We start from the raw sequence: 288358 nt of genomic DNA, 5'->3' as shown, positions 1-288358 counted from the left end.
TTCTTGTCTGGAGAATCCCAGGGACGGGGGAGCCTGGTTGGCTGCCGTCTATAGGGTCGCACAGAGCTGGACACGATTGAAGCAACTTAGCAGCAGCAGCAGCAGCTTTATTGTGTAAAAGCCTTTACTTTTTTGGCTATGCAACACAGCTTCTGGATCTTAGCTCTCCTTCTAGGGATATAGCAAGGAGTCCTAACTACTGAACCACCAGACAATTCCCCTAAAGGTCTTTGTAATCTACTTTATGTGACATCCTGAGAGCAGTTACCTTGCTGAGACCTGTACACAATCATTTCTAAATAATAGAGATTCAATGGATAACTGCATTTTAAGCTAATAAGAATAAATTTATCCATAGCAAACAAATGTTAAAATTTATAAACGTTTCAAAGATTCTCCAGATCCTCATTGAAACTGCTTATCTGTAATTTGTTTCAACAAGATTATTTCTTTTCTCATGTATGTTAGTGCCTGAGTGAATTTTAATATTACTTATGCTCAGTTTTACTGTTTTAACTTTTATTAAAGAAGCTTAATCAAGTGCAATAAAAAATCCCTGATTGTAGATTTTTTCTTTATTAAAAGCAAAGTGCTGCCAAGAGTCTGGATGAGAACTATGGGGTATTATATCCAACAAGAAATCTATTTTTTAATAAAAAGGAGGCTCTTGATAAACTCTATGCTTGAAGCAAATTTCAAAAGCATTTGCTATAGCCACAGAGCCTTTTAATTCCTTAACACCCACACATAAATCTTAATAATGTCCTTCTTGACTATAAGTTTTAGCCACTTCACTGAAAAGGAAATGGTTTAATATCTACATCATAAACTTAGCAAAAATATATTTAAATATGTAGAATTTAAAATCTTCTAGTTAATAAAATATTAAGCTCATCAAATATTTCAATACTTACAATTCTTAAAATGTCAATTTTTTCTGTTTCCTATGTAGCCAAAGGTGATTTTCATAAAAAATTCTATGGAGAGCAAAAGGAAATGCTTGGATAAAATGAACAATTCTGAAAAACATCTTAAATAATTATGAATCCTCCAAGTATAAATACAGAGCTGTTGATAATTTAACGAAGGCAAACATCAGTTTTAAATTTCCATAAAAAAATTTTTTTAAAAAGACTGTAATTAAAGCCTTCTCATAATGTACATATTTCAATTCTAACTAGAGAGAGGGCAAGGGTCACAATAATGCTGTACATAGTTATCATGCAGGAAGATATTTTGTAGAATTTATTCCAACCCAGTTAATATACTTTGAAAGAACTAGTTCCTGCTTCTATACTTTGCTCTTTCAGTACTTGGTCTGGTCCACAATATGCAATAAATATACTTCTACAAAAATTGTTTTCCTATATTTTATTTGTATATCAAGTATACTAAACAATGAAAAGAGTGGCTATTATTGATTATTTTAAGTCCATATAAATAAAATTGAATTTTAGAAACTTTTAATTTAAATTCCATCATAACATAGCATTTTACTCTGATTAGCTAAAGAATGTTTGCATTTGTTGATATGCAAATAATCTTCTACTTATTTGAAACTTAAAAGATTTGATTTCTGGTTAAAGCAGATATAAAAATGATCTTCATATTCACTGTCCTTTCCAAAAATATGGACACTACATTAAAACATTAAAATCAGAAAAATCGATTCCACTTTCCAAGGAGCAAAGATATAGTCTTATTGTATTGGCTATTTCCTACCACATAGTCCATTAGTCCAAAGTCTAGTAGCTTAAAACAACAAACATTTATTGTCTCATAGTTTCTGTGGTCAAGGATACAAATACAGCATAGCTGAGTCCATTTCTTCAGGATATCTGAGAAGGCTGCTCAAAATGTAGGCCAGGACCTAAAAAAATTTACATAGGATTAAGCTAGCCCAGCTCTTGCCTGGAAAATCCCATGGATGGAGGAGCCTGGTAGGCTACAGTCCATGGGGTCTCACAGTCAGACATGACTGAAGCGACTTAGCAGCAGCCGTAGCAGCAGAATAAAGGAAAATTTTAATTTCCTCAGGAAAACAAAAAGCTGAAAAACAGCCTCAGAAGGGTCAAGTTTGTCAATCATTGGTTAATTAACTGCCAAAACAAAGTCCAACAATTTTTAAAGAAATACTTGTAATATAGAACTTGAAAACATAAAATATATAACAATAAAATTGACCATCTTATTAAAAATAATTGTACATTCAAATAAAGAAATATATCACTAGGAGAAATGAAAAATAAAATGAATCTTAAAAAGTAATTAGAAAAGATTTGAAGTGGATTTTAATACATTTATTTTAAATATGCCCAGGTATTTCAAGTATTTATTAATTTAGTGTAAATAGAAATTAAATAAGAACAAATAAATATTTCTACATATGAAATAGATTAAATGGGGGAAAGAGCTTGTTTTACTTAATAGTGGATTACAAACTGTAATACACTAAATTTAAGACATAGCAAACAAAAGGACAAGGAGAAAAGTATCCATTAGCAATTGACCTGTTGTATTACCAAGCAGCCTAACATACAGGTAACTGGTACCTCAGAAAAGGGAGAAGGGAAGTAGAGAAAAATATTTAAAGAAATAATGACCAGCATTTTTTCTCAAATGTGTGAAGCACAATAAAACCATGGACCAAAAGTAAAATCAGGATCTACCACATAAATACATGGAAACTCACAGGAGTTAAACGTCATAAAGTGTAAAAAAGTGACAATCAAGTCTGTAAGTAAATACATTTTTTCTTTTTTAAAAATCATGATAAAAAACACATATGACTACACTTCATGTCAACAATGTTGCTGCATATTACAGGATTTCTCTCTTCTAAAGGCTTAATAATACACCATCGTATGTGGGCTTCTCTGATGGCTCAGCGGTAGAGAATCCACTTGCAATGTGAGAGATGCATATTCGACCCCTGTGTTGGAAAGATCCCCTGGAGGAGGGCATGGCAACTCACTCCATTATTCTTGCCTGGAGAATCCCATGGGCAGAAAAGCCTGGTGAGGTACAGTCCACAGGGTTGCAGAGTCAGACACGGCTGTAGCAACTTAGCATACATGCATATACAACATACTCTTTATCCATTCATCTCTCAGTGGATGTGTAGATTGCTTCCATCTCTTGGCTAGTGTGAATAATGCTGCAATTAACCTGGGAGAGCCAATATCTTTTGGAGATCTTGATTTCAATTCTATGGATATATATTCAGAAGTGAGATTGCTTAGTCATATGATAGTTCTATTTTTAATTTTGGAGGAAGATTTCCATATATTCCCACAAATTATGTACAAGGGTTCTAATTACTCAACATCTTCTCCAAAATTTATTTTGTTTTTCTTTTTGCTTTTGTTTTTGATTTTAGCTATCCTAACAGGTGTGAGGTAATATCACATTCTGGTTTTAATTTGCACTTTCTTATGATTAGTAACTTTGAGCACCTTTTCATATATCTATTAGCTATTTGTGTGTTTTCTTTGGAGAAGTGTCTGTTCAAGTTCTTTGCCTATTTTTAATGGGTTATTTGCTTTTCTGCTATAGAGTTGTTGTTCAGTAGCTAAGTCATGTAACTCTTTGCAACTCCATTGACTGTAGCATGCCAACTCCTCTGTCCTCCACTACCTCCCAGAGTTTGCTCAAATTCAGGCCCATTGAGTCGGTGATGCTATCTAACCATCTCATCCTCTATAGAGTTGCATGCCTTACGTATTTTGTATATTATTATCTTAATAGATACATGGTAGCAGTTTAGTTGCTAAGTTATGTCCAACTCTTGCAACCCTGTGGACTGTAGCCTGCCAAGTTCCTCTGTCCATGGGATTTCTCAGGCAAAAATGCTGGAGTGGGTTGCTATTTCCTTCTCCAGGGGATCTCCCCAACCTAGGGATCAAACCCAGGTCTTTTGCATTGCAGGTGGATTCTTTACCACTAAGCCATTAGGGAAGCCAACAGATATGCAGTTTACGAATGTTTTCTCCTATTCTGAGGTTTGCGTTTTCACCCCTTGACTGGTTTCCTTTACTAGGCAGAAGATGTTTTTTGATATGATGCAACCCCACCTGTCCATTTTTGCTTCTTTTGACTGTGCTTTTGACTTCATATCTAAGAAATCACTGCCAAGACGAATGACACGGAGTTTTGCTCCTGTTTTCTCTTAGGAATTTTATAGCTTCAGATTGTGTGTTTAAGTATTTGATTCATTTTGAGAATTTTTTGTATGATGAAAGATAAGGATCCAATTCTATTCTTTCATACATGCATATCCAATTATGCAAATGCTATTTGTTGAAGAGACAATTCATTGCCCATTGTGTATTCTTGACAATTTTGTTGAAGATGGTTGACTGTGTATGTGAGGGTTTTTTTTTTTCTATTATGCTATCTGTTATGTTCCATTGGTTGGTCTGTATAGTAGTACTATACCGTCTTGCTTACTGTAGCTTTATAATGAGTTTTGAAATCAGGAAGTGTGAAATGTCTGACAACTGTGTTCTCCTTGCTCAAGATTTTTCTGTTGATGATTTTTGTGGTTATATATGACTTTTAGAATTGTCTTATATATATTTTAAAATTCCATTGAAATTCTGATAGGAATTGCATTGAATCTATAGATCACTTTGGAAATTTTAACAATGTTAAATCTTCTATTCCATAAACATGGGATATTTCAATTTATTTGTGTTTCAGCAATGTTTTGAAGTTTTGAATGTATAAATCTTATACTACCCTGGTTAGGTTTATTCCTAAGTATTCATTCTGTTTGGTGCTAGTGTGAATAAAACATTTTTTTTCTCATTTGCCTTTTTGAATGTTCATTGTTAGTGTATAGAAACAAAATTGAATTTTTACATTGATTTTGTAACCTACCAGTTTATTGAATTCATTTATCAATTCTAATGAGTTTTTTTTTTTTTTTTGGTAAAGGTTTTACAGTTTTCTTTACATATAATTGTATCATCTATGAATAATATTAATATTATTTCTTTTCCAGTATGGACCAATTTTATTTTTATTTTTCTTGCCTAATTTCTCTGGCTTCTATGGTTAAAAGAAAAAAAAAAAAAACCTGGTAAGTATACATATCTTTGCTTTGTTCCTGAGCTTAGAGGAAAAGCTTTTAGTCATTAATCATTGAGTGTAATAACAGCTGTGAGGTTTTCATATGTATCCTTTATTATGATGAGGGAATTTACTTCTAATTTGGTATTTTTATAATGAAAGGATATTAAATTTTGTTAAGTGCTTTTTGTGCATCTATTGAGATGCACTGTGATTTTTGCCTTAGCACTTTAAGGCAAAACATATGTATCTAATTGATCACATATGTTCAACCATCCTTTCTTCTCATGGATAAGACACACTAGATTGTGATGTGTGATCCTTTAAATGTGCTACTGAATTTGTTTATTAATATTTTATTGAGGATTTTTATATCTATACAAATCAAGAATATTGTTTTTTGGTTTTCTTGTGATATCTTTTCTGGTTTTGGTAGTAGTAATTCTGGCTATATAAAATGAATTTTTAAGAGCTTCTCCCTCTTCAATTTTCTGAAAAAGTCTGAGAAAGACTGGCATTATATCTTTAAATGTTTTCTAAAATTTACCAGTGAAAACATATGGTCCTGGGCTTCTCACTTTTGTGGAGGTTTTTCACCAATGACTCAGTATAAAAATAATATCGTTAAAATAGCCTAAATAAAAATCACAGTGCATAGAGAAAAATAGCTTGTATGTCTCACTAATAAAATAATAACCAAGACAACAATGGAGTGAAATTGTTTAAGAATTAGAAGAAAAAAACTCTATAATTCTATGTCCATGGAAAATACTGCACTAAAATAAGGGCAAATTTTCAACAACACAAAGCTGACACTATTTTGCTGGCAAAAAAAGCACTTCAAGAAATGTAGTAGGACAAAAATAAAAAAGACATCAGATGAAAACATGAAATTACACAAAGAAAAGGAGAATAATTAAATCATAAATACGTTGGTCAATATATTTTTAAATTCTCCTCATTTAACAGACTCAGAATATATTTCACTATATTTTAAAGAATTTGGAATCATATAGAGTATCTCAGATGACCATGAAACTAAATGAGAATTTAAAATCAGAAAGTATGTTAAAAATATTCAAATGTTTGCATGATAAACTATATATCATGTGTCAAAAAATAAACCTGAAGGAAAAATAGATTTTTTTTTCAAAATGAGTGAAAATCAAAACCTGAGAAAATTTGTGGAATGCTAATAAAGCACTTCTTAGTGCAAAATTTATAGCTCTAACAATTTAAATAGAAAAAAAAAAAAAACCCTCAGACCAATACCTAGGAGTCTACCTAAGAAAACTATAATAAAGAAGACTAAATAAAGCCCAAAGTAGAGAGAAAGTAAAATAAAGATGAGTCAAAATTAGTGAAAAAAAGTTAAATGGTAGAAAATATTCATAAAATCAAAAGATTTTGCTTAATTAGATCAACATAATTTATAAAACTCTAGCTGGACTAATAAAAAGTATAAAAATACAGATTTTAAAATTCAGATTAAAAATAAGCAATACTAGATATAATTCAGATATTAAAAATACACTAAGAGAACATTTGAACAATAATGTGACAATAAATTTGATGATCTCATCAAAGATTTTGAGCTCATAATTTGTATCTTCTGTAAAACAATCCCAAGCCAAGATGCTAATTCCCTCAAACTAATTCCCTCAAAGATTTAAAAATAAAAGTAATGTCAATCCAGTGTAAAATGTTTCAGAATACTGAATAGGAGCAATGTTTCCCAATTTATAAGACTAATTATTTATTTATTTATACATAAATATATACATATATATATATCCATTATAATACCAAAAACCTGCATCTCTCTTTAATGCATGTATAAAAAGTATTTAAGTACATATGAGTGAATCGATGGAGAAGGCAATGGCGAGACACTCCAGTACTCTTGCCTAGAAAATCCCATGGATGGAGGAGCCTGGTAGGCTGCAGTCCATGGGGTCGCTAGGAGTCAAACGAGACGGAGCGACTTCACTTTCATTTTTCACTTTCATGCAATGGAGAAGGAAATGGCAACCCACTCCAGTGTTCTTGGCTGGAGAATCCCAGGGACGGCAGAGCCTGGTGGGCTGCTGTCTACGGGGTCGCACAGAGTCGGACACGACTGAAGCGACGCAGCAGCAGCAGCAGCAGAGTGAATTGAATCTAATAATATATAAAAATGATTATAAATGATGAACAAATGGAGTTTATCCAAAGTATTTGAGTTTCATTCAGTAATACTCAACAAGAACAAGTGGTCATCCAATAAGGCAGATAGCATTCATAAGTCCAAGACAACCCAAATCGATGAATCATGTAATTTGAAATATATAAACAACATTCAGAGTTTGAAAGTTGTAAGCAATCACCAGAAATTTTGAACATTAAATGCCAGAGTTCAGCCATATCTCCAACAATTCATTAAGAAGACCCTTTCATCTAATCAGCAGTTAGAAGACAGAATTCCTTTATCAAATTTTACACAAAGAAAGAAAAACCTTAATTGATAATTAGTCAAATGCATTTGCAGAATTTAGTTCTTAATGCTATTTTTTGCTTTTTAACAGCTAAATGAGAAATAATCTACAAGCCATAAAAATCCATCTACATAAACTGTAAAATTTAGGGTTTTAGTAGATTCACAGAGTTATGCACACATCATCTCAATCTAATCTTAGAATATTTTTAACATCTCCAAAGAAACACCATACTAATTTGCAATCACTCTTCATTCCTTTCCTCTCTACAACCTAGGCCTAGGCAACCAGTAATTACTTTTCTATCTTTATACATTTGAGTATTCTGGACATTTTCTAGAAACACATCAGATAATGCATAGATTTTAGTGACTGGCTTTTTCACTAAGCATAATGTTTTCCAGGTTTACCCTGTGGTCTAACTCACTATGTCATTCCTTATTATGGTCAAACACTATTTTGTTGTATGGATATATCACATGATGTTTATCTCTTCAATAGTTGATAAATTACTGAATTTCAATTGTTTCAACTATTTTTGCTTTATGAATACTACTATGAACATTCATCCTAAGCTTCTGTGTGGATTTAGGTTTTAACTTATCTTATGTAAACATGTAGAAATAATATTACTGGTTGATAAAGAAGGCAATGGCACCCCACTCCAGTACTTTTGCCTAGAAATTCCCATGGACGGAGGAGCCTGGTAGGCCACAGACCATGGGGTTGCGAAGAGTCGGATACGACTGAGCGACTTCACTTTCACTTTTCACTTTCATGCATTGGAGAAGGAAATGGCAACCCACTCCAGTGTTCTTGCCTGGAGAATCCCAGGGATGCGGGAGCCTGGTGGGCTGCCGTCTATGGGGTCGCACAGAGTCGGACACAACTGAAGCGACTTGGCAGCAGCAGCATAGTAACTATGACTATCATTTTAAGGGACCACCAAATTATTTTTGAAAGGAACTGCACCATTTTAAATCACCACCAGTAATACATGAGGATTTCAAATTCTTCACATCCTCACCAACTCTTGTTAGTCTCTCATTTTAATTATAGCTATCATGGTGGCTAGGAAGTAGCCTTTTGTAGTTTTGATTTGCATTTCCCTAGTGATTAATCATATTGATCATTTTCATGTGTTATTAGTAATTCTTACTTTAAAAAAAATATGTATACAATTTATTGTGGACAAAAGGACACTTTTTATGAATTCAGTTTTTCTAGATTTATTGAGACTTGTTTTGTGGACTAGAGTATGGTCTACCCTGCAGAATGTTCCATGTGCACTTTAAAAAATGTGTATTTGTTGGGGGTGGGGGTAAGTTTTCTATTCATGTTTAGAAAACATATACATTGTTCAAGTCTAATATTTCCTTACTAATCTTATGTCTAGAAATTCAATCCATTACTAAAATGTGGTAATGGAAACTATTATTTTAGAATTCTCTTTCTCTTTTCAATTCTGTGAATGTTTGCCTCATATATTTGGGACTCTGTTGTTTGGTGCATGTATTTTTATAACATATAATCTTGATGAATTGACCCTTTTATAAAAATGTTATATATGACTTAGTCTCTTGTAAAAGTTTTTGACTTAAAGCCTATTTTGTCTGACATTAGTATAGTCATTACTACTCTCATTTTGTTACTATTTGCATACTATTTTTCACTTTTTCATCTTGAATCTATTTGTGTCTTTGGTTATAAAGTTAATCTCTTGTAGATAGTATGGAATTGCATAGTTTTTTTTTTTTTTTAATCTATCCAATCAATTTCTGCTTCTGGACTGGAGGTTTAATCAATTTAACTTAAAAATAATTACTATTAAGAAAGAATTTATTTCTGTCATTCTGCTATTTGTTTTCAACATGTCTTTCAGCTTTTTTGTTCTTGCTTTACTCCATTAGTGACTTCCTTTTCTAAGAGTTTTATGGTGTAAAATTTACCTTCCCTCTCATTTCCTTTGGTGTTACTGTTTAATTTCTTAACAGAGAACATGGAAAGTGGAATTCATAACTTAAATTTATTAAAACTAGTTTTAATTGATACGTAGCTTCAGTCAGTCAGTCAGTTCAGTCATTCAGTCATGTTTGACTCTTTGTGACCCCATGGACTGCAGTTTGCTAGGCCTCCCCGTCCATCACCAATTGCCAGTCCTTGCTCAAACTCATGTCCATTGAGTCAGTAATGCCGTCCAACCATCTCATAATCTGTCATCCCCTTCTCATCCTACCTTCAATCTTTCCCGACATCAGGGTCTTTTCCAATGAGTCAGATCTTTACAACAGGCCAAAGTATTGAAGCTTCAGCCTCAGCATCAGTCCTTCCAATAAATATTCAAGACTGATTTCCTTTAAGATGGACTGTTTGGATCTGCTTGCAGTCCAAGGGACTCTCAAGAGTCTTCTCCAACACCACAGTTCAAAAGCATCAATTTTTCAGTGCTCAGCTTTCTTTATAGTCCAACTGTCACAACCATACATGACCACTGGAAAAACCATAGCTCTGACTCAAACCATTACTTTGCCAACATGGACCTTTGTTGGCAAAGTAATGTCTGTGTTTTTAATATGCTATGTATGTTGGTCATAGCTTTTCTTCCAAGGAGTAAGCATCTTTTAATTTCATGGCTGCAGTCACCATCTGCAGTGATTTTGGAGCCCAAGAAAATGAAGTCTGTCAGTGTTTCCATTGTTTCCCCATCTATTTGCCATGAAGTGACGGGACTGGATGCCATGATCTTAGTTTTCTGAATGTTGAGTTTTAAGCCAACTTTTTCACTCTCCTCTTTCACTTTCACCAAGAGGCTCTTTAGTTCTTTGCTTTCTGCCATAAGGGTGGTGTTACTGCATAGCTGAGGTTATTGATATTTCTCCTGGCAATCTTGATTGCAGCTTGTGCTTCATCAAGCCCAGCATTTTTCATGATGTACTCTGCATATAAGTTAAATAAGCAGGGTGACAATAAGCCATACCTCTACAGGATACACTCAAACATTCAAAGGCAGGACTGGCTCAGTCTCTGTGAGGTCTCCTGGTGCACACAAAGTTTTGTTTGAGCCCTCCAAGTGTCTCTGCCAGGTAGGGGTTTGATTCTAAACACAATTTCACCCCTCCTAGCATCTTGCTGGGGTTTCTCCTTTGCCTTTGAATATGGGATATCTTTTTTTGGTGGGCTCCAACATTCTGCTGTTGATGGTTGTTCAGCAGTGAGTTGTAATTTTGGAGTTCTTACAGAAGTAGATGAACACATGTCTTCCTACTCCATCTTGTAAACACGTAGCTTCAATAGCATTCAAATATGTTTCCTATACAGTTCCACCTCCCATTTATTGTGATATTCACAAATTACACAAATATTCACAAATTCACAATTACAGTGGTAAAAAATCCACCTGCCAATAACTGGAAAATTCCATGGACAGAGGAGCCTGGCTGGCTACAGTCCATGAGGTCACAAAGTATTGGACACAGTTGAGCAACTGAGCATGCATGCGTAGTGTGTGTGTATATACACTTTACAATTGTTGTTTCATGCATTTCCTTTTAAAATAATATAGGGACTATAAAGAGGAGTTAAAAAAACAAAATAACAACAATACTGGATTTTATATTTACCTATGCAGCTACTTTTTATCAGGTTTCTCTTTTATGGTTTTGATTTACTTTATAGTATCCTTTTATTTCAGCCTGAAGTACTCTTTTTAGTGTTTACTGTTGAGCAAGTGTACTAGTACCAAACTCTTTCAGCTTTTCTTTTTAAAGTATCTTAATTACTTCTTCATTCCTTAAGGACAGTTTTTTCAAATATAAAATTCTTGGTTGACAATTTTTTTTCTTTTATGATTTAAAAACTATCATCCTCTCCCTTCTGGTTGCCATGTTTATCATGAGAAATCTGCTATTCTATTGAAGATACACTGTACCTTTTTTCAAAGATTTTCCCTTTGTCTAACTGTAATGTGTTTTTGTGTGGATTTCTTTGGGTTTATTTTTCTCTGAGAGAGGGAGGAGAAGGGGATGATAGAGGACAAGATGGCAGGATGGCATCACCAGCTCAATGGACATGAGTTTGAGCCAGCTCCAGGCAATTGAGCAGGACAGGGAAGCCTGGTGTGCTACAGTCCATGGGGTCACAGAATCAGGCATGACTGAGTGGCTGAACATTTTTCTCTGATTTTTTTGAACTTCTTTATTGTGTAGATTAATATCCTTTATAAAATTCAGAAAGCTTCAGCTATTATATATTCATGATTTTTTTTCTGCTCCAATGCCTATTTTACACTTGGGATTCCCATTACACATATGTTGTCATGAGTAGCATGTATGCTCAATTGTGATCTACTTTTTGCAACCCCATGGACTGCAGCCTACCAGGCCACTCCGTCCATGGGATTTTCCAGGTAAGAATACTGGAGTGGGTTGCCATTTCCTTCTCCAGGGTTCTCCCTGACCCAAGGATTAAATCTGTGTTTCTCGCATCAGCAGACAGATTCTTTACCAACTGTGTGTCACCTGGGAAGCCCCTATGTTGGTATGCTTCATCATAATCCATAGGTCTCTTAGTCTCTGTTTAACTTTCCTTATTCTTTATGCTTTCCATTCCTCAGAAGAAATAATTTCAATTACCTATCCTCAAGTTCATTGATCCTGTATTATTCTATTAAGTCTATCCTTTTCCTGCTCAAATATGCTATTGAGATGCTCTAATACATTATTTTAGCTATTGTAATTTAAGGTCATTAATTAGTTTACTCCTTTTTACAATTTCTCTTTATTGACATTCTCAAAAGTTTATACATCATTCCCCTAATTTCCATTACATCTTGCCTATAGTTTTCTTTAACTTTTTGAACATATTTAGAAGTCAATTTATAGCCTGTAGTTTGTAAATCCAATCAGGGATAGTTTTTGTTACTTTCCTCTGTAATTTGGTCACATACTGCTTCTTTAAACATGTTTTATAAAATATTGTTTAAAAAACCAATATTTTCAACATTTTAATGTGTTATCCACGGAAAGCAAATTGTTTCTCTTCCTAAGTGTTTTCATTTATTTCTCTAGCTATTTGTTTAGTGATTCTTAAAGACTATTTCTCTAAATGTATGACCCTTGCCATGTATAATCTCTGAATTTTCTGCTACTTCAGCTTGTGTTCAGTTAATGGTTTGATAGATATTTCACAGAATGATAAAATGGAGAGAGAGAGAGGGAGAGGGAGGGAAAAGGGGAACTCTCAGTCATTGCAGATTGGCTCTGTACTGTGGGACTCCTTTGATTCTTAGCTGGGCTATTTATAACTCTGCTGCTGCTGCTGCTAAGTCGCTTCAGTTGTGTCCGACTGTGTATGACCCCATAGACAGCAGCCCACCAGGCTCCCCCGTCCCTGGGATTCTCCAGGCAAGAACACTGGAGTGGGTTGCCATTTCCTTCTCCAATGCATGAAGCTGAAAAGTGAAAGTGAAGTCACTCAGTCGTGTCCTACTCTTAGCGACCCCATGGACTGCAGCCTACCAGGCTCCTCTGTCCATGAGATTTTCCAGGCAAGAGTACTGGAGTGGGTTGCCATTGCCTTCTCTGATTTATAACTCTACCATTGCTTTTACTTCTTAAGTGCTAGGCACTGAGACTAGCAAACAGGTAAAATCTTAAGATCCCCTCAAGTTTTTTATGAGTATGTGCATTGTCCCAGGCATGCACATGATTTTCCAAATTTCCCAGTGGACATGGGCACTTTTGAATTCTCTAATTTTCCAAAGAAACTCTTTCCTCTAGTTTATTTCTTGAGGACAACAAATTTTAGTTGTTCCATTGTTTGATTCAACTGTAATATTTTGCTCCAAGAAACTGTATGTTTTTATGTTGTTTGTTTACCTTAAACTATTTTTAAGAATCCCCATGACTTTTCTACACTGAGTGAGTTTTGATTTAGGCCAAAAAAAAAAAAAAAAAGATAAGCAACTTGAATCAGTCTTTTAGGAAGCCCCATATAGAATAAATAATTCTTTGATAATCAATTCTGCTCTGCTCCCTCTGTTTTCAAGAACCAGGTTCTACATTAGAAACAAAAGGTACTATCTCCAAGCCATTATGATGAAGAGAAGGTAGGTAGGGCAACAGCAAGTAAAAGCACTACATTATTCTGCCCTTTAAAGTTCCCTTTTTCTTGATTCAGCTATATACCTTTGACTATTTTCCAGAGTTCTAACAAAATTGGTCTACATATCTTGATTTTTCTTTTATGTTTCTGGCAAGATGGCTTCTTGGAGTGTTCTACTCTGCTATTTTTACTGACATCTTCACTTTATTTATTTTTATTTTATTTTTTAACTTTACAATATTGTATTGGTTTTGCCTTATATCAACATGCATCTGCCACAGGTATACATGTGTTCCCCTTCCTGAACCCTCCTCCTTCCTCCCTCTCCATACCATCACTCTGGGTCATCCCAGTGCACCAGCCCCAAGCATTCAGTATTGTGCATTGAACCTGGACTGGCAACACGTTTCATATATGATATTATACATGTTTCAATGCCATTCTCCCAAATCACCCCACCCTCTCCCTCTCCCACAGAGTCCAAAAGACTGTTGTATACATCAGTGTCTCTTTTGCTGTCTCGTATACAGGGTTATCGTTACCATCTTTCTAAATTCCATATATATGCGTTAGTATACTGTATTGGTGTTTTTCTTTCTGGCTTACTTCACTCTGTATAATAGGCTCCAGTTTCATCCACCTCATTAGAACTGATTCAAATGTATTCTTTTTAATGGCTGAGTAATACTCCATTGTGTATATGTACCACTGCTTTCTTATCCATTCATCTGCTGATGGACATCTAGGTTGCTTCCATGTCCTGGCTATTATAAACAGTGCTGTGATGAACATTGGGGTACACATGTCTCTTTCCCTTCTGGCTTCCTCAGTGTGTATGCCCAGCAGTGGGATTGCTGGATCATAAGGCAGTTCTATTTCCAGTTTTTTAAGGAATCTGCACACTGTTCTCCATAGTGGCTGTACTATAAGTGATAGGCTTGCGAGAAACAAATTCTCTTAGTTTTCCTTCATATACCAATTTCTCTATTTCATATTTATCAATAAAGGGTATTTTCACTAGATATACATTTAAAAATATTTTCTACTTTTTCTATCTTATTATATATATATTTATGTTGTTGTTTAGTTGCTAAGTCATGTCTGACTCTTTGCTACCCCATGGACTGTAGGCCATCAAGCTCCTGTGTCCATTGCATTTCCCAGGCAAGAATACTGGAGTGGGTTGACATTTCTTTCTTCATATAATATATATTATATAATAAATATATTGTGTATATATAGATACACACACACATATATTTCACTTGACAAGTTTTTTCTTTGAGTACTTTTGGCTCCCATGGTTTCAAATGTAAATTCACTGTATTACACTGAATTCACTGTAAACTGGGATTCTCATATAAGAAATATATCCTTTCTTTTGGGGTGTTTTCAGAAACTTTTGTTTTTTAGTTTTCAGAAATTTAATTGTGATTTATTTCTGTGTGGATTTCCTTGAGTATAGTATTTGGGGTGTGTTCAGTTATTAAATCTCTAGACTGAAGTCATTTCCAAATATTGATTTGTCCTTAAGTTCACTGACTTCATCCTCTATAATCTATATTTTGCTATTGAGCCCAACCTGTGAGTTTTTATTTCAATTACTGTATTTTTCAGTTCTACTATTTCTGTTTGGTTATTTTTATTTAATTTATATTTTTGAGAGATTTTCTATGTTTTATTTTGTTTCACTAAAATCCAGAGTTGTTTGTTGTAGCATTTTTATGAAAGCTGCTTTAAAATATTTGTAAGATAATTCCAACATCTGATTAAAATCAGTATTGATATCTATGGATTGTCTTTTGTCATTCATGCTGTCATTTTCCTGATTCTTGGTATAATGAATGATTTTCAAATGCATCCTTAATACTTTAGCTGTTAGGATACTCTGTTTCTTATTTTTCTTGTTTTTATAGCAGGACATCCCCTTGGTGAGGTATAGCACACTGGCCTGGTGGTTGTGCATATTCAGATCCCTCTTAGATCTCACCAACTCTACTTCATCAAAAGTGAAGCACTTACCCATACTGTTGCATTGCTGATGGATAAGATGAAATTTCAGCTCCCTTTGAGTCAGCTGGATACCTTCCTGGTGAGAGAAGACACTAACTCATATATTATTGCCTTCTAGTTGAGATGTAATACCACTATCAACAAGGAAGGTGGAAGTGAAAAGATTACTCAACTGTTCTGTTGTTGCAGGTTGAAAGCAAAGCTTTTGTCTCCTTTTTGACCAGCTGACAGCTGGAGAAAATGGCAACTAGACCTTCCTCTCTCCTCATTTTTCTACTTCACTGATGTTAGTTGGTTGTGGAACCTCAGATATATACTGGATCCCAATTATACCAAAGGACTAGAGTATTGACTATTTCAATTTAAATAACTTTGTTCTGATCACTGACATCAAGTGTGTGTGTGTGGAAGCTCAGCTTGCCGCTTGACTTATTGACATCACCATCAAGAATTGATCATTGCACCTTGAATAATTACAATGCCCCATGCTGTCTCTCTCTACTGTGCAGTGAATTTTATATTATCTTGGGTATGGATCTGATGTTATATATGTATATTCGTGTGTGTGTGTGTGTGTGTGTGTGTGAAACACTTATTACTCACAATAACATGTATATTGTGGTAGAGAAATACTTCCATAAAATTATCCTTCATTTGTCTTAATTTTGTCATCTAAATAACCAAAAATATCAACAGCTGAAATTTCAAATTTAGTCAATTACAATATATATCTTAGGAGATCTCCATAATGCAAATATATTACTATAACTATATAGATAATGAATAAAATGAATTAAAACATTTATTACTTGCATATTATGGAAAATTCTTAAAAAACGTCATGTACTATACAGCCACATGGGGGCAGTGAGAATCACTTCCCATATATTATTATGCACATTATATATTGAACACAAATACAGATAAAATCAAATGTGCATCATGCTGCACGGGCATAGCTGACTGCCTATATTACCATCACGGATGGTGAACTTTCCCTTTACTGTCAAATTAGTTTCAGGTATTAGATGTTATTAGTATCTCCAATAGTTCTGACTGGTCTAAAATTGAACTGCCTTTGGATGTAAATCTGTATCACTGTTTTGTTTGTGATGTGATATTCCAGTATTAATACAAAATTTTGATAAATATAAACTCAAGTGTCATTTGATTACTAAAGACTCTCCCGTTTACAAGGTCACATTATAGTGGAAATAAATGTAATCATGTAGATGTATAATATGATAATTTTAATTTTGGTCAAAGAGGACAAATGTAGAACATCTGGATTTTATGTTTTATAATTCCCATCAGTCAATTATAGTACAGTGATCTGAAAACAGATGCCACTGAAGTCAGGCAGATTTCTCCAGCACTGAGTATTAACATGTAGGAATTTTAGCAATATAGAGTGTCAATCAAAAAGTAAATTCTGTATGATATTTGTCACTGTGCTACTACATAACAATTTTTAAGAACAGTTAACCTGATATTGCATTATGCCATATCAGTGACTGATATGCATTATATATATAACCAATTTTATATCCTAGTAGCTACATTCCCTGGAGAGAAAGAATAGTTATGTTTTCAGTGATTTTTTTTTTTTTTTTGGCCAGATGGCAATTAAACGGTCAGAGTTTTTGGATGACTACAGAAACATCTGTTCTCATTATCGTCCTGCTTTCAACAATTCAGCTTGTTAGTAGATGGAGAAAAGTCCCATGTCTATGAGTTGTCTTCCATAATTGAGACTGTTAGGATTACATTTTCTAGGAATAATGTAAGAGAATTGGTAGCACCCATATTAAAAATGTATAGATTCATTAGATACAATTTTCATACCACACTACAAATGCTCATTGAATTAAATCCCTTATGCAAAATGACAATTGATCATTTTACAGCCTATAGAATGTGAATGCTAAAGTATATGATATTCATTGTAAGCAAATTATATATTGCAACAGAGACTAAAAAAGCAGAGTTGTACTGCTGCTACCATTTACCAACTAAGTTCAGTGTAATAAAAGATGCAACTCTTGAGCTAAATAATTAAGAAAATAAGCAAAACGCTTCCCTTACGAGACAGTTCAAGATATAATTCTCAATATTTCAGTGACATAAGTACTAATAAAACCAAAAAAAAAAAAAAAACCCTGCAATATTACTGGAGGATTTCATATTCTACCAAGATAGAATTATTCCTTCCAATCCCTGTACAATTAAAACACCCTTGCCACAAACAAGCATAAGAAGACTATGATAGATGGAAAAAAGAAAATCAGTCTAGAGACCTCTAAGCATGGTGAATAACACAATGATGAGTTCCATGGATTTTCTCATCCTTTATACATATTCTGATAAAGCATCACAGACTATAGCATATACATGACAACAATAACAATTCTAGATAGGAATAGGATAAGGATAATATCTTCCTAATGGCACCCCACTCCAGTACTCTTGCCTGGAAAATTTCATGGACAGAGAAGCCTGGTAGGCTGCAGTCCATGGGGTTACTAGAGTCGGACATGACTGAGCGACTTCACTTTCACTTTTCACTTTCATGCATTGGAGAAGGAAATGGCAACCCACTCCAGTGTTCTTGCCTGGAGAGTCCCAGGGACAGGAAGGCCTGGTGGGCTGCTGTCTCAGGGGTCACACAGAGTCGGACACGACTGAAGCGACTTAGCAGCAGTAGCAGCAGCAAACCTAAGGTAGCTAAAGGTTGTTTTTCAAATAGAACATGAAGGGGATTAATCTCAAAGTAAAAATGAAATTTCTAATTATCAAAAATAGTGCTGAGAGTGAAGAGGAAAGGTATAAACTTTGAAAATATATCTATAGAGCATAAGAAGTATAAATGACTTGTACTCAGAATATATGTCAAATCACTTTTTAATATAAAGAACTGCATAGAAACTTGGTTAAAATTTTGAATGAGTATGCCACAAAAGAACATATTGACTAAATAAATATATATAAAAGGTATTAAATATCATAGTAATTAGAGAAATGAAATTAAAATTAATACATTATATATCTACCAGAATGGCAGACTCACAACCAGTAGTTTGAAAATAATTTTACTAGATTTAACTAAAGATCTGAACAACAACAAATTATTTATATCTGAATGCAATATATTCATTTTCTATAAAACTATGTGATGTTCCTCTTAAGTTGAACTCCTGAAACAAAGTTATTATTAAATGGGTTCTGATAAAACAGCTGTTATTAGAGCTAAAAATGACACCTTTACTTTGGATGCAATGCATGGCAGAAGTAAACTTTAAAATCATAAATATTTTCTTTCCTAAAGCAATTGCAACTGAATATCTGTAGCTTTCAATTAGTAATATAGTTTCAAAATAGAAAATCAGTCGATTGTACTGAACTAAAAGTATCATTTGCCTACAAGCTCTCCCTGAAAGCTTTCTTTTTTTTTTTTTTCAATAAAGGGTGCCATATATAATCAAATATCACAGTCAAGGGAAAAAGTATTTTAAATGCTTTTGTTAGCATTCTAACTATACATTTTCAAAAAGAATACAATATCAAGCTTTGTAGTAACATTTTTGTTTTCTCCCTCTCAGAACAGCACTGTCAAATTATAGTTAATGATCCATTTTAAATCCCTCAAATTATAGAGTGAATGAAATGAGTTAATGTGCTCCATTACTTTTTTTTTAACATCTCTTAAGTATTATTCAAAGTTTTTTAAAAAGAAAATATGCTTCAGTCATATCAAAACTTATGCTCAACTTTTCCAGACAAGGGAGAGAGTTTTTTTTTTTTTTTATTTCTTTTACAGAAGATTTGAAAGCATAGATTATACATATCTATAAACATATCACTTGTTTTACCTCATTTGAATAAAGTTTATGTCAAAGAAATAAATCAAAATATCACATTTTGGAAATTAAAATGTTTTATAATAGGAAGTGATGTTGAATTTTATATGATTCTTTCAATATTCACTCTACTTAATTAAATATTAGGTTTATCATAAGACAACACTTCTCTAGTTTCATAGTAATTTCTATTGCAGATGAGTAGGTCTTTTGGTACTTGCCTAACACTGTCTGCAATATGGCAGAATTATGCATTCATAGGTATCAACTCACATTTTAAGAAAATGTTTAAGAGAATAGGAGCTCACTCATGGTTCTTAGTAGCTTCCTTCGTCGCTCAGACAGTAAAGAATCTGTCTGTAATGCATGATACCCAAGTTCAGACCCTGGGTTGGGAAAATCCCCTGGAGAAAGGCATGGCAACCCACTCCAATAGTCTTGTATGGAGAATTCCATGGACAGGGGACCCTAGTAGGCTACAGTGCATAGGGTCACAAAGAGTCAGACAGGAGTAAGTGGCTAACATTTTCACTTTTCATGGTCCTTAGACAGTAGGAAGCTTCTGGTAGAAGCTTCTTCCTGGAAATTTAATGGCAGTTGCTTGGGAATGTGACTTCCAAAATTACAGGGTGATACCCTTTATGTCTACAAGATATGAAGGTGGAAGAACTGATTAATAAAAGGTAACACTGAATATTGTCACCATGTCATATATAATAGCCACACAATAAGCAATTTTTTAAAACTATTTAGGGTCATAAAGCATATACCTATGGTGTCCTTTCTTTATTTAATAAATTGTTACTGTCAGTAAATTTGGTGAGGTGATGGATGTGTTAATTAACTTGACTTTGATAATTATTTCACAGTGTGTGTATATATATATATACATATACATACATATTAAATCATCACATTGTGCATCTTAAATTATGTTGTACAACCTAAATACCAACAAGTTTTATTTATCAAGCATACCTCAATAAAGCTAGACAAATAAAAAGTAAGTGAATAAATAAAACAAACACCGTTGATTCTTATAAAAAATAAATATATATTTAAAAAGTGCTTACAATCTGCCATTGCCGAGAACTAGCAAGGTATGTAACTGGAGTGATTTTAAAAAATGAAATACTTTTTGAAGTCTAGAAACAGAATTTTCAATAATGATTTAATGGAATTTTTCCCTTTTTTTCTGTGAATTAAAACTTGTGAAATATCTCTTATTTGAACAAAGCAGAAAACTTTTCTGAACTGTTTAAAAAAGAGACTGATATGTAGAATATTTTGGGGTTATTGTTAAGACAGTAAACTAAAGAAATTTAAGTATTCTCCTGCCATGAACATCTGGAAATCATACGTAAATCCTAACAAACATATTTTAAATTCGAATCTGATCTCACATTAAAGAAAAAGAAATTTTCGGTTTCCAGATATAAGGTGGAAGAATAGAATCTAGTGATGAAAGTAACTGAGCTGAGGCTGCTCCTGTGTGAAGTCTCAGAGGATAGCAGTACACAGGACGAGAGGGTTCCATCCACATAAATACAGGACATTAGGCCTTGTGCACATGTAGGCAGAGGGTAGAAAATGAGATAGCTAAAGATAAGACTCCACTAGAAAATTACTAGAACTAATCAATGACTATAGTAAAGTTGCAGGATATAAAATCAACACACAGAAATCCCTTGCATTCCTATACACTAATAAGGAGAAAACAGAAAGAGAAATTAAGGAAACAATTCCATTCACCATTGCAACGGAAAGAATAAAATACTTAGGAATATATCTACCTAAAGAAACTAAAGACCTATATATAGAAAACTATAAAACACTGGTGAAAGAAATCAAAGAGGACACTAATAGATGGAGAAATATACCATGTTCATGGATTGGAAGAATCAATATAGTGAAAATGAGTATACTACCCAAAGCAATGTATAGATTCAATGCAATCCCTATCAAGCTACCAACGGTATTCTTCACAGAGCTAGAACAAATAATTTCACAATTTGTATGGAAATACAAAAAACCTCGAATAGCCAAAGCTATCTTGAGAAAGAAGAACGGAACTGGAGGAATCAACCTACCTGACTTCAGGCTCTACTACAAAGCCACAGTTATCAAGACAGTATGATACTGGCACAAAGACAGAAATATAGATCAGTGGAACAAAATAGAAAGCCCAGAGATAAATCCACGCACATATGGACACCTTATCTTTGACAAAGGAGGCAAGAATATACAATGGATTAAAGACAATCTCTTTAACAAGTGGTGCTGGGAAATCTGGTCAACCACTTGTAAAAGAATGAAACTAGAACACTTTCTAACACCATACACAAAAATAAACTCAAAATGGATTAAAGATCTCAATGTAAGACCAGAAACTATAAAACTCCTAGAAGAGAACGTAGGCAAAACACTCTCCGACATACATCACAGCAGGATCCTCTATGACCCACCTCTAAGAATATTGGAAATAAAAGCAAAAATAAGTGGGGAATAAAGCAATGAAAACAAAACTAACAAGTATGTTGAGAGGACAGGAAAGAAAGAAAAAGAATAAATATGCAACATTAAATAGAGGTAGATAAAGAAGATTTATATACATTTAAGTTTAACTGTAAGGGGAAAAGAACAGTAGAAAAGCAAACAAAGGAATAAATGTAGAAAATATAATACTAGGTTTAAAAAAATAAAACTTAAAATTAAAGAGAAAAGGAAAAAACAAGGAATAAGAAAGAAAAAAAAAGTGGGGGAGAACTCCACATAACTGCAAAAGCTCAATGTAGAGGCAGAAATTTATAACAAGAGTAAAAAATACAACTGAGAAAAAAATGCTCAAAAGCTTTGTTAGATTTCATAATGCCAATAAAATCAACAACTACAACGTGGGGTGGGGGAAGGAAAAGGGAAAAAAAAGAAAAACAATCGAAAAGAATCTACAAAACCAGTCAAAACATAACAATAATAAATATTTTTCTTGAGTCAAAAAAAATAAATAAATAAACAAATGGGACCTAATTAAACTTAAAAGCTTCTGCACAACAAAGAAAAGTATTAGCAAGATGAAAAGGCAGCCTTCAGAATGGGAGAAAATAATAGCAAATGAAGCAACTGACAAACAACTAATCTCAAAATATACAAGCAACTCCTACAGCTCAACTCCAGAAAAATAAATGACCCAATCAAAAAATGGGCCAAAGAACTAAATAGACATTTCTCCAAAGAAGACATACAGAGGGCTAACAAACACATGAAAAGATGCTCAACATCACTCATTATCAGAGAAATGCAAATCAAAACCACTATGAGGTACCATTTCACACCAGTCAGAATGGCTGCTATCCAAAAGTCTACAAGCAATAAATGCTGGAGAAGGTGTGGAGAAAAGGGAACCCTCTTACACTGTTAGTGGGAATGCAAACTAGTACAGCCACTATGGAGAACAGTGTGGAGATTCCTTAAAAAACTGGAAATAGAACTGCCTTATGATCCAGCAATCCCACTGCTGGGCATACACACTGAGGAAACCCGAAGGGAAAGAGACACGTGTACCCCAGTGCTCATCGCAGCACTGTTTATAATAGCCAGGACATGGAAGCAACCTAGATGTCCATCAGCAGATGAATGGATAAAGAAAGCAGTGGTACATATACACAATGGAGTATTACTCAGCCATTAAAAAGAATACATTTGAATCAGTTCTAATGAGGTGGATGAAACTGGAGCCCATTATACAGAGTGAAGTAAGCCAAAAGGAAAAACACCAATACAGTATACTAACACATATATATGGAATTTAGAAAGATGGTAACAATAACCCTGTGTACGAGACAGCAAAAGAGACACTAATGTATAGAACAGTCTTATGGACTCTATGGGAGAGGGAGAGGGAGAGGGTGGGAAAATTTGGGAGAATGGCATTGAAACATGTAAAATATCATGTATGAAATGAGATGCCAGTCCAGGTTCGATGCATGAACTGGATGCTTGGGGCTAGTGCACTGGGACGACCCAGAGGGATGGTATGAGGAGGGAGGAGGGTTCAGGATGGGGAACACATGTATACCTGTGGTGGATTCATTTTGATATTTGGCAAAACTAATACAATTATGTAAAGTTTAAAAATAAAATAAAATTAAAAAAAAAAAGAAATATAAACACACACACACACAAAAAGAAATCCTAAGAAGAGTAGGTAGATAGAGAAATGTGGAAACTATTACAAGCTTCTCTATATCTGCATGAGCTATAGGTGAAAAGAAATAAATAGGATTGTCAGTTCACACCAGACATGCCCTGGACATAAAAGTTGGTCACTGAGGTTTGAATTCCTAATATGTCTGATGAAAGCAAACCAAAACCTACTGTGGAGATACACTCCAACTCAGAGATAAAATTTACCAGAATAGAAGATTAATGTTTTCCAATGCAAAGAAGTATAAAATTTCAAGTAGGATAAATGAATAAAATTCACAGCTGAACATATCTTATTGAAACTCCTTAACTTTTATTTCTGCCTTATTGACTATGCCAAAGCCTTTGACTGTGTGGATCACCATAAACTGCAGAAAGTTCTGAAAGAGATGGGAATACCAAACCTGCCTCTTGAGAAATCTGTATGCAGGTCAGGAAGCAACAGTTAGAACTGGACATGGAATAGCAGACTGATTCCAAATAGGAAAAGGAGTACTTCAAGGCTGTATATTGTCACCCTGCTTATTTAAATTATATGCAGAGTACATCATGAGTAACACTGGGCTGGAGGAAGCACAAGCTGGAATCAAGGTTTTTGGGAGAAATATCAATAACCTCAGATATGCAGATAACATCACCCTTATGGCAGAAAGTGAAGAGGAACTAAAGAGCCTCTTGATGAAAGTGAAAGAGGAGAGTGAAAAAGTTGGCTTAAAGCTCAACATTCAGAAAACTAAGATCATGGCATCCAGTTCCATAACTTCATGGCTAGTAGATGGGGAAACACTGGAAACAGTGCCTGACTTTATTTTGGGGGGCTCCAAAATCACTGCAGCCATGAAAGTAAAAGACTCTTACTCCTTGGAAGGAAAGTTATGACCAACCTAGACAGCATATTAGAAAACAGAGACATCCCTTTGCCAACAAATGTCCACCTAGTCAAGGCTATGATTTTTCCAGTAGTCATGTATGGATGTGAGAGTTGGACTATAAAGAAAGCTGAGCACCAAAGAATTGATGCTTTTGAACTGTGGTGTTAGAGAAGACTCTTGAGAGTCTGTTGCACTGCAAGGAGATCCAACCAGTCCATCCTAAAGGAGATCAGTCCTGGGTGTTCATTGGAAAGACTGATGTTGAAGCTGAAACTTCAATACTTTGGCCACCTGATTCGAAAAGCTGACTCATTGGAAAAGACCCTGATGCTGGGAAAGATTGAGGGCAGGAGGAGAAGGGGAGGACAGAGGATGAGATGGTTGGGTGGCATCACAGACTCAATGTACATGAGTTTCAGTAAACTCTGGGAGTTGGTGATGGACAGGGAGGCCTGGCGTGCCGTGGTACATGTGGTCGCAAAGAGTCAGACATGACTGAGTGACTGAAATGAACAGAATTGAAAAATAATCATATAACAGGCAAGAGACAGAAAACCAGATAAAACACAGGCAAAAATTTTATCTAGAGAAAAAATTTTTGAGCATTATGAAGCCAAATATCTTTAAAATACTAAGATAGTCATCAAATCAAAAGAGAAAAGATCAAAATAAGGAGAAAAAATATACAAAAATAAATCCAAAATGATTAACAAAATGGCAATAGGAACAGACATATAAATATAAACAATTATCATAAATGTAAGCAGAGTAAGTCTCCAACCAAAAGACACAGACTGGATAATTGGATAGCAAAAAAAAAAAAAAAAAAGACCTGTATATAGGCTGCTTATAAGAGACTCACTTAAGATCTAGTGATGTATACATACTGAAAGTGAGAAAATGGAAAAATATATTCTACATAAAAGGAAATTAAAAGAAAGCAAGGGTTGTAGCACTTATATCAGACAACAGAGACTTTAAAATCCATACAGTTACAAGAGACAAATAGGACACTATATAATTATCAAAGAATCAATCCAAGAAGATACAACAATTGTAAATATATATGCACCCAACAGAGGAGCACCTCAGTATATGAGGCAAATGCTAACAAACATAAAAGGAGAAATTAACAGTAACAAAATAATAGTGGGGGACTTTAACACCACACTTACATCAATGGATAGGTCATCCAGACATAAAGTCAATAAGAACAGATGCCTTAAATGACACATTGGGCCAGATGAACTTAAATGATATTTATAAAGCATTCCACTCAAAAGCAACAGAAAACATATTCTTGTCAAGTGAACATGGAATATTCTCCAGGAGAAATCGCATGTGAGGCCACAAGGCAAGCCTCCATACATTTAAGAAGTTTGAATCATATCAAGTGTCTTTTCTGATCACAAACTATGAGATCAGAAATCAATTATAAGAAAAAAAACTGCAAAAATCATAAATATGAGGAGGTTAAAAAAACATGTTACTAAACAGTCAATGGATCACTGAAAAAATCATACAGGAAATTAAAAAATATTAGAGACAAATTAGGACATAAACATGATGATGCAAAGTCCATGGGATGCAACAAAAGCAATTCTAAGAGGGCATTTTAGAGAAACAGAAGCTTACCTCGGGAAGTAAGAAAAATCTTGCAGAACAAATCACCTAATCTTATGCCTAAAGCAATAAGGAAGAGCAAAAAAACCCTCAAAGTTAATAGAAGGGAAGAAATCATAAAGACCAGAGCAAAAATAGATGAAATACAGAATAAAAAAATTATACCAGAGATCAATGAAACTAAAAGCTGGTTCTTTGAAAAAATAAGCAAAATTGATAAACCTTTAGCCAGACTCATCACAAAAGAAAGGGACTGGTTTCAAATCAATAAAATCAGAAATGATAAAGCTACAACTTAAATCACAGAAATACAAAGACTCATAGAAGACTACTGTGCGTGCTAAGTCACTTCAGTCCTGTCTGACTCTTTGTGACCCTATAGAACATGGCCTAACAAGGTCTTTTGTCCACAGAATTCTCCAGGAAAGAGTACTGGAGTGGATTGCTGTTTCCTACTCCAGGAGATCTTCCTAGTCCAGAAATTGAACCTACATCTCTTAAGTCTCCTTAATTGGCAGGCAACTTCTTTATCACTACCGCCACCTCGGAAGCCAAAAGACTACTAGATGCCAATCAAATGGACAATCTACAAGAAATTAAGAAATTCTTACAAAGTAACAATCTCCCAAGACTAAATCAGGAAGAAATAGAAAATATGTAGGGACCAATTATAAGTACTAAAATTTTGAATTTGTGATTAAATAACTTATAAGAAATAAATGTGCAAGATCAACTGGCTTAACACATGAATTCTAACAAACATTGAGAGAAGAGTTAACCACTATCCTTCTCAAACTATTCCAAAAAATTGCAGAGGAAGACATTTCTGAACTCATTCTATGAAGCCACCATCACTCGGATAACAAAACTGGACAAATACATATCACACAATAACAGAAAATTAGAGGACAATTTCAATTATGACCATGGGTGCAAAAATCCTGAACAAACTACTAGCAAACCAATTCCAATAACACATTAAAAGGATCACATACCGTGATCAGGGGAGTTTACCCCAGGGATGCAAGGAGTTTTTAATATCTGCAAGTCCATCAATGAGATACATTATATTAACAAACGGAAGAATAAAAACCACATGATCATCTCAATAGATGCAGAAGTTTTGACAAAATTCATTACCCATTTATAATATAAACCCTCCAGAAAGTGGGCATAGAGAGAACCTTCTTTAACGTGAATGTTAGTTGTTCAATCCTGTCCTACTCTTTGTGACCCCATGGACTGTAGCCCATTAGGCTCCTCTTTCCATGAAGGCCATATTTGACAAACTCACAGCAAACATCATTCTCAACGGTGAAAAACGAAAGCATTTCTGCTAAGATCAGGAAGAAGACAAGGATGCCTATTATTGCCACTTTTATTCAACATAGTTTTGAAAATCTTAGACACAGAAATCAGTAGGCTTCCCAGGTGGCACAGTGGTAAAGAATCGGACAGCCAATGTAGGAGACACGAGTTTGATCTCTGAGTTGGGAAGATCCCCTGGAAGAAGAAACAGCAACCCACTCCAATATTGTTGCCTGAAGATTCGCATGGACAGAGGAGCCTGGCAGGCTTATACAGTCCATAGGGTCACAAAGAGTCAGATGTGCCTGAGCACAAACACACATGGACAAAGAAATCAGAGAAGAAAAAGAAATAAAAGGAGTCCAAATTGGAAAAAAAAATGTAAAACCATCACTTTTTGCAGATAACAAATGATAGTATACACAGAGAATCCTAAAGATGCTGCCAAAAACTACTAGAGCTCGTAAATGATTTAATAAACTTGCGGGGTAGGAAATGAACATACATAAATCTGTTGCATTCCTATACACTGAAAACAAAATGACAAAAAGAGAAATTAAGAAAACAATTCCATTTACCATCATATGAAAAAGAATAAAATACCTCAGATTAAACCTACCTACCAGTTTCCTACCAGTTAGAACTGGACATGGAACAACAGACTGGTTCCAAATCAGGAAAGGAGTACATGAAGGCTACATATTGTCACCCTGTTTATTTAACTTATATGCAGAATACATCATGAGAAATGCTGGGCTGGATGAGACACAAGCTGGAATCAAGACTGGTGGGAGAAATATCAATAACCTCAGATATGATGACATCACCTTTATGGCATAAACTGAAGAAGAACTAAAGAGACTCTTGATGAAAGTGAAAGAGGAGAGTGAAGAAGTTGGCTTAAAACTCAACATTCAGAAAACTAAGAACATGGCATCCACTCCCATCACTTCATGGCAAATAGATGGGGAAACAGTGTAAATAGATACAGACTTTATTTTCTTGGGCTCCTAAATCACTGAGATGGTGACTGCAGCCATGAAATTAAAAGATGCTTGTTCCTTGGAAGAAAAGCTATGGCCAAACTAGACAGCATATTAAAAAGCAGAGACATTATCCTGCCAACAAAGGTCCGTCTAGTCAGAGCTATGGTTTTTCCTGTAATCATGTATGGATGTGAGAGTTGGACTATAAAGAAAGCTGAGCACCAAAGAATTGATGCTTTGGAACTGTGGTGTTGGAGAAGGCTCTTGAGAGTCTCTTGGACTGCAGGGAGATCCAACTAGTCCATTCTAAAGGAAACCAGTCCTGAATATTCATTGGAAGGACTGATGCTGAAGCTGAAATCCCAATACTTTGGCCCCCTGATGCGAAGAACTGACTCACTGGAAAAGACCCTGATGCTGGGAAAGATTGAACGCAGGAGGAGAAGGGGACGACAGAGGTTGAGATGTTTGGATGGCATCACCAACTCTATGAACATGAGTTTGGGATGGACAGGGAAGCCTAGCATGCTGCAGTCCATGGGGTCACAAGGAGTTGCACACGACTGAGAGATTGAATGAATTGAACTGGAACCTACCTAAGGGGGCAAAAGCATATCCCTGGTTGCTCAGCGGTAAAGAATCCACCTGCAATGTAGGCATCTCAGGAGACACAGGTTCAGTTCATGGGTCGGGAAGATCCCCTGGAGGAGGACATGGCAACCCACTCTAGTATTCTTCTCTGGAGAACCCCATAGACAGGGGAGCCTCGCTGGCTACAGATCACAGAGTTGCAAAGAGTTGGACACCACTGAGCAACTGAGCAGGCAAGAGCTGAGAAAACAAAAAATAAAAATAAGAGATATATATGTAAAGGAATGAAACTTTTGCCTGAATTATTTCCTTACTTTCAAGGAAGAAAAAAATTGTAACCAATTTTGTGTTCTACTTAATTGAAATATCTTAATGTCTTTATGTTTTTGTCTCACTTAAATATAGAACAGTTGTTCTTTGACATATAAATATTATCCCTTTCTACACTAAAAGATCACTTATCAATAAGTATATATTACTTTCATATGTTGCTCATTTATTTAGGAGAAGTGTCAGATTGTGTCTCAGTCTATAAAGGTAGTAAAAAATGCACTCTTCAGAAATTATTGCATACCAGGTTTAATACTCATGGTGTGCTGGCATGCTTTGTTCATGTAAAATAGAACTAGTTTCTATTTTATTTCTTAACTGTCAGCAGGTGACAGTAATGTAAGCAAAATTTTAAGAAAAAGAACTTTCTTACTTCTTTTCTTGTAGGAGCCACAGTGATTACATATCATAATGCAAAATTATATTAGTGGTATAAAATGTCACTCAACATTTAGCTGTAAACCACACAAGAGTTGGTGGGTCAACCCAGAAACCAGAATTCATTTTCCTTTCTCCTTAGCAATGCAAGGATAAAAATATTAACTGTCACACAAATAAGAATGACAGAAGAAACTCTGATGTTATTTTTTGGTGATTAAAATTTCCCTTCTTAATAATCAATAGCCAGCAAAAGATAACAAAAAGTAATGTATGTAAAAGTCCTTCTAATGCTCCATGAAACAACAGAGAATAACTTAGATTCTTAAAGGCAATAGAAAAGAGTTATTTATTTAGAATAGAAATATAGTCAAGTCGCTCAGTCATGCCTGACTCTTTGAGATCCCATGAATTGCAGCATGCCAGGCCTCCCTGTCCATCACCAACTCCCAGAGTTTACCCAAACTCATGTCCATCGAGTTGGTGATGCCATCCAGCCATCTCATCCTCTGTCCTCCCCTTCTCCTCCTGCCCTCAATCCCTCCCAGCATCAGGGTCTTTTCCAATGAGTCAACTGTTCACATGAGGTGGCCAAAGTACCAGAGTTTCAACTTCAGCATCAGTCCTTCAAATGAACACCCAGAACTGATCTCCTTTAGGATGCACTGGTTGGATCTCCTTGCAGTCCATGGGACTCTCAAGAGTCGTCTCCAACACCACACTTTAAAAGCATCAATTCTTTGGCACTCAGATTTCTTCACAGTCCAGCTCTCACATCCATACATGACCACTGGAAAAACCATAGCCTTGACTAGATGGACCTTTGGTTTAGGCAGGGTTAATGTCCTTTACTTAAATACATATGTAAAAGAATCATTCACTTTTTTTTGTTTGTTTGTTTGTTTTTAATTTTATTTTGTTTTTTAACTTTACAATATTGTATTAGTTTTGCCAAATATCGAAATGAATCCGCCACAGGTATACATGTGTTCCCCATCCTGAACCCTCCTCCCTCCTGCCTCCCCATACCATCCCTCTGGGTCGTCCCAGTGCACTAGCCCCAAGCATCCAGTATCGTGCATCGAACCTGGACTGGCAACTCATTTCTTACATGATATTTTACATGTTTCAATGTCATTCTCCCAAATCTTCCCACCCTCTCCCTTTCCCACAGAGTCCATAAGACTGTTCTATACATCAGTGTCTCTTTTGCTGTCTCGTACATAGGGTTATTGTTACCATCTTTCTAAATTCCATATATATGCGTTAGTATACTGTACTGGTGTTTTTCTTTCTGGCTTACTTCACTCTGTATAATAGGCTCCAGTTTCATCCACCTCATTAGAACTGATTCAAATGTATTCTTTTTAATGGCTGAGTAATACTCCATTGTGTATATGTACCACTGCTTTCTTATCCATTCATCTGCTAATGGACATCTAGGTTGCTTCCATGTCCTGGCTATTATAAACAGTGCTGCGATGAACACTGGGGTACACGTGTCTCTGTCCCTTCGGGTTTCCTCAGTGTGTATGCCCAGCAGTGGGATTGCTGGATCATAAGGCAGTTCTATTTCCAGTTTTTTAAGGAATCTCCACACTGTTCTCCATAGTGGCTGTACTAGTTTGCATTCCCACCAACAGTGTAAGAGAGTTCCCTTTTCTCCACATCCTCTCCAGCATTTATTGCTTGTAGACTTTTGGATTGCAGCCATTCTGACCTGCGTGAAATGGTACCTCATAGTGGTTTTGATTTGCATTTCTCTGATAATGAGTGATGCTGAGCATCTTTTCATGTGTTTGTTAGCCCTCTGTATGTCTTCTTTGGAGAAATGTCTATTTAGATCTTTGGCCCATTTTTTGATTGGGTCATTTATTTTTCTGGAGTTGAGCTGTAGGAGTTGCTTGTATATTTTTGAGATTAGTTGTTTGTCAGTTGCTTCATTTGCTATTATTTTCTCCCATTCTGAAGGCTGACTTTTCACCTTGCTAATAGTTTCCTTTGTTGTGCAGAAGCTTTTAAGTTTAATTAGGTCCCATTTGTTTATTTTTGCTTTTATTTCCAATATTCTGGGAGGTGGGTCATAGAGGATACTGCTGTGATGTATGTCGGAGACTGTTTTGCCTATGTTCTCCTCTAGGAGTTTTATAGTTTCTGGTCTTACGTTTAGATCTTTAATCCATTTTGAGTTTATTTTTGTGTATGGTGTTAGAAAGTGCTCTAGTTTCATTCTTTTACAAGTGGTTGACCAGATTTCCCAGCACCACTTGTTAAAGAGATTGTCTTTAATCCATTGTATATTCTTGCCTCCTTTGTCAAAGATGAGGTGTCCATATGCGCATGGATTTATCTCTGGGCTTTCTATTTTGTTACACTGATCTATATTTCTGTCTTTGTGTCAGTACCATACTGTCTTGATAACTGTGGCTTTGTAGTAGAGCCTGAAGTCAGGCAGGTTGATTCCTCCAGTTCCATTCTTCTTTCTCAAGATAGCTTTGGCTATTTGAGGTTTTTTTGTATTTCCATACAAATTGTGAAATTATTTGTTCTAGCTCTGTGAAGAATACCGTTGGTAGCTTGATAGGGATTGCATTGAATCTATACATTGCTTTGGGTAGTATACTCATTTTCACTATATTGATTCTTCCAATCCATGAACATGGTATATTTCTCCATCTATTAGTGTCCTCTTTGATTTCTTTCACCAGTGTTTTATAGTTTTCTATATATAGGTCTTTAGTTTCTTTAGGTAGATATATTCCTAAGTATTTTATTCTTTCCACTGCAACGGTGAATGGAATTGTTTCCTTAATTTCTCTTTCTGTTTTCTCCTTATTAGTGTATAGGAATGCAAGGGATTTCTGTGTGTTGATTTTATATCCTCAACTTTACTATAATCATTGATTAGTTCTAGTAATTTTCTGGTGGAGTCTTTAGTGTTTTCTATGTAGAGGATCATGTCATCTGCAAATAGTGAGAGTTTTACTTCTTCTTTTCCAATTTGGATTCTTTTTATTTCTTTTTCTGCTCTGATTGCTGTGGCCAAAACTTCCAAAACTATGTTGAATAGTAATGGTGAAAGTGGGCACCCTTGTCTTGTTCCTGACTTTAGAGGAAATGCTTTCAATTTTTCACCATTGAGGATAATGTTTGCTGTGGGTTTGTCATATATAGCTTTTATTATGTTGAGGTATGTTCCTTCTATTCCTGCTTTCTGGAGAGTTCTTATCATAAATGGATGTTGAATTTTGTCAAAGGCTTTCTCTGCATCTATTGAGATAATCATATGGTTTTTATTTTTCAATTTGTTAATGTGGTGTATTACATTGATTGATTTGTGGATATTGAAGAATCCTTGCATCCCTGGGATAAAGCCCACTTAGTCAAGGTGTATGATCTTTTTAATGTGTTGTTGGATTCTGATGGCTAGAATTTTGTTAAGGATTTTTGCATCTATGTTCATCAGTCATATTGGCCTGTAATTTTCTTTTTTTGTGGGATCTTTGTCAGGTTTTGGTATTAGGGTGATGGTGGCCTCATAGAATGAGTTTGGAAGTTTACCTTCCTCTGCAATTTTCTGGAAGAGTTTGAGCAGGATAGGTGTTAGCTCTTCTCTAAATTTTTGGTAGAATTCAGCTGTGAAGCTGTCTGGACCTGGGCTTTTGTTTGCTGGAAGATTTTTGATTACAGTTTCAATTTCTGTGCTTGTGATGGGTCTGTTAAGATTTTGTATTTCTTCCTGGTCCACTTTTGGAAAGTTGTACTTTTCTAAGAATTTGTCCATTTCTTCCACGTTGTTCATTTTATTGGCATATAATTGTTGATAGCAGTCTCTTATGATCCTTTGTATTTCTGTGTTGTCTGTTGTGATCTCTCCATTTTCATTTCTAATTTTATTGATTTGATTTTTCTCCCTTTGTTTCTTGATGAGTCTGCCTAATGGTTTGTCAATTTTATTTATCCTTTCAAAGAACCAGCTTTTGTCTTTGTTGATTTTTGCTATGGTATCTTTTGTTTCTGTTACATTCATTTCTGCCCTAATTTTAAAGATTTCTTTCCTTCTACTAACCCTGGGGTTCTTCATTTCTTCCTTTTGTAGTTGCTTTAGGTGTAGAGTTAGGTTATTTATTTGACTTTTTTCTTGTTTCTAGAGGTATGCCTGTTTGCTATGAACTTTCCCCTTAGGACTGCTTTTACAGTGTCCCACAGGTTTTGGGTTGCTGTGTTTTCATTTTCATTCGTTTCTATGCAAATTTTGATTTCTTTTTTTATTTATTCTGTAATTTGTTGGTTATTCAGCAGCGTGTTGTTCAGCCTCCATATGTTGGAATTTTTAATAATTTTCTCCTGTAATTGAGATCTAATATTACTGGACTGTGGTCAGAAAAGATGCTTGGAATGATTTCTATTTTTTTGAATTTACCAAGGCTAGATTTATGGCCCAGGATGTGATCTATCCTGGAGAAGGTTCCATGTGCGCTTGATAAAAAGGTGAAATTCATTGTTTTGGGATGAAATGTCCTATAGATATCAATTCACTTTGTACCAAAATTTTCACCTCTGTAATTCTAGTCTTTAGCCTTCTTCCAGCTGTTACCTCTGCTAAACTGACACAGATACTTGGAATGAGCAAGTTATATTAATATAGAAATAATACTTTATTAAATTTTGATGCATTATTTTTAATTACAATTAAATAAAAGAATATTTTTCTCGTTTTCATTTGAGGCCATGACCTTACTATGTCCCATTCCTTTTTCTAAGTCACAATACACCTACAAAAAGTAATAATATAAGCCAACAGTACCCTTCTTGCCCCACACTTCCTTTATGATTTCTTTCTCTGCTAGCCAAGATATAAGAATAGAAAAAGATAAACATGGATAGCTTTCAGTAATGTAAAAAATATTTTAACTACAAGTGGAAATTAATCTATTGAAATAAATTATTTACATTAGTCTAATTTTTCCAATTCACAGATATCATAACCTCCCTTGAGATAGAGAACTTAATGTGAGTGATCTACCTATACACTCGTTTCCCATAAGCTTACTTTTCTCAAGAATATTTTTGTATGTATATAGTTCTAATAACATTTATTGTGGTCCAAGTTTCAGAGAATTACTCTAAGCTAATAGTACAGTCTAAGCTATTACATTAAAATTTTAATTGTACAATTTGATACTGTTATTTTGTCAAAATGTATGTTGCAACATAATTGTCCAAAATATTACTTTTAATGTTTAATTATTTCATGTACCATTTATTTTTGCAAATATGCTAAATAGATATATAATCAGAGTATGTACTACTATGTACCCTGCTTTGGCACTCAGTATTTTTCTAAAAATCTTTCAACACTGCCACATAATCTGAATGATTATTTTAATGATCCTTTAGTTGTCCACTGATTTTTGACATAACTTTGATTGTCTCCTGGTGGCCCCAACTATGATATAATTCATACTTGGTGATTTAGCACCACATTACAGTACCTCTGTGTTCACAGATTAAATATCATCATAGCTCCCTGTTTGTTGTTGTTTGGTCACTAGATCAAGTCTGCCTCTTTGTGACACCACGGGCTTCAGCACGCCAGGCCTCCTTGTCCTTCACTATCTTTCAGAGTTTGCCCAAATCGATGGCAATTGAGTCAGTGATGCCAACGGACTATCTTGTCCTCTGTCACACACTTTTCCTTCTGCCTTCAATCTTTCCCAGCATCAGGGTCTTTTCCAGTGAGTCAGCTCATCACATCAGGTAGCCAAAGTATCTGAGCTTCACCTTCAGCATCAGTCCTTCTAATGAATATTTAGGATTGTTTTCCTTTAGGACTGACTGGATTGACCTCCTTGCTGCCCAAGGGACTCTCAAGAGTCTTCTCCAGCACTGCAATTCAAAAGCATCAATTTTTTGGCACTTGGCCAACTTTATGGTCCAACTGTCACATCCATTATGACTACTGAAAAACCTGTAGTTTTGACTATATGGACCTTATCAGCAAAGTGATGTTTGTGCTTTTTAAACACTGCCTAGGTATGTCATAGCTTTTCTTCCAAGGAGCAAGCATCTTTTAATTTCATGGATGCAGTCACCATCTGCAGTGATTTTGGAGCCCAAGGGGGAAAAAAAGTTGTCACTGCTTCCATTTTTTTCCCATCTATTTGCCACGAAGTGATGGGACCAGATGCCATGATCTTAGTTTTTTGAATGTTGAGTTTGAAGCCAGCTTTTTCACTCTCCTCTTTTACCTTCATCAAGAGGCTCTTTAGTTCCTCTTTGCTTTTTTCCATTGTAGTGGTATCATCTGTATATGTGAGGTTGTTCATGTTACTCTACACCATCTTGATTCCAGCCTTTGATAGTTCCCCATGACTTCAGGTTATTTAGACAATGCATTCATTCTGATTCTGCTGTCTTCAATTCTGTCAGTCTACACTCAGCCACCTACATTGGTTCCTTCCTATGCCCTATCACCAGAAAAAATCTGGAGAAATGCCTAGGTTCTTTCTTCCTAAAAAGTCAATGACTTGCCACAGAGTTGCAGATAGTAAGAAAGAACAAAGTCTTTCTCTCTCTTCTTACATGTAAAAAAAAATTCTGGAGCTTTTTGTGTATCCAACTTGGGCTACTCTGCCTATGGGATTTTCCTGGCAAGAATATTGGAATGGGTTGCCATGCATTCCTCCAGGGAATCTTCCAGACCCAGGGATCAAATCTGGGACTCCTGCATCTTCTGTGCTATAGGCATGCTCTTTACCTGATGAGCCATTGGGAAGCCCAGGTGCTTTTTCTTACTTTCTAGATTTTGACATGAGCAAGATAAGAGTGGAGTTAGCTGAGAGGAACTTTATGACAAGGATGGATAGATACATAACTGTCAACTGGTAGAAACTAAAAAAAAAAAAATCATTTAGACTAATTTACAGGGACTTTTAATGTCTTAGCCAAGTTGTATTGCAATTTTAACTTCATAAAAGTCTGTGACATCTGTGACCTGTGGCAATTGTGTCACTGCAGCAACCATAAGAAAAGACACATGACCTTTCATCCCCTTCATAAAGCTGTATTGAGAAATGAAAGCATTCACTTAAATTTGATACACAGATATAAAGTTTAACTGTCTAATAAACCAATAAAATCAGTATTTGTCATAAATTTCTTCATCATTGGAAGATTAAACTTGTCACGGATATTTCATTAGGGGATAATGTCCACAATACATTAGTCCCATTGTTTTATTTCTTAATCTTACTTTCCAAGCAGTGCTTTTTTTTTTTTTTTTCCCAAGAAGTAATTTAGACTTTAACCATAAGGCCAAAGAGATCAAGCAATATTTCTTTTTTTCTTCTTGGTTGCAGAAAGTTCATTGACATTTATACATTTTAAAATAGTACTCACCTTGCAATATCATTTAATAACAGTAAATCAAAGTGCAGTTAGAAAGAGTGGGTTTATTTATAAGCTAGTGGTAGTAAACATATGTCCTTGAGAACATATTTTCAAAGGCCACCAATTACCAATCACTTTCAAAATTGCCTCGTACTATAATAATATGCCAAAACTTAATTTTGTTATTAAGATATTTCTAAAAAAAAGTAAATAGAAGTGGAAATGTGGAAGTGTCAGTCACATAGTCGTGTCCAACTCTTTGTGACCCCATGGACTGAAGCCCACCAGGCTCCTCTGTCCATGAGATTCTCCAGGCAAGAATACTGGCATGGGCTGACATTCCCTTCTCCAAAATAGAAGTGGACTGGAAATATTTTTAATTACATTTTTAAAATATTCACTGTGTTACTTATATTCTAAAACAGAAATAATCCTAGGGGAAGATTTAGAAACACCACATTTTGTAATTGCCAATCTCTTTTGGAATTGATACAAAATCAACAATATAATACCTGTAAGCAAGTCATTCATTGATTTAACAAATACTTATTGAATGATATTGTGCAACAGGTTCTGTTCTAGGTGCTATAAAGCAATAACAAACATGATAGATAGGGCTATGATCTCATTTATTTAAAGTAGACAATAAAGAAATTTATAGATAAATAAAATTGATCAGATTATAAACTTTCAATTATAGCTAATGTAAAGTAAGTCCCTACAATGTTCAGCTGAATGTCATAGGGACTTTTAAGCAAGCAGATGTATAATAGTGATGTAAAGTATGATTACTCTAATTGCACAGATGAAAAAACAGAGGTATAGATATACTAAAAATATCAAGATGCTAACAAGCAATTGAGTCCTTTTTAAAACCTTCTCTTGTTTCTCCAAAGCCCATAGGTGCTCTTTCTCTTAATGTTGTTCATGGCTGCACTCCCCAAAATTATAACCTTCTTTAAAGAAGATTAACTGCCAATTAGATGGGACAGCAAGTTCTATACCTGTTAATGGATTGAGGCCTTTAGAAGTGGCCTATAAAAAAAGTAAAATGGTTAGCATTTGTAGCAGCTGTAAGAAGTTTTGTTGAAAAATTCCCTAAATTAAGAAATGAAACACCTTTTTCTCTATGGTCATTCAATACCCTTAAAGGTTGCTCATATCTGGATAATAGAAAGATAATAGGCTTAAAAAAGAATAATCTGGCCCAAAATACTGTCATTTGCTCCATAGAAGTTGTATAGGTAGCCCTCTATGAGCAAACCACATCACACCTTGATCAGTGGTTAATTAACCATCTGAGTGATCCCCAGTAAAAACTAAAACTTACCTGCCCCCACCAAAAGTTGTAAGTGCCCTTGATAACCTACTTTATGGAATATTAGTAGATTTCTGGCTCTACTATATATATTATACAAAAAGGAGAAAGTCTAATTGCTAGTTCAGTTCAGTTCAGTTCAGTCGCTCAGTAGTGTCTGACTCTTTGTGACCCCATGGACTGCAGCACGCCAGGCCTCCCTGTCCATCACCAACTTCCAGAGTTTACTCAAACTCATGTCCATTGAGTCGGTGATGCCATCCAACTATCTCGCCCTCTGTCATCCCTTTCTCCCGCCCTCAATCTTTCCCAGCATCAGGGTCTTTTCAAATGAGTCAGCTCTTTGCATCAGGTGGCCAAAGTAATAATTGCTATCCTTTTCTTAATTACATCTCTGTGTGAGTCAGAGTTCATATAAATGAGAAAAGCACTGCTAACAAATAGGTAAACACCCATGATTTTAATGGTACATGAGAAGTGATGACTGAAATATAATTCTGATCTTGAATTTACTGTATGGAAAATTGTAACAGAATAGCCAATAAAGTATATACAAGAATTTATAATAAACTAAGGACATATAAAGGTAAGTAAATTCAGTAATTCTACATAATTGTCAAGTTCACCATTGAATAATCCACCAATTAATGCAAACACTAGGTCAAGAAATAAACAACAAAACTACCCTGAGTACTTATGCCATCATCACTTTCTAATTGCTTCACTTTATAGAAATCAGTCACAAAAAATACAGTCAGAACAAAAACCTGTTAAAAAGTTTACATAATTTTATATATGTATGTGTATATATATATATATATACATATAAACACATGTACACATATACATATATATAATAAGTTTCACTTCACTCACAGTCCATTTCACTTTTAGATTTTTTTTTAAAGTAAGGTTGACCCCAAAATGACATATTGAATGTCTAGATGCCATGGAGTTGAAGAAAATATACACATAAAATAGCTTAATTTTAGTAATTTTTTTTTTCTTAAACAGAAAGAAAACAAACTTTTTCATATTGACTTACTTGATTTTTCTAGTCCAGAAATAACTGCACATCTACCAGACACAAGAGAAAAGGAATGCTTTTCTTTCATATATCTGTTTATTGTAGACTTTAATTCTGTTAAAAGACCTTTCAAATCTCAAACAGAGTGAAGCAAACAAAACATTGGTGCTGAGTTCATTAGCATTTAATGAATAACAAATTAGCTTGCCTGGGCTAGTAATCTGAATTAGTTTTCCTCCTGAGTTTTTCATTTATGTTATCTTCTTTCATGCAAATTAAGGAACTACACAAACACAATTAGATGTGGCAGCAATCTCTGTAGCAAGTAACAGGAAATGGGCTTTGCAAAATAAATTACAGATATATTTCCTCTTATAGCGCAATAATCAAATACTACATTTCAGGCACAGTTCAGACTTTTTTCATTTCACCATCTCCTATGAATTAGAAAGTAGGTTAATACAAAGTAAATGTTTTTAAGAACATGAATTAAGTTGCTTTCCCTGGTCTATTTTTCCTTACAAATAGCTGATTTCATGAAGTCTTGGGGAAGACGCGTGTTAAAAGTATTGCTGCTGAATCCATGGTTGCCCTCTTCCTGTAATTCACACGTTCACCAAGCCCAGGCTTGAGAATAACCACATCCATTCCCACTTGTCCATCTGATTTGGCTGCATACCCTCAATAGCAAAAGTTGGGTTCTTTAAACAAAAATGAAATTTGATTCCAGTTCTTCAGCAATAACCTTTTCAGACATAAATCGTGACTGCCTCATGGCACAACTGGGTCCAGGTGAAACTGCAGAGTAAGCAACATTTGCTACAGTTGCTGTAATATTGTTCCACTTCTGCAAAAACATTCAAGGTATTAAATTTACCTTAGTTGAACATTAACTCATTTACATGTGTTAAACAATTTAATCCTCCCCGTAACTCTGTGAATTAAAATGAACTAAATTTTAATTCAGAAGAGCTAAGTGAAAACAAATTACAGGAAGTAAATGATAGATCTAGTGCTTAAACACAAGTCTGAATAACTCCAAAAGAAGTACTCTTAACTCCTTATCCCATCGCCTGCCAGAAAATTGGGTTTTTCACAATTTCTTGAACATGGTAATTAGGACTGAAGGCTCACCTCATGACGTCCAATTCTTTAACTAGGTCAATGCTCTGGGTCTACTTCTTGATTTCTCCCTTAAGCTTAATATGCCTGTGACAACCAACATTAAGTCCTTCATTGCTGTAGTCACTCATTTTTAAGCTCCTAGTATAAATAGGTTATTATTTTAGTACCAAAGGGCATGGCTTCTGTGCTAAAGTAGTTTGAAGTCCAGTGGGACAATAGATAGGTGATAAAGTTCTGGAAAATGATTAGTGTTAAGGCAAAACTATGCAGGGAGGCTTATGAAAAAAAGAATCTAATGTTTTCTACAAGTTTCTGCAACTTTCTAAGGGAGAAACATTTACATGGTGATCTGGGTCATTTCTTGGTTCAGCACCTTGCAAGTGTTATTTTCTTCAGTGACACAAGTGCAGAGTTCAATTCTTTTCTTTATATCAATACACACAAATCAAAATTAAAAAAAAAAAAAAACTGCTGACCTAATCCTGATTGTGAAGCTATGTAACTTGGTAAGAGAGAAGAAAGAGATAAGAATTAACTTAAAATAAAATGAACATTAATCAAACATTACACAACTTTGTCCTTGAGCGTTCTTCAACTAGTCTATATTGTCCTTACTATATCCCACTCTTTTTCTCTCTCTCTTTTCTTCTGTTTTCCCACCACTCCCAGTTTCCTGTTCATTCTGTCAATTAGAAATCTAATAATATTTGAGTGTGCGTGTCTCCATAAAAGGCACTCACTCACCTTTTATCCTAAGTGAATGTCAATTGTGTTTTCCAAAACAAAAGTTCTTTGGAATAAAACTGGTAACAGCTCCAGAAAATACACAGGTAGGTAAAGTGTCTCAAAGGAGAGTAGAAAAACAAGACCAAGAGTAAATTTATAAGAGTTAATCTGTGTAAGGCTTATCTAAGTAAGAGGAGTTATCTAGGTAAGAAAAGGATTAAAAAATAAGCTTATAAACACTGATAAGTAATTTCTAATATGGTGGGTTTCACAGACCCCAAGATAGAAAAAAATTTCATGAAGGACAGGATGAATGAGCAAACTGTCACAGATGCTAGACAAATGAAAGACAAGAGACAAAATAGGCCATTGCCTCTGGCAATGTGACAGTTATTGCTGACTTCTGCAAGAAGAGTTTCAGTATTGTATGTAATGCGAGACAACTTTTATACAAAATTCAACCTAAAGATAAGTATTATTCTCAATGGAAAGGTCTTCCTTAAAAGCTCAGCTAAAATAAAAGAGCTCGGATAAATAATTTAACATAAATGTATCTTAGTTTATTTAGTGTATTACAATTTTAAAGATCTCCATGTGTATCTAATAGTTTTCACTGTTTGTAGGTTGTACACCAGACAAGGGCACAAAAAATATTCTCTTCATCTGAAATAAAGAAATAATTTAATTCCCGTATATAATTTCAATTGCTGTTTTTAGAATAAAAACATCTTATGTACAATTGAAGCCGGGAAACTGTAATAAAAATTCCAATCATAAATACAAATGAAAAGAGGATAATTTATATATGTCAAATGATGAGTTAGTAATATTATGCACAATTGCTTTTCAGTCACTCAATCCATCCTTTGCAACCCATAATTTGCAGCATGACAGGCTTCCCTGTCCTTCACCATATTCCAGTTTTCTCAAACCCGTGCTCATTGATTTGGTGATGCCATCCATCAATCTCATCCTCAGTCCTTGCCTTCTCCTCCTGCCTTCAGTCTTTCTTAGCACCAGGGACTTTTCCAATGAGTCGGTTCTTTCCATCAGATGATCAAAGTATTGGAGATTCAGCTTCAGCATTAGTCCTTCCAATGAAAATTCAGGATTGATTTCTTTAGGAATGACTGGTTTGATTTCCTTGCTGTCTAAGGAATCCTCAAGAGTCTTCTCCAACACCACAGTTCAAAAAGCAACAATGCTTCTGAGCTCAACCTTCTTTATGGTCCAACTTGCACATCAGTACATGACTACTGAAAAAAACATAGCTTTGATTATACAGACCTTTGTCAGCAAAGTTTTGTCTCTGCTTTTTAATACACTGTCCAGGTTTTTCATAGTGTTTTTTCCAAGGAGCAAGGTTCTTTTAATTTCATGGCTGCAGTCATCATCCACAGTGATTTTGGAGCCCCAGAAAATAACATCTGTCACTGTTTCCACTGTTTCTCCATCTATTTCCCATGAAGTGATGGTACCAGATGCCATGATCATTTTTGAATGTTGAGTTTTAAGACAGCTTTTTCATTCTCCTCTTTCATCTTCATCAAGAGGCACTTTAGTTCCTCTTCACTTTCTGTCATGAGAGTGTTTTCATTTGCATATCTAAGGTTAGTGATATTTCTCCCTGCAATCTTGATTCCAGCTTGTTAGAATTTTGCATGATGCAGTCTGCATATAAGTTAAATAAGATGACAATATACAACCTTGATGTACTCTTTTCCCAATTTGGAGCCAGTCTGTTGTTCCATATACAGTTCTAACTGTTGTTTTTTGATCTGCATACAGGTTTCTCAGGAGACAGGGTAAGGTGGTCTGGTAGTCTTATCTTTTTAAGACTTTTCCACAGTTTGGTGTGATCCACATAGTCAAAGACTTTCAAGTAGTCAGTGAAGCAGAAGTAGATGTTTTTCTGGAATTCCTTTGATTTTTCTATGATCCAACAGATGTTGGCAATTTGATCTCTGGTTTTTCTGCCTTTTCTAAACCCAGCTTGTACATCTGGAACTTCTTGGTTCAACAATTTTGGTTGAAACCTAGATTGAAGGATTTTGAGCGTTACCTTGCCAGCATATTAAATGAGTGCAACTGGGTGTTAGTTTGAACATTCTTTGGCCTTGCCCTTCTTTGAGATTGGAATGAAAACTGACCTTTTCCAGGCCTGTGGTCACTGCTGAGTTTTCCAAATTTGCTGGCATATTGAGTGCAGCACTTTCACAGCATCAACTTTTAGGATTTGAAATAGCTTAGCTGGAATTCCATCATCTCCACTAGCTTTGTTTATAGTAATGCTTCCTAAGACCCACTTGACTTTACACTCCAGGATGTCTGGCTCTAAGTGACTGATCACACCATTGTGGTTATCCAGATCATTAAGATATTTTTGGTATAGTTATTCTATATATTCTTTCCACCTCTTATTAACCTCTCCTGCTTCTCTTAGGTCTATACTATTTCTTTTATTATGCCCATTTTGCATGAAATGTTCCCTTGGTATCTCTAATTTTCTTGAAGAGATCTTTCCCATTCAATTGTTTTCCTCTATTTCCTTCATTGTTCACTTAAGAAGGCTTTCTTATATCTTCTCACTATTCTTTGAACTCTGCATTCAGATGGGTATATCTTTCCTTTTCTCCTTTGCCTTTTACTTCTCTACTTCTCTCAGCTATTTGTAAGGCCTCATCAGACAATCATTGTGCATTTCTTTTTCTTGGGAATAGTTTTGATCATTGCCTCTGGTACAATGTTATGAACCTCTGTCCATAGTTCTTCAGGCTTTCTCTCAGGTCTAATCCCGTGAATCTGTTTGCCACTTACACCGTATAATCATAAGGGGTTTGATTTAGGTCATATTTGAATGGCCTGGTATTCTTCTCCAATTTAAGTCTGAATTTTGCAATAAGGAGTTCATGGTCTGAGCCACAGTTAGGTCCTGGTCTTGTTTTTGGTAACTTCATGGAGCTTTTCCATCTTCGGCTGCAAAGAATATAATCAATCTCATTTTGGAACTGACCATCTGATGATGTCCCTGTGTAGAGTTGTCTCTTGTGTTGTTGGAAGAGGGTCTTTGCTATAGCTAGTGCATTCTCTTGGCAAAATACTGTTAGCCTTCGCCCTGCTTCATTTTGTACTCAAGGCCAAACTTGCCTGTTACTCCATGAACTTGACTTTCTACTTTTGCATTCTAGTCCCCTATGATGAAAAGGACATCTTTTTCTGATGTTAGTTCTAGAAGGTCTTGTAGGTCTTCACAGAACCATTCAACTTCAGCTTCTTCAGCATTACTGGTTGGGGCATAGACTTGGATTACTGTGATATTGAATGGTTTGCCTCAAATTGAACAAAGATCATTCTGTAGTTTTTGAGACTGCACCCAAGTACTGAATTTCAGACTCTTTTGTTGACTTTGAAGGCTATTTCCTTCCTTCTAAGGGGTTCTTGCCCACAGTAATGGATATAATGGTCATCTGAATTAAATTCACCCATTCCCATTCATTTTAGTTCCCTGATTCCTAAAATGCTGATATACACTTTTGTCATCTCCTGTCTGACCACTTCCAATTTAGCTTAATTCATGGACCCAACATTCCAGTTTCCAATTAAATATTGTTCTTTACAGCATCGGACTTTACTTCCACCAATAGACACATCCTCAACTGAGCGTTGTTTCTGCTTTGGCTCAGCCTCTCCATTCCTTCTGGAGCCATCTCTCCACTCTTCTCCAATAGTATATTGGGTACCTACTGATCTGGGGAGCTCATCTTCCTGTGTCATATATTTTTCCTTTTCATACTATTCATGCGGTTCTCAAGGCAAGAATGCTAAAGTGGTCTGCCACCCAGTGGACAATATTATGATTATATTTGTAATATAACATATTAATAATATTCATTATCATACCTGTTTATTAAGTGTTAATATAGATTATAAAAAGTATAACTAACAGAGGCTCTAATTCAACACCTATGTTTATTATCCATATATACCTCTGAGGGCCAGGAAGGGAAGCACATCCAAAGGAATCACTGTGGTCCATCCAAAGTGTCTAAGACCGCTCTGGTTCTCCCAAGGAAGATTTATTTATTCTTTTCCGAACCTAGTTGTATAGGTGTCCTATCCTATTCTCCAGGATCTCATATGACTAGATGGAAAAGAATCCTGCAGGGGTTCTTTTAATTGTATCCCCTAGATTTGACCTATATATACTGGCATAAGTGGGTGTTTGAACCAAGAGTGGAAGATGACTGTAATAGGGTTGGGGTTGGAAGCAAGGGAAGGCACATTTATGTTGTCAGTTTCTTGAATATCCATACCTTTTATTTCTAACATGATTGCATTTATTATTAGAATATTTTAAAATTGTTATTCATGATTATTAATTTGAATAATTATTATATTTTGTACAATATTAGGCTGCAATGGCACATAAGCTCCAGTGGCTGCGATGGCCTACAAGCACGGCCGAGAGGAGCTACCCCACGTCCGAGGTCAGGGGCAGATGCCAGGAGGACCCCATGCCCGAGGGGCGGCAGCCAAAAGGAACTACACCACATCCGAGGTCAGGGGAGGCAGACTAGAGGAGCTACCCCGCGTACAAGGTCAGGGGCAGCGGGCAAGAGTGCCAGGTTGCAACAGCTCAGGAGCAGCTGGGAGGAGCTACCCCACGCCAGAGGCCAGGGGCAGCGGCCGGGAGGAACTACCCCAGGTCCAAGAAGCAGCAGTTGCCTGGGCACAGGAGGGCCGAGAGGAGCTACTCCACGTTCAAGGTCAGGAGGGGCGGCGGTGAGGAGATACCCCTCATCCAAGTTAAGAGAAACCCAAGTAAGACGGTAGGGTGTTGCAAGAGGGCATATGAGGGCAGACACACTGAAACCATACTCACAGAAAACTAGTCAATCTAATCACACTAGGACCACAGCCTTGTCTAACTCAATGAAACTAAGCCATGCCCTGTGGGGCCACCTAAGACAGGCGGGTCATGGTGGAGAGATCTGACAGAATGTGGTCCACTGGAGAAGGGAATGGCAAACCACTTCAGTATTCTTGCCTTGAGAACACCATGAACAGTATGAAAAGGCAAAATGATAGGATACTGAAAGAGGAACTCCCCAGGTCAGTAGGTGCCCAATATGCTACTGGAGATCAGTGGAGAAATAACTCCAGAAAGAATGAAGGGATGGAGCCAAAGCAAAAACAATACCCAGCTGTGGATGTGACTGGTGATAGAATCAAGGTCCGATGCTGTAAAGAGCAATATTGCATAGGAACCTAGAATGTTAGGTCCATGAATCAAGGCAAATTGGAAGTGGTCAAACAGGAGATGGCAAGAGTGAACGTTGACATTCTAGGAATCAGCGAACTAAAATGGACTGGAATGGGTAAATTTAACTCAGATGACCATTATATCTACTACTGCAGGCAGGAATCCCTTAGAAGAAATGGAGTAGCCATCATGGTCAACAAAAGAGTCCAAAATGCAGTACTTGGATGCAATCTCAAAAACGACAGAATATTTGTTCGTTTCCAAGGCAAACCATTCAATACCACAGTAATCCAAGTCTATGCTCCAGCCAGTAACGCTGAAGAAGCTGAAGTTGAATGGTTCTGTGAAGACCTATAAGACCTTTTAGAACTAACACCCCCCAAAAGATGTCCTTTTCATTATAGGGGACTGGAATGCAAAAGTAGGAAGTCAAGAAACACCTGGAGTAATAAGTAAATTTGGCCTTGGAATATGGAATGAAGCAGGGCAAAGACTAATAGAGTTTTGCCAAGAAAATGCACTGGTCATAGCAAACACCCTCTTCCAACAACACAAGCGAAGACTCTACACATGGACATCACCAGATGGTCAACACCAAAATCAGATTGATTATATTCTTTGCAGCCAAAGATAGAGAAGCTCTATACAGTCAGCAAAAACAAGACCAGGGCTGACTGTGGCTCAGATCATGAACTCCTTATTGCCAAATTCAGAAGTAAATTGAAGAAAGTAGGGAAAACCACTAGACCATTCAGGTATGACCTAAATCAAATCCCTTATGATTATGCAGTGGAAGTGAGAAATAGATTTAAGGGACTAGATCTGATAGACAGAGTACCTGATGAGCTATGGAATGAGGTTCATGACATTGTACAGGAGACAGGGATCAAGACCATCCCCATGGAAAAGAAATGCAAAATAGCAAAATGGTTGTCTGGGGAGGCCTTACAAATAGCTGTGAAAAGAAGAGAAGTGAAAAGCAAAGGAGAAAAGGAAAGATATAAACATCTGAATGCAGAGTTCCAAAGAATAGCAAGAAGAGATAAGAAAGCCTTCTTCAGTGATCAATGCAAAGAAATAGAGGAAAACAACAGAATGGGAAGACTAGAGATCTCTTCAAGAAAATTAGAGATACCAAGGGAACATTTCATGCAAAGATGGGCTCGATAAAGGACAGAAATGGTATGGACCTAACAGAAGCAGAAGATATTAAGAAGAGGTGGCAAAAATACACAGAAGAACTGTACAAAAAAGAGCTTCATGACCAAGATAATCACGATGGTGTTATCACTCACCTAGAGCCAGACATCCTGGAATGTGAAGTCAAGTGGGCCTTAGAAAGCATCACTACAAACAAAGCTAGTGGAGGTGATGGAATTCCAGTTGAGCTATTTCAAATCCTGAAAGATGTGGCTGTGAAAGTGCTGCACTCAATATGCCAGCAAATTTGGAAAACTCAGCAGTGGCCACAAGACTTGAAAAGGTCAGTTTTCATTTCAATCCCAAAGAAAGGCAATGCCAAAGAATGCTCAAACTACCTCACAATTGCACTCATCTCACACTCTAATAAAGTAATGCTCAAAATTCTCCAAGCCAGGCTTCAGCAGTACATGAGCCATGAACTTCCAGATGTTCAAGCTGGTTTTAGAAAAGGCTGAGGAACCAGAGATCAAATTGCCAACATCCACTGGATCATGGAAAAAGCAAGAGAGTTTCAGAAAAACATCTATTTCTGCTTTATTGACTATGCCAAAGCCTTTGACTGTGTGGATCACAATAAACTGTGGAAACTTCTGAAAGAGATGGGAATATCATACCACCTGACCTGCATCTTGATAACCTATATGCAGGTCAGGAAGCAACAGAACTGGACATGGAACAACAAACTGGTTCCAAATAAGAAAAGGAGTATGTGAAGGCTGTATATTGTTACCCTGCTTATTTAACTTCTATGCAGAGTACATCATGAAAAACGCTGGGCTGGAAGAAACACAAGCTGGAATCAAGATTGCCAGGAGAAATCTCAATAACCTCAGATATGAAGATGACACTACCCTTATGGCAGAAAGTGAAGAGGAACTCAAAAGCCTCTTGATGAAAGTGAAAGAGGAGAGTGAAAAAGTTGGCTTAAAGCTCAACATTCAGAAAACGAAGATCATGGCACCTGGTCCCATCACTTCATGGGAAATAGATGCATAAACAGTGAAAACAGTGTCAGACATTTATCTTTTGGGGCTCCAAAAGCACTGCAGATGGTGACTGCAGCCATGATATTAAAAGACACTTACTCCTTGGAAGGAAAGTTATGACCAACCTAGATAGCATATTCAAAAGCAGAGACATTACTTTGCCAACAAGGTCCATTTAGTCAAGGCTATAGTTTTTCCAGTGGTCATGTATTGATGTGAGAGTTGAACTGTGATCCCACTGAACTGAACTGAGGCATTTCAAATGAGGAACCTATATGCCAAAGGGTATACTGACATTCTCTCATCATATGTTGAAATACTAACCCTTAATATTAGGAGGTAGGGATTCTGGGAGATATTTAGTCATGAGGGTTGAACCTTCATTATGAGGTTAGTGCCCTTACAAAAAGATACATGTAAGAAGTCATCTCTTTTTCCACCATGTGAAAATACGAGTAGATGCCATATATAAACTAGGAAGGGGATCTTCACCAAACACACTATTAGTCTAATATTAGACTCTTAGCCACAGAACTGTGAAAAATCAACTTTTGTTGTTTAAGCTACACAATCTATGCTATTCTACTGTAGTACTCTTAAGACATTCAGTATTATGAAAAAGACACATTGCTCAATTCTTTCCTTCTTATTTTTGTGTTTGACCAAATTCTCCTCAAACACCTGCAACCTTGATTTGACCAAATTTTAGTCAGGCTTCTATCCTCTTACTAGACCCCTGAACTTTGTCCCACACTTGAGCTTAAGCACTGTAATGAAGATCAGTATACTGTTAATGACACCTTCTGAAAATCAGATGACCACAAAGACTTGTTTTTTGTTCAGCTCTTTGATCATGCTACCTGCTCACCCTACTTCTCCATACCTAGTCTTTTCTTTTACGTTGTTTTGCTTCTCCCTATAAGAAAAGGGAATTCCCTTCTTTCTTTACTCTGAGACATTTGTAGATTTGCTCAGAGCATTCTCCCATTATCATAGTCTTTCTGAATACAATCTTTCCTTATTTAAATTTGGGCTTATTTTATTATGATATGCTAAAATATTCTGTGCATTTTGTTGACCTTGGGCAAAGTTAAAAGAAATATTTTGAGGATATAAAAATGGTTTTATTGAAGAAAGCTTTCATTACTAAACTGAAATCTTTAAAAAGATAATGGAATTCCCTGGCAGTCCAGTGGTTAAGACGTTGCTTTCATGGCCAAGGGTGCAAGTTCGATTCCTGCCTATGAAACACAAATCCAACAAGCCAAGTGGTATGGCAAAACAAAACAAACAAAAAAAAATAGGAATTTTAGAGTGTAAATCAGCATTTTAATGTTGATAAAATACAACTAAATAATTCATTTGAACTATTATTGAGTATTTGCAATGAGACAGAAAATGTATTGCATGCGTCCAAATACTTTATTGCCTTCATGTTTCCCATTAACTCCATGCAAGTTTAACTCATTTTCTGAAAGAAGGAAATGAAGATCATGGATACAGGAATGATATATTTTGGCCAAGGTCACACACATAGCAGGAATATGTACAGTTGTCATTTGAATGCAAGTCTCATGATGCCAAACCAAATGTTGTTTACACACAACAGCTGCAGCACAAAACCTGTACACTATCTGATTATAAATGAAAAGAAAAAAATACTCTCTGCGTAATATTGAAAACTGAACACTTTCAAAGTCACTGAGAATATTACAGATTTTTTTTTTCATTATTGAACAAACCAACAAAAAAACAGTAAGGACACAGGGAATTCTCTTGCCATATATATAAGATGAGGTTACTTATGGATATTTTGCGATTTTTCCATTTCCTAATGGTATTCAAGAGAACTGAGAATCTTACCTTAAGAGTATGAAGTGTGTGTTTTTTTTTAATATTTATATATTTTAATTGGAGGCTAATAATTTTACAATATTGTGGTAGTTTTTGCCATACTTTGACATGAATCAGCCATGGGTGTACATGTGTCCCCCATCCTGACCCCCATCCCACCTCCCTCCCCATCCCATCCCTCTGGGTTGTCCCAGTGCACCAGCTTTGAGTGCCCTGTTTCATGCATCAAACTTGGACTGGTCATCTATTTCACATATGGTAATATACATGTTTCAGTGCTATTCCCTCACATCATCCCACCCTTGCCTTCTCCCACACAGTGCAAAAGTCTTCTTTATATCTGTGTCTCTTTTCCTGTCTCATGTATAGGGTCATTGTTACCATCTTTCTAAATTCCATATATACGCGTTAATATACTATATTGGTGCTTTTCTTTCTGACTTACTTTGCTCGTATAAAAGGCCCTTGTTTCATCCACCTCATTAGAACTGATTCAAATGTGTTCTTTTTAACAGTTTAGTAATATTCCATTGTGTATATGGACCACAGCTTTCTTATCCATTCACCTGCCAACGGACATCTAGGTTGCTTCCATGTCCTAGCTATTGTAAACAGTGCTGCAGTGAACTTTGGGGTACATGTGTCTCTTTCAATTGTGGTTTCCTCAGTGTGTATGACCAGCAGTGGGATTTCTGGGTCATATGGCAGTTCTATTTCCAGTTTTTTAAGGAATCTCTACATTGTTCTCCATAGTGGCTGTACTAGTTTGCATTCCCACCAACAATGTAAGAGGGTTCCCTTTTCTCTGCACCCTCTCCAGCATTTATTGTTTGTAGACTTTTTGATAGCAGCCATTCTGAACAGCATGAGATGGTACCTCATTGTAGTTTTGATTTGCATTTCTCTGATAATAAGTGATGTCGAGCATCTTTTCATGTGTTTGTTAGCCACATGTATGTTTTCTTGGGGAAATGTATATTTAGTTCCTTGGCCCAGCTTTTGATTGGGTCATTTATTTTTCTGGTATTTAGCTGCATGAGCTGCTTGTATATTTTTGAGATTAATTGTCAGTTGCTTCGTTTGCTATTATTTTCTCCCATTCTGAAGACTGTCTTTTCACCTTGTTTATAGTCTCCTTCATTGTGAAAAAGGTTTTACATTTAATTTAGTTCAGTTCGTTGACTTGCTCAGTCGTGTCTGACTCTTTGCGACCACATGAATCGCAGCACGCCAGGCCTCCCTGTCCATCACCAACTCCCGGAGTTCACTCAGACGCACGTCCATCGAGTCAGTGATGCTATCCAGCCATCTCATCCTCTGTTGTCCCCTTCTCCTCCTGCCCCCAATCCCTCCCAGCATCAAAGTCTTTTCCAATGAGTCAGCTCTTCACATGAGGTGGCCAAAGTACTGGAGTTTCAGCTTCAGTATCATTCCCTCCAAAGAAATTCCAGGACTTATCTCCTTCAGAATGGACTGGTTGGATCTCCTTGCAGTCCAAGGGACTCTCAAGAGTCTTCTCCAACATCACAGTTCAAAAGCATCAATTCTTTGCCTCTCAGACTTTTTCACAATCCAACTCTCATATCCATACATGACCACAGGAAAAACCATAGCCTTGACTAGACAGACCTTTGTTGGCAAAGTAATGTCTCTGCTTTTCAATATGCTATCTAGGTGAGTCATAACTTTCCTTCCAAGGAGTAAGCGTCTTTTAATTTCATGGCTGCAGTCACCATCTACAGTGATTTTGGAGCCCCCCAAAATAAAGTCTGACACTGTTTCCCCATCTATTTGCCATGAAGTGATGGGACTGGATGCCATGATCTTTGTTTTCTGAATGTTGAGCTTTAAGCCAACTTTTTCACTCTCCACTTTCACTTTCATCAAGAGGCTTTTGAGTTCCTCTTCATTTTCTGCCATAAGGGTGGTGTCATCTGCATATCTGAGGTTATTGAGATTTCTCCTGGCAATCTTGATTCTAGCTTGTACTTCTTCCAGCCCAGCGTTTCTCATGATGTACTCTGCATAGAAGTTAAATAAGCAGGGTAACAATATACAGCCTTGATGTACTCCTTTTCCTATTTGGAACCAGTCTGTTGTTCCATGTCCAGTTCTAATTGTTGCTTCCTGACCTGCATACAGATTTCTCAAGAGGCAGGTCAGGTGGTCTGGTATTCCCATCTCTTGAAGAATTTTCCACAGTTTATTGTGATCCACACAGTCAAAAGCTTTGGCATAGTCAATAAAGCAGAAATAGATGTTTTTCTGAAACTCTCTTGCTTTTACCATGATCCAGCGGATGTTGGCAATTTGATCTCTGGTTCCTCTGCCTTTTCTAAAACCAGCTTGAACATCAGGAAGTTCACGGTTCACGTATTGCTGAAGCCTGGCTTGGAGATTTTTGAGCATTACTTTACTAGCATGTGAGATGAGTGCAATTGTGAGGTAGTTTGAGCGTTCTTTGGCATTGCCTTTCTTTGGGATTGGAATGAAAACTGACCTTAGGTCCCATTTATTTTTGCTTTCATTTCCATTACTCTGGGAGATGGGTCATAGAGGATCCTGCTGTGATTTATGTTAGAGATTGTTTTGCCTATGTTTTCTTCTAGCAGTTTTATAGTTTCTGACCTTAAATTTAGATTTTTAATCCATTTTGAATTTATTTTTGTGTATGGTGTTAGAAAGTGGTCTAGTTTCATTCTTTTACAGGTGACTGACCAGTTTTCCCAGCACCACTTGTTAAAGAGATTGTCTTTTCTCCATTGTATATTCTTGCCTCCTTTGTCAAAGATAAGGTGTCTATAGTTGTGTGGACTTTATCTCTGGGCTTTCTGTTTTGTTCCATTGATCTATATTTCTGTCTTTGTGTCAGTACCATACTGTCTTGTGACTGTGGCTTTGTAGTAGAGCCTGAAGTCAGGCAGGTTGTTTTATCCAGTTCCTTTCTTCTTTCTCAAGACTGCTTTGGCTATTTGAGATTTTTTTTTTTTTTTTTGTATTTCCATATAAATTGTGAAATTATTTGTTCTAGTTCTGTGAATAATACCATTGGTAGCTTTATAAGGATTGCATTTAATCTATAGATTGCTTTCAGTAGTATACTCATTTTCACTATACTGATTCTTCCAAACAATGAACATGGTATATTTCTCCACCTATTTGTGTCATCTTTGATTTCTTTCACCAGTGTTTTATAATTTTCTATATACAGGTCTTTTGTTTCTTTAGGTAGATTTATTCCCAAGTATTTTATTCTTTTAATCACAATGGTGAATGGGATTGTTTCCTAAATTTCTCTTTTTGTTTTTTCATTGTTAGTGTATAGGGATGCAAGGGATTTCTGTGTGTTGATTTTATATCCTGCAACTTTACTATATTCATTGATTAGCTCTAGTAATTTACTGGTGGAGTCTTTAGGGTTTTCTATGCAGATAATCATGTCATCTGCAAACAGTGAGAGTTTTACTGCTTCTTTTCCAATCTGGATTCCTTTTATTTGTTTTTCTTCTCTGATCCTTGGCTAAAACTTCCAAAATTATGTTGAATAGTAGTGGTAAGAGTGGACACCCGTGTCCTGTTCCTGACTTTAATGGAAATGCTTTCAAATTTTCACAATTGAGAATGTTTGCTGTGGGGTTGTCAAATATGGCTTTTATTATGTTGAGGTATGTTCCTTCTATTGCTGGTTTCTGGAGGGTTTTTATCATAAATGGATGTTGAATCTTGTCAAAGGTTTTCTTTTCATCTATTGAGATAATCATGATTTTTACCTTTTAATTTGTCAATGTGGTATATCACATTGATTGATTTGCAAATACTGAAGAATACTTTTATCCTTGGGTTAAAGCCTACTTCATCATGACGTATGATCTTTGTAATATATTGTTGGATTCTGTTGGCTAGAATTTTGTTGAGGATTTTTGCATCCATGTTCATCAGTGATATTGGGCTGTAATTTTCTTTTTTTATGGCATCTTTGTCTGTTTTTTCCAGTAATCATGCATAGATGTGAGAGTTGGACTGTGAAGAAAGCTGAGTGCTGAAGAATTGATGCTTTTGAACTGTGGTGTTGGAGAAGACGCTTGAGAGTCCCTTGGACTGCAAGGAAATCCAACCAGTCCATCCTAAAGGAGGTCAGTCCTGGGTGTTCTTTGGAAGGATTGATGCTGAAGCTGAAGCTCCAATACTTTGGCCACCTCATGCGAAGAGTTGACTCATTGGAAAAGACTCTGATGTTGGGAGGGATTGGGGGCAGGAGGAGAAGGGGACGACAGAGGATGAGATGGCTGGATGGCATCACCGGCTCAATGGACATGAGTTTGAGTGAACTCTGGGAGTTGGTGATGGATAGTGAGGCCTGGCGTGCTGCAACTCATGGGGTCGCAAAGAGTCAGACACGACTGAGCGACTGAACTGAACTGAACTGAACTGTCTGGTTTTGGTATTAGGGTGTTGGTGGCCTCATAGAATGAATTTGGAAGTTTACCTTCTGCTGCAATTTTCTGGAAGAGTTTGAGTAGGATAGGTGCTAGCTCTTCTATAGATTTTTGGTAGAATTCACCTGTGAAGTCATCTGGTCCTGGGCTTTTGTTTGTTGGAAGATTTTTGATTACAGTTTCTATTTCCATGCTTGTGATGGGTTTGTTAAGATTTTCTATTTCTTCTTGGTTCAGTTTTGGAAAGTTCTACTTTTCTAAGAATTCGTCCATTTCTTCCAAGTTGTCCATTTGATTGTCATATAGTTGCTGTTAGTAGTCTTATGATCCTTTGAATTTCTGTGTTGTCTATTGTGATTTCTCCATTTTCATTTCTAATTTTGTTGATTTGATTTTTCTCCCTTTTTTTCTTTATGAGTCTGGCTAATGGTTTGTCTATGTTATTTATCTTCTCAAAGAACCAGCTTTTAGTTTTGTTGATTTTTGCTGTAGTCTCTTTTGTTTCTTTTTCATTCATTTCTGCCCTAATTTTTATGATTTCTTTCCTTCTACTAACCCTGGGGTTCTTCATTTCTTCTAGGTGTAAAGTTAGGTTATTTATTTGATTTTTTTCTTGTTTCTTGAGGTAAACTTGTATTGCTATGAACCTTCCTCTTAGCACTGCTTTTACTGAATCCCAAAAGTTTTGAGTTGTTGTGTTTTCATTTTCATTTGTTTGTATGCATATTTTGATTTCTTTTTTTATGTCTTCTGTGATTTGTTGGTTATTCAGAACTGTGTTTAGTCTCCATGTTTGTATTTTTAATATTTTTTTTTCCTGTAGTTTACATCTAATCTTACTGCACTCTGATCAGAAAAAGATGCTTGAAATGATTTCTTTTCTAATTTAAGAGTACAGCATATTTTGGATGTTTGCCATGTAACTATTCTTTCTGATTTGTGAGGAATTGAGCTTTATATACTGCCACTATTTGAAAAAGTATATGAAATAGTTCAAAATGATTTGAAAATCAGTGAAGGTTATGTTGTATTATTATTAAAAATTATTTGGGATAGACAGAAAGGACTGAAGAAATTTTTTTCTGTATTACTGTCTCCTGATATTCTTAAAGTTGGTTTCTGTACTTGATAAAAGGAGTAATGCTTGGGTCTAGGAAATGAAAAGACATTTATTGTGACAAAACTCTAAATAAGCTTTCTTACATTTCAAGGTCATGGATGGTATATTCCATTAAGACAGTATCTCCAGCCTGTGTGGGATGGACATTAATAAGTCTATTAAAACACAGATATTGCACTCTGAATCTGGTTCTGCTGCATGTCCAATTAAAAAGGAAAGTCGTGCCTACAAAGATTGAATTGTGGTAAATTCTGATTTATATAATCACCCTTCCTTTCCTCCTTTCTTTTCATTTCTTCCTTCCTTTCTTTCAGGTACATTCTATGTAGAACTTGCTTTACTCATGATGCATGACTCATGATGCATGAAGGAAACACAACTTGGAAAGTTCCAAGTATCAAGGTTCAAATACTTCCTGCACATTGCAATAAAGAGATTCTCTGATATCTTTAAGTAGGATAACTATTCACTCTTAGAAATTATACTTCTTTGAAGAAAATCCAACTCTTTTTATATTTCCACCTATTTACCACTTCATTGAGTCTTAATCATGTCTTTTTTATTCTATATCAACCCTAGAGCTTTCTCTGCTGCTGCTAAGTCACTTCAGTCGTGTCCGACTCTGTGTGACCCCATAGATGGCAGCCCACCAGGCTCCTCTGTCCATGGGATTCTCCAGGCAAGAGTACTGGATTGGGTTGCCATTTCCTTCTCCAATTCATCTAAGTGAAAAGTCAAAGTGAAGTCGCTCAGTCGTGTCTGACTCTTAGCGACCCCATGGACTGCAGCCTACCAGGCTCCTCCATCCATGGGATTTTCCAGGCAAGAGTACTGGAGTGGGGTGCCATTGCCTTCTCCTAAGTCTTGTTATAAAAGTATCCTTCCAACTCCTTGGCAAACCCATTCACTCCTTCATCAAAAAAATATTTCTTAAGTATCTACTGTATAAAATGAACAATTCTACTTAGATTCAATGGTATGGGGGGAGAAAAACACAGTGCCCACAGTGCCCATTCTCTTGAAACTTACAGTATATTGACAGGAAACACAAGACATTAAGAAACAAACATTCAATGTACTATCACATGCTTAACCGTTCAGTCATGTCAAACTCTTTGTGACCCCATGGACTGTAGCCCACCAGACTCCTCTGTCCATGGAATTTTTCAGACAAGAATACTGGAGTGGGTTGCCATTTCCTCCTCCAGGAGATATTCCCAATCCAGGGATCGAATTCATGTGTCCTGCGTCTCCTGCACTGCAGGCAGATTCTTCATCACTAAGCCACCTGGGAAGCCCCCAGTGTACTATTAGGTCATAATAAATACTATGCTGAAAAATAAGCAGGAAGCAGACACAGAGAGTTTGGGTAGTGGTAGGAAATATTTTAGGTAGGTAAGGTAGGGAAAGCTTCAGAGCCAAGACATTTGCACATGGATCTGGAGTAAAAGCAGTGGAAGAGAAGTATCCCAGACAGAGAGAACAGAGGGTGTGAGATTTCTGAGGTGGAAATATTCCTGAACTAATCAATGAACAATAAGCCAGCTTGGTAAATGTTAGAACATTGAGCATTGGAAAGAATAAAGGGGCTGAAGTTGATAAAGCAGCCTGGTTTAGAACTTTTGTTTTGAATTATATTGATATTAAGAATATGATCAAGGAGAAAATGAGCAGTGTCAGAAAGTTCATGAGATTTCCTAAAAATAAATCAGAGGGTTCCTATGCATAAATCTAAAATCAAGGATGTTCTATGATATTAAATAGGCATGGATTTTTCCTTAGCTTTGTTTGGGATTTCAAAGGTCTGAATATGTAAAATATATAACTACAAATACAAAATGGAGGCTACCTTCAACAAAAGTACAAAAGAAATATTTGAAAGTGTTGCCATTAAAATCTTGCCAATAAAGAAACAAACAAAAAAGGGAAAAATTGAGGAGGCAAAGTCTGATTCTCAACAAGTATTAGCAAGCAAAGATTAATGAAGATATTTCACAAAACAGAACTGAGTCAGTGTATCTCCACTCTTAAAATTACAACACTAATGAGTATACACAGCTGACCCTAAATATATATCTAAATATTTTATTCTTGCTTAAACCTTTATTTTTCTATATTTAAAGTAATAAAATATTATTTTGATATAACCTAGAAAAATATAGAAAGTCATATCTTGGCATATAAATGACATTTCTAGGAACGTTTTTCTGCTGGCAATTTGCTTATGGCAGACACAACTTAAGCTGCTGATAATTTCAGTGGGTGGGGGAGGCAAGGCATCAGGAGGTGGGTGAGTGAATTATCACAGTAACTACTAGGAATGACACTATAAATACAGAAATATCATGAATAAGTTATAACTTAACTTATATTAACTTAAATTTAACTTTAAATTTAACCAGTTAAAATTTAAAAATACTGGGCTAAAGTAATAAGAATTAACATAATTTCACATACTAAAATGTGTCACTCTTTTATGTAAAGAAGTACCTAAACTTCAAATCTGAACTAAAAATCTGTTTTATTCAAAAGCTATACAAGTTCAACCAGGATCATCTTTATCACCCTACCTTAAGCCATTAAATTCCTAGACCTGGTTGTAGCTCTAACAATGCACAGTTCCACTGGTAGCCAAAACATGATGATATTCACTTTGGGGCTATGGATATAAAACTGAGGTCTTCCAAATTTCCACTCATGACATTTCCTAGCATCAAGTATGATTTATCAGGGTGGGAAATTAATATATAAAATAGCCTGATATATGTATTATCAAGTTCTTCTGATTATAAAAATTAGTCCAATTTTCTGAGGAAATAAAGCAGTTACTGAAGACAAGTAGCTGAGACTCCAAGCCACAGGGAGAGCAGAAACTAAATTTATTCAAGATGATGGCCACTTCTTAACTTTTCTCTTTCATGGCCCTTCAGTTTTACATTATTCTGTTTCCCATCTCACCCAACTGACTTTTGAGTTAGCTTCCCTTTTTCTCAACATTTCTCGAATGTTTTCTGAACATTCCCTTTTCCTCTATGTCTTAAATTCCTCTGACATAGCAGGAAGTTCTCACTTACTCAGTTTCAGTAGCGTGGCCAGCTATATAATTTGAAAGACCCAGTGAAAAGTGAAAGCAAGGGGCCCCATCTTCAAAAATTATTAAGAATTTCAAAAGGCAGAATATTGAACCAGGGAAGGAGTATTTCTAAGTGAGGACTATAAGGGTCACATACTTATGAAACTGGCCCTACTCAGGAATAAAACTAAATTACTCAAGTTCTTTTTTTTCCCAACCAAATCACAGCTTTTGTCAAGTTGATGGATGAACTACCTCTGCATCAAATCTAGTGCTTGTACCAATATGAGTTATAACTTAGAAAGAGTATGGATACATAGTGTATTTCTTATAGCAAAGCTAGCTGTAGAAGCTTCGTAAAGTGTAAAACACAGTAGAAGATTCTTGTTATTTATATGAAAATAAAAACCTGCATTCCTTCTATGGTATTGCCCAATTATCTCTTGTGGCCTCATTGCCACTATATTTAGCCAGTAAAAAGATAAGAGTTAATACAGAAGTAGCACTTCATCTCTTAAAAATATCAGCCAAAACTGCACACAGGATTTCTTCTCACATCTGATTGGCTGGAATGAGTCACACTGGCATGCCTAACTGCAAGGAGATTAGAGGATACAGTCTGGCATGGTTTACACAAAGAAAAGGAAATGCATTTCTGATAAACAGTTACTATTTTCTTCCATACACAGCATATAACAAGCTGCCTGGGCCATCTTTGTTACCATGAAGTGAATTTTACAGAAGGATTTCTTCTAGTCCAAGTCAGCTTCCTTTACTATGTCCTCATATAAACTCTTTTATTTTCTTTCAGTGTGCTCCTTTCCAATAATATATCTATTTAACAGTAATCTAGTTAATATCTGACTCTTCCACTAAATTCACAAGTAAGCACACAATGTGTGTCTTAATCATCTTATCCACTACCCAGTACTCATAGCATAGCTGACCAAATCTGAGTGTACGTTTGAACCTTGGATTTGGTGGGACCTAAATTCCCATGACATTCTTTCAATAGTTTGTATAGCTTAACCCTCTTCGGTTTTCCTGTTTTTTTTTTTTTTTTTTTTTTGTGACCCAGGATTATGACCCAGAATCCCATCCAGTTCTTGGTCAGATTTGCCTTAGATCCATATTAGAGAGAAATGTTATAATTTTACCACAAAACCAAAATTATCAGCCAGTACTATTGCCACCATGTAAGAGTCAGAAATTACTGAAAATAATTAAATTTCCAAACCCTTTGAAATAGTGAGGGTATAATAGGTTCTTGGTTGCAAAAATTAAGGAAAAAATCTAGTAGTCCTTTAAAATCTTTATAGCACTTAAATAACATAAGAAAATTAAGAATTCCTGATGAACGTGGGGGTCAAAGATGGCAAATTATCTTCCAGTAGAAAGTCTTTCCCTCTATTCTTTAGGAATAGAACTCCCTAAGCTTTCACCAAGCCCATGCCTTCCACCTAGAGATATATTTCCCAGCTCATCTCACAAATTCATTTGGTTATGTAACTAAGTTTTTACCAATGAAACAGGAGCACAAACAATTTGCCTGTAAAATGATTAGATGAGTATTTCTTTTAGTATTTATTTTTCATTTATAATTTCACAAAGCTGCAATATAAGATTGCTAGTGAGACAGATTCTAATTCTCACGGACTATACAGATGACAGAGAAGATAGGTAACCTAGCAGATGGCAGACCAAGAAAATTGAAGTAACCTGGGTATTTGGGTAACCATGGGAACAGATCAGCCTATCAGTATGTCTGCATTCAGTTATTCAATATTCCTCAGCTAAAAAGTAAGAATTAATCAAGCTTTGTACTAGCTTGATAGAGATTTATAAAGTTTTGGTATAGCAGTTTAGCCTGTAATGTTTTTACCAATATAGAGGTGTTATGCTTGATGAAGTAAAAACACAAGGCCAGAATACCAGCCTGAACCAGAAACACTTCCAAGATTTCTTTCTTTTAAACTGATTGGATAAGAAATTCCAAAATAGAAGCATGAAGTATCTCAATGAGGCATATTTTCGAAAACAAGGAGACTATAGCAATCATACTTGATATTTGCCCCAATTGAGTCAAACTACTTATAACACATTTCTAAACCCATACAAAATATTCAAACTATTTTTAATACCCAAACCCATGGAAAGTAATAAGTCTCAGTTAAATTTTAGAACCATAGCAACCCCAGAATGTCAGGAGAGTTCTGGTCATGGAAGAGATATAGAAACAATAACAATAATCTTTATTCTTGTTCCAGATAAATTTTTGTTTGCAATGCAGCAGATATAGGAGACACGGGTTCAACAGCAGAGTCAGGAAGATCCCTTGGAGAAGAAAATGGCAACCCACTCCAGTATACTTGCCTGGAAAATCCCATAGACAGAGGAGCCTTGTAAGGTACAGTCCAAAGGGTCACAAAGAGTCAGACATGACTGATGACTAAACACAGCACATGGAAACACTGGGAAATAACAGAAAAGCTAAGCAAAAAGCACTTGATATAATAATGCAAGCCAAAAATTTCTGAGGAGATATTTTTAATAAATCAAGAGACCTGTGCATAAGTGTTTATATGCTACTTCAAGTGGCAAATGTCCGGTAATGCATCCATAACCCAACCCACTTTACTTCTCTATAGGTGAGAAAACAAGGGGTAGATAGTCCTTTGGCTCCTAACTTTAGTCTTCCCAAAATTTGTCTGCAGCACATGAGATGAATGAGCAGCATAGTTCAAGGAACACCTGGTTGTGATGACTCAGACATGAATTTATTTTCTTTTCTCCCATGTCATACTTTCTGCCCCCTCTGCTTGAGGACGTTCCACTCAGATCCTGCACTCTTCAAAACTCTCTGTGCTCAGAAACATTTTTTCTTCAGACAACCATTCATCCTAATTTCAATATATGATGGAATATCATGAAAGCAGGACAATGCTCAGATCAAGAACAGCAATGATATATATTTTTTTAATATTTATTAACTAAAATTTTTAGTTTAAAAGAATCAAAGAACTACAAATGCATCAGGGCTTGAAGGGCCAAGATCTTGACAAGACGAGGTCTTTTTCTGGGCAAACCTAATTTTCTGTGTCCAACTTTTCTCTTTAGGAATTTCTGGCAGCAGATTTCACTAAAATGATAAGAGAATAGATAGATCAGGTGATTGTCAATGTTAAGGAACCAGGAAATAAGAGATCAAGAACTTGAAAAGGAAAGAGGTCTGATCTCTGAGAAAATGGAGGTGAATAGAAGTAAGCATGGCACTTAGCAGTTTTTCCCTTGAGGCTTTTGCTGACTTCTTATTAAGCAGAAGAAGAGGCTAACGAGTCAAGAAAAAGACACTGAATAGCAGAACAGTTTTTGACATTCTCGTGATCCTGAGGAGAAAGATTGTAGTTTAGGATCCGTCAAGAAAGAAGGCCACTGGTAAGCTTTCCAAGCTTGCAGTTTGTATGCTTGCAGACTTACACACTAGGGATTATAACTAACGAGGGATAGACTGAGATTTCTAAAAGTGCAATGCCACCTGGTACAATCACTGCAACTTGTGAATTGTTTTCCTCATTCTAATTCTTTGAAGAATAGGCTAAATACTCTCTAACAAAAAATCAAATAAGTCACAGCCTGCAAGGTTTGATATAGACAAATCTGAGTTTAATGAAGGCCTTTTTCCTGTGGATGTTTACGTGGCATCTCAAATAGGAAAAAAGGCCCATTTTCCAAGTATTTGCTGCTTATTAAATATATCTGATATGGAACATGGAAGTTTACCACTATACCTGAAATGTCATGATGATGTTTAACATATTGTAGTAATTCTGAGATGTTAATAAGAATTGAATTATGAAGAAAAAAAGTTCTATGTGAGTTTAAGGTCTATATAGAGAACAGTTATATGCCTGGATGCATTTTCTGAAATCCTGGCAGACAAATACTATTATTTTCTAACTCTGTAATGAGTTGATTTTTTTTTTCCAAAGCTTCTAAATCAAACATATTCTGGACTTAAAAACTTTGAATACAATAGTAGTCAGGGTGCTGAATTGAAAAAAAGGTGACTATAAGATAAAAACCCCATCGTCCTTGCCCATAATCTCCCTTTTCTATCTTAGTCCAAAAAGGAGAGCTACACTACGTACTCCCACTAGAAGTGTGCAGGATTTCTCTCTGCAGAAACTGACTGGTCTAAGAAAGGATCTATACTTATTGACAATAGGATTCTCCATCAAAATACCTTTATCCCATACTTGATCACTCTGCAGTGAAAGTCACTGATTGATTAGGCCTTCCCATACCCTTTTGTCCCTCATTGTAAAAATTAAATGGATAGTCATGGACCAGACATTTCAACAAGGCCTTCAACCTGAGAAAAAACTAAAATGAAAACCAAGCAAAAATGCTCTTACAACAATCAAATAAGGGGAAAAAAAGGAAGAGAGTAAAAGGTGAAAAAGGCTTAAGCATAAAATTCAAGAAATGTGTCCTTTTCTATACTATTGAATATTGTTTGTGACTATATATTATTTTAATAATATAATAAATATATTTCAAATTATAGGCATTTAACAAGTGGAATAATTATATGGAAGAGGTGAAAAAATAACTTGATATTGGCATATGGACAAAAAGACAACTATACCAAACTTAAACATATAAATAAAACCCAAGAAAAATTTAATGACCTTTAATTAATAATCTCAGAATTAAAAGAAGATAAGGAATCTCTAAAATATAAAATGGCATGATATACACTCTGCAAGGATATGAAAGTTTCACTGAGAGAATTAAACCCATTACCCTTGTACATTGTCACCTTACAACTGGAATAGTATGGACCAGAGCAGGAGTTACTCAATCATAGGCTTTAAACAAAGGCTTCCCATTCCAAGAGAAGATATAACTATTGTGCCAAAGCTAACAAGTATGCAATAATAGTCTTTAATTCACACCTATGGATAGATAAACTAAACAGAAAATCAACAAGGGATACAATAACCAGTTAGAAATTGATATCTATAGACATTTCATCCCAAAACAATGAATTTCACCTTTTCTCGGTCCAGGATAGAAGGTAGAAAATCAAGCATTTTTCTAATGCAGTAAGATTAGAAATTACAGGAGAACATGCTGAACAACATCAAATATAACATTTGTATTGTTATGTCCTTCTATATATTAGATAATACTATTTAATATATAAAATAAATTTTAGATTTTTAAGTGGAATAAAATTATGAAAATGGAGAGAGGAAATGATAAGAGACTACTATCAACAATTTGATAAAATGGCAACGTATGGACAAATTCTTAGAAAAGTACAACTTTACTGGATCAGGAAGAAATACCTTAACAGACCCATTAAGCACATAATCAAAAATCTTAAAAGCCCAAAGACGGCTTCACAGCTGAATTCTAATTTGATCCTGACTCTTCCAGAAAATTTAATCCAAACTCATTCTATGACAAAGATAACTACAGGCCAAACTGATGAACATAGATGGCAATCAGAATCCAACAACACCAAGATCATATGACCAAGTGGGCTTTATCCCAATGCAAGGCAATGATTAACAATGATATATGATTATCTCAATAGATGAAATTTGTGATAAGAACTATAGAAGATAAAAGGCAAACATTATCCTCAATGGTTGAAAATAAAGTTGATTCAACATAAAGTTTTTTATCCAAATTGTAAAAACCAGATGACATGTTAAAGACTAATTACTTAATCTTTATCACAGAAAGTATACACTAATTTGTGCAACCATATCTACCTGAAACTTTTATAGATTCAATGCAATCCCTATTACCAACAGTATTCTTCACAGAGCTAGAACAAATAATTTCACATGGATAGTTGGAACTTCAATGACTTTGTACTGTCATTATGGTACTGAAATATAGATCAATAATGGTATGGTTATCTTTATATACAATATTATAATCTTGGGAAAACTGGTACAACTGTTCTCATCTTTATTCTTAGGTGGCAAATCAACTAACTAATCTCACAAGCAATACAGCTCAACCACCCAATCTAGACATTTCATCCATGAAAAGATGCTTCCCTAATGTAAATCAAAACCACAGGTACCATTTCATGTCCATCCTCTTAAATGCTTGTACCTCAGCAATCACATACACCCTGTCATGTCCATCCCCATATACACTACTCAGAAAGAATACATTTGAATCAGTTCATGAAACTGAGCCTGTGAGTATACTTGGAATTTAGGGTGACAGTCTGGATATACTGGATGCATATTGTTTCACAATAGAGTCAGATAAAAGGGCATGATAAAATATAACATCTGTGAAGCTATGATGGCAGAATACTAAAAACAAAAGTTCAACTGCAGAATCATTTTGAAATAGACCTAAATTTCCAAGTTTCTGAATTTTATTTTAATATTAAATATTTAAAGTGCTTTTATGATGCAAACAATACATTGTAGATCTGGGAATATTTGCTGGTAGTTTCTGAAAATATATATAAATATATCTTCATATATAAACATCTTTAGAACAATGTTCTTGGTTTTTTTTTGGAGGTAATGAAAAATATGGAAGAGTGGATCCTAAAACCACACATAAGCTACCAAATATGCACTAATTCCAGACCTTTTCCCTGATTTCCATTTCCTTGCCATCCATCTACACTCTCCCAACTACATCCTCACTTCCTCTAAACCAGATTAACTGGGTATTCAGACCAAGTTAAACCCTCTGAAAGAGATATTGGGTGACATCTCTCTCTCAATTTAAACTTTTTATTTTATATTGGGATATAGCTGTTCAAAGCACTTTGAGTCAGATAGTAAAAAAATCTGCCTGCAATGCAGGAGACCCGGGTTTAATGACTGGGTTGGGCAGATCTCCTGGAGAAGGAAATGGCCACCCACTCCAGTATTCTTGCCTGGAGAATCCCATAGACAGAGAAGCCTGGTGGGCTACAGTATATGCAATTGCAAAGCATCAGACGTGACTTAGTAACTAACATTTTCAGTTTCATAGCAGATTAACAATGTTGCAATAGCTTCAGAACAAAGGAAGGGACTCAGCCATATATATACATGTGTTCCTTCTCCCCCAAAGTCCCCTCCCAAGCAGACTGCCACATAACATTGAGCAGAGCTCCATGTGTCATACAGTAAGTCCCTGTTTGTTATTCATTTTAAATATAGCAGTGTGTACATGAAGTAAGCTTCCTATTGAAATGTTTAATTTCATACTTTTCTGACCTTTTACATGTCCTTGCTTTTTGACTCCTTGTGTTATTGATAAATTTTTTCCCTCTTTCTGTGCCCATTGCATTGTACCAGAAACTTCCACTACAATTTTCCTTATTTGAGAAAAAGCAAGCATTTTTACAAAAAGCCTTTGACTCCTGGGGGGAAGATACTTGGTATGAATTTAGTGTGTTTGATCAATCATAGATAATTTTAACATTTTCAGAACACATTGATTTTTACTGCTTACATAAAAGATCAAAATTAAATTTCCACAGGGATTCTTAACTGCTATATTAAGATGTATAAAATTATATATTTTTAACAATAAAGACAGCAAAACTGAAGTCTGATTTCATTTTGATTATGGCAGATGTCATAAAAAACAAAAGAAAATTCTAAATTAGTCTTTTGATATTTTCATTATAATTTCATCTGTCACAATACTTGAAATGCACATGGAGTAGATATTAGAGAATGAACATATATTTACTGCAAATATCTACACAGACATATTTTTCTAAATATGTTTTCAAAGCCCACTTTACTCCCTGCTGGCTTGATTGAGTTTCTTAACCAGCAAAATAAAACAGTAAAATGGATACACATACAGTTACATTTTAGAATCAACTATTTATCAACCAACATGAACATTTATTTATGAATCAATATGAACTTACTGAATGCAATATGAATAATTCATTGTATGGTTTTTAATCAAAGGAGTCTTTCATGATTTGATGCAAATCCAGAAGGGGCATCCATTTGACTCACATTTTTCTGAAATCTTAACCTTACTCCCACTTTACATTTGGTTTACTGTGTATTTTTCATCTTTTTCATCAGGAATGCCTCTAATAAAGTAATAGAAATGTTGATGAATTATTTAGACAGTCTATTCAACCACTAAAAATTATCAGCATGGTTATAAGTCACCTCTGAAAACAAAGATTCCCAGCTGTTTTATGCCCTTAAGGAAATTCGTTGTTGTTAAGTCTCAGTTGTGTCCTACTCTTCGCGATCCCATCGACTGCAGCATGCCGGACTTCCCTGTCCTTCACTGTCTTCCGAGTTTACTCAAACTCATGTCCACTGAGTTGGTGATGCCATCCAAGCATCTCATCCTCTGTTGCCCCCTTCTTCTCCTGCCCTCAATCTTTCCCACCATCAGGGACTTTTTCAGTGAGTCAGTTCTTCGCATTGGGTGGCCAAAGTACTGGAGCTTCAGCTTCAGTATCAGCTCTTCTGATGAATATTCAGGGTTGATTTCCTTTAGGATTATCTGGATTGATCTCCTTGATGTCCAAGGGACTCTCAAGAGTATTATCCAGCACCCCAGTTCAAAAGCATCAATTCTTTGGGGCTCAGCCTTCTTTAAGGTCCAACTCTCGCATCCTAAGACAAATCTCAAAAACACCTGATTTTGATTCCACTGCCTCTATGACTGTTGATTTTTTTTTCTGTGTGTGTGTGTGTAAGAAACTTTTCAGATGATACCACATCAATATTGCAGCCACAAGTAAAACAGATGGCACAAAAAGTGTTTTAAACTAAAAAAAAAAGCAACAATATTCAGTATATATGTAATGTAGGTTAGTTATTCTTCAAATTCTATATTGAAAAGTACCTGGCAGAATAAATTAAGAGTTATGGATTAATAGATACATACTGCTGCTGCTGCTAAGTTGCTTCAGCCGTGTCCGACTCTGTGTGACCCCTTAGACGGCAGCCCACCAGGCTCCGCCGTCCCTGGTATTCTCCAGGCAAGAACACTGGAGTGGGTTGCCATTTCCTTCTCCAAGATACACACTACTATATATAAAATAAATAACAAAGATCTACTCTATAGCACAGGGAATTATATTCAATATCCTATACTAACCTATAATGGGAAAGAATCTGAAAAAGAAGATGTATATATAACTTTGCTGTTCATCTGAAACTAACACAAAATTGTAAATTAAAGTATTAGGTGATGGTTTTATATCTATATTTACATATATACATAAATATATATGTTTATGTATTCTAAATATATAGTTTATTAGATAAACTAGAAATATGAATGCTATAAAGAGTTATAACAAAGCCAAATTTTATTAGTATTTAACTTATATCTATCTCTCCTTCCCCCAAAGATAGAAAAACAAACATATTCTTCTTTTAATAACATTTGATCTCTACTCAAATATTCCCTATTCCTTAATAGAAATTTTCAGCTCTGCATGCATGATTTATGTTTTCTAATGTAGACAGGTAGGGCATATTTTATTATAACTTCTTAACATTAGTTTATGTTTAAATGCATTTTTAAATTACCTGATCAAGGAAAACAGTTTAGCAGAAACAATATTTATTTTATTGCATTCTAATAACTCAAAATGATAGAAAGTTAAAGTGTGCTTTTCTTCTTTTTTATTTTGGTTTATTTTCTTTTAAAATCGCAAGGGTATGATTCACATATTTGCATTTCATTTTCTGATATAAAAGTCAGCTTTGCAACTGGAATATTTATGTAACTCTGTTTTCCATCTAGACCATTAAAATTTACTCTGAGCCTGGCATGTGCTTCTAAACTTTTCTCTGGTAGGACGTTTTAAAAATTAATAAATTAGATGTAAAAATGGAAATAAAATGGGAACTTAGAGTTAGGAAGCAGAAGGAACTAGAACAAAACTAATAACTTATTACCAGCTATCTGAAATGCATAAATCAAAAGACTGAATATTCAAACTCAGAAGGCAGAAGGTAAAAATGTAATCTTGCTACAATGTTCCTGAAACTGTAATTGGGGCATGGTATTTCAAAGCTATGGAAGTCAGACATTTTCTGCAACATTATTAATTGGCCCCAATAGCAAAACATTCCAGTATTTTAGCCTGGTAAATCCCATGGACAGAGGAGCGTTCAGATTTTTACCCACATATGTTAAGACTTTACCAAGACAAAATTCTGCTTCTTATGTCTTCTTAGGGACACTAAATGATTAAATCAATTAATAGGATGAACTTTGAGAAGGGCTGTCATAGAAACCAATACCTCTTGGAATTTAAGATAACATAAACAGTTGGATTGATAATTAAGATTCAAAGGACTCAGATCTTACCCAGTATCAACCTTCACTAATGCTTTCAGGGATATATGTAATCATAACACACAGGCGAAAAAACAAAGGTCCATGACCTCTAGTGCAGTTCCCCAAGTCCTATTATACATCAGATGCTCTCTGGCTCAAGGTAACAGACACGGTTTTTTGTGAGAAATGCTTTACTTTCACAGAAGGAGCCAGTTAAATTAAGAGATACGTTTTACACTGAGAGGATTACACAGATTACATAACTTTTCTAACCAATCATTACCCCAAAATTTCTATATTCCAGTTTGTTTACCATGAGCAATTCTAGACAATTTAGGAAGATTGTTGCTAAATGCTTGCTAGGCACTATACTGGGCTTCCCTCATGGCTCAGCTGGTAAAGAATCCATCTATAGTGTGGGAGACCTGGGTTCAATCCCTGGGTTGGGAAGATCCCCTGAAGAAGGGAAAGGCTACCCACTTCAGTATTCCGGCCTAGATAATTTCATGGACTGTATAGTCCATGGGTTCACAAAGAGTCAGACACGACTGAGCAACTTTCACTTTCAGGCACTATACTATGTATTGTGCATATAAAGTTGAATAAGGAAATACCTGCTTTCAATAGTGAACTTTCTATTTCATTAAAGGGGAATGACAGGTAAAGAGATATCCTTTTTTTAACGTTTTATTTTGTACTTGGGTATGGACCATTAGCAGTGTTATGATAGTTTCACATGAACAACAAAGGAACTCAACCATACACATGTATGTACCCAATCTCCCCCAATCAAGATTGCAGGGAGAAATACCAATAACCTTAGATATGCAGATGACACCACCCTTATGCCACAAAGTGAAGAGGAACTAAAGAGGCTCTTGATGAAAGTGAAAGAGGAGAGTGAAAAAAGCTGGTTTAAACTCAGTGTTCAAAAAACTAAGATTATGGCTTCTGGTCCCAGCACTTCATGGCATATGGATGGGGAAACAATGGAAACAGTGATAGACATTATTTTCTTGCACTCCAAAATCACTGCAGATGGTGATTGCAGCCATGAAATTAAAAGATGCTTGCTCCTTGAAAGAAAAGCTATGACAAACCTAGAGAGCATATTAAAAACCAGAGCCATTGTTTTACTCACAAAGGTCCATCTAGTCAAAGTTATTGTTTTTCCAGTAGTCAGGTATGGATGTGAGAGTTAGACCATTAAAGAAAGCTGAGAGCAGAAGAATTGATGCTTTTGAATGGGGGTGTTAGAGAAGACTCTTGAGAATCTCTTGGACTGCAAAGAGATCAAACCAGGCAATCCTTAAGGAAATCAGTCCTGAATATTCACTGGGAAGGACGGATGCTGAAGCTGAAGCTCCAATGCTTTGGCTATCTGATGGGAAGAGCTGACTCATTTGAAAAGACCCTGATGCTAGGAAAGAAGGCAGGAGGAGAAAGGGACAACAGAGGATGAGATGATTGGATGGCATCACCAACTCAATGGCCATGAGTTTGAACAAGCTTCAGGAGTTGATAATGGACAGGGAAGCCTGGTGTGCTGCAGTCCATGGGAGTCACAGAGTTGGACACAACTAAGCAACTGAACTCAACTGATTCTCCCCCAAGTAGAGAGAGATTTTGATATTGTGAAAAGTGCTAAAATGGAGGGAAGCACAGAGGAAGCGAAGAATTGGTGCTTTTGAATCATGGTGCCAGAGACTTGAGAGTCCCTCGACCTGCAAAAATATCAAACCAGTCATTCCTAAAGGAAATCAACCCTAAATATTCTCTTGAACAAGTCCTACTGAAGCTGAAGCTCCAATATTTGGTCACCTGATGCAAAGAGCCAACTCACTGGAAAAGACTCTGAAAATGGGAAAGACTGAAGGCAAAAGGAGAAGGCGGAAGCAGAGGATGAGATGGTGGAATAGCATCACCAATTCAATGGACATGAATTTGAACAAACTAGGAGATGGTGAAGGACAGAAGAGCCTGGTGTGCTGCAGTCTATGCAGTGGCAAAGAGCTGACTGTAGTTCAGTGATTGAACAACTACAACAGAGGAAGATAATTTGACAAAAGCTTAAAATGTCAGAAAGGCTTCCTAGAGGTGAGAATACTTAAGCAGTCTTAAAGGTTGACTGAAACTATCCAAGCAAGAAAGTGGGAAGGGCTGTCAGGAAGAGGAAGCAGCACAGTAATACAGAGAGTTTTGAGTCAGGGGGCTCAGAAGGGGAAGTAGGTCTAAGAGGATTTCTCATCTTCTGGTTTGGGTAGACACTGGTGCTGTCATTGAGATGGGAAATACAGGAAGAATGGGGCTTTTGTTTTGTCCTGTGGTGAAAAGTGTGGGTTGAGATTTGAATATATTGAATCTGAGTTGATTGTGAGAAATCCCTGTGGATTATAACCAAAGTTTAGATTTCAAATTTCAAAGTCCTAAGCATATGGGTGACGTTAAGACAAATAAAGCAGATGCAAAAGAAGAGTGTAATGAATAAGAAACTGTCTCTTGGGCCACTATTTAATACTGACATTCTTTAATCTTTGAAAAAAATGGGATAATTGACAAGGGTGTTAAAAACATTAATGCACAAAGTGTTTAGCACAGTACCTAGAGTTAGAAGATTCTCAATAAATAGTAGGTATTATTATTAAATGGCCCAAAAAATAAAAGGATAAGAATAGATCAAGGAATCTAAGGGGCTAAGTCCAAATTCCTAACATCAGATACAGTCTCTGCTTTCAGAGTTCTCACATCCTAGTTAGCTCCCTGAAGGAAGGACCATATTTTTCTCATCATTGTATCCTTAAATTCCCAGCTCAGATGACTGGCCCAAAGGAGCCAGGCACTTGATAAATTTTCGCTGGAAGACTGAGAGGATGAAAAAGAGGCCCACAGGAAGACACAAGAGAGGCAGTCAATAGGGACAGGAAGAAAGAAAAAAGAAAGAGAGCTAGAAATGAAAGAGGGCAACTAGAAGAGGAGGGAGGACAATAAGTTATGTGGGACCTGGAGTGGATTGGGAAGAGGTTATGGACACCTGGGGGTGGGGTGTGGTCACAGTTTACAAGGGAGCCATGTGTATTCGTCAGTCCTGAGTGCAGAAGAATTGATGCTTTTGAACTGTGGTGTTGGAGAAGACTCTTGAGAGTCCCTTGGACTGCAAGGAGATCCAACCAGTCCATCCTAAAGGAGATCAGTCCTGGGTGTTCATTGAAGGACTAATGTTGAAGCTGAAACTCCAGTACTGTGGCCACCTGATGCGAAGAGCTGACTCACTGGAAAAGACCCTGATGCTGGGAAAGATTGAGTGCAGGAGGAGAAGGGGACAGACAGACAGAGGATGAGATGGTTGGATGGCATCACCGACTCAATGGGCATGGGTTTGGGTGGACTCCGGGAGTTGGTGATGGACAGGGAGGCCTGGGGTGCTGCGGTTCATGAGGTCGCAAAGAGTCAGACACGACTGAGCGACTGAACTGAACTGAACTGGCTCTAGAATAGGCTGCACAGTCATTCTTGTTTGTTTTCTGCATAGAACCAAACCTTCTTGGAGAAGAGGAGAAATTAGCCAGCTAACGCGCCAGCGAAGTTCTGTAAGTTTTGATTTTGGTTTGGTGTGGCTGAGGGCTGTAGGGCTCGTAGAGAAATATATTGCCCTCGGCACGCAGGGACCAGTCCCCGCGTCCTGATTTCCCGACTCTGAGGCTCCCAAGCCAGCGCGCGAGGGGCTCGCCCTCGGGAGGGCGCTCTGCTCTTCATAGTCGAGCACCCACACGTTCGGAGCCTGGAACGCTGAGAGGGAGGGCCTCTGACACGCAGGATACTGGTCATTCAGTCCGGTGGGGACGGAGGGAGGACGACAGGGACGGGGTGTGAGGGGAGGTGAGAGAGGGGGACAGCGGGGGCACAGAGGGGACCAGGCCGGCTATGGAGCTGTACATCAGCGCCTGCTCCAAGGCTGCCGACGTCGCAGCCACCAAGACGGCCACCAGCGGCCTCACCACAGAAAGCCAGCAGTGCGGAGACGTGAGTGGCCCCCAGGCTGGTCAGCTCTGTCCTCCTCTGCTGGGCCTCCAGCCTGGGAGGGAGGGGCGGGGAGGGCGGCGAACGGTCACGTGCCCTCGGTGAGGCCCGTAACCGTCCGGCTTTCAGGGCCCACAAGCAGGGCCGCGGCAGGAGGCAGGGCTGGGCGGGTGTTGGCGCAACCGGCTGTGGCGCTGCCTAGGGAGCTGGTAACTGGAAGCCAAGGTCTTCCAGGCTGCCTGGCAGGGCGGGACCTTTCTGTTCCTTCCTTCCTCAGGATTGGAGTAGCAGTTAAGTTGGCCTAAACTAACATACCTAAAGGAACGACAAAACTCTCCAATTGTATCCGACAGGGTGAGCACAAAACTCAATTTTCGGGGGTCGGAGCAGCTCAGCTACTGGATCTGCCTCTTGGGGTCAAGCTGCCTGTGATCCCAGGAAGCAATAGTTTATACTATACCACAAAATTAAATGAGAAGGTAAGGTGATGTTTAATTTTCTTACATTGACTTCATTCTTTTCTGAAAATTGTTAGTTGCTCAGTTGTGTCTGACTCTTTATGACCCCATGGACTGTAGCCTGTCAGGCTACTTTGTCGATAGAATTCTCCAGACAAGAATAGTGGAGTGGGTTGCCATTTTCTTCTACAACAGGTCTTACCCACACAGAGATATAACCCTGAGGTGGCTCCGATGGAATGAATCCACCTGCAATTCAGGAGACCCAGGTTCAGTCCTATCCTTTGCTCTTCTCCCAGCTATGAACTTGGACCATCTTTCAAGATTTCTTTTCAACTGTTACAGCCTTTATTTCCTTAGAATTTGCATTGTCCTTGGTTTGTATAAGTCTACCCCATACTATAATTTTATAATGTAAATCTTACTAGGTTATAGTGTGTATGCCCCTCAAACTCTTCCATGTTTTTAGTCCTCAATGTAATGTGAAAGTGAAAGTGAAGTTGCTCGGTTGTGTCGGACTCTTTGTGATCCCATGGACTGTAGCCTACCAGGCTCCTCCCTCAATGGGATTCTCCAGGCAAGAGTACTGGAGTGGGTTGCCATGTATGCCCCTCAAACCCTTCCATGTTTTTAGTCCTCAGTGTAATACCCTCCCTCAAACCTTCCCACTCCTTGATTCAGTAATTAACAGGGCAGGAAGTGCAATGCAGTCTTTTTAACCAGTTGCTTTGATCAATACGGCAAAAAATTCTACTGGAAAGATTTTTCAGTTAACCGCTATGTGTGCATACTAAGTTGTTTCAGTCATGTCCGACTCTTTGCGACTGCATGGGCTGTAGCCCACCAGGTTCCCTGAAGACTGACTTTGTGATAGCTTTCTTTTTCTTTCAGTAAAATCTCCTTGATGAAGTACTGCCTTATATTTACACTTTTTTTTTTCACCCAGTTGTTTTAACTGACAGCAGAAGGATTACCTGACACTAAGGAGTGGGTTTGTATAAAAGATGTTCTTTGTTTAGAGATCAGTAGCCCAGGATTGATTTTGAGAAACACAGACCATCAGAGGAACCAGAGATCAAATTGTCAACATCCACTGAATCATTGAAAAAGCAAGAGAGTTCCAGAAAAATATCTACTTCTACTTTACTGACCATGTCAAAGCCTTTGCCTGTGTGGATCACAACAAACTATGGAAAATTCTTAAACAGATGGGACTAGCAGACCACCTAACCTGCCTCCTGAGAAATCTGTATATAGGTCAAGAAGCAACAGTTAGAAATGGACATGGAACAACAGATGGTTCCAAATTGGGAAAGAAGTACATCAAGGCTGTATATGGTCACCCTGCTTGTTTAACTTATATGCAGAATACATCGTGAGAAATGCTGGGCTGGATGAAGCACAAGCTGGAATCAAGATTACTGGGAGAAAAAAAAAATCAATAATCACAGATATGCAGATGACACCACCCTTATGGCAGAAAGCGAAGAACTCTTGGTGAAAGTGAAAGAGGAGAGTGAAAAAGGTGGCTTGAAACTCAACATTCCTAAAATGAAGATCATGGCATCAGATCCCATCACTTCATAGCAAATTAATGGGGAAACAATAAAAACAGGGAGATATTTTATTTTCTTGGGCTCAAAAATCCCTCAAGATGGTGACTGCAGCCATAAAATTAAAAGACGCTTGCTCCTTGGAAGAAAAGCTAAGACCAACCTAGCCAGCATATTAAAAAGCAGAGACATTACTTTGCCAACAAAGTTCTGTCTAGTCAAAGCTATGGTTTTTCCAGTAGTCATGTATGAATGTGAGAGTTGGACTCTAAAGAAAGCTGAGTGCCAAAGAATTGATGCTTTTGAACTGTGGTGTTTGAGAAGACTCTTGAGAGTCCCTTGGATTGCAAGGAGATCCAACCAGTCCATCCTAAAGGAAATGAGTCCTGAATATTCATTGGAAGGACTGAAGTTGAAACTAAATCTCCATTACTTTGGCCATCTGATGCGAAGAACTGACTCATTGGAAAAGACCCTGATGCTTTGAAAGATTGAAGGGAGGAGGAGAAGGGGAAGACAGAGGATGATATGGTTGGATGGCATCACGGACTTGCTGGACATGAGTTTAAGTAAGCTCCAGGAGTTGGTGATGGACAGGGAAGCCTGTCCTGCTGCAGTCCATGGGGTCGCAAAGGGTCAAAAATGACTGAGCAACTGAACTGAGCTGAGACCATCAAAGCTAAAATTCAGTATCTAAAATACAGTGGAAGTGACAAATAGATTCAAGGGATTAGACTGATAGACAGTGTGTCCGAAGAACTATGGATAGAGGTTCGTGACATTGTATAGGAGGTAGTGATGAAGAGCCTCCCCAATGAAAAGAAAAAGGAAAAATGGTTGTCTGTGGAGGCCTTGCAAATACCTGAGGAAAAAGAGAAGCTAAAGGCCAAGGAGAAAAGGAAAGATATACCCATCTGAATTCAGAGTTGCACAGAATAGCAAGGAGAGATAAGAAAGCCTTCCTCAGTGATCAATGCAAAGAAATAGAGGGAAACAATAGAATGGGAAAGACTAGTGATCTCTTCAAGAAAATTAGAGATACCAAGGGAATGTTTCATGCAAAGATGGGCACAATAAAGGTCAGAAATGGTATGGAACTAACAGAAGCAGAAGATTATTAAGAAGAAGTGGCAAGAATACACAGAAGAACTGTACAAAAAAGATCTTCATGACCCAGATAACCACAATGCTATGATCACTCACCTAGAGCCAGACATCCTGGAATGCAAAGTCAAGTGGGCCTTAGGAAGCATCACTATGAACAAAGCTAGTGTAGGTGATAGAATTCCAGCTGAGCTATTTCAAGTCCTAAAAGTTGATGCTGTGAAAGTGCTGCACTCAACATGCTAGCAAATTTGGAAAACCCTGCAGTGGCCACAGGACTGAAAAAGGTCAGTTTTTATTCCAGTCCCAAAGAAGGTCAATGCCAAGGAATGTTCAATCCACTGCACAATTGCACTCATCTCACACGCTAGTAAAGTAATGCTCAAAATTCTCCAAGCCAAGCTTCAGCAATACATGAACCGTGAACTTCCAGATGTTCAAGCTGGTTTTAGAAAAGGCAGAGGAACCAGAGATCAAATTGCCAACATCCATTGGATATAGAAGAAGAAAGAAAATACCAGAAAAACATCTACTTCTGCTTTATTCATTACACCAAAGCCTCTGACTGTGTAGATGACAACAAACTGTGCAAAATTCTTAGAGATGGGAATACCAGACCACCTTACCTGCCTCCTGAGAAATCTGTATGCAGGTCAAGAAGCAACAGTTAGAATTGAACATGGAACAACAGACTTGATCCAAATAGGGAAAGGAGTACTTCAGGGCTGTATATTGGCACCCTGGTAATTTAATTTCTATGCAGAGTACATCATGTGAAATGCCAGGCTGAATGAAGCACAAGCTGGAATCAAGAATGCTGGGAGAAATATTTATAACCTCAGATACACAGATGACACCACCCTATGGCAGAAATTGAAAAGGAACTAAAGAGCCTCTTGATGAAAGTAAAAGAGGAGAGTGAAAAAGGTAGTGTAAAATTCAACATTCAAAAAACGAAGATCATGGCATCCAGTCCTATCACTTCATGGCAAATAGATGGGGGTACAATGGAAACAGTGATGGACTTTATTTGGGGGGGCTCCAAAATCACTGTGGATAGTGACTATAGCCATGAATTAAAAAACACTTGCTCCTTGGAAGAAAAACTATGACCCACCTAGAGAGCGTATTAAAAAGCAGAGACATTACTTTACTGACAACGGCCCGTCTAGTCAAAGCTGTGGTTTTTCCAGTAGTTATGTATAGATGTGACAGTTGGACTATGAAGAAAACTGAGCACTGATAAATTGATGCTTTTAAATTGTGGTGTTGCAGAAGACTCTTGAGAGTCCCTTGGACTGCAAGGAGATCCAACCAGTCCATCCTAAAGGAGATGAGTCCTGAATATTCACTGGAAGAACTTATGCTGTAGCCGAAACTCCAATACTTTAGCCACCTGATGCAAAGAATTGACTCCTTAAAAAAAACCCTGATGCTGGAAAGATTGAAGGGAGGAGGAGAAGGGGACAACAGAGGATAAGATGGGTGGATGGCATTATCAGCTCACACATGAGTTTGAGCAAGCTCCGGTAGTCGGTGATGGACAGAGAAGCCTGGCGTTCTGCAGTTCCCGGGGTCTCAAAGAATCGGACATGACTGAGCAACTGAACTGAACTGAATATCTAAAAGTTCGCAACTAAAAATCAACTAAATATCAACATCTAAAAGAAACAATCCATTTCTGAGTGACTCACAACTCAAGATTGTTGATTGTTTTCCTTAGAGAAAGATACGGATTTCACTTCTGGTCTCACTGAATTTATGACATTGCCCTATGGAATTCCTTTTTTTTTTTTTCCCCTTTCTTAGGGAATCTATGGTAATTAGGGAATTCTGCTTTATAACCTAGATGCATTGGAATAGAGTAAAGTCTAGTATTAAGCATTGTCAGAAATTTATCAAGGAAACTTTTAAATGGATAAGGCATCCTAGCATCCTATCAGCTCCCCAATCTCCCTCTTTTTTCACATAAGCATCCTCAACTTAACTTGAGGGAGTTCTTTTTAGGGTCCCACCCAAGCCAGGCTCTTTAGTGTTCAGAATCTGACTGAGGAGGCTACTGCCAGACAAAACACAGGCTGAACACAAATTGGTACCTGCAGACAGATCAGTTCAGTTCAGCTCAGTTTGGTCGCTCAGTCGTGTCTGACTCTTTGCTACCCCATGAATTGCAGCACACCAGGCCTCCCTGTCCATTACCATCCTCCGGAATTCACTCAAACTCACATCCATCAAGTTGGTGATGCCATCCAGCCATCTCATCCTGTGTCATCCCCTTTTCCTCCTGCCCCCAATCCCTGGCAGCATCAGAGTCTTTTGCAATGAGTCACCTCTTCTCTTGAGGTAGCCAAAGTACTTCAGTTTCAACGTTAGCATCATTCCTTCCAAAGAACACCCAGGACTGATCTCCTTTAGAATGGACTGGTTGGATCTCCTTGCAGTCCAAGGGACTCTCAACATCACAGTTCAAAAGCATCAATTCCTCAGCGCTCAGCTTTCTTCACAGTCCAGCTCTCACATCGATACATGACCACTGGAAAAACCATAGCCTTGACTAGACGGACCTTTGTTGGCAAAGTAATGTCTATGCTTTTCAATATGCTATCTAGGTTGGTCATAACTTTTCTTCCAAGGAGTAAATGTCTTTTAATTTCATGGCTGCAATCACCATCTGCAGTGATTTTGGAGCCCAGAAACATAAAGTCTGACACTGTTTCCCCATCTATTTCCCATGAAGTGGCGTGACCAGATACCATGAACTTCATTTTCTGAATGTTGAGCTTTAAGCCAACTTTTTCACTCTCCTCTTTCACTTTCATCAAGAAGCTCTTTAAGTCTTCTTCACTTTCTGCCATAAGGGTGGTGTCATCTGCATATCTGAGGTTATTGAAATTTCTCCTGGCAATCTTGATTCCAGCTTGTGCTTCTTCCAGCCTAGCATTTCTCATGATGTACTCTGCATAGAAGTTAAATAAACAGGGTGACAATATACAGCCTTGACGTACTCCTTTTCCTATTTGGAACCAGTCGTTGTTCCATGTCCAGTTGTAACTGTTGCTTCCTGACCTGCATATAGGTTTCTCAAGAGGCAGGTCAGGTGGTCTGATATTCCCATCTCTTTCAGAATCTTCCACAGTTTATTGTGATCCACACAGTCAAAGGCTTTGGCATAGTCAATAAAGCAGAAATATATGTTTTTCTGGAACTCTCTTGTTTTTTCCATGATCCAGCGGATGTTGGCAATTTGATCTCTGGTTCCTCTGCCTTTTCTAAAACCAGCTTGAACATCAGGAAGTTCATGGTTTACGTATTGCTGAAGCTTGGCTTGGAGAATTTTGAGCATTACTTTACTAGCGTGTGAGATGAGTGCAGTTGGGTGGTAGTTTGAGCATTCTTTGGCATTGCCTTTCTTTGGGCAGACCAGTGTGCAAAGATGTATAGATGTATAGATCACAGAATTTGAATAGCATGCCTGCACAGGGCATGGTGTGCTCTCAGGTTTGCCACATCTCCCACACATTCCAGTTGCTTTTCACTTGAGACAGTTCCTACTTTAACTTTAGACTAAAAATTTCTGTTGTCTGGCTAAGACAATCTAAAGGATAGTATAAATATAGGATACAAAGACAACATTTGGATGACTTCTGCACCTACTTCTAGCCTCTCCTTTTCCCCTTTCAGAGGTTCTCCCATTACCTATTATCACTATCCTGCTATTGAAAAATTTTTGAAAAATGAACGAAGTACTGATGTCCCCCCTGGCAGATTTTAAAGTGCCTCGTCTTGGTAATGTTTTAACTTACAAATGAGATGAAATTATTCATGTTTCCTCTAAAGTAACAGATAAACTAACATGACTATTAGTTATTTTCCTTCTTTGATACAGTAATAGCTATTTAATAAGGTTGTATTTGGTATGGAGAAATCTCAATCCCTAGCATTATTCTTTATAATTGATTCTTCAATATATTGAACTTTATAATATAAAGTGGTAACTTTTCCCTGACTGTAGCACTCAGAAATCATTGCATTTCTTAGATAAGAGTTCAAAATACAATAACTCTTTAATTCATCATGTTTTAACATCTGAGTTTTACTTTTTTTTTTTTTCAAAGTTGTTTCAGTGAATCTTTGTGGAAGATTTTCTGTTTTTCTTTATTGTTAGAATATGAGATACAGAGCATGAGCTGGCTGGATGGCATCACCTACTCGATGGACGTGAATTTGAGTGAACTCCGGCAGTTGGTAATAGGGAGGACTGGCGTGCTGCAATTCATGGGGTCCCAAAGAGTTGGACATGACTGAGCGACTGAACTGAACTGAACTGAATGATATTGATATTATCCCTTTATCCTTTGAATGCAGTTTCTGGATCTGGAGGAGGGAAGAGGAAAAGAGAAAGTCTTAGTTTTGGCTTTATACATTAAAACAAAGTTTATACTTTCCTCTTTCTTTTCATTTCCTCCTCCCTTTTCTAGCTTTGGGCTAGGGACTGATAAAGATGGGGGAATTAATTGAGTGAGGGTGGGGTTTTAGGATAATTCAGGTTAGTGAAGAAAAAAGGTTAGGGATAAGCAATTAACACTGCCCATTCCAAATTCTTTTTCTGATTTTGTCCCACTTCACATTCTTACATGTTTTATTTTCTATTGAATAGTCTGGTCATTTTAATAGATTGATATTTAAAAGAAAAATTGATTAATTGTACATTTATAATATGCTTAAATTTCTTGTTTGCAGCTTTTTCGACCTTCTTATGGTTTTAACCTGACTGATCCATACTGTCGACTTTTGGAAAACCAGTATAAAAGTCTCCATGATCCACATTTAAGAGCCTACCATCAGCGTAAAGACATCTTGAGAAGATTAAAGAAAGGTGGTTACATCACCAGCAATAATAAAGTGAGTTGAAAATAACTTTTTTTAAATTTAAATTTATTTTAATTGGAGGCTAATTACTTTACAATATTGTATTTGTTCTGCCACACATCAATCATTGAAAACCTCTAAGATTTGATAAAAGCTTGCTTCTGTTCCTCTCTGGGGGGCCTGGATCACCTTTAGTTTGGTCAGAAGAGATACTGGAAAATTCTATTAAATCAATCAGTATTTGGGTCAAAGAAAATCAGACAGTAGTTGTTTTCCAAGTGAAACTACTTCTTCCTTTAACTTTTTTTCCTTGAAATATCAAAAGATGACTACTAAATAATTTGAAGATGTAAAAAGAATTTTCCCAACTGTATCATAGTTTTCTTTGTCTCTAATGGCACTGTATGCTTGTCAAGGATTATGTCCCATGTACTTTTTAAAAAATTAAGAGAAAATAAGAACCTAGAAAAATCAGCTTAATACAGTCCTAATACACTCTGTTCTTATTGAGGTTGAACATTATTATTAAATTGGTATTTTATTTTAATAACTTTATGTACTCAATTCCTTACCATGGCATAAGTCATATAAATAAAGTAATGCTATTTGAATAGCAATTTCCTGTTGATTAAAAATTCTAGAGAGATATTACTTACAAAATTGTTAGCAGTTTTTTACTTGTTTAACAGAGTATTATTTTACTTCTATAAAGTAATTGCTTTGATTTTTAGATATTTTTATTTATATATTTTTCTAATTATTTTGTGTTTTTTTAGGTTGTATGTACCTTGAGGGAATTGAATAAGTACAGGCAATATCTTACCAGTTTAAAATTAGACTTTGAAAGAAACTATATAAGAGAACAAGTAAGTTAAATATTTAAATTTGGTTTCTGTACATGGGGTTTGGAACAAAAGTTTGCTTGTGGGCAGAGTATTTTCTTATAATATTCTACCTTTAATTTTGGCAACCTAAATAATTTCTCCAAGTAAAAATTTAGAGCAGAAGAAAATATTTTGAGATTGCTATTTTGGGCCAAGAAAGGGAAAGGGACCAGGTCATCTATTAATATGCCAGTGGTAGCTGGCAAAATTTAATAATAAAATTGTTACTAGGATATGCCCCATCTACCTGATTTGGGACCAATTGGAAGAGTCTGTTGTGGCAGCAAGATTCTTAGGCTGGAGACCAAAACAACTTAAGTAACAGGAGAGGAGCCATATGAATTGTTATAACATCCTAAAAATGCAAAGAACACGTACACTGTATGTTTGTACACATGTGGCTGTGTTCATCCACTAAAACATGTGAGCCTCTTCCCATGTGTGTGTAAGTGAATTCAGACTTTAGAGTCACGAGTTGGATAAAAATGAAAAAGCTGCACATATGTGAATTTTACAGATTTATGTTCCAAGGTCAAGAGTTGTATAGAAATGAAGATGATTCCCCTATACTTTAAAGTGTTCTCTATTTCCCCTCATCTACTCCTTTGTGCTGGGAGTTTCTCCTCCACTTCTTCCATTTTTTTAAATTAATTTCTTTAGAATGGATAGAAAAAAAGCTGAAATATTTTTTATTTTCAGAAACAGAAATCTTTGAGTCAATTGTCCATATCTACAGTGGATTCAAAATAGATTTAAATGCAGTTAAAAGGAATTAGTTATTTACAAAGTATGGGAATTTCACTAAACATTAAATATAAAAAAAGCAGATCAAAAGACATTTTTATTTCTGGGAAATGTTAAAAAATTGTATATACATATATATATATATATACATCCATATATATATATATATATGTTACACACACACTTTTTTTAATAGAAAATGCTTGCAAAACAAGTAAATAAACTACAGGAAGACAATCAAATACCTGGACGTTCTGATGTTACACAGTTCCAAAATTGGTTGTTACAGGAAGGCACCCCGTCTATTAAGGACCAAGAACGATTAATAAGGCACAGGTGAGATTGAAGTTAATGAATGTTTTATGTATATATTGTGGATCCAAATAAGTTACAAAATGCTAGAAATAATTGAAGCTAAGAGTTTTTTTAAAGTATGGGATGCTATTTAACTTCACTATTTCAGTATGGAGAGGAAGGGAGAGCAAAAGGTCCAGGAATTGGGAATTCTGGTACCAAGGCTATAAACATGAATTTCTGCTAGAAAAGATACAGTTTCTGGGAGTCCAGGAGGTAATCCAAGCTGTTAACTGAATAAATAATCAAATACAAAATCCATCCTGTAGTTGGAAATGGAGGGAAAGTATCTTTAGCACATGATTTTAATAATAATTTTTTATTGGGTCATCTTTAAGAGCTGGCAGCATTGTTTGAGGAAATTAATGCAAATTCAAAAAAGGAGGGTAGATATAGCTTCAATACTGATAAAACATGTGTGATTGCTTAAAAAACCTGCAAGCTCTTTGTTGTTGTTGCGGCTGTTCAGTTGCCTAGTCGTGTCTGACTCTTCACGACCGCATGGACTAAAGCATGTTAGGCTTCCCTGTCCTTCACCATCTCCTGGAGTTTGCCCAAGTTCATGTCCATTGCATTGGTGATGCCATCCAACTGTCTCATCCTCTGTCACCTTCTCCTTCTGCCAACAGTTTTTCCCAGCATCAGGGTCTTTTCCAATGAGTCAGCTGTTTGAATCAGGTGGCCAATATAATTGAGCTTCAGCATCACTCATTCTAATGAATGTTCAGGGCTTGCTTCCTTTAATATTGACTGGTTTGATCTCCTTGCTTTCTAAGAGACGCTCAAGAGTCTTTTCCAGCATCACAATTTGAAAGATTCAATTCTTCAGCACTCTGCCTTCTATATTGTCCAGTTCTAACATCTGTACATGATTACTGGAAAGACCATAGCCTTGACTATATGGGCCTTTGTTGGCAAAGGGATGTTTTTGCTTTTTAACTTACTATCTAGGTTTTTCATAGCTTTCTTGCCAAGAAGTAATCATCCTCTAATTTCATGGTTTCAGTCACCATCAGCAGTGGTTTTAGAGCCCAGGAAAAGGAAACATGTCACTGTTCCACCTTTTCATCCTCTATTTGCCATGAAGTAATGGGACTGGATGCCAGAATCTTAGTTTTATTAATATTGAGTTTTAAGTTGGTGTGTTCGTTCTTCTCCTTCACCCTCATCAAGAGGCTTTTTAATTCCTCTTTGCTTTCTGCCATTAGAGTGGTATTATCTGTATATCAGAGGTTGGTATTTCTCCCAGAAATCTTGATTTCAGCTTGTAACTCATCCAGCCTGGCATTTCTCATGATATGCTCTGCGTATAAGTTAAATAAACACTGTGACAATAAACAGCCTAAAGGAGAAATCATACTCCTTTCTCAATCCTGAACCAGTCAGCTGTGCCATATAGGGTTCTAACTTTTGCTTCTTGACCTGCATACAGGTTCCTCAGGAGACAGATTAAAATGGTCTTGGTATTCCCATTTCTTTAAGGGTTTTCAACAGTTTTGTTATGATTCACACAGTTAAAGGCTTTAGCATAGTCAATGAAACAGAGGTAGATGTTTTTTTCTGGAATTCCCTTGCTTTCTCTATGATTCAGCAAATGTTGGCAATTTGATCTCTGGTTCCTCTTGCCTTTTCTAAACCAAATTTGAACATCTGGAAGTTCCTCGGTTCATGTAATGTTGAAGCTTGCTACTGCTAAGTCACTTCAGTTGTGTCCGACTCTGTGCGACCCCATAGACGGCAGCTCACCAGGCTCCCCCGTCCCTGGGATTCTCCAGGCAAGAACACTGGAGCAGGTTGCCATTTCCTTCTCCAACGCATGAAAATGAAAAGTGAAAGTGAAGTCGCTCAGTCGTGTCCAACCCTCAGCAACCCCATGGACTGCAGCCCACCAGGCTCCTCCATCCATGGGATTTTCCAGGCAAGAGTACTGGAGTGGGCTGCCATTGCCTTCTCCGATGTTGAAGCTTAGCTTGGAGGATTTTGAGCATACACTTAGTGGCATGGGAGATATGTGCAGTTTTCTGGTGGTTTGAACATTCTTTAGTACTTCGTTTCTTGGGAATTGGGAGGAGGATTGACCCTTTCTGTTCCTGGGGCCACTGCTGGGTTTTCCAAATTTGTTGCCCTAAAGAGTGCAGCACTTTAATAGCATCATCTTTCAGGATTTTAAAAAGCTCTGCTGGAATTCCATCACCTTCACTAGCTTTATTGGCAGCAGTGTCTTCTAAGGCTGACTTGACTTCACACTCCAGATGGTCTGGCTCTGAGTGAGAGACTGCACCATTGTGGTTATCTGGGTCATTAAGATCTTTTTTTGTACAGTTCTTCTGTGTATTCTTTCCATCTCTTCTTGATCTCTTCTGCTTCTGTTATGTCTGTACTGTTTCTGTCCTTTTTTATGCCCATCTTTGGATGAAATGTTCCTTTGATAATTTCCAGTTTTATTGAAGAGATCTTCTAGTCTTAAACCCTTTCTGTTGTTTTCCTCTATTTCTTTGCATTGTTCATTGAAGAATGCCCTCTTGTCTTTTCTTGCTATTATCTGGTACTCTGCATTTAGTTGGGTATACCTTTTCCATTTCTCCCTTGCTTTTTGCTTCTCTTCTTTCCTCAGCTATGTGTAAAGCCTTCTCAGATAACCACTTTGCCTTCTTGCATTTCTTTTCCTTGGCATGGTTTTGTTCTCTGCCTTCTGTACTGTATTACAGATCTCTGTCCCTAGTTCTTCAGGAACTCTGGTTGCTAGATCCAATCCCTTGAATCTATTCATCACCTCCACTGTATATTCATAGGGAATGTAATTTATGTTGTTTCTGCCTGGCCTAGTTGTTTCCCCACTTTCTTTAATCCAGAATTTTGCTATGACGGACTGATTATCTGAGCCACAGTCAGCTCCAGTTCTTGTTTTTTCTTATTGAATACAGCTTTTTCATTATCGGCTCCAGAAAATGTAATCAACCTGATTTCAGTATTGACCATTGGTAATGTCCATGTGTAAGGTCATCTCTTGTGTTGTTAACAAAGGGTGGTTGCTATGACCAGTGTGTTTTCTTGACAGAATTCTGTTAGCCTTTGCTCTGCTTCATTTTGTATTTTAAGGCCAAACTTGCCTGTTATTCCAGGAATCTTTTGTCTTCCTACTTTTGCATTCCAATCCCCTATAATGAACATAATATCTTTTGGAGGAGGGGTGTTAATTCTAGGAGGTCTTCTAGGTCTTCATAGACTGGTCAACTTCAGTTTATTTGGCATCAGTGGTTGGGGCATAGACTTGGATTACTGTGATGTTGAATGGTTTGCTTTGAAAACGAACCAAGATCATTCTATTGTTTTTAAGCCTGCATCCAAGTACTGCATTTCAGACACTTTTGTTGATTATGAGGGCTACTCCATTTTTTTCTATGGTATTCTTTCCCTCAGTAGTGGAAATAATGGTCAACTGAATTAAATTCACCCATTCTTGTCCATTTCAGTTCACTGATTCCTAAGATGTCAGTGTTCACTCTTGCCATCTCCTGCTTGACCATATCCAATTTACCTTGATTCATGGACCTAACATTCCATGTTCCTATGCAATACTTTACTTTACAACACTGGAGTTTACTTTCATTGCCAGACACATCCACAACTGAGCTTTGCTTTGGCCTAGCTGCTTCATTCTTTCTGGAGCTATTAGTAGTCGTCCTCCTCTCTTCCCCAGTAGCATATTGGTAACCTTCCAACATGAGGACCTCATCTTTTGGTGTCATATTTTTTGGCCCTTTTATACAGTTCTTGGAGTTCTCATGGCTAGTATACTGGAGTGGTTTGCCATTGCCTCCTCCAGTAGATCACATTTTGTCAGAACTCTCCACTATGATCTGTCCATTTTAGGTGGCCCTACATGGCATGGCTCATAGCTTCATTGAGTTATGCAAGCCCCTCGATCATGACAAGGCAGTGATCCATGAAGGGGCAAGCTCTTTAGATGCCATCTATTCATGTTCAATCATTACCTTTCCATGGTCAAGACCATCTCTTAGGAAGTGAAAATATATATATTTTTTCCTCCTCCTTCATTAAGCTGTGGAATTAAGCTGCATTTCCTAACTGCTATGTTCCATAGTAATTTTGTAACACAGAGACATACCAGAGACCCAGACTATACATGGAAGATGTGTTCAAGGCCTTTTAAATTACAAGGGAATCAACATACATCTTTTCTTAGAAAATCTAAATCATTTTTCCAAATTTGAAGTCACTGTTTCAGTTATTTCAACCTTCTTTGCAAACATATATTCCTAAATTTATTGTGAATAGGTACTATGCAAAATGTTTTTAATAATATGCCTCACATTTATCCTTTTCTTGGCTACAATAACAGATATATATATATCTCTATATATATAAGCTTATATATATATAAGCTCAAGAAATAAAGCAAGCAAGGAGGTAGTTTTGGAATATCAAAGCAGATGATGTCATTGTAAGCAAAACTCCTAGTTCACCATGACTTACATTTGCTTTTACTTAGATATCTGGATATGATAAGGAGGGAATTAGAACATCTTGAGCACACAGCTGAAGAGCAACGCCTGCTCCGAATGGATAGAGAAGAAAGACGACAGCGAGAACATGCAAGAAGAAAACTTAGTCTTCGTAGAAAAATTGAAGAGGTGAGAGACAGCAAATTTAAACTAGAGAAAAATTGTGTACAGTTATTCATTTGTAAATAAGTTGAGCTGTCCATCATGCTTCTTCAGGTAATGTCAGGTCTAAACATTTTACCCACATTGAGCTTTCTCCACAGCTGTAATCATAAGTTGTTACATAAAATAAGGATGACACCACACACTGTGTGTATGAGCCAGTATCTGCTCTTAAAGTGATGATGGGGAAAGTTACTAGATACTGTTTTACTCCATTATAGCCCTCAGTGTGGAGAGGAAAACATTTTAAATTTAGATTTAGTTAAACACCCCTGCATTCCTAATAGGAGTGCAGTAAAGTAAAGAAAGCCCATTCTAGAGCCAATGAATGATTTTATTAGGTTAGTGCAAAAGTAATTGCAATTTTGCATTGCTGAATGTTGCTATTTGATATTGGAATGCATTCTTAAGTAAATGTGGTTATGTTATATATCATTTTAATGTACATTTCTTCCTTTTATGTTTTTTGCTAATGACTTATTACTTGTTTATTTTTTTATTTATTTTTTTAGATTGTTTTTATTTTATTTTTTTTCCAACTACAATTTTATTTTATTTTTAAACTTCACAAAATTGTATTAGTTTTGCCAAATATCGAAATGAATCTGCCACAGGTATACATGTGTTCCCCATCCTGAACCCTCCTCCCTCCTGCCTCCCCATACCATCCCTCTGGGTTGTCCCAGTGCACCAGCCCCAAGCATCCAGTATCATGCATCGAACCTGGACTGGAAACTCGTTTCATACAGGATATTTTACATGTTTCAATGCCATTCTCCCAAATCTTCCCACCCTCTCCCTCTCCCACAGAGTCCATAAGACTGTTCTATACACCAGTGTCTCTTTTGCTGTCTCATATACAGGGTTATTGTTACCATCTTTCTAAATTCCATATATATGCATTAGTATACTGTATTGGTGTTTTTCTTTCTGGCTTACTTCACTCTGTATAATAGGCTCCAGTTTCATCCACCTCATTAGAACTGATTCAAATGTATTCTTTTTAATGGCTGAGTAATACTCCATTGTGTATATGTACCACAGCTTTCTTATCCATTCATCTGCTGATGGACATCTAGGTTGCTTCCATGTCCTGGCCATTATAAACAGTGCTGTGATGAACATTAGGGTACACGTGTCTCTTTCCCTTCTGGTTTCCTCAGTGTGTATACCTGGCAGATTTATTTTAGACTAGGGAAATGATTGGAAGAGGTCAATCCTAATCCCAGTTCCCAAGAAGGGCAGTACTAAAGAATGTTCAAATCACCAGACAATTGCACTCATGCTAGTAAGGCTCTGCTCAAATTCCTGCATGCTAGGCTTCAGTATTATGTGAACCAAGAACTTCCAGATGTTCAAACTGGGTTTAGAAAAGGCAAAAGAACTAGAGATCTAAATGTCAACATTTGCTGGATCATAGAGAATTTGCTGGTAACAAATAGGGAAAGGAGTACATCAAGGGTGTATATTGTCACCCTGCTTATTTGACTTATATGCAGAGTACATCATGAAAAATGCTCAAGGGTGTATATTGTCACCCTGCTTATTTGACTTATATGCAGAATACATCATGAAAAATGCTGGGCTGGATGAAACACAAGTTGGAATCAAGATTGTCAGGAGAAATATCAGTAACCTCAGATATGTAGATGACATCACCCTTATGGCAGAAAGTGAAGAACTGAAGAGCCTCTTGAAAGTGAAAGAGGAGAGTGAAAAAGTTGGCTTAAAACTCAACATTCAGAAAACTAAGATCATGGCATCTGGTCCCAGCACTTCATGGCAAATAGATGGGGAAACAATGGAAATGGTGACAGACTTTTCTTTTTTTGGGGGGGGGCTCCAAAATCACTGCAGATGGTGACTGCAGCCAAGAAATTAAAAGATGCTTGCTCCTTGGAAGAAAAGCTAGGACCAACCTAGACAGCATATTAAAAAGCAGAGACATTACTTTGGCAACAAAGGTTCATTTAGTCAAAGCTATGGTTTCCCAGTAGTCATGTATGGAGGTGAGAGTTTGACTATAAAGAAAGCTGAGTGCTGAAGAATTGATGCTTTTGAACTGTGGTGTTGGAGAAAACTCTTGAGAGTCCCTTGGACTGCAGGGAGTTCAAACAAATCAAACCTAAAGGAAATCAGTCCATCCTAAAGGAAAGCATGATGGGCAGCTGAATATTCATCAGAAGGATGATGCTGAAGCGGAAACCCCAATACTTTGGCCATCTGATGCAAAGAACTGATTCATTGGAAAAGACCTTGATGGTGGACAAGATCAAAGGAAGGAGAAGAAGGGGACAACAGAGGATAAGATGGTTGGATGGCATCATCAACTCGATAGACATGAGTTTGAGCAAGTTTCAGGAGTTGGTGATGGACAGGGAAGCCTGTCATGTTGCAGGCCATTTGTTCACACAGAGTTGGACTCGACTTAGCGACTAAACTGACTGAACTGCTTCTTGGCAGGAAAGCTATGACAAACCTAGACAGTGTGTTAAAAAGCAAAAAATCCCTTTTCCAACAAAGGTCCATATAGTTAAGGCTATGGCCTTTCCAGTAGTCAGGTATAGTTGTGAGAGCTGGACAATAAAGAAGGGAGAATGCTGAGAAATTAATGCTTTTGAACTCTGGTGCTGGAGGTGACTCTTGAGAGTCCCTTGGACAGGAAGGAAAACAAACCAATCAATCTTAAAGGAAATCAACCCTAAATATTCATTAGAATGACTGATGCTGAAGCTCCAATGCCTTGGCCACCTGATTTGAACAGCTGACTCATTGGAAAACACTCTGATGCTGAGAAATATTGTTGGCAGAAGAAGCAGGTGACAAGGGATGAGATGGTTTATTGAATCACCAATACAATACATGATCATGGGCAAGCTCTGGGAGATGGTGAAAGACAGGGAAGCCTAACATGCTATGGGGTCATGAAGAGTCAGACATGACTTGACGACTGAACAACAACAGCAAACAGATATGTTAGACAAAGAGCAAGTTTGAGCACTTTTCTTATTCAACTTCAAAATGGGTCGTAAAGCAGTGGAGACAACTCACAACATCATTGATGCATTTGGCCCAGGAACTGCTAATGAACCTGTAGTGTAGTGGCTGTTAAGTTTTGCAAAGGAAACGAGAGCCTTGAAGATGACGAGCACAGTGGATGGCCTTTGAAAGCTGACACCAACCAATTGAGATCATCGAAGCTGATCTTCCATCAAAGCTGATCGAAGAACTACCTGAGAAGTTGCCAAAGAACTGAACTTTGACTATTCTATGGTCATTTGGCTTTTGAAGCAAATTGGAAAGGTAAAAAAGCTTGTTAAGTGGATACCTAATGTGCTGACTGCAAATTAAAAAATCGTTGAAGTGTCATCTTATTCTACACAACAACAATGAACCATTTCTCAATCAAATTGTGATGTATGGCGAAAAGTTGATTTTATGTGACAACTAGCAATGAGATGACCAGCTCAGTTGTCGGACCAAGAAAAAGCTCCAAAATACTTCCTAAAGCAAACTTGCACCAATAAAATGTCATGGTCACTATTTGGTCATCTGCTATCAGCTTAACCCACTATAGCTTTCTGAATCCCCATCAAAACCATTATATCTGAGAAGTATGCTCAGCAAATCAATGAGATGCACCGAAAACTGCAATGCCTGCAGCTGGCACTGGTCATGAAAATGTGTCCACTTCTTGATAATGCCCAACCATACATCGTACGACTAGTGCTTCAAAAGTTGAATGAATTTCACTTTGAAATTTTGCCTCATCTGCCATATTCAACTGATCTCTCACCAACTGACTATCACTTCTTCAGGCATCTCGACAACTTTTTGCTTGGAAAGCACTTCCACAACCAGCAGGAAGCAGAAAATGGTTTCCAAGAGTTCAGTGAATCACGAAGCACAGATTTTTATGCTACAGCAAACTTATTTCTCAGTGGCCAAAATGCATTGATTGTAACAGTGCCTATTTTGATTAATAAAGATGTGCTTAAGCCTATTTTTAATGGTTTAAAATTCACAGAACTGCAATTACTTTTTCACCTTGACTTGTTCTAAATAACTTGCTTTTTGGTAGTGGAAAAAATATAGAGGTTAATTGTGTATGCATACTGAATATGGTAACATGGTGCTCTTTAGGAATGGAAGACAAAAGAGATGTTACTTCTGACAAGGATTGGAGAAGATGTGAAAAGAGAAGCTAGGATAGAGGAACAACGGCGTAAAAGCAGAGAAGAGAGTGACAAGAAGGTAGGGTGAGATTTAACCTCTGATTGGGGCTAATTGAGGATGTGCTTTTGATAGTTTTCATTTTTGAATGTAGTCCACTTTGTGAGATGGCAATAGAACAGTTACCCCAAATGATTTGTATTATACCAAGTGAAAGTTATAAAATTTTTATTGTATTTTGGTTGTATTATATTGTGGCTGTAATATAAAAAGTACTTCCCTATTATTTGATAAAGCTACTTTTGACTTTATCTCACACCATAAACTATACTTGTAATTCCTGTAGAAAAAATTTATATAACTGATTGTTTTTATTAGAATTTTGAAGCAAGTTCTCAGTTTTTCCCCACCAGTTAATCTTCTCAGAATACTTGTTTTGAACTTTAAATAATATGTAATATTTTATGATTTAGAGTATAAATCAGTATAAAGAGAAATAAAATTCATTTGTAATTCCATCACCACCATATTTATTTATTGGTATATATACACACACCACTGTATTCTTACACATTGTATAATACTTCTGTAAATGTTTATATGTTTGAATTAACACATACATTCATGTTATTATTCCTTACAGATTCTTCACTTTTTTAATAACAAAACAACATTGACAACTCTATGTCAATAAATGTTATCTAAAATAATCTAATCTAAATAATTATTTTAGGTAATTTCTTGTTGACAAACCTATGTGTAAGTGTAAGATTTACATAGTTTGGTTATACTGATATATACTGCTATGTAATTTTTTAAATATTGAAATTGAAATATATTAATATTTTATTCTACCATTGTGGTGGTGGTGTTTAGTTGCTAAGTCATGTCTGACTCTTGCGACCCCTAGGGAAGCCCTCTAGACTTCCTACATGTACATTTTAGTATTGTTAGTGACTCGTTGTTCATATGGAAATCTCAGCTTACTTGAATTTACTATAATTATTATTTTCTAATATTTAATTTTTCACCAGTTTTTTATTGGAATGCAGTGCAGGAGACTTGAGTTTGATCCATAGGTTGGAAAGATCCCCTGGAGGAGACCGTGGCAGTTCACTCCAGTATTCTTGCCTGGAGAATCTCCATGGACAGAGCAGCCTGGTGGGCTACAGTCCGTGAGGTCACAGAGTTGGACATGACTGAGCGACTAAGCATAGCACATAGTTGATTTACAGTGTTGAGTTAGGTTCAGGTGTATAGAAAAGTGATTCAGTAATACATGTATTCATTCCATTTTAGATTCTTTTCTCATGTAGGTTATCACAGAACACTGAGTAGAGTTTACTGTGCTATGCAGTAGGTCCTTGTTGGTTATCTGTCATATATATAGTAGTGTTTTGTGTGTGTTATCACAGGCTTCTGATTTATTCCTCCACCCCCTCACATTTCCTCTTTTGTAACCATAAGTTTGTTTTCCATATCTGTAAGTCTGTTTCTGTTTTGTGAATAAGTTCATTTTTTTTTAAATTTTATTTTACATATGAGTGATATCATAAAATATTTGTCTTTTCTACCTGACTTAGTGTGATAATCTCTATCCAGGTCATCTATGTTACTACAAATGGCATTATTTCATTTTTCATGGCTGAGTACTTTTCTGTTATATATATGTACCACATCTTCTTTATCCATTCCTCTATCAATGGACATTTAAATTGTTTCCATGTTTTGGCTATTGTGAATAATGCTGCAGTGAACACTGGAGTGTGTGTATCCTTTTGGATTATAGTTTTCTCTGGATATGTGGCCAGGAGTGGGGTTACTAGGTCATGTATAGTAGTTCTATTTTTAGTTTTTTAAGGAATCTCCATGTTATTCTGCACTAATTATCAGATAAATGCAAATCAAAACTACAATATGGTATCACCTCATACTGGTCAAAATGATCATCATCAAAAAGTCTACAAACAAACAATGCTGGAGAAGGTGTAGAGGCAAAAAGGGAACCCTTCTACACTGTTATGACAATGTAATGGTACAACCACTATGGAGAATAGTATGGAGATTCCTTAAAAAACTAAAAATAGAACTACTGTCTTTTCATATATTTTGGCCATCTGTATGCCTTTGGAGAAATGTCTGTTTAGATCTTCTGCTTATTTTTGATTGGGCTGTGTATTTTTCTGTCTGAGCTGAAGGGGCTGTTTGTAAATTTTGGAGACTAATTCCTTTTCTGTCTCATTTGCAAATATATCTCTCTTTTTGTTTATGGTTTCTTTTGCTGTGCAGAAGCTTTTAAGTTTAATTAGGTCCTTTTTTCTTTTCCTTTTTCTTTTCATTACTCTAGGAGGTGGATCAAAAAAAGATATAGTTGTAATTTATGTCAAAGAGTGTTCTGGCTATACTTTCCTCTTAAGAGTCTTATAACATTTGGCCTTACATTTAGGTCTTTAATCCATTTTGAGTTTATTTTTGTGTATGGTGTTAGTGAATATTCTAATTTCATTCTTTTATGTGTAGCAACAGAGTGCCCCAGGTTTCCTCTTAATTTTCACCTGATGACATTTACTGTGTCTCCATAAACTTTAGTCTCAATCAAATTCTGGCACTGAGCGTGCCCATTAAACATGAACATTCATGGTAGGCATGGTAATACCACAGGCTGCTTGAGGAATCTTAATGGCAGAGCAGTTTGAATTGTTGGTATTTCCAGTGCAACTATTCTAAATTGGGTTTTTGAATTATGTTTTAATATAAAAGCTTTTCAATTCATTTTTGTTTCTTAGTATAATCTATATTTTCTTTTAGATTTGACATTACCTGTATTTTTACTCAAAGTATGTGTTTGTTGCAGAGTTATCAAAAACTTAAGATAAGAGATTTATCTTAGCTTCTTTGTCAAAAATGAGTTTCAGGAGAAGGCAGTGGCACCCCACTCCAGTACTCTTGCCTGGAAAATCCCATGGATGGAGGAGCCTGGTAGGCTGCAGTCCATGGGGTCGCTAAGAGTCGGACACGACTGAGCAGCTTCACTTTGACTTTTCACTTTTATGCATTGGAGAAGGAAATGGCAACCCACTCCAGTGTTCTTGCCTGGAGAATCCCAGGGACGGGGGAGCCTGGTGGGCTGCTGTCTATGGGGTCGCACAGAGTCGGACACGACTGAAGCAACTTAGCAGCAGCAGCAGTTTACTAACTTTACTCCTTTTTTCTGTTTTTTGACCTGTTTGTCTTATCTTGATTATACATTTAATAATTCTTTAAATAAGTCATTTTAGTTTTCCAAGTTTGTTTTTCTGTTTCAGAGTTGTTTTGGTTAATCTATATTTACATTTATATTTCTATATATATTTTAAAACCATGTTGTACATGTTTGCCAGGAAATTTTGCTGAGATTTTGATGGGAATTGTATTGACTGTATAGGTCATTTTGGGCAGAATTGATCTCTTGATTATATTGGATCTTCCAACTCATGAACCAAACACCTCTATTTATTTATGTCTTCTTAATTTTTCTTATCATGTACTTATATAATTTGAAGTGTACAGCTTTTACACATCTTTTGCTAGATTTATTCCTATATATTTCATAATTTATTGTAATTTGTATTTTAAATTCCAATTATTTTATGTTGGGATATAGGAAATCAATTTTTAATATTCATCTTATATCTTATATGGATAAAAACACTTACTAGCTCTATTAGTTTTATTGTAGGTGCCAACTGATGTTCGACATAATGATCATGGTTCTACAAATGATCTTGGTGCTCATTAAACATGGATGAGTTTTTAGTTCCTTCTCTTGCCTGATTGCATTGGCTAGAACCTCCAGTATAATGTTTAATAGAAGTGATTATCATGGACATTATTGTCAAATATTTATTTTGTCCTGCTTGCCTCTCTACAGAGCTATTAGGCTGCTTGACATTGCACCAGACCTTAATGATGTTTTTCATTTTGTGGTTCTTTAATTGAAATATAGTCAGTGTATAGTATTACAATGTACAATGTCAGCTTCAGGTGTATTATATAATGATTTTACACATCCATACATTATAAAATGATCACACAATAAGTCTAGTAAACTTTGTTATACAAGCTGATTTATATTATTGACTGTATTCCAGATGCTGTATATTTTGTCCCTCTAATTCGTTAGATAACTTGAGATTTGTACCTCTTAATACCCTACATCTGCTTCCCACCAAACTCCTTTCTGGAAACCACCTGTTTCTTGTCTGTATCTGAATTTGTTAGTTTTATTTTTTAGCTTCTACATTTGATATTATGTTGCATTTGTCTTAATGTGAATTATTTCACTTAGCAGAATACTTTTAGATTGTCCATGTTGTCACAAATGGCAAGATTTAGTATTTTTAATGGCTAAATAATATTCCATTGTGTGTGACCACATCTTAGTTATCCATTTGACTATGGACGAACACTTGGGTTGCTTCCTTTTCCTGGTTATTGTTAATACTACTGCAGTGAATACTTGAATGCCTGCATCTTTTGTATTAGTGTTTGTATTTCCTTTGATTAAATATCCAGAAGTGAAATTGCTGTGTCATATGGTAGCTCTATTTTTTTTTTTTTTTTTTTTAGGATTTTACGTACTGTTTTCTGTGGTGGCTTCTACCAGCTTATAATTTATAATCCAGACAACAGTGCCTTGAGGGTTCCATTTTCTCCTCATCCTGAAGTTCAGTTCAGTTCATTCGCTCAGTCATGTCCGACTCTGTTCAGCCCCATGGACTATAGCATGTCCATCACCAACTCCCGGAGTCTACCCAAACTCATGTCCATTGAGTTGGTGATGCCATCCAACCATGTCATCCTCTGTTGTCCTCTTCTCCTCCAGCCTTCAATCTTTCACAGCATCAGGGTCTTTTCCAATGAGTCAGCTCATCACATCAGGTGGCTAAAGTATTGGAATTTCAGCTTCAACATCAGTCCTTCCAATGAGTGTTTAGGACTGATTTCCTTTAGGATGGACTAGTTAGATCTCCTTCCATTCCAAGGGACTCTCAAGCGTCTTCTCTAACACCACAGTTCAAAAGCATCAATTCTTCTGTGCTCAGCTTTCTTTATAATCCAACTCACATCCATACATGACCACTGGAAAAACCATAGCCTTGACCAGATGAACCTTTGTTGACAAAGTAATGTCTCTGCTTTTAATATGCTGTCTAGGTTGGTCATTGCTTTTCTTCCAAGGAGTAAAGGTCCTGGACGCCATCACCATCTGGACACCATCACCATCTGCAGTGATTTTGGAGTTCAGAAAAATAAAGTCAGCCACTGTTTCCACTGTTTCCCCATCTATTTGCCATGAAGTGATGGGACTGGATGGGGAAACAGTGGAAACAGTGTCAGACTTTATTTTGGGGGGCTCCAAAATTACTGCAGATGGTGACAGCAGCCATGAAATTAAGAGACGCTTACTTCTTGGAAGAAAAGTTATGACCAACCTAGATAGCATATTGAAAAGCAGAGACATTACTTTGCCAACAAAAGTCTGTCTGGTCAAGGCTATGGTTTTTCCAGTGGTCATGTGTGGATGTGAGAGTTGGACTGTGAAGAAAGCTGAGTGCCAAAGGATTGATGCTTTTGAACTGTGATGTTGGAGAAGACTCTTGAGAGTCCCTTGGACTGCAAGGAGTTCCAACCAGTCCATTCTGAAGGATATCAGCCCTGGGATTTCTTTGGAAGCAATGATGCTAAAGCTGAAACTCCAGTACTTTGGCCACTTCATGCGAAGAGTGGACTCATTGGAAAAGACTCTGATGCTGGGAGGGATTGGGGGTGGGAGGAGAAGGGGATGACAGAGGATGAGATGGCTGGATAGCATCACTGACTCGATGGACGTGAGTCTGAATGAACTCTGGGAGTTGGTGATGGACAGGGAGGCCTGGCGTGCTGCAATTCATGTGGTCGCAAAGAGTCAGACACGACTGAGTGACTGAACTGAACTGATGGGAATGGATGCCATGATCTTAGTTTTATGAATATTAGGCTTTAAACCAATTTTTTCACTGTCCACATCCTTACCATTTGTTATTAGTTGTGTTTTTAATGATAGCCATTCTGGCAGAGGTGTGGTGGTACTGATTCTGTTTTTGATTTGCATTTTCCTGAAGACTTATGATGTTGAGCATCTTTTCATGTATTTTTTGGCCATAAGTATGTTTTTTAGAAAAATGTTCATTCAAGTCCTCTGCCCATTTTTGGTTGGGTTATTTATTTGTTTGTTTTTGATAAGTTATATGATTCCATTTTATATTTTGGATACTAACCTTTTATTGGGTATATCATTAACAAATATCTTCTCCCATTCAGTAAACTGCCTTTTTATTTTGCCAAGAATCTACGTGTCCAAAAAAGTTTTAGTTTTTTGCAGTCTCATTTGTTTATTTTTGCTTTTTGCCTAAAGAGCCAGATCAGACTACTAATAATATGCTAAAATTTATGTCAAAGATCATGATACCTGTTTTCTCTAGGAGTTTTTTGATTTGAAATCTTAAACATTTAAATTCTTAATCCATTTTGAATTTGGTTTTGTATATGGTATGAGAAAGTAAATCCGTTTTTTCTTTTCCCTTTAGCTCTCCAGTTTTCCCAACACCATTTATTGAAGAAGCTATATTTTTCCTATTGTATATTTATGCCTCCTTTGTTGTACATTAATTGACCATAAAAGTGCAGGTTTATTTCTGGGCTGTCTCTTCTGTTGTAATGATATATGTGTCTGCTTTTGTGCCACCTACATACTGTTTTGATTACTGTAGCTTTGTCGTATAGTTTGAAACCAGGGATTATGATTTTGAACATCTTTCTCAAGATTATTTTGAGAAAAGACCCTCATCTATCTCAAAAACTTTTATGTTTTCATACCAATTTTAGAATTATTTGTTCTGGTTCTGTAAATGCCATTGGTATTTTAATAGGGTTTACATTAAATCTGTACATTGCCTTGGGAAATATGGTCATTTTAACAGTATTAATTCTTCCAATTTGTGAGCATGGTATATCTTTCCAATTTTTTGTGTTGTTTTAAATTTATTTCATTAATGTCTTACAGTTTGTGATTTTAAGTCTTTTATCTCCTTTGTTAGAATTATTCCTAGGTAATGTATTCTTTTTCATGCAATTGTAAATGACATTGATCCTTAATTTCTCTTTCTGTTAGTTCATTGTTGGTTTGTAGAAATATGACTTGTGATTATTAATTTTGTATCCTGCAATCTTACTGAATTCATTTATTAGTTCTAATAAATTTGGGGGCATCTTTAGGATTTTCTGTGTATAATATCATGTCATCTGCAAAGAGTTTTACATCTTCTTTTCCAAGTTGGATACATACAGTTCATTTCTTTACTTGTCTGACTGTTATGGCTAGGACTTCCAGTGTTCAGTTGCTAAGTTATGTCTGACTCTTTGCTCTTTCCTGAACTGTAGCTCACCAGGCTCCTCTGTCCTCCACTATCTCTTGGAGTTTGCTCTAATTCATGTCCCTTGAGTAAGTGATGCTATCAAACCATTTTATCCTCTGTTGCCCCCTTCTCCATTTGCTTTCTGTCTATACAGCCTCAAGGTCTTTTCCAGTGAGTCAGTTCTTTGCATCAAGAGGCAAAAGTATTGGAGCTTCAGCATCAGTCCTTCCAATGAATATTCAGGGTTGATTTCCTTTAGGATTGATTGTTTTGATCTCCATGCTGTCCAAGGGACTCTCAAGAGTCTTCTGTGAACAGCACCACAGTTCAAAAGCATTAAATTGTATTCAGCCTTCTTTATGGTACAATTCTCAAGTCTGTACATAACTACTGGAAAAGCCATAACTTTGACTATATGGACTTTTGTCAGCAAAGTGATACCTCTGCTTTTTGAATACTTGTCTAGATTTGCCATAGCTTTTCTTCCAAGGAGCATGTGTCTTAAATTCATGATTGCAGTCACCATCTTCAGTAATTTTAGAGCCCAAGAAAATAAAATCTGTCACTGCTTCCACTTTTTCCCCTTCTATTTGCCATGAAGTGATGGGACCAGATGCCATGTTCTTTGTTTTTTGAATGCTGTGTTTCAAGCCAGCTCACTCACCTCTTTCACCCTCATCAAAAGGCTCTTTAGTTCATCTTCACTTTCTGCCATTAAAGTGGTATCATCTTCATATCTGAGGTTGTTGATATTTCTTCCAGCAATCTTGCTTCCAGCTTGTGATTCATCCAGTCTAGTGTTTTGTGTGATGTACTCTGCATTTAAGTTAAATAAGCAAGGTGACAGTATACAGTCTTGTCAAACTCCTTTCCCAATTTGGAACCAGTCAATTTTTCCATGTCCATTCTAGCTGGTGCTTCTTGACCTGCATTTAACTTTCTCAGGAGACAAGTAAGGTGGTCTGGTACTCCCACATCTATAAGAATTTTCCAGTTTGTTGTGATCCAGATAGTCAAAGGTTTTAGTGTAGTAAACGAAGCAGAAGTAGATTTTTTTTTTTTTAACTCCCTTGCTTTCTCCATGAGCCAACAGATGTTGGCACTTTTATCTCTGGTTCCTCTACCTCTTCAAAACGACTTCCAATACTGTATTCAGTAAAAGTAGTGGGATGGGGCATCCTTGTCTTATTCCTTATCTTAGAGGAAATGCTTTCAATTTTTCACCATTAACTATGATGTTGGCTGTAGGTTTATCACATATGACCTTTATTATGTTGGGGTATGCTTCCCCTGTCACCTACTTTGTGGAGAGTTTTTTTTTTTTTTTAACTTTTTGATTTATTTTTTTATTGAGGGATAAATGCTTTACAGAATTGTGTTGATTTCTGCCAAACATCAACATGAGCCAGCCATAGGAAGGTGTTTATCATAAATAGATATTGAACTTTGTCAACACCTTTTTCTACACTGATTGAGATAATTGTATGATTTCTGTTTTTCACACTGTTAATATGTATCATATTGATTTCTTTGCAGGTACTGAAACATACTTTTCAGACAAATCCCACTTGATCATGGTGTGTGATCTCAAATTCTGACTTTTAATATTTTGAGGATATTTACATCCGTGTCCACCTTTGATAATGACCTGTAATTTCCTTTTTTGAGTGGTGTTTTTGTCTTGTTTCAGGGTGATGTTGGTCTCATAGAATGAGTTTGGAAGACTCTCCCTTCCTCTTTGATATTTTGGAATTGTTTGAGAGGGATAGGTAGTAAATCTTCTTTAAATATTGGTAGTATTCTTCAGTAAAGACTTCTGGTCCTGTTGATTAAATTTCATTACTGGTAATTTCTTTTTTCATCTTTCATCTTCTTCTCAATTCAGTCTTGGGAGATTATACATTTCTAGGAATGTATATTTCTTCTAGCTTGTATATTTTATTGGGATATAATTGTTCATCATAATCTTTTATGATATTTTGTATTTTTATGATGTTGATTATAACTTCTTTTTCACTTCTAATTTTATTTGGGCCCTCTCTTTCTTGATGAGCCTGGCTAAAGATTTTTCAATTTTGTTTATCTTTTCAAAGAACCAGATCTTATCTTCATTGATATTTTACAACTTTTTTTTAGTCTTTGTTCCATTTATTCTGCTCTGATCTGTATGACTTCTTCCCTTCTACTAACTCTGAGTTTGTTTGTTCTTTTTCTAGTTCCTTTGGGTGTAGATTAGGTGGTTTATTTGAGAATTTTGTTCCCTGATATAAGCTTCTATTGCTGTAAACTTTCCTCTCAGAACTTCTTTTAAGTTCCCTCTTAGAAAAGTTGCTTCCCATAGATTTTGGATCATTGTGTTTCCATTTTCTTTTGTCTCCAGATAGTTTTAGTTTGATTTCTTCAGTGACCCGTTGGTTGTTTAGTAGCATATTGTCTAGCCTCCACATACACATATTTTTATTTTTTTTACAATTTTCTTGTGGTGATTTTATTGTGCTAGGAAGAAATGCTTGATATGATTTCAGTCATCTTAAATTTATTTAGACTTGTTTTCTGGCCTAACATGTGGTTGATCTGTCCTTGAGAATGTCACATGTGTACTGAAGTGTGTACTCTGTTGCTTTTTGATGCGATATTGTATATATCCACCATTTAATTTGTTGTTTAAGGCTAGTGTTTCTGTATCGATCTTCTGTCTAAATGATCTGTCAGTTAATGTAAGTGAAGTTATTATTGTCCCCTACTGTTATTGTGTTACTGTCAATTTCTCCCTTTATCTATGTTAGTATTTGCTTTGTGTACTTAGGTGCTCCTATGTTGGGTACATAGGTATTTACAATTGTTATATCTTCCTAGATCAATCCTTTCTTCATTATGTAATATCCCTCTTTGTTTTTTGTTAGAGTCTATGTTTGAAAGTCTATTTTGTCTGATAAAAGTATTGCTACCACCAATTTTGTATGGAATACTTTCTCCATCCCCTTACTTTCAGTTTGTGTGTCTTTATTTTTTTTTAATTAATTTTATTTTATTTTTAAACTTTACATAATTGTATTAGTTTTGTCAAATATCAAAATGAATCCACCACAGGTATACATGTGTTCCCCATCCTGAACCCTCCTCCCTCCTCCCTCCCCATACCATCCCTCTGGGTCGTCCCAGTGCACTAGCCCCAAGCATCCAGTATCGTGCATTGAACCTGGACTGGCATCTCGTTTCATACATGATATTTTACATGTTTCAATGCCATTCTCCCAAATCTTCCCACCCTCTCCCTCTCCCACAAAGTGCATAAGACTGTTCTATACGTCAGTGTCTCTTTTGCTGTCTCGTATACAGGGTTATCGTTACCATCTTTCTAAATTCCATATATATGCGTTAGTATACTGTATTGGTGTTTTTCTTTCTGGCTTACTTCACTCTGTATAATAGGCTCCAGTTTCATCCACCTCATTAGAACTGATTCAAATGTATTCTTTTTAATGGCTGAGTAATTGTGTGTCTTTAGATCAACCTGCAGGCAGCATATGTATGGGTTATTTTTTTATATTCATTCCGCCATTCTGTCATTTGATTGAAACATTTAATCCATTTAGATATAAAGTATTGATAATTACTGATATCTATGTACTTGTTTACATTTTGTTCATTGATTTCTGGTTGTTCTATAGGTTCTTTTTCATTCATTTAATCATTTGCTCTCTTCCATTGTGATTTTATGAATATCTTTAATATTATTCTTGAGTTTGTTTCTTTTCTTTTGTGTTGTACTACATGTTTTCGGTTTGTGGTTACTGTAAAAATGTATGTGCATGCTCAGTAGCTCAGTTTTGTCTTTATGACCACAAGGACTGTAGCCTGTCAAGCTCCTCTGTCCACAGAATTCTCTAGGCAATAGTACTGGAGTGGATTGCTATTTACTATTCCAGGTGCTCTTCCCAACTCATGGGTCAAACCTGCATCTCCTGGGTCCTCTGCATTGGCAGGCAGATTCTTTACCACTGAGCAACCTGGGAAGCATAAAACGTGTGTGTGTCTGTGTGTGTGTTTAAAATCATATATATATATATATATATATATATATATGTATTACATATGATTGATTTAGTTGATTATCTCTTAGATTCAAATACTTCTTAACAACCCTACAGTTTTATTCTCCCCTCCATTTTTAATGTTTTTACATATTATATTTTAAATATTTTGGGGCATCCCTTAACTACCTTTTGTGCATCCCTTAACTACTCAACTACACTCACAGTCAAGTGTAACTCAGTCTCTTGTCAGGGCACTGCTCCTTTCTCCTGGCTCCTGGTGTGCACAAGGTTTTGTTTGTGCCCTCCAAGAGTCTGTTTCCCCAGTCCCGTGGAAGTTCTGTAATCAAATCCCACTGGCCTCCAAAGTCAAATTCCCTAGGGGTTCTGAGTTCCTTTGTTGGACCCCCAGGTTGGGCTTCCCTAGTAGCTCAGTTGGTAAAGAATCTGCCTGCAATGCAGGAGAACCACGTTTAAGCCCTGGGTTGGGAAGATCCCCTGAAGAAGGAAATGGCAACCCACTCCAGTACTTGTGCCTGGAGAACTTCATGGACAGAGGAGCCTGATAGGCTACAGTCCATGGGATCACAGAGTTGGATACGGCCATGCAACCAATTTTCATTTTGACTTAACTACTTACTGTGGATATGATTTTACTACTTTTGTCTTTTAACTTTCCTACTAGTTTTATAAGTGCTTGATCCACTGCCTTTACTGTGTGTGTGCCTTTACCAATGAGATTTTTCCTTTTGTGTTTTCCATATTTCTAGTTGTGCTCTTTTCTGCTTAGAGCAGTCCTTTTCAGGTTTCTTATAAAACTTTTCAGTGGTCTTTTCAGTTCAGTTCAGTCCAGTTCAGTCATTCAGTCATGTCTGACTCTTTGCGACCCCATGAATTGCAGCACGCCAGGCCTCCCTGTCCATCACCAACTCCCAGAGTTTACACAAACTCATGTCCATTGAGTCCGTGATGCCATCTAACTATTTTGTCCTCTGTTGTCCCCTTCTCCTCTTGCCTTCAATCTTTCCCAACATCAGGATCTTTTCAAATGAGTCAGCTCTTCACATCAAGTGGCCAAAATATTGGAGTTTCAGCTTCAACATCAGTTCTTCCAGTAAACACTCAGGACTGATCTCCAGTCCCCTACAATGAAAAGGACATTTTTTTTTTTTTTTTGAGTGTTAGTTCTAAAAGTTCTTGTAGGTCTTCATAGAACCATTCAACTTCAGCTTCTTCAGCATTCCTGGCCGGATTACTGTGATATTGAATGGTTTGCCTTGGAAATGAACAGAGATCATTCTGTCATTTTTGAGATTGCATTCAGGTACTGCATTTCAGACTCTTTTGTTGACTATGATGGCTACTCCATTTCTTCTAAGGGATTCTGGCCACAGACGTAGATATAATGGTCATTTGGTTAAATTCACCCATTCCAGTCCATCTTAGTTCGCTGATTCCTAGAATGTCAACGTTCACTCTTGCCGTCTCCTGTTTGACCACTTCCATTTTGACTTGATTCATGGACCTAACATTACAGGTTCCTATGCAATATTGCTCTTTACAGCATCGGACCTTACTTCTATCACCAGTCACATCCACAACTGGATGTGTTTTTGCTTTAGCTCCATCCCTTCATTCTTTCTGGAGTTACTTCTCCACTGATCTCCAGTAGCATATTGGGTACCTAACTACAAAATTCATGGGCTGACCTTCAAATTTGAATGACAGCCTTGGCAAATATTCTTAGTTGTAACTTTTCCTTTTGTCACTTTGAAATATTGTATCACTCTTTTCTGGAGTGCAAAATTTCTGCTGAAAAGTTAGCTCAGAGTCTTATGGATACATAACTATTTGCTTTTCCCCTGCTGCTTTCAAGATTCCTTCTCTTCTTTACTTTTTGCCAAAAATTGGTGTGAACCTCTTTGGTTGATCTTGATTGTGATTCTTTGTGCTCCGTGGACATGGATGGCTGTTTTCTTTCCCACTTTAGACAAGTTTTCATCTATTTTTTCTTCATTTAAGTCCTCAGCCACTTTCCTTCTCTCTTCTCCTCCTTCTGTGACCATTGTAATGCAAATTATGGTATGATTGATGTCTAGAATTGTCTTAAACTCATTTTGTTTGACTTTTATGTCTTTTTTTCAGTTAGGCTTAGGTAATTCGGACTACTTTGTCTTCCAGTTCACTGATCCCTTCCTCTGTATCAGCTAATTTGTTGACTCCTTCTAGTGTTTTGTTTGTTTGTTTTGTTTTTTTTAGCTATTTTATTAGTTCCGTTTGATTCCTCTCTATGTTCTAATGCTTGTTAAACTTCTCACTGGTTCATCCATCTTCTTCTGTGTTCCTTGAGCATCTTATGCCCATAATCTTGAACTCTTTTATCAGGTAGATTGCTTGTCTCCCCTTATTTAGTTATTTTCTGAAGTTTTATGTTTGGAACATATTTCTCTCATTTTGCCTAATTCTTTTTGTTTATTTCTATGTATTAGATACATTGGTTACATTTTCAAGTCCTGAAGATGTGTACTTATGTGGGGTATATCCTTTGAGGCCCAGCATCTCCTCTGGTCATGAGAATTACGTGCTCGAAAGGTGTCCCATATCAGATCTACATGGCCTGGTTGACTGCCAAGTGCTGCCTCACGTGATGGCTGCCTGCCCACTGGTGGACAGAGCTGGGTCCTGGTGCAGCTGGTTGAAAGGTCCAAGGGTCCCATGCCTCAGCCAGCTGGTAGACAGTGTATGTCCTAGTAAGACTGGCTGTGGGACCTCTGGTGAATGGAGCAAGGACCAGGCCCCTGTTGCAAGATGATGGGTCCCAATGAGGCTGGGCGTATAGCCCAGATGGGTCCCAGGACTGTTGCCAGCTCCCTTGTGAGCAGGTCATCCCTTAGTGCTAACAACCTAAAAGGAGGACTCCAAAATGGTACTTGCCAGCATTGGAATCCTTGTAGTAAAACAGGCCTCCAAAAGTGGCTGCCACCCTCATCCCCATCCCCAAAGGGAATGCCAGTTGCCTCCTGTCTCTCCAAGAATCTCTCCAAGATGAACAAGCTGGTCTGATGCTTCTTTCATCTTACTGCCTCTGCAGTGGGCCTCAGAACATATATTTGCATGTGCCTTTTTAGAGCAAAGTCATTATTTCCTACCACCCTCTGGTTCTTCCATATGTAAGCCCTGCTAACTTCCAAAGCCAGATATTCTTGAGGTTTGTCTTCTTGGTGCAGGACCTTTCTGGTTGGGAAGCCTAATGTTGAGCTTGGACCTTTTTCTCCTTGGGAAGAACCTTTGCAGTTGTGATTATCCTGTTGTTTATGGGCCACTGACCCCAAGGTGAGGCTCTAGACTATATTACATCTCTTTGTCTCCTACCCATCTCATTGTGGCTACTTCTTTCTGTCTTTAGTTATTAAAGTGTTTTCTGCTAGTCTTCCTGTCATTCTCTTAGTTACCCTGAAAATAGTTTTAATTTTGGTGTGTCTATGATCAAGGAAGGAAGCCTGGGGTCTCCCTTCTCTACCATCTTAGCCACATTCCCTAATTTTGCTTTTTTTTTTTTTTTCCCCCTCAGTGTTTCTCTTTGGATGGTTTCTTTTTCTGAATATATATTAATCTCTTCCCCTTCAATGTGAACTCTACCATTAATGCACCAAATGCATTGCTTACCTCACACATTTAAAATTGACTGGGCACTGTTTATATCTTCTGTGTCTCTTGTTTATCTTATAAATATTTGGAATTCAGTTATTTTATGCTTTTAATTCAAGTGTAGTTAGTTTATAATGATGTATTAGTTCTATGTGTACAGAAGTGATTCAGTTATATATATATATATATATATATATATATATATATATATATTCATGTGTATATATAAAGTCTTTTCCAAATTCTTTTCCACTATAGATAATAAGAAAATACTGAATATAGTTCCCTGTGCTATGCAGTAGGTCCTTTTTTACTTATTTTATATATAGAAGTGTGTATATGTTAATATCAAACTCTTAATTTGTCTCTCTACCCATTGCCTGCTACCCTCTTTGGCAGTCTTCAACTTTTTTTCTCTGCCTGTGAGTCTATTTCTGCTTTGTAAATAAGTTCATCTGCATTATTTTTCAGATCTCACATATAAGTGATATATATATATTTGTCTCTGACTTATTTCACTTAGTATGATAATCTCTAGTTCCATCCATGTTGCTGCAAGTAACATTGTCATTCTTTATATGGCTGAGTAATATTCCATTGTGTGTGTATACACACATATTGTATCCTCTTTATCCATTCACCTGTCAATGGACATTTACATTACTTCCTTGTTTTGGCTATTATAAATAGTGCTGCAGTGAATGTTGAAGTGAGTGCATCTTTGTGAATTAGTTTTCTCTATATATATGCCCAAGAATAGGATTGCAGGATCATATGGTAACTCTATTTTCAGCTTATTTATTTCAATGTTATCATTAAGTCTAACATCTGTATCATTTCTGGGTTATTTTTGATTGATTACTCTCTTTATGGGTCATATTTCTGTGCTTCTTTATATGCTCGGTATTCCTTGATTGGATGCCAAATATTGTGAACTTTTTATTGTGTGTGCTGAGTATTTTCATCTTTATATAATACTCCTTAGCTCTTTTTTCTTGGATGTAGATAGGTTATTTGGAAATAAGTCTTGCTTTTTAATATTTGTTAGATGGGAATAGAACCACATTGAATCTGGGACAGGTTATTCATCACTGCAGAAGCAAGACCCATTTTAGTACTCTACTCAATGCTCTATGACTTAATGAATTTTTTCTGGGTAGCCCCATGAGAATAAGTATCATAGATTGGTACCAGATATTTTTTCCTTGATTCATTTGGGATGGGCCTGTCTTTGGTCTTAGGTGAAGTGAAGTCGCTCAGTCGTGTCCGTCTCTTTGTGACCCCATGGACTGTAGTCTACCAGGCTCCTCAGTCCATGGAATTTTCCAGGCAAGAGTACTGGAGTGGGTTGCCATTTCCTTCTCCAGGGGATGTTCCCAACCCAGGGATTGAACCTGGGTCTCCCACATTGCAGTCAGACGCTTTACCATCTGAGCCACCAGGAAAGCCCTTGGTCTTGGGTAGTTTCTCACATAAAAGTCCTATAAGTACTAATCCATTATCTTGCTGACTACTCCTCTGGGGAATTCTCTGAGGATTACTGGGGCTCTTTCTCTGTGCAGCTGTCTCTTTTCTGGTATATCCAGTGTCAATATTAGTCCAGAGATAGACAAAAAGAAGCCAGATTTCATGTACGATATTCTGTTTATATGTGTTTGACCTGACATTTGGTAAAGGAATTGTCCAACTGAAGATGATTTAGAAATTGCCTAAAATCACAGGAGAGCAATACATTGAGAAGATGTCTGATCTGAAACTGGATACCCTGAAGGTGTGCAATGAGAAAAACTGCATCTAAGGGTTAAATGGCTTCCCTGGTGGCTCAGAGGTTAAAGCATCTGCCTCCAATGTGGGAGACCTGGGTTCGATCCCTGGGTTGGGAAGATCCCCTGGAGAAGGAAATGGTAACCCACTCCAGTACTCTTGCCTGGAGAATCCCATGGACCAAGAAGCCTGGTAGGCTACAGTCCATGGGGTCGCAAAGAGTTGGACACGACTGAGCGACTTCACATTCAAGGGTTAAATATATTCTTCCTGTTTGACAACATATGGAAATTTACCCATTACCACCCTCCCAAATTTATGTTCAGAATAACCTTACAAGTCACAGGACAGGAATGACTGCTGATTTCCAACAGACTGTAACATTTTAAATATTTATTTGTATCTTTAAACAGCAAGTTGAAGTTAACCAATATACTTGTTTGATATTTTAGAAACAAGCTCTTCTAGAGAAAAAAATGGCTTATCATTTACAAAAAATGCAAGAAAGTGGCATTAAAAAGGAAGATATGAGGAAAAATACAAATGATTACGGAGAACAAGATGGACTACATTATGAATGTGAGAATATTAATATCTAATGTAGCTATGTAGAAAGTGCTTGACTATATATTTATGTAAAAAATTCTTTTGCAAAACAATTGCTCATGCTTGCTATCTGCTTTGTACCAGGGCAGGATTCTAGGAATTTCCCTATCACAGTTCAAGTTGAAATGTAGACATATATATATATATAAATTAAACAAACTAAAATAGCCTTATCAAGTGATTCAGCAGAGAGTCATGCCTAGACTGCAGTTCTAGTCAACTTCCTTATACTTATATATTTTGTGCTCAGTTCAGTTTAGTCACTCAGCCATGTCCATTTCTTTGCGAACCCATGGACTACAGCATGCCAGGCTTCCCTGTCCATCACCAGCTCCCAGAGCTTACTCAAACTCATGTCCATTGAGTCAGTGATGCCATTCAAACATTTCATCCTCTGTCATCCCCTTCTCCTCCCACCTTCAATCTTTACTAGGATCAGGGTCTTTTCCAAGGAGTTAGTTCTTTGCATCAGGTGGCCAAAGTATTGGAGTTTTCAGCTTCAGCATCCATCCTTCCAATGAATATTCAGGACTGACTTCCTTTAGAATACACTGGTTGGAGGTCCTTGCAGTCCAAGGGACTCTCACAAGTCTACTCCAACACCAAAGTTCAGAAGCATCAATTTTTCAATGCTCAGCTGTCTTCACAGTCCAACTCTCACATCCATACATGAGTACTGGAAAAACCATAGCCTTGACTAGACAGAACTTTGTTGGCAAAGTAATGTCTCTGCTTTTTAATATGCTGTCTAGGTTGGTCATAGATTTCCTTCCAAGGAGCAAGCATCTTTTAACTTCGTAGCTGCAGCCACCATCTGCAGTGGTTTTGGAGCCCCCAAAAATAGTCTCTCACTGTTTCCATTGTTTCCCCATCTATTGGCCATGAAGTGATGCCATGATCTTGGTTTTCAGAATGTTGAGTTTTAAGCCAACTTTTTCACTCTCCTCTTTCACTTTTATCAAGAGGCTCTTTAGTTTTTCTTCACTTTCTGCCATAAGCGTGGTGTCATGTGCATATCTGAGGTTATTGATATTCCTCCTGGCAATCTTGATTCTAGCTTGTGCTTTATCCAGCCTGGCTTTTTGCATGATGTATTCTGCAAATAAGTTAAATAAGCAGAGTGCCAGTATGTAGCCTTGACATACTCCTTACCAGATTTGGAACCAATCTTTTGTTCCATGTCCAGTTCTAACTGTTGTTCTTGATAGGCACACAGATTTATTAGGAGGCAGGTCAGGTGGTCTATTATTTTCATTTCATTAACAATTTTCCACCATTTGTTGTGATCCACACAGTCAAAGGCTTTGGCATAGTCATTAAGCATAAATAGATGTTTTCCTGGAACCCTCTTGCTTTTCCGAGGATCCAACAGATTTAGTCTCTGTTTCCTCTGCCTTTTCTAAATCCAGCTTGAACATCTGGAAGTTCATGGTTCATGTATTGTTGAAGCCTGGCTTGGAGAATTTTGAACATTACTTTACTAGTGTGTGAGATGAGTGCAATTGTGTAGTAGTTTGAGCATATTTTGGCATTGCCTTTCTTTGGGATTGGAATGAAAATTGACCTTTTCCAGTCCTGTGGCCACTGCTGATTTTTCCAAATTTGCTGGTATATTGAGTGCAGCCCTTTCACAGCATCATCTTTCAGGATTTGAACTAGCTCAACTGGAATTCCATCACCTCCACTAGTTTTGTTCATACTAATGTTTCCTAAGGCCCACTTGACTTCACATTCCAGGATGTCTGGCTCTAGGTTATTGATTACACCATCGTGGTTATCTGGGTCATGAAGATCCTTTTTGTATAGTTCTTCTGTGTATTGTTGCAGCCTCTTCTTAATATCTTCTGCTTCTGTTAGGTCCATACCATTTCTGTTCTTTATTATGCCCATATTTGCATGAAATGATCCTTTAGTATCTATAATTTTCTTGCAGAGATTTCTATTCTTTCCTGTTCTATTGTTTTCCTCTATTTTTTTGCATTGATTGCTGAGGAAGTCTTTCTTATCTCTCCTTGCTATTCTTTGGAACTCTGCATTCAAATGGCTATATCTTTCCTTTTGTCCTTTGCCTTTCACTTCTCTTTTTTTCTCAGCTGTTTGTAAGGCCTCTTCAGACAACCATTTTCCCTGTTTGCATTTCTTTTTCTTTGGGATGGTCTTGATCACTGCCTCCTGTACAGTGTTATGAACCTCGGTCCGTAGTTCTTCAAGCACTCTATCAGATCAATCCCTTGAGTCTTTGTCACTTCCACTGTATAATCATAAGGAATTTGATTTAGGTCATACCTGAATAGTCTGGTATTTTCCGCTACTGTCTTCAGTTTACTTTGGAATTTGGCAGTAGGGAGTTCGTGATCTGAGCCAGCTCCCGGTCTTATTTTTGCTGACTGTATAGAGTTTCTCCATCTTTGCCTGTAAAGAATATAATCAATCTGATGGGCCCCGCCCATTAGAACAAGACCTAGTTTCCTCCTCAGTCAGTCTCTCCCTTCAGGAAGCTTCCATAAGCCTGTTATCCATCAGAGGTCAGACAGAATGAAAACCACAATCACAGGAAACAAACCAAACTGATCACATGGATCACAGCCTTGTCTGACTCAATTGAAATTATGAGTATGCTGTGTAGGGCCACTTAGGACAGACTGGTCATGTTGGAGAGTTCTGACAAAAAGTAGTCCACTGGAGAAGGGAAGGGAGAAGGCAATGGCACCCTACTCCAGTACTGTTGCCAGGAAAATCCCATGGATGAAGGAGCCTCGTGGGCTGTAGTCCATGGGGTTGCTAAGAGTCAGACATGACTGAGTGACTTCACTTTCACTTTCCACTTTCATGCATTGGAGAAGGAAATGGCAACCCACTCCAGTGTTCTTGCCTGGAGAATTCCATGGACAGAGAACCCTGGTAGGCTGCAGTCCATGGGGTCGCACAGAGTTGGACACGACTGAAGCGACTTAGCAGCAGGCAGGAGAAGGGAATGGCAAACTACTTCAGTATTCTTGCCTTGAGAATCCCATGAACTGTGTGAAAAGGCGAAAAGATAGGACACTAATGATAAACTCCCCAGGTCGGTAGGTGCCCAATATGCTACTAGAGATTGGTGAAGAAATAACTTCAGAATGAAGAGACGGAGCCAAAGCAAAAACAGCAACCACTGGTGATGGAAGTACACTCCGATGCTGTAAAGAGCAATATTTCATAGGAACCTGTAATATTTTGTGCCACTGAAACTAAAAATATGTAAATAATTGCTATTACCTACCAACATGATGTTCTACTATTTTGTCAGCCATAAAGAATAGACAGTACCAGAAAAAAAAAAAAAAAAGATGAAGGAAAGGAGGAAGTAGAAAAAGAGGGAAAGGAAGAAAAAGGAAAAAACAAAGAAAATTTAAAGGAAGGACTTCAGGTCATTACTTTGTTATGCCCAATATCTACCAGCTTCCTCTTATTTCTAACATTATAAGACTATAGAAGTATTTGTTAAATTAATGATATTAAAATTTCTTGGCCAGAATAAAAGTATGTAGGTTTTTGTAAATTATCTGTGAGTATATGTATCAGGGAAAAACATAATAATCTTCCATAAGTTATCACAGCACCCCATCAATCCTGTCTCTGTCCCATCAATGCTGTTTCTTGGTGAGAGTCTCCCTTTGTCTGTCCAGTAGATTCCTAACTAGTCTCCATTGGCTCTTATTTTTACCTGCCTCAAATCCATTTTTTATGCTGTTACATAATTATATGTAAAGGTCTGCTCTGATAGTTTCTTCTCCTGGCCCCCAAACTTAGAGATTTCCATTAACTCTTAAATGAAGCTCAGACTTCTTAAGCAACCATTCATCACCATTGAGGGTCAAACTTAAACCTAACTTTACTTCACATTACCTCCTTGAAGAAGGTGGATATAATCCAGGAGGTGATATGCACCCAAACTGGAGCCAAACTGCTGAAGTTCAAGTCCTGCTTTATCATTTTATAGCCTTTAAATAGGTTATACAAATTATTTAACATCTTTGAATCAGTTTGATCATCTGAGAAGATAATACTTCTAAATTCCATAAAGAGCCCAAAAGTTCTAGCCCTTAGCAAGCATTTAGTTAATTGTCTAATCAAATGAGACTACTGACCTTTCCTAAAACACAAGTTACCATTTATACTTCTGTGCTGCTCTTTATCCAGGTGTCTAGCCTGGAATGCCATGTTTACTGTTCATCTATTCAAATCCTACAATTCTTTAAATCTTCACAATAAATGACACAATAAAAAATCTTTCTTGATGTCTGTAATTGGAAGATACCTCTCCTTTGAACTCTCTAATACTTTGTGCTATTCTTAATCCATGTATTCCATATTTCCCACTATCTTAATTACCCCTAATATTGAAACTCCCACCTTTGTGTTTCACAGAGTACTAAGTACTGTGTGTGTGCATGTGTGTCTGTGTGTGTGTGTGTGTGTCTGTGAATGTGGTCAAGAATACATTTTAAACAAATTGTTATGTCAAATCTCCTCTTTTGAGGAAGTAGTATATAAATTATTTTATCTAGGTGACAAATTGAGTTATAGCTCTATAGTGATGTTGTCATCTTCCAAATAGCTTCCAGAGGGACAGAGAGAATAAGAAAGGAAAGGAATATTGGGTGAACCTGGTCTAGTTAGAGGAAAGATCACTCTCATATGTGACAATTTTACTGAAAAAACATTGAGCACACATGCTATGAAGTTCCTTTGTCCTCCTAATTGGTTAGAAGCACGAATTATAATTTCCTTTTTTATAGAGAAGGAATATGTATATGGTTACTTATGTTAATTTGTGAGGCACATTCAAGAGTTGCAGTTGTCACTGTGGGCTAGTGGGTCTCCAGCCAGTAGTTCTATTGGTATACCATCTCTATAAAAAAGAAATAGTATCATCCACCTCATTAGAACTGATTCAAATGGATTCTTTTTAATGGCTAATACTCCATTGGTATATGTACCACAGCTTTCTTATCCATTCATCTGCTGATGGACATCTAGGTTGCTTCCATGTCCTGGCTATTATAAACAGTGCTACAATTGGACACTGTGGGAGAGGGAGAGGGTGGGATGATTTGGGAAAATGGCATTGAAATATGTATAATATCATATATGAAACGAGTCGCCAGTCCAGGTTCGATGCACGATACTGGATGCTTGGGGCTGGTGCACTGGGACGACCCAGAGGGATGGTATGGGGAGGGAGGAGGGAGGAGGGTTCAGGATGGGGAACACATGTATACCTGTGGCAGATTCATTTCGATATTTGGCAAAACCAATGCAATATTGTAAAGTTAAATAAAACAAAATTTAAAAAATAGAAAAAAAAGGAAATAGTAAATTATAGTTAATAAACCAGATACAGCTTTTCTGTCAGAAGAAAATTCTGTCCCTTCAAATATATCTTTTAACCTTAAGGGATAATATTTGAAGAGTAATTCCATTTCACATTTCTTCTTGTTCTCCAATACCTCCCCAAAATGCTGAATATAATTAGCATGTAGGCTCACTTCCTATTATGGTATGATAAGAGAGTCTATCTTGGGTAATTCTGTCATCACTACTATTAAAAATAAATGTTTTGTTGCATTTTAAAGCTATTTATCCAAAGAAGAAAAAGAAGAAGAATGATGACATAAAAGTAGTTTATGCTGTTGCTGACCAGAAACCAAACAGAGGAGCAGATGGTAATTTAATATTATAATAAGAAATATTAAATAGTATTTTTAGGGAAGACTAAATTTGGATGACTTTTTTTTTTTTTTTTTTGGCTTAAATGCAGACAATTCCTCTATTCCTTTTTGTCAAATGACAAAATTTGGGTGATGCTTAGAAGCAATAATACAACTCTGTTGCTTCCAGAATTTTATCTCTAATTACTAATTTAGTATTCTGGCCTTATATTATCATTTTAGAGAAATTAAATGGTCTATTGCTGCTGAATGAACAGTATATGAAACAAAAAATTGCAAGATAATTTTTATATTGCTCAAAATGATTTTTGAAAATTCTGAAGTGGATCAGAAATTAAGTACATTAATTCAGTCCATCATGGACTCCATATCACTTTATTATTTCTATCATTCTGTGTTACTTCATGTTGTATGTTAGAATTAGACCAGGAACCCAAATAACAGCATAAATATCCTCCAAGTAATACACTATCAAAACTATAAGACTATTTTAAATTGAGCAATATGAATTCTTCTCCAATATTAAATTTCCAAAGAAAAATTTAGTATAAAAATTAAATCCATTTGTATTTATCAGTTAAATTCTAAGTAAAAAGTTTAAAATCTTTCTTATCCGAGGGTGTAATTTGATTACTCTCATAAAGTCTCTAGGATGAAACAGGATTGAGCTAAGGCTGTCTTCCACTCAGAACTACTGTAGTTTACTTAATTCAGCTCTAAACTTTGTGGGCACCATTTGTAACCCATTTGTAACATTTGTAACCCAGTTCAGTTCAGTCACTTAGGCATGTCCGACTCTTTGCAACCCCATGAATCACAGCATGCCAGGCCTCCCTGTCCATCACCAACTCCCGGAGTTCACTCAGACTCAACGTCCATCGAGTCAGTGATGCCATCCAGCCATCTCATCCTCTGTCATCCCCTTCTCCTCCTGCCCCCAATCCCTCCCAGCGTCAGAGTCTTTTCCAATGAGTCAGTTCTTCTCATGAGGTGGCCAAAGTACTGGAGTTTCAGCTTTAGCATCATTCCTCCCATGTGGGTCCCAAAAAGTTTTTTTTGTTGTTGTTGTGTTTTTTTCTTTAATAAAACACCAAGTAATTACTTACAACATATACAATTATGACAACACAAGCCACATATCCACTAAATAGAGAAAATAAAACTAAATTCTCAGTTTCTGAAGCAGTTATCCTATGCAGAATGGTTTTCTAAAACTCTAGTGTTTAATGAAGGTCAGAATTGTCTTAGAAAAGAAAGTCATTTAGTCATGTCCGACTCTCTGTGATCCAATGGACTGTAGCCCACCAGGCTCCTCTGTTCATGGAATTATCCAGGCAAGAATACTGGAGTGGGTTGCTATTTACTTCTCACTGATGTCAAAATCAGTGCCTCTTGAGAAACCTATATGCAGGTCATGAAGCAACAGTTAGAACTGGACATGGAACAACAGACTGGTTCCAAATAGGAAAAGGAGTACGTCAAGGCCATATATTGTCACCCTGCTTATTTAACTTATATGCAGAGTACATCATGAGAAACGCTGGGCTGGAAGAAGTACAAGCTGGAATCAAGATTGCCAGGAGAAATATCAATAACCTCAGATATGCAGATGACACCACCCTTGAGGCAAAAAGTGAAGAGGACCTAAAAAGCCTCTTGATGAAAATGAAAGAGGAGAGTGAAAAAGTTGGCTTAAAGCTCAACATTTAGAAAACGAAGATCGTGGCATCTTGTCCCATCACTTCATGGGAAATAGATGGGGAAACAATGGAAACAGTGTCAGACTTTATTTTTCTGGGCTCCAAAATCACTGCAGATGGTGATTGCAGCCATGAAATTAAAATACGCTTATTCCTTGGAAGGAAAGTTATGACCAACCTAGATAACCTATTCAAAAGCAGAGACATTACTTTGCCAACAAAGGTCTGTCTAGTCAAGGCTATGGTTTTTCCTGTGGTCATGTATGGATGTGAGAGTTGGACTGTGAAGACAGCCAAACACTGAAGAATTGATGCTTTTGAACTGTGGTGTTGGAGAAGACTCTTGAGAGTCCCTTGGGCTGCAAGGACATCCAACCAGTCCATTCCAAAGGAGATCAGTCCTTGGTGTTCTTTGGAAGGAATGATGCTAAAGCTGAAACTCCAGTACTTTGGCCACCTCATGTGAAGAGTTGACTCATTGGAGAAAACTCTGATGCTGGGAGGGATTGGGGGCAGGAGGAGAAGGGGATGACAGAGGATGAGATGGCTGGATGGCATCACCGATTCGATGGACGTGAGTTTGAGTGAACTGCGGGAGTTGGTGATTGACAGGAAGGCCTGGTGTGCTGCAATTCATGGGGTCGAAAAGAGTCAGACACGACTGAGCGACTGAACTGAACTGAACTGATGTCAAAATATCTCAGTGATATTGGAGGAAAGAATGGTAAATGGAAAGTACTATTTTAAGCCTCACCAGGTTACCAGTCTATCTGTGACGGTTCTCCAGGTATCAAAATTATAAATTTAATTAAGTATAACTGAAAGACAAAAATGAATTCTCAAACTGTATTAATACTTTATCTGGGGGTGGTGGGGAGGTACTGTTTCTACTCTCCACTCCTAGAGATTGGCATGTGAGTCATTCTTTTTTTATGAACTTTAGAAATGTACAGTAGTGATATCACAATTATATATTAAAAGTGTTCCTCTCTCTCATTCACCATAATCAAACCTCCTAAATTTGCCTCTCACCGTTGCACTGAGTATGAACTCCATATGGTGTAACAGCCTATCCACTATTATGGGCAGTTTTCTCAACATTTTGTAATTGGCAACAATCCAAGTAGAGTTCAGAGATCAGAATTCTCTACAGTTCCTGCTTCTTGTCTCTATATTTTTACATTCTCAAAAAAAGATCTGGAGGTAATTTATTTTGGTTTTTAAATTACTTTAAAGCAAAATGGAATGGTTTTATGTAATTGCATGAGTTTTAACACATATGAAATTGTGTGACTTCTATCAAAATCATAACATTTTCAACATTCCAAAAATGTTCTTTGGCAGTCATGCATTCCTTCCTCCAACTGATAAGCCCAGGCAACCACTGATATGTTGTCCAGCACTACAGTTCTTTTTCCTTTGGAAAATGTCTTATAAATGGACATTTTGATAATTGTTCCTTTCATTCAACATAGTGCCTTTGAAATTCATTCAAATTATTTCATTTGTCAGTAGTTTACTCCTTATTATTTCCTTTGTGTGTATGCAATGGATTTACCTCTGCATATATCAGTTGAAGAAAATTTGGTTGTTTCCAGATTTGGATGATTATGAATAGAAAGATCAGAAGTATACACTAAGTATACATTAAGCTTTTTGTGTGAACAAGGGATTATTATTGTGTATGTTGAAGTTTATAAAGAATTGCCTATTTCTCAGAGCAGCTATAACATTCTGTATCCCCCATTAGTAATGCATGAGAGATCTATTTGCTATGCATCCTTGCAACCGTTGATGTTATCAGTATTTTTATTTTAGCTATTTATATAGATGTAATGGTATATCACTGTGGCTTTCATTTGTATTTTTCTGATGTCTAATGATGATGAGTATTTTTTCATATGCTTTTTGCCTTTTGTAAATCCTGCCTAGTGAAGTAGCTGTTGAAGCCTTTTCCTCATTTTTATTTGGACAGTTTTCTTACTATTGAATTTTGAAAGTTACTAATATATTCTGAATATAAGTCTTTTTCAGGTATGTGATTTGAAAATATTTTAATCTGTGACTTGCCTGTCAATTTTCCATTTCTAATTATTCAGTATGTCTATCCTTTTGCCCATATTGCACTACCTTTGATTATTGTAGCTTGTTATTGTCTTAAAATGAAGTAGTATAATTTCCAGCAAGTTTATTTTTCTTCCCAGTTTTTATGGACATTTTAATTCATTTGCCTGAGTATTAGTTTTATACTCAGCTTTACATCAAAAAATATGCCAGGGTTTTTGAATGAAAGAGAAATAAATCTTTACAGGGTCTTCCAATCCGTAAACATTGTATTTCTTCCTATTTGTTTAGGTCACCCTTGATTTCTTTCATAAGTGTTTTGTAGTTTTCAGCTTAGAAATCTTGTATATGTTCTGTTATATTTATGAATAAGTGCTTCATTTTTGTACATATACATGGTATTTTAAAAATTTGATTCCCAGTTGTCTGTGGCTATTGTTTTTACTGTATCTCTTTGTACAGATATTTTAGTGGTTTTGTTCAAGGTAATAGCATACTTACTTAGCTTATCACAATCAACTCTGACTAGACATTCTTACCTCTTTATGTTAAATGTAAAGTGTAAAATGTGTAAATCTTACCAGTATATTTGTTTCCTTATTCCTCTCCCCTTTGTTATTAGGTACCTTTTATATATTACATCTACATACACCAAACATGCACTCAGACAATGTAATCATTATTTAAATAACTAAACAGAGGTAGACAGTCTATTATATTTAGTCAAATAATTTACATTTTGGTTGCCTTTTAACTCCTGATGTTTCTGGTTATTTTTATTCTTTTTATCTTAACTTTTTTTCTATTGGAGTATAGCTGATTAACAATTCTGTGTTAGTTTCAGGTGTACAGAAAAGTAACATATACATATATCTATTCTTTTTCAAATATCTTTTGATGTGAAGGAATTCTTAATTCAGTACAATAAAATTTCACATATTTTCATTATAGTTTGTATGTTTTGTTACTTTTTCAGGCTCATTTGTATGAATTCTCTTTGATATTGAAAAATTATTAATCTTTTACCTTATTTGTGGAAAATATTTTCATCATTTTGTTAATGGCATTTTTAGCCTTTCTTATTAAACATTTCAAACATAAGCAAAAACCAACAGAATACTTATGTGCCTCTCTTTCAATTTCAACAATTCATAGACTATTTTGTTTTGTCTGTGCCCTCAACTTCTCCCTGGTGCCCTATTGTTTTAAAGCACGTCACACACATTATTTCATCCATCAGTATATTATTATGTACCTAAAAGATAAGGATTATTTTTAATGCATAATCACAATATCATGATCGCATTACACAAATGAATAAGTCATTAATGTAAAGTGAAAGAAAGTGAAGCCGCTCAGTTGTGTTCAACTCTTTGCGACCCCATGGAATGTAGCCTACCAGGCTCCTCTGTCCATGGGATTTTCCAGGCAAGCGTACTGGAATGGGTTGCCATTTCCTTCTCCAGGGGATATTCCCAACCCAGGGATCGAACCCAGGTCTCCCGAATTGCAGGCAAACGCTTTACCGTCTGAGCCACCAGGGAAGCCCTTAAGGGAAGTCCTTAATGTAATCAGACATTAAATCACTATTCAGCTTTCCAGTAATCTCATAAATATCACAAAAATATTTGAAGTTACTTTGAATCTACATTGACAAATATTGCAATGGTTTGTATATCTTCTGAGTCTCTTTTAATCTATGGATTCTCCTTCCATATATCCTTCTTCTTCCCTCCTTCCCTTCCTCCTCTTTTTTCAAACTATAGTTTGTTTGTTTCAGAAATTGAATTGCTTGCCTTGTTGAGCTCCTCAGTGACTGAACTTTTGCTGATTGCATCTATATGGTGTATGTTATTTCTTCTGTATTTCTAATAAAGTATCAGTTTATTTACTTTCAGGTTCAGGTTCTTTAGCAAGGTTGATTCATAGATGGTAGTGTATCTTTCTATCAGGAAGCACCATAATATTGCACTGTTTTTCTCTTTGTGATATTAACAGCCATTTGTGCTCAAGGACTGATCCATGAATTAATTATAGGTTTCAAAATTGGGTTAATTCCATCATCTCTTCTTTATAAATTAGAATGGTCTAATAAAAAGAAATTTACCCTCAACTTCTGATTGGTTACATTGTGATACAGATATTTAAGAATAGCAGACGGATGCTTAATACTTTAACATCATTTATTAGTTTTTAAAATAATGAATTATTTCAGTAGCATCTTCCATGCATGTGTGCTATGTCGCTTCAGTCATGTCCAACTCTTTGTAACGCTATGGACTGTAGCCCACCAGGATCCTCTGTCAATGGGATTGTCCAGGCAAGAATACTGGAGTGTGTTGCTATGCCCCCCTCCAGGGGATCTTGCCGAGCCAGAGATCAAACCTGACTCTCTTGCATTACTGGCAGTTTCCTGCATTCAGTGAGATTCTTTATGCACTGACCTACCAGGGAAACTGTCCATAATGCTATTACTGTGCTTGTTTACGCTGAAATAAACAAGCACAGCAATTATATACTGTGCTTGTTTGTGCTTGTTTATGCAGCTGTAGCAGGTGAGAGCCCCTTCAAGATAACTCTTGAGTCCTTTTTGACACAACCCTATTGATTTTTGTTAGCTTTCTTGTTAACTGAGAAGCTTATTCTGTACACATTCAGTTGTTTTCAACCAATGAATTTCATTGGCATCTTTGAAAAGATGAAGTGATATATATAGTTGGACCTATTTCTGGACATGCTGTTTTGTTTCATTGGTCTGTTTACCCTTATGTGAAAACAGTATTCTATTAATTACTTTAGCCTTATAATGAGTCTTGAAATTTGGCAGTTTGAGTTCTCCAACATTAATTGCTTTTCTAGGTTAACTTAGTTGTTCTAGGGCCATTGCATTTCCATAGAAATTTTAATTTTTAATTGAAGTATAGTTTATTTACAATATTATGTTAGTTTCAGGTGTAAAAATTATTCAGGGTTTTTTGTAAATTATATTCCATTATAGGTTATTACAAGCTATTGAGTATAATTCCTTGTGCTATACATCAAATCCTTGTTGTTTTATCTATTTTATGAATATAGTTTGTATCCATTAATCCTATACTAATTTGTCTCTCCCTTACTCCATCTCCCCTACATAACCATCTTTGTTTTCTAAGTCTGTAAGTCTGGTTCCATTTTGTAGAGATTCACTTGTATTACCTTTTAGATTCCACATATAAGTGATATCATAAAGTATTTGTCTCTCTCTATAGCATTTACTGGTGGCTCAGAGGTTAAAGTGTCTGCCTGCAATGTGGGAGACCCAGGTTCGATCCCTGGGTCAGGAAGATCCCCTGGAGAAGGAAATGGTAACCCACTCTAGTATTCTTGCCTGAAGAATCCCATGGACGGAGAAGCCTGGTAGGCTACAGTCCACGAGGTCACAAAGAGTTGGACACGACTGAGCGACTTCACTTTCACTTTCATATGACTGACTTCACTAAGCATAATATTCTCTCTAGGTCCATCCATGTTACTGCAAATGGCAATATCTCATTCTTTTTATGGCCACATAATATTCCATTTTGTGTATATGTATGTATATCTTAAGCCAATCATTTTCTGATGGGCACTTGAATTATTTCCATATCTTGACTATTGTAAATAGCAGTGCTTTGAACATTGGCATGCGTGTATCTTTTCAGCTCTCTAGTTTCTACAACTGTCATTTGGAATTTTTGTGGGTTCACCTTTCATTTCTTTTTCTTGCTGGCCAGGACTTCCAGAACAATGTTGAACAAAAAGGTGATTGTCTACATCCTGATCTTGTTCTAAAATTTAAGGCTAAGTGATCAATATAAACTAAAATATTAGCTCTAGAGATTTGAAGATAACTTTTAACAAAGGAAAGACATATCCTCTCATACTCCCATTCACTAAGAAGTTTCATCATGAATGGGTGTTGTTTTCCCATGTTTTTCCTTGCATCTTGGAGATAATCATCTAAATTTCCTTCTTTTTGGTCCTACTGTGGTAAGTTACTTTGACATATTTTTGAATAATAAACCACCTTATGTTCTTGGGATAAACATCACTTATTCATTATGTATTATTTTCTAGTATATATTGTCGCTGCTGCTAAGTCGCTTCAGTCGTGTCTGACTCTGTGCAACCCCATAGACGGCAGCCCACCAGGCTCCCCCGTCCCTGAGATTCTCCAGGCAAGAACACTGGAGTGGGTTGCCATTTCCTTCTCCAATGCATGAAAGTGAAAAGTAAAAGTCAAGCCGCTCAGTCATGTCCGACTCTTAGCGATCCCATGGACTGCAGCCTACCAGGCTCCTCTGTCCATGGGATTTTCCAGGCAAGAGTACTGGAGTGGGGTGCCATTGCCTTCTCCAGTATATATTGTTAGATTCAGTTTATTTATAATTTTTACATCTTTTGACATGGGAGGATATTGACTGAGTTTTTCTTATAATGTCTTGTAATTTTTATATGATTTTTATATGTGAGTGATTCTGATCTCAAAGTATGAGTTAGGAGATGAGTTCACTCCTCTTCATTTTTCTGGATGAATTTGTGTAGAATTAGTGTAAATTCTTCCTTTGGTATGTTGTATAATTCAGAAGGAAAGTCATTTGAGCCTAGAGTTTCTTTGTGGAAATGTTTTAAAGTACACATTCCATTTATTAAATAGATATGTTCTTCATATTTTCTATTTGTTCATGAATGTGATTTGGTCATTTTTTGTTTTTGATGGAATATATATCTCATTTTATAAGTTATTGCTATACCTTTTCATAATTTATTATTTTTAGCATCATGGAAATGGCAACCCACTCCAGTGTTCTTGCCTGGAGAATCCCAGGGACAGGGGAGCCTGGTGGGCTGCCGTCTATGGGGTCGCACAGAGTCGGACATGACTGAAGCGACTTAGCAGCAGCAGCATAGACTCTGTTATGCCATTATCTCTGTGTCTTCTCTTTTTCCTGATCAGTCTGACTTATCAGTTTTATTTAAACTGTTTATTTTCTCTTGTTTTTCTATTTCCTTTTCACTTAGATCTTATTTCTTTTCTTCTGCCTATTAAGTGTGACAAGGTTGTGGAAGAATTAAAATTTTGATACACTGCTGAATAGTATGATACGGTACAACCACTTTGGAAAACAGTCTGACATTTCTTAAAACTAGACATACACCTACCATATGACCTAGCCATCCACTACTATGTATTTACTCAATAAAAATGAAAACATATACTCACTAAAACTTGTGCAGGTAAATTTCTAAATATTTGTAAGTTGCCAAAACTGTAAATCTCAAACAACAGAGGAGTAGATAAAAATAATTGTGACAAATCCATTGAATGGAATAATTTTTAGAAATAAAATGAATGAATTTTTAAAACATACAATATTATGTTGAGTGAAAGAAGCCAGGCAGAAAAAAAGAATACATACTATATGATACCATTCCTATCAAAATTCTAGAAAATGCAAATAAATCTTGTGTTAGAAGTACAGAGCAGTGTTGTCAAGAGAGTGGGAATAAAGAGATGGATGGATTACAGGTGAATGAGAGAACCTTCAGGGGGTATTATAAATTTTATTTTGGTTGTAGTGATGGCTTCACAGTTATGAGCATATTTTTAAATTCAGGAAACTATACAGTTAAAATAAGTACAGTTTATGTTACTTCAATTATACTTAATATGCTGTTTCTCTTTCATTTACTTTTAGGACCCTGTGTAAACACTCTTCAGAGATCTTTAAGTAGTTCAAAGAATGTTGCCAAAAAACCTGTACCTGCTGTTGTTTGTCGGCTAGATGCACAAGATTATACTGAACAAAAGGTATAAAATTATGTCTCAAACTTTTGTATGCTGATTATTAATTTATCTAGTTAACTGTTGCTTCTATGAACCACCTCCTTCTCTAGCATGTTAACTTATCTGTTAGGTATATTAGGGTCTATTCCTGAGAACTGATCCTTTCCCCTGTATGTACTGATTTACCTTTGTGGTAAATTCACTATGTAATTTAGCAGAAACTAATCCAAACAATCATTTAGCAACTGCAATGATAATATCTAATATCTATTGAGCATCTGTTGGCCAAAGCCCTGTGGCTTTTTCCAGAAGGAAGAGAAAATGAATAAACTGGTCACATAGGATACATAATCTTCCCTCCTGAGGACTTATTATTTAGGGAAGCAGATAGACACACAAAAAAATGTTTTACAGTAAGTAAAGAATATGGAATGATACATTTTATTTTGATTCTAAGCAATGTGTTTTTAAAGCATTAATTGGATTAGAATAGTTTGGATTGTACTTCCCTGAAACAAAGCAAATGACTAAAATGACTAAAGTTTTTAGAATCAGCCATTAAATAGATTACCATGAATTTAAACAAAGTATGGAATACTGGAAAAAGTGAAGTCGCTCAGTCGTGTCTGACTCTTTGCGACCCCATGGACTGTAGCCTACAAGGCTCCTCTGTCCATGAAATTTTCCAGGCAAGAGTACTGGAGTGGGTTGCCATTTCCTTCTCCAGGGGATCTTCCCCACTGGCCACATACTAAACTCAATTTTGAACTAGTGAAATACCTATAGAACTAGTACCTACCTGTAGAAGGTACCCTAGGAAGCTGGTATTAAGTATTACCCCTGAGACAGTTGGAAGATTAAAGACAAGAAAATCTGTATTAATTTGGTTGACTGATGGAAGGCAAATCTCTTTAAGAAGTAAAGTTACTAACTATCTTTAATGTTGTGCCATTTAGAAAGATGGAGAGACAAGTGAAAAACCAAGTGTTTTTGATGACAGAGGTAAGAAAATAAAAAACATTTCATAATTGTTCTGTTATTTGTTAAGTACCTAATTATGGTTTCACCATATAGTTTCTCAAGTTGTTTTATTTGATTATAAAAGTCATGGTTATTTTGGAAAATAAAGCATGATATGAAACTATGAATTTTGATTTGTAAATTAGCCTATATATTTGAATGATTGCTTGATGAGGATGGTTTTTGAAAATTGTGAGGTGTGGGCAAGTTAGAATACCTGCTGTAACTATTCCAGTGATAAATAGAGTAAGGTACTGACATACTATGGTTCAGTAGGTTACAATACAGAGCACTTCCCAGGAAGGCCCTCGTGTCCCACTGCCATATATTCCTCATAGGCAATATATCCTAATTTGTATCTCCTCTTGAATGGAATATACAAAAGCTAAGTTTTTATGCATGTTGTTAGATTTCTGGAAGTCACCCAAAGCACTTCCATGCATATCCTACAGTATACACACATAGAACATGCTAGAACCCTCCATGTAGTACCCAATGACCACCTCAGATTCAATACAAAAATCAAATTCTTCATCCTCCTGTTTTTACCCAGGCACAAAACTTGACTAATCTTTGACTCTTCCTCCTTCTTAAATTTTGTATTCCAACATTACCAGTCTCTGTATAACCTACCTCCTTAGTTCCTCTTCCCCTCTCCTCTTTTCCATTCCCACAACTGCTGACTTTGTTTTGTCCATCCTTGAATATTTCAGTAATCTTTCCCCAACCTCTTCCTCTTCTTTTTAATTTACTATATATTTTGGTATAAAAGCAATTTTCCTAAAACACAGTTTTGGTTATTCCCCTATTCAAGTTGTGAATGGTTTTCCATTGCAGACTGAATGAAATGCAAATATCCAGTTAAATCTGCCAGTGGTTTGTGACTATAGGAATTAAATTGGCATAGTAGTATATGAATTAGGATCAGAGGTTAAGGATCTCAGACTTGGTTTTGAGGGCAGTGGTGAGCCACTAGAAATTTGTAGGCACTGAACATCAACAAAGCACATGTTATTCTTGGTGATACTGCCTTAACTCAGGTGAATCCCTGATTGATGTAACCCACTGATTGAGCTCAGTCAGCAGGGAGAACATTGAATCAGTTCTTTTCATGAACATTCATCCTGAATCCAGCAATATTATCTTTTTGTATGTAATTGTTTCTCTTCTTTGTCCAGGGGAGCCATGTGTCTCAACTCAAGATTCAATGATTTCACCTCAGAATTCAGCAACAAGAAATTTTCCCAGATCTTCAATGACTTATTTGAATCATTCAAAAGTTGAGGTATATAATATTTCCTTTGCTCCAAATGTGAATAATAAATGAAGTACTATTTTATGATCATCATTGGTTAAAAAAATTCATTCATGAAACTACTATACAGAACAACTTTGCTGCTGCTACTGCTGCTGCTAAGTCGCTTCAGTCATGCCTGACTCTGTGCGACCCCATAGACAGCAGCCCACCAGGCTCCCCCGTCCCTGGGATTCTCCAGGCAAGAACACTGGACTGGGTTGCCATTTCCTTCTCCAATGTGTGAAAGTTAAAAGTGGAAGTGAAGTCGCTCAGTCGTGTCTGACCCTCAGCGACCCCATGGACTGCAGCCTAGGCTCCTCTGTCCGTGGGATTTTCCAGGCAAGAGTACTGGAGTGGAGTGCCATTGCCTTCTTCGAGAACAACTTTACTCGCTGAAATTAATCATATCATAAAATTTCCCCAAAATAGGCTGCAACATATAGTTCATGGTACATACCTGTAACCTTCAGAGAAAGTATCAAATTAGGCTTATTTGATTGGGCTTTGGATAGTGCTGATAGATTGTTCTGAGACAGATCATTTCTTCCCATTGCCTTTTGACTAATGATTAGTTAATTGCTTTTGAAAAGTTACCAGCAAAAGTTCAGGGTGTGACATCTGGATATAACATAGATACATAGATACCTTTCTCTGTGGGTTGCCAACTTCCTATCACAGGAGTCAAAAAACACATCTTCCATTACGTTAGCAGCACAGTGTTAACTGGTTGAAAGAGATTTCAGTATACTCAAAATTTATTAAAATTTTTCTAAATGAATTCTATTTGATTACGGTAGAAAGTAACATCATTTTCTGTGTCCTCTAACGCATAATTTTTGAAAGAGCCCATTATATAAATTCATAAATGTGTGATTAATATAATATGCTTTTCTGTAGCACAGTTTTATTATGAACAAGCAGTTTACGTTTCAATGTTCTGCTGTGTTAATAACCACATTAAGCATGAAAAAGAAATTTTTTACTAACTCTTAACATCTAAAGTCCTCATATTGCCCAACAAATATTAAAGACTATGTCATTTACTAACAACCAAAAAAATGAAAAACTTCTTTAAATACATTTTATTATTGACCTTTTTTGAGTAATGTGTGTATTCTTAAATTTGCCATCTGTATTTCTTGAAAACGAATATGAAATGTCCACAAATATCTAGTTTATTATAGGCAATACCATTAGAATTTTATTATGAAAAGTATTACATCGTGTTTCCAACATGTACAAAGATTACCACTGTCAGAAAATGTATGTCTGATGGTCTGTGTTCAACTCTTAGATCTGGGAATTTAAAAAGTCTATTGTGAATTCACTGATTAGCTCTAGTAATCAACAAATTCAACAAAGTTGCAGGATACAAGGTCAACACAGAGAAATCACTTACACTCCTATATACTAGCATTGAAAAACCAGAAAGGAATTAAGGAATCAATACCATTCACCACTGCAACAAAAAGAATAAAATATCTAGGAATAAACCTACCTAAGAAGACATAGAAGCAAGGTCCTATGCTGTAAAGAGCAATATTGCATAGGAACCTGGAATGTTAGGTCCATGAATCAAGGCAAATTGGAAGTGGTCAACAAGAGATGGCAAGAGTGAATGTCGACATTCTAGGAATCAGCAAACTGAAATGGACTGGAATGGGTGACTTTAACTCAGATGACCATTATATCTACTACTGTGGGCAGGAATCCCTCAGAAGAAATGGAGTAGCCATCATGGTCAACAAAAGAGTCTGAAATGCAGTACTTGGATGCAATCTCAAAAATGACAGAATGATCTCTGTTCGTTTCCAAGGCAAACCATTCAATATCACAGTAATCCAAGTCTATGCCCCAACCAGGAACGCTGAAGAAGCTGGAGTTGAACAGTTCTATGAAGACCTACAAGACCTTTTAGAACTAACACCCACAAAAGATGTCCTTTTCATTATAGGGGACTGGAATGCAAAAGTAAGAAGTCAAGAAACACCTGGAGTAACAGGCAAATTTGGCTTTGGAATACGGAATGAAGCTGGGCAAAGACTAATAGAGTTTTGCCAAGAAAATGCACTGATCATAACAAACACCCACTTCCAACAACACAAGAGAAGACTCTACACAAGGACATCACCAGATGATCAACACCGAAATCAGATTGATTATATTCTTTGCAGCCAAAGATGGAGAAGCTCTATACAGTCAGCAAAAACAAGACCAGGGCTGACTGTGGCTCAGATCATGAACTCCTTATTGCCAAATTCAGAACTAAATTGAAGAAAGTAGGGAAAACCACTAGACCATACAGATATGACCTAAATCATATCCGTTATGAATATACACTGGAAGTGAGAAATAGATTTAAGGGCCTAGATCTGATATATAGAATGCCTGATGAACTGTGGAATGGGGTTGGTGACATTGCACAGGAGACAGGGATCAAGACCATCCCCATGGAAAATAAATGCAAAAAAGCAAAATGGCTGTCTGGGGAGGCCTTACAAATAGCTGTGAAAAGAAGAGAAGCAAAAAACAAAGGAGAAAAGGAAAGATACAAGCATCTGAATGCAGAGTTCCAAAGAATAGCAAAGAGATAAGAAAGCCTTCTTCAGCAATCAATGCAAAGAAATAGAGGAAAACAACAGAATGGGAAAGACTAGACATCTCTTCAAGAAAATTAGAGATACCAAGGGAACATTTCATGCAAAGATGGGCACAATAAAGGAGAGAAATGGTATGGACCTAACAGAAGCAGAAGATATTAAGAAGAGATGGCAAGAATACACAGAACTGTACAAAAAAGATCTTCACGACCCAGATAATCACGATGGTGTGATCACTCACCTAGAGCCAGACATCCTGGAATGTGAAGTCAAGTGGGCCTTAGGAAGCATCACTAAGAACAAAGCTAGTAGAGGTGATGGAATTCCAGTTGAGCTATTTCAAATCCTGAAAGATGATGCTGTGAAAGTGCTGCACTCAATATGCCAACAAATTTGGAAAACTCAACAGTGGCCACAGGACTGGAAAAGGTCAGTTTTCATTCCAATCCCAAAGAAAGGCAATGCCAAAGAATGCTCAAACTACCACAGAATTGCACTTATCTCACACACTAGTAAAGTAATGCTCAAAATTCTCCAAGCCAGGCTTCAGCAATACATGAACCGTGAACTTCCTGATGTTCAAGCTGGTTTTAGAAAAGGCAAAGAAACCAGAGATCAAATTGCCAATATCCGCTGGATCATGGAAAAAGCAAGAGAGTTCCAGAAAAACATCTATTTCTGCTTTATTGACTATGCCACAGCTTTTGACTGTGTGGATCACAATAAACTGTGGAAAATTCTGAAAGAGATAGGAATACCAGACCACCTGACCTGCCTCTTGAGAAACCTGTATGCAGGTCAGAAAGCAACAGTTAGAACCAGACATGGAACAACAGACTGGTTCCAAATAGGAAAAGGAGTACGTCAGGGCTGTATATTGTCACCCTGTTTATTTAACTTATATGCAGAGTACATCATGAGAAACACTGGACTGGAAGAAACACAAGCTGGAATCAAGATTGCCAGGAGAAATCTCAATAACCTCAGATATGCAGCTGACACCACCCTTATGGCAGAAAGTGAAGAGGAACTCAAAAGCCTCTTGATGAAAGTGAAAGTGGAGAGTGAAAAAGTTGGCTTAAAGCTCAACATTCAGAAAACGAAGATCATGGCATCTGGTCCCATCACTTCATGGGAAATAGATGGGGAAACAATGGAAACAGTGTCAGACTTTATTTTTGGGGCTCCAAAATCACTGCAGATGGTGACTGCAGCCATGAAATTAAAAGATGCTTACTCCTTGGAAGGAAAGTTATGACCAACCTAGATAGCATATTCAAAAGCAGAGACATTACTTTGCCTACAAAGGTCTGTCTAGTCGAGGCTATGGTTTTCCTGTGGTCATGTATGGATGTGAGAGTTGGACTATGAAGAAGGCTGAGTGCCAAAAAATTGATGCCTTTGAACTGTGGTGTTGGAGAAAACTCTTGAGAGTCCCTTGGACTGCAAGGAGATCCAACCAGTCCATTCTGAAGGAGATCAGCCCTGGGATTTCTTTGGAAAGAATGATGCTAAAGCTGAAACTTCAGGACATTGGCCACCTCATGCGAAGAGTTGACTCATTGGAAAAGACTCTGATGCTGGGAGGGATTGGGGGCAGGAGGAGAAGGGGATGACAGAGGATGAGATGGCTGGATGGCATCACTGACTCGATGGACGTGAGTCTGTTTGAACTCTGGGTGTTGATGGACAGGGAGGCTTGGCGTGCTGCAATTCATGGGGTCGCAAAGAGTCGGACACGACTGAGCGACGGAACTGAACTGAACTGAAGAAGGCAAATGACCTGTATACAGAAAGCTGTGACACTGATGAAAGAAGTCAAAGATGACATAAAGAGATGGAGAGATATTCCATGTTCCTGGGTAGGATGAATCAGTATTGTGAAAATACTATACTACTGAATGCAATCTGCAGATTCAGTGTGATCCCTATCAAATTACCAATGGCTTTTTTCATAGAACTAGAACAAAAAATTTCATGATTCATATGGAATAGCCAGAGCAGTGTTGAGAAAGAAGGATGGAACTGGAAGAATCAACCTTCCTGACTTCAGACTGTACTTAAATGCTACAGATATCAAGACAGTACAGTACTGGCACAAAAACAGAAATATTGATCATTGGAACAAATAGAGAACCCAGAGATAAACCTACATACCTAAGGGTACCTTATTCTTGACAGAGGATGCAAGAATTTACAATGGGGCAAGACAGCCTCTTCAATAAGTGGTGCTAGGAAAACTGGTCAGCTACATGCAAAAAATGAAATTAGAACACTTCCTAATGCCATACACAAAGATGTGGATTACTCAAAATGGATTAAAGACCTAAATGTAAGACCAGAAACTATTAAACTCTTATAGGCAGAACAGTCAATGACATAAATCAAAGCAAGATCTTCTGTGATCCACATCCTAGAGTAATGGAAATAAAAACAAAAGTAAACAAGAGGGACATAATAAAACTTAAAAGCTTTTCCACAGCAAAGGAAACTACAAACAAGGTGAAAAAACAACCCTTGGAATGAAAGAAAATGATAACAAAGGGAACAATGATAAAGAATTAATTTCAAAATGTACAAGCAGCTCATACAACTCAATACCAGGAAAGCAAACAACCCAGTCAAAAAGTGGGAAAGGAACCTGAAGAGACATTTCTCCAAAGAAGACATACAGATGGCTAACAACCACATGAAAAGATGCTCAACATCACTCATTATTAGATAAGTGCAAGTCAAAACTAAAGTGAGATACCACCTCACACCAGTCAGAATGCCCATCATTGAAAAGTCTACAAACAATAAATGCTGGAGAGGGTGTGGAGAAAAGGGAACCCTCTTGCATTGCTGGCGGGAATGTAAACTGATATAGCCACTACGGAAGACAGTATGGAGACTCCTTAAAAAGCTAGGAATAAAACCATCATATGACCCAGCAATCCTATTCCTAGACATATACCCTGAGGAAATCAAAATTGAAAAAGACACCTGTCCCCCAATGTTCATTGCTACACTTTATACAATATCTAAAACATGGAAGCAACCTAGATGTCCATCAATGGATGAATGGATAAAGAAGTTATGCTATATATATACAATGGAATACTACTCAGCCATAAAAAGGAACACATCTGAATCTATTCAATGAGGTGGATAAAACTGGAACCTATTATACAGAGTGAAGTAAGTCAGAAAGAGAAATGTAAATATAGCATGCTGCTGCTGCTTCTGTTAAGTCGCTTCAGTCATGTCCGACTCTTTGCGACCCCATAGACTGCAGCCCACCAGGCTCCCCGATCCCTGGGATTCTCCAGGCAAGAATACTGGAGTGGGTTGCCATTTCCTTCTCCAATGCATGAAAGTGAAAAGTGAAAGTGAACTCGCTCAGTCGTGTCTGACTCTTCGTGACCCCATGGACTACAGCCCACCAGGCTCCTCCGTCCATGGGATTTTTCAGGCAAGAGTACTGGAGTGGGGTGCCACTGCCTTCTCCAAATATAGCATACTGACACATATATATGGAGTCTGAAGAGATAGCACTGATGAATTTATGTTCAGAGCAGCAGTAGAGAAACAGACATAGAGAACAGACCTATGGACATGGTGGGATGAGAGGAGGGAGAAGGGGAAATATGAAGAGAGTAACATAGAAATTTATAATACCATATGTAAAAGAGATAGCCAATGGGAATTTGATGTCTGACTCAGGCAACTCAAACAGGGGCTCTGTGACAGGCTGAAGGGTGGGATGGGAGAGAGGAGACATGGGTGTACCTATGGCTGATTCTTGTCGATATATGACAGAAAACCACAAAATTCTGTAAAGCAATTTTCCTTCAATTTAAAAAAAAATTATTTTTAAAGCCTATTGTGAAATTCCCTGGCACTCCAGTGGTTAGGACTTGGCATTTCGCTGTTGGAGGTCTGGGTTTCATACCTGGTTTGGAACTTATGATCCTGCAAGCTACACAGTGTAGCCCCCCAAAAAGAAAAAGTCTGTTGCACCTGATTCACTGCTCTCAAAGTTTCATATATTCAGAGAATCTGCAGTCTGCCTTCCAGCTCTATTTAAACGTTTATTCTTTTAGTGTTAAAAAAAAAAAGTACCTGTTCATTTATTCCATTGAGTTAGCTTTCTTACTAATCAGTGCACTCCAAAGATAGTTAATTTAACAGTAAATGATATTGTGCAGAAAAGAACAGGCTTGAGACTGCTGACTTTGTAGTGGCTTGCTTGCAAGACTGGCCTGTGGCTAGTGTTTGGGAACTTGGTTTTTCTAACATTCTCTAACTGATATGAAAATTCCCTAACTGAACAGGTACATACATGTACCTAGACTCTGCAGAAAATGTGATTTTTGTTGAACATATGATTTCCTTTTGGAAGGCTAGAATTTCAGATATGCATTAGGCAGAGGATGTCTTCATGATGAACCTTCAATAAAACCTTAAATGCTGAGTTTCTAATGGATTTCTGAGGCCAAAACATTACACACATGTACTTTTATTGCTGGAGAAAAGAGCATGTTCAAATGTGTCCTTTCACAGGAGGGGTAAAGCAACTGTGCTTATATTTTCCCAGACTCCTGCTGTCTTTTCCCTTTACTTATCCTATAGTGTATCCTTTTACTATTAGTATAATAAATATTAGATATGAATACACTATATTCTGAGTCCCCTGAGTCTTTGCAAACTACCACGTGTGCATAGTCTTGTGGCCCTCCTATAATATACCTATAAACTTGTTTAGTTCTGTAAATAATAGATGTAATATAGCCATCAAAATATGTGCATTTCTTTAAAAAATTACAGTTGAGAAAGTCTCAAAAATCATAAATCTTTGTGTTTTAAATATATAAATAATAGTTGATCAGATCCTGGAAAAAAATATTTGAAGATATTTGTTTTGTTGTTTGTGTTATGTAGAAGGAGATAAATGTTGACTGGAATGGAAGATCAAAGAGACCAAGCCTCTTATGCAAACCAGGTAAATATCAACAGCTCTTGAGTAAATCATGCAGTCTGTTAATTCATTTTTTCAACTAACATTTATTGAGCTCCTGATTCATGCCAAGTATAATGCTAAAGACTGAAAAGAGAAAATCCAAAGTTCAGTTATAGTGTAGTAAGAAGATAGACATGCCAATAACCACAACCCAATAAGGTAAGTACAATAAAGAAAGTAGTGTGCATACATATCACATATAAATATAAATATATGTAATATATATATATGTAAAATATAAAGAAGACAGTGCGTAGGTCTACCTAGGGTCCTCAGAGAAGCCTTTACAGAATAGGCCATAATTATGACATGAAGGAGGAGAAGGAATTTTCTATTTTAATTTTGAGAAAATTGGTACTTAATATTAATTGTTCTTTCTCTAAATATTGAGTGCCTTTTCAATGGAGAAGTTGCCTTGAATATTGTTTTATTATGTACATATATGAAACATAAATATGTGAAACATGATATAGATTGGTTCTGTACGTGAGTTTATTCCTAAGTAATTTTATCATTTTTATAAATATTTTTCTACATTCATGTATAAATAGGTTCCTAATGCTAGAGAAACACAGTAAAGTTTTTCCTTATTATTGAATTACCTCATGAAAATCTCTTGTTAATTTTAATATTTTTGCTCATATCTCTTTTTTCTTAATAAATAATTATGTGACAAAATTCTTAAAAATTCCCAAGTGTTTGTGCTCATTTTAATATCCTTTCTAAATATAATTACTGGAACTTCCAATATAAGTGGCATGGTAGTTAACAGTATGCCTGTTAAATTTGGGGTTTTACCTGAAATAGTTTTGTTGTTTCACCATTTAGGATATTTGCCTTTGCTTTTGGTAAATATACCTTTATTATCTTTAAATAATGTTTTTCCTATCTTATTAGGAATATTACAGCTGAAATTATGAATTTATTTTATGAAATAAAGTCATTTTAAAAATCTTGTAATTAGCCTCCAATTAAAATAAATAAATTTATATTTTAAAAAATCTTTTCTAGTACCTATTGATAGAATCATGTGATATTTTCTCCTTTGATTTATAAGGATGATATTGACAGATTCTATCATATACTATTTTCCTATTTCAGAAATAAATTGCACTCATGTTTTACTTTTGTATATTCTTTAAATTGAAGTAAAACATAATCAGAAAAGATTACAGAACAATATACAGCTTAATGAATTAACAAAGGAAAACACCCATGAAACCACAACATAGGAGAAATAGAACATTGCAAATCTAGTAGAAGGAAAGCCTAGTTATACTCACTCCCAATCAATATTCTCTCTTCTCACCAAATACTGTCATTATCTTGATTTCCGATGTAGTTTATATATATATATTTGTATATATTAGTGCAGTTCCCTACCATCTTATTATCAAACCAATACTCCACTGTCCTAATTCCAAAAGCCTTGTAACATATCTTGATATCCAGTAGAGCAAGTAGAGTATCTTGGCCCTTTGCCTTTCCATATAAATTTTCCAAGAATATATTTAAGTTTCCTTTAATTTCTCTCAATAATATTTATGCTTTTGTGTCTTAAATATATCTATTGGATTTATTCCTGGGAGCTTGATTTTTTAATGATATTTTAAAGAGTATCTTTTAAATTTGTATTTTTATATTTATCAATAGTCTAATGAAATAAAATTGTTTTCTATATTAGTCAGAAACTTGGGTAACCTCAATTATTATTCCTAGTAATTCATTTGCAGATTATTTTAGACTTTCTGTGTATATTATTGTTTCTTACAAGTGTCAGTATTTCTTCCTTTTCAACCCTTTATCTATTTTTTTTTTTTTTATATTTTAACTGTCTAGTAGCATTAGTGTGTGTTGAGCAAGGCAGTTTTTTATTCCCAGGCTGAGAGTGAAAACTTAACAAAAATGTCTGCTTATTTTTTTTTTTTCTTTTTAGATCTTAGCATATTAAGGATGTTGTCTTAAAGCCTTAAACTACTAAGTAAGATCTTTCATTATGATTGGATGTTGAGTTTTTTCCACCTGGATTTTGCTTTTGTTTTACATCTATTGAGATGGTTATATGATTTTTTTCCTTTATCTGGTTAATGAATTATGTTGATTTTTCAAAATGTTGTTCCAAACTTTTCTTGAAAGAAAGTGCAAGTGTTAGTCACTCAGTCGAGTCCATCTCTTGGTGACCTCATGGATTGTAGCTTGCCAGGCTCCCAAATCCATGGAATTCTCCAAGCAAGAATACCAAAGTAGAGTGGGTTGCCATTCTCTTTTCCAGGGAATCTTCCCAACCTATGGATTGAATCCAGGTCTCCTGCATTGCAAGCAGATTTTCTACCATCTGAGCTACCAGGGAAGCCCAATCTTTTCTTACTTCAAATAATAATCATATGATCATTATGTATTATTTTTCTCTGCACCTGGATTCAGTCTACTTAAGTTTGTTTTTAATTTCTTGCTTCTGTAGTGGTAACAGTGATTAGCTTATAATTTTCACTTCTCATACCTTTTTGACATGGTTGTGCTATTCTCATTAGTGTTTCATCCTTTATTTTCTTCTGGAAGAGCTAGGTAGAATATTGGGATGATTTTTTATTTCCCTTAAACATTGTATAGGATTTATTTGTGAAGCTGTCTAGGCTAGGAGTTACTTTGTTAGGTAGTTCTTAATTACAATTAAAAAATTGTTTTTTTCATTTTTAAAGTCTGTTGAATTTGTTTTTTAATTTATTTTTAAATGAAAATGAATATTTTTAATGGTAAAAGATACAATTCACAAAGAAGATAGATATCATAAACCATTAGATACCTAACAACAAAGATATATAAAACAAAAATCAGAAGAAATAAAAGGGAAATGAAAAAAGTATATAATCATGGTGAGACATATTAACATTTCTCTGAGAATATTTTATCTAGTGCAGAGAAGAATAAGAATAGTAGCATTTTGAATGATGTCATTAATAAATAAAATATAATAGATGTATACTTATATTAATCTTATATCCTACACAAATATGTTTAAATTTTGTGTTTCATATATTGTTATTAGAAGTCCATAGGATATTTAGGAAAACTGGCAAAAAGATAAACATTACTAAATTTCTAAAAGTAGAAATCTTTTTTGTGTGTGATTCAGTTATAATATACACATATATTATTTTTAAATTATTTTCCATTATAGGTTATTACAAGATATTGACTATAGTTCCCTGTGCTATACAATAAGCCTTTGTTGCTTGTTACATATCTATTTTTTTTAATTAGAAATCTAGTATTCTATTTACAGTAAGCCAAACAAGTAGAATCAAAATGTCATAAATGTTTTAGTTAGGCAGAAATTCATAAGTTTTCTAAAATATATATTATACGTATTATTTATATATATGTATACAAGAGGTTTTCTACTACATGTGATAAAGGCTTGAGAAAGAACATAAAAAAAAAGAGGTGGAAAAATTGGAAATCATAAACTAAATGAAATGGGAGCACTGAATATGAAATAAAAAAAGTGAAACAAACTAGATAAAAGTAAAATATCTTCATATAGTCCAGTTGTTTTTAAACATGACTGCTCATTAGAAACATATCTGAAGCCCTGACAAAAGGAAAAGCCATACCTGGGCATTTTTATTTTTCAAAAAATTCCAAGATACTTCTGATTAGCATCTGGATTTTAAAAAGTTATTACAGGTTTTTCTATTAAGTGGTAGTTTTGGTGATACAGAATTCTGTTATTTTTCTGTTAACCAGTCATGATACAGTGGTATTGAGTGATAGTTACATAATTGCTGTAGTGAAAACGTTGATCAGTTTTCACAATCAATAGCCAGCCAAAAAATAAAGATAAGTACAATCACAAGCCATAATGGGAACATCATTAACCTAACAATATAAAATAATTACATACACTTTGGGGGGATCAAGCAGAGTGAAGTGGAAGTGAATACATGCACATGTTTTCATCTCCTTAGCCAATCTATGTCTTTTGATTGGTGTACTTAATCCATTTACATTTAAGGTAATTATGGATATATATATGGGCTTCCCTGGTAGCTCAGCTGGTAAAGAATCTGCGTGCAATGCAGGAGATCCCAGCTCGGTTCCTGGATAGGGAAGATCCCCTGGAGAAGAGATAGGCTACCCACTCCAGTATTCTTGGGATTCCTTGGTGGCTCAGACAGTAAAGAATCTGCCTGTAACGTGGGAATCCTGTGTTTGATCCCTGGATTTGGAAGATCCCTGGAAGAGGGCATAGCAATCCACTCCAGTATTCTTGCCTGGAAAATCCCCATGGACAGAAGAGCCTGGTGGGCTATAGTCCATGGGGTCACAAAGAGTCAGACATTACTGAGCGATTAAGAACAGCATATGGATATGTATGATCCTATTATCATCCCCTTAATTGTTTTAGGTTTATTTTCTGTAGATAAGTCTTTTCCTTGTTTCCTGCCTAGAGAAATTCTTTTAGCATTTGTTGTAAGGCTGGTTTGGTGGTGCTGAATTATTTTCACATTTGCTTGTCTGGAAAGCTTTTGATTGATTCCTCCATCAGATCTGAAAGAGAGTCTTGCTCAGTAGAGTATTCTTGGTTGTAGGTTCTTCCCTTTCATCACTTTAAATATATCATGCCATTCCATTCTGGCTTGTAGAGTTTCTGTTGAGAAATCAGCTTGATGTGAGTTCCCTTGTATGTTATTTGTCATTTTTCCTTTATTGCTTTTAATATTTTATCTTTGTCTGTAATTCTTGTCATTTTGAATACTGTGTGTCTCAGTGTGTTCCTCCTTTTATTTATCCTGCCTGGGACTCTGTGTTTCCTGGACTTGGTTGACTATTTCCTTTCCCATGTTAGGGGAGTTTTCAGCTATTACCTCTTCAAGTATTTTCTCAGGTCCTTTCTCTTTCTCTTTCCTTCAGGGACCCCTATAATGCAAATGTTGGTGCATTTAATGTCCCTGAGGTCTCTTAGGCTGTTTTCATTTCTTTTCATTCTTTTTTTCTCTATTCTGTTCTGTGGCACTGATTTCAGCCATTCTGTGCTCCAGGGCATTTATCTGTTCTTCCGCCTCAGTTGTTGTTCTGCTACTAATTCCTTCTAGTGTATTATTCATCTGTTTGTTCTTTAGTTCCTCTAGGTCTTTGATAAACATTTCTTGCATCTTCTCAATATTTGCCTCGATTCTGTTTCTGAGATTCTAAATCATCTTCATTATCATTATTCTGAATTCTTTTTCTGGAAGGTTGCCTATATCCATTTCATTTAGTTGTTTTTCTGGGGTTTTATCTTGTCCCTTCATCTGGGACATAACTTTCTGCTTTTTCACACTGATTAACTTTCTGTAATGTGCTTTTTGCTTTAGTCACTGTGGGGATGTGGTTCTTCTTCTGTCTGCCCTCTGATGGAAGAGGTTAAGAGGTTTGTGTAAGCTTCCTGATGGGAGAGACTGGTGGTGGGAAAAACTGGGTCTTGCTCTGGTGGGCAGGGCCTTGCTCAGTAAAACTTTAATTCAATTATTTGCTGATGGGTGGGGTTTGTGCTCCTTCCTGGGTTTTTTGGCTTGAGGCAACCCAAGGCTTTATGGTTGGGTTAAGCTTCCCTGGTGGCTCAGAGCCTGCAATGCAGGAGACCTGGGTTCGATCCCTGGGTCAGGAAGATCCCTTGGAGAATGAAATGGCAACCCACTCTGGTATTCTTGCCTGGAAAATCTCATGGATAGAGAAGCTGGGTAGGCTACAGTCCATGAGATCGCAAAGAGTCCTACATGACTGAGCAATTTCACTTTCTTTTCAGTGGTGACCTCCAAGAGGGTTTACACCATGGGAGACCTTTCCAGACTGGTGCCCCTGTTCCTGTGGTGAGCTCCTGCTGAACCACACCTCCACAGGAGACTGTCCAACACCAGCAGGTAGTTTTGGTTCAGTCTTCTGTGGGGTCACTGCTCCTTTCTTCTGAGTCTTGGTATCACAAAGTTTTGTTTGTGCCCTCCAAGACTGGAGTCTCTGTTTCCCCCAGTCCTGTGAAAGTCTTGTAATCAAATCCCTCTGGCTTTCAAGGTCAGTTTCCCTGGGGAGTCCCAGTCATTGTGGAACCCCAAAGCTTGGATGCCTGATGTGGGGTTCAGAACCTTTACAAAGTGGGAGAACTTCTTTGGTATTATTGTTCCCAATTTGTGGGTCACCCACCTGGTGGGTATGGATTTGATTTTATCATGATTGTGCCCCTCATGCTGTCTCACTGATATCTCTTCTTTGTCTTTGGATATAGGGTATCATTTTTTGGTAGGTTCCAGCATCTTCCTGTCAATGGTTGTTCAATAGCTAGTTCTACAATTTAAAAATTTTAAATATAGGATCATTTAGCTGTTTGTCTTGGTGGTAAGTTTTCTTTTTCTAGAAATTGAAGTAAGGAAAGCATAAAATTATCGATAGTGTATCATACACACACACACACACACACACACACACACACACACACGGTGCTCTGCCGCAGGCATAGGGGCTCTGGGTGCAGCAGACTTGGGTATGGCATAAGCCCTCTTGGAGGAGGTTGCCATTAACCCCACTATAGAGCTGCCAGAACTAACACCAGCCTGGGAAATGGACTCTTGGAGGGCGCAACAGAACCTTGTACACCAGGACCCAGGAGGAAGGAGCAAAGGAGCAGTGACCCCACAAGAGACTATCGCAGACTTGCCTGTGTCCAGGAGTCTCCAGCGGAGGCATGGGTCTGTGGTGGCCTGCTGCAGGGTTGGGGGCACTGAATGTAGCAGTACATGAGTGAGATCTTTTGAGGGATGTCACCATTATCTTCATTACCTTCACCATAGTTTGGCCCCAGGTAAATAGCAGGCAGGGAACACAGCTCCACCCATCAATAGAAAATTGGATTAAAGCTTTATTGAGCATGATCCTGCCCATCAGAGGAAGACCCAGTTTTCCCTTCAGTCAGTCTATCCCATCAGGAGCTTCCATAAGCATCTTATACTTCTCCATCAGAGGGCAGACACTCTGTAAATCACAGTCACAAAAAACTAACCAATCTAATCACATGGACCACAACCTTGTCTAACTCAGTGAAACTATGAACCACACCTTATAGGCCACTCAAGATAGACAGTTCATGGTGGAGAGTTCTGAGAAAACGTGGTCCACTGGAGAAGGGAATGGTAAACCACTTCAGTATTCTTGCCTTGAGAACCCCATGAACAGTATGAAAAGGCAAAAAGATAGGATACTGAAATATGAACTCTCCAGGTTGGTAGGTGCCCAATATGCTACTGGAGGTCAGTAATGAAACAACTCCAGAAAGAATGAAGAGATGGAGCCAAAGGAAAAAAAAAACACCAAGCTGTGGATGTGACTCATGATAGAAGCAAGGTCCAATGCTGTAAAGAGCAATATTGCATAGGAACCTGGAATGTTAGGTCCAAGAATCAAGGCAAATTAGAAGTGGTCAAACAGGAGATGGCAAGAGTAAATGTTGACATTTTAGGAATAAGCTAACTAAAATGGACTGGAATGGGTGAATTTAACTCAGATGACCATTATATATATCTACAACTGTGGGCAGGAACTTTTTAGAAGAAATGGAATAGCCATCACAGTCAACAAAAGAGTCTGAAAGACAGTACTTGGATGCAATCTCAAAAACGACAGAATTATCTCTGTTCACTGCCAAGGCCAACGATTCAATATCACAGTAATCCAAGTCTATGCCAAGACTAGTAATGCTGAAGAAGCTAAAGTTGAATGGTTCTGTGAAGATCTACAAGACCTTCTAGAAAGTAAAAGTCCCTCAGTCGTGTCCGACTCTGTGTGACCCCATGGACTGTACAATCCATAGAATTCTCCAGGCCAGAATACTGGAGTCAGTAGACTATCCCTTCTCCAGGGTATCTTCTCAACCCAGGGATCAAACCCAGGACTCGTGCATTTCAGGCAGATTCTTTACCAGCTGAGCCTAGAACTAACACCCCAAAATGATGTCCTTTTCATTATAAGGGACTGGAATGCAAAAGTGGGAAGTCAAGAAACACCTGGAGTAACAGGCACATTTGGCCTTGGAGTACAGAATGAAGTAGGGCAAAGGCTAATAGAGTTTTGCCAAGAGAATGCACTGGTCATAGCAAACACCCTCTTCCAACAACACAAGAAAATACTCTACACATGGACATCACCAGATGGCCAACACTGAAATCAGGTTGATTATATTCTTTGCAGCCAAAGATGGAGAAGATCTATACAGTCAGCAAAAAACAAGATGGGGAGCCAACTGTGGCTCAGATCATGAATTCCTTATCACCAAATTCAGACTTAAATTGAAGGAAGTAGGGAAAACCACTAGACCATTCAGGTATGACCTAAATCAAATCCCTTATTACTATACAGTGGAAGTAACAAATAGATTCAAGGGATTAGATCTGATAGAGTGCCTAAAGAACTATGGATGGTGGTTCATGACATTGTAATAGAGACAGTAATCAAAACTATCCCCCCAAAAAAGGAAGGCAAAATGGTTGTCTGAGGAGGCCTTAGAAGTAGCTGAGAAAAGCGAAGTGAAAGGCAGAGGAGAAAAGGAAAGATATATCCATCTGAAAGCAGAGTTTCAAAGAATAGCAAGGATAGCTAAGAAAACCTTCCTCAGTGATCAGTGCAAAGAAATGGAGGAAAACAATAGAATGAGAAAGACTAGAGATCTCTTCAAGAAAATTAGAGATACCAAGGGAACACTTCATGCAAAGATAGGCACAATAAAGGTCAAAAACTGTATGGACCTAACAAAAGGAGAAGATATTGAGAAAAGGTGACAAGAATACACAGAAGAACTCTACCAAAAAAATCTTCATGACCTAGATAACCACAAAGGTGTGATCACTCACCTAGAGCCAGATATCCTGGAATGCAAAGTCAAGTGGGCCCTAGGTAGCATCACTATGAACAAAGCTAGTGGAAGTGATGAAATTCCAGCTGAGCTATTTCAAGTCCTAAAAGATGATGCTGTGAAAGTGCTATATTCAATATGTCAGCGAATTTGGAAAACTCAGTAGTGGCCACAGGACTTGAAAAGGTCAGTTTTCATTTCAATCCCAAAGAAAAGCCGTGCCAAAAAGTGTTTAAACTACTTCACAATTGCACTCATCTCATACGCTAGCAAATTAATGCTCAAAATTCTCAAAGCTAGGCTTCAAATGTTTGTGAACCAACAACTTCCAGATGGTAAAGCTGGATTTAGAAAAGGCAGAGGAACCAAAGATCAAATTACCAACATCCGTTGAATCATAGAAAAAGCAAGAGAGTTCCAAAAAAGCATCTATTTCTTCTTCATTGACTATGCTAAAGCCTATGACTGTGTGGATTACAGTAAACTGTAGAAAAATCTTAAAGAGATGAGAATATCAGACCACCTTACCTGCCTCTGAGAAAGTTATATGCCTGTCAAGAAGCAACAGTTAGAACTGGACATGGAACAACAGACTGGTTCCAAATCGGGAAAGGAGTACATCAGGACTGTATATTATCACCTTTGTTATTTAACTTATATGCAGAATACATCCTGCGAAATGCCAGGCTGGATCAAGCACAAGCTGGAATGTGCTTGCTAAGAGAGCTATCAATAACCTCAGATATGCAGATGACGACCACCCTTATTGCAGAAAGTGAAGAGAAACAAAAGAGCCTCTTGCTAAAAGTGAAAGAGGAGAATGGAAAACCTGGCTTAACACTCAGCATTCAAAACATGAAGATCATGGCATCCGGTCCCATCATTTCATGGCAAATAGATGAGGAAACAATGGAAAGATAGATTTTATTTTCCTGGGCTCTTTTTCTGATATTTGTTAGTATACAGACACATAACTGATTTTTATATACTGATTTTGTATGCTATATCTTTACTAAATTTGATTATTATCTCCAATATTTTTGGTCCATTCTTTATGATTTTATCTATATAATATTATGTCATTTGAAAATAGAGATTATATTACTTCTTTCTTTCTTTCTGTTTTAGCCATATTTTCTTTTTCTTTACTAATGGCTAGGACTTCCAGTACTATGTAAATAAAAGTGCCCAGTTTGCACACCCTTGTTTTGTGCCTAACGTAGAGGGAAAGCTTTCAGATCTTCACTATTGAATATAATGTTAGCTGTGGACTTGTCATGTGATGTTTTTATTATGTTGAGGAACATTCCTTCTGTGCTCAGTTTGTTGAGAATTTCTATCATGAAATGGTGTGAATTTCTATCAAATGCTTTTCGTGCATCCAGAGATCATGTAGTTTTTAATTTTCATGTAATTAATATGGTGTATCACCGGTAACCACTTGCATATGTTGAACCATTCTTGCATCACAGGGACAAATCACACTTGATCCTGGTGTATGTTCCTTTTAATGTACTATTGAATCACTGGCTAATGCTTTGTTTTGAATTCTTCCATCCATGTTCATCAGAGATGGGCTTCCCTGTAACTCAGATGGTAAAGAATCTGCCTGCAATTCAGGAGACCCAGGTTTGGTTCAATCCCTGGATCAGGAAGATCCCTTGGAGAAGGGAATGGCTACCCACTCCTGTATTCTTGCCTGGAGAATTCCATGGATAGAGGAGCTTGGCAGGCTACAGTCCATGGGGCCATAAAGAGTCAGACACGACTGAGTGACTTTCACTTTCATCAGGATATTTGCCTACAGTTCTTTTTTTCTTGTGTATTCTTGTCTGTCATTCATATCTCAGTAATGCTGGCCTTTTATAATGAATTTATAAGTGATTCTTGAGCTCCTGTTTTTTTCCAAAAGAGTTTGATAAGAATTAGTATTAATTCTTATACTCAAAGCTATGGTTTTTCCAGTAGTCATGTATGGATGTGAGAGTTGGACCATAAAGAAGGCTGAGGGCAGAAGAATTGATGCTTTTGAACTGTGGTATTGGAAAAGACTCTTGAGAGTCCCTTGGACTGCAAAGAGATCAAACCAGTCAATCCTAAAGGAAATCAACCATGAATATTCATTGGAAGGACTGATGCTGAAGGTGAAGCTCTGGACCGCCTGATGCAAAGAGCTGACTCATTAGAAAAGACCTTGATGCTCGTATAGATTGAAGGCAGGAGGAAAAGCGGATGACAGAGAACGGGATGGTTGGATGGCATCACCAACTCAGTAAACATGAGTTTGAACAAGCTCTGGGAGATGGTCAAGGACAGGGAAGCCTAGTGTGGTGCATTCCATTGACTACAAACAGTCAGACATGGCAACTAAACAATTATTAATTCGTCTTTAGATGTTTGGTCAATTTACCAGTGAAACTATCTGGTCCTGGACTTTTCTTTGCTGGAATGTTTTTTGATTACAGATTCAATCTCCTTGCTAGTAATCTCAAAGATTTTCTGTTTTTTGTTTGTTTGTTTGTTTTGTTTTTTAATAATTCCACCTTGGCATGTTGAATGTTTGTAAGAATTTATCCTTTTTTTCCCCTAGGTTATCTAATTTGTTGGGATATAATTATTCATGATAGTTTATTATCCTTTGACTTTATGTGGTATTAATTTTAATATTTCCTTTGTCATTTCTGATTTTGAGTCTTTTATCCTTTTTTTTCTGTTAAGTCTAGCTAAATGTTTGTCTATTTTGTTAATTTTTAAGACAGAGTATTTACTAAGCTTTCCTATTTTCTTTTGAGACTCTGTTTCCACACTGATATTTGTCATTTCACCTGTTGTGCTTAGGTTGTTCTTCTTTAATTTGTTCCTTGACATGTTAAAACTAGATTATTTAATTCACATATTTTTTTCTTCTCAGAATATCAAATAAGGCAACAGACATGACACAATAGATAGGTTTGACTTAACTGACATCTACAGGTTACTACATTACAAAAAAAAAAAAAAGTAAATAGACATTCTTTCCAATCATGTATGGAACACTCCCTAGGATAGACCATACACTAAGGTAACCAAACAATATTCAACAAATTTGAGGGAGTAGATATTATTTTAAGCATATTTTCTGACCACAGTGACATGAAGCCAGACCTCAACCACAGAAAGAAAAATGGGAAAAGAATGACTACTAGTGGAAACTAAACAGCATCATACTAAAAAATCAGTGGATCAATGATAAAATCAAAGAAGAAATCAGAAAATACTTTGAGACAAAAATGAAATCAAAACCATACAAAATCTATGGGATCCAGCAAAAGCAGTTCTATGTACAAAACAGCAACCGTCTCACAGATGTAGAAAATATATTTATGGTTTTCAAAGAAGAGAGGGAGGGAGGAGGGACAAATTAAAAGTATGAGATTAACAGATACAAACCATTATACATAAAATAAGCAACAAGGATTTCCTGTATAGCACAGTGAATTTTATTCACTGTTTTGTAATGTAGAATGGAATATAATCTGAAGAAATATATATATAGCTGAATTACTTTACTGTATACCTGAAACTAATGGAATATTATAAATCAATTATACTTCAATAAAAAGAAATAAGGAAAATTTAAATTTAATAGGCTAAAGAAGTCAAACATTAATTTTTCCACAGAGATAAAGACAGAACATTCTTAACCAAGTTTTTAACTCTGTCTTACAAGATTTTGTTTTGTAATTCCATTATAATAATAGCCTCTATGATTGACATTTTCTTTTTGTACAACTCAATACTATTATTATGCTGTAAATTGTTCTGCTTTTTATTGGTTTATATATATATATGTATATATATTTTACTTTCCCTCACATTATTTTTCTTTTTTTTTTATTTTTATTTTATTTTTAAACTTTGCATAATTGTATTAGTTTTGCCAAATATCAAAATGAATCTGCCACAGGTATACATGTGTTCCCCATCCTGAACCCTCCTCCCTCCTCCCTCCCCATACCATTCCTCTGGGTCGTCCCAGTGCACTAGCCCCAAGCATCCAGTATCGTGTATCGAACCTGGACTGGCAACTCGTTTCTTACATGATATTTTACATGTTTCAATGTCATTCTCCCAAATCTTCCCACCCTCTCCCTCTCCCACAGAGTCAATAAGACTGTTCTATACATCAGTGTGTCTTTTGCTGTCTCGTATACAGGGTTATTGTTTCCATCTTTCTAAATTCCATATATATGCGTTAGTATACTGTATTTATGTTTTTCCTTCTGGCTTACTTCACTCTGTATAATAGGCTCCAGTTTCATCCACCTCATTAGAACTGATTCAAATGTATTCTTTTTAATGGCTGAGTAATACTCCATTGTGTATATGTACCACTGCTTTCTTTATCCATTCATCTGCTCATGGACATCTAGGTTGCTTCCATGTCCTGACTATTATAAACAGTGCTGCGATGAACATTGGGGTACACGTGTCTCTTTCCCTTCTGGTTTCCTCAGTGTGTATGCCCAGCAGTGGGATTGCTGGATCATAAGGCAGTTCTATTTCCAGTTTTTTAAGGAATCTCCACACTGTTCTCCATAGTGGCTGTACTAGTTTGCATTCCCACCAACAGTGTAAGAGGGTTCCCTTTTCTCCACACCCTCTCCAGCATTTATTTGTAGACTTTTGGATCGCAGCCATTCTGACTGGTGTGAAATGGTACCTCATAGTGGTTTTGATTTGCATTTCTCTGATAATGAGTGATGTTGAGCATCTTTTCATGTGTTTGTTAGCCCTCTGTATGTCTTCTTTAGAGAAATGTCTATTTAGTTCTTTGGCCCATTATTTTATTGGGTCGTTTATTTTTCTGGAGTTGAGCTGTAGGAGTTGCTTGTATATTTTTGAGATTAGTTGTTTGTCAGTTGCTTCATTTGCTATTATTTTCTCCCATTCTGAAGGCTGTCTTTTCACCTTGCTAATAGTTTCCTTTGATGTGCAGAAGTTTTTAAGGTTAATTAGGTCCCATTTGTTTATTTTTGATTTTATTTCCAATATTCTGGGAGGTCGGTCATAGAGGATCCTGCTGTGATGTATGTCAGAGAGTGTTTTGCCTATGTTCTCCTCTAGGAGTTTTATAGTTTCTGGTCTTACATTTAGATCTTTAATCCATTTTGAGTTTATTTTGGTGTATGGTGTTAGAAAGTGGTCTAGTTTCATTCTTTTACAAGTGGTTGACCAGATTTCCCAGCACCACTTGTTAAAGAGATTGTCTTTAATCCATTGCGTATTCTTGCCTCCTTTGTCAAAGATAAGGTGTCCATATGTGCGTGGATTTATCTCTGGGCTTTCTATTTTATTCCATTGATCTATATTTCTGTCTTTGTGCCAGTACCATACTGTCTTGATAACTGTGGCTTTGTAGTAGAGCCTGAAGTCAGGTAGGTTGATTCCTCCAGTTCCATTCTTCTTTCTCAAGATCGCTTTGGCTATTCGAGGTTTTTTGTATTTCCATACAAATTGTGAAATTATTTGTTCTAGCTCTGTGAAGAATACTGTTGGTAGCTTGATAGGAATTGCGTTGAATCTATAAATTGCTTTGGGTAGTATACTCATTTTCACTATATTGATTCTTCCAATCCATGAATATGGTATATTTCTCCATCTATTAGTGTCCTCTTTGATTTCTTTCACCAGTGTTTTATAGTTTTCTATATATAGGTCTTTAGTTTCTTTAGGTAGATATATTCCTAAGTATTTTATTCTTTCCGTTGCAATGGTGAATGGAATTGTTTCCTTAATTTCTCTTTCTGTTTTCTCCTTATTAGTGTATAGGAATGCAAGGGATTTCTGTGTGTTGATTTTATATCCTGCAACTTTACTATAGTCATTGATTATTTCTAGTAATTTTCTGGTGGAGTCTTTAGGGTTTTCTATGTAGAGGATCATGTCATCTGCAAATAGTGAGAGTTTTACTTCTTCTTTTCCAATTTGGATTCCTTTTATTTCTTTTTCTGCTCTGATTGCCGTGGCCAAAACTTCCAAAACTATGTTGAATAGTAATGGTGAAAGTGGGCACCCTTGTCTTGTTCCTGACTTTAGAGGAAATGCTTTCAATTTTTCACCATTGAGGATAATGTTTGCTGTGGGTTTGTCATATATAGCTTTTATTATGTTGAGGTATGTTCCTTCTATTCTTGCTTTCTGGAGAGTTTTTTATCATAAATGGATGTTGAATTTTGTCAAAGGCTTTCTCTGCATCTATTGAGTTAATTATATGGTTTTTATTTTTCAGTTTGTTAATGTGGTGTATTACATTGATTGATTTGCTGATATTGAAGAATCCTTGCATCCCTGGGATAAAGCCCACTTGATCATGGTGTATGATCTTTTTAATGTGTTGTTGGATTCTGATTGCTAGAATTTTGTTAAGGATTTTTGCATCTATGTTCATCAGTCATATTGGCCTGTAGTTTTCTTTTTTTGTGGGATCTTTGTCAGGTTTTGGTATTAGGGTGATGGTGGCCTCATAGAAGGAATTTGGAAGTTTACCTTCCTCTGCAATTTTCTGGAAGAGTTTGAGCAGGATAGGTGTCAGCTCTGCTCTAAATTTTTGGTAGAATTCAGCTGTGAAGCCGTCTGGGCCGGGGCTTTTGTTTGCTGGAAGATTTTTGATTACAGTTTCAATTTCCATGCTTGTGATGGGTCTGTTAAGATTTTCTATTTCTTCCTGGTCGAGTTTTGGAAAGTTGTACTTTTCTAAGAATTTGTCCATTTCTTCCACGTTGTCCATTTTACTGGCATATAATTGTTGATAGTAGTCTCTTATGATCCTTTGTATTTCTGTGTTGTCTGTTGTGACCTCTCCATTTTCGTTTCTAATTTTGTTGATTTGATTTTTCTCCCTTTGTTTCTTGATGAGTCTGGCTAATGGTTTGTCAATTTTATTTATCCTTTCAAAGAACCAGCTTTTGGTTTTGTTGATTTTTGCTATGGTCTCTTTTGTTTCTTTTGCATTTATTTCTGCTCTAATTTTTAAGATTTCTTTTCTTCTACTAACCCTGGGGTTCTTCATTTCTTCCTTTTGTAGTTGCTTTAGGTGTAGAGTTAGGTTATTTATTTGACTTTTTTCTTGTTTCTTGAGGTATGCCTGTATTGCTATGAACTTTCCCCTGAGGACTGCTTTTACAGTGTCCCACAGGTTTTGGGTTGTTGTGTTTTCATTTTCATTCGTTTCTATGCAAATTTTGATTTCTTTTTTGATTTCTTCTGTGATTTGTTGGTTATTCAGCAGTGTGTTGTTCAGCCTCCATATGTTGGAATTTTTAATAGTTTTTCTCCTGTAATTGAGATCTAATCTTACTGCATTGTGGTCAGAAAAAATGCTTGGAATGATTTCTATTTTTTTGAATTTACCAAGGCTAGCTTTATGGCCCAGGATGTGATCTATCCTGGAGAAGGTTCCATGTGCACTTGAGAAAAAGGTGAAATTTATTGTTTTGGGATGAAATGTCCTATAGATATCAATTAGGTCTAACTGGCCTATTGTATCGTTTAAAGTTTGTGTTTCCTTGTTAATTTTCTCTTTAGTTGATCTATCCATAGGTGTAAGTGGGGTATTAAAGTCTCCCACTATTATTGTGTTATTGTTAATTTCTCCTTTCATACTTGTTAGCATTTGTCTTATGTACTGTGGTGCTCCTGTGTTGGGTGCATATATATTTATAATTGTTATATCTTCTTCTTGGATTGATCCTTTGATCATTATGTAGTGACCTTCTTTGTCTCTTTTCACAGCCTTTGTTTTAAAGTCTGTTTTATCTGATATGAGTATTGCTACTCCTGCTTTCTTTTGGTTCCTATTTGCATGGAAAATCTTTTTCCAGCCCTTTACTTTCAGTCTGTATGTGTCCCCTGTTTTGAGGTGGGTCTCTTGTAGACAACATATGTAGGGGTCTTGTTTTTGTATCCATTCAGCCAGTCTTTGTCTTTTGGTTGGGGCATTCAACCCATTTATGTTTAAGGTAATTACTAATAAGTATGATCTTGTTGCCATTTACTTTATTGTTTTGGGTTCGAATTTATACACTGTTTTTGTGTTTCCTGTCTAGAGAATATCCTTTAGTATTTGTTGGAGAGCTGGTTTGGTGGTGCAGAATTCTCTCAGCTTTTGCTTGTCTGAAAAGCTTTTGATTTCTCCTTCATACTTGAATGAGATCCTTGCTGGGTACAATAATCTGGGCTGTAGGTTATTTTCTTTCATCATTTTAAGTATGTCTTGCCATTCCCTCCTGGCTTGAAGAGTTTCTATTGAAAGATCAGCTGTTATCCTTATGGGAATTCCCTTGTGTGTTATTTGTTGTTTTTCCCTTGCTGCTTTTAATATTTGTTCTTTGTGTTTGATCTTTGTTAATTTGATTAATATGTGTCTTGGGGTGTTTCTCCTTGGGTTTATCCTGTTTGGGACTCTCTGGGTTTCTTGGACTTGGGTGATTATTTCCTTCCCCATTTTAGGGAAGTTTTCCACTGTTATCTCCTCAAGTATTTTCTTATGGTCTTCCTTTTTGTCTTCTTCTTCTGGAACCCCTATGATTCGAATGTTGTAGCGTTTAATATTGTCCTGGAGGTCTCTGAGATTGTCCTCATTTCTTTTAATTTGTTTTTCTTTTATCCTCTCTGATTCATTTATTTCTACCATTCTATCTTCTAATTCACTAATCCTGTCTTCTGCCTCTGTTATTCTACTATTTGTTGCCTCCAGAGTGTTTTTAATTTCACTTATTGCATTATTCATTATATATTGACTCTTTTTTATTTCTTCTAGGTCCTTGTTAAACCTTTCTTGCATCTTCTCAATCCTTGTCTCCAGGCTATTTATCTGTGATTCCATTTTAGTTTCAAGATTTTGGATCAATTTCACTATCATTATTCGGAATTCTTTATCAGGTAGATTCCCTATCTCTCCCTCTTTTGTTTGGTTTGGTGGGCATTTATCCTGTTCCTTTATCTGCTGAGTATTCCTCTGTCTCTTCATCTTGTTTAAATTGCTGAGTTTGGGGTGTCCTTTCTGTATTCTGGCAGTTTGTGGAGTTCTCTTTATTATGGCATTTCCTCACTGTGTGTGGGTTTGTACAGGTGGCTTGTCAAGGTTTCCTGGTTAGGGAAGCTTGTGTCGGTGTTCTGGTGGGTGGAGCTGTATTTCTTCTCTCTGGAGTGCAATGAAATGTCCAGTAATGAGTTGTGAGATGTCTATAGTTTTGGGGTGACTTTGGGCAGCCTGTATCTTGAAGCTCAGGGCTGTGTTCCTTTGTTGCTGGAGAATTTGCTTGGTATGTCTTGCCCTGGAACTTATTGGCCCTTGTGTGGTGCTTGGTTACAGTGTCGGTATGGAGGCATTTGATGAGCTCCTGTCAATGAATGTTCCTTGGAGTCAGGAGTTCCCTGGAGTCAGGGTTTGGACTTAAGTCTCCTGCTTCCGATTATCGGTCTTATTTTTACAGTAGTTTCAAAACTTCTCCTTCTATACAGCACCATTGATAAAACATCTACATTAAAGATGATAAGTTTCTCTACAGTGAGGGTCACTCAGAGAGGTTCACAGGGTTACATGGAGAAGAGAAGAGGGAGGAGGGAGTTAGAGGTGACCCAAATGAGATGAGGTGAATCAATAGTGGAGAGAGTGGGCTAGCCAGTAGTCACTTCCTTATGTGCACTCCACAACTGGACCACTCAGAGATGTTCACGGGGTTATACAGAGAAGAGAAGAAGGAGGAAGGTAACAGAGGTGGCCAGAAGGATAAAAGGGGGAATGAAAAGGAGGGAGACAGATCCAGCCGGTAATCAGTTCCCTAAGTATTCTCCACCGTCTGGAACACACAGAAATTCACAGAGTTGGGTAGAGTAGAGAGGGGTTAGGGAAGAGACACAGGCGACCTGGTGGAGAAAAAGGAGGGTCCAAAGGGAGAGAGAGCAGTCAAGCCAGTAATCTCACTCCCTAGTGAAAAATGGGTCCTGAAGATTGGGTCCTTAAAGGTACAAAATTGGTAACAAATACATAAAAGCAAAAATTAAAAATCTAGAGTAGAGTTTGGAATTTCAAAAATACGATGTTAAAGAAAAGAAGAAGGAAAAGAAAGAGAGAAAGAACGAACAAACAAAAACAAACAAGGTCGCGAAAATTATAAAGAAAGTACAGGTACAAAATTGATGACTAATACCAGAAAGCGAAAATTGAAAATCTAGAGTAGAGTTTGGAATTTCAAAAATACGATGTTAAAGAAAAGAAGAAGGAAAAGAAAGAGAGAAAAAACGAACAAACAAACAAGGTCGCGAAAATTATAAAGAAAGTACAGGTACAAAATTGATAACTAATACCAGAAAGCAAAAATTAAAAATCTAGAGTAGAGTTTGGAATTTCAAAAATACAATGTTAAAAAAAAAAAAGAAGAAGAAGAAAAATAAAGAGAGAAAACAAACAAACAAATACGAACAATGTCACAAAAATTATAAAGAAAATACAGGTACAAAATTGATATCAAATACCAAAAAGCATAAATTAAAAATCTAGAGTAAAGTTTGGAATTTCAGATATACAATGTTATATAAAAGAAGAAGAGAAAGAAACAGAGAAGAAGAAGAAAAAAAAAAGTCACAGAAATTATATATAAAAAAACTATAGGTACAAAATTGATAACATATACCAAAAAGCGAAAATTAAAAATCTAGAGTAGAGTTTGGAATTTCAAAAATACAATGTTAAAGAAAAGAAGAAAAAAACAAAAACAAACAAACAAAAAGAAAAAACAAGGTCAAAAAATTATAAAATATATATATATGAAGTTTGCTGAAGAAGAAAAAAATAGGGTCTTTTTTTTTTTTTTTTTTGCAAAGTAATAGGTTATAAAAGTGAAAATTAAAGGAACAATAGAGGACTTAAAAAAATTTTTTTTTTAATTAAAAAAAAAAAAGAAAGAATGATCGTAAAAATAATAAAAATATATCTAGGACTTTTTTTTTTTTTGTGGTTGTTGTGGGTTCAGTTCATTTTTGGCTAGTTCCTTGGTCAGATTTATATTTCTCAAGATCTATAGGCCCCTTCCTATGTAGTCCATAGTAACCACAGGGTTTTGATCTATTGCCTGTAGCTTCCAAGGCGTTTCCCTCTGTTATATCATCTTCTGTTTGCTAGTCTCTTCAGTATCTGGTTTCCGCCCTGACTCAAAGGGCACGGTGGAGGACACTTTTTTTTTTTTTAGGCTTACTTGTTCAGTCGCGCTGTGGGGAGGGAGGGAGGGATGCTGCAAACAAATAACACTGGCGTGGGCTCGCAGTGCCTCAGCCACCCTGGGTCTGCCCCCGCTCACGGCGCGTGTAGCCTCCCTGTCCACACTGCTCGGACTCTAGGTTGTTCCGCCGGGAACAATCCGAGGCTGGCCCTGGGCTGCATGCACCTCCCAGGTCCAAGCCGCTCAGGTTCAGGCACTCGGGTAGTCCTCAGAGGCGCAGACTCAGTTGGGCCTGCGTTTTGTGCTCTTCCCAGGTCCGAGCGCCAATTTGCTCTTCCCAGGCGAGTGCCAATGCTGCGACTTATCGCCTCCCCGCCACTCGGTTATCTGGATGTAAAACCGGCGCACCTTCTCAGGCAGATGTTGACCGTCCAGACCCCCAAGAAGTTTTAGTTAGCAAAGAAGCCTGCTTACAATTTTATAGATAATGTCTCTCTGGGGCTGCGATTGCCCCCTTCCGGCTCTGGCTGCCTGTCACCGGAGGGGGAAGGTCTGCAGCCGGCTATCTCTGTTCAGTCCTTTGTTCCGTGTGCGGGCCTGGCGGTCTTAGGTTAGGGCTGGCTTTTCGCGTGGTAGGTATCCCACGGTCTGGTTTGCTAGCCCAAATTATTTCGCTCAGATAGCGCTCAGGGTATTCAGGCCAGATTCTTACTCTCAGCAATGCAGCCCACGCCGCGCCTCCCTGCTCAGCCCCGGTTTGCTAATGGCGGATGCAGGCGTCTGCGCTGCTTCTCTGCTGGGGGAGTTACCGTAGGGCTCGCAATCTGCGAGTTTTAAATTGTTTATTTATTTTTCCTCCCTGTTATGTTGCCCTCTGTGCTTCCAAAGCTCGGCACAGATTCGGCAGTGAGAAGGTTTCCTGATGTTTGGAAACTTCTCTCTTTTTAAGATTCCCTTCCCGGGACGGAACTCCGTCCCTCCCTCTTTTGTCTCTTTTTTTTTGTTTTTAATATTTTTTCCTACCTCCTTTCGAAGAGTTGGGTTGCTTTTCTGGGTGCCTGATGTCCTCTGCCGGCATTCAGAAGTTGTTTTGTGGAATTTACTCGACGTTTAAATGCTCTTTTGATGAATTTGTGGGGGAGAAAGTGTTCTCCCCGTCCTACTCCTCTGCCATCTTGGCTCCTCATCCTGTTGTATTTTGTCTGTGCTGCTTTGTGTTGGAATGATTGTGTGCTACAAATGAGACTTACTGTGGACTGCATTTGGAATCTCCTAGAGGTAATTCGTGGCTCATAGGATCTTTTGCAACTTTATATATGTAAATGTACCCTGGCTTATGTATATGCATATATATATGACATGTATCATGTGTATCGTGTGTATTGCTCATTTTACATATTTATACACACAACCCAATTAGTAGTTGTTTAAAATCTATAATAATGAAAAGTATTAAATTTACAATAACATGAAAGATGCAGGGATGCATGAGAGAACATTTTGTAAATCATGCCCTTTGGAGAAACTACTCAAGTGAAGAATTAAAAGGAAAATAAGGACACTAGTATTTTTAAAGAGTAAAGGTATTTTCTTTTAAACATCTTTGGTAACTGAAAAATAGAACTTAAGATGTTTCTACATAGAATGTTTTCATATAACTTCAGCTTCATGCCTTTATATTTTTCTGAAAAGCTAATGAGTATCCAGATATATACTCCCTCAGTTCTCTCTGAGAAGCCCGTGAGGGGACTCTGTTGTCATCAAGTGAGGGGACTAAGGAAGCAGCAGTTCCATGTACCACAGAATGGGTGCTAATTACGACTTCCACTTGGCAAGTTGAGACTGCTCGTTACTTCTCCGTTAGAGCTAGCAGCCTTTCAAAAACATAACACTCACGTTGTCTTTGACTAGAAAGTAAAGGTGTATTCTCAGTGCATGAGAAAATTTTGAGGCCTTATTTGGAATATCACCAAGTCTTTCACAGTTGTGTTTTTCTTTAGCAGTTAACTTTTTTTTTTTTTTTTTTTTTTAACAAATAGATATGATTCAGGGTCATAAATACATAGAATGTACTTGGTTACTTAGAATTTGGTTAAGGTGAATTTTGGAGAACAGAAAATAGGTTTTGGGGTCTCACTTTCCTGGTGGCTCAGAGGTTAAAGTGTCTCCCTGCAATGCGGGAGACCTGGGTTTGATCCCTGAGTCGGGAAGATCCCCTGGAGAAGGAAATGGCAACCCACTCCAGTACTCTTGCCTGGAGAATCCCATGGATGGAGGAGCCTGGTGGGCTACAGTCCATGGGGTCGCAAAGAGTCGAACATGACTGAGCGAATCCTTAGTAGTGAGTTAGTAGTTAGTTAGTTAGTAGTTACCTTTTCCAGTCCTGTGGCCATGGCTGAGTTTTCCAAATTTGCTGGCATATTGAGTACAGCACTTCCACACCATCATCTTTCAGGATTTGGAATAGCTCAACTGGAATTCCATCACCTCCATTAGCTTTGTTTGTAGTGATGCTTTCTAAGGCCCACTTGACTCCACATGCCAGGATGTCTGGCTCTAGGTGAGTGATCACACCATCTTGATCATCTGAGTTTTGAAGATCTTTTTTGCACAGTTCTTCTGTGTATTCCTGCCACCTCTTCTGAATATCTTCTGTTTCTGTTAGGTCCATACCATTTCTGTCCTTTATCGAGCCCATCTTTGCATAAAATGTTCCCTTGGTATCTCTAATTTTCTTGAAGAGATCTCTAGTCTTTCCCATTCTGTTGTGTTCTTCTATTTCTTTGCATTGATAGCTGAGGAAGGCTTTCTTATCTTTCCTTGCTAGTCTTTGTAACTCTGCATTCAGATGCTTATATCTTTCCTTTTCTCCTTTGCTTTTCACTTCTCTTCTTTTCACAGCTATTTGTAAGGCCTCCCCAGACAGCCATTTTGCTTTTTTGCATTTCTTTTCCATGGGGATGGTCTTGATCCATGTCTCCCGTACAATGTCACGAACCTCCGTCCATAGTTCATCAGGTACTCTGTCTATCAGATCTAGTCCCTTAAATCTATTTCTCACTTCCACTGTATAATCATAAGGGATTTGATTTAGGTCATACCTGAATGGTCTAGTGGTTTAACCCCACTTTCTTCAATTAACTCTGATTTTGGCAATCAGAAGTTCATGATTTGAGCTGCAGTCAGCTCCCGGTCTTGTTTTTGCTGACTATATAGAGCTTCTCCATCTTTGGCTGCAAAGAATATAATCAATCTGATTTTGGTTGACCTTCTGGTGATGTCCATGTCAACATTCACTCTTTCCATCTCCTGTTTGACCACTTCTAATTTGCCTTGATTCATGGACCTAACATTCCAGGTTCCTTTGCAATATTGCTCTTTATAGCATCGGCCCTTGCTTCTATCACCAGTCATATTTACAACTGGGTGTTGTTTTTGCTTTGGCCACATCCCTTCATTCTTTCTGGAGTTATTTCTCCACTGATCTTCAGTAGCATATTGGGCACCTACTGACCTGGGGAGTTCATCTTTCAGTGTCCTATCTTTTTGCCTTTTCATACTGTTCATGGGGTTCTCAAGGCAAGAATACTGAGTGGTTTGCCATTCCCTTCTCCAGTGGACCACACTCTGTCAGACCTCTCCACCATGACTCATGTGTCTTGGCTGGCTCCACACGGCATGGCTTAGTTTCACTGAGTTAGACAAGCTGTGGTCTGTATGATCAGATTGGCTAGTTGTCTGTAATTGTAGTTGCTTCTTTACCTGCATACAGATTTCTCAGGAGGCAGGGAATGTGGTCTGGTATTCCCAACTCTATAAGAATTTTCCAGTTTTGTTGTGATCCACACAGTCAAATACTTTGGCCAAGTCAATTAAACAGAAGTAGATGTTTTTCTGGAACTCTCTTGCTTTTTCAGTGATCCAACGAATGTTGGCAATTTGATCTCTGGTTCCTCTGACCTTTCTAAACCCAGTTTAAACATCTGGGCCATATCCAGGTTTACCTTGGTAAACTGAGTCTCTTATATTATGTAGTGACCTTTATCATGAGTCATACTTTCTGTTTTAAATTTACCTGGTCTAATGTTAATATAGTTGTATACACTTTCAATCTTTAGTGTTTAGATGTAGCTCTTAAAAATATTTCTGGGTTTTCCTTCATGGTATTCAGTATTAGCATTTCTGATTTTTAACTGTAGTAAACTAGTTATATTTATGTTAATTATAGATCTTTGGGAGATTTTTCCTTCCTTTGCTTGAAGCTGATTCTCCTTTTTAATACATAATATATTTGTTTAAATTAAGCATATTATATATTTTTTAACTTCTTATTTCTTCCTTTCATTTAGAATATTAAATGTATTTTAAATACAGTTTTCCCTCTACTGTTTTGGAAATTATATACTATATTTCTTTTGACAATTATCCTTAAATTTTAACATGCATACTTAAAGTTAGAATATTTCAAAGTGGGTACATTTTACTTATAATCACAATCCTATATTTATCTAATAGTTTATCTGGTAAAACATTCAAAATTAAACTACTCTCCTCTTTTTCATACAGTCAAGTTTTATTTATATTTACTCAGATACTTATTATTTTGTTGTTGTTCATAATTCCTTTTTGCACTTCATACTTTATGGAATCACCATCATTCTTCCTAAAGTATATCAATTCTTTAGAAATGTCATTAATGATTTTTTTTTTTAGTAAACTCTGATTTTATTTGATAGAACTATATTTTATTTGTTATAGGATTTAATTAATTGTGGCTGGGTATACCAGTTCTCAGTTATTTTTTTTTAGCACTTCAAAGAGATTGTTCTACTTAAATTATCTACAGTCCATTCTACTTAATTTCATGTAAGTGATCATCTGTCTCCCTGACCTTCCCACCCCCTGCCACACACATACACCACAGGCTGCTTTTAAGATCTTGTTTCACTTTAGTATCACTATGATGAGCAGTTCCAGATATGTATCAGCTATATTCCTCTCCTATATTGCCTCTTCTCATTTTATTTTTTTCTCCTAAAATTCCAAATACGTATGTATGTGTATGCATGTGTCTCTGTCTGTTTATTTCCCTTTCTACTTATACATACTCTAAAAACCACTGTATTTTCCATTTTTATAGAATTCTGGTTATTTCTTAGTCTCTCTTCCATTTAAACCATTCTCTCTTCAGTTATATCTATTTTACTATTGTATTAATTCAATGCACTTTTATTTTATTAGAATAAACGTATACATTGTATATTATAAATATGTGTTTTATATTTATTTAATAAACTATATTTATTAATATATAAAATATATTTCTCATTTTCCAGATTTGACTGGATTTTTTGATAGGTTCTATGATTTCCAAATACTTCTTTATGTATTTAAACATATGAAATGCATATATTTTATATATCTGATAATTCAGATATATGAAATTTCTGAGATCTAATTTTAATATTTCTTATTCATGATAACAGGCACATTAATTTTTTTTATATTTGTCTATGTGTATGACAGGGATGTGTTTTATATGTTAGTTCATTTATGACAGAATTCTATACTTTGATATGATGTATTACTATGTAGAAACTCAAATTGAACACATTAAATATGTAGAGTTCTAGGAATATTATACTTCAATAAAGCTGTTAGTTTTTTAATATGCTTCTGCTAGGCATCTGGGACAGCTATAAATATAGGTTCATTTTAATTTCTCATTTGGAGTTTTATGGCCCATACAGTGAATTTGCACCTGAAAATCACATAGGAGATAACCTGTGGTTGTGAATTATTAAGATATTTTTTTTTCTCCTTTTCTCCCTCTTCCACACTGATACCAAGGCATAACGTGTTTGTGCCTTGGTATCATGTGCATCTCTGTGCCATGATTTTTTTTTAAAGACAACTCTTTCACCAAGAGTGTAGCTCTGTGGGATCCAATATGTTTTTACAAGCTCTAAGTTTCAATTTCCCATATGACTTGAGCCTGCTTTATTTTAATTCTCTGGCTCTCCATTAAGTTTACAGTTTTGGCCGATGGGCAGAGAGTAGGCATCAGCTTCAACATGTCCTTATAGTTCTATATTTACGTTCCCCCAGTTTTTTACTCTAAAAGACTTGTCTTTCCTCCTTGAAACCTTAGCTTTTTAAAGAAGATAGCTATAATGTTTTATACAGAATTCTAGGAAAATATTTCTATTTACTACAGCATATTAATGAAAACCATAGATGAGGTTTTTATTTTGCTTTTAAAACTGTATTATCCTCACACTTAGTTTCTTAGTTCTTTGAAATCTTAAATTGAAGTACTACTTCTCAAAATATGAACACACACAACAAATATATCTACACAAACTCAAAAAGGTCCATAGGATTTAAGTAAGACTTTTTATATACACCATTGTTACCTGTTTGTTACTCATTCATTGGAAGAAACAAGAATTACCTCTTAAACTTGACTTTGGACAGGCTCTAATTTCTAATACTTTTCTGTATCCGACACATTCTTTTTGTCTAAAGTTTTTATTCATTTCTACATTTGTGTAATTAACAAACACTAAATCCACTGTACCTGTAGCTGCTGCTGCTGCTAAGTCTCTTCAGTCGTGTCCGACTCTGTGCGACCTCATAGACGGCAGCCCACTAGGCTCCCCCATCCCTGGGATTCTCCAGGCAAGAATACTGGAGTGGGTTGCCATTTCCTTCTACAATGCATTAAAGTGAAAGTGAAGTCGCTCATGTCCAACTCTTAGCCACCCAATGGACTGCAGCCTACCAGGCTCCTCCGTCCATGGGATTTGCCAGGGAAGAGATGTATGTAAAAACTTCCTGTCACCTGTGTCCAGAATCTTTACTATTCAGTTCAGTTCAGTTCAGTTGCTCAGTTGTGTCTGACTCTTTGAAACCCCATGAACTGCAGCACGCCAGGCCTCCCTGTTCATCACCAAGTCCCGGAGTTTACCCAAACTCATGTCCATCAAGTCGGTGATGACATCCGGCCATCTCATCCTCTGTCATCCCCTTCTCCTCCTGCCCCCAGTCCCTCCCAGCATCAGGGTCTTTTCCAATGAGTCAACTCTTCGCATGATGTGGTACAAAAGCAATTGTGGTTTTAGACCATGAAATTTAAATCATTATAATTAGTCTCAAGTACATTTTTATTAATCAAAATAGGAGCCATTATAATCAACATGCTTTTGCCAATAAGAAATAAGTTGGTTTATTTCTGTAGTGCAAAAATCCATGCTCCAGGATTCAGTGAACTCTTAGAAAGCATTTTCTGTTTCCTACTGGTTATGGAAGCATTTTCCCTGCAAAAAGTTGTTGAGATGCTTGAAGTGGTAGTCAGTTGGCAGGAGGTCAGGTAAATATGGCAGATGAGGCAAAACTTCATAGCCTAATTCATTCAACTTTTGAAGTATTGGTTGTGTGTTGTGCAGTAGGGCATTGTTGTGGAGAATAGTTGCAGCTGGGTGTTGTTGTGAATAAGAATTGGGCCTATTCTGTTCACCAATACCAGTTACAGGTGTTGCAGTCTTTGGTGCATCTCACCAATTTCCTGTGGAGAAGACAATGGAACCCCATTCCAGTATTCTTTCCTGGAAAATCCCATGGATGGAGGAGCCAGGTAGGCTGCAGTCCATGGGGTCGCTAAGAGTCGGACACGACTGAGTGACTTCACTTTCACTTTTCACTTTCATGCATTGGAGAAGGAAATGGCAACCCACTCCAGTGTTCTTGCCTGGAGAATCCCAGGGAGGGGGGAGCTTGGTGGGCTGCCGTCTACAGGGTTGCACAGAGTCGGACACGACTGAAGCAACTTAGCAGCAGCAGCATCGATTACCTGAGTATACTTCTCAGATGTAATGGTTTTGCTGGGATTCAGAAAGGTTGTCAGACCACCAAACAATGACCATCACTTTTTTTTTTTTTTTTGATGCAAGTTTGACTTTGGGAAGTAGTTCAGAGCTGCTTCTTCATCCAGCCATTGAGCAAGTCATTAACAGTTGTATGAAATCCACTTTTATTCACGTCACACTCTGATAGAGAAATGGTTCGTTGTTTTGTGCAGAATAAGAGAAGATGACACTTCAAAACGATGATCTTTTGATTTGTGGTCAGTTCATGAGGCACTCACTTTTCAAGGTTTTTCACCTTTGCAATTTGCTTCAAATGCCAAATGACTGTAGAATGTAGTTCTTTGGCAATTTCTCATGTAGTTGTAAGAGGGTCAGCTTCGATGATGGCTCTGTATTGGTGGTTGTCAGCTTCCAATGGCCAGCCACTATGCTTCTCATCGTCAAAGCTCTCATCTCCTTTGCAAAACTTGAACCATTACTACCGCAGTGTACATTCGTTAGCATTTCCTGAGCCAAATGTATGTTGCTGTTGCGAATTGTCTCCCCTGCTTTGTGACCCATTTTGAACTCAAATAAGAAAACTGCTCAAATTTGCTTTTTGTCTAAAATCATTTTTATAGTCTAAAATAAGAAGCAATTAACATAATTAGCAAAAAAAATAATAATAAAGTGAGAAATGTGCATTAAAATGATGTATATCAGTTATAACCACATTTATTTAAGAATGTATTCCAGGATCAAACTGTAAAGTTCAGTGTTAAACCTCAATTATTTTTGCACCAACTTAATAAAACCCAGTAATGGAAACTTACTGGATTACATGCAAGGCAAATTAGATGATACTGGAGTGAGAGAAGATTAGTGGCCAACAAATCAATGAATAAATTTCGAGGAAACATTAATTAGTATTCTCAAAAAATTAATGTTGGGGATATAATGGTAGATTTGTATCATAATCAGGAAGACAGAAGAAAAAACCTTTAATTTCAATATAGCATAAGTTTTATAATAGAAACAGATAGAATACTTTAGGAGCACTAGAGAAGAATATTCATTTGTGCTGTGTGTGCTTAGTCGCTCAGTTATGTCCGACTCTTGAGACCCCATAGACTGTAGCCTGCCAGGCTCCTCTGTCCATGGGATTCTCCAGGCAAGAGTACTGGAGTGGGTTGCCATTTCCTTCTCCAGGGGATCTTCCCAACCCAGGAATTGAACCTGGGTCTCCTGCATTGCAGGCAGACTTTTTAACAACTGAGCTATGAGGGAAGTCCTAATATTCATTTACTTAGTTTCAAAGAAGTCTTTCCAGAAGAGTTAACATAAGCTGAATGAGACCAAAAAGATAAGTTAAAAGAGGGCATAGGGTGCTCCAGACAGAGAAAATGGCAAAACAAGGGCCAAGAGGCATGGAAAATATGATACATTTAGGAAGTAAGTTATTCTGTGCCTCTGATTAATAGAATAAATATGGAAGACTAGTCAGTGAAGACCCTAGAGACCTAAGAAAGAACATCAGATTGTACGCCTTGCTAAGGAATTTAGATTTCATTGTGGAGAGTCTCTGGAGGCTTTTAAACAAGACTGATAACAGAATAAAGACCTATTAAAGGACATTAATTGCCATTTTATAATTTGTTGGGGAAGGATGCAAAGTAATTGTTTTCTTTTTCTGCTAAATAGGACTTCAGGCTTCTGGCACAACCCAGGGTATTTTCCCTTCTTGTGTTTTCTCAAATACGTAAGTATCTAAGAAAATTAATATATATTTATAAACTAATATTCTAAAAAGTACATAAGTGATGTTAAAAAGCAAATAATTGCATGGGATCCTCCATTCTTGTAGTTCTACTTAGATTTAGTGAACTGATGTCTTTTGCAAATTCTCATCACTAAGGTTAAATTGTAAAGTAGACAAAGTGAATATTTTTCCTTTTCCTTCTCTATTTCCTTATCCCACTGTGGTCTACCCTCACCCTATATTTAGAGTCTTCATGCCACATTCAAATATGACCTCTCCTCTTCAGGTAGCTTCCCAGAATCTAGACTTGCCTCTTGGCGTTTATCCCCTTTTAAATATTTACCATTCCTTGAAACTTTTGAGATTACTGGCTTCCTAAGGATGGTAGATTAGTTTTAATTTTTAAATTTTTAATTAGTCATTGTTATCCTAAAGTGTGTTTGCCATATAATCCAAAATAATAACCTCTAATAATGGAACTTGCCAGTCTTTGGAAAAGAGATTTGGGGTACCTCTGGGAGTTTTATTCTTCAAACTGGTGATGATCTGTTTCTGTTGGTGTCTAGAATGGCTTTCTCAGTGTTAGAGCTGAAAGACTATTATTTTAAACCAAACACTGTTACCTTAAAAAAAAAATCAATTACCAAAATAAGATCCAGCTTCAGTTCAACTCAGTCGCTCAAGTCATGTCTGACTCTTTGCGACCCTATGAGCCACAGCATGCCAGGCCTCCCTGTCCATCACCAACTCCCAGAGTTTACCTAAACCCATGTCCATTGAGTTGGTGATGCCATCCTACCATCTCATCCTCTGTCCTTGCCTTCTCCTCCTGCCCTTAATCTTTCCCAGCATCACAGTCTTTTCCAATGAGTCAGCTCTTCGCATCAGGTGGCCAAAGTATTGGGGTTTCAGCTTCAACATCAGTCCTTCTAATGAATACCCAGGACTGATCTCCTTTAGGATGGACTGGTTGGATCTCTTTGAAGTCCAAGGGACTCTCAAGAATCTTCTCCAACACCACAGTTCAAAAGCATCAATATTTCTGCACTCAGCTTTCCTTATAGTCCAACTCTCACTGACCACTGGAAAAACCATAGCTTTGACTGGATGGGCCTTTGTTGGCAAAGTAATGTCTCTGCTTTTTAATATGCTCTCTAGGTTGGTCATAACTTTACTTCCAAAGAGTAAGCATCTTTTAATTTCATGGCTACAGTCCATCTGCAGTGATTTTGGAGCCCCAAAAAATAAAGTCAGCCACTGTTTCCCCATCTATTTCCCATGAAGTGATGGGACCAGATGCCATGATCTTAGTTTTATGAATGTTGGGCTTTAAGACAACTTTTTTCACTCTCCTCTTTCACTTTCCTCAAGAGGCTCTTTAGTTCTTCTTCACTTTCTGCCATAAGGGTGATGTCATCTGCATAACTGAGGTTATTGATATTTCTCCCAGCATTCTTTATTCCAGCTTGTGCTTCTTCCAGCCCAGAGTTTCTCATGATGTACTCTGCATGTAAGTTAAATAAGTAGGGTGACAATATACAGCCTTGACGTACTCCTTTTCCTATTTGGAGCCAGTCTGTTGTTCCATGTCCAGTTCTAACTGTTGCTTCCTGACCTGCATACAGGTTTCTCAAGAGGCAGGTCAGGTGGTCTGGTATTCCCATCTCTTTCAGAATTTTCCACAGTTGATTGTGATCCACACAGTCAAAGACTTTGGCATAGTCAATAAAGCAGAAATAGATGTTTTTCTGGAACTCTCTTGCTCTTTGATTATCCAGCGGATGTTGGCAATTTGATCTCTGGTTCCTCTGCCTTTCTTAAAACCAGCGTGAACACCTGAAAGTTCACGGTTCATGTATTACTCAGTAAGGTGAGTAACTCTGTGCACTATTTGGAGCTTTTTCACCACTCCCTTCCAGATTGACAGGGAAAAATAACTTTTAGCTGCACCCAACCAGCCTAACATCCCATAAGAATACCAACAAAACACAGCTAATAATGTTTTCTCATCTGACTCTACCAATCATACACATTCACATTCTTCTCATTCTGATTTCACTCCAGATTTCATAAGACTTTACTGTGGAATGATTACATGTATTCTACCATCCACCTTCTCTATCCCTCCCTTTCCTCTATTGATTAGTTCTATTTTCTCTAACGTTAATACTAAAAACAGCAAGACTTATAAAATAGACTTGGAAGTTCAAAACCAAGATAATGAAGACAAAGTAAATATAGCATTGTGGATAAACTTCAATGATTTTTATAATTAAGTTTCAATAATTAAGCATTACACTTAGATAATGAGTACGTTTATATTATTGGGATGGAAGTTGTAAGGAGTAACAGTAAAGAAGACAGTAAGAGTGCTTGCTACTTTGTATACTATCAGAAATTTATAGTTTATCTACTGGGCAACACTGGTTAAGAGGGATAGTGGTATGATCAAGTTGGAGTACGTGATGAATACCTAACAGAAATATATAAGAATAATTTATGGAAAGAAAATAGAAACCAGTGTTAGAAGTCCATTAATGGCCTGCACAAAGGCTTCATTTTGAATTACATGAGTAGGCCCATATCCAAAAGATTTTAAATAGGAATTTATATTTGAAGCATAATGCTAGATATTAGGTAGATATGACAAGAAGAAAACCATGCCTAAGTGATTGTGAGGTGTTCTTTTTTAAAGATACCTTGTTGCGGCAATTTTTTGGAATAGTTTCAGAAGGACAGGTATTAATTCTTCTCTAAATATTTTTTAGAATTCGCCAGTGAAGCCGTTTGATCCTGGATGTTTGTCTGTTGGAAGTTCTTAAATCATAGTTTTGATCATTATTCCCTTCACAATTGCTTATTTTGATATCATATTTGTGTGCAAATGATTTCCTACCTTTAGGTTTGCCTTTGCTGGTGAGCTTTTCCATTCATTCATAGTTTTCTTGTTTCTAGGTGTGGCCTTATCCTCTCCACCTAGAGAAGTTCCTCTAGCATTGTTGTAAAGCTTGTTAGGTGGTACTGAATTATGTTAGCTTTTGCTTGTCTGTAAAGCTCTTGACTTCTTCAAATCTGAACAAGGGCCTTGTTGGGTAGAGTATTCTTGTTGGTAGGTTTTTCCCATTTCTCACTTTAAATATATCATGCCACTCCCTTCTGACTGCAGAGTTTCTTCTGACAAATCAGCTGATAACCTTATGCAGATTCCCTTGTATGTTATTTGTTGCTTTTCCCTTGCTGCTTTAATTATTTTCTCTGTCTTAAAGTTTTATCAGTTTGGTATGTGTCTCTGTGCATTCCTCCTTGGCTTATTCTGTATGGGACTCTGCACTTCCTGGACTTGAGTGTTTCCTTTCCCATGTTAGGGATTTTTCTAGCTATCGTCTCCCAGGCCCTTTCTCCTCTTCCTGGGACCCCTATAATTGGAATGTTGATGTATTTAATGTCCCAGAAATCACTTAGACTGTCATTTCATTCTTTTTTCTTTATTGTTCTGCAGCAGTGATTTCCAACAGTCTGTCTTCCAATTTACTTATTCATCCTTTTGCCTTATTTATTCTGCTATTGGTTCCTTCTAGTGTATTTTTTATTTTAGTTATTTTATCTCTGTTCTTTAAATCTTCTAGCACTTTCTAAACATTTCTTATATCTTCTCAGTCTATACCCTCATTCTTTTTCCAAGCTCTTGGATCATCTTTGTTAACATTATTCTGAATTTTCTTTCAGGTAGATTATCTATCTCTACATCACTTACTTTTCTTCTGGGGTTTCATCTTGTTTCTTCATCTAGAACATATTTCTCTGATGGCTCATTTTGTTTCACTTTCTGTGTTAGTGGTTTGTGTTCCACAGGCTGTAGGATCATACTTCTTGCTTCTGTTGTCTGTCCCTGGTGGGTGAGGTTAGTCTAGGGGCTTATGCAGGCTTCCTGTTGGGAGGGTCTGGTAAGTGCTCACTGGTGGGTGGTGCTGGATTTTATGCCTGTGGTGGACAGGGCTGTGCCAGGGGCCTCAGGACAACTTTAGCCAACCTCTCTGTTGATGAGTGGGGCTGTGTTCCCATTTTGTCGGTTGTTTGGCCTGAGGTATCCCAGCACTGAAGCCTGCAGGCTGTTGGATAGGGCCAACTCTCAGTGCCAAAATGGTGACCTCCTGGAGAGCTCACACTGAGGACTTCCCTGGGACTTCTGCCAACTCCAGGGAGACCTTTAAAAACCCACAGGTAGGTTTGGCCCAGATTCCTATGGAGATTCTGCCTTGTTCTGGATCCTAGTGCATGTGAAACCTTGCATGCACCCTCCAAGAGTGGAGTCTCTGTTTCTCCTAGTCCTAGGAGCTTCTGCAGTTAAGCCTTGTTGGCCTTTAAACCAAATTCTGTGGGGGCTTCTACTTGTGATGCCAGACCCCTAGGCAGGGAAGCCTGATGTGGGGCTCAGAATTTTCAGACCTCTAGGATAAACTCTGCAATATGTTTCAAGTCTGTGGGTCACCAACCCAGTGGATATGGGATTTGATTATATCACAAAAGCACGCTTACTGTCTCGTTGTGGCTTCTTCTATGTCTTTAGATGTAGAATACCTTTTTTTCATAGGATCTAGTCTTTTCTGTGGATGATTATTCAGCAGTTAGTTGCCTCTTTTGTGTTTTTGTGAGAGAAGATGACCGCAAGTCCTTCTACTCTGCCATCTCATCACCCTTCTGAAAGCATCTATTTAACTGTATACATATTCTCCAGAGATCTTGGGAGAATACAGTTTATGAGCACGCAAACACTGATTTCATTCCAAATCTGTTTCCTTTGCAAGTGGTCTTCCTCCTAGGTCAGCAATCTCATTGTTGTTGGATCAGGAGTCCATGTCTCATCACTCAACACAAACTCAGTGTCTGGTTTTATAATGTAAAGTACAGGCCTAGAAAAAGTAAAAAGGTGTATCGATTTTATTTTAAGTAATTAGGAAAAAGATAAGCAAAGGACCTATACTGAAATACATGAAAATAAATACCTGAAATATACAAAAATAAATAAGAACTAAAGTCTTAGATTTTGTTTTATTAACAGTTCTATAATTTTCATTGAGTTCTTGTTACCAGTGAGAAAACTGCATTGTTAATTTCATTATCATGATAAAAATATGACTAGAATACATGATACAATATTGTCATACATAGAAAAGGGCTGTGTCTAAATTTGTATTTAAGAGGGCTAGAAATGCATTATTTTAACCCACAGTTATTGAATAGTTATCACATAATTCCTTGCCGTTTGATGAAAGCATGGGTAAAACCATGGGATTTGAAAGAGTAAATTAAGGATTATCCAGAAGCTCTGGTCAGATGTCTTGTCACTTCATGCTGCCTTTTAACAAACATGAAAGACTAGCTCACCTCCCTCCAAGTCTGTGTCATTTCCCAGCAGACAACACAGCAGGAATGTCTAAGGCGGGTCAGAAGTAGAATTTTCAAATAGACATTTTTATGCAACAGTTATAATTCTGCTTCTGAGTATTAAGGCATATGGGCCAGTATCAAAAAAGGAAGGAGAAGTAGGTGGTGGGGGATAGAAATAAAATTTATTCTTTTGATTTCTGTTTAAAAAAAAAAACAAACTTTCAGATATAAAGAGAAAAAAAAATGATTCAGTGATTATAAGTTTTGGAAAAAGCTACATAAATTCTTGATCCTAAGTAATAACAAAAGTATCAACCTTTCTTGACTTTACAGACAACAGCATCTCCTACAAAACTGCTTGCAAGAAAAAGTACGTATCATAAAACTCATTGATAAAGCAGCATATTAGTGATAATTTTAAATGTTTCATAGTAGAAAAAAAACTATGCAATCATTTACTGATATTAATGTCCCTCTTTGCCCATTTTTTCTTCTTTAAAGTTCACTTTCAGTTAATTCTTAGATTTTGCACTAAAGTTCTTATCAAAAGATAATTTTGCCCATTCAGGAAGAGGTCTCATGGAGATGGGCAGGAAGTCAGGGGAGGAGCATTAAGGGACCTAGCCCTTATAAGAATAGTGTCAAACAACCATAAACCCATTCTGTCATGGGAAGCTACTACACATCACTTTGCAGATTTGGCTCATGAGTTGGGATGCCTGGACTTGTCCAAAGTCAGTTTTGTGGGAAGGGACCTAGTCACCTAAGAACAAAACATATTAGGGATAGCTTTCTTTCATATGTCATACTTAGCCTAAGAATAATAATGTAGTTCTATCATTTATGATCTCTGGTAGTAAGAAAAGCAAAAAGCTATATATATATATATATATATATATATATATATATATATATATAGAATGTCTCAGTTTATATGTCATAGTAGATTAGAATAAATTATTTGTTTGTATTCAAAACATTTCATTTTGGATGTTATATAATGTTTTGGATGTTGTATAATAAATGCAAAACATATGAGAAGATTCAAGGATTAGAGCAGAATAAAATGGCTTTCCCTGGGGTGCCCCCAAACATTCTTTAATGTGTCAAAAGAGAATATGCTGCATAGGTGTTAACTTATCTTTGATTGTTGGCCTAATATGGGTATAACTGTGTGCTTGTTGTTCAGTTGCTAAGTTGTGTCTGACTCTGTGACCCCAGGGATTGCAGCATGCCAGATTTCCCTGTCCTCCACTCTTCCCCAGAGATTGCTCAAACTCATGTTTGTTGAGTCAGTGATGCCACCCAACCATCTTATCCTTTGTCACCCCCTTCTCTTCCTGTCTCAGTCTTTCCCAGTATCAAGGTCTTTTCAAGGAGTCGGCTCTTCACATCAGGTTGGCCAGAATATTGGAGCTTCCTCATTGGTCTTTATAATGAATATTCAGGAATGACTTCCTTTAGGATTGACTGGTTTGATCTCCTTGCTGTCCAAGGGACTCTCCAGCACCACAATTTGAAAGCATCAATTCTTCAGCACTCAGCCTTTTTTATGGTCCAATTCTCACATCCATACATGACTACTGGAAAAGCCATAGCTTTGTCTATACTGACCTTTTGGAAAAACTGTAGCTTTGTCTATACTGACCTTTGTCAGCAAAGTGATGTCTCTGCTTTCTGTGCTAACTTAATGCAGTATTTTGGGTGTGAATAGCCCCATTACAGAAATCCTTTTTTTTTTTTTTTATTCTCCTGCCTACATGACAGCTTTCCAGGCTTTGCTGCCAGTTACTTATGTTTACTAGTTTTTGTTTTAAGAGTCGTAACAATTTTGAACAGACTGTTAGTTTATTATAGGCAAGAGGATTTTTATTAATACAAATCCAAAGTATGTTTTCAATACATAAGCAGAAGTATATAGAAACAGATGGATTCTGTTACTGAGGCTCTTAGTCCAACTTTAAGTAAGTAAGTAAGTGAAAGTCACTCAGTCATGTCCGACTCTTTGCGACCCCATGGACTATAGAGTCCATGGTATTCTCCAGGCCAGAATACTGGAGTGGGTAGCTTTTCCCTTCTATAGGGGATCTTCCCAACCCGGGAATCGAATCGAGGTCACCTGCATTGCAGGTGGATTCTTTACCAACTGAGCTATCTGGAAAGCCCAAACTTAAACATAGGATAGCACCATTGACCACTAAGGAAATGGTAGTTCAAATCTAGTCCCTGAAGTTTTATATCAAGCTCAAAAGGAGGAATTCTCTAAACCTATCCTTGCTCAGCCCTCTTGACTCTTTGAGACGAAATTCTAGCCTGCCCTTATTTTCTATCTAAGCTCGTTTGTTCCTTCACTGTATCACCTTTTTTCTGCCTTCTATGACAGTTTCCATTGATACTACCTTGTTAGATACAAACCCATTCAATCTCCATAAAGCATAAGCTTTTTATTTTTGCTTATTAGATTCTTGGAAAGAAAGTTATGACCAACCTAGATAGCATATTGAAAAGCAGAGACATTATTTTGTCAACAAAGGTCCGTCTAGTCAAGGCTATGGTTTTTCCCGTGGTCATGTATGGATGTGAAAGTTGGACTGTGAAGAAAGCTGAGCGCCGAAGAATTGATGCTTTTGAACTGTGGTGTTGGAGAAGACTCTTGAGAGTCCCTTGGACTGCAAGGAGATCCAACCAGTCCATTCTGAAGGAGATCAGTCCTGGGTGTTCTTTGGAAGGAATGATGCTGAAGCTGAAACTCCAGTACTTTGGCCACCTCATGCGAAGAGTTGACTCATTGGAAAAGACTGATGCTGGGAGGGATTGGGGGCAGGAGGAGAAGGGGACAACAGAGGATGAGATGGCTGGATGGCATCACCGACTCGATGCACATGAGTTTGAGTGAACTCCGGGAGTTGGTGATGGACAGGGAGGCCTGGCATGCTGCCATGGGGTCATAAAGAGTCGGACATGACTGACCGACTGAACTGAACTGATTAGATTCTTAACAATTAGCTGTAGTCCTTTCCCTATCAACAAAACACAGGCTCACCTCTGCATCAGGGAATGAGAAGAGAGCTGGGTTCTTTTCCATCCTTACTTTTAGCTAGATGGATGCCTCTGAAGCCACCCAAATGTTAGAAATAACCTAGTTCATTTTAAAATAATTTTGCTAGATTGTAGACACTATGTTTCTTCTTGAAAAAATATATGCATGTAATATAATGTGCCTAGACAGCAATTTGGTGATTTTTCATTTTCTTTCTTTTTAACCAAAAATTCTTTTATCCTAGCTATAAATGTTAGGAAAAATAAATAAATAAAAATGTTCTGAAGGAATGAGAGCCAAATGGAAACTTATATATATATATGTGTATATATATATACACACATTTTACTTTAGTATAGAATAAACTAACACAAAATTAATTTGAACTTCTAAATATATATATATATATATACATATTTACCATGTTCTCTTTATAACCATGATGGTATCAAGCTATGCATTGTTTGATATAAAACATCAAATGTTACCGTCTGTTGCATCATAGAGTAGATAGTTACATGATTTTCTTTTCATTCCTGCTTGCCTCAAACCAGGTAACTTCTGAAGAACTGAATAGCATAATTCAGAATGTAATGACCTGGGTTGTGGCTACAGTTACCAGTATATTATACCCAGCCATCACAAAGTATGAAGAAAGGTTGAAAAATAATACATATCCAGTGTCTGATGACTCTGTCCTCTCCTCAGATAGTTCAAGTTTTTGTAGCACATGCAGTGAAGAGTTTACTTACGGAAGCTACACTTCTGCAACAACTAAATCATTTAAGAGAGAGCCCTGTGCATTTGCAGTTGACATATCAGTAAGGAGACCAACCACACCATTAAAGCCATCTGCCCATGTGGAAAAAGCAGTTGTGGGAAAAACATGTCACATTACAGGACAATCTGTAACAAATGAACTAAAACATAATGAAACAAACATTATATATACATACCCTGACCTCAGAAGTTGTAAATCTGATAGTCATCTTCTAGCATCACTTGAAACAGACACAAAAAAATCAAAGGATGCTACCACTGAAACAGATGGTTTAGAGAATCCACCGTTTTCTGATCAAAAAGCAAAAGCCGTGAATGAAATGAAGAATTTAAAGAATGTTTTTGTTAACTTTAAGTGTCACTTAAAAGGAGAAACTGAATTGATTTTGGAAAGCATTTTTCAAGAAATAATGTCTGATTTAACACATGCCATTCCCTCTATTTCTTCTGTTACTGCTGAAGTTTTTGTTGACCAAAGTGAGCCTGTAAGAGGAGACTTGGTTTCCAATACTGATATCTGCTCAGTAGCTTCAGAAATTGTGGAAAATATGCTTGAGAAACTACAGTCTGCAGTTGAGAAAAAATGTGTCCAGATATATTCACAAGAAGATTTACCAGTCAACATTCAACCAAGCCTAACACCCAGTGGAGAATCTCTCACTCTATCATATGGAAAACCTTTAATAGCTTCAGTGCCTTCTACTGCAGAACCCATGTGTGATGTTGCAGAGGATATGGTGCATGCCATTTTAGAAAAGCTGATGACTCTTACAGCTAATAAGCAAAGTAAACTTCCTCATCTTGAAGAGGCAACTAAACTTTCCCATCAGCAACATATGACAGACCCAACATATATGTGTCATATAAAAGCCAACAAAAATAAATGTAATCCTGAACTTGATGCAGCTAATGTAATTGTTAAAGAAAAGATACAGAATTTAATGTCAAATATTCTTTCCCAGTCCTCTTTGGTTGGCTATATAGAGGAAGCAATCAGCACTATACTAGGATATGTACAAACTGAACTTAATAATGAGAGACTTATTGCATCTGAAGAAACAGTAGTACTCCTTAAGTTGCTTGATGATATCTTTACTCAGCTACATCAGGAACCAGTAAAAGCTGGTAATCAAAAATGTAGACATTCTAGACTGAGAAGTCCTTCTAACACTGATGTAAAGTACAGACTCACTGGCACTAGATTTTCTAATGGCCCTAGGTCTGGAAGACCATTTCCACCTATTAATGTTCCTGGCATGGTCCTTTATTCTGAAGATGATAATGAAGAAGTAGACAGAATTGTGGAAAATGTGCTTGATTCATCTTTCAAAGATGAAAAAGCAAAACCACAAGAACAAATTCCTGAGCATTGGTTTACAAAAGGAAGCACTTGTCTAGAATTCCAAAGAAATAGCAAACTACCTACAAAGCCTGCTTCTACAAGAAGCAAAGCTACATTTCACAGTTGCAGGTTAAGGACTGAGCTACCATTTTTTAAGGATAGAAAAATTTTGAAGGAAAAACCCTGTTTGAATAAAGACATTTTATTTTTCAGCCAAGATCAAAAGCATCAAATACAAAAGGCTTCAGAAAACACAGTTAAAAGTATTTTAACAGAAATGCTCAAGGACATATCTTCAGTTCCTCCTGGTCACTTAGAAAGTAGAACTGACAAAGCTTCAGTTCATGTTTCAGAAAAACCTCAGGAACCATTACATCAAGAATGGATGGACCAGCTGTTTTCTGTGTCAGAAATTAGTACAGTAGCTCAGGAAATAACAGACACTATACTAAACATACTTCAAAAAGCAAGCTGCATTCCCAGTACCACCAAAAGTTCCATTTCATCATCAGTTCATCCAGCTTCTCTAGAGAGTCCTGACACTCTCCACACGGTCAAAGCAGCACCAAATAAAAAGCCACTAAAAATATGGTTTGACAGTGAAAAGAAAATGAAATATTTGTCTTCACTAGATGGAGATATGGCAAAACCTTCCCTGTTAAAATCTAAAGAGAGTGAACCAAAACCTGCAGATGAAATTACTGATAAGATCATTAATGCAGTTTTTAAAAAGCTGAAGTTATTTATTTGTCCAAAATTGCAAACGGGCTTCAAACCTTCACTTGCAGACAAATCTTCATTACAATCTCAACTTAGTACTTACACAGCTAAAGTGGTAAACATCGTTTTGCGTGCTATCCAGAATGAACTAGAACTCAGTGAGAAAAACCTAAATCTTAGGGAAAGAAACTATACCAAATCCCTCACAGGTAAAGGATGTTTTACTGACACTAAGAAATTAGAATCTCTTGTCTCAGATCTCAATGATGACATCATGGAATCACCATTATTAACTTGTATTTGTGAAATATTATCAAGTGGACATCCAGATCAAAGCAATATTTCACTCTCTTCAGATAACTCAAAGCCAACAGCTTCACATGGATCTGATAAAGTTGATAAAGGGAACATTTTGCCAAGCAGACAGGATAAAAAATCTTTTTACAAAATTTTAGCTACTCCATGTGCTCTCCATAGTGTCATTAATGGAAAAGATCTGAAAGAGAATTCCAGATTACAAGTGTTAGATAATATTGGGGAAACACTCTATGAAATGTTATGCAAGCTCATAGGGGCCCACCCTCACTGTCAGCCATCTTGTTCTAAGGTAAGTAGAGAGAAGACAAACAAGAATCAGCAAAGAGCCACTGAATTGCAGTCTAATATTCAGCTCATTTCCACAACAATTTTGGAATATATCATTGCAAAATTATGTAGTGTCGACACAGATACTAGTTCAGTAAGTTCTGGATGTAAAGCTACCTCAGAGTCTCTCGATATTGACAACCTATCACTTACTTCAATTATTGAGGAAATGGCCAAATGCACTGACATAATCTCCAGCATAGTTTCCAGGATGGTTCAAGAGGGTGATAAAGAGATAACTAAAAGCACGGAAAAACCTATTGCTCCCAAGTCTTCCAAAACAGGGAGTGCAAAAGAAATGCATTCAAATAAGCTAAAAGCGGTAGCTTCAGATATTCTTAATATGGTTTTTGCTAAACTGGAAGGCTTTGCCAATGGAAATTTAGAAACTCTGGATTCTACTAATGATGAAAATAAAAAAAGCAGTAAGATGAACGTGGAATGTGAAAGCTTCAGTGTTTTCACAGACACACATGAAGAACTATTGCAGTCAGCTTTATACACAAATGCAAAGAAAGTATCAAGTGCTATTTTGAAAGCTATTCAAACAGAATTAAATATGAACTCGTTAGATTTGAGGACAAGTGTGGAAACACCACCACCTGAGAAACAAATGCTAGAGAATATAGTCAGTTTAATCTTAGATGCAGTATCCTCAGATATGCTTAATGAAACTGAATCTGAAGAGAGAGACAGTGAAACTTATGGATACAGGCCAATCTATGGAAATTTTCTTCCTGGTGGAGCTGAATCAGATTCATTTCTAGAAGATGCTACAAATGCAGAGAAAGAATTCATTGGTGAGGAAATACCACTAAGAGAAGAAACTCAATCAAATTCTCTTCAACAATGGGTTCTAGAAAGAACCTTAAACAAACTTGAAGTAAAGCTCAAAGAGCCACAGAAATCTCCAATTGTCCCCATTATAAGAAATATTTTGAATGAGATCTTTCAAAATGCTTTGGTCAGTCAATTAAATATGCTTTTTCTCTCCCATTCTCTTTTAAGCGACATCCCTCCCAATGTTGACAAGCCAATTGCTCAAACGTCTGTTCCATTTATAGATAAAATGATGGTGTCTGAAGCAGATGTAACCATAGTGGCAGATGATGTTGTTACAACTGTATTTGATAAACTTTATACAGCTGCTAAGACAGAGACAATTGCAAGTGAAAATAGCTATAAAACCATCACCTTCTCAGCAAATGTTTCTTTCCATGAACACACCTATGGAAGAGGAAAACCCTCCATCACTGCACTGAACAAGAATCCTTATACTCTTCAGTCCAGATTCAATATTGGCAGACAAGCTAAAGGAAACATAGTTGAAGATATTGTGCAGGCAATATTAACAAGTTTAGAAACTTTTGTAACTTCCAAAGTAGAGTCTCTTTTTTGTCCCCAAATCAACTTCACAGTTCCAATGGCTTTACCTGTTCAACAGGGTAAGAGTACAATAAGCAAAGCTTTGTCAGCCAAAGATTTGTATTCTGAGGGTCAGCTTTCCTCTTGCTCAGTGGATAATGTTATGTCACAAAACACCAACTCATTTTGTCAGGTCTCTTTGAACAAATTAAATATATATGCAACAGAAGTGGCCAGAAAAATTTTAAAAGGAATCAAAAATGAATTAGATAAAGAGAAGGAAAATCCTTTCTTAACCAATAACATTGTGGTTTCTGAAAGTATTACAAGACAAATTGTTAACACAGTGTTAGATATTGTATCATCCAAAGGAAAATGTGACAAGAACAGTTTTGACAAAGAGATCAGTTCAGATCAGCAAGAAGGTATTATTGAAAAGCTGTTTAAGAAGATTGAGTATCGAAAAGTACTTCAGTTTCAAATACAAGATACCATTGAAAGTGTCTTATGTGATATTTATGAAAAAACACTCAACCAGAATAATCTCTCATTTGCCACACCCACTTTGAAATGTACCATAGCTGGCAAACATTCCAGAGCAAATTCTGACACTGAGGGTGTAAATAAAATTCTTCCAAAGTTTTCAGTTCCTAAATCAGATGTTATTTTGATATCCAATGATATAGTAGATGTTGTACTTCATAATCTCAGTTCTGCTGTCATGCTTAGCATAAATGCAAAGGATCCTACTTCTACTAGATTGCCTCTGACCTTTTGTGATACGTTTTCAAAACTACAGTGTCAACAGTCTCTTCTTACGGTGTCAGAAAGTGAAAGAAAAACAGAGCATTTTCCATCTTCAAAAATTCTTAAACCAGCTTATGTTAATGATAGCCAGATAACTATAGTAGAGAAAGAAGACCCCAAGAAATCTGTTCCTGACCCATGTGAGGAAAGTGCTAACTTCATTACTCAAAATATTTTTAATTGGTTAGAATCATTTGCCACAGAAAGAATAGATTCATTTATTATGCTTGCTTTCCAGCCTAAAGAAAAGTCATTTGTGAGACCAGAACTGGAAAACTGTAAGCAAGATGGCATCATCTTTCATGAACCAAGCCAGGTGGAATCAAATGTGAATATTCTGAAAATATCAAATGAAACTATTCTCAGCCAAGAGCTCACAGATTCCACTTTTGCCAGTTACAGAGAAAAACTTGGATCTACAATTCATCTATCACAAGCTCATCTTAAGGAATATTCTGACATCATTGCCAGTGCCATTTTGAATTTTATTAAAAATGACTTAGACCTTGAAATCCAAAAGATGCATCCATATCCAAACAATGTTTCATTCCAAGAAATTACCATTGTAAGTGAAATTGTCAATGGTATCTTAAAGAGTTTACATAATAAAAGAGCTGCAAAGGATATCAGTTTTTCCTCAAAAGACAATCCTAATTTATTTTCACAGTTAACCGTATCAAATGAAATATCACTGGGACAAAAAGCTCAGGAAAAAAACACCAAACTGTCTCTGTTTTCAAAGTATCCGTTAGAACAAAACCAAATGGCATTGGAAAGGGAAAGCCAAAGAATCATTTTAGAAGAATTATTTATAAGAAATGAAAAATCAAAACAAAAAGAAAGAACTGCATTATTCAGCGCAGTGGAAGAAGTTTTAAGTAAAGTGTATCAAAAAATAATAGAAATCATAGGCCATTTGCCTTCCTTTAATGAAAAATCCCACTTTAACTCTAAAACATCAGACATAACACAAAATAACTTCTGTCAATCACATATCAACAGTACGGCAAGTGACATAATTGAAAATGTTTTGGGGAACATGTACTCTGTAATCATGACATCATTATATGAAAATAATGAAGTAGAACCAGCTGACAAAAATATTTTACCAAAGAAATCACCATGCATCAAAGAAACTAAAGCAGGAATAGGAAGTAGTGTCACTAGATTTGTGCTACCACAGGTTTATCATTATGCAGACAGTCAAAATATCTCTCTATTGGAAAACACATTTTTACGATATTCACCATCACAAGTGGGGAAAGATTTAATCCAAGTGGTTCTCAGTAAGATCACAAATTTTGCCTCATTTTATCTTGAAGAGACTGTGTCCCATGAAAATTGTTCTGATGAGTTGCAACCTTTAAGACTACACAGTTCTAAAGTGAGCCCTAAGCCAAGTGTTAAAACAAGTTTAAAAGCAAGATCAAAAGTTACTCCTTTGCCTAAACTTAGAACAAAACCACACATAGGACCTAGTCATGCTAAGGGCAAGAGCAGGACCAAATCAAGTCCTGGAGAGAAGACCCCAAAAGATGTCTGGTCCAAGACTGATATTGGGCTGCCACACATCCTGTCAACAGGAGATGCCAAAAACTTACTGGAAATGAAACTGCCTACTTCGCAACTAAAAATGTATGCCAAGGATATAATAAGTAATATCCTGAAAACAACTGTTAAAGAATTGGAAAAGGTGACACAAGCTAGAGCAATGGTAAGTAATAGAGCTTTACCATCTGATCAAATCATGGCAGCAAATACAATAGTTACTACAGTTTTGCAAGGATTATATGCCATCAATAACCACAGTTCAGCTAATCCTGTCAAATTCTCACATCTGGATGAAACCAAACGTTCACGCGGAAATGAAGGTGCAGAGTCTCTTGCCAGACCACAAGCCTGTTTCTACTTGGAAAATGTTTCTTCACAGTTAGAGCAGATTTTTCCTAAAGAAGGTATATTTAAAAAAATGTTTGACAAATGGCAAGCAGAATCAAATGACATGGAAAACGAAAAATGTAAGCTCTTAATGATAGCTGAAAATGATTTGACTGAAATTTCAATAAAAGCAAAAGAATTAGAATATTCTCTTTCGCTTTTAAATCTGCCACATCTTGAGGACTGTGAAAATCGGTTTTATAGTTGTTTTAAGGGAGCTTCTACTAGAGCTGAAAACAACAAAGCACAAATTAATATGTTTGGAAGGGAAATTGTTGAAATGCTGCTTGAAAAATTACAGCTGTGCTTTTTGTCCCAGATGACCACCCCATATGGTAAAGAAACTCCAGCAAATAGGAAAGAACACATTACTACTAAAAGTAAATATGGTTTTCCAGCCAAGGACATCCTCAGCAATGTACCAGTATATAACACTAAAACCAAAGACCAAAGTGCTTTGGGCTCTAGCAACCAAATTGTTCGAGAAATTGTAGAACGGGTTTTAAACATCTTAGAGTCATTTGTGGACTTACAGTTTAAACATATCTCTAAATACGAGTTTTCTGAAATAGTGAAAATGCCTATAGAAAATCTTTTTCCTGTCCAACAAAGACTATTAAGCAAAAAGATGTTGCCAAAGTTACAACCATTGAAAAAATTTTCTGATGAATCCAAGTCAAGTACTATTGTTTCCAAGGAAAATGTACAGAATACCCTTCTACAGGTTCATTCATTCCATTCAGAATTACTTACATATGCTGTTAATATTGTCCACAACATGCTTGGTGTAATTAAGAACAAGCTAGACAAAGAAATAAGCCAAGTGGAACCATCTTCCGTCAGCATATTGAAAGAGAACACTGCAGCAAGTGAGATCATTGGTACACTGATGGACCAGTGTGCTCATTTCAGTGAGTCTCTAATCAAAAACCTTCCCAAGGAAAATTTCTTCCAAGGAGTAGAAAATACTTACATTGTTAACCAGGTTGAATTAGCAACTGATACGAAAATGCCCATGTCAAAGTTAAAGGAAGTAAGTTTTGGGAATAATCTTCCACAAAGCAGTGTTCCAGATTTGGGTTTTTATTCAGAGGAAAATATGAAAAAAAGGTATAAGTCTTCATCAAATTTACCTTCATATTCCAGAGCCTCTGTAGAAGACACAGTTAGAAACTCAGAGCCAATGAGAAGGCCTGATTCAGAAAATAGACCTTCATCTTCGAGAAACAAAGTGCAAGACGCTATCCCAAAGGAATCTGACTTGGGCTATTTTGATCAAGCTATGAAAGGAAAGAGCTCCCTCCCTGAAGGGAGTGTCTTACAAAAACTGTTAAAGAAAGCAAATGAATCCACAGAAACAGCATTAAAGCAAGTAATGTCATTTATAGAAATGAGAAAAGGTGAAAATCCAAGGGTGTTTCATTATGAGATCTCCAAACCAGTTATTGAGCCTAACCAAATTCAGACAAGTGTTTCTCCACTCAAAATTTGTTTAGCCGCAGAAAATATTGTCAGTACTGTGCTGTCAAGCTATGGATTTCCAAATCAACCACACATTAATGAAAGCACGGAAACAATGAAACCATTTTTCATATCAAAGCAAGACCCTTTGTCTGAAACATCTGGAGGACAAAAGAATGAGGAGAAAAGTCTGCTTAGAATGTGGGATAAAAGAATCAGCTATATACTTGAAGAAGAAAACAAAAAAGCTGAGGTCAAAAGGGAAGATTTTTCTTTATTGCAAAAATGGGAAAATAAGAGTTACCTGAAAATAAAGACGCTGAAGGAAGTTGAAGTCATTGCTTTTGCTGACCATGAACTGGGTCCAAATGAAATTCACCTGGTATCCAGACATGTCACAACATCTGTGGTCACATATTTCAAGAACTTTGAAACTAGAGGTAAGTAAGAGTGGGCTTAATTTACAAAGAAAATAATCAGATATATATAAAAGAGCTCCAGTTCAAGAAGCTTCATTTACTGTTTTTCTGAAAACAGCCCTAGAGGGACGGTGTTTAATCACTTCTTAATACAACAGAATACTAAAAAAAAAAGTTAAAAATTCATATGGTTTGAATCTGAAAAGGTGTATTGCTCATTTTTCCATATCTGCAGATGAGAGAAAATATGACTATTGAAAAGCGGGAAATATTGCTTTGAACATGAGGTCTGAGTTCTAAACATTTTTAAAGTTGTCATGCATGACTTATTTATAATTATACCAAACGTACAGGTAACTGATTGAAAGTTGTGTTTCAACTTTAAGGTGGACAGTTGAAGTCATTACTATGATTAGTCACAGTTTGTAAGAACAGTGATATTAAACATCTTGTTTTGTTTGTATTACAGTATTATTATATTCCTTTTAGGTATAATACTCTAAACATATCCTTGAAAGCATTTTTTTAAGAAGGTGAAAATATATTTATCTGTATGTATATTTAGCTTCTCAGATGGCTCAGTGGTAAAGAATCTGCCTGCCAGTGCAGGAGATGTAGATACGTGGGTTTGATCCCTGGGTCAGGAAGGTCTCCCAGAAGAGGAAATGGTATCCCTCTCTTGTATTCTTGCCCAGAAAAATTCCATGGACAGAGGAGCCTGGCAGGCTGCAGTTCACAGGGTTGCAAAAGAGTCAGACACAACTTAGCGACTGAGCATGGATACATCTGTATGTTTGGTTGAACTATATGATAGCCACTTTATGTCAAACCTGGTAATTATTGGCAGTTTCATAAAATTCCATCTAATACTATTATAGCCTTGAGCTGGATCATTAATTCCAGTTGCCAGTAATTAATTGCTACTTTACCAGTCTAGATACATCACTTCACCATCATTGAAATAGTAGAATACATATTATCAGTCCTAACTACTTGTACAATGAGGCCATTTCCTATAATTAAAACTGGTATTATTTCAAGGTGGACAGTTGGGTGTGTCTGCAGTTCCAAGCTTATAAGTATAATTTCTTCAAGTAGAGCCTAACTGAACTTAAAGAATAAAGAAAAACAAAGAAGATAGGAGAAGATAAGATTCGTAATCCCATCCCATTGGTATTTGACTCTGTGGTGGTGGTTTAGTTGCTAGGTCTCTGACTCTTTTGTGACCCCATGGACTGTAGCTCCTCTGTAAATGGAATTTTCCAGGTAAGAATTCTGGAGTGGGTTGCCATTTCCTTCTCCAGGGGATCTTCCTGACCCAGGGATCAAACCTGTGTCTACTGTCTTGGGAGATCAGATTCTTTACCACTAGCCCTTTCCTTCTATCACGTCTCTTCTCTATTCCCAGACATGTCTAGGGTTTTTCAGTGATGTCACTCATGCTCCTTCCATGTGGAGCTTCCTTTCCTTACTTCCTTCATCTCAAGATATCTAAACCCATCTAATTGTCAAAGTTCAGCTTAAAGCCTCCACTCGCCACTGGTCTTGCCTGATTCCACAGAGATCACTGTGCACATGTTAAGATATAACACTTGGAAATCATTTCTCTGCCCCAGGAATTCCAGCTCTTTAGAGCACCTTAACCATCTAAGCAAAACAGATACCAGCAGTAGACTTAGATATTTGAATTCTTCAGGGTTATTTTCTCAACTTTATGGCTAAAATTAAGATTCCACAAGTGGGAAATAAGTATCTGAAGAAAACCCAGTATTTTTCTTGACTAGATTTTTTTTTTTTTTTTTTTAGTGAGGTGTTCCACAGATGAAATTCATACATAAATAATTATCAAAATACTGAATTTTCCATATGTCCCTTAATGCAAACTAAAATGGTAATGTTTTCTTTTTTAAGTTTCCAGTGAGAAGGTGTCTATTGTTTCCACACTGTCAAGGAAAAAATATGAATCAAAATCGCCTCTAAGAAGCATATATAGTGATTCTTCACTTCATCAATTTTGTGAACATCTCACTGAGTCTGTCATTTGCCATTTAATGTCAAGCATTTCTGGTAGCACCACAGATATTAGAGAAAAAGAGAAAACATCGGAAAGACAAAATCCTGCATTTAACACTATTATTTCAATTGATTCTCAAGTATTTGAGAGTAGGTCAATTTCTGTTGGAGAACTTGCGCTAAGTATCTCTGAAATCATCACTGAAATCCTTTTAAATAGTAACATCATAGAGACCAACATTGCACAGCAAATGTTTTCATTAACAAGAAAGTACACTTACTGCCCAGGAGTAAGTGCTGCTGATTTTGATGATCTCTTTCAGGACCTCTTAATAGGTGTGATTCATGTACTGTCCAAAGAAATAGGCTTAAATCATCACCTTGAAAATAGTGGAAGAAACAGACCATTTCCCATGCTCAGAAGTAATAGTATGCCCATTTGCAACAGAAGAAATACAATGCAAAGACAGAAAGGTTCCAGAGACTGGGGATTAGCTACTCACCAAATTGATCATATCATTCAAAAAAATAAATTAAATTATTTGGCACACAAGTTAGATAGTCTGGCTGGTAGCCTAAAAACTCATGAATCCAAAGAAATAGTCAACAGAGTTTTCAGTATTGTTTTAGATTTATTTTTACCAGATGAACAGCCAGATGAGGCTATGGGTTCTGAAATAAAAGCAAGAACATTTTTCTCATCATCGTATGAAGGGCAATATAATAACATACTTGGAAATAACTTAGGGCTCTCCCCTAAATCAGTTTTCCTTCTCAATGTTGTATGTGAGAAACTAATCAGAACACTTTTAGAAAAATGCACAAACTCTGTCTTTCTTGATAATTTCCCTCTTTCTGAAGAGGTATCAGCAGAAGAATGTCAACTTTTAAAAATACTTCAAAGTGTAGATGAAGAATTTGACTACTGTAATGGAACAATGGACTGGGAACAGTTTCAAGGGGATTATACGTCAGACATTTTGGAAAATCTGGCAGAAATGGATCCGGATTTATTGTCATCAGATTCTATGCTTACTATTATTTCCCACAGCTTGGTTAAATCACTGATGGATAAACTACATCACAGTATACAACTCCCCCAAAGTCCACCTTTTGCAAACAAGCATTTGAAGTATGGAACAAGAGAAATACAGCCTAGTTGTATAAAAGCAAAAAGGCCAGAATTAACAGAATTGGAACAAGGTAGAGGTTCTTTAGGATGCATGAGTTATTATGGCCATGCTTTGACAGGACCCCTGAATAATCCCAGTGTAGTTAGCTCCAAAATACAAGCACCGTTTGGCAAGAAATATTCAGTAAATTTTGCTAATGTGCCACCTCTTAAAAGACAGGGAACAAAGGATATGAATACAATAGCCATCCATAATAAGCTTTATCCAGGAGATATGAACACAGGTGTTTATTCAGCCACATTTTTAGAGGACATAATTTCAGAACTGTTTTTTAATCTCTCTATTTCACTGTTGGGCAAAAATGAAAACATCATGGATGCCCAGCTCAATGAGATGAATACATTATTTGTCAACAGTATAGTGAATGAGTTTAATAAGGCAAGGGTCACTGTTTTACGGAATTCTGAAGAAAGGCTATGTTTTCCACCAATCCATAAAGAAACTGTTAGTAGGATTGTTGACTCGGTTTATTATGGTGTTTTACAGCAATATAAATCAAAAGTGACCTGTGGTGGTAATCTGGCATGTGACAGTACTTCAATAGCAGAACAAATAACTAATAGCATATTGTTAGAGATTTTGGACTACCAACTCCCATCTTGCTTCAGGGAAAAGCTCTTACACAATTCATATTACCCTCTCAATGCTGAAATTATATTACAGAAACTTCAAAATAACCTGAGGGAATTTACTTCCAAACCTAGGTCTTTAACAGACTATAGCACCATGTTATCACAATCATTTTTAGAAGATATCATCAGAAGACTTTTATCTCAACTCATTCCTCCACCCAGTAAAGCTTCCTCTTTGGAAAACAAATATTTCGTGAGTTCAGATTTTAATGAAATGTCTACCTGTATAATAAATAAGGTTATATCAGCTATTTCAAAACATAAAATTTGGTTCACTATATATGATAATCAATATCTGTGTACAGGAAAAAACCTCCAGAAGATGGTGGATTCTGTTTATAGAAATATTATGCAAACCTATGACTCTCTTATTTCAATACAGAAAAGTATACTCAGCCGAAGCCCGATTTTGGTTGACCGAATAGCCAGTTTTATTATCCAAGAGATTGTTGAAAATCACCTTCAGCCATTTTTGTGTGGAGAAGGTTTACCTCGTCCAAAAACTCCTTCAGATGCAATATCGAATATGGTTAAACAAGTTCTCAATGAAGTCATAGAGTCACACAGACCCCAGACGCCAGCAGCCGCAGGTATTTACACTGAGACATTTGTAAGGGAAATTGTTGCCAGACTTTTATCAAAAATTTTCAGTCCAAAGCATAACACTGAAATTGAGCTGGAAAACATGACCCAAAAAATTGTAAACTCAGTAAATAACCATTTTGACAAAGCTAAAGTTCACCTTCTATGTAATGACAAAGAACAGTCTTACCCTTCTGTGGATACAGATATTGTGGACGAATTGGTCACCTCAGTTTATAGAAATGTTTTAAAACAGTATGGATTAGATCCTGAGTTTGATAAAGAGTCTGAAGACAGCAGTATTTTTGTGGAAAAAATTACCAACTTAGTTGTAGCAGCTATTTCAGATTACCTTTTTCATCCACTGTTTTCTGGGAATTTGTCATCTTCATATTCTCTTTCAACAACTGACAATATTGTTCAAGACATTCTTAGTAACATCAGTGGATCTACCATGCCAAGTCAGAGTTTATCTCCATATAACACCTTGCTGCCATACACATTTTTAGAAGACATGATCAGAGTACTATTATCTAGAATTTTTCCCTCTGCACATAGCATTGTTGCAAACAGAGAAATTCCGAAAGATAGATCAAAAGCTAATTTCAATGAAATTGCTTCAGATATAATCAGTGATATTAGAAGGAAAATTTCCCAACATGAAATTCGATTCTCAAAAGATGAAGAAGGAACCAAGTTTCTTTATTCAGAAGATGATATCCACCATCTCGTGGACTCAGTATTCAAAAATATTCTAAACTCTAAGTCTCAAGAATTAGTTGAGCCAAGTGTCACAAGTAGTAATGATGTTCTTATTGACAGGATAGCAGGTTTTATCATTAAATATGTCTGTCAACAACATCTTCAGCCATTTGTGGATGGAAAGTCATTACCTTCTTCATCATACACATATTTGGGCGATGAGAGAAGGCAGTGGTTTTATGCCAGTGTTTATTCCTCAGCTTTTTTGGAGGATGTGATTTCTGGGGTTTTAAGCAAAATATTCCACAGGGGGTTAGGCATCGTACAAACAAAATCAGTAAGAGATTCAGAAGATGAACTATTTGATAAAGCTGAAAAACTCATACATTTCATAACAGAGGAATTCTCAAGAGCTAAAGTTAGCATTTTAGAGAATGCAGAGAAAAATTTATGTTTGCCTCCAGTAGAGAGAGATGTGGTCAAGAACATTATTGACACGGTGTACAGCAAAGTTGTGCAAGAATATGAAATGGAAATAATGCCTGATAAAAATTTTCTAAATGACACGAAGACACTGGCTGCAAAGATAACTGAAATCATCCTGGCTGAAACCTCTGATTTCCAAATTCATCCAAATCTTACAGAAAAGCTTCCATTTGGGTCACAATCCAAACTTAGTAGTGATATTTTGATAAAGAAAGTTCACCAAGACATTACTAAATCAAGATCCCAAAGACAGGCTTCGACAATATATACTACTATGTTATCACATACTCATTTGGAAAAAATTGTGTCTCAGCTTATATCGCAGATGAGTCCATTGGTCTCCAGTACAGAACACCAAGATACTTCTCAATCAGACTTAAGTAATACAGTCATAAAACTGATAAATGAAATCATGTCAATAATTTCAAAACATGCAGTATGTATTATTAAACATGGGAATGAAAAACATAGTATGATTTCAGAAAAAGACATCCAGTCCATGGTTGATTCCATTTATGCTGCTCTTTCCTGTTCAAGGATATACCAATCTCTTACAAAAGATAAAAAAGATATAAATAATATACCTGTTTCAAAAATAGCAAGTTTTATAATAAAAGAAATCTTTAATCATCATCTTCAGTCATTTTTATCTGGAGATAAAACTCTCCTTTCAGCTGAAGTTGATCAAACTTATAAACAGAAAGTATTAGATCCTAAAGAAAAACAGTTGTCCTTCATCATGAATTCAGCTGTCTTTTTGGAAGAAGTAATTTCTGAACTTTTATGTAAACTCCTTTATGCATTCTCACACAATGTCTTGGCTGCTGAAAACCCAGATATAGTAAAAGCCAAAGTTACTGGCATTGTTACAACATTAGTAAAATCAATTGTTCTGGAGTTCACCACATCAGAGATTTTCCTTGCAGATAGCTTTGATGCTGATATGTGTTTTTCAGAAGGATATAAAGAAATGGTTCAAAGAACAGTCAGCCGTACTTATGAAAAAATATTAGATGAATATAAATCTCTGATTCAAATATATAGGGCTATGCAAAGTGACACTGCTTGTTTTGGAAGAAAAATATATAATTTCCTTTTGGAAGAAATTTATGACTGCCAGGTAAAGTCATTAATTTCAGGAGAATTAATATCTTCTTCCTCTTCTTCTCCTCAAGCTGATAAAATCATCAGAAATGTACTCAATGTCATCATGAGAGATAGCCATGCCTTGCCATCATGTATTACTGTGTTGCCATGTTCTCTTTTAGAAGATATGATTTACAAGCTTCTAGTGCATATCTTCCCTTTGACTGACACTGAAAGTGAACTAAAAGAGGAAGAGGTTTCAGATTATGAGTTCGTGGATGCAGCATCAAAACTAACTGATGAAATCATCAAAGAAATTTCTGAACATGAGATCTGTCTTGCTACAGCAGAGGAGAATGCAGAAAGTGTGCAGTTAGAAGTGATTCAAGATTTGATTAACTCTATATGTAATAATATTTTGAAAAAATCTGAATTTCAAGCTGAAGTCCAGAAAGATGCAAACAAAAATGGAGGCTCATTCCTCAGTAAAATAGCTGGTTTCATTATGAAGGAAATCATGGATCATCATCTGCAGCCATTTTTACATGGTGAAGAATCATCCTCCAATAGCTTATCTAATTATGACCATGTCTCTGTACGTACTATACCTGGTAAAAAAAAGACACAGCCTTCTCTATATTCGGCTACATTTTTGGAAGATGTAATTGTTGACCTTGTTCGAAAATTTTATTCTCTTCCAAGTATCACTGAAGAGATTAAGAAAAAAGAAAAACCAGAGCCAGATGTTGTGAGCTTGGCTATAAAATTTGCAAACTCTCTGATAGGAGAATTTAGGAAAAGTGAAATTAAAGTTCTACCAAATGCTGAAGAAATGTTTTCCTTTCCACCAATTGATAAAGAGACAGTTGATAAGATATCTGATTTTGTGTATGATCAGTTCATAGAAACTTATGGATCTAATGATATTCAGAAGAATGGTAAAAATAACATTGTTACAGAAATGATTGCTACTTTAGCCCAGAAGGCAATCTCTGCTTTCAAGATTCAACCACTTTTTTCAGGAGACTGGTCTTCTACTTTCTTTTCATTTCTAAATCCAGATAACATCATTCAAAGGGTTAAACACCTTCCACAGCAAACTTCTACACAGATAAACAGATGCTTAAAAGAGAATCAACTTACTTTATCAGAACAGTCATATAAACACACGTCTCTAACTTCAGACCAGAAAAATGTGTTGGATACTTTGGAAGTAGATAGAGGTGCAATGAGCAAAAGGAAAAGTTTGGAAACTAAAGAGACATCAATGAAAACAGGTGATATCCAAGACCCAGTGGTTACCTCTGTAACTAGTATTATGAAAAGCAATGTAGTTAACCTGTTATCAGGACCAGCTGCAGGTGTGGCCAATAAAGAGAATAAAAACAAAATGGGAATTCCAGTTCAAAAATACAATGTATCAAAAGTTACTTGTCCAACTACAAAAACTAAAGATAAACAGGAGCCATATTTGAAGGGAACACTCAAAAATAATGAAACTGACGAGAAAAGAATATCAGCTTCAGATAAGGAGGGGCAAGGTAAGGAGGTACACACACAAATTCTAGTAGCTACTGATGGTGAAAGGGAAATCTTTCAACTAGATTTTAAAATAGGCAATGAGAAGAAGGTTGACAAAACAAGAGAAAGTTCATTAAAAACAGAAGACAACCCCCTTCAGTTATCTTCTTTGATAGCCAAAGTGAGAAATACAGAGAACACAATCGAGAAACCTTCAGAAGCAGTTACCCAGAAGCCAAACGACGAGGAGAGGAAAGACTCTTCAGCTCAAATAGACATAAAGGAAGGACAGTACTCAGATTATGAATTAGTCCAAAATGTCACTGAGAATATTTATGACAGTATCTTTGGAATGTACCATTCTCAAGAATCAGCTGATTATTTAAGACAACAAAGTCTTCCTAGTCATACAGCATCACCTATAACTCAAGCATTGCCTGTAACTCAAGAGATTGGCAAGGATTTTGCACAGTCTGTTTTAACAAAGGACTTATCCCTCTCAGCCAACAAAAATCTCAGGGCCAAAGAGAAAGAAGAAAAAGAGAATGCAAGCAAAATAGAAAAAGAGAGGGAAAAGAAGAGAGGGGGTGAAAGAGAAAATGACAGCGTGAAAGTTAAGGATATTAAAAAGGAACCTAGTAAACCAGACAGTCCTCAGTACCCTCCAGAACCTGCGGTTTTCCCTGCTAAATTTTTAGAAGATGTTATTACTGAAATGGTTAACAAATTGGTATTTTCTTCCTCACCAGAAACACAAACATATGATAGATGTCAAAATGTATGTGATGATGAAAATCAAGATGAACTCTATGACACAGCTATGAGACTTATTGATTCACTATTAAAGGAGTTTTCTGATGCTCAAATTAAGGTATTTAGGCCAGATAAAGAATATCAGGTTTTTCCTCCTGCAGATAAACTGTCATCAGTTCCTAAGGAATATCCCAGGCATAAAGAATCAAATATAGATGAAGCACCATGCAACGTTAAGACAATAACTGTGGATAAGAGTCACACAATGACTGAAAAACCCTCTTCAAATAAGATACTTTTTTTAGATAAAATGTCATCAATTGATAAAACATTGGTCAACAAAGTTGTCCATGCCTCTGTGTGCAATATTTTGAAGGAATATAAATCTCAAGACTCCATTTGTAAGAATATAAAGAATAATGGGGGACATTTAGCAAGAAGATTAGCTAGTGCAATGATAAATGAAATTTTTCAACATAAGCTTAATTTGATATTGTGTGATGAGTTTCCAGTTTCATCATGTTTGCCTCTGGAAACTAAGGATGTTGTTAAAAAGGTCCAAAAAGTGGCTCAAACAGCCAGCAAAGAATGTCAGACATCATCACCATATACCATCATGCTGCCTCATGAATTTTTAGAGAATGTGATTTCTACTCTTTTATCTAAAATTTTCTCAACCGTATCAAACACCATAGCAGAAACATATGAAAGCAGCTGGTTTACAGAACTGGATTTCCTTCAAATGAAGTTATTAAGTACAGTTACAACAGAGATCTCCAAAGATGAAGATATGATTATACAGTATGTGGAATCCTTACATCCCAGTGATGATGAAACTATTCAATTAGTGGTTCAATCACTCTATGATAATCTCTTGTCACAATTTGGGTCACAAGAGAGTATACAAAATTGTGCAGCCAGTGGATGTAGAATTCTTTCAGAAACCATAGTTGACTTAATTCGACGAGAAGTGACTGGCAATCAGTTGCAGAACTACTTTTCTGGAGAGCTAACACCGTATCAGTGTGCAGAAGTTGACAATGTTGTTGAAAATATTCTTAAAGATGTGATCCAAATGGCTGACATTCCCCAGCCTCATCCATCACAGGCGTGTATACTGCCTTATAACATAATAGAAGAAATTGCTGTAAAATTTTTATTGAAGCTTTTATCTGCGTTTCCAAAGGTCAATAAGGAAAGACCCAAATCCCTAGAAACTGAAATGCAAAAAATAACATCAAAAATATTAAATTCAATACAAGAAATTATCTCCAAAAATAATATTAAAGTTGTATCACCGGCAAAGGAAATACCTACTGCACCTTTGGCTGACAATGAAGCTATTGAAAAAGTAGTTAATTCTGTTTATACCAGTATTTTAAAACACTCTGGCTCACTCAATTCTATATTTAAAGATTTAATGGGTAAGAGTAATATCCTCTCTGATATAATAGGGTTTTTAATGGTGAAAGAAATTTCCAAATCCAAATTTCAACCTCAAGTACAGGAAGAATTATCAGGTCCAGAATTAGCTCTGGAAGCTGTTAAAATTATGGAAAAAGTAGTCAAAATGGTTGATGAATTTAAGTCCCAGGAAAAGTCTTCATCCAAAAAAGGTTCTATGTTAGATGCCACGTTTTTAGAGGAAGCACTAGCCTTGTTCTTGGCTAAAATAGTAAGGTTGCCAAGTGACTCAAGCAAACATGCAAAAAACTTATCAAAGCCTGAATTAAATAAAATTGCATCTCAACTGACAAAATCTGTGACGGCTGAAATTTCAAAGAGTAATATTAATCTTGTTGCTGATTCTGAAGAACACTTTCTAAATCCAGAAAGTATAGAAATGGTTTCTCAGGTTATTGATTCTATTTATAGTAATGTACTACAACAATCTGGAACCCAAAAGGATCTTTATCATGATATAAAAAGTACAAACGGAGTTTTCCCTAAAAAAGTGGCTAATTTAATTATTAATGAAGTTTCAAATTTTCCCTTCGATTCAGCTAGTCCAAAGAATTCAAATGCTTGTTTCTTTGGAGATCTAGACATTAACAGAATTGTTGAAAAGGCACAAGAGCATGCTGTTAACATGATTCCTGACTTAAATAAAGAATCAACTAAAGATTCAATTGTAGAGGACTCTGCAATTAAAATAGTTCCACATGTTGGGAATAAACCCCTCAAAATAGATCCAAACATTATCTCAGAACACTTAGCAGTAATTTCTATAAAAACTCAACCCCTTGAGAAACTTCAGACGGAATGTTTAAAGAATACTGGACATAGCATAGCAGAACTGAGAAGAGCATCAATAGGTGGAAGAAGTTATCCCTCAGACACATGTACTATAAGAGAGTTGAAGAGAGAAAGACGGACCTCATTGAGCAAGACAGGACGACTAGATATAAAACCCTTTGAGGTAAGTATAAAAAGAATAGCAAAAAAAAGTGAGAAATGGTTGTTCTGTTCTGTTCCTCAGATGGATATATGAGAATGTGTTTTTTTGTTGTTGTTATTGTCCAACCCAATAGGAAAATTGGTGGCATAAGTTTATCTGTATAGTTATATGACTTACTGGGACTTGCCATTCCAGCTCTGAGGCTCATTCTAAAAGTCTCAGGCTAGTTTTCCTAAGACAATCAATTTAAACTTTAAGAAAAAAATAATGAGAATACAGGGATATACCCTTGACTGGCCTTCCCAGGTGGCTCAGAGGATAAAGAATCTGCCTGCAAATCAAGAGATCGGGTTTCAGTCCCTGGGTCAGGAAGATCCCCTAGAGAAGGGCATGGCAACTCACCCCAATATTCTTGCCTGAAGAATTCCATGGACAGAGGAGCCTGGCAGGCTATAGTCCATGGGGTCGCGAAGAGTTGGACACGACTGAACAACTCTCATACAAACACATACACACACACACACACACACCCTTGACAGCAGAATTGTGCTGACTGAAATAATAATAAAACTATCTAAAATACATTTCTTATATAAGGCTCTACAGCAGTAATACTACTCTTTTTACTTTTAGCAACATTTGTCAACACACATCAGAATACAAACTCTTAGATTATGCTAGTTTCTTATTTCACTTTAGTAGTCTTCCTCAGGTTCTTCTATAATCTCAAGAAGTGTTAAGTTTCTTCTTATCCTTCTTCTAGATTTAGCTGCTTTAATGTTTCCATATTTATGAATCTGTTTCCTCTGTTTTAGTCCCTAATTCTGCTCTGCAGTTCCATATTTAGGCCCCCAATATATTAACCTAGTGGAGACTTTAAAATGCAAAAATGATGTCCTTGTTACAAGGAAACTGTACAACTGAGGACAAAGGATGGTCTGGCCAATGGAATCACACTAATCTACACATTTTTATCAGAGCCCCTTGTACTGATCGTGTTCTCTCATAAGAGGACTGAGTGTGCTGAGGGTATAATCTGTTTGGAGAATGAGCCAAGTTTTATAGAACTATTCTCCCTGGAGCAGACACTTGAAGTAAATTTTCTCCAGCACTGTCCTGTAACCCATTGAACTAGGTATCAGGGCTGTTAAATATGTTAATTGGCACTTATGTTTTCATACCCAAGAACTGAAATTATTATGGGAAGACATACTAATTTAATCTTTGCCTTAACTTTTTTGAACCAGATGACAGTATTTTCAAGCTCTAAAAGTTATTCCTTACATGGATTCTCATCATTTTCATCAGCATATTTTTTGGTAGTCTTCATTCATATATATATGTAACCCCTTAGGAGTAAAATTTGTGTTCAAAGACATAGAATAACATTGCTCAAAGGTAGTTTTTAATTATATGTAGAATTGTCTGTCACAAATCTCACTCTTGGTTACCATTCTCTTTCATTAAGTCATTTATAGACCACAGAAAGCAGGAAGAGAATATTTAAATGAAAATAATGGCCATTTTTCTCTTAAGGGGGAGAAAATTCATCCAAAAAATAAAGTACAAATGAAGCAGACCTAGACAACTCTGATAAGACATGATTTGAACCAGTCTGGGTATCAATGTTATCAATCTCCTGCACAGGGACAAAAAGACTAAAGAATAGTAGATTAGAACAGAGAATCTAGGTATTTGTTGGCTGTGCCCCAGGGCTTTATTTCCTGTTTTGAGATACCATAAATTCCTAACACACTAGCCATGTACATATTAAAATTATATATATTAACAAAGCCAGATAGAATGATTTTGGATTTTCTAAACCACTGCCTGCCCTGCACGCCCCCCGCCCAACCCCACCAATAACACAGAAAATCAAAACTGATTGTGTTTTAAGTTCTTAAGGGGACTGTTTGTATATTTTGTTTCCATAGAAAATATTCTCTTCTGGTACCAATATTTTAAAAATTGCCTTGCGGTGTTCCAAAGGAATGTTGATGTCTAGGATTAGGAACAATTTGGAGGTTCTGTGGCACCATCAAAGGCTACTGAAATGGGGATGTTATATTACTCAATAATAATTGTCTTTTCTTTAGACATTTAGATCTGTCTTTAGACATTGAAAATGAAAGGTGAGATTTGCCTAGGGAGGTGAGGAAAAAATGAAGACTTATGTTTTGAAGATTCTTTTGGAAAATATATCCAGAGAATCAAGAGTGGAATGATAGAGATTAAAGAGTCAGAGACCTTCACAATCTTGGTCATTCATCATTTTTAAAAATCAAGAGCAGATAATACACTGCTTTTCTATTGAAAATATGTACATTTCAGTTTCTCTTTGATAACCTATCTACAGTTTTAGAAAAATATATCATCATGTCTACTTCTCTCACCAACTTCCAAAGTAAAAGAATAAAAAAAATACATGATGCAACAAGATACAAAGTTTAAGCAAAAAAATAAAAAGAAGAACCTGTGTTAGTCCTTCATTAAACTCTGGAGTAAATTATGGTAGATTAATCAAATGGTATGATAGATTACATACAATCCCTGAATGTAAAAGACATGATACCAACAAATATTTCTTAAAATTTTCATGTTTCTTTTTTAAAATATTGCTAATGTAAACATAGTATCTGAAGATATTATTTTACATTAAAACTAGAAATCAAACTGAAATAGCTCTTTTGTAATAGAATCACAGGAAAAGTGATTGAGGCATTTGTTTCTGATATTCATTATACCTTCAATTCTAGGCTGTTTGCAGAAATTCATTTCAGAATATAAGAAAGCCTGATATCACCAAAGTGGAGCTTTTAAAAGATGTTCAGAACAAAAAAGAACTTATCCTTCGGTTAGTAGCTCATGATATTGAGCAGGAAATCTCAGAAAGTACCATAGAAGAGGAACTAACTTCATCTGATGAAGATGAAGTTGTTTTAAGAGAGATTGTACAAGAACACTCAGGAGAAAATATTGAAGATCAAGTAAAACATTCCACAAAGCCAGTAGAAAGCAAAGTCGTTTCTCCCAAGCCAACACAAAGCACAAGCAGTCTGAAAAAGTTTTTTTCACTAAGTAAATGTTGTCAGGCCACATCCAATGCAAATGTTGAAAATACTGGAACAGTGTCAAATCATGTAATAGAAGCTAAGAATGGACAGATTAAAAGAACTGTTGCTGAACTTGACATGTCCCCCTGCTCAGGAACCTTCACTGAAACAGATTCTACTTGGGAGGAAAAGTCACAGAGTAAGGTGAGCGAGAAACATGACTCTCAATAACCAGATGTCTGTGGAAAGAGTAGAGGTCTTCAGAGATTCTGTCCAAGAATGCACCTTAATTGAGTAGAAGAGAATACTAAAACGGTTCCAGATATAGTCTCTTCCTAAATCTGGCAACATTTACAGTATGCAAGAAATGCATACAGTATGCAAGAAAAATTTACAATATGAAAGAAACTTTCTAAAAAAATTTACAACATGCATAGAACACAATTGTGCGCATAGAACACAATTGCATATAGAACACAAAACAGATAATGGAAAGAGACGTAGAATAATTAGAAAGCCAAGGATGACAGAAAAGGAAGCTACTTAAGAGAAATGAAAGTTAATTATTTACATATTTTAGAAGATTTCATCCCTTTTATATTTTGACTGGTAAATACATTTTCAACAAGTAGGGCAGGACCAGAAGATGGGTCGAGGTAGGAGGTAATTAAAAAAAAAAAAAAAACTTCAGATTGGGTTTCAATCCCAACTCTGTCTTTAATAGCTATGCATCTTTTGGGCAAGTTACATAGCTTTTTTTTTAACATGTTGCTTAACCAACTTGACCAAAGTTAAGTTAATAAAAATATTTTAAATATCACCCTTGCAATCAGCCCATAAACCCCTCCATATTCATGGAGAACAACTTTCATCCCTAGTACCAAGTGCCTCACATAGCACAATGGTTTGGATTTCAGTGACTCTTTGGGTGGTCCTTGTTCAAAAATGTATACCAAAGTATGTTTTTGAAAAGTATATATGATTTAGGGTTTCCTGGTGGGATAATCCTATTGATTATCCTTTTGACATGATTCCCAAATTAACACAAAAGCTGAGATGAACCAGAAACAACAGATCCAACTCTGTTCAGTTCAAAAGCTTCCCAGGCAAATCATCTTAACACATACTCTAAACTATTTGCTGGAAATCTATGTGATTACATGACTAGATGCAGTCTGCAGAATAGTTTTCTTGAGCCTCATTCAGAAGTACTGACTTCTTAGACAACTAAAGAATTGTTATAACATTAACAAAAGTAAAAACGGATTGTATGAACAGTAATCCCAGTAATAGTAGTCTATTTTTTCAAGATTATAATAGACACAACACTAAACGTATTCTTATAAAAGTTATGGCCTTGAAATCACACATGACTTCCCAACCAGATCAGAGTACAGGTTCACATGATTGAGTTGACTGTCTTCTGAACTGACCAGAGTTATATCTCTGTTCTTTTTGAACTGTTTCCATAAAATACCTGTAAAGTACAGAATTGGAAAACCATATACACCAAACTTTGTGCTACGTTTATCTTTAGCATTTACTCAAACTTCAATGTTATTGTCTAGAACCTTTCAGTAGCTATTTCCTAAAAACTATATTGGAAAAAAACATTTTACTTAGAACTATAGGTTCCATCCATTTTTAAGTAACCTCTGAAACTTTTTCTAATTATAGTGTATGTTAAGAGGGGAGAATATGCCAAGTATATGGTGAAGTGCATATCAAATGTAATACATGGCTTGCATTTTTCCAGAAAGAAGAAAAAATCCTTACTACTGAGCCGACACATTACTTCATACACAGAATTATGAGTTCATCTTCATACAACCAAGAAGATCTGATTTCATATGCCAGGTATATGAAATTAAAGCAATATAAAATAGCAATCTGAGATGAGGGTAATGCTTCTGGGAAGACTGAAGTCCCTGGTAAAACTTGATTGGGCAAGTATTCAATCCTATAACTTCCTTCACTCCTTCTTATCCTTTCCTCCCCTACCTCTCCACTGTGCTTCTCTAAGGCCTTTTCATTCTGTCTGATGCCCCATTCCTAGTTACTTGCCCTCTACATTCTTCCTAGTCTAACAGTGTCTTGAATTAAGAATTCGCTAATGTGTTATAGTTTTGTTTTGTTTTTTAATCTGGAAGATAGTGATATGAATGCAACCCAGTGTCTTTCAGCCCAAAGGGTTCCTACTCAAATCTCTTTAAGTAATTCAATGTTCCAGTATGTATGAAGAGAGGGAACAGTGTAAGTTGGAGCATTCAGAGATGAATTCTAGGAAACAATGTAGTTTGATGTGGGTCTGTATATATAGACAGCATTTACATGAGAAGGCAACCCAAGTTTGTATGATTATCAGAGCAAAGTCTGAACTGTTTAGCTGTGAGATCAGATTGCCAACATTTACTGAACCATAGAGAAAGCAAGGGAATTCCAGAAAAAACATCTACCTCTGTTTTGACTACACTAAAGCCTTTGACTGTGTGGATCATAACAAACTGTGGAAAACTCTTAAAGAGATTGGAATACCAGACTATTTTACCTATCTCCTGAGAAACCTGTATGTGAGTCAAGATGCAACAGTGAGAGCCCTGTATGAAACAGCTGATTGGTTCAGGACTGAGAAAGGAGTACAACAGGGCTGTCTGTTGTCACCCTGCTTGTTAACTTATACACTGAGCACATCATAAGAAATGCCAGGCTGGATGAGTTACACAGTGGAATCAAGATAGGCGGGAGAAACATCAACAACCTCAGATACACAGATGATTCCATTCTAATGGCAGAAAGCAAGGAGGAACTAAAGAACCTCTTGATGAGGACGAAGGAAGAAAGTGAAAGAGTCAGCTCAAAACTAAATATTAAAAAACTAAGATCGTGGCATCAAGCCCCATTACTTTATGGCAAATAGAAGGGGAAAAAGTGGAAGCAGTGACAGATTTACTCTTCTTGGGCTCTAAAATCACCGTGGATGGTTACTACAGCCATGAAATCAGAAGATGATTGGTTCTCAGCAGGAAAGCTTTGACAAACATAGACAGTGTGTTGAAAAGCAGAGACATTACTCTGCCAACAAAGGTCTATATGTCAAAGCTATGGTCTTCCCAGTGGTCCCATATGGTTGTAAGAACTGAGCCACAAAGAAGGCAGAGCGCCAAAAGATTGATGCCTTCAAACTGTGGTGCTGGAGAAGACTCCTGAAAGTCCCTTGTACAGCAAGTTGATCAAACTAGTTGATCTTAAAGGAAATCAACCCTGAGTACTAATTGAAAGAACTGATGGCTGAAACTGAAGCTCCAGTATTTTGGTCACCTGATGTGAAGAGCCAATACTTTGGAAAAATCCCTGATGCTGGGAAATATCAAGGGCAAAAGAAGGGGGTGTCAGACAATGAGATGGCTGGATGGCGTCATCGATCCAATGGACATGAACTTGGGCAAACTCCAGGAGATGGTGGGGAACAGGAGGGTCTGACGTGCTGCAGTCCACTGGGTTGCAAAGAATGAGAAACATCTGGGTGACTAAACAACAGCAACAGACTTGAAATCTAATTAGATTTCTAATCTAATTATATCTAGAACAGAAGTTGCCTAAAATTATTCTTAAGTTTATAAGAGTATTCATAACCTAGAAACGGAAGTATCTCTATTGTGGGAGAAGCAATAGGTATAAATAGAAAAATCTACCTGGTTATAATTTTTCCCCACACAGCATGATGCAATTCTTTTTGACATACTATTTTGGGACATTTGTTCCTGGCCAAATTATTGCCTCTTGTTCCTAAATAATGATTGATTGTATTAACAGACAAAATTAGTAATGCAGGTACCCCTCTATTATTTATATCAGTGAAGACAGAGGGCACAGTTCATACCAAATAAAAGTCAATTTAGAGTGAGGTAGGAGAAGGCAATGGCACCCCACTCCAGTACTCTTGCCTGGAAAATCCCATGGATGGAGGAGCCTGGTGGGCTGCAGTCCATGGGGTCGCTGAGGGTCGGAAATGACTGAGCGACTTCACTTTCACTTTCCCCTTTCATGCATTGGAGAAGAAAATGGCAACCCACTCCAGTGTTCTTGCCTGGAGAATTCCATGGATGGGGGAGCCTGGTGGGCTTCCATCTATGGAGTCGCACAGAGTCGGACACGACTGAAGCAACTTAGCAGCAGTAGCAGCAGCAGCAGGCCAAAAAAATGCAACCCCTTATTTTCTTGTAGAAACAAAAATAACTAGAGACTGATAAAACAACTTCACAAGAGCTCTAGAAACCGATCAAGTAATAGCATCAACCAAGGGAATGCCCAAAGAAAGGCCACATTCAAAGTGGCAGAAAATTCCACAGACTTTTCTTATCATTACCTAAGCCCCTTCTGCAACATGATGTGGCATAGTTGGGAAGAAATGGCCCAATTCTCAGTTTTTTCTCTTGAAGTGGAAAGAGCAGATTGGAACTTATTTGCAATGTTCAGATCTATCTGTGGACTACCTGAGAGACTATTTCTGTCTCACCTGAAGAAGCACAGATTGGGAATGATGGCATAGTTTGGATCTAAGCCTGGAAGCCACAGAAGTCAGTAGATGGATGCCATGGTGTATGGAAATCACAAGGGACTACAGATGCACAGACACCTGAAAGCAAGAGATTACAGACACAGGGAAACCACAGAACAGCTAAGGCCCTGAGAAGAAACCTCGGATATGCAGATGATCACCCTTATGGCAGAAAGTGAAGAGGAACTAAACAGCCTCTTGATGAAAGTGAAAGAGGAGAGTGAAAAAGCTGGCTTAAAACTCAACATTCAGAAAACTAAGATCATGGCATCTGGTCCCATTACTTCATGGCAGATAGATGGGGAAACAATGGAAATAGTGACAGACTTTATTTTCTTTGTCTCCAAAATCACTGCAGATGGTGACTGCAGCCATGAAATTAAAAGATGCTGCTCTTTGGAAGGAAAGTTATGACCAACTTAGACAGCATATTAAAAAGCAGAGACATTGCTTTGCCAACAAAAGTCCGTCTAGTCAAAGCTATGGTTTTTCCAGTAGTCATGTATGGATGTGAGAGTTGAACTATAAAGAAAGCTGAGCGCAGAAGAATTGACGCTTTTGAACTGTGATGTTGGAGACAACTCTCAAGAGCCCCTTGGACTGCAAGGAGATCAAACCAGTCAATCATAAAGAAATCAGTCCTGAACATTCATTGGAAGGACTGATGCTGAAGGTGAAACTCCAATACTTTGGCCACCTGAAGCAAAGAACTGACTTGTTGGAAAAGACCCTGATGCTGGGAAAGATTGAGGGCAGGAGGAGAGAAGGGGATGACAGAGGATGAGATAGTTGGATGGCATCACTGAGTTGATGGACATGAGTTTGAGTATGCTCCAGGAGTTGATGATGGACAGGGAGGCCTAGCATGCTGCAGTCCATGGGGTCGCAAAGTGTCAGACACGACTGAGCAACTGAACTAAACTGAGAAGAAATATGATGATACTCTTAGCAAACAAAACATTTAACAGCAGGTCGGGAAAAGTGAAAAAGGAAAAGCAAAAGTACATACATAGGCCCAGAAGGACATAGGCCCGGAACAAAATGAACACCTGAAGGCTTTACCTCCGTCTGTTCCCAAGGTTCCCCGTTCTGCTAGTTAGTGAAGGGTTTCTACACCAATCTCCAAAAGCTGGAAGAGATAACTGTTCCTTTAAATGCTCAAATTCCATCATAAGATCACAATGTATATTAAGAAACAAGAAAATTTGGCACATTTTTAAGAAACCAAATAAATCCTCAGAAAATGTCCATGGAGAAGCACACCAAATGGACATATATGACAAAGAGTTTAAAATAACTGAAACACAAAGACCCAAAGGAAGTCAAAGGAAAAGTATACGAAAAAAAAATCATACAAATAAAAAGAGATTAAAAGCTGTAAAAAGGAACCGGTCAGAACTAACAAATTCTGTAACTGAAAAATATAGCAACTAAATTGTAAGATTCACTAGATGGGCTCAAAAGCAGTCACAATCAAGCAGAAGAAATAATCAGTGAATTTGAACACAAGTCACTTGAAATTATTGAGTCTGACAAGCAAAAAGAAGAGGCTGAAAAAGTGAACAGATTCTATAGAACTTAAGGGATATCAGCAAGCATACCAATACACACACACCCACACACACACTATGGTGAATTCCAGAGAAATGAGAGAAAAAGGGCAAGGGGATTATTTTAGGAAATATGGCTAAAACCTCCTCAAATTTGTAAAAGCATGAATATACAAATAATAAATTCAGTGAATTTTAAGTAACATAAGTGCACAGAGATTACCTGAGACATAATCACAACCATCAAAAGACAAAAAGAGATTCTTCAAGTGGCGCCGTAGAAATTGCTTGTACAAGAGATCTCCATAAAACTGTCAGTAAAACTTTTAGAGGGAACCTTGCAGGATGGAAGGCAGTAGATTATATATTTAAAGGGCTAAAAGAGAAAACTGTCATGTGACAACTCTTATTACCAGTAAAAAATACCCTTCAAAGTGAAAGAGAAATCAGAACATTCTAAATTAGAAAATGAAATGCAAGAAATGTTAACACAAGTTCTTCAAATTGAAACTAAAGGATGTTGGATGATAACTCAAAGCCGTATGAAAATTTTAAATTCTCTAGTAAAGTTAAATATATGGACAAATGTAAAACCAGTATTATAATAATTTTATGTGGATTCTTTACTATCTGAGCCACCAGGGAAGCCCAAAGACTAAATGGAATTTATATAAAGCCATAATATGGGATAGCAGTAACAAAGGGATGGCAGTTGATCTATCGAGGAGTAGAGTTTTTTTATGCAACTGAGGTTAAATTGGTATCAGTTTAATTATCATAACTTTAAGATGTCATATGTACTCTCTGTGTTAACAACAAAGAAAATAACTATAAAATATACATGAAAGGAAACAAAAAGGGAATCAAAATGTGTCTCTGTAAAACCTCAACTAATAGGAAGGAAGCAGCAGTGGAGCAAATGAGGGATTTCATTCTTCAACATAATAAAGGTAGTATCTGACAAACTTATAGCTAACATTATGTATAACCATGAAAAGCTGAAAGCATTTCCTTTAATATCAGAAAGAAGACAAGGATGTCTACTCTGTCCAGTTTTATTCAATGATAGTTGACACTCTCATCACTTCTATTCAATATATTACCAGAAGTCCTAGTCAAAACAATTAGGCAAGAAATAAAAGGTATCTAAATGGGAAGAGAATTAAAATGAGTTCTGCTCATAGATGATATTATCTTATATGTAGAAAACCAATGATGCCATACAAAAAAAAATACTTTTAAGAGAAATATATGAGTTAATCAAAGTTGCTAGATATAGAATTACCCAGAAGAAAACCATTGCATTTCTATACTCCAGTGAAAACTGAAAAACATACCTGGAAGAAATTTAAAAAGACACAAATTAACAGAAATATTCTGTTAAGATTTTAAAATAATACCCGAAGGATTGTGCACATTAAATGGAATCCTTATAAAAATTCTGACTTTTTACAGCAAAAGAAAAAACACATTTGAATATTTATATGGTATCTCAAAGGACTTCCAGTAGCCAAAACAATCCTGAAAAGAAAGAACAAACTTGGACTCCTTGTTACAAAACTTATTACAGAATCATGGTAATCAAAGCAATGTGGTGCTGACATAAAGACAGATATGTAGACCAATGGAATAAAATAAATAACCCAGAACAGATCTTTAATATATCAAATACTTTTTGATAAGCATCCCAAGACCATTAAATGGAGAAAAATGTCTTTTCAACAGATGGCGTTGGGAAAACTAGATAACCACACACAAAAATGAAGTTAGACCTTTACCTTATACTATGTAGAAAAACTAATTCAAAATGGGTCAAAGACACCTAAGTAAACTATAGAATTCTTGTAAGAAAACATAGAGGGAAAGCCCATGACATTGGATTTAGCAATAATTTCTTGGATATGATACTAGAAGTACAAGCAGTAAGAAAAAAACTAGATAAGTTTGACTGTATCAAAATTAGAAATTTTTGTGCTTCAAAGGAGAGTAAAAAGTCAGCACACAGAATGGGAGAATATAATTGCAAGTCATATATCTGATAACGAAGTACTATCCAGAATATATAAAGAACTCCTATAACTCAACAAAAACAAAAACAACCTGATTAAAAAATTAGGCAAAGGGCAGCTTGAATAGATACTTCCTCAAAGAGGATATATAAATGGGCAATAAGCTTGTAAAAAGATCCCCAGCATCACTGATCATTAGGGAAATGCAAATCAAAACCACAATGAGATGCTATTTCACACCCATGAGAATAGCTATAATCAAAAAACAAATTTGTTTTTTCATAAAATAACATGTTGGCAAGAATGTAAAGAAATCAGAACCCTCGCACAATGCACTGGGAATTTAAAATGGTATAGGCACTATTGAAAACAGTATGAGAGTTTGTGAAGAAAAAAAAAATTTAAGAGTTACCATATGATCCATCAATTCTACTTCTGGGTATATATTCCAAAGAATTGAAAACATGGACTCAAACAAATATTTTTATATTTATATTCATAGCATCATTATTCACAATAACCAAATCTTAGAAGCAACACAAGAGTCCACTGATGGATGAATGGATCAGCAAAATATGGTACATAATTTCAACAGAATATTTCTCAGTTTTAGAAAGGAAGGGCATCCTGACAAGGACACGTCACCTTGAAGACACTATGCTAAATGAATAAGTCAGTCACAAAGTAGCAAATTTATGATTCCACTTATATGAGATACCTAACTAGTCAGATCACATAGGCATAAGGTAAAATATGGGTTCCAGGGGATGGAGAGAGAGGGATGTACAGTGTTAGTATTTATGAATAAGGATTTATGAGTACAAAGTTTCAGTTTCAGGGGGAAATGAAGAAGTTCTAGAGATGGATGGTGGTGATAGTTGCACAGTAATGTGAATGTACTCAAGTATAAAACTGTACACTTAAAAATGGTAAGGATGATAAATTTTATGTGTATTTAACCAGAATTTTAAAATTGGGAAGAAAGTCAATTTAAAAATAATCTGCATTTGATTTGGAAACTCAGTGATACATTATTCCAGGTTTACCTCTGTATGGAGAATGAGGACAGATTGTGATTTTACTTAACCAGTAATTTCTTGATTCATTAAATACATTAAAAAATGAAATGTTCTTTTTCTCTTCTGTTTTAGTGAAACTGAAGATTATACTGCAGAGAGAACTAAAATTTTGGAAGGTTGGATTTATTCTTTTTCTTAATTTAAGGTAGAAACTATTCAGAAGGATACTCTACTGCTCTGATCAGTTTTTTTAAGTTATCAAGCCTGAAGTTGATACAACTTTTTCTTATGAGCTTATCTAATTTTAGAAAGGATCCAGTACTATATCATGCAGATGTTAAAATAAGTGAACTAGTTTATGTTATTATTAATGATGTTGGTCAAGAATATGATGTGATAAATGAATTTATGTTTACCATGCTCCTGTGAGAAATATCCACAAAATCAGGGTGTATATCATAGATTCTAGCTGAACCAGAAACCATGATACTAAGATTTAACAATTTATTTGAGAACTTATCCTATCTTTGTGCTTAACCAAATCAAAATGTACCCCTAAAAAAGGCCTTTAGAGCTAAATTCATATGTTTACATTTAAATGTGGCTAGTATGGACCTCACATTTTTTTTTTAACCTATAATAATATTGAGTGCTTAGAACATTTGTGTGAGGACTATCCAGCACTGTATTTGTTGAAACCTCAGGTAATTGATATGGTTCTAACAGTGGTAGCATGTCCAAGAATTTGAGTTTGTGCCTACTATATGAAGTGGCCTTTAAATCTGAACCACAAGTTTACCCTGGGTATTTTGAACATACAGCTCACTCAAGGTGTTACTTAAGAAACATTCTCTCAACTTGAGGGAGGAAATCATTTTTATTAAGATGGTTCATAAAATAACAGTAAGTACACCAGAATTCTGTAAACATACTACCAGATCAGATCAGATCAGTTGCTCAGTCATGTCCGACTCTTGGTGACCCCATGAATCACAGCATGCTAGGCCTCCCTGTCCATCACCAACTCCTGGAGTTCACTCAGACTCATGTCCATCGAGTCAGTGATGCCATCCAGCCATCTCATCCTCTGTGGTCCCCTTCTCCCCCTGCCCCCAATCCCTCCCAGCATCAGAGCCTTTTCCAATGAGTCAACTCTTCACATGAGGTGGCCAAAGTACTGGAGTTTCAGCTTTAGCATCATTCCTTCCAAAGAACACCCAGGGCTGATCTCCTTCAGAATGGACTGGTTGGATCTCCTTACAGTCCAAGGGACTCTCAAGAGTCTTCTTCAACACCACAGTTCAAAACCATCAATTCTTCAGTGCTCAGCCTTCTTCACAGTCCAACTCTCACATCCATACATGACCACAGGAAAAACCATAGCCTTAACTAGACGGACCTTTGTTGGCAAAGTAATGTCTATGCTTTTGAATATGCTATCTAGGTTGGTCATAATTTTCTTCCAAGGAGTAAGCGTCTTTTAATTTCATGGCTGCAATCACCATCTGGAGTGATTTTGGAGCCTAGAAAAATAAAGTCTGACACTGTTTCCACTGTTGCCCCATCTATTTCCCATGAAGTGATGGGACCGGATGCCATGATCTTCGTTTTCTGAATGTTGAGCTTTAAGCCAACTTTTTCACTCTCCACTTTCACTTTCATCAAGAGGCTTTTGAGTTCCTCTTCACTTTCTGCCATAAGGGTGGTGTCATCTGCATACCTGAGGTTATTGAGATTTCTCCCAGAAATCTTGATTCCAGCTTGTGTTTCTTCCAGTCCAGCGTTTCTCATGATGTACTCTGCATAGAAGTTAAATAAACAGGGTGACAATATACAGCCTTGACGAACTCCTTTTCCTATTTGGAACCAGTCTGTTGTTCCATATCCAGTTCTAACTGTTGCTTCCTGACCTGCATACAAATTTCTCAAGAGGCAGATTAGGTGGTCTGTATTCCCATCTCTTTCAGAATTTTCCACAGTTTATTGTGATCCACACAGTCAAAGGCTTTGGCATAGTCAATAAAGCAGAAATAGATGTTTTTCTGGAACTCTCTTGCTTTTTCTATGATCCAGCGGATGTTGGCAATTTGATCTCTGGTTCCTCTGCCTTTTCTAAAAGCAGCTTGAACATCAAGAAGTTCACGGTTCACATATTGCTGAAGCGTGGCTTGGAGAATTTTGAGCATTACTTTACTAGCATGTGAGATGAGTGCAATTGTGCGGTAGTTTGAGCATTCTTTGGAATTGCCTTTCTTTAGGATTGGAATGAAAACTGAAATTTTCCAGTCTTGTGGCCACTGCTGAGTTGTCCAAATTTGCTGGCATATTGAGTGCAGCACTTTCACAGCATCATCTTTCAGGATTTGGAATAGTTCAACTGGAATTCTATCACCTCCACTAGCTTTGTTCATAGTGATGCTTTCTAAGGCCCACTTGACTTCACATTCCAGGATGTCTGGCTCCAGGTCAGTGATCATACCATCGTGATTATCTGGGTCGTGAAGATCTTTTTGTACAGTTCTTCTGTGTATTCTTGCCATCTCTTCTTAATATCTTCTGCTTCTATTAGGTCCATACCATTTCTGTCCTTTATCGAGCTCATCTTTGCATGAAATGTTCCTTTGGTGTCTCTGATTTTCTTGAAGAGATCCCTAGTCTTTCCCATTCTGTTGTTTTCCTCTATTTCTTTGCACTGATCGCTGAAGAAGGCTTTCTTATCTCTTCTTGCTATTCTTTGGAACTCTGCATTCAGATGCTTATATCATTCCTTTTCTCCTTTGCTTTTCGCTTCTCTTCTTTTCACAGCTATTTGTAAGGCCTCCCCAGACAGCCATTTTGCTTTTTTGCATTTCTTTTCTATGGGAATGGTCTTGATCCCTGTCTCCTATACAATGTCATGAACCTCATTCCATAGTTCATCAGGCACTCTATCTATCAGATCTAGTCCCTTAAATCTATTTCTCACTTCCACTGTATAATCATAAGGGATTTGATTTAGGTCATATCTGGATGGTCTAGTGGTTTTCTCTACTTTCTTCAATGTAAGTCTGAATTTGGCAATAAGGAGTTCATGGTCTGAGCCACAGTCAGGTCCTGGTCTTGTTTTTGCTGACTGTATAGAGCTTCTCCATCTTTGGCTGCAAAGAATACAATCAGTCTGATTTCGGTGTTGACCATTTGGTGATGTCCATGTATAGAGTCTTCTTTTGTGTTGTTGGAAGAGGGTGTTTGTTATGACCAGTGCATTTTCTTGGCAAAACTCTATTAGTCTTTGCCCTGCTTCATTCTGTATTCCAAGGCCAAATTTGCTGGTTATTCCAGGTGTTTCTTGACTTCCTACTTTTGCATTCCAGTCCCCTATAAAACAAACAAACAAACATACTATAACCCAGTGTTAAAATAATCACTGTATGATTCCCATATTATGGAATCCTAGGCTGTTTAGAGTCAGACAAAAATCACTTAATATAACTTCCTTCATTGTTTACATGAGGAAATTCAAGCTCAGGGTGAGGAAGTGACTTGTCCAAGGTTACTTTAAGTCACAGGCAGAGCCTAGTCTAGATCCCATGTCTTCTGACCCTAAATTCAGGGTTTTGTTTATTCCAGCTTCGTTGCAATTATCAAGCTTAATTCTTATATCCTTCAGTAATATTGCAGCTGTCCAATTAATTCATTCAGAAATAGTCACTGAGCACCTCCTTTCTGTTCTAAAATCCTATATGTGAATAAGACTGATAGAGTCCTCAACATCATAGAATTTACATTATAACTTGAGGCAGAGCAGCAAAGATAATTACAGGTATAAGTATTTCCCATCCCATCTGAAACAAAAACCAAAGAAATTACAGTGGCATGCAAAACCCTACATCATCTAGACATTACCCTAAACCCCTATTATCACCTCCTTGGTTTCCCTTCCTGGCTCACAGTGTCCTAGCCTCACTGACATTCTGCTAGTCCTTAAACATTCCAGGAATTCAGCATCTCTGTACTTGCTGATCCTCATGTAGCTTTCTTGTAGATTCTTCAAGCAAGAATACTGGAATAGGTTGCCATTTCCTTCTCCAGGAGATCTTCCCCACCCAGGGAATGACCCAGGTCTCCTGCATTGTAGGCAGACACTTTACCTACCGTCTAGGCCACCAGGGAAGTCTAAAGTGAAGTCGCTCAGTTGTGTCCGACTCTTTGCGACCCATGGACGGAGTAGCCTGGGAATTTTCAGGCAAGAATACTGGAGTGGGTTGCCATTTCTTTCTCCAGAGAATATTCCCAACCCAGGGATCGAACCCAGGTTTCCCACATTGTAGACAGAGGCTTTACCATCTGAGCCACCAAGGAAGCCAAGGAAGCCTTCCTCCTGTATCTACATTGCTTATTCTTTACCTTCAGAAACTGAGATGTCACCTGCTCAGTGAAGTCTTCTTGGACCACACTCTTTTAAATTGTAACCTCATTGTCAAGTTCAGTTCAGTCGCTCAGTCTTATCCAATTCTTTGCGACCCCATGAATAGCAGCACGCCAGGCCTCCCTGTCCATCACCATCTCCCGGAGTTCACTCAAACTCATGTCCATCGAGTCGGTGATGCCATCCAGCCATCTCATCCTCTGTCATCCCCTTTTCCTCCTGCCCCCAATCCCTCCCATCATCAGAGTCTTTTCCAATGAGTCAACACTTTGCATGAGGTTGCCAAAGTATTGGAGTTTCAGCTTTAGCATCATTCCTTCCAAAGAACACCCAGGGCTGATCTCTTTCAGAATGGACTTGTTGGATCTCCTTGCAGTCCAAGGGACTCTCAAGAGTCTTCTCCAACACCACAGTTCAAAAGCATCAATTCCTCGGCACTCTGCTTTCTTCACAGTCCAACTCTCACATCCATACATGACCACTGGAAAAACCATAGCCTGGACTAGACGGACCTTTGTTGGCAAAGTAATGTCTCTGCTTTTGAATATGCTATCTAGGTTGGTCATAACTTTCCTTCCAAGGAGTAAGTGTCTTTTAATTTCATGGCTGCAATCACCATCTGCAGTGATTTTGGAGCCCAAGAAAATAAAGTTTGATATGGTTTCCCCATCTATTTCCCATGAAGTGATGGGACCAGATGCCATGATCTTCGTTTTCTGAATGTTGAGCTTTAAGCCAACTTTTTCACTCTCCACTTTCACTTTCATCAAGAGGCTTGTTAGTTCCTCTTCACTTTCTGCCATAAGGATGGTGTCATCTGCATATCTGAGGTTATTGAGATTTCTCCCGGCAATCTTGATTACAGCTTGTGCTTCTTCCAGCCCAGCATTTCTCATGATGTACTCTGCATATAAGTTAAATAAGCAGGGTGACAGTATACAGCCTTGATGTACTCCTTTTCCTATTTGAAACCAGTCTGTTGTTCCATGTCCAGTTCTAACTGTTGCCTCCTGAACTGCATATAGGTTTCTCAAGAGGCAGGTCAGGTGGTCTGGTATTCCCGTCTCTTGAAGACTTTTCTGCAGTTTATTGTGATCCACACAGTCACAGGCTTTGACATAGTCAATAAAGCAGAAATAGATGGTTTTCTGGAACTCTCTTGCTTTTTGGATGATCCAGCAGATGTTGGCAATTTGATCTCTGGTTCCTCTGCCTTTTCTAAAACCAGCTTGAACATCTGGAAGTTCACGGTTCATGTATTGCTGAAGCCTGGCTTGGAGAATTTTGAGCATTACTTTACTAGCATGTGACATGAGTGCAATTGTGCTGTAGTTTGTGCATTCTTTGGCATTGCCTTACTTTGGGATTGGAATGAAAACTGATATTTTCCAGTCCTGTGGCCACTGCTGAGTTGTCCAAATTTGTTGGCATATTGAGTGCAGCACTTTCACAGCATCATCTTTCAGGATTTGAAATCGCTCAAATGGAACTCCATCACCTCCACTAGCTTTGTTCATAGTGATGCTTTCTAAGGCCCACTTGACTTCACATTCCAGGATGTCTGGCTCTAGGTCAGTGATCATACCATCATGATTATCTTGGTCGTGAAGATTTTTTTTGTACAGTTCTTCTGTGTATTCTTGCCACCTCTTCTTAATATCTTCTGCTTCTATTAGGTCCATACCATTTCTGTCCTTTATTGAGACCATGTTTGCATGAAATGTTCCCTTGGTATCTCTAATTTTCTTGAAGAGATCTCTAGTCTTTCCCATTCTGTTGTTTTCCTCTATTTCTTTGCATTGATCATGGAGGAAGGCTTTCTTATCTCTTCTTGCTATTCTTTGGAACTCTGCATTCAGATGCTTATATCTTGCCTTTTCTCCTTTGCTTTTCACTTCCCTTCTTTTCACAGCTATTTGTAAGGCCTCCCCAGACAGCCATTTTGCTTTTTTGCATTTCTTTTCTGTGGGAATGGTCTTGATCCCTGTCTCCTGTACAATGTCACGAACCTCATAGTCCATAGTTCATCAGGCACTCTATCTATCTGATGTAGTCCCTTAAATTCATTTCTCACTTCCACTGTATAATCATAAGGGATTTGATTCATTGTCAAGATGGCAGTGCATATTCTGCTTCTTTGCTTTTTTTTCTCCCTAGCTCTTATTACTGTATGACAGACTTCATTTTTTTTTTCACTATCTCCTTCTAGAATATAAGCTCAATGAAGATCAAATCTATATCCCAAAGGGTCTAAAACAAGCTTATAGTAGGTGGAAGCAGTAAATAAGGGAGACTATGGGAATAACTAAAGAGAGTACACAAGAATTCTGTTTTGAATATGTTAAGATATTAGACATTTAAGTTGAGATGTCACATAAGCCGTAGGATATTTAAATCTTGAGTTGAATGACAAGATTAAGGTTGAACATTTTAGTTTATAGTTTTATATACACTATAAAATATTCCTAATTTTAGTTTATAGTTTTATATAGAATATAGAAGAAAATCTCAAATAACTTGAATCTGAATATCCTAGGATCCTAAACTAGCAGGAATTTTTCTGTGACTTTTCATCAAAACAAATTCCTAGTACATCCTGGAAAGTTGATAGTCACCTAACCTAGAAACATAAAAACCTGTGTTTGGAATGACAGCCATGGTAGTAAATCCAAATGTCCTCAGTCATTTAAATGTAAGTTCAATTATGTGCAATATAGAGTTAGGGACTTTAGAAATATTATTAACCAACAATGAAATTTTGCCAACCTTGTCAGGTAAGTCAGATAATTAGCTCTTCTCTTGAGTTAACTGAGGTCTTGCTACTGTTTTGTTTTTCCAGAACCTAAATTGATCCTAACAAACATGTATTGACTCTTGATGAGTACATGTCTATAAAATGCATAGTTTTTTATACATGAGATATCCCATTAAGTCTTCTTCAGACAGAGACAGGAAAATAGTCTCATTCACAGTCTACAAAGGGGAGGAAACTGGGAGAGAAGTCAGATTAAATTCAACAATGTCCTCACAGCTCTAAGTAGTAAAGCTAAGACTTAAACTCAGGTTTTCTGATGCCCCAGCAGGTGAACTGCCTTCTTAGTGATGGGTCTTTGTGAAACGTATCTCCTAGTATCATTTCTACCTCCTTGGGTTGATTTTTTTACTGGTGTCGACTTCCCCTGAAATTTAGGCAACTTTTAGTTGTGCAGCAACTCCACCAGGTTTCCTCTTGGTATTGTCTCAAAATTCTCCTGATTCTCACTCAGAATATTTCATGAGACTAGCTCTTTGTTCCAAGTGTCTGCTTTTAATTAGCTATGTAGAATCAAAGAGTGCTAAAGCTGGAAAGGCCCTTAGGAATCACATATAGGGTAATTTCTTATTTTACATGTAAAATAAATAATAAAGAGGCCCATAGGGATTGAGTGGTCATTCTTAGATTTATAGTTATTAAGTTATAGAACCTGTCTTTCCTATGACATCACACTTCATCTTTCATAATTCCTAAAAGAAAGGCTAAAATATGCCACATACATCTAGGGATCTCACCTATTTCAGTTTTATTCACATTGTCTGTGCACTGAAACAAGCACTTCTATTAGCCTAATTCTATGACTTTTCAGTGAAAAACAATAAGATCAGGTTTGTGTCAGTGTTATTTGTGCCTCAGAAAGAATACTATTTTTTTCCTGTTTTTTTCTTCTTCTCCACAGCAAGTTCTCAGGAACAAAAGCCAGAAAATTCAAACAGTGTTAAGGTAAGTATTTTTTCTATACCTTATAATTAGAATATATGAGGCCATTTGAGTATATTCTGTTTTAAGCAATAACCATGTGGTGCTATTTGAGGGGCATCAGGAAGTATTCCCCTATTTGCAATTTCTTCATACTCAAATCTCTCCTCCAGGCTAAGACTTGTCCATGGTACCCAAGAAATCTGTCAATTCTCACCTTAGGGTTAAGCTATCATTCCTTGCTTAAGTGCACAGGATAAGCCACTATTCCTCCTTAGCACCTGAGAACAATTCCATTCCTTAACTCTGTTACTGCAGTCACTAGAGGAAATCTGAGAAGGAATGGGTCATTTGGCCCTTCAGTGCAGATGTTGACTGCAGCCATGAAATTAAAAGATGCTTACTCCTTGGAAGGAAAGTTGTGACCAACCTAGATAGCATATTCAAAAGCAGAGACATGACTTTGCCAACAAAGGTCCGTCTAGTCAAGGCTATGGTTTTTCCAGTAGTCATGTATGTATGTGAGAGTTGGACTGTGAAGAAGGCTGAGCACTGAAGAATTGATGCTTTTGAACTGTGGTGTTGGAGAAGACTCTTGAGAGTCCCTTGGACTACAAGGAGATCCAACCAGTCCGTTCTGAAGGAGATCAGCCCTGGGATTTTTTTGGAAGGAATGATGCTAAAGCTGAAACTCCAGTACTTTGGCCACCTCATGCAAAGAGCTGACTCATTGCAAAAGACTCTGATGCTGGGAGGGATTGGGGCAGGAGGAGAAGGGAACGACAGAGGATGAGATGGCTGGATGGCATCACTAACTCGATGGACGTGAGTCTGAGTGAACTCCGAGAGTTGGTGATGGACAAGGAGGCCTGGTGTGCTGCAATTCATGGGGTTGCAAAGAGTCGGACACGACTGAGCGACTGAACTGAACTGAAGGCAAGTAGACCCAAGTGAGGGATTTGGTGGAGGGAGGGAAGAAACAGAAGCTTCAAAAATGGAAGAGAGCAGGTTATAAGAAATAAATGCTGATTTCATTTATTTATCTGCATTCCTAAGGACTGACTGCCTGAAGACAGTTTTCCGAAAGACCCAGCCAGCTAGGCTCCACTGTAAACTCAGAAAGTGTCCTCCTTCCTAATCCTCTTTAGAAAGTTTTCAAAGAGTCCCCAAGCTACAAATCCTCTTATGTTGTGGTTGTTTCTTGGCTCAATTTAATCCTATTTTTAAGCAAATCTCCCTAACTCCATGATACCCAATCCATTGATTATCCAGTCACTTCTTATTACCAGAGTAATTTTCAGAGTCAAATCTTACAACTCATACTTAAGATAACTTTTACCACATCTCTAAAGATGTTGGGTTAGTTCCTCACTCAACCTAATCTTCATTTTTAAACTAAAATATCTGTTTGACAACCTCAGGCTTCACTTAGGCCATGTTTTCCAAGTAATATCAAATGTCACTAAAATGGAGACAATCTCTAGTCTAAGGACCTGATTAACAGGCTATTCCTTGTGCCAATCTGAACTGCTGGCTAATCTACACACTTTTAGCTCCTGTCCTTTTTCTTCACTTAACTGTTTTTCCATGGTAAAATTGTGCTTACAGTTTTTATTCAGCCCAGTTCTGAGAAAGGTAAAGTAAAGCACATTCCAGTTGTGCCTCTCACTGATTAAACTCTCTAGACAACTACCAAGGGCCATGAAAAGCAACTAATTGAGTAGCTTGGGGCAGGAAATCAGAACTCCAAAACCCTTATGAGTTTCGTGGGTTTTTTCCTCTCACATCTCCTAGCATAGACCCAGGGCAGTTCAAATCCTGTACATAGAGGGAATGGATAAAATAAGAAAGCTCCAAGAGAAACCATGGCTCTCTTACGACAATTAGGAAGAAGTACCTATGAAATGGAAAGTAGGGAGGCTCACTTTTCACCACCATTTCCCCTCTTCTGCCCTCTCTCAAGGCAAGATTTAGCCATGAACCTGTACAACAGTGGCAACAAAGCTGTGAGGCACTTAAGACTGAGAGAAAATCCTTCTCTCTGACCAGAGGAATTAGTCTCCAGCAACATGAAGAACACTAGGGGGAAACCTGCCACGTTTTTCTCTGCCTTCTTTTGCTACTTTACCCTGGACATCAATACCATCATGGGATGTGTGAGACGGCACCCAGGAAGGCTAGAGCCATAGCATTCTGAACATAGAATCAGAATAGGGGACTGTTGAGAATCAGAGACACTGAAATCAAAGAGAAGAGGGACATGAAAAAGGAACCCCTCCAAATCTGTTTTTATAAAGTGTCTCCTGAGATGTGCATGCAAGGAACTGACTTGATGTTCTATAGACAAAAGGCTATAGAAACTGAACTATAGTCTTAACAGAGATACACACTAAAAAATACTGCCAAGACTGAAAACTAAATTTACATTGGAACCACTGTCACAGAAGGCGGGGTAGGATGTGTGTTCTGAACTTTAATGGGTTAATTAACTACTTAAAAAAAAAAAATCAACCCTCTACAGAGGATTTTAACAGTTCTTAGAATCATAGAAATTGTTCAAAAAGGTCAGGATACAATACAATATTACTCAACATACAAAGAACTAAGACAGTGTCTATAAATTTAAGGCAAAAGAAAAAGATGCCAACTCCAACATAGGCAAGATTTTTAAATTTTCAAATAAAAACTTTAAGTGATATTAAATTTAATCAGGCTTCATTGGTTTATTTTTGTTTTCGTTTTCTTTATTCTAGGAGGTGAGTCAAAAAGATCAAATAGGACCCAACTAAATTTAAAAGCTTTTGCACAGCAAAGGAAACCATAAGTAAGACAAAAAACAACCCTAAGAATGGAAGAAAATATTTGCAAAGCAATTGACAAAGGATTAACCTCCTAAATATACAAACAGTTCATGTAGCTCAATATCAAAGAAATAATGCAACCAAAAAATTGACAGAAGACATAAATAGACATTTCTCCAAAGAAGACATACAGATGGCCAACAAACACATGAAAAGATGCTCAACATCACTAATTATTAGAGAAATGCAAATCAAATCCATGAGATATCACCTCACACCAGTCAGAATGGCCATGATCAGAAGACACATGCATCCCAATGTTCCTTGCAGCACTGTTTAAAATAGATGTGACATGGAATTAACCTAAATGTCACAGAGAGATGGACAAAGACAATGTAGAACATACATACAATGAAATATTACTCAGCCATCTAAAGGAATGGAACTGGGTCATTTGTAGAGACATGGAGAGACCTAGAGATTGTCATACAGAGTGAAGTAAATCTGAGAGAAAAACAAATATTGTATAATGTCACTTACATGTGGAATCTAGAAGAATGGTACAGATGAACTTATCTGCAGAGCAGAAATAGAGACACAGATGTAGAAAACAGATTTATGGTTACCAAGGGTGGTGGGGAAGTGAGGGTTGAGATGAGTTGGGAGATTTGGACTGCCGTACATACACTGCCATGTACAAAACAGATAACTAATGAGCGCCTGCTGTATAGCACAGGGAACTCAGTGTTCTCTGGTGACCTAAATGGGGAAAAGTCCAAAGAAGAGGGGATCCAGGCACAGCTGATTCTCTTAGCTACATAGCAAAATCTAACACAACATTGTAAAACAACTACAAGAAAATTTTTTTAAAAAGAACCTATAATTTTTTATTAACAAGGTTATTTTAACAATGTTCCATGAAGTAGCAGCAAATATTCTTGAATCTCATGTAATGCTGGAAGTTCTTAGCAGAACTTAAGTATATTTATTCATCTGAGACACATGGCACCATCAGCTTCCTTCTTATAGAATAGGTATTATCAACTCTGATTCTCACACAATAGAGTCATGTGTTTTTCTTTAGTATCAATATCTTCCCCACCTTCAGGGACTTCAATTCCATGGTGTTATGGGCCCAGGGATTCATATTTAAAAAAAAAAAAAAAGATTTCATAGATAATTCTACTGTGCAGCCAATGCTGAGAATATGTTCTTTACAGTCTCTGCTCCATTTCACTCTTCAAGTATCTTGTTCAAAATATCTCAAACTCTGCCTCAAATCCTCTTGGAGGAGCTGTGGTAGAACTCATTAATATCTGGTGGTCTTTTCATAATCTATACACACGGCATTTTGTGGTGCATATATTTAGCCTTACTTCATTGACTTATTTCCTTTTTAAATTACTAGCATTCTAGAATAGCTACAGTGAAATCTTGCTACCTGTCCCAGGCTATTTCATGCCTTTCTGGGGAAATTGCTTCTTTTGCATTCAAAGACATGATAAAGTCCTATGGAATAAAGCTAGTATCTGAGCCATGTTCCCTGCTCTAGATCCACACAGCCACTTGACTTCTCTTTGGAAACAGCTAAGATTTCCATAAAAGGAAGAGTTATGTAGTAAACATCTATTTCCTTCTCTTATCTTTATTATCAGAAAATAATCTATAACTTACTACTCATTGCAGTTTATCCCAAAGAGGAGGAGGGAGAGACACAGCTGACATTTTTTTTTGTCTGTTATGATACCTGAGCCTTCAATTATTTGGTAGTCAAGCTTGGTTCATATCTATGATAAGGGTCAATCCTAGCCATATAATTGGCAAAATGTATGAGTCTCAGATAATAATTGTTACTGCAGAACACAGAAGTCATATAAAATGCTATAATGATTATGCTACATCTCTTGAGGATTTCTAGGTATCTCTAGTATGTAGTATCTAACAAAAGGTTGAATCAGTACTTTGCTTTGTCTTGCAGTTTATCACCATTTTTGAAGGAAACAAGAATATTCTTCACAGTATGAATCCCTCAAAAGAAGTCATTTCAGGTATAAAATATGTTATGCTTTTAACATTACTTCTAGAATAAGTACATTACTTCTCCTTTGCAGTTTTGATGCACGTTATCAATATGAGATTGCTATATATTAAAATACAAATATTATATATAAATATTAAGATATTATTTCCACTTGCAGTTTACTATGCAATTCTTAAACCAAAGAGGTAATAGGTAATGGAACTAACATTGATTAGGTATCAGCTATCTTCATTTTACTAAAGAAAAAGTGAGAATAACTTATTCAAGGCCACCCCAAGCTAGTAAGCTACAGCGCTGGGGTTCAAATACAGATCTGCCAGACTTCAAAGCCTGAGCTCATTCAGCATGACCATAGCTGACATACTCAAATGATCACAGGAGCTAAGTAGGTGACAAACAAGAGCAGTATTTGAGCAGGGGTCCATGGCATGCTCCATCTGAAGAAAGGAGCTGTTACTCATGTCCAGTCATTGGCATGCTGGCTTGTTGCCAGGCCTTCTAATTCAGGTCTTAGCATTTTTCAGAAGAAAGTAGAGACAGTTTTGTGTGAAAAATCCTGACTTTCAGATTTTATGACGTAATTTCAAAACACCTGATGAATGAAATAAAACTTGTTTATATCTCCTACACCATATAGTATTCCCTCTGCAAGTCTTAGAACCCTAATTTACAAATGAGAAATGGAGGTAAATAACTATCAGAGGTTATACAGCCAAGAAATGGAGAGCTTTTAGGGTTCAAAAACATATCTTCTTTCTTTTGTCTTACATTCTTTCTTCCCTCTACACTGTGGATCCATATAGTTGCCATTGCGTCCCAGAACTAGGTCCTTAGTGGGTAATGACCAAAGATACCTTATAGTTTTGTTGTGAAAAAAACTATTAATTGATAAACACAAGAGTTCACTGTTCACTCTGGGAATGATGCTATTAACCTAGTACACCAGCCACCCCCCAGTCTTCTAATAGTGAATATGGATTTGGGCAGTCTTTGGTGTGTTTCTAGAAACTGCTTTACAACACTGGAACCACCCAGAATACCTTTTTGACTCTGAAGATTCCCAGACCCTCTATAGCCTGGCTAAGTTAGTATCTTGGAGTAATGATGCCCAGAAATCTGCATTTTTAACAAGATCACCAAGTTTTCAGAACATTAACCCTTACCTCTCCGATGAGAATTTCAGAAGCCTTGTCATAATGCCTCAGTCATGTTAGAAAAATTTTTATCTTTCCTTTTCAGAATGTACATTTTTCTCTTTCATCCATACTTCTGTCTTTTTGCTACAGATTTTGGCTTTTTCCTTTTTAAGTTTTAGATAATTTAAAAAACAATAGCACAGGAAAAATCTAAACAGAGGCTTCCCAGGTGGCTCAGTGGTAAAGAAGCTGCCTGCCAATGCAGGAGACTCAGGAGACAGATTCAATCCCTGGGTTGGTAAGATCCACTGGAGAAGGAAATGGTAACACACTCCACTATTCTTGCCTGAACAAAAAATCCCACAGACAGAAGAGCCTGGTGGGCCATAGTCCATAGGGTTGTAAAGAGCCGGACATGACTGACAAACGGGGCATGCACTAAAAACCTAAACATAGTTTTTTTTTTATTCTTTATTGTGTTGGCTTTCTTGGACTTCCCTGATGATTCAGATGGTAAAGAATCTGCCTGAAATGCAGGAGACCCAGGTTTGAACCCTGGGTCAGGAAGAGCCCCTGGAGAAGGGAATGGCAACCCACTCCAGTATTTTTGCCTGGAGAATTACATGAATAGAGGAGCCTACCAGGCTACAGTCCATGGATCACAAAGAGCTGGACACAGCTGAGCAACTAACACTTTCACTTTTCACATCTGACAGCTTTAAATTTGCTGTTAGCTGTGTTAGCTTTTCAGGGGCTTCCCAGGTGGGTCAGATGTAAAGAACCTGTCTGCCAGTGCAGGAGACACAGGAGACCTGGGTTCGATCCCTGAGCCAGAAAGATACCCTGGAGAGGGAAATGCCAATCCATTCCAGTATTCTTGTCTGGAGAATCCCATGGACAGATGAGCCTGGCAGGTTACAGTCCATGGGATCACAGAAGAGTCAGACGTGACTTAGTGACTAAACAACATTTTTGCTTAACCATAGAAGATCACCTTGCTAGAAAAAACAAATGTAGTAACTATAAGAGGTATAGTCATGAATTCTGGCGTGAAGTGGAAATAAGAAAAGATGGGCTTTTACTATCATGTGTGCTTTCATGTCCTGTCACATCCTATCATAAGTTTTCATAAAAGTACATAAGTATTCACCTCTGTCTTTACATGTAAAATACTCATTTTGTTAAATTTTAATATGATATTCTCTAAGAGTCCACGCCCTGAAGAAGTGATAAGTGAAAGTGAAGTTGCTCAGTCGTGTCCGACTCTTAGCAACCCCATGGACTGCAGCCCACCAGGCTCCTCCATCCATGGGATTTTCCAGGCAAGAGTACTGGAGTGGGTTGCCATTTCCTTCTCCAAATCCCATGTGATACAGAACAATAATTCCAAATGGAAACTTTTATTATCCATACAGTCTCCTTTCACACGACAAAAGAAATCACATGAAGTCAGTCAACTAAAAATTTACCCGAAGTCATGAGAAATAATAGCAGTTTTAATGCACTTCTGTTTTCAACTGAGCACTCTGAAATAGTCTCGCTGTGTTGAGTTGAAAGTTATCAGTACTCTCTATGTGAGTTTAACTCATTACCTTTTCGGAGGTTCTTCTGCTACAAAAAGAAAGGTATTCTTTAAACACCTGATTAGAGAAGTATCAGAGTAGAGCAGGTATAATGATGCCATGAAAGGCAGAAAGCTGGACCCTATGGAAGTGAGATGACTTTCTACTAATGTGACTTTGGGCAGGGTTTCTAACTTCATCAAGATTCATATCCAAAAATGAGAATATCATTCTGTTTCCTTCACAGGGGTGTTAGAAGGATCAAATCAACAGAATCTTTGTGAATATTTTTTAAATCCCATAATTTATTTTATAAATGTCAATTTCTGAATTCTAAATCATTAATCCTATGGTATTACTGTCTCAACTAGAATGTCTAATAAATATCTATACTGCTTTGCTTTGTCCACAGAAACTTCCAGGTCTGATGTTCCCAAACAAGGATCTAAAATGCTGGCAAAGGTATCTTCAGCTCTGTCAAAGGTGTTTTCTCGAAATATTAACACCAATATTTCCAAATCTTCCTCACCACCTCACCAGAATGAGCATTGAAGTTTTTATACCTGATATTACTATGCTTACTTCCCTTATAAAATAAAATGTTTTTTAAAACATTAACATAGTGTCCAATAAGATGATTCCTATAACTCTGAGCAAAAAATTAAGAGCAAGAAAAATAGAGACCTGAGTAACAAAATTTTGACAATGCTTCTGATTAGAATTTTGGTATAAGGAGATGCTGAGTTCTGGTATTACATACATGCTATGAAGATAAAGAGACAAAAAGTATATCAAGTAAATCAGTCAGCCCTCATTACCCAGCAGAAAATGAACTTGAATTTTTTCCTATTAAATTTCCAGAGGGTATGTTCACCAAAATAGTCAGCAAGCTGAGATAAAACTCAAGCTGAATTCTCTGACACAGATACGAAACTGATTGGTTCACTAGAAAAGATGTATTTGTATGTTCAAATAAGAAGTATCTCTAACCAACTACAGGTAAAATTTCATCAGTTTATAAAACACCTGCCAAATAGAAATATGTAACTATTGATAAGAACTATCAAGAAGAATAACTATCAAGAAGAATCACTGTGGAAAAAATATTATATATACATAAGATAACCCCTCTCCTTAAAAACCCTTTTCAGACAAGGTACCTTTTTGGATAAAATACCATCAATAAACAAATTGTTGGTCAGTAAAGTTATTAAATTCTTTATATAGACACCTTATATGAGCATAGATCTCAAGATTCTATTTGTAAAAACATAAAAAGTACTGAGGAAAACTTAACAAGATGGATCATTAGTACAGTGATAAAGGAATTTTTTTAATATCAGTTAACTTGCTACTTTGTGATATGGATCCAAATTTATTCAGAATATTTGCTCCTGGGTTTTAAAAGTCTTTTGAAAAGATCCAAAAGGTGGACCAAACAGTAAAGAATGTCAGTCATCACCATTATCTATCCCAGTGCCGACTCATACATTTTCAGAGAATGTGATAGCTTCTCTTTTCTCTATATAATATTCTTGACAGTAGCCAGCATTAAAGCAGAAACATCTGAGAAAATTTTGTTTTACACTATTGGATTTCCTTTAATAAATTTAGTCAGTGAGGTTATGACAGATAGTTCCAGAAGAAAAAATGTAATTATAAAGAATTTTTATATTCCAGTGATGATGAAGATACTCAATTAGTAATTTACTCTATTTATAATAATTTCTTATAAATTATTTGATCTAAAAGGTCATAAAAAATCATGTACACTATAGATGTAGATCTTTTAAAAAATGATAGTTGATAAGAAATCATTGGCAGTCCAGATCAAAACTATTTTCAGGAGAACTAATTCTACCAGTGTGCATAAATATCCAACCAAACCACCGGTTGTCCCCAGCTTTAGAAATTCCATGCTTTCAGGTTGTCTTTTAACATAAAAAAGTTTTACCATAAATTATTTTTAATCAAAGCTCCTCATTCATGTTTTCAAAAGTTGATGAGGAAATAAGCAAACCTTTAGCAAATCTGATTCTAAGGTACTCTGATTTACATACTTCTCTAATTAAAGATTTAACATGTAAGAGTAATGTACTCTCTGATAGGTTTTTAATGATGAAAGAAATTTCCAGTTTTCTCCAACTGAGGTAGAAAAAGAAGCATAAAGTTCAGAATTCTTGAAGCTGTCAAAATTATGGAAAAAGTGATTTAAATTATTCATAAATTTAAGTTCTAGGAAAAACCTTAATCCAGAAAAGTTTCTATAACATGTCATGTGTTGAATAAACTTTGTAGCTGTTTAGATAGTATTATAAAAGATACTAAAAGTATCAAAGACTGAGATGAAAGAAATGCATATTACCTGATAAAATCTGTAGTAGCCTTAAATTTCTATAAGTAATGAACTTTTGATACTGAAAAATATTTTTTTAAATCCATAAAGCATGGGAATAATTTCTCAGGTTTTTTATTCCATTTCTGCTGTACTAATACAGAGGTTGGCAAATCTTTTCCATAAAGGGCTAGATAGTGAACATCATACTTTTGGAGGGTATAATGGTCTCTGTCAGAACTATTGCATTATGGCTTTCTAGCACAGAAGCAACCATAGTTAATGTATGAACAAGTGAATATGGCTGGAAATTCAGTTTATGAAAAGTAAAATTTGAAGTTTAAAATCTTTACATCACAAAACATCTTTTATTTTTTCAGTGATTAAACAGATTATAAAACCATCCTTAGCTCACAGATTTCACAGAACGAGACGGTAGGCCAGGTAGACCCCATGGTGGTAGTGTCCTGACTCATGTACTATGAAAGTTTGGGACCCAGTTAATAAATTAACTGAGTTTGATATTAAAGATACTAATGCTAATCAAAGATACTTTGATATTAAAAATATTAAAAATAGTTCTAAAAACAATGAATTGTGGGAGTTCCCTGGCAGTCCAGTGGTTAGCACTTGGTACTTTCATGGCTGTGGTCTGGGTTCAGTCCCTGGTCAGGGAACTAAAATCGCACAAGTCACGCAGTGTGGCCAAACAAGCAATGAAATTTTACTAAGGAAGTTTCAAAATATATTACAAAAAATGAATACTTAAGGTTCAAATATTCATCTTTTTTTGGTAATTTTATTTTTGAATACAGTTCTGAAAAGGCACATGTACATTCTGCTTCAAGCTACTTTGAATTAGAAAAAGAAAGTTACATCAAGATTTAATTTGAAGTTGAATTTTCGGTAAAAATTTGTTCTTACCTTAGAAACAGCTAGTCAAAACGGATCCAGACATATTTTCAGAACACTTGGTAGTCACATTTGTGAAAACCTCTCATCAGTCTAGATTGCAGCTCCAAGTTCCCATCCCCCTTCAGAAACAACTGACAAGCAAAAACTGTCAAACCCAACTTTTCAGAACTTTGTGAAACAGTTAAATGTTTACAGTAACTAATCAAACACTGAATCAAGAAAAAGGTAACTGGAAAATGGTAGCAAAAATGTATGATGTTTTTACTTGTCCTTGCTCATTCTCTCGCCAGCACAGTGGCATTCCTAAAAGAAAGAAACTTGTATTCCTTGTGTGTAAGTCCTTGGACCCTGCTTCTGGAAGGAGCAGAGCAGACTTGGTTGGAATATTGTTGTTTGTCTGTCACAAACTATCTGGGAGCTGCATGAAATAGTGGCAAAGCACTTGTTCCCAGTTCAACCTAACTGGGAACTCAGAGCAGAAAAGCAATAGACATCACTCCAAAAAAACTGCAAGCCAAGCTAACAACTCACAGATGCTTAGGGGGTAAAATATGATGGAAACATAAAACAGATATCAAAATCTGAGGAACAAAAGTTAATGTCGTTTCATTAAGAAATTAAGACATTCAGAAGCATCTATGAGAGGAATACAGAAAGCCATGCATATGCCCACAGCAAAACTCATGCTCAGAAAAGATATGAAACACCTTAAGCTTTCACTTCAAGCCAATCATTAGGCTAGCTAAGCCTAGCTAGGTATTTAAAGTAGTTTCCCTCATAGATCCTGCAAAGACTAGGATGTGTGCTTTTGAGCTTCTGGTGTTCAGGGAACCTCTGTTAAAACTCTAGCTTAACACAAGGAACAGACTTCAGTGATCACAGAAGACAAGAAATACATCCTTTGAAACTATAGTTTAAGAAATTCACTAAACAAATGGGCTACTATAGCCTTCAACAATCAAAAACAAACAAACAAATAAGAAAAAAACATGGAAAAGATGGAGACTTGATTTACAAGGTTACCACATTATGAATCACAAATGTCCGGTTTTCAACAACAAAATCAACCCCCCAAAATCCCACAAGGAATGCAAAGAAATAGGGAAACATATCCCCTAGAAGAACAAAATACAAAGAAATAGGGAAACATATCCCCTAGGAGAACAAAACAAATATTAAGAAACCCTCCCTCCGGAAGCCCAAACTTTGGAGTAATATATAAAGATCATAGAACAATTATACTAAATATGCTCAAAAAGCCAAAGGAAAACCTGGACGAAGACTGAAGGAAATCAGGAAAACAATGCATGAACTAAATGAGGATATCAATAAAGAAGTAAAAAGTATAAAAGGGGCTCCAACAGCCACCATGGAAAAGGTTGACAGTTCCTGAAGAAGTGAAACATAGAACTGCCACATATTCTATTAATTCCCCTTCTAGGTATATACCCAAAGACATCACTTTGTCAACAAAGGTCCATCTAGTCAAGGCTATGGTTTTTCCAGTGCTCATGTATGGATGTGAGAGTTGGACTGTGAAGAAAGCTGAGTGCTGAAGAACTGATGCTTTTGAACTGTGGTGTTGGAGAAGACTCTTGAGAGTCCCTTGGACACCAAGGAGATCCAAACAGTCCATCCTAAAGGAGACCAGTCCTGGGTGTTCATCGAAAGGACTGATGCTGAAGCTGAAACTCCAATACTTTGGCCACCTGATGCGAAGAGCTGACTCATTTGAAAAGACCCTGATGCTGGGAAAGACTGAGGGCAGGAGGAGAAGGGGACAACAGAGGATGAAATGGTTGGATGGCATCACCGACTCGATGGACATGGGTTTGGGCGGACTCCGGGAGTCAGTGATGGACAGGGAGGCCTGGTATGTTGCAGTTCATGAGTTCATAAAGAGTCAGACACGACTGAGTGACTAAACTGAACTGAAGGTTATATTGATACCAGTTCAAATTATATGGTATAAACTTGTAAATGCATTCTCTCCACAGTATCCACAAATAAAACATCTAAAAAATATATATACACAATAAAAAAATAATAAGATAATCAAATGAATCATGACAAAAAAGTAACAATACACAAAGGAAGGCAGTGATGAAGCAAATGAAGGAAAAAAAAAGCTGTAAAGCATACCAAAAACAAATAATTAAATGGAAAAATCCCTCTCTGTAATTACTTTGAATGTAAATGAATTAAATTCTCTAATCAAAAGGCACAGTCTTGTAGTAGGAAAAAAATAAAAGCATATTGCCTCAGGAGACTGTTTTAGATCCAAAGAAACAAATAGATTTAAAGGATGGAAAAGGATACTCCATGCCAGTAGTAACCAAAAACAGGTCAGGTAGCTATATTAGTATCAGACAAAATGGATTTTAGGTCAGTGTTACAGACAAAAAATGACATTATATATTGATAAAAGGGTCTATTAATAAAACAATTGTAAACATATCTGCACAAAACAGAGCCCCAAAATATGTAAAGCAAATATTGACAGAGTTCAAAGAGGCAAGAATTGTTGCAATTCACCACGTACTTAATGAATAGAACTTGTATACAGAATATCAATAAGTAAAAGACTAAAACAAAACTACAAATTGATTAAACTTCCCAGTCCATTCTGAAGGAGATCAGCCCTGGGATTTCTTTGGAAGGAATGATGCTGAAGCTGAAACTCCAGTACTTTGGCCACCTCATGCGAAGAGTTGACTCATTGGAAGAGACTCTGATGCTGCCAGGGATTGGGGCAGGAGGAGAAGGGGACGACAGAGGATGAGATGGCTGGATGGCATCACTGACTCGATGGACATGAGTCTGAGTGAACTCCGGGAGTTGGTGATGGACAGGGAGGCCTGGTGTGCTATGATTCATGGGGTCACAAAGAGTCGGATACAACTGAGCGACTGAACTGAACTGAACTGAATAGAAATAGAGCACTACACCTAGAAAGTACACACAAGTGCACACAATATTCTTTGGAATAAATCATATTTTAAGCCACAAAACAAATTTCAATAAATTCTAAAAGACTAACTCAAAGTATCTTTTCTGACAACACTGGAGTAATGATAGATATCACTAAGAAAAATTGGAAAATTCATAAAAATGTGGAAATTAAACATCATACTCTTAACCAATGGGTCAAAGAAGAAATCTGAGATTTGAATATACTTATAAGTAAATAAAAAATAATGATGCAACACAGCAAAACTTATGGGATGTAGCAAAGGCAGTGCTCAGAAGAAAATTTATAGCTGTAAATATCTACATTAAAAAAGAACGATCAAGTCAATAAGCTTAATTTTACACCTTGAAAAACTAGAAAAAGAAGCTAAATAAACCCAAAGCTAGCAGACACAATGAAGTAATATAGATTAGAATGAAGAAAAGTAAAATATGCACCAGAGAAACAATAAAACCTATGAAATGATATGTTTGTGTTTTTTAAAATGAAAATTTATAAACTTTTAGCTAGGTTGACTGAAAATAGGAAACTCACCATTGAGTATAATGTTATTATCTGTGGGTTTTTAATAAATCCCCTTTATCATGTTGAGGAAGTTCTCTTCTATTATTTTTCTGAACTTTTTTTTTAATCATAAAATAGTGGTAATTATTGTCAAATGCCTTTTTTCTCTGTCAGTAGGAAAGTTAATGTGGTTTTTCCTCTTCAATCTATTAATATAGTCCCAACTAGTTGCTTGCTGCTGCTGCTGCTGCTAAGTCGCTTCAGTTGTGTCCGACTCTGTGTGACCCCATAGACGGCAGCCCACCAGGCTCCCCCGTCCTGGGATTCTCCAGGAAAGAACACTGGAGTGGGTTGCCATTTCCTTCTCCAATGCATGAAAGTGAAAAGTGAAAGTGAAGTCGCTCAGCCGTGTCCGACTCTTAGCGACCCCATGGACTGCAGCCCACCAGGCTCCTCCATCCAAGGGATTTTCCAGGCAAGAGTACTGGAGTGGGGTGCCATTGCCTTCTCCGATTAGTTACTTGGGCACTGTAGCACAAACTGAATGTCTTAAACAACAGAAATGCCGCACAGTTCTAGAAGCTTGAATTCTGAGATCAGAGTGTTTTGCAGGACGATGCTCCCTCTGAACGAACTAGAAAAAGATATTTTCTAAGCCTGTCTTCTAGCTTCTGGTAGTTCTTTGGCTTTGGGCAGTTTAACTCCAATCTTCACGATGGATTTTCCTTGTGTATGCCTGGATTTTTGTATGGTATTCCTCTTACAATAACACTCATCATATTGAAGTAAGGTCCCACCATTCTCCAGTACAATTTCATCTGAACACAAAATTCTATTCCAATGATCCTATTTTCAAAAAAAAAGGTGACTTTATTTGGTAGAGAGGTTAGAAAATCAATATGAATTTGGAGGAAGCACAATTCAAACAATAACACAGTGTATCACATTGATTAGTTTTTCCATGTTGAACCTTGTTTGCATTCTCTAATCCTTTTAAATTAAATCAGTGTGCTAGTATTTTGTTGAAAATTTTTGCATTTATGTTCATAAGGACTTCCCTGGTGGCTCATATGGTAAAGCGTCTGTCTACAATGCAGGAGACCTGGGTTCAATCCCTGGGTTGGGAAGATTCCCTGGAGAAGGCAATGGCAACCCACTTCAGTACTCTTTCCTAGGAAATCCCATGGACAGAGGAGCCTGGTGCAGGCTCCTCTGTCCATGGGGTCACAAAGAGTCGGACACGACTAAGGGACTTCACTTTCACTCATAAAAAATATTGGTATTTAATTATTTTCTTGTGATGTCCTTATATGGCTTTGTGTCAGGGTAATTCTGGCCTCATAGTATAGATTAGGAAATGTTCCTTCCTCCTCTTGATTTTTGGAAAAGTTTAAGAAATAACTGGTGTTAATTCCCATTTAAGTGCTCAGTATAATTCACTAGGGAAGTCATCTAGTCCTGGGTATTTCTCTGTTGGGAGGTTTTTATTGCCCTGTTTCATTCACTACTATTCAACATCATAGTAGGACTTTTTTACCAAAGCAATTAGGCAATAAATTATAAAAAGCATCCAAGTGAGAGAGAAAAGAGTAAAACTATCTCTGCTTGCAGATATGAATAGAGATCCCCAAAGAAGATCCACAAGAAGGCTACTGGAACTAAAAAGTGAATTCAGCAAGATTATAGGATAGAAGATAAATTTTAAAAAGTCCTTTGTATTTCTATATACGTGAAATAAATACCCCCTCAAAATTAAGAGCAGTTCCCACAATATCAAGAATCAATCAAGAAAGGAGGTGTAAGACTTATAATAAAATGTTTATAATGTTTCAGAAAGAAATTTTATTTTTTTCATAAAGAAATTTTAAAAGGACTAAATAAATGGAAAATATGTTCATGATCCTATATTTTTGGCAATGGATTACTGAATATGACACCAAAACCATGAGCAACAAATCTAGACTCAAAAATTAAAAGCTTATCTGCAAAGAATATTATCATGAAAGTGAAGAGACAGCCTGTAGAATGGATGAAAATATTTTCAAATCAAGTATCTGATAAAGGTGTAATGTCTAGAATATACAAAGAACTCATGCAACTCAAAAACAATTAAAATATGGGTGTTGAATAGACATTTCTCCACATAAGATATAAAAATGGCCATAAGATTTGGTAGACATGCAATTCCATTAACTATTAGGAAACTGAAATCAAAACAACACTCATTTACTATTTCATTCATACTAAGATGACTTTTTTATTTTTTAAAGGAAAAAAAATGTTGAGTGGGCCAGGACATAGAGAAAACAGAATACTCATAAATTGTTGTTGGGAATTGCAGCTGCTGTGGTAATGGTGGTTTCTCAAAAAGTTAAACCTAGAATTACCATGTGACTCGGCAATTCCACTCCTATATATATGCCAAAAAGGACTGAACATGGGAACTCAAACACTTATACAATAACACTCATTGCAGTACTATTTGCCAAATGTGGAAACAACTCACCTATTTATCAACAGATGAATGTACCCCAAAAATGTAATATATACATATAGTGGAATATTATTTAGCCATCGAAGAATGAAGCCCTGATACATATGGCAACAGAAACGAACCTCTAGAATGTTACTCTAAATAAGTGAAATAATCCAGACTCAGGACTGGATATTCTACTTAAATTACATATTGTATACAATTGGCAAATGCATAGAGACAAAAGGTAGATTAAACATTACCAGGAACAGGGGTTGGAGATAGGAATGGGGATCGCTGCTTACAATTACTGCTTAATTGTGGCAGTTTCTACTTGGACTACTGAGACATTTTTGGAAATAGCAGTGATGATTCCTTAACACTGTGAATGTCATGCTGTTGAATTTTACACTTCAAATATGTATTAAATGTCAAATATTCTATGTTCTATCACAAGAGAAATTTAAAAGCCTCAACTGAAGATGTGATATCGAACTGGAACTGGTCATAGAATAACTCAACTGAGAAAAGCATCAATAAGTGAGAAGTGTTACTTACTAGGCACATCTAATGCAGAAAGCAGAAAGACCTCATTAGATAAACCTACACAGTGGATGTAATGTTTTTAAAGGTAAGTGAAAAAAAAAAGCAATAATGAGAAGAAATGAGAGGGCAGTGAGATACAGTCCTTCTGTTACCCTCTTAAACTCTGGGAATGTAAATAGAGTAAAATCAACAGGCTGAAATTGTAATCCTCATTGACAATTCAGAAGAAATGCAATCTTTTACAGTTTATGCAATTCTTTATTATGGATACTCTTTATCATGACACTCAGATCAGATCAGTCGCTCAGTCGTGTCCGACTCTTTGCGACCCCATGAATCGCAGCACGCCAGGCCTCCCTGTCCATCACCGACTCCCGGAATTCACTGAGACTCACGTCCATCGAGTTAGTGATGCCATCTAGCCATCTCATCCTCTGTCGACCCCTTCTCCTCTTGCCCCCAATCCCTCCCAGCATGAGTCTTTTCCAATGAGTCAACTCTTCACATGAGGTGGCCAAAGTACTGGAGTTTCAGCTTTAGCATCATTCCTTCTAAAGAAATCCCAGGGCTGATCTCTTTCAGAATGGACTGGTTGGATCTCCTTGCAGTCCAAGGGATCCTCAAGAGTCTTCTCCAGCACCACAGTTCAAAAGCATCAATTCTTCGGCACTCAGCCTTCTTCACAGTCCAACTCTCACATCCATACATGACCACAGGAAAAACCATAGCCTTGACTAGATGAACCTTTGTTGGCAAAGTAATGTCTCTGCTTTTGAATATGCTGTCTAGGTTGGTCATAACTTTCCTTCCAAGGAGTAAGCATCTTTTAATTTCATGGCTGCAGTCACCATCTGTAGTGATTTTGGAGCCCAGAAAAATAAAGTCTGACACTATTTCCACTGTTTCCCCATCTATTTCCCATGGGGATGCAAAAGGGCAAGTAAACAGAATAATAGAAAATTTATCTCTACTAGTCTTTAATCTAGTTCACAGTAGTACTGTTATTCAAACAATATTAATAAGACTTCAAATACTAGGTTTCCCCTCATTTTTTCTTATTGTACTTGCATTATATAAACTTCTCATATATTTTCACATCCTCATAATAAAACTGACTTCTTTCCTCTTTTACCTTGTCCTGGATTCCTAGGTGGCGCTAGTGGTAAAGAACCCACTTGCCAATGCAGGAACCTAAAGAGACATGGGTTCGATCCCCCTGGGTCAGGAAGATCCCCTGGAGAAGGGAATAGCAACCCACTCCAGTATTCTTGCCTGGAGAACCCCATGGACACAGGAGCCTGGCAGGCTACAATCCATAGGGTCGCAAAGAGTCAGACACGACTGAAGCAACTTAGCATGCAAAGCTACCTATCTCAGTGCTGCTAATTTTATGCATCAGTTGCAATAAGGAGCTTACCAGGTCAATAGTTTTATCCAGATATCATTACTAAATACAATGTGTAATTTCCCAATATAGCATGGTCAGATTGCTGGCTTATATCATTTCCAAGGAAATTTTGTGGTTTTTTCCTTAATTTATATCAAATTCTACTATAATACTAGGCTTCCTTTTTTCCTACATAACAAAGGAGACCGACTACTGAACTAACACAAAATTATGAGTTCACCCTCACATATCCAAGAGGATCTAATTTCATTTGCTGGTTATATTTAATTAAAGCAACTAAAAACTATGAATCTCAGATATAAGTTAAGCACATGGCAAGATGGGACCCTTGATAAAACTTTGAGGAAAATGGTGATCAACCCTCAATCTTTGTTGACTTCTTGACCATTCCTCCATTCCCTGACCATCAGGGTCAGTTCTTAGATCCCCCTTTTCCATCTGATTTTCTATTCCTGTTTCCCTGATTTCTCTTTCTTTTTCTTGAGACCATGTTTGTTGTGCAGTGATACAATGGATCGGGTCTTTGGAATGTGTTATTTAATCAGAACACAGGCATGAGTTAACAATAGTACAGTGTCTGTACCATAGGCTCAAAAGTTCACTGATTAATAGCTTGCATTTTTATTTTTAGTGTTCAATTATTCAATTTATAAATCTAAGTCTCCTTCAACTTGTAACACAACTTACAATCTGTCACAATAATCACTTGTAAATATAGAAATCTGTGTTAAAATTAAAGGTACTCACTTTTACTTACGTTGTTTGTTCAAATAATACTCAATTAGTTTATCACTTTGAGGGTGGAGAATAACCTTAAATATTTACCATGGTTCACAAATTTCATTATGTAAATTCTGTGAGTTATTTCAAGCTACATGCAAATATCAGTCTATTTTTCTCAAGCATTCAAAACCTCTAAATCTCAATATAGACAACAAAGTCTTCCTGTCACCTACAAAACTCTTTTAAATTGATATATCAGACTTTTAAATTAAAAAAATCAAGTATTTCAAAGTGTGAATAAAAGCATAATGATTAGAAAACTTGTCACCAAACTTCTTAAATATATCAAATAAATTAGCAATGCTATGAATTTTTTATAAACATGCACCCATTCAAGTACACCCACACACATATAAATATTTAAATGTTATTATAATTGCAAAGCAGTTTAAGCTTTGTGACCAAAAATGAAATTTGGGGTGAGGAATTTCGTTGGTGGATTAGGGGGCCTGAAACAACTAAAGGTTACCAGAACCACCACAACACTCTAAGGACCAGACCAATCTAAGAGCAATCATCACAGAGGAAACCCACTGACAATGTTTACTCAACTGAAGCTAATGCTGCTACTAAGTCGCTTCAGTTGTGTCCAACTCTGTGCGACCCCATAGAGGGCAGCCCACCAGGCTCCCCCGTCCCTGGGATTCTCCAGGCAAGAACACTGGAGTGGGTTGCCATTTCCTTCTCCAATGCACGAAAGTGAAAAGTGAAAGTGAAGTCACTCAGTCGGGTCCGACTCCCAGCGACCCCATGGACTGCAGCCTACAAGGCTCCTCCGTCCATGGGAATTTCCAGGCAAGAGTACTGAGTGGGTTGCCATTTCCTTCTCCACCCAACTGAAGCAGTTAACCTCAAAAGACTATTTGTCCTCTAATGCTGATGGTGGTTTAGTTGCTAAGTCGTATTTGACTCTTTGCAACCCCATAGACTGTAGCCCACCAGGCTGCTCTGTCCATGGGCTATCCCGGGCATGAATACTGGAGTGGTTGCCATTTACTTCTCCAATTGTCCTCTGAAACATTGCTTAAATTTACTGGATAGGTAACCAGAAGAATTCATTTAAATAAAAATAACCTAGGATGTTGTCCATTAAGAAGTTTACTTTTTCATTAGCAGTGTGAGATCCCATGAAAAACCAAAGGAAGAAATATTAGAACACTTAGACAAAGAAGAAGAAACTTTTTCTCTACCAAAGTATTATCTGAGTAAATGTGCAAAAGTCATGTCTGAGTCTTTTGGCTATGGCTCAGTAATTTAATGAATCATCCTCCTCAAAAACAAGTATAAAATTAGACAACATTTTCAAAACAAACCATATAAGGAATCTGAAAATAGACCAGTGGCAAACAAAAAATTGGAATGGGATTATTCATAACAACCTTCCAGAATTTCAGGTAAGAACAGAATCTGTTTTGCCCATGTGGAATTGCTCCATTGCTTCTCTCTTCCCATCTTGATCAGGAAGGACAGTTTTCACAGAGCATGGCTGATGACCATAACCAGAAACTTGGTTTCCAGAAAGGAAGACATATTCTTTGAAATGATAGATGTGGCAGTTGAATCCAGAAAAGTTACAAAAAATTTAAAAATAAAGCAGAATTCATACTTGCTACAATATATTAACTAAAATGCAAAATTTTGTTCATTTAAGTTAGGAAATGTGCAAAAAAATCAGGAAACTCTACTCTGGAAGTAAAGCAGGCAAATATAAAGGACCATGAGAGGGCCTAAGTGTTGGACTGAGTAGACAAATGCCTCAACTATATATATGTTTATATATAGAATATATTTGTGCATATATATATATGTATACACACACACACAAGGTGTCAATTATATTCAGTTGATTGTCCTTATTGATTTCTTGACTGCTAAATCTGCCCATTTATAATATGGGGATGTTGAAGTTTCCAGTTATAATAATTGATTTATCTGTTTCTCCTTGCAACTTTATTAGTTTTTGCCTCATGTAGTTTGTCATTCTGTTATTAGGTGCATACATGCTAAGGACTGTTATACTTGTTGAATAATTGATCCTTTTATTATTATGTAATACTCTTTATCTCTGATAGACTTCCTTCCTTTGAAGTCCATACTAAGATTAAGATATCTACTCCTGTTTTCCTTTGATTTGTATTAGCGTGTTATATTTTTCTCCACCTATTAACCTTTATATATGTCTTCAAAATCATGCAGTTTCTTGTAGACAACTTATATTTGAGTCTTTTTTTTTTTTAACCCACAGGATAATCTGTCTTTTAATTGGTGAATTTAGACAACTGATATCCAAAGTAATTACCAGTTAAAAATTAAATTAGAGACCAAAACTATTAATCTTCCCAAACTTAATAATTTGTTATCACTTTTATGACAGAGCCATTATTGGCAAAAAAAAAGAAAAGAAAAACTGGTAAACATATAGCTATGTACCAAATTAATCATGTTATCACAAATATGTTTTAAAAATAACACTAAATTGTAAATTTTTCAATATCACAAAACTTGTGTTCTCAAATATTTCTGATACAAGCACTTAGAAGAATGTCATTTAATTTAATACTGTTTAAGCTTTCAAAAGTTGAAAATACTTTTCTGAAGATTATTTTATGATAGTACATATACAAGTCTTTATTTTGATAGAATAAAATCACTACCTTTGGAATTTCTAAGAAAATCTTATTTCAAAAATTCTCATGGACTTAAATCCAAAAAAGTTGTAGCAGAGAGGTGATAGGATATAAATGGAAGGGTTATGATGTAAATGATTTGCAGTGTGTAAAGCACTTAAGAGGGCTTCCTAGGTGACTCAGTGGTAAAGAACCTGCCTGCTAATGCAGGGCACCATGAGTTCAATCCCTGGGTCAGGAAGATCCCCTGGAGAAAGAAATGGAAGCACACTCCATTTTTCTTGCCTGGGAAATCCCATGGACAGAGGAGCCTGGTGAGCTACAGTCCATGGGGTCACAAAAAAAATCGGACATGACTTAATAACTAAAGAACAGCAACAAAGTACTTAGAACAGTCTGACACAAAGTAAATTTAAGAGTGCCCAAATGAAATAATGAACATATATTGCCAACCAACTTCTCATTCCTAATTTTTTCTCCGGAGAATTAAAACAATCCAGGAAATCATATTGAAAGGCACCTAGTTTACTTTCAACCAAAAGCAGAGTTAATGGTTATACAATTTTTTCAAAGGCAATCCGTGACAGCTGTGGGACAGTGGCTCAGAAGATAAAGAATCTACTTGCAATGCAGGAGATCCAAGTTTGATCTCTGGGTCAGGAAGATCCCCTGAAGAAGGGAATGGCAACCCACTCCATTATTCTTGCCTGGAGAATCCCATGGATAGAGGAGCCTGGTGGGCTACAGTCCAAAGTTGCAAAGAGTCAGACATGACTGAACAACTAAAACACATGAGGATCTATGGCCGGAAAATCTTATAATACTTTCATGTGACATAAAATGTTCAATTTAGAGACATGCTAAGAGTTCTAGAGATAAAAAAATAATAATAATATACTTAGGAAGTACTAGTGTCAGTTAAATTTGGTTCTTTTAAGAGTTAACTAACTCTTTTTACCCCAATAAACATGTAAAGATGTTGGTCACAAATTGCTCCTAGTGGGCAGAGTGGCTTCCTTAGAGAACACTGCCACTCATACCCAGAAAGATCTGAGGTAAGAGAGATAAGAGGTGGGTATGACTTTTCACCTCAATATGTGCAAACTGCAAGTGCTATGCCTATGATCTTAAAATCCAAATTAAATTGCACACAGGATTTTAGATATACATTGTGAAGAGGGAGAGCATCAAATATTTACTAAGCTTCTACTATGTCTTAAGCATTGCTCACATTGGGGAATACAGAAATAAACAGTCTGCAGCCTCTTCCTCAATATAGTGTACAAGGAATATATATTATCTGATAATCACAATAATGTGTAATAAGTAGTAATGGATAATGTAAATAAAACATGAAAGATAGATGAAAAACATAGCTAACTGTACCAAATAACAGAATTTTAAATCACTGAAATTTCAGTTCCATTGTAAATGACATAAGTAAAAATTTGTAGAAAATGAAAATACACATGTATCTTTTATTTAAAAAATAACTATATAACTGATGGAAATATAAGCAGTATGTGCATGCATGCTAAGTCACTTTAATTGTGTCTTATTCTTTGTGACCCTATGGACTGTAGCCCACCAGGCTCCTCTGTCCATGGAATCCCCCAGGCAAGAATACTGGAGTGGGTTACCATTTCCTTCTCCAGGGGATAAAGAACCACATTATATCAACATCGTAGAAAAGAATCTGGAAATTAGATTTAAAAACCTGTAAAGAAATATTTATAAATAGGCATGTATATAAGCAGAAGTCTGGAAGGTGTTATAGGAAATGGAAAAAGTTGTGTTAGCTCTGAGGAACATTTTTTTTTTTTAATAAAATATTCTTGGGGTTAAAATCAATAAGTGAAATTAAATGCCTCATAAAGTACAAATATCATTTAACATTTTAATATAAATTTTAACATTAAAAGTAATTTATTTTGTATTTCAATGTCAAAGAGTTTCAAGAACATTTAACCATTAAAATGCTTGAAATAATGGTAAGTTTAGCAATGTTATAAAAATAATTATATAAAAATGCATACCTGTAAGTCACCTTTCTCTCACTACCTCAAATGTATATGGGTAGGTAAATTTTAGAACATAAATTTTAATTTTCTATCTTCCACAGAAGTGCTTAGCTCCTAGTTGCATAACCCCTTACCATATTACACACATGATGTGAAGAAAATCAGTTTTTTAATTTTATAAATTTCCAGATTTATAGTCAGAATTTTATCAACTCATTTTTTTCAATAAAATAAACATGAGGAAAAAAGACAAAAATATGACTTCTCTCACAAATATCCATTGAGTAGTGCTTCTTTTAAATACTCGCCTTTCAAACATATTTGTGAACTGCCAAATGTTATGCTTTTCTGTTACATTTTGACTAAGCTGGGAGTCCACATTTAATTATTAATAAAACATATTAGGTAATAAGTGCATTGTTCTGATGTTCAGTATAGCACAGTAATCAATATGTTTAGCTCATTTACACAAGATGAATTAAATTTTCATTGCATTTCACTAAGATTATTAATATTTAAACAAAATGAAATCTGTACAGAGGAATAAAAGGACATTGTCTATTTTTCCTCAATTTCAACTACTCTGTGGGCAAAGATGTTTCAAAACCTATTTCTAATGAATTCCTAATAAATAAGCAAAGGCAACACATTCCCAAAATCCTGTTAACACTGCTGCTGCTGCTGCTGCTAAGTCGCTTCAGTCGTGTCCGACTCTGTGCGACCCCATAGACGGCAGCCCACCCGGCTCCCCTGTCCCTGGGATTCTCCAGGCGAGGACACTGGAGTGGGTTGCCATTTCCTTCTCCAATGCATGAAAGTGAAAAGTGAAAGTGAAGTCATTCAGTCCAGTCCGACTCTCAGCGACCCCGTGGACTGCAGCCCACCAGGCTCCTCCATCCATGGGATTTTCCAGGCAAGAGTACTGGAGTGGGGTGCCATCACCTTCTGTTAACACTAGTCTAATCAAATGTGCAACGTATAAACAATACACTCTCATTGAATTTTGTCATACTATTTGAGGAAAGCACTACATGATTGGAGAATAAGACCTGTCTGTAATAACTGTTTATCTGATGACTTTCCTAAATTAATTCATTTAAAAAACATTACTAAATACCTATTCTAAATTCTTTCCTAAATGTTAGCATATGACCTGACAAAATTTTAAGTGATTTCATCGGGCCAAAGAATTAACTCATATCATTTGGCTGTGACTAGGGGGAAAAAAAAAAAAAAAAACAAGCAGTTAAATACAAGAAAAAATAATATATATATATATGTCAGAAAAATAGCTGAAGTAGAACCTTTTATTAAGGATGTTTATAAACCTTTCTATGATACTAAATATTAAATATTAAACACTAAGAAGTGATGTTTCCAAAGGAAGATTTGAAACTCTTCTTCTGCATAATTTTATCAATGAGCAAAACTAGGAAATATGGCAGCAACTGACCACAAACCAAATAACTTCCCTCTACCCTTACTTGCCAAAACTTGACAAAATAGCCAAAGAAAAAATTACTTATAGAAAACTTTAAACGTATGCTGGAACTAAACAATGGTGACAAAAATCCTAAGATAACTTTAAATGAATACAAGCAATGAAATAATGTGCTTGTGCATGCTCAGTTTCTCACTTGTGTCTGACTCTTTGCAACACTTTGGACTGTAGCCCTCCAGGCTCCTCTGTCCATGGAATTTTCCAGGCCAGAATACTGGAGTGGGTTGATATTTCATCCTCTAGGGAATCTTCCTGACTCAGGGAACAAACCCATTGTCTCCTGCACTGCAGGCAGATTCTTCACCCGCTGAGTCATCGTGGAAGCCAATTAAATTAAATAATGGTCAACTAGCAAGTCTCATTTCTAAAAGATCATTTTAATGTTGTTTGTAGTAGTGCTAGAAAATATCAACTACCTAATCTGATGCAAGATTAAAAAAAAAAAAAACACCTGAATGAGAAAGAACCACTTTCTACCATCTACCCACTCAGTTCAGTAAACACAGAGAGCAAAGACAAAAGAAAAAGGATTCAAACACAAAGCCAAAAGCGTTTGGGAGAATGTTTTCTTAAATTTGAACCAGCCTCTGTATTATTGCTCAAGGGTTCAGGGAAGAAAAGAACATGAAAAACTGTAAACTTCTTTTTTTGGAGTTACATTTTGCCACCACCATGGTTCAAGAATAATTAGAAGAAATTAGACGAAGTCAGCAGACAATGGGGTAATAGAGGGAAAAAAGATGAGTTAGTATTACAAAATTTCTACTTTAAGTTATTCCCTATGGGTATGCATGGGCTTCCCAGGTGTCTCAGTGGTAAAGAATTTGTCTATCAATGCAGGAGACGCGGGTTCTATCCCAGGGTCAGGAAGATCCCCTGCAGAAAGAAATGGCAACTCACTGCAGTATTTTTGCCTGGAAAATTCCATGGACAGAGGAGCCTGGCACGCTACAGAGAATCATACAGGTTGCAGAGAATTATACATGACCGATTACACAAGCATGGATATCCATACGACAAAGAAACAAAAAAGAATCAACATCAACTCCTACCTCACATAATACACAAAAATTTACTCTAAATGGATCATACATCTAAGTGTAAAAGTTTAAAGTATGAAAGTTCTAGAAGAAATTATTAGGGAACTTCTTTGCCATCTAGCATAGGAAAAAATTTCTTTAGAAGTAGGTAAAATATTTTAACAAACACTTTGCAAAAGAATATTTATGGATGACCAACAAGCACATGATAAGATGCTCAGCAGGTAAGTTGATTAAAAACAATGGTCTATCTATACAATGACACACAACTCTACAATCAGTAAAATGAATTGCTACTGCTACATGCAACAACATTCATAAATCTAAAAATCACTTTCCTGTGTAAAAATATATTAAAAAATGTAAGTACTATATTTTGTCCCTTAAACTGCAAGGAGATCAAACCAGTCAATCCTAAAGGAAATCAGTCCTGAATATTCTTTGGAAGGACTGATGCTGAAGCTGAAACTCCAATATTTTGGCCACCTGAAGTGAAGAACTGACTCATTGGAAAAGACCCTGATGCTGGGCAAGATTGAAGACAGGAGGAGAAGGGGACAACAGAGGATGAGATGGTTGGATGGCATCACCGATTCAATGGACATGAGTTTGAGCAGGTTCCAGGAGGTGGTGATGGACAGGGACGCCTGGCATACTGCTGCCCATGGGGTCCCAAAGAGTCAGACACGACTGAGCATCTGAACTGACTACATTTTGTAGTAAAATTCCAGAAAATGGAAACATAGTAACAAAGAACATTTACTGATATATGAATCCAGGCACATATGAATGGATAGGCTGCAAAGGTGCATAAGGAATCTTTTTTGGCATGATGGATATGAACTTTACCTTCAGAATCCACCTGCCAGTGCAAGAGACATGGGTTCAATTCTTGGGCTGGAAATATCTCCTGTAGGAGAAAATGGCAACCCATTCCAGTATTCTTGCCTGGAAAATTCCACAGACAGAGGAGCCTGGTGGGCTACAGTCCATGGGGTTGCAGAGTCAGACATGACTAAACACACATGCACATAGAATTTTATACTTTTAGTAAATTATTTTATATAAATAGCTCAAAACTCTGATAAACTATATAAAAGGATATTTGTACCAGGATAAATACTATGCTATAATTTTAAATAGCAAAAAATGAACCATGCTTAATTTTCAATATATGATATATACATAAATTATTATCCAGTGGCTTAATTCCACTAAAAACAGAACTTCTCTTAAATGAGCAAAGTAACATTGCCATAACTCAAGTTTATTGGACTGACAAAATATTTTGGCCCAAGAGATCAGAGTGAATCTTTGTTTTTCATATTTGGCTTTGTAAATATTTAGAATAACTATATTCTTTTTTCTTTTTGTTATTACATTAATTATCTTACTATTTTATATTCCTATCATGGATTACATGTCCAAACAAGTGGTTTTTGGTTAATCCAATATTTAAATATTACAATGTGGTGAACAATGACAAAGTTGAGAAACAAACATACCTGGGTGCATATTCCCTCTCTGTCATCCATACTTTGAACAGGTTACTTATTCTCATTGTAAATGGGATACCAAAAATTCCCATTTCACAGAGATGTTATCAAAATTACTGAGGTATGTAAATGATGCTCAACAACATTTATTACTTCCAATTATTATCAACTACTGACTTTGTTCAGCAATTTCACTTTACAGATGAGAAAACAAGAGATAAAGAAAATTAATAGATTTATCCAAGGTCACAGATTATAAAATTTAAAGCCAGATTTACAACTATTTATTCTAAATAACAGCTACTTTGCTACATATTATGTTGATGAATTTTAGTTCAATTTATCATTATCTCAATTTTTTCATTAAATTGACTTGTATAATTCATGGATAATTTTCATTCAAATCAAATATTCTCAATTCCATAATTTAGAACAATGCCCTAATGTTCCTCCACAGGCCAGAAATAGTCACTCCACTATTGAGTCTTGTGTAGATGTTCCATACTTTATAAAACATAAGAAAAAGTAAAAATCTCACCTTCCCCCAGTCCATACTCAGAGGCCCATTTTTCATTGCAGTGAAAACTATTTTCAGGTAATTAGAAAAATTAACAGGATTCATGTTGTTTGTTTTACTTTTCTCAAAGGATCATAGACGTACACTGCATTTTGTCCAATGTCCAAAAATAATTATTTCATATGTTTTGTCTATCTCTAGATTTTGTTTTTGCCTAAGTGGAGAGGGTAAATCTTGTCCATTACTCTCTCATAGATGAAAAGGGAAGTTATTGTTTTATTTTTACTCATTTTAAAATTATTTTATTAGAAAGCCCATTAGGCAATTTTAGTTGAAAACTTTCTACCAGCTAGAGTTTAGTCAGTTCAGTTCATGATCAAAAGCCTTTTGTATACATTCCTTGTGGAGCACATCAATTTCCTCTGAGCCTGAAACACCAAGTCTAAAGATCCCTGACCCTAGAAAAAAAACTAAGAGTGTATGAAATTAGTTTTTTATTGACTTGAGGAATGTAGTTTAGTTAAATCATTTTTTGATATTCTAAACAGATTCATCATGTTATTCAGAGTAACTATATTTTGTGCTTAAGACTCACATCGCTAATATGTGCCAGACTCTGATATATTTATAAAAATGTTACATCTGATAATGTTTTATAGATGATTACACAAAGGATTCCAAAATTCACAAACTTCAATTTCTTTAAAAGTTTCTAAAATATGGTTATTCTTTGTCTTAACTAAGAAATAAGAGTTACAAAATAACACTATAATACAATCAGATAATTGATCATTATCAATACTTTTTGCTTTAAATGACTCATTTTCTGAAAATTATATATTTCTAACTTGCTGACAGCCTATTTTAAACACTGAATAAACTATTTTACTCTCTAATGTATTTCTCTTATGATTTATTTTTTATTGCAATATAAGGGAAAAAGCAGCTGCATTCTCCAGCTGTGACAAAATGTTTCAATATATGAGGCAAGAACATCAGTAATAAATAAAGCAATTTACTTCTTTACAAAAATGACTATCTTTATTTAATAGCAAAGCTGTTGTTAGTGGTAGAGCCTAGCAGCTGGTATGGCTAAAGTGAATACTCACTGAGAAATTAGGTTGCCACTGTATCAGCTATATCATGCTCCAAGAGCATACTAAGTTTACTGTGGAAAATGTTTAAGCCCTTTCCTTTTGAATTCACTACCAAGAAGCTATCTTGTTTCACTTGCTGCTGCTGCTGCTAAGTCGATTCAGGTCACTGATAACAACTGAGTGACAGAATGTAGCCCACTGCTGCTGCTGCTGCTGCTGCTGCTGCTGCTAAGTCCGTGTCCGACTCTGTGCGACCCCATAGACGGCAGCCCAACAGGCTCCGCCATCCCTAGGATTCTCCAGGCAAGAACACTGGAGTGGGTTGCCATTACCTTCTCCAATGCATGAAAGTGAAAAGTGAAAGGGAAGTCACTCAGTCATGTCCGACTCTTAGCGACCCCATGGGCTGCAGCCTACTAGGCTTCTCCGTCCATGGGATTTTCCAGGCAAGAGTACAAAGCAATTAACTTTAGAACTATTTGTATTTTCCAACAACTATTAGTCTATAAGGATCTATGGTAAGACTGAATTTTTGCATATCACTGCTCTCTAGAGAAACCATGCAACTATCCAATAGTTATCTTTGAACTATCAACCTGCATCACATTCTCACACTAATATTTGGATAATAGAGATCAAGATATCATCTATTCATGAATTCAGGTATGCATCCAGAATGCATATGTCAACAACTAAGAGCCAGAATTTTGTTCATATTTCATTGAAATACTTATAGCTTATATTTGGATATCACCTTACAGTTTACATTATATTTTTGTATGTATTTAATAACTATATAAGATAGAAATGAAAGTATAACAGAGAAAAACAAATCTGTTCACACTGGATTTATGCCTTTGGCTCTAACCCATGTGTCTGTTGCCCATGCTTAGTCATCCTGGCTCTGCACCTTTGTAAGAGAATGTTGCCTATAGCCTGAAATATATATGATAACCCATTCTCAAGGCTCTGACCTTTAAAAAGTATAACATTTTTCAGCTTATATAGAGATAAAAAGTTGCAGAATAAAGAATAATACTTGTCTTGTTGGAGGTTTACAGGAACGTTGTGAACAGCCCCACAAAACAGATACAAGAGCAAAGGATGCCTGTACCAAGTTTGCAACAACCAGCCATACCCTCTCCCCTTTTTGTATAAAAGCACCCTGAATTCTAACTCTAGGTCTATGAAACAGGATGGAAAGATGAAACAGGATGAAACAGAGATAAATCCACACATCTATTGTCACCTAATCTATGGCAAAAGAGGCAAGAATATATAATGGAGAAAAAGCAGTTTATTCAATTAGTAGTGCTGGGAAAACTGAACAGCTAAATGTAGAAGAATGAAATTAGAACACTCTCTAATACCATACACAAAAAATAAACTCAAAAAGAATTAAAGACCTGAGTATAAGGCCAGATGCTATTAATCCCTTAGAGAAAAACATAGGCAAAACACTCTTTGACATAAATCACAAGATTTTTTTGTTCCATCTCCTACAGTAATGAAAATAAAAACAAAAATGGACAAATGGAACGTAATTCAATGTAAAAGCTTTTGTATAGCAAAGGAAACCATAAGCAAGACAAAAATACAACTCTTAGAATGGAAGAAAATATCTGCAAATAAAGCAATTGACAAAGGATTAATCTCCAAAATATACAAGCAGCTCAAGCAGTTCAACATCAGATAAAAAAAAAAAAGTCAAAAAATGGGCAGAAGAAATAAATATACATTTCTCCAAAAAAAGTCATGCAGATGGCCAACAAACACATGAGAAGATGTTCAATATCACTAATTATTAGAGAAATGCAATTTACAACTACAGTGAGGTATCACCTCATACCAGTCAGAATGGCCATCACCAAAAAAATCTACAAATGCTGGAGTGTGAAGAAAAGGGAACCCTCGTGTACTATTGGTGGGAATGTAAATTGATAGCAGCTTCTATGGAGAACATTATGGGAGTTCCTCAAAAAACTAAAATTAGAACTACCAAGCATTCTCACTCCTGGGCATATACCCAGAGAAAACCATAATTCAAAAAGATACAGGTACCCCAATGTTCATAGCAGCACTATTTACAACAGCCAGGACATGGAAGTAACCTAAATGTCCATCAACAGAGGCATGGATAGAGATGATGCAATACATATATACAATGGAATATTACTCAGCCATAACAAGGAATGAAATTTGGTTATTTGTAGAGACATGGAATCGAGAAAAATGATATAGATGATCTTATTTGCAAAGCAGAAATACAAAAACATAGAGAACAAATATATGGATAGAGAACACATATATGCATATAAAGAGGGGAAGAGGAATTAAGAGATTGTTATTGATACATATACACTATTGATACTATGTATAAAATAGATAATGAGAACATACTATATAGCACAGGGAATTCTACTTAATGCACTATGGTGACCTGACTGGGGAGGAAATTCAGAAGAGAGGGGATATGTGTATATGTATAGCTGACTCATTTTGCTATACAGTAAAAACTAACACAGCATTATAAAGCCACGATACTCCAGTAAAAATTAACTTACAGATAGAACTTACCCACATTAAGGTTCTCCACAATTTTTAAGAATTTTTTTAAGCTTCTGAGAGCAAGTTTTGAGAACCCCTTCCGTAAAATATGTTATAGAGTGTGTTACACCAGGCCCATAGTATATTCATCTTTTCAAATGGGCAGAGAGCTCTGCTTATGCTACATGTAATTTAATGAGTTTTTTTTGTCTGGTCTACTAATTTAAAGTTTAAATTTAAAATATGTTTAAAAATAATTTATTCCAAATTTAAATATTTTAGAATAAATATTTTCCATGGAATATTTTTAAATGTTCATAAATTATCGTTAAACATAGGTAAGTGAAATGTGAGTCAAATTTGTTATTTAATTTGATAGTTTATCACTGTAGGTAAAGAAATTTACTTTTCATTGTCATGACAGTTCATTATTATACTGGTGAATAACTATAAAATTTACCTGTATCAGGAGTCTATTTTGAAGTATAGAGAAAATATGCAAATATTTTGGCTACGGTCAAATTGGATTATTTTAAGTGACTTCAGTAATAGCATTCTCTTCTTTGGCATTAGAAAAAATAGATCTAAAATGTTCCTGACTGTAAATTTTGAGAATCACTCAAAAGCACATGCACATTAGACATTTTTTTTTAATGAATGTAATTCTGCTCCCTTATAATGCAAAATATTTAAAATAATCAGAATTTAGAAACAACCTATAGCATGAAAATGCTAATATTTAAACTAAGGTAATTTGAAAGCATTATATAATATGGAAAGTAGATAGGCATATCTGCAAAATTAGGACTTACATTAAAGAAAGTAGCAAAAACCACTAGGCCATTCAGGTATGACCTAAATCAAATCCTGTATGATTATAGTGGAAGTGAAAAATAAGATTCAAGGCCTTAGATTTGATAGACATAGCCTGAAGAACTATGGACAGAGATTCATAACATTGTACAGGAGCCAGTGATCAAAACCATCCCCAAGGGGGAAAAAAAATACAAAGAGCAAAATGGCTGTCTGAAGAAGCCTTATAAATAGCTGAGAAAGGAAGAGAAGTGAAACTCAAAGGAAAAAGGAAAGAAAGGCCCATCTGTATGCAGAGTTCCAAAGAACAGCAATGAGTGATAAGAAAGCCTTCTTAGTGAACAATGCAAAGAAATAGAGGACAACAATAGAATGGGAAAGACTAAAGATCTCTTAAAGAAAATTAAAGATACGAAGGGGATATTATATGCAAAGATGGGCACAATAAAGGACAGAAATGGTATGGCTCTAACAGAAGCAGAAGATATTAAGAAGAGGTGGCAAGAATACACAGAAGAACTATACAAAACAGGTCTTCATGACCCATATAACCATGATGGTGTGACCACTCACCTAGAGCCAGACATCCTGGAATGTGAATCAAGTGGGCCTTAGGAAGCATTACTATGAACAAAGCTAGTGGAGGTGATGGAATTCCAGCTAAGCTATTTCAAGTCCTAAAAGATGATGCTGTGAAAGTGCTGCACTCAATATGCCAGCAAATTTGGAAAACCCTGCAGTGGCCACAGGACTGGAAAAGGTCAATTTTCATTTCAATTCCAAAGAAGGACATTGCCAAAGAATGTTCAAATTATTGCACAACTGCACTCATTTCAAACACTAGCAAGGTAATGCTCAAAATCCTTCAAGCTAGGCTTCATCAATATGTGAACTGAGAAATTCCAGATGAACAAGCTGGTTTTAAAAAAGGCATAGGAACCAGAGATCAAAGTGCCAGCATCTGTTGGATCACAGAAAAAGCAAGACAAAAAAAGCAATGCAGAAAACATCTATCTACTTCTGCTTCATTGATGATACTAAAGCCTTTGACTGTGTGGATCACAACAAACTATGGACAATTCTTAAAGAGATGGGAAATTCAGACCACTTTACCTGCCTCCTGAAAATCCTGCATGCAGATGAAGCAATAGAACCAGAAATGGAACAATGGACTGGTTCAAAATTGGGAAAGGAATATGTCAATCATGCTTATTTAACTTATATGCAGAGTATATCATGCAAAATGCAGGGCTGGATGAAGTACATCCTGGAATCAAGATTGCCAGGAGAAATATCAACAACCTTAAATATGTAGATGACACCACCCTAATGACAGAAAGAAGAACTAAAGAGCCTCTTGATGAAGGTGAAAGAAGAGAGTGAAAAAGTTGGCTTAAAACTCAACACTTAAAAACTAAGATCATGGCATCTGGTCCCATCATTTCATGGCAAATAGATGGGGGAAAAATGGAAACAGTGATAGATTTTATTTTCTTGGGCTCCAAAATCATTGTGGATCATGACTGCAGCCATAAAATTAAAAGACACTTCTTGGAAGAAAAGCTAAGACAAACCTAGTCAGCATATTAAAAAGCAGAAATATCACTTTGCCAACAAAGGTCCATCTAGTCAAAGATATGGTCTTTCCAATAGTCATGTACAGATGTAAGAGTTGAACCATGAAGAAGGCTGACTGCCACAGAACTGATGCTTTCAAACTGTGGTGCTGGAGAAGACTCGTGAAGGAGCCTCATCCAACTCATTAAAGGATTGAATAGACTAAAAATCTGAATAAGAAAAAATTATTTCTCACTGCTTCATTGTCTTCAAGTAATCAGTCTTCTTCACTCAAGCTCAGTCTAAAACTTATACCACTGGCTCTCCTGCATCTTGAGTTTGCTGACTACAGATCTTAGATCTTATACCATAAGTGTATACACACACACACACACACACACACACAGGTTTTATATAGAGAGTACATATATAGAGAAGCCAAAAACTGGGGCAGGGTAGAGAAAATGAAGAATTGTTATTTAGTGGGTCTAAAATTTCAAGGACGCTGGGTGAATAAATTCTAGAATTGTAGAATATATACCTATTTCAGTTCAGTTCAGTTGCTCAGTTGTGTCCAATTCTTTGCAACGCCATGAATTGCAGCACGGCAGGCCTCGCTGTCCATTACCAATTCCTGGAGTTTACCCAAACTCATGTCCATTGATTCAGTGATGCCATCCAACAATCTCATCCTGTCATCCCCTTCGCCTCCTGCCTTCAATCTTTCCCAGCATCGGGGTCTTTTCAAATGAGTCAGATCTTCACATCAGGTGGCCAAAGTATTGGAATTTCAGCCTCAACATCAGTCCTTTCAATGAACACCCAGGACTGATTTCCTTTAGGATGGACTGGTTGGATCTCCTTGCAGTCCAAGGGACTCTCAAGAGTCTTCTCCAACATCACAGTTCAAAAGCATCAATTCTTCGGTGCTCAGCTTTCTTCACAGTCCAACTCTCACATCCATACATGACCACTGGAAAAACGATAGCCTTGACTAGACGGACCTTTGTTGGCAAAGTAATGTCTTTGCTTTTGAATATGCTGTCTAGGTTGGTCATAACTTTCCTTCCAAGGAGTAAATGTCTTTTAATTTCTTTGCTGCAGTCACCATCTGCAGTGATTTCAGAGCCCAGAAAAATAAAGTCAGCCACTGTTTCCACTGTTTCCCCATCTATTGGCCATGAAGTGATTGGACCAGATGCCAAGATCTTAGTTTTCTGAATGTTGAGCTTTAAGCCAACTTTTTCACTCTCCTCTTTCACTTTCATCAAGAGGCTCTTTATTTCTTCTTCACTTTCTGCCATAAGGGTGGTATCATCTGCATGTCTGAGGTTATTGACATTTGTCCTAGCAATCTTGATTCCAGCTTGTGGTTCTTCCAGCCCAGCATTTCTCATTATGTACTCTGTATTAAGTTAAATAAGCAGGGTGACAATATACAGCCTTGACAAACTCCTTTTCCTGTCTGGAACCAGTGTGTTGTTCCATGTCCAGTTCTAACTATTGCTTCCTGACCTGCATACAGATTTCTCAGGAGGCAGGTCAGGTGGTCTGGTATTCCCATCTCTTTCAGAATTTTCCACAGTTTATCGTGATCCACACAGTCAAAGGTTTTGTCATAGTCAATAAAGCAGAAATAGATGTTTTTCTGGAACTCTTGCTTTTTCAATGATCCAGCAGACGTTGGCAATTTGATCTCTGGTTCCTCTGCCTTTTCTAAACCAAGCTTGAACATCTGGAAGTTCACAGTTCACGTATTGCTGAAGCCTGGCTTAGAGCATTTTGAGCATTACTTTACTAGGGTGTGAGATGAGTGCAATTGTGCGGTAGTTTGAGCATTCTTTGGCATTGCTCTTCTTTGGGATTGGAATGAAAACTGACCTTTTCCAGTCCTATGGCCATTGCTGAGTTTTCCAAATTTGTTGGCATACTGAGTGCAGCATTTTCACAGCATCATCTTTCAGGATTTGAAAGAGCTCAGCTGGAATTCCATCACCTCCACTAGCTTTGTTTGTAGTGATGCTTCCTAAGGCCCACTTGACTTCACATTCCAGGATGTCTGGCTATAGGTGAGTGATCACACCATCATGATTATCTTGGTATGAAGATCTTTTTTGTACAGTTCTTCTGTGTATTCTTGCCACCTCTTCTTAATATCTTCTGCTTCTGTTAGGTCCATACCATTTCTGTCCTTTATCAAGCCCATCTTTGCATGAAATGTTCCCTTGGTATCTCTAATTTTCTTGAGGAGATATCTAGTCTTCCCCATTCTGTTGTTTTCCCCTATTTCTTTGCATTGATCTCTGAGGAAGGCTTTCTTAACTCTCCTTGCCTTTCTTTGGAACTCTGCATTTGATGTTTATATCTGTCCTTTTCTCCTTTGCTTTTTGCTTCTCTTCTCTTCACAGCTATTTGTAAGGCCTCCTCAGACAGCCATTTTGCTTTTTGCATTTCTTTTCCATGGGGATGGTCTTGATCCACCTGATGGGTTTTTACAATAATTGGTTATTACAATAAATCAAAATAATATCTCAAGTTTGTAAAGATCTTACTAGACCCACTCTCACAATTTACATTTTAAAATGACAGGATTAGAACTTACAGTAGAAAGATCTTACCAAACCCACTCCCTTTGTATATCTAACATTAACATTGTAAGATAACAGTATTAGCCAGAAGGTTTTCAAGAAGGAGAAACTATCCTCAAGCAGGATACATTTTTGTTATATAATCCTTAGTTCAGAGTTTAAACTGAGTTCTTTGTTGTGTAATCATCAGTTCCAGGCTTAAAGAAAAAAACATTTTATGTGACTAAGACTAAGGAAGGTATAGGAAAAAAGACATTTGTCCTTTCTTCCTCCTTGAGAATTCCAGACCCCATCTCCTATTTGAGAGACCCAGACCCCTCTGTCCTCCTTGGGCACCCCAGACTTTTTATCAACCTGCCTAAAAACTGACTCTCACACTGAAAGATGAACTCCCCAGGTCGGTACATGCTTAATATGCTACTGGAGAGAAGGGGACGACAGAGGATGACATGGTTGGATGACATCACCGACTCGATGGACATGAGTTTGAGCAAGCTCCAGGAGTTGGTAATGGACGGGGAAGCCTGGCATGCTGCAGTCCATGGGGGTCACAAAGATTTGGACAAGACTGGGTGACTGAACTGAACTGAGAGAGTATGATTATTCAAATAGAAAATTCCATGCAATCCACACAAAAATACTAAAATTTATGAATGAATTAGGCAAAGTTCAAGGATAAAAGATAATACTAAAATCAGTTGTATTTTTACTAACCAGTGAGAACAATTAAAAACTAAAACATTTAAATTTCCATTCACTGTACACAAAATAAAATACCCAAGGTGCACTATTTGCCAACAATATAAATTGCAAATCATTAGTGATAGAAAATTAAGACTACTAAATAGAGAAATATTCATTATTCACGGACTGAAACATTTAATATTTTTAAGATAGTAAAGCCCCTCCCATTTCAACTATGCATTAAAGACAACCCCAAATATACAAGTCGACAAGCTGATTCAAAAATTATTTTAAACAAAAACAAAAATCTTAAAGACTTATTCCACCTAATTTCGAGAGTAAGGCGACAAAATAAAAACTGGTATTAGTGAAAGATAGATATATGCATCAGTGTAGCAAAATAGAACATCTAGAAACAGGCCCACATATATAGGCTCAATTTATTTCTGACAAAGATACCAAAGCAATTAAATTTGATCTCTATGTATAAAGATTGAGTATTCTCCCTTTTATCACATCATGCATAAAAAATGAACTCAAAATGAAAAGCCTAGCTAAACATTCAACCAAAAACTATAAAATGTCATAAAGAAAGCAGTTTATTTGTTATCTAACAAAGTTTTTTTTTTTAATAAACTAAACAAAACATGGAGCATAAAAGAAAAAATCATAAACTGAGACTTCATTAAAAAAAAAAGTGTTCTTCAAAAGGCATCATTTATACATGGATGAGAAAAAATGTTGAGCTGCCAGGTGTCAATGTGGTAGATTAGGACAACGCACTATACCTCAAGTAACAATCAAGCCTTTGTTCACTTACTGTGCGTATTTGTTTGTTAGGGCTACCATAACAAGGTACCAGTATACCACAGGGTTGTTTAAACATACAGGTCTAGATGCTAGAGATTGAGATGTTGACAGGGTTACTTCTTCTGAGGCCTCTCTCCAGAGCTTGTAGATAGCCACCTTCACATGACCTTCCCTCTGTGTGTCTTCATCCTAAAATTCTCTTCAGGGGCCCAAACTCTTCAGAGACACAATTGAGCCCATAATACTGTGACAGCGCAGGCAAGAGGCAAAGAAAACAGTACAAGCTAACCAGTGTTCCATGTTTCCCCATGGAGTGCTACTGGGAGAGGGTCAGTTAGATTACCCAGCACGGTGGGGGAAACCACCTCATTGCTGAGGATCCTGAAAAAGAAAAAAAAAAAGAAGCAAAAAAACTCTCTTGCCTTTTATAGGCTTAGGTAGCCAGGAGCTGGGGGAAGGAGATGTGTTAAGAGTGAAAAAGTGCTGAGTCAGAGTGGAGACAGTTTCTTAGTAAGAAGGTTTCAGCTGAGACTGGTCTCTGAATGGAGGTGCCTCCCATAGGAATGCTGATAAGCATATGATCAAGGCCGGCCCAGCAGGTGGGGGTTGTGTCCTTAACTGACACTCTCTCCACAGTTACAGTGTCAAAAATGGGTGTTCAGGAATAAAATGTATAATTATGTAAATAGCTGAAAGTCTACATTTTAAATGTAGTATTAGGGACACATACCCTAGAAGCAACTAAAATAAGTTTAATTGTCAGAGTCTAATAAAGGAACTGTGGAAATAACAAAGACTATCCAAATGAGAATGAGCTATTCTCATTTGAACTATCCAAATGCTATTTACTCAGAGCAAGGAAGTCAGCCATCAACTCTGACTGGCAGAGACTCAGAGGGAGACAGATTAATAGGGACGCTTTATATAGCAAAAAAAGGGAAGGCTTCAAGTATCCTTTGATTAGAGGCTGTTGCCATGGAGAAGGTGTAAGCAAACTGGAAGTGGGCACTCTGTATAATTGGTTAGATCCTAAATCAGAAGCAGGGGCAAAAATTAGAGAAGCTCCCAGTTACCCATCAAGTCCTGGCTGTTTTGGGTCAAAGGTTACTGAGGCTGTTATTTAGCTTCCTGGATTGGCCGCTGCAGGTTGAGGGGCAGAATTCTACTGTTAAATATGCTTTTGAGACAGGCTGGGACATGGGACCCTTTACTAGAGTCCTGGACAAACATCTCCTCCTTGAGCAACAGAATACAAAGAAACTCTAAGGCACGTCTCCCACTTTGTAGACAGACGCTTTACCTTCTGAGCCACCAGGGAAGTCCAAAAATAACTGCAAGTATGCACAATTGGGGACAAATAATGAACAATAAGATATAAAAAGTCTAAAAACCCACTGACACTTATGAGCTTCCGGGAGCAAAAGCAGGGTACTGCACACGATCCCTGCACACAGCCACCAGGAGGATGGGCAGATCACCCATCAGGCTGACCCGTGAATCTGCCCCTCCCCTCACCCCATTAAAGGAACCAGCTTGCCCTACCCTCAGGGAGAAAGCAAGGGCACCTGTTACTTGCTTTTGCTCCCCCTTGCTGCAGCCCTGGTCCCAATAAATCATTAGAGTCCAAAGGCTCATATATTCATTCTCTCAGTGAGAAAGCAGTGAAACGTTAGTGCATTATCCTGTCAATTCCTGAATAAAGCCCAAGTAACATATATTCTTTTGCATTTTTTTCTGGAATTTATATGTGGAATTGAAAGTAAAATTAACATTAAATATATAGTTAGAATTAAAGTTACATGTAAAGTAGGAAAAGTATTCACAGAGCACAAAATTAAATGAATTAAGCATGGAGGTACTATAAGATACTGAGGAGAAAAAAAAATCAAAGCCTAGATGGACAAAATCAAAAAATCAAAAAAAAAAAAAAAAAAGCCTAGAGGACAGTGAATGCAAGTCACAAATAAGGCATAACACAAGATTAGAAGATTAGAGATCCTAAAGGCAAAGTATAATTTTTTTTTTATTTACCACATTTTTCCCAGAAAAAAAAAAAAACAAAACACTTGGATTAGCATGTTAGAGAAGGCATATATCCCATGGCATTGATAGAATTAATGATTGGAGAAAAAACAGTATTTTAAACTCTCAATGAGGGTTAATTAAATTTGCTCTCTTTATTTGAAAGAATGAAGGATACCAAAACCTCAGAGAAGAGAATAATATTTGAAACACAAAAAAGAGATTTCTCATATTTGGTAGTTTGATATGATGATTAATAGTATAATCTCTAAATCTGCCTAATGTCAAATACTGCCTCCGCCACTTATAAGCTGGCTGTTTTCTCTCTATCACATGGAATTCCTGTCATGGTTATGTACCATATATTTAAACCACTTAAACATAACACCTAGCACATTGGTTAATATCTCATCAAAGTTAGCTTAAATATATGTTTCACATAAGGAATAAGTACTGAGTGCTGAATACAGTCCCGTCACTATTTTAAACACTGGGGATACAATAGTAAACCAAACAGACACAATCTCTGGTTTGATAGTTGCATTCTGGAGCCCTATGAATACTATACAGAAGAATTAGGGTAAAGTAAGAATTCATGATACTGCAGAGAGGAGTGTTATATATATAGAGCAGTCCAGGAAGAACTTCTTCAAATAAAGTAACCTTTAAACATAGACCTGAAAATAGGAGAAAAGTCAGAGGGAAATGTAGAAGGGCGTGTTTGATAGAAGGAACTTTGTGGAGTGCCACACATGTCAACGCATTTTTAGTATGTTTCTGTCAAAAACAACAAGGCCATATTGGCAAAATGGAAACCATGAAATATTTTGAGCAAAGCAATGACCTGATTTTATTTCCAAAGTATTACACTGGATTCTCTTAGCAGTATAGGGCAAGATAGAAGAAAAGTCATTATCTTTATCAATGTCTCCCCCTCCCTTCTCCGCATATATGTATTTGTATTCAGTCCCTCAATCATATCTGACTCCTTGAGATCCTGTGGACTATAGCCTCTTAGGCTCCTCTGTCCATGAGATTTCAGCAACAAGAATACTGGAGCGGGTTGCCATCTCCTCCTCTAGGGAATCTTCCCAACCCAGGGATTGAACCCACATCTCCTGCATTACCAGCAGATTCTTTACTGCTGAAACACTGGGGAAGCCCTTTCCCCTGTATATATCATTCATTTATTTATTTCTCTATGTAGAGTATGTTATATCCATAATATATAATATGCATATGTTGAATGTATGAAAGAAGATGAGCTATTATATTTGCCTTGTTCATCTCAGGTGCTATAATGAGAACAGTTCTGGAGAGAATTCTTAACACAAAAGTAAATGGAGGGTATTATTTTGCTTTGGTTTTTGTTTTCTGTTTGTCTTGCTATAATTTTAATAACAGATGAGAGCCCAGTAAAGTGAAATTCAATGCAAGCAAGGTTGTAAGGATCTAAGATAGGTATGCTTGAGTTTGAATCTTGGTTCTGTGACCTTGGGCAAATTATTTAACCTCTCTGTGATTAAATTTCTTCGTCTTTAAGTTGGAATAATACAAAGACCTACACCAAAGTTGACTTTTTTTTAGTGAGAATTAATATATACAAATGCTTAGGAAAAAGCCTATAATATAACAAGCATTTAATAAACGAGTTCTTATTCTTAATATTCTTCTTATTGTTATTATTACTGAAGGAAAAGAGAAAAAAAAAAGATTTGTGACTAAACATCAGTGTGGCTCCAAAAGAAAATTTTAAGTAGTAGAATATTATTTATTCTAATGTAAGTAGTAGAATTCTGTCAGCACAGGTGACTTTGCTCAGCAGCACAGCAGGGAACCCAGGCTCTGACCCAGAGCTCAGCAGTCTCTGGGCAGGGGGCGCTGAAGGACAGCAGCAGTCTGGGATCTTCTATAGACTGAGGTTTATAATATGGATGCCTAGCAGGTGTTGAGTGCAGTTTTGCAGAGTATGCAAAGCAGACAGTCTCTAAATGGCCTAATCTAAAATATCTGACATTGGTGACTGTGGGCTTTTGAGCTAATGGGCCCCCAGCTTGTTATGAAGAAATAACCAACATAGAGCCAATAGACAGAGGCCATTTTTGCCTTGTTTATACATAAAACAGGACTCCCGTGATTCCCAGGTGATGTGGACATAACTATTTCAGAGCCAGGTTTGTAGTCAGAGACCCTGAAATAGCAGGGTCCCAAAAGCAGGTGTCAGAAGGGAAATCTGACAGAGAGGTTAGAGAGGTCTCCTTTTCTCAGGATAAAAGGAAGACTGAGAGGGGCAAGAACTGGAACTTTTCAAATACGTAAACACCAATTCATTCACAAACACCTTGCACCTTCTCTCATTTCTACATCCATTACTCTAACGTAATATTCAGACTATCCATACATACCCATATCCAAGAGCATAAAGACCCATGGATTCAAAAGCACATATAAACTCATATTTACATATATGTATTCAAATGTAACTAGAATGGACTTATCAATATTATTAGAATAACATCAATCCTAAAATATTCTTTCCATATTCATATATTCTAATGCTTTAAGTACATATACAGTAGAATAAAGAATCCAAAATATAACAATTGAATCACTTCTTTTGGTATTGCAATATAAAATATTCACATAGGAAATCTTGTAGGACTGTCAACCATGTAGCCTATCTGTTCCCTTTTGTTGAAAACATATCAATTTTTGTATGAAGATTAGCTCCAAATCTCGAAGGAGTTACTTTTAGTTTTCAAAGTGAATACCATGGAGAATGGGACATTCTCATATAAGTTTCCTTAGATCTTGTCACTAATTTCAGCCAGGTGTATGATTATTTTAGGTGTTGCATCTTTTAATCTGAATATCAGAGTTCTCACTGCAACTTTTGAACAAGCTTGTTAGTAAGTCATCGAGTTGGAAGTGCCTAGCTGAGAATGGCCATTAAAAAAGAGCACCTGAGATGTACACTCAGCAACAATAGGATTTGCAAAGGGCAGCCGAAAATAAAAAGTCTAATTCACGCTTAAGATTAGATTTCAAAATAAAAGGGATAATTTTATACATAAAATTTGCAATAGCGAATGATTGATTCATTTCTCAAAATAATAACCTCCTGGTAGTTACCTTCTGAATAAAAAATATTTTTGTGGTTCTGGATATGTACAAACAGAAAGTTTTAGTGCTTTAAAATATATGTAGATTCCAAAATTAATCTGAAGATACAGTATATTTAAATATACTTCAATATTAATGTTGAAATATGCTATAGTTTATCAACAAGTTTATTTTTGGTTTCAGTATGAATTCATAATTAGACCAACCGTGGTCTGAACATAGTTTATGTTTGCAACAAAGTGAGTATTTTGTGTAATTGAATCATAAATTTTACCTATTATACCTGGACTTTACATCTATATCCTTCAAAAGAGCTCTAACATCCTTAATTGCATCCTGTATTATTTTTGTAAAATAGCTCTGTTTATAGATTTATTGCACAATTATTTCAGAACAATATGAGAACACAGAGATATCACATTCATTTTATAAGCATTATTTCCTCCATTGTGTAATGCTTCTGTGAGGAACTGCAGTTCTAAAATTTGTATTTGATTTGAATATTGGACACTACATTAATTTAGTTGGAAATTGCAAACATTTAGAATAGTCCACAACGAGGAAACATTATTTCAAACTTTTTGGTAGATGTAAAGATGTACAGCCAGGTCTCCCATCAGGAAGGCTTCCTGCCTAACAGTAGAGAAGAAGGTCTGCAAACAGCTTCCAGCTCATAATTCCTCAGAGCCTGCCTCAGCTGCAAAGAGCTGAATTTACACAACCCTCATGCCGTTCCCAGGGCACCTGTATCCAGACTAAAGAAGATAAGGAGACAAGGACCTGATCCTTTGGGCCCAGCTGGGTATCATCTGATGGGCAACACTCCTGAGAGCTCCTTTCCAGGTTGACTAAGGCTTTTTTTGAGTCAGCATTACTCGAAAAAGTCCAAGAGTTTTTTGACATAAAGACCAGACCAGCAGCAGCAGTGTAACTAGGATCTTTTAAAAATGCAGATTCAGCTGATCTCTGAAATGCAGATTCAGCTGATTAGATATTCTAGGAGTGGGTATTAGCGATTTCTGAGTAATTCTGACGGATGCTGAAGTTTGCTCTCCTAAATTCTTTCTCTTCCCTCCCACTACAGATATTGTGTGTGTGTGTGTGTTTGTGTGTGTGTGTGTGAAAGTTGCTCAGTTGTGTCCAAGCTCTTTGCAACACCATGGACTGTAGCCCATCAGTCTCCTTTATCCATGGAATTCTCCAGGCAAGAATACTAGAGTGGGTTACAATTCCCTTCTCCAGGGGATTTTGCCGACCCAGGGATCGAACTCAGGTTTCCCTCATTGTGGGCAGATTCTTTACTGTCTGAGCCACCAGGGAAATAGATATTAATCTCTAATAAATATCTTGCAGACCAATTCTTTCTCAGTACCTGTTTATCGGAAACCCAACCTGGGACAGTTTTGTTATATCAATATCTAAATAAACCATATGACATTTTAAGAGCTCACAGAACTTTATCTGTGGGCAGGTCATTAGTAACCTCAAAACACTACACTTTCTGTTAGGAAGCTTGACCTTTATAGTTTCTTCGGTCAGGCCTACCCCTCTATCTGCAAACTATATTCAGCCAATTCCTTTACCAGCTGAGAATTATTCTCTCCTACTAGCAGTCACTGGTGGAAGATTAGAAAGCTAGAATGAGGAGCTCACTAGTCTGGTTGACCTCTCTCTGGTTAGGAGAGTTAAATCTAGAATCCAGCATCTTTGAACACACCTAGCAGTCACGCGTCACTCCCTCTGGAGCATGAACAGTAGCCAGAAACATGAACTGAGGAGTCAGAGTTTCAGAAGCACCAACTTGCATACACCTATCTTCTGCTCTCTGAACCATCAATCGCAGCCCTTCATCACAGGTCTGAGCAGCAGAGTCAGGATGACTCAGGCTTACTAGACTCATGGTATCACTTCTTCCCTTTGGTTTCCCTGTTTGAACAATGGTAGGACCTTTATGCAGTTTAGATTCTCTATGTGCCCTAAGCATCCTTTTATCCTCTGTTGGGCTCCACCTGTGAAAACAACTGACAGTGTTTAATCTCTATATTAAAACTGGACCCTGACTGATACAGGATGTTTTCTCAGAACTATGGGGGAGTGGAATATAAATTCTTATATATCAATAAACCTTAGTATATAAACATGAACCCTGTGAAGACAGGACATGAAAGGATGTGACAGCATGAGACTACAAGCCAAGCATTGAAATTCCTATACTGGGAAATCAATTTAAAAAACACATGTTTAAGAAAATCACAGTTTTAAGTAGAGATCTTTTTCTTCACAGTACATATGTATACAAAACATGACCTAGGAAGTATGAGAAAACCTAACTTCAAAAACATCTAATTAGTCTGCTAAATTATAACTTGGGGCTTCCCTGATGGCTCAGTGGTAAAAAAAAAAAAAAAAAAATCCACCTGCAGTGCATGAGATGTGGATTTGATCCTTGGGTCAGGAAGATCCCCTGAAGAAGGAAATGACAACCCACTTGAGTATTCTTACCTAGGAAATCCCATGGACAGAGGACCCCAGAGGGCTACAGTGCATGGAGTCGGACAAGACTGAGCGACTAAAGCAAACAAAGCAAAATTTTAACTTAGAAGATACATTGAGGAAACTTTCCATTCATTCAAGATGTGTGGATTCCTCTTTAAGATACGAAGTATATAGTATTTTTTTTTTTTTAATCTTCCACTTGGCGGTAATATTTAACCCAATATTATGGACAATCCCAAATCACCCTATGGACAATCATTCATATATGTTTATAAAAAATTACTGCAGGATGCAGCCTTGGAGATGCTCCCCACCTCACCCCTCCCTACCCCTGCCTGCTGGGATTCAAGCCCTTCTGTAATACTCTACCCTTGATTATGGCCTGGACTTATTTGCTCATTTCTAGTGAATATGATACAGCAGACATGAGATTCAGTCTCATCAAGAATCATGAAAGACAGTCTGGAAGTGAATCCTATCCTAGTTGAGCTATGACACAACTGTAGTCCCAGCTCATACCCTGATTGCAGACTCTTGAGAAGCCATGAAGCAGAAATACCCAGCAAATCTGTGTTTGGACTCCTGACTGACAGAAACCATGGAAAAATAAATGTTTTCTATTTTCAACCACTGTGTTTAGAGTAATATATGAGGCAGAAGAAGATTACTAATTCAGACTTTAGTGTTTGAATGTAAGGACCGCCATTACAAAAACCTAAAATGTGGGGAAAGCTTTGAAAAGAGCGGTGGACTTGAGGAGAGTGTTAGTAAAAACTTGAAGTGCCTTCAACATTCTGAGGAACTTTGGATTTTATACTGTAGCTAAGGATTTTATAAGAAAATGAGGAATGTATTTCTGAAAGCAGGAATAAGATGAATCCTTGTTACTTAGTGACAGAAAGATTAACAACACTAAAGTGGATCATGTAGAAAGTAGCTGCTGCTGCTAAGTTGCTTCAGTCGTGTCCGACTCTGTGCGACCCCATAGATGGCAGCCCACCAGGCTCCCCCATCCCTGGGATTCTCCAGGCAAGAACACTGGAGTGGGTTGCCATTACCTTCTCCAATGCATGAAAGTGAAAAGTGGAAGTGAAATCGCTCAGTCGTGTCCAACTCTTAGTGACCCCATGAACTGCAGCCTACCAGGCTTCTCCGTCCATGGGATTTTCCAAACAAGAGTACTGGAGTGGGGTGCCATTGCCTTCTCCGTAGAAAGTAGAACATGTGACTGATGAGATGAGTGATCTCCCTAAAGACATGTTTAAGAAAAGAAAAATATTAACAAACGAGATGTATATGAAAAGTTTTGAAGGTACAGCCTGCTTTCTAGGAATCATGATGCTAATAGTGAACTGTAAGAGGAAAGAGATAAATTGAAAGAAAGAAGGTTCTTTCTTTCTTCAAACCAGAACTTGAAGGTTTAAAAATCTCCAGCCACTCCAGGAAGCACATGATCCTAAAAAAAGAATATAACAAGTGAAATGAGGCCTTTAAACCTCCAGACTACTTGCAGGAAGCAGGCAATGCTGTTTAGCAATTAAAAAAAAAAAAAAAAAGTGCTGCCTTTCATGTAATAGGAAAATTACTCACAGTGTGAAACCGAGAGCCTAGAGATTAGAAATAAGTGCCAAGGAAAAGTATTTCCAGGCATTAAGGAATAATCAAGACATGTCTAACATTTCCATAGGTTTTAGAATTCTTAGGAACAAGTGACTACTTGTTTCACTTATCCCTTTTTTAAACTGAATGTCTATAGCAGTTATTCTATACCTACCCAACCACTCACCATTAATGTTAGATATTTTTAGGGTAGATAACATGTCTTTTGAATTTCCAGGGTCTACAGATGCAGAAATTTAACTGAGGAACTGTAATTAACAAACACCCAGTTGTGGATGTGACTGATGAAAGAAGTAAAGTCGGATTCTGTAAAGAGCAATATTGCATGGGAACATGTTAAGTCCATGAATCAAGGCAAATTGGAAGTGGTCAAACAGGAGATGGCAAGAGTGAACATCAACATTTTAGGAATCAGCGAACAACATGGACTGGAATGGGTAAATTTAACTCAGATGACCACTCTATTTACGACTGTGGGCAAGAATCTCTTAGAAGAAATGGAGTAGCCATCATAGTCAACAAGAGTCTGAAATGCAGTACTTGGATGCAAGCTCTGTCATTTGACAGAATGACCTCAGTTCATTTCCAAGGCAAGCCATTCAATATTAAAGTAATCCAAATCTATGTCCCAACCAGTAATGCTGAAGAAGCTGAAGTTGAATGGTTATATGAAGAACTACAAACCTTTGAGAAATAACACACAACAAAGATGTCCTTTTCATTATAGGGAACTGGAATGCACAAGTAGGAAGTCAAGAGATACATGGGGTAAAAAGTAAATTTGGCCTTGGAGAAAAAAATGAAGTAGGGCAAAGGCTAATAGAGTTTCGCCAAGAGAATGCACTGGTCATAGCAAACTCCTTCTTCCAACAACATAAGAGAAGACTCTACACATGGATATCACCACATGACAATACTCAAATCAGACTGATTATATTATTTGCAGCCAAAGATGAAGAAACTCTATACAGTCAGCAAAAACAAGACTGGGAGCTGACTGTGGCTCAGATCATGAATGCCTGATTGCAAAAGTCAGACTTCAATTGAAGAAAGTAGGAAAAACACTAGACTACTCAGGTATGACCTAAATCAAATCCCTTACAATTATACAGTGGAAGTGACAAACAGATTCAAGGGGTTAGATCTGATAGAGTGCCTGAAGAACTATGGACAGAGGTTCAGGACACTGTACAGGAGGCAGGGATTAAGACCATCCCAGAGAAAAAAAATTGCAAAAAGGAAAAATGGTTGTCTGAGGAGGCCTTACAAATAGCTGTGAAAAGAAGAGAAGAAAAAGGCAAAGGAGAAAAGGAAAGATATACCCATTTGAAGGCAGAGTTCCAAAGAATAACAAGGAGAGATAGAAAGCCTTCCACCAATGCAAAGAAACAGAGGAAAACAACAGAACTGGAAAGACCAGGGATCTCTTCAAGAATATTAGAGATATCAGGGGAATGTCATGCAAAGACGGGCACAATAAAGGACAGAAATGGTATGGACCTAAGAGAAGCAAAAGATATTTAGAAGAGGTGGCGAGAATACACAGAAGAACTATACAAAAAAGATCTTCATGAACCAGATAATCATGATGGTGTGATTCTCACCTAGATCCTGGAATGCAAAGTCAAGTGGGCTTTAGGAAGCATCACTACAAACAAAGCTAGTGGAGGTGATGGAATTCCAGTTGACCTATTTCAAAGTATAAAAGATGATGCTGTGAAAGTGCTGCACTCAATATGCCAGCAAATTTGGAAAACTCAGCAGTGGCCACAAGACTGGAAGAGGTCAATTTTCATTCCAGTCCCAAATAAGGGAAATGCCAAAGAATGCTCAAACTACCACACAATTGCACTCATCTCACACACTAGTAAAGTAATGCTCAAAATTCTTCAAGGAAGACTTCAGCAGTACATCAACTATGAAATTCCAGAAGTTCAAGCTGGATTTAAAAAATGCAGAGGAACCAGAGATCAAATTGCCAACATCCACTGGATCATCGAAAAAGCAAGAGAGTTCCAGAAAAATATCTACTTCTGCTTTATTGACTACGCCAAAGTATTTGACTGCGTAGATCACAACAAATTGTGGAAAATTCTTAAACAATTTTCTTAAAAAGATGGGAATATTAGACCAACTGACCTGCTTCCTGAGAAACCTGTATGCATTTCAAGAAGCAACAGTTATAACTAGACATGGAACAACAGACTGGTTCCAAATTGGGAAAGGAAAGCTGTATATTGTCATCTTGTTTATTTAACTTATATGCAGAGTACATCATGAGAAACACTGGGATGTGTGAAGAACAGGCTGGAATCAAGATTTCCAGGAGAAATATCAGTTTAACCTCAGATATTCAGATGACACCACCCTTATGACAGAAAGTGAAGAACTAAAGAGCCTCTTGATGAAAATGAAAGAGGAGAGTGAAAAAGTTGAATTAAAACTCAACATTCGGAAAACGAAGATCAAGGCATCTGGCCCCATCATTTCATGGCAAATAGATGGGGAAACAGTGGAAACAGTGGCTGACTTTATTTTTTTTGTGCTCCAAAATCACTGCAGATGATGACTGAAGCCATGATTAAAAGATACTTGCTCCTTGGAAGAAAAGTTATGGCTAACCTATACAGCATACTAAAAAGCAGAGACATTACTTTGCCAACAATGGTCCATCTAGTCAAAGCTATGGTTTTTCCAGTAGTCATGTATGTACGTGAGAGTTGGACTATAAAAAAGCTGAGTGCTGAAGAACTGATGCTTTTGAAGTGTGGTGTTGGAGAAGACCCTTGAGAGTCCCTTGGACTGAAAGGAGACCAAAGTTGTCAATCCTAAAGGATATAAATCCTGAATATTCATCGGAAGGACTGATACTGAAGTTGAAACTCCAATATTTTGGCCAACTTATGCAAAGAACTGACTAATTTGAAAAGACCTTGATGCTGGGAAAGATTGAAGGCAGGAGGGGAAGGGGATGACAGAGGATGAGATGGTTGGATGGCATCACCGACTCAATGCACATGATTTTGAGCAAGCTTCAGATTTGGTGATGGACAGGGAAGCCTGGTGTGCTACAGTCCATGGGGTTGCAAAGAGTTGGACACGACTGAGCAACTGAACTGAACTGATCCTTGTGTAGACCTGATTTAGATGATGAGATTCTGAACTTTGAATTGATTAAAAAATGGGATAAAGAGCCCACTAGGAAAGATATAGGATGTATATCAGAAAATAGAACTGTTTTGAAATGGAAAAGAGTTTTCAAAAACCATCCAAACTTCATTATTTTCTTGAAAAGTACAGGGAGGAAAAAATTCAAATCTCTTATAACCACTTGAAATGAAAAATAGTTAATATTTAATTCAAAGTCAGGAAAATCAAATAGTAAACTGATGAATACCCATTGATATTATTAAACATCATTTCTTACAAAATTTTAAAAATAAATCATTTTTATTTCATATCTCAAAATTATGTCAGTCTCATATTTCTCAAATTTAAAAGTAGCAATTTGATTTGGATTAGAAAATGGGAAATATAAATAAAGATTATGCTGAGTCATTTTAAAGAAGAATTACTTAGCAGTTATCAGAGTATATGATAAAAAAAAAAAACAAACTAGTGTTTTATTTAAAATCAAAAAAGAAATGAAAGACATTTGGCAAAATTAAAAAGACATTTTTCTTTGAAAGCAAATACTTGTATAATGTGTTAATACAAATACATTTTAAGAATAAGGGAATGATTAAAAACATTCTATTCAAACCACTTCTTTAACTGAGTTATAAAGGTTTCATTAAACTAGCTTATGATTGAGAGTCTAGTGAACATAAAAGCACAATCATAATGCATCTTGTTTAAACAAAAAAGTCAAGCCACTATCCCTGATAGATGCAAAAGTCTTCCACAAATTATTAGCAAACATATCAATACATAGAAAGGATCACAGACAATGATAAAGTGAAATCTAGTCCATGGATGCAACAATGGTTCAACATTTGCAAACCGATCAATGTGATATACCATATGAACAAAATGAAGGATAAAAATCAGATGAGCATCATATGATACCAAAGGCAAAGACAAAAAAAGCAAAAATAAACAAGTGGGACTTCATAAAACTAAAAAGCTTCTGCACAATGAAGGAAATCATCAGCAAAATGAAAAGGCAACTTATTGAATGGGAGAAAATCTTGCAATCATATAGCTGATAAGAGGTTAGTATCTAAAATATATATAGACTCGAACAACTCAATAGAAAAAGAAAAAACAATCCAATTTTAAAAGGGCCAGGGAACTTAATATTTTTCCAAAGAAGTCATGAGTATCAGTTCAGTCGCTGAGTCGTGTCCAACTCTTTGTGACCCCATGGCTTGCAGCATGTCAGGCTTCCCTATCCATCACCAACTCCCAGAGTTTACTCAAACTCATGTCCATTGAGTCAGTGATGCCATCCAACCATCTCATCCCCTCTCTTCCCACCTTCAATCTTTCCTAGCATCGGGGTCTTTTCAAATGAGTCATTTATTTGCATCAGGTGGCCAAAGTATTGGAGTTTCAGCTTCAGCATCAATCTTTCCAATGAATGTTTAGGACTCATTTCCTTTGGGATGGACTGGTTGGATCATCTTGCAATCAAAAGGACTCTCAAGAGTCTTCTCGAACACCACAGTTCAAAAGCATCAATTCTTCAGCGCTCAGCTTTCTTTACAGTCCATCTCTCACATCCATACATGACTACTGGAAAAACAATACCTTTAACTAGATGGACCTTTGTTGGTAAAGTAATGTCTCTTCCTTTTAATATGCTGTCTAGATTGGTCATAGCTATTCTTTTGAGGAGCAAACATCTTTTAATTTCATGGCTGCAGTCACCATCTGCAGTGATTTTGGACCCCCCAAAATAAGGTCAGCCACTGTTTCCCCATCTATTTGCCATGAAGTGATGGGACCAGATGCCTTTGTTTTCCGAATGTTGAGCTTTAATTCAACTTTTTCATTCTCTTCTTTCATTTTCATCAAGAGGCTCTTTAGTTCTTCTTCACTTTCTGCCATAAGGGTGGCGTCATCTGCATATCTGAGGTTATTGATTTTTTTCCTGGCAATCTTGATTCCAGCCTGTTCATCAAGCCCAGCATTTCTCATGATGTACTCTGGATATAAGTTAAATAAGCAGGGTGACAATATACAGCCTTGATGTACTCCTTTCCCAATTTGGAACCTGTCTATTGTTCCATGTCCAGTTCTAACTGTTGTTTCTTGACCTGCATACAGGTTTCTCAAGAAGCAAGCCAATTGGTCTGATATTCCCATCTCTTTCAGAATTTTACACAATTTGTTGTGATCCATACAGTCAAATGCTTTGGCGTAGTCAATAAAGCATAAGCAGATGTTTTTCTGGAACTCTCTTGCTTTTTCAATGATCCAGTGGATGTTGGCAATTTGATCTCTTGTTCCTCTGCCTTTTCTAAATCCAGCTCAAACAACTCCAAGTTCACGGTTCACGTACAGTTGAAGCGTAACTTGAAGAATTTTGAGCATTACTTTACTAGACTGTGAGATGAGTGCAATTGTGCAGTAGGTGAGCATTCTTTGGCATTGCTCTTCTTTGGGACTGGAATGAAAATTGACCTCTTCCAGTCTTGTGGCCACTGCCGAGTTTTCCAAATTTGCTGGAATATTGAGTCCAGCACTTTCACAGCACCATTTTTTTTTTAATAGCTCAACTCTAATTCCATCACCTCCACTAGCTTTGTTTGTAATGATGCTTCCTAAAGCCCACTTGACTTCACATTCCAGGATGTCTGGCTCTAGGTAAGTGATCACACCATCATGATTATCTGGGTTGTGGAGATCTTTTTTGTACAATTGTTCTGTGTATTCTTGCCACCTCTTCTTAATATCTTCTACTTCTGGTAGGTCCATACCATTTCTGTCTTTTATTGTGCCCATCTTTGTATGACATATTCCCTTGGTATATCTAATTTTCTTGAAGAGATCTCTAGTCTTTCCCATTCTATTGTTGCCCTCTATTCCTTTGCATTGATCACTGAGAAAGGCTTTCTTATTCTCCTTGCTATTCTTTGGAACTCTGCATTCAAATGGGTATATCTTTCCTTTTCCTTTGCCTTTTGTTTCTCTTCTTTTCAGTTATTTGTAAGGCCTCCTCAGACAACCATTTTGCCTTTTTGCAATTCTTTTTCTTGGGAATGGTCTTGATCCCTGCCTCCTGTACAATGTCACAAACCTCTGTCCATAGTTCTTCAGGTACTCTATATGATCTAATCCCTTGAATCTATTTCTCACTTCCTCTGTATAATCACTAGGGATTTGATTTAGGTCATACCTGAATGGTCTAGTGATTTTCCTTAATTTCTTCAATTTAAATCTGAATTTTGCAATAAGGAGTTCATGATCTGAGCCACACTCAGCACCCATTCTTGTTTTTGCTGACTGTATAGAGCTTCTCCATCTTTGGCTGATAAGAATATAAACAATCTGATTTTGGTACTGACCATCTGATGATGTCCATGTGTAGAGCCTTCTCTTGTGTTGTTGGAAGAGGCAGTTTGCTATGGCCAGTGCATTTTCTTGGCAAAACTCAATTAGCCTTTGCCCTGCTTCATTCTGTACTCCAAGGTCAAATTTGCCTGTTACTCCAGATATCTCTTTACATCCTACTTTTGCATTCCAGTCCCCTATAATAAAAAGGACATCTTTTTTGGGTGTTAGTTCTAGAAGTTCTTATAGGTTTTATAGGTTCAACTTCAGCTTCTTCACCATTACTGGTTGGGGTGTAGATTTGGATTACTATGATCTTGAATGGTTTGCCTTGGAAATGAACTGAGATCATTCTTTCATTTTTGAGATTGCATCCAAAACTGCATTTTGGACTCTCATTGACTATGATGGCTACTCCATCACTTTTAAGGGATCTTGCCCACTGCAATAGATATAGTGGTCATCTGAGTTAAATTCACTCATTCCAGTCCATTTTAGTTCACTGATTCCTAAAATGTCGATGTTCACTCTTGCCATCTCCTACTTCACCATTTCCAATTTGCCTTGATTCATGGACCTAACATACAGATGACCTAAAGAACACAGGCAGGTGACCAACAGGTATATGAAAAGGTGTTCAGCTAATGAAAATCAATACAATGAGTTATAACCTCATACCTCTTAGAGTAGCTGTAATCAGAAAGTTACGAAATAACAAATGGGGCAAGGATGTGGAGAAAAGTACCCTGTGTATTGTTGGTAAAAATGCAAATTGTTACAGTCACTATGGAAAATGGTATGAGATTCCACAAGAATTAAAACTAGAATTACCATATTTACCAGCAATTCTACTTCTGCATATTTATCTGAAATAAAAGAAAAACACTGACTCAAAAAGCCATATGCACCCCCATGGTCATTGCAGCAACATTTACAATAACGAAGATATGGAAGCAACTTCAGTATACATCTGTAGAATAATGGATAAAGAAACTGTGGTGAATTTATATATAATGGAATATTATTCAATCATAAAAGAATGAAATTTTGCCCTTTTGAAGGCATTATCTTAAGTGAAATGTCTAACAGAGAAAAAAAAAAAAACATTTGACCTTTCTTATATTATAATAGGGCTTCCCTAGTGGCTCAACGGAGAAGGCAATGGCAACCCACTCCAGTACTCTTGCCTGGAAACTCCCATGGATGGACAAGACTGGTAGGCTGCAGCCCATGGGGTTGCTAAGGGTCGGACACGACTGAGCAACTTCACTTTCACTTTTCATTTTCACGCATTGGAGAAGGAAATGGCAACCCACTCCAGTGTTCTTGCCTGGAGAATCCCAGGGATGGCAGAGCCTGGTGGGCTTCCATCTATGGGGTCGCACAGAGTCAGACATGACTGGAGCAACTTAGCAGCAGCAGCAGCAGCAGTGGCTCAAACCATAAAGAATTTGCTTGCAATGCAGGAGACCTGAGTTTGATCCCTGCATGAGAAAGAAGCCCTGGAGAAGGGAATGGCTACCCACACCAGTGTTCGTGGCTGGAAAATCTGACCAAGAAGCCTGGTGGGCTACAGGTCATGGGGTTGCAAATAGTCAGACACAATCAAAAAAATAAACAGGTAAACAAATGAAGGTGAAGCCCATAGATACAGGGAAGAAACTGGTGGTTACCAGAGTTAGCAGGGGTAAGAGATGGGTGAAATGGGTGAAGGAGGTCAAAAGGTACAAACTTTCAGTTATAAAATGAATAAGTCATGGGACATTAATAATACCATATTGCATATTTGAAAGTTGCTAAGCGAATGTGTCTTAAAAGTTGTCAGCAACAATAAAAAAATTTTTTCTAACTATACATGTGATGGATGGTAAATAAACTTGTGGTCATTTTACAATATAGACAAATACTGAATCATGTTGTATACCCAAAGCAAATATAATGTTATATGTCAATTATACCTCAATTAAAAAAAAAAAAAACTGTCTATCAAAGAACAAGTAAACAAAACCCAAATATGAGTATTTTGTATGCAGGAAGAGGTCCAGGGGTATACTGCAGTTGGTCTCTCTATGACGGCCCCAAACATTCTTTGCCTCCTGGTAGTCACATCCTTGGAGAAGGCAATGGCACCCCACTCCAGTACTCTTGCCTGGAAAATCCCATGGACGGAGGAGCCTGGTGGGCTGCAGTCCATGGGGTCGCTAGGAGTCGGACAGACTGAGCGACTTCACTTTCACTTTTCACTTTCACGCATTAGAGAAGGAAATGGCAACCGGCTCCAGTGTTCTTGCCTGGAGAATCCCAGGGACGGGGGAACCTGGTGGGCTGCCGTCTCTGGGGTCGCACAGAGTTGGAAATGACTGAAGCGACTTAGCAGCAGCAGCAGCAGCAGCAGCAGCAGCAGTTACACCCTTGTGTAACATCATCACTTTGCATATTCCCTAAGTTTGCTGATTCGCTTCTAATGACTAGAGTAAGATAGAAGTGATGGAATGTCACTCTGAGATTATGTTATTAAAAGGTTTCTGTCTGGGGCACTCACCTGCCCTCTTTTGAGGTAGCTCTGTGGAGAGAGGTCCATGTACTAAGACTGCAAGTAGATCTGAGGTTTTTCAGCCTCTGTGAGAATGAATTTGGAAGCGGATTCACTCCCAGTTGAGTCTGAAAATGACTTAAGCCTTCATCTACACTTTGACTGCAACCTTATGAGAAATTCTGAGGTAGGAAAATCTAGCTAACTCTTTCCAGATTCTGGACTTACAGATGTTTCTTGGTTTTGGTTGCTAAGTCTTGGGTAACTCAGTGCACAGCAGTAGATAAGTCACAAGGCAAGCCATAGAATGAAATAAAATACTTTCAAAACAATAATAGCAACAACATAATCTTTTCATCATTAACTATTAGATTGTGTTCTAATTATTGAATTATAAGTGTTCATTATATATCTGTTCACAAGACCTTTATTAGAAATGTTTTGAAAATATTTCCTTTCATTTTATGACTTGCCTTTTTATTTTCTTACAATGATATTTGAAAAGCATCATAATTTTAACTTTGATAAAGTCCCATTTTTTTTTAACTTTATAATTCATGATTTTTTTTGGTCCAGTCTAAGAAGTATTTGCCCAACCCATGGTCACAAGATTTCTTTTTTTGTTCTCTACTAGAAGCTATACAGTTTTATTTTTTACATTTAGGTCACTGATCAACTCTCATATTGGTATCATTGCTGTGTGTGCTCAGTCATGTCTGACTCTTTGCAACCTCTTGGACTTGCAGTCCACAGGCACCTCTGTTCATGGAGTTTTCCAGGCAAGAATACTGGAGTGGGTTATCATTTTCTACTCCAGGAGATCTTCCTGACCCAGGGATCAAACCCATGTCTGCTGCATCTCCCGTATTGGCAGGCAAATTGTTTACCACTGCACCCCCTGGAAAGCCCTGAATTAAGTGTTATAAATGTGTAGATTGAGTTCTTAGGTTCAGTTTTTTTCCCCATGTGAATATTCAACTTTCCTGTCATCACTTTTTTTAGGACTATCATTTCTCCCACTGAATTTCTCTGGCACCTTTGTTAAAACTGATTTGATCATATATGTTCAAGAATATTTCTGAACTCTCTATTTTATGCCACCAATATAAACATCTAATACTTAAGTAATAGTACACTATCTTAATTACTGTAGTTTTATTAAATCTTGAAATCAGGCAGCTTACATCCTTCAAATGTGCTCTTCTTTTTCTAAAATGTTTTGAGTTTTCTCACTCTTCATACTTTCTTATCAGTTTGAGAATCAGTTTATCAGTTTCTGAGAACTCCCAGTGAGGTTTTGATGGTATCTAATATTTGCCATGTTTTATATAATTTGCTTGCTAAAAATTAGTAGTATACAGAATAAAATAGCTTAGCTTTCAAAACTGCTTACTCTAGGAAAATGCAAATTATTAGTTTGATTGTAATATGGAAAAACATCTTGGCCAACAGGTTTTTAATCAATAATTTTCTTCATTAAAATACATAAAGAAAAACACCAATACAGTATACTAACGCATATATATGGAATTTAGAAAGATGGTAACAATAACCCTGTATACGAGACAGCAAAAGAGACACTGATGTATAGAACAGTCTTTTGGACTCTGTGGGAGAGGGAGAGGGTGGGATGATTTGGGAGAATGGCATTGAAAGATGTATAACATCATATATGAAACGAGTCGCCAGTCCAGGTTCGACGCACGATACTGGATGCTTGGGGCTGGTGCACTGGGACGACCCAGAGGGATGGTACCGGAAGGGAGGAAGGAGGAGGGTTCAGGATGGGGAACACGTGTGTACCTGTGGTGGATTCATGTTCATATATGGCAAAACCAATACAATATTGTAAAGTTAAAAAATAAAATAAAATAGAAAATAAAAAAAAAATAAAATGCATAAATCCAGAATAATTTTTAAATAGAAGAAATATAATATTGCCTGACTCCCTCTCTGTATCTAGCTTCACATCACTGAGATATCTTTCTCACTAGATTACAGGTGAAAATTAAAATGTTGGTGCAAATTAACAATACTTGCTATAATAAGCATAATATAACCTTTTTTAATGTTCTTATTATTCATTAATGTGACATCAACCCATTTTATTTATATATTATTATTATTCATTATAAACATAATTAGCACTCTTATTCTTCTCAGATGCACCACTTAATGAGTATGGTAATACAGTTCTCAAGAGGGAAACACACAATCCTGTATGGCTAGAAGCAAATTTTCTTTTAATAGATTATCTCTGTAGTAGACTGAAAAGTGTATATATATAAACATTTAAATTCTGTTTAAACTACAGAATACCCATTTACCAATACACTTCAAAAATGTTTAGGTTTACATGGATACATTAATAAACAGTCACAACATATCTGTCAGCTCTTTTGGTCTATATTTATAATATATAGCTTTAATAGAGCAGCATCACTGAACACTTGTACCTTTATTGGCTGGAATGACAATAGGAAATCATGTTGAGTGGAACCTGGAGAAATTTACTTAAGTATTCTGCCCTCTAGGGAGCAAAGGCTCGCATATATCTCAACCTGGTACTGTACTCACCGAGTGAGTTGAAAAGGGCATGCAGGCATCTTCACGGTGTCGGAAGGGATCGGTATTCATAGGTATGTTAGGTTATCTGTCACTCATTTTCTCTGGATAATCAGTATGTGATTGCCCATTGGCTAGTCATCTTTCATAGTTAGCATATCTTGACAGACACATGTTATCTAAAACTCTGACCATTTCTTGCTATATCCAAAGCTAGTAACTACCACCATTCCTCAGCTGGATAATTATTATGGATTTTTCACTGGTCTTTCCTTTTATTTCTAAGTCTATTGTCTACTCAAAAGCCAGAGTGAGCCTTTAGAATCATTATTCAGATCATCTTATTCTATTTTTCAGAGTCATTCAGTGACTCCCCATTTCACTCAAAGCAAAAGTCAAAGTTCTCACAATGGTCTGAATGATCCTCCAAGGTCTGTGCTTCTCAGTAAAGCTTTGTCTCTAATTCTCTCAAGACAGTATTCAAGGTCACAAGGATGAGTGTACATAATTATACAGTCTGACATTTTTCTATTTAGATCTTTAAACTTCCAATCTCTGTAGGTATATGATATATGTCTTCCCCCAACACACACACACACACACACACACAGAGATAATTTAACCAGGGACATTATTACCAAATAAGGATTGCCAAATTCCCACTTATTAGTGAAGATATTAAAATATTCCCATCCTTCTGACACCACCAAAAAATTCATACTTTAGAGCCTGTCAGATATAACACTCTACTTCAAGTATCAAATTAAGTATTGGGAAACTTTTGATGGCAAATGATACCAATAGCTCTCAGACAAGTTCTAAGAAAAGAAAATATAGTGCCTAATTTGAGAATCTGAAGAGAGAAAATGAATTCAGGCCTCTCTTCTCCTACTTACTTAGCTTTGCATCCTACTGTGTAGGGCTCCTTTTGTGAGCTCCACAGATGGGCTCCCACCATTCAAATAGGTGAGAGGCCACCACAGGCCTTAACACTACATCTCATAGTTTAAAAGGCTTAGAGGTTTCTTTTCATCCTCTTCCTTTGTTTCTTAAAATTAATATTTGAGAGTATATCTCATTGGCACTGTTTACATTACATGCATAATTCTCTGACAAACACTGCTGAGAAAGAGAAATTCAGTTCAGTTCAGTCGCTCAGTCATGTCCAACTCTTTGCGACCCCATGAATTTCAGCACTCCAGGCCTTCCTGCCATCACCAACTCCCGGAGTTCACCCAAACTCATGTCCATGGAGTTGGTGATGCCATCCAGCTATCTCATCCTCTGTTGTCCCCTTCTCCTCCTACCCCCAATCCCTCCCAGCATCAGAGTCTTTTCCAATGAGTCAACTCTTCACATGAGGTGGCCAAAGTATTGGAGTTTCAGCTTTAGCATCAGTCCTTCCAAAGAACACCCAGGACCAATCTCCTTTAGAATGGACTGGTTGGATCTCCTTGCAGTCCAAGGGACTCCCAAGAGTCTTCTCCAACACCACAGTTCAAAAGTATCAATTCTTTGGCACTCAGCTTTCTTCACATTCCAACTTTCACATCCATACATGACCACTGGAAAAACCATAGCCTTGACTAGACGGACCTTTGTTGGCAAAGTAATGTCTCTGCTTTATAATTGGTCTAATCTTGGTTATCATTCCCTCTAAAACCTGGAAATGCCTTACCAGGATGACATAACAGGCAATAGAGTAATTCCCCAAAAGGAAAGATGCTACACACTAGGAAGAGGACAATTCTCTGATATCTTGCTATTATATTGTATATTTGCACTTCAATGTTAAGATATGGAAGCTAGTAACATTTGCCAAATTCTGCATTGTTCACTATAACAATAATTACTACTTTGAGCAAAAATTAAATGTTTTTGTCCCAAGCCAGAATAAGGAAACAAATATCCAGGTAAAGGAAGCATAAAGAACCTATAACAAAAGAATGGATAAAGAAGATGTGGTATATATATGCAATGGAATATTACTCGACCATAAAAAGGAATGAAATATAGACATTTGAAGCAATAAGGATGTACTGAGTTGCTTCAGTCATGTCCAACTCTGTGTGACCCCATAGACAGCAGCCTACCAGGCTCCCCCATCCCTGGGATTCTCCAGGCAAGAGCACTGGACTGGGTTGCCCTTTCCTTCTCCAATGCATGACAGTGAAAAGTGAAAGTGAAGTTGCTCAGTAGTGTCCGACTCTTAGCGACCCCAAGAGTCCTGCCCACCAGGCTCCTTCATCCATGGGATTTTCCAGGTAAGAGTATTGGAATGGGTTGCCATTGCCTTGTCCTAGAGAGAGACTATTACACTTAGTGAAATAACTCAGACAAAGACAAATACTGTATTTTACCACTTATGTGTAGAATCTATAAAATAAACCAATGTATAAAACAAAACAGAAAAAAGTGCAGGTTTTCGTAGAAAAAAATAACAGACTCAATACTGAAATTTTGCTCTCAAGAAACTTTCTGTGTAAGTAAGTTACACAGAATGAGAATTCTGAGGCCCATGTAAATGAGAATTCAAGGACTACTGTGATATTTATGGAAATATGATGTGATTTAAAGCCACACATTGATAAAGTCTCAAAAAATTTAAATTCTGTGATACAAATGGAAACAAATAACTACAAACAGAAAGAGGGAAGGTTGTTGGAGCCAAGAAGAATTCATGAATTTCAATATAAAAGTAATCAATTATAACACAATGCATAAATAAATAAATTCACCTAACAAAAATAAATAATACCTGTATGCATATTTTAAAAATCCAATTAAAGAACAGACATGAATACCTATATAGATGTAGACATATCATTTTCATTCAGTGATGAAAAATATTAATACTGAAAAGATGCAAATCCAAAATAGTTTAAGTATATATTTAAATAATAAATTTAATTTATAAATGTAAAGAAAAATGAAAAAAAATGCAGTTATATAAAGGGGTCCTAAGCTTTACATGGGAAAACAAATGCCCACAATGAGCAAAATCAATTAAAAGGAACACACATAAGAGAAGCCAAGGAAAATGCACCCTAAATGCTATTAAGTTAGCTGAAGCCATTGCAATTACAACAGTAATGAACTGATATAGACAAACAGAGCAAATAGAATCCAGGAATCAGCATGATTTGTGTAGATGTATCATCAGAAATAAATGTGAAAATAATACAACGTTCCATAAATTTTGAGGGGAAATTTAACTCACTTCATGAAAAAAATAGGATACTGTTATCACTAACTTACATCATATATGAAAATGAGCCCCAGGTAGATTAAATGCCCAGATATGAAAAACAAAATTATAAAGCCCAGGAAGATAAAATTAAGATGATTTCTGGAGAAAGAAGGATTTTTCATACAGGGCCTAAAAGGCAAACCCTAAGTTAATTTTTAACAAATTTTACTATAATATATAATGATACATGCTTGTTAATTTAGCTACTATAACTTTGATCTAAATAATCTCTATATCCTATATAAACTTTTCAATAATAGTTAAGTAATTAATAACCTAAAATATAAAAAGTACTATTGGGAATATAGAAAGTAATTAAGACAAAAATCTCTTTTCACGTAGTTGACATGTGCATGAATAACAAAATTTCGAGGAGAATTTGATAGCTTTTTTTAAAGATAACACAAATTACACGCCATTTTTCCACCCTGAATGTTTTAGAGCATAATTTATATGTTATCTTCTTCCTATTTAAATGACACATTCAATAATTTTTATGTTTTCATTTATGATGCTACAGTCAAACTTACTAATATGTTTGCAAACCTGCTTCAAAATATCTATTAATTTCCACTGAACTTTAAAATAACCTAAAAAGGGAAATATATAAATGTTTACAATGGCTTTTTCGCCAACAAACCTGTATGGTTTCATTACTGTTGTTATAAATGTAAAGGCTTTTCTCCCCCATGATTTTATTATGAAAATATCTGTCTAAGTCATATACCATATGGACCACACCAGGGAAAATTCATTTAATGTGTGATAAAAGGCTGTACTCCTCTTTTTAATTAAGACTTTAATGCTGAAAAATTAAATCACATTAACCACTGCATCTCAAGTTAGCCACAAAATTATCAACAGCAATGCTTGGATTTAATTAAATATTTTATAACCCCTTTTATCCTGTCAAAGATGTTCACCCTTTTCACATGTCCATTTATAAGATGAGAATAGTAAATAGCTAATATATTAGAATTTGGTTTATAATTTTATATCCAGAAAAATTATGTGTTTTTAGTACGTATTTCAGCTTATTTGTAAATAACCGAAAAGTGATGTCAATATCTAACCAGGTAACATCCTTTCTGTCATAGTCAAGTATAAGCTGGTGAGTGCTGTGCATTAAGTGACTACAGTTTTCCAAAACGCTACATAATGAATCACATATTTTAAATGTTCAATAAACAACCATTTTTTGTCCTTCCTTAACATATAGTTCTTTATGGAATATTGTATTAAACTTCCATCAACCTAAACTTTTAAGGTAAAACAAAGCAAGCTGAAAATTGTCAAAAGGAAAACTTTATTCTGGAATAAAAGAGGAACTACAATTCCAGACAGGCAAACTGGCAAGCCTACTAAGGGTTTGGGGCAGGTTGTATATATGGGCAGGGAATGTAAAGAGAAAGTGCATTTGGGGCTGCGACAGCGAACATAGTGCGGGCGGCTGCAATGGCACACAGGCGCAGCCAAGAGGCGCTACCCCACGTCCAAGGTCAGGGTCAGAAGCCGGGAGGACCCTATGCCTGAGGGTGGCAGCCAAGAGTAGCTGCCCCACGTCTGAGGTCAGAGGCAGCGGCGGAGAGTGCCAGGCTGCGATTGCGCAGGAACAGCAGAGAGGAGCTACCCCACACCGGAGGCCAGGGGCGGCAGCCAGAAGGAGTTACCCCACGCCCGAGGCCAGGGGCGGCGGCCGGGAGGAGCAACTCCACATCCAAGGAGCAGTGGCTGCGCAGGTGCAGGAGGGCCTAGAAGAGCTATTCCATGTTCAAGGTCAGGAGAGGAGGCGGTGAGGCGATACCCCTCATCCAAGGTAAGAAGCAGCGGCTGCGCTTTGCTGGAGCAGCCGTGAAGAGATACCCCACACAAAAATAAGAGAAACCCAAGACAGTAGATGTTGCAAAAGGGCATCAGAGGGCAGATACACTGAAACCATACTCACAGAAAACTAGTCAATCTAATCACACTAGGACCACAGCCTTGTCTAACTCAACGAAACTAAGCCATGCCCGTGGGGCAACCCAAGATGGGCGGGTCATGGTGGAGAGATTTGACAGAATGTGGTCCACTGGAGAAGGAAATGGCAAACCACTTCAGTATTCTTGCCTTGAGAACCCCATGAACAGTATGAAAAGGCAAAATGATAGGATACTGAAAGAGGAACTCCCCAGGTCGGTAGGTGCCTAATATGCTGCTGGAGATCAGTGGAGAAATAACTCCAGAAAGAATGAAGAGATGGAGCCAAAGCAAAAACAATACCCAGCTGTGGATGTGACTAGTGATAGAAGTAAGGTCTGATGCTGTAAAGAGCAATATTGCATAGGAACCTGGAATGTTAGGTCCATGAATCAAGGTAAATTGGAAGTGGTCAAACAGGAGATGGCAAGAGTGAAGGTCAACATTCTAGGAATCAGTGAACTGAAATGGACTGGAATGGGTGAATTTAACTCAGATGACCATTATATCTACTACTGAGGGCAGGAATCCCTAGAAAAAATGGAGTAGCCATCATGATCAACAAAAGAATGCAAAATGCAGTACTTGGATGCAATCTTCGAAATGACAGAATGATCTCTGTTTATTTCCAAGGCAAACCAGTCAATAGCACAGTAATCCAAGTCTATGCCCCAACCAGTAACACTGAAGAAGCTGAAGTTGAACGGTTCTATGAAGACCTACAAGACCTTTTAGAACTAACACCCAAAAAAGATGTCCTTTTCATTATAGTGGACTCGAATGCAAAAGTAGGAAGTCAAGAAACACCTGGAGTAACAGGCAAAGTTGGCCTTGGAATCCGGAATGAAGTAGGGCAAAGACTAATAGGATTTTGCCAAGAAAATGCACTGGTCATAGCAAACACCCTCTTCCAACAACACAAGAGAGGACTCTACACATAGACATCACCAGATGGTCAACATCGAAATCAGATTGATTATATCCTTTACAGCCAAAGATGGAGAAGCTCTATACAGTCAACAAAAAAAAGACCAGGAGCTGACTGTGGCTCAGATCATGAACTCCTTATTGCCGAATTCAGACTTAAATTGAAGAAAGTAGGGAAAACCACTAGACTCTTCAGGTATGACCTAAATCAAATCCCTTATGATTATACAGTGGAAATGAGAAATAGATTTAAGGGATTAGATCTGATAGACAGAGTGCTTGATGAACTATGGACGGAGGTTCATAACATTGTAAGGAGACAGGTATCAAGACCATCCCCATGGAAAGGAAATGCAAAAAAGCAAAATGGCTGTCTGGGGAGGCCTTACAAATAGCTGTGAAAAGAAGAGAAGCCAAAAGCAAAGGAGAAAAGGAAAGATATAAGCATCTGAATGCAGAGTTCCAAAGAATAGCAAGAAGAGACAAGAAATCCTTCCTTAGCGATCAATGCAAAGAAATAGAAGAAAACAACAGAATGGGAAAGACTAGAGATCTCTTCAAGAAAATTAGAGATACCAAGGGAAAATTTCATGCAAAGATGGGCTCAATAAAGGACAGAAATGGTATGGCCCTAACAGAAGCAGAAGATATTAAGAAGAGGTGGCAGGAATACACAGAAGAACTGTACAAAAAAGATCTTCATGACCAAGATAACCATGATGGTGTGATCACTCACCTAGAGCCAGACATCCTGGAAAGTGAAGTCAAGTGGGCCTTAGAAAGCATCACTATGAACAAAACTAGTGGAGGTGATGGAATTCCAGTTGAGCTCTTTCAAATCCTAAAAGATGATGCTGTGAAAGTGCTGCACTCAATATGCCAGCAAATGTGGAAAACTCAACAGTGGCCACAGGACAGGAAAAGGTCAGTTTTCATTCCAATCCCAAAGAAAGACAATGCCAAAGAATGCTCAAACTACCGCACAATTGCACTCATCTCACACACTAGTAAAGTAATGCTCAAAATTCTCCAAGCCAGGCTTCAGCAATACGTGAACTGTGAACTTCCAGATGTTCAAGCTAGTTTTAGAAAAGGCAGAGGAACCAGAGACCAAATTGCCAACATCTGCTGGATCATGGAAAAAGCAAGAGAGTTCCAGAAAAACATCTATTTCTGCTTTATTGACTATGCCAAAGCCTTTGACTGTGTGGATCACAATAAACTGTGGAAAATTCTGAAGGAGATGGGAATACCAGAGCACCTGACCTGCCTCTTGAGAAACTTATATGCAGGTCAGGAAGCAATAGTTAGAACTGGACAAGGAACAACAGACTGGTTCCAAATAGGAAACGGAGTACGTCAAGGCTGTATATTGTCACCCTGCTTCTTTAACTTCTATGCAGAGTACATCATGAGAAACGCTGGGCTGAAAGAAGCACAAGCTGGAATCAAGATTGCCGGGGGAAATTATCAATAACCTCAGATATGCAAATGACACCACCCTTATGGCAGAAAGTGAAGAGGAACTAAAAAGCCTCTTGATGAAAGTGAAAGAGGAGAGTGAAAAAGTTGGCTTAAAGCTCAACATTCAGAAAACGAAGATCATGGCATCTGGTCCCATCACTTCATGGGAAATAGTAGGGGAAACAGTGGAAGCAGTGTCAGACTTTATTTTGGGGGGGTCCAAAATCACTGCAGATGGTGACTGCAGCCATAAAATTAAAAGACACTTACTCCTTAGAAGGAAAGTTATGACCAACCTAGATAGCATATTGAAAAGCAGAGACATTACTTTGCCAACAAAGGTCCGTCTAGTCAAGGCTATGGTTTTTCCAGCAGTCACGTTTGGATGTGAGAGTTGGCCTGTGAAGAAAGCTGAGCGCTGAAGAATTGATGCTTTTGAACTGTGGTGTTAAAGAAGACTCTTGAGAGTCCCTTGGACTGCAAGGAGATCCAACCAGTCCATTCTGTAGGAGATCAGCCCTGGGATTTCTTTGGAAGGAATGATGCTAAAGCTGAAACTCCAGTACTTTGGCCACCTCGTGAAGAGTTGACTCATGGGAAAAGACTCTGATGCTGGGAGGGATTGTGGGCAGGAGTAGAAGGGGACAACAGAGGATGAGATGGCTGGATGGCATCACTGACTCTATGGATGTGATTCTGAGTGAACGCCGGAAGATGGTGATGCACAGGGAGGCCTGGTGTGCTTCGATTCATGGGGTCTCAAAGAGTCGGACACGACTGAGCGACTGAACTGAACTGAACTGAAAATAAAAACAAATAGGACCAACTTTGAAAATTCCCTGAGCAGACAACGCCAGTCCAATCATATCAACAAATCTCAATTCAGCTTATTTTGTCAAGACCAACCAGACCTGGGTCGTTTCTTGTTCATGCCTCTGGAAACCATAAGGAAACTTTCCCAAGGTTGATGAGACAACCTTAACCATTCCCTGTTATTTACGAAAATTCCACTATCAGTCATCTGTAAATCAAGCATTTACAGGGAATCAGTCTCTCAGTCCTTAAGTTTTGTTTACCTGAGGGCACATGTTGAGATTTTCCATTTTATACCTCTGGTTCCATTTTAGATTGGCATTCTTTCCAACTACTTGCACTGCTATTAGCTTCTCTTTGAATTGTCCCAGCATAGCACAGCTTTCTTATTCTTTCAAAAAACACCCTCAAATGATTTCTCTGTGCAAGAGTCATCAATTTTCTACTGCCTGTAAGAAAAATGTTCATTATCTTACTTAATGCCTTTTGTAACCTTGCCCAAATAGTTTTTCAATCGAATTTCCCATTAATATCTTACAGGAAATTTGTGTTTAAAGATCACGAGTCTCCTTACCAACACATAAAAGTGAAGTCGCTCAGGTGCGACTTGCGACCCTGTGGACTGTAGCCTACCAGACTCCTCCATCCATGGGATTTTCCAGGCAAGAGTACTGGAGTGAGTTGCCATTTCCTTCTCCAGGGGATCTTCCTGACCCAGGGATCGAACCCGGGTCTCCTGCATGGTAGGCAGACACTTTACCGTCTGAGCCACCAGGAATGTTTACCAACACATAACTCACTTGTAATTTTACTCAAATTATTGAGTACCTACTATGTGCCAGGTACCACCTTAGCACTCTTGTTCATCTACGTATATATGACAGCCTTTGATGGTTTTAATTATTGAAAGTCTATATGTCTTTCATGTCCTAGAACAGACATCATCCATACCATGATACCTATCCAAACTGCCTAAACTCAGTTATCTCTACTTGAGCCAAGAACCCATATTCTATACAGTCGGAAATACTAACAAGGTGTATATCTTTGTGTAGTGTTACACACTTTCTCATATTATTACTTTATATATTGATATTTATTGGTTTGATTTACTAAAATTTACATGCCTAAATACCGCAGAAAAAGATAATTGGTCCCTCTAACCCAAAGACAAAATATGGCATATGAATAAAATACCGTTCTTGCTTTCAAGTGCTTTTTGTTGTTGTCGTTCAGTGGCTAAGTTGTGCCTGACTTTTTGAGATCCCATGGACTGCAACCGACCAGGCTCATGTGGCCATGGAATTTCCCAGGCAAGAATACTGGAGTGGGTTACTATTCCCTTCTCCAAGGGATCTTTCTAACCCAAGGCCAAACCTGTGACTCCTGCACTGGCAGGCAGATTCTTTACCTCTGAGCCACCAGGGAAGCTCAAGTGGATTGTCAGCCCTAAATAGACAGCAGATGATCTCTCAAATGTTTTCCTCTCCTATAAACCTTAATAGACATCCAGTATACCAATGTGCAGATGCACACACACACACACACACACACACACACACTGAGCAGTCATACTAACTTGGAGAAAATAGTTTTCCATAATTTATTTACATTTTAAATTTCCATTTTTAAGATGTGTGAGAATTGAAACCATTTAGGGTATATCCACACAGTTTACTGTCTATATTTATGTGACTTACATCATCAGTGTGACCAAGTGGACATAAAGTAGTTATGGCTTTCAAGGTTTTTTCCTGTGTTTTCCAGGAAATTCTTGCCAAGAAAGAAAAAAGCCACAAATAATTTTATTACTCATTTCAGGGACTTCCTGAAAGATCTATTCATTGAACATCAGATTATTGAGTAATTTAATCAATAATCCCAAATGATTGTTTTCTTTCCCCAAACTCTTGTTTTGTTTTTATTGAAGTATACTTGACATACAATATTATATTAGTGTACAAAATAGTGATTTAACACTGATATACATTACAAAATAATCAACACAATAAGTCTATTTTGACAATTACCATCTGTCACCACAAAAGTGACATATGTGCGTGTGTGTGTGTGTGTGTGCCACATTTTCTTTATCCATTCACCTATCAATGGACTTTAGGCTGCCTACACATCTTAGCTATTATAAATAACACTGTAATTGACATAGGGGTGCGTATATCTTTTCAAATTAGCGTTTTTGCTTTCTTTGAATAAATACTCAGAAGTGGAATAATTAGAACTACCATAAGATTTCCTGGTGTTCAGTTGCTCAGTCATGTCCAACTTTTTGCAATCCCATGGACTGTAGCCCACCAGGGTCCTCTGTCCATGGAATTTTCCAGGCCTAGACTCTTCTAAACCCTTTCTTCAAAATCCTCACTTTGCTGTATCCACAAGGCCTGAACTATCATAGCAATCTTTACCCAATCCTAATCATATCCTAATCAGACTAATCCTAATCAGACTATGACATCAAAAAGTTCATAAATTTCACAACTCTGGGTCTCCCTCTGTGATGCTAAGACTCTATCTAGGTAGTGCTGACTCTTAACAAAGAAAGTAATGGACTCGCCTGTGTCTATTAATAAACTGTTTCAGTGGTATTTTGGGGAAGCTAGTATTTAATATTTGTCATCATTATAGTGAGTATATTCTGTATTTATTTACAGTCTGTATTCCCAGCTCAAAAATCAAAAATTAAAACTAAAATACCTAAGAGTAATTTGAGAGACTAAGAATTTAAGCTACTTGGGGCATAAGGTATGATGCAGAAAGAAAAAAGATCATAAGCATACGGAAAACAATATTTGATGCTTGAAACTTACTTTCTTTTAACACCTGAAGAGAAATTTTGTATACTGGATTTACTATATCCATATTATGATATAACTTAATTATAAAAATTATTTAATCCCTGTATTTAAATTATGGACAAGAAAGCTGTGGTACATATACACAATGGAGTATTACTCAGCCATTAAAAAGAATACATTGGAATCAGTTCTAATGAGGTGGATGAAACTGGAACCTATTTTACAGAGTGAAGTAAGCCAGAAAGAAAAACACCAATACAGTATACTAACGCATATATATGGAATTTAGAAAGATGGTAACAATAACCCTGTGTACGAGACAGCAAAAGAGACACTGATGTATAGATCAGTCTTATGGACTCTGTGGGAGAGGGAGAGGGTGGGGAGATTTGGGAGAATGGCATTGAAACATATATAATATCATGTATGAAACGAGTTGCCAGTCCAGGTTCGATGCACGATACTGGATGCTTGGGGCTGGTGCACTGGGACGACCCAGAGGGAGGGTATGGGGAGGGAGGAGGGAGGAGGGTTCAGGATGGGGAGCACGGGTATACCTGTGGTGGATTCATTTTGATGTTTGGCAAAACTAATACAATATTGTAAAGTTTAAAAATAAAATAAAATTAAAAAAAAAATAAAGTCAATTTAGAGACTGTTATAGAGGATCTTACTTAAAGAGCAGAAATAAGCACAGAGGTACAGATGGATATCAAGGGGGAAGGGGAGATGGGATGAACTGGGAGATTGGAACTGACATATATACATTATTAATAGTATATATAAATAATAACTAATGAAAACCTAGTGTATAGCACAGGGAACTCAGTCCTCTGTGATGACCTAAATGGGAATAAAATCTGAAAAAAAGATGGGATATATGTATGTGTATAAGTAATTCAATTTCCTGTACAGTAGAAACTAGCAAAACATTGTAAAGTAACTATACTTCAATAAAAATTAAAAAAAAAAAAGAAAATAAAGTAAAAAAATAAATAAATTATAGACAAGCAAATATACAGAATAAAAGATAAATTTATAGTCAATAATGACTCTCAAGGCTGCTGCTATGAGATAAATAATAGAATTAATCTATTTCACTTTTTCATATTTTTAAAGCGTTTTATATTTAAGTAGTGATATTCCTATTTATAAAACTATCGATATATAGCAGTTCTTGGAAAGAAAAAGTTTTTAACAGGAAAGAACAAATCTGACTTCATATTGAGTATCTTTCTTTTACTTTAATCTTTATAGTCTATTCCTTTGCTACAAGTTAATCTCTAAAAGTATGTTGCCTATATCTTAAAGTAGGCATAATGGCCCATCTCTAAGAACCTTGCCTTCCATACAATGAGGTTAAAGGGTGTGGGAGGGAGATCCAAGAGTGAGGGGATAATCCCAATAAATTTAAAAAATACCCTTGCTTACCTCATGGGAAACGTCCTGACCAGGCTCACCTGTGAATGACTGTTTAAGAAGAAATTAATACATCCCCTCAGAGTCTGACAGAAACCAGGAAACATTTATAACTTTTCTTACAACCTTTTTTGCTCACCTCACCTTCTTTGTTCTATAAAAGAAACTAGTATCCAAACTCTTAGCAAGACGGTTCTTTGGGACACTAGACCAAAATCTTCTTAGTCAGCGGGCTTTCTGAATAGTTGCTATTCCTTGCCCTAATACTTCGTATCTCCATCAATGGCCTATTGTACAACAAATAGTATGAATTTAGACTCGGTAACAAGTTCACTCATTTTCTTCACTGAAAAATGTGTAATATTTCATACCAATAACCATTGAATATATTATAGAAAGGTAAGGTAAAAAAAATAAATAAAATAAATAAGGACTTCCGGGGTGACTCAGCCGGTAAAGCGTCTGTCTACAATGCGGGAGACCTGGGTTCTATCCATGGGTTGGGAAGATCCCTTGGAGAAGGAAATGGCAATCCACTCCAGTACTATTGCCGGGAAAATCCCATGGACAGGGGAGCCTGGTAGGCTACAGTCCATGGAGTCGCAAAGAGTCGGATACGACTGAGCGACTTCACGTTCACGTTCACGTTCAAGGTAAAATAAAGAGAAATACAAAAAGAAGAAGAGAGAAAGAAAGGGAAATAGAGAAAGAAAGCCAGACATCGCAAAATCTTAGATTATGAACTTGATTTTATGACCTTTATGTTTGTAATAATTTGATATCAGGTTTTAAATGTTCAGAATGCAAAATGATAAAAGCAGCAAAAAGTATTAAAGGAGTGTTGATTATATACTTAACATCTGAGAAGACTATATTTTTTAAATCCTACATATATAACTAGTTAATATATAAAGAGGGCTTCCCTGGTGGCTCAGCTGGTAAAGAATCCGCCTGCAGTGTGGGAGACCTGGGTTCAGTCACTGGGTTGGGAAGATCCCCTGGAGAAGGGAATGGCTACCCACTGTAGTATTCTTGCCTGAGAATTCCATGGACTGTATAGTCCATGGGGTTGGAAATTGCTAGTATGTAACTATTTCTATTATTAAGCTAATGGAGTACTTAATCATAAACTAACCTTTTTATTGCTGTATATTTCTAATACAACTTTAGAGCTTGTAGTTTATAACATTTATAGTCTACCGTTTTATCATATGAACAGCCTTCTTAGTATATAAGCATTTATAGTTGTAGTTATAGATGATGAACAGAAGGCTTGAGTGCTTAAGTTATTTTCTTAAGGCTACTTAACTAGTAAATAGCAAAGTCTAGATCCAATCATATCTTCTGAATTTAAATACTGTGTCCTTTCTATTATAAATAATCTCCCTTAAAATAATTTTTCTTTATTAGTAGTTTTAATCAAGGCACATACACTCACTAATTATTATTTCTAAGAACTGAATTCAAGACAACCTATTGGCCATTGAAATAGCTCTATGAAAAGCAACTTGAGCACGCTTGAACATTTTCAGATGCCTAGTTCTGCTCCAGTTATCAAGCATGTTACCTACCAAAGAAATTGTTCTCTCTTAGCTATAAAATTTTGCTTCTTATC

General features: G+C 36.8%; 1 protein-coding gene and 1 non-coding gene across 2 annotated transcripts; one reads left to right on the top strand and one right to left on the bottom strand.

Moving 5' to 3' along the window:
* Window positions 1-73501: 73501 nt before the first annotated feature.
* FSIP2 (fibrous sheath interacting protein 2) lies at window positions 73502-222626 on the top strand. Its single transcript, XM_061433413.1, has 23 exons — window positions 73502-73670; window positions 74021-74146; window positions 81523-81684; window positions 82428-82517; window positions 83476-83615; window positions 88147-88288; window positions 92465-92575; window positions 109829-109955; window positions 115598-115687; window positions 125175-125287; window positions 126220-126265; window positions 127462-127568; window positions 135104-135164; window positions 164810-164867; window positions 170589-170625; window positions 173850-182793; window positions 184684-194159; window positions 196895-197395; window positions 198948-199048; window positions 206460-206503; window positions 214449-214492; window positions 219248-219317; window positions 222421-222626. The coding sequence occupies exons 1-23, from the start codon at window positions 73572-73574 to the stop codon at window positions 222558-222560; spliced, it is 20829 nt and encodes a 6942-aa protein (XP_061289397.1). The 5' UTR covers window positions 73502-73571; the 3' UTR covers window positions 222561-222626.
* Window positions 222627-283216: 60590 nt separating this feature from the next.
* On the bottom strand, window positions 283217-283289 carry TRNAG-ACC (transfer RNA glycine (anticodon ACC)). Its single transcript has one exon. It is a non-coding gene; the product is annotated as a tRNA-Gly (tRNA).
* Between the last annotated feature and the right edge of the window lie 5069 nt (window positions 283290-288358).

Source organism: Bos javanicus, chromosome 2, assembly GCF_032452875.1.
Source record: "Bos javanicus breed banteng chromosome 2, ARS-OSU_banteng_1.0, whole genome shotgun sequence".
In the NCBI taxonomy this organism is placed as follows: Eukaryota; Metazoa; Chordata; class Mammalia; order Artiodactyla; family Bovidae; genus Bos; species Bos javanicus.
Note: the sequence above shows the minus strand (reverse complement) of the source record. Positions and strands in the feature narration are given on the sequence as shown.

What these genes read in the sequence shown, in the direction of transcription:
- FSIP2 (XM_061433413.1), top strand. Translation starts at nt 73,572, where the DNA reads ATGGAGCTGTACATCAGCGCCTGCTCCAAGGCTGCCGACGTCGCAGCC. An exon ending in AGGAAAAGTCACAGAGTAAG is followed by an intron (nt 197,396 to 198,947) that starts GTGAGCGAGAAA and finishes GCATTTTTCCAG; the next exon opens with AAAGAAGAAAAAATCCTTAC. An exon ending in GATCTGATTTCATATGCCAG is followed by an intron (nt 199,049 to 206,459) that starts GTATATGAAATT and finishes CTTCTGTTTTAG; the next exon opens with TGAAACTGAAGATTATACTG.